The 285107-nt window shown below is 42.1% G+C and overlaps 7 protein-coding genes, 4 long non-coding RNA genes and 10 other non-coding genes across 33 annotated transcripts; 1 reads left to right on the plus strand and 20 right to left on the minus strand.

Annotated features, from left to right (window-relative positions):
• Positions 1 to 9621: 9621 nt before the first annotated feature.
• LOC120051834 (RING finger protein 11-like) lies at positions 9622 to 26032 on the minus strand. Its single transcript, XM_038998716.1, has 3 exons — positions 25529 to 26032; positions 12297 to 12460; positions 9622 to 11867 (listed from the first exon to the last, which is right to left on the minus strand). Exons 1-3 carry the CDS (start codon positions 25649 to 25651, stop codon positions 11696 to 11698), a joined length of 459 nt encoding a protein of 152 aa, XP_038854644.1. The 5' UTR covers positions 25652 to 26032; the 3' UTR covers positions 9622 to 11695.
• Positions 26033 to 27333: 1301 nt separating this feature from the next.
• Positions 27334 to 44703, minus strand: LOC120052514 (tetratricopeptide repeat protein 39A-like). Its single transcript, XM_038999468.1, has 18 exons — positions 44458 to 44703; positions 39630 to 39734; positions 34731 to 34862; positions 33641 to 33684; positions 33067 to 33134; positions 32881 to 32945; positions 32112 to 32211; positions 31851 to 31916; positions 31638 to 31746; positions 30794 to 30861; positions 30577 to 30636; positions 30318 to 30479; positions 29973 to 30064; positions 29706 to 29826; positions 29472 to 29583; positions 29180 to 29294; positions 28896 to 29012; positions 27334 to 28738 (listed from the first exon to the last, which is right to left on the minus strand). Exons 1-18 carry the CDS (start codon positions 44493 to 44495, stop codon positions 28621 to 28623), a joined length of 1692 nt encoding a protein of 563 aa, XP_038855396.1. The 5' UTR covers positions 44496 to 44703; the 3' UTR covers positions 27334 to 28620.
• A 6189-nt stretch (positions 44704 to 50892) lies between these two features.
• Positions 50893 to 88271, minus strand: LOC120052515 (epidermal growth factor receptor substrate 15-like). 8 transcript variants are annotated; one of them, XM_038999472.1, is made up of 25 exons: positions 88190 to 88271; positions 85671 to 85712; positions 85062 to 85151; positions 84902 to 84949; positions 84474 to 84569; positions 77307 to 77369; positions 76935 to 77060; positions 76603 to 76662; positions 75904 to 76116; positions 75645 to 75790; positions 75204 to 75366; positions 74364 to 74446; positions 69846 to 69918; positions 67590 to 67751; positions 67207 to 67395; positions 64408 to 64731; positions 64164 to 64286; positions 62851 to 62989; positions 58873 to 58917; positions 58394 to 58749; positions 58077 to 58146; positions 57892 to 57962; positions 57518 to 57665; positions 56594 to 56781; positions 50893 to 53605 (listed from the first exon to the last, which is right to left on the minus strand). In XM_038999472.1, exons 1-25 carry the CDS (start codon positions 88214 to 88216, stop codon positions 53459 to 53461), a joined length of 3192 nt encoding a protein of 1063 aa, XP_038855400.1. In that variant the 5' UTR covers positions 88217 to 88271; the 3' UTR covers positions 50893 to 53458. The 8 variants fall into 8 exon arrangements, with proteins under 8 accessions (XP_038855400.1, XP_038855399.1, XP_038855398.1 ...); XM_038999471.1 differs by having other exon boundaries at positions 62851 to 62986; positions 67198 to 67395; XM_038999470.1 differs by having other exon boundaries at positions 50893 to 53602; positions 67198 to 67395.
• Positions 88272 to 88588: 317 nt separating this feature from the next.
• On the minus strand, positions 88589 to 93133 carry LOC120052517 (calreticulin-like). Its single transcript, XM_038999477.1, has 9 exons — positions 92843 to 93133; positions 92409 to 92510; positions 92049 to 92252; positions 91759 to 91853; positions 91313 to 91522; positions 91096 to 91209; positions 90779 to 90922; positions 90532 to 90624; positions 88589 to 90393 (listed from the first exon to the last, which is right to left on the minus strand). The coding sequence occupies exons 1-9, from the start codon at positions 92934 to 92936 to the stop codon at positions 90208 to 90210; spliced, it is 1242 nt and encodes a 413-aa protein (XP_038855405.1). The 5' UTR covers positions 92937 to 93133; the 3' UTR covers positions 88589 to 90207.
• Positions 93134 to 97935: 4802 nt separating this feature from the next.
• LOC120052518 (torsin-1A-like) lies at positions 97936 to 100642 on the minus strand. Its single transcript, XM_038999478.1, has 6 exons — positions 100377 to 100642; positions 99856 to 99978; positions 99487 to 99752; positions 99023 to 99198; positions 98762 to 98886; positions 97936 to 98560 (listed from the first exon to the last, which is right to left on the minus strand). Exons 1-6 carry the CDS (start codon positions 100540 to 100542, stop codon positions 98313 to 98315), a joined length of 1104 nt encoding a protein of 367 aa, XP_038855406.1. The 5' UTR covers positions 100543 to 100642; the 3' UTR covers positions 97936 to 98312.
• Positions 100643 to 103541: 2899 nt separating this feature from the next.
• LOC120052519 lies at positions 103542 to 106168 on the minus strand. Of its 2 annotated transcripts, none has more exons than XR_005477382.1 (10): positions 106114 to 106168; positions 105394 to 105436; positions 105164 to 105186; positions 104933 to 104975; positions 104716 to 104805; positions 104467 to 104550; positions 104230 to 104279; positions 104032 to 104086; positions 103828 to 103869; positions 103542 to 103654 (listed from the first exon to the last, which is right to left on the minus strand). It is a non-coding gene; the product is annotated as an uncharacterized LOC120052519 (long non-coding RNA). The 2 variants fall into 2 exon arrangements; XR_005477381.1 differs by having other exon boundaries at positions 104467 to 104537; positions 106114 to 106167.
• On the minus strand, positions 103722 to 103793 carry LOC120053132. The gene has a single exon (XR_005477489.1). It is a non-coding gene; the product is annotated as a small nucleolar RNA SNORD47 (small nucleolar RNA).
• On the minus strand, positions 103931 to 103993 carry LOC120053085. Its single transcript, XR_005477450.1, has one exon. It is a non-coding gene; the product is annotated as a small nucleolar RNA SNORD78 (small nucleolar RNA).
• Positions 104599 to 104682, minus strand: LOC120053136. The gene has a single exon (XR_005477493.1). It is a non-coding gene; the product is annotated as a small nucleolar RNA snR60/Z15/Z230/Z193/J17 (small nucleolar RNA).
• Positions 105044 to 105125, minus strand: LOC120053117. Its single transcript, XR_005477477.1, has one exon. It is a non-coding gene; the product is annotated as a small nucleolar RNA SNORD79 (small nucleolar RNA).
• Positions 105541 to 105617, minus strand: LOC120053134. The gene has a single exon (XR_005477491.1). It is a non-coding gene; the product is annotated as a small nucleolar RNA SNORD74 (small nucleolar RNA).
• A 5180-nt stretch (positions 106169 to 111348) lies between the features above and the next one.
• Positions 111349 to 115552, minus strand: LOC120052520. The gene is made up of 2 exons (XR_005477383.1): positions 114717 to 115552; positions 111349 to 113811 (listed from the first exon to the last, which is right to left on the minus strand). It is a non-coding gene; the product is annotated as an uncharacterized LOC120052520 (long non-coding RNA).
• Positions 115553 to 128375: 12823 nt separating this feature from the next.
• Positions 128376 to 130976, minus strand: LOC120051835. Its single transcript, XR_005477327.1, has 10 exons — positions 130941 to 130976; positions 130217 to 130259; positions 129987 to 130009; positions 129756 to 129798; positions 129539 to 129628; positions 129291 to 129361; positions 129058 to 129107; positions 128860 to 128914; positions 128656 to 128697; positions 128376 to 128482 (listed from the first exon to the last, which is right to left on the minus strand). It is a non-coding gene; the product is annotated as an uncharacterized LOC120051835 (long non-coding RNA).
• Positions 128550 to 128621, minus strand: LOC120053133. The gene has a single exon (XR_005477490.1). It is a non-coding gene; the product is annotated as a small nucleolar RNA SNORD47 (small nucleolar RNA).
• Positions 128759 to 128821, minus strand: LOC120053084. The gene has a single exon (XR_005477449.1). It is a non-coding gene; the product is annotated as a small nucleolar RNA SNORD78 (small nucleolar RNA).
• Positions 129422 to 129505, minus strand: LOC120053076. Its single transcript, XR_005477441.1, has one exon. It is a non-coding gene; the product is annotated as a small nucleolar RNA snR60/Z15/Z230/Z193/J17 (small nucleolar RNA).
• On the minus strand, positions 129867 to 129948 carry LOC120053119. Its single transcript, XR_005477479.1, has one exon. It is a non-coding gene; the product is annotated as a small nucleolar RNA SNORD79 (small nucleolar RNA).
• On the minus strand, positions 130362 to 130438 carry LOC120053135. The gene has a single exon (XR_005477492.1). It is a non-coding gene; the product is annotated as a small nucleolar RNA SNORD74 (small nucleolar RNA).
• A 3888-nt stretch (positions 130977 to 134864) lies between the features above and the next one.
• LOC120052521 (oxysterol-binding protein-related protein 9-like) lies at positions 134865 to 168859 on the minus strand. Of its 4 annotated transcripts, XM_038999480.1 has the most exons (24): positions 168749 to 168859; positions 162317 to 162367; positions 160409 to 160487; positions 153811 to 153887; positions 147846 to 147941; positions 147659 to 147703; positions 146842 to 146871; positions 146692 to 146742; positions 145979 to 146017; positions 144363 to 144453; positions 143715 to 143819; positions 142846 to 143005; positions 142499 to 142611; positions 142144 to 142259; positions 141986 to 142071; positions 141658 to 141835; positions 141110 to 141194; positions 140904 to 141014; positions 140653 to 140716; positions 140042 to 140182; positions 139830 to 139908; positions 139515 to 139606; positions 139160 to 139295; positions 134865 to 136855 (listed from the first exon to the last, which is right to left on the minus strand). In XM_038999480.1, the coding sequence occupies exons 1-24, from the start codon at positions 168857 to 168859 to the stop codon at positions 136781 to 136783; spliced, it is 2211 nt and encodes a 736-aa protein (XP_038855408.1). In that variant the 3' UTR covers positions 134865 to 136780. The 4 variants fall into 4 exon arrangements, with proteins under 4 accessions (XP_038855408.1, XP_038855409.1, XP_038855410.1 ...); XM_038999481.1 differs by lacking the exon at positions 145979 to 146017; XM_038999482.1 differs by lacking the exons at positions 160409 to 160487; positions 162317 to 162367; positions 168749 to 168859 and adding an exon at positions 154588 to 154606.
• A 1130-nt stretch (positions 168860 to 169989) lies between these two features.
• On the minus strand, positions 169990 to 209146 carry LOC120052522 (tyrosine-protein kinase ABL2-like). 2 transcript variants are annotated; one of them, XM_038999484.1, is made up of 10 exons: positions 208531 to 209146; positions 180158 to 180322; positions 178640 to 178935; positions 178142 to 178414; positions 177758 to 177842; positions 177273 to 177635; positions 177008 to 177160; positions 176796 to 176885; positions 176168 to 176350; positions 169990 to 174625 (listed from the first exon to the last, which is right to left on the minus strand). In XM_038999484.1, exons 1-10 carry the CDS (start codon positions 208730 to 208732, stop codon positions 172857 to 172859), a joined length of 3579 nt encoding a protein of 1192 aa, XP_038855412.1. In that variant the 5' UTR covers positions 208733 to 209146; the 3' UTR covers positions 169990 to 172856. The 2 variants fall into 2 exon arrangements, with proteins under 2 accessions (XP_038855412.1, XP_038855413.1); XM_038999485.1 differs by lacking the exon at positions 208531 to 209146 and adding an exon at positions 180690 to 181019.
• A 37581-nt stretch (positions 209147 to 246727) lies between these two features.
• On the plus strand, positions 246728 to 247360 carry LOC120052010. The gene is made up of 3 exons (XR_005477351.1): positions 246728 to 246941; positions 247049 to 247153; positions 247272 to 247360. It is a non-coding gene; the product is annotated as an uncharacterized LOC120052010 (long non-coding RNA).
• The last annotated feature ends 37747 nt before the right edge of the window (positions 247361 to 285107 follow it).

Raw genomic sequence — 285107 nt, forward strand, 5'->3', positions numbered from 1 at the left:
ATTCTTTACATTTTTTAAATAATGGATTTAATGGTGCTCCGTAGGATGTTCAAAGTTTCGGATATTTTTTTCTAACCCAACCCTGATCTGTACTTCTCCACAACTTTGTCTCTGACCTGTTTGGGGAGCTCATTGGTCTTCATAGTGCCCCTAAGTGGTGTTGCAGACTCTGGGGCCTTTTAGGACAGGCATATATATGCGTAGATCATGTGACAAACCCTGTGACACTTAGATTGCACACATGTGGACTTTATTTAACTAATTATGTGACTTCTGAAGGTAATTGGTTGCACCAGATCTTATTTAGGGGCTTCATAGCAAAGGGTGTGAATACATATGCACACACCACTTTTCCGTTTTAATAAAATAAAAAAAATTGAAACAAGTTATTTTTTTCATTTCACTTCACCAATTTGAACTATTTTGTGTATGTCCATTACATGAAATCCAAATAAAAATCAATTTAAATTACAGGTTGTAATGTAACAAAATAGGTAAAACGCCAAGGGGGGTGAATACTTTTGCAAGGCACTGTACCTAGCACTACCTAGCTTGCTTGCTTGCTAGCACCCACATGACAACAGCTGGTGCGCGATCTCTAATATTACCCCCCCTGGAAATCTGGAAATGTAATACGCATACCAAAGCTCTCTCTCACCCTCCATTTGGCAAATCTGACCATAACTCTATATCCTGATTCCTGCTTACAAGCAAAAACTCAAACAGAAAGTACCAGTGACGCTCTCAATACGGAAGTGGTCTGAGGAAGCAGATGCTAAGCTATAGGACTGTTTCACTTGCACTAAGCAACACTGAACCATGAAACAGAGCACCAGCTGTTCCGGACAACTGCGTGATCAAACTCTCCGTAGTCAATGGGAGTAAGACCTTTAAACAGGTTAACATTCACAAGGCCGCAGGGCCAGACGGATTACCAGGACGATTACTCTGAGCATGTGCTGACCAGCTTTTCAAACTCTCCCTGACTCAGTCTGTAATACCTACATGTTTCAAGCAGACCACCATAGCCCGTGCCCAAGGTAACCTGTCTAAATTACTAATGCCTCATAGCACTCACATCTGTAGCCATGAAATGCTAAAAAAAGGCTGGTCATGGCTCACATCAACACCATCATCCCAGACACACTGGACCCACTCCAATTTCCATACCGCCCCAACAGATCACTCAATCTCTATTGCACTTCACACTGCCCTCTCCCATATGGACAAGAGGAACACCTATGTTTAGAATGCTGTACATTGACTACAGCTCAGTGTTCAACACCATAGTACCCTAGAAGCTCATCACTAAGCTAAGGACCCTGACACTGAAAACCTCCCTCTGCAACTGGATCCTGGACTTCCTGGCGGGCCGCCCCAGGTGGTGAGGGTAGGCAACAACACATCCGCCACGCTGATTCTCAACAAGGGGACTCCTCAGGGGTGCGTGCTTAGTCCCCTCCTGTACTCCCTGTTCACCCACGACTATCTGGCCGAGCACGACTCCAACACCATCATTTGGACACTGTGTTAACTAACCTCTAAATGAGCTTAAATGCCATACAACACTCCTTCCGTGGCCTCCAACTGCTCTTAAACGCTAGTAAAACCAAATGCACGCTTTTCAACCGTTCGCTGCCGGCACCCGCCCGCCCGACTAGCATCACTACCCTGGACGGTTCTGACCTAGAATATGTGGACAACTACAAATACCTAGGTGTCTGGCTAGACTGTAAACTCTCCTTCCAGACTCATATTAAACATCTCCAATCCAATCTAGAATCGGCTTTCTATTTCGCAACAAAGCCTCCTTCATTCACACCGCCAAACTTACCATAGTAAAACTGACTATCCTACCGATACTCGACTTCAGCGATGTCATCTACAAAATAGCTTCCAATACTCTACTCAGCAAACTGGATGCAGTCTATCACAGTCCCATCCGTTTTGTTACCAAAGCCCCTTATACCACCCACCACTGCGACCTGTATGCTCTAGTCGGCTGGCCCTCACCACATATTCATCGCCAGACCCACTGTCTCCAGGTCATCTATAAATCTATGCTAGTTAAAGCTCCGCCTTATCTCAGCTCACTGGTCACGATAACAACACCCACCCATAGCACGCGCTCCAGCAGCTATATCTCACTGGTCATCCCCAAAGCCAACACCTCCTTTGGCCGCCTTTCCTTCCAGTTCTCTGCTGCCAGTGACTGGAACGAATTGCAAAAATCGCTGAAGCTGGAGACTTACATTTCCCTCACCAACTTTAAACATCAGCTATCTGAGCAGCTAACCGACCGCTGCAGCTGTACATAGTCCATCTGTAAATAGCGCACCCAATCTACCTACCTCATTCCCATATTGTTTTTATTTACTTTTCTGCTCTTTTGCACACCAGTATCTCTACTTGCACATCATCATCTGCTCATTTATCACTCCAGTGTTAATCTGCTAAATTGTAATTACCTCGCTACTATGGCCTTTTTATTGCCTACCTCCTCACGCCATTTGCACACGCTGTATATAGACTTACTTTTTTTCTATTGTGTTATTGACTGTACGCTTGTTTATTCCATGTGTAACTCTGTGTTGTTGTTTGTGTTGCATTGCTTTGCTTTATCTTGGCCAGGTCACAGTTGTAAATGAGAACTTGTTCTCAACTGGCCTACCTGGTTAAATTAAAGCGAAATATATATTTTTTAAATGTTAAATTAAGTTTGCTGACGACACAACGGTGGTAGGCCTGAGCACTGACAACGTTGAGACAGCTTATAGGGAGGAGGTTAGAGACCTGGCAGTGTGGTGCCAGGACAACAACCGCTCCCTCAACTTCAGCAAGACAAAGGAGTTGATCGTGGACTACAGGATACGGAGGACCGAGCACACCTCCATTCACATTGACGGGGCTGTTGGAGTGGGTTGAGAGCTTCAAGTTCCTCTGTGTCCACATTACTAAGCATCTATCATGGTCCACACACACCAACACAGTCTTAAAGAGGGCACAACAACGCCTGTTACTCCTCAGGAGGCTGACAGGATTTGTCCTGGGCCCGCAGCTGCACCATTGAGAGTGAGTTTTGGTGGGCAGCCCTCTCTTGACTTGCTGTATCACCGCTTGGTATGGCAACTGCTTGGCATCCAACATCCTGCTTGGCATAGACAGTTCTCTCTACTACTGCATGGCAAGCAGTACCGATGCACCAAGTCTGGAACCAACAGGACCCTGAACAGCTTCTTCTCCCAAGCCATAAGACTACTAAATATGTATTATGGCTATTATGACTCATACTGTGGTTCTCTATAGCTCTGTATAGTTCTGCATTGACATGATTGGTTGACGGTAGGTGGGGGCAGGAGGTTCTGTATAAACTCATATTCCTTCAGAATACCTCTGCTCTGCAAAGCGCAAGAGGTATGAATGCCCTGACTTCTGCAGAGGCCATATCACAGTAGATGTTGTACGGCCACTGCAACCTGGTCTCAGAGCATTTCGTATTATTCTGTGTGTAAATCCTAAAGGAAACTCTGAAATAGCATATTGTTTTTATGAAGATTTTAGAATATTCACATGAAAATCTGTCGCCAATTGTATGGAAACCTAGCTATAGACACCCTAAAGACTCTGACAAGTGAGCTAGTCCAGTGTACCTGTCACGCCCTAACCTTAGTTCCTTGTTTATGTCTCTATTTTGGTTTGGTCAGGGCGTGAGTTGGGGTGGGCATTCTATGTTTTGCTTTTCTATGTGTTTGGCCTGGTATGGTTCCCAATCAGAGGCAGCTGTCAATCGTTGTCTCTGATTGAGAACCATACTTAGGTAGCCTGTTCCCACCTGTGTTTGTGGGTAGTTGTTTTCTGTTTAGTGTTTTTCACCTTTCAGGACTGTTTCGGTTATTCCCTTTTGTTATTTTTGTATTTAGTGTTCAGTGTCATTAAACAAACATGAACACGTGCTGCGCTTTGGTCCTCACCTTCTTCCACCGACAGCCGTTACAGTACCTTTGATTATGCCTGCACATCATGGTTCACCAGCAGCCCAAAACATCTAAAGAATAAGCTACCAGCCAAAAAAGCTTGTTAGAATTGTACTTAAACTCCCCCCACATACTCTATCTAGCTCTGTAATGTGTCTGTATTAATGTATTTATGTAAAAAAAAGTTTAAAAAAGAGGTACCACAATGGAAAAAGTCCCCGACTTTAATCCCGATCACTGTTAAAAAATATTTGTGTATATACAGTACCAGTCAAAAGTTCAGACACACCTACTCATTCAAAACCCTTGAATGAGTAGGTGTATTTTTTCTACTGACAAATAAAAAATTGGATTTCCAGCTAGCTGATCATTGTCTGCAGCCGGCTCTGATCATAGTGTAATGAAACAGACAGCTTGAGTTTGTCAGTGGTGGTCGGTGAACCCTCAACCTTCTGGCACGTAGCCCTGCGTAGCATCGACTGTGCTACAAAAGCAAGCTGAAGTGCCAAAAACGATATCCATGTTAATAAACACAGGGTTGCGATAGTTATTGTTATTTGTGGTCGTAAACATTATTTTGAGTTCATTCTATGAGTGGGGAGGGTGTTCAAATTATTTTACAATACAAGAGTAGAGTCATGTGAAAATATTTTTTACTTTGTGGAGGGGAGTGCATTTTTTTATGACACCTTGAGTTGGACCCCCCCCCAGATTTTCATCATTCTTCGGTCAAGTTTGTCTTCATGCGTGCTGTCGATTGTAGGCCTAAGTAAATCCTTTGATGTAGGCCTATGCCTTTTATTTCAATGCATGTATATGATTTATCTGGCATAGGGGCCTAGTTAGAATTTGCGGTCAGCTGTTTTATGCACAGGTTACTATCACATTGATGTAGGCATTTGAAGTCCAACTTCTTGTGACTTGATAGCATAGTAGGCAGTGCTTTACTTGGGCAGGAGCTCACCGGAGCTGAGTACCGGCACCTCAAATGTTTTACTGCTTGAACTCCTGTTCCTCATATAGAATCTTAGTTTTAAAGTATTGTGGAGCTCTTGCACCTAGATATAAACACTACCGGAACTAAATAAGTCCCGGAACCTATTTCAGTCCAAGTCAAGCACTGAGCATAGGCCTACATTGTGCATCTGTTTCATGTGGCACTGTATGCGCTGTTCCACAAGTAAATTAGTCCATTTATAATGAGGCTGAGTAGTGGTTGACATTGTCCACACCGTTCCACAGACCTTTCAACCTAATATTGTGCTGATAATTAATGGCTGGGGTCAATTATTTTTTTTTTATTGTGTAGAAATGCAATTACTGAGCTTGAATATGAACTCATCCTCTGTTACTGTATTTGTCTCACTAAGTTGCCCTGTGGCCCACTGCATTAAGTGTTGATCAACATCTACACACCGCTAACACTGTTGGTGCAACTTCTGGTCTCAGTACACCCAGTGGAGTAGGGTACTAAAAACTACTTTGACAAGAATAGAGAATCCAGAGAGCCTTTGACCTCTGTGTCATGCCCAACTGTTGGAACATGACCTCTATCTACACTGGGACTTGAATTGGTTACCTTTATCATAGATATTTCTTTCTGCAGTGTATTCTGGTTAGGGAGAGTGACAGGAGAGCATTCATAAAAGGCAGCTTCCTTCCACAGGCCTTCAGTGTGGCATGTGCGCTGCAGGGCAGATCAGGTTGTGTAGACCAGATTAGATGTAGTATGGTTTTTCTACTTGAATACTACTCTAGGATTACTACTTGGCTGTCTATGTGCAAAAGCGAGATACATTTCTGGGTTATAGGCTGCAGTGAATAAATAGGTCAATGTCTTATGTGTAAAGCAATTGTGAATGTTGTTTTTCTATTCTGCAGATTGATTCTTATACTCTATTGGAAATACAATGTGTTCTGACCATGGAGGCAAGTTTATTATTAATGTGACTTCCCTCTACTGGACATACTTTCAATTACAAGTTCAAAATGTGCAACTGTTGGATTGTTAATTCTGGAAATGTAAGGAGTACATTTGTATAAACAACACAAATTGCTTGTGTCTCGAGTGTTTGCAAACCAAAATCAAAAGACCAATTAGTGGAAAAAATATCAGAATTGGCCTGCCGGTAACCTTAAGACACCATTAAATAAATCACATATGCAAACATGTTCCATAGCATAGTTTCCATTTATTATTTGCATGTAGTACATATCATATGCATATGTATACTTTACAAAGACAATTCTTACAGGCACCCATACAAACACACATACCGTACATATATCTGCCCAGTCTTGCAGTGCATTCCTGTAATTTATGCTGTTGGGGGCAGTGGATAATTTGAAGTACACTATCACATTGTTGCTTCATCTTTCAGGATTTCAACAATCTCTAGCGTCCTCAAAACTCATGGGCAGCAACCAGGCCCTTCCTAGGCTATGTCTGGGCTCCATTTTCAGGCATCTCATCTTTTTCAGCTAGTGTTGGTCCCATGCCAGCCTGGGAGCCAGTCAATAACTCTCTCATAAGATCTAAGGTAATGAAGCTCCACATACCCCCACAACCATTATGATCACTCAAGGCATGTTTTCATCTGTATCATTATGTCGCCTTATGTGCAAAGGGCATACCTTACAAATGTGACTAACACGTTTTAATGCCAATGAGAGCTAGCAGTGGTGAGATTAATGAGGGGATTTGATTATCTGGCCTGTGTTACCCCAGTGAGAGGAGTTTGCACCGGCTGAAAAGTGATTGCATTTGTTTTGAGTAGGACTCTGTCTATTCACATGCAAAGGTGATTGCTGTTGATAAAAATGCTTTATCTGCCTTCCAAATGAAGGCAGATAAAACGTTATATATTTTATGGAAAAGAGATGTACGTTTTTGGACGGTGCACCATGGTGCCTTGTTGACATCATGACCGAGCAGCGCAGATTACTGTTCAATTTGAGAAAGGAGCTCCTCCCTCACCACTTTCGCCCGTTCTTGTCACGGGCCATAGACCGGTGCTCCGCAGCTTAGGTTAATAGAACTCCCTTATTGTCTGGGATGAGGGGAAAACAGTGATAGCAAGTTACTACTTCCTCTGTGAAATATATAATGTACCCCTTTTCAAAATACTACCAGTGATTAAGAAGATAGTGGAAATGGGCATATTTTTCCCCCAACTATGAGAAAATATAAAGTTTTAAGAGGTTTAAATTTAAAAGGCAACTGCACTTCCTGATTTGGCCTCGTTTGAGATTTGGTTCATTAAGAAATGCTAGCGACCATGAGTGAACTCAAACGCGAGTTGGTTTCGGGTTCGGTTTGATATGGTATCTCGTGTGTGTTCGCAGGTGGGAAGAGTTAGCCAAATCATTTAGCTTCAGCCAGCTGGTGTGTGACCCTGGCAAAGTTGGTTTGACTTTGGATAGCCTATCTCGGTGGACAGTTAGGGACCGTCGATCAATAACACAATGTAAATGGGACAATATTTTCATGTTGCACATCTTTTAGTTGTCTCAAACTCTTTCAATATTTATATACATTTCTAAAATGTATAGCTGATTTTAAAATGCCCACACCAGTAGAAATCCACTTTTTAAAGCCAGAGCTTACCCATTATGTTGCGCAACAATTTAAGCCATTAAAGTAATTGTTTTAGTCAAAGTTCAATATATTTGGGCTTGAAGTGACAAATCCAAACTGCCCACTATGTGCAAATCTGTGAATGCAGTGTCTTTCCCTCTGATATGACATAGAAATGATTTCAGCACTGGGTTCTATTTGAATGTTACAACCCACCAGTATGGCATTGTTTATTAATCAGAAATAGCTGCAAAGTTATTTCTCTTCGCAACTGAGATGAGCCAAAGAGCCTGAGACATGGAGCAAATTAAAATAGGGGGTGCAAACTTATATTTTGCACCTCCCCTTTTTTGACCAGAAAATGATCATAATCCATTGGATAATTTGTCAATTTTCCCTTATTTTTTTTAGACTGTATTAAAAATATATATATATATGACCATTTTATAAATGGTATAAAAGCATTTTGAAAACCCGCTGCCCCAGTCTCCCCAAGATGAATGGCTTCACTACTATAATTACATGTCATTTGAGGCGTGCATGATCATAGTCATTGTAGTCTATCATTTCACTTCCACTGTGAGAACCATGAGCACGGGCTGACTTGGCTTTGCTGTACTGCAGCTGAAGCCTTCCAGCAATCTTGCTACCAAAGGTTGCACCGTGTCCATTACAATGTAAAAAAACGCATAACATATTTCAATAGTTATCCATATTACCAGAGCTTCATCTTACTCTTTCTAAATATTTCTATCCCAAATTCAAGGCCACAATTTATGGAAAATGCCCAAACAGAGATAACAATTGATGGCAAAGTCAAAGATAGGCCAGTGGTTTCCATCTGTGACTTTGGTTCCCCTAAATCAATGCTTATGACAAATTCAGCTCCAGAACCAGCCATACAGCCAAGCTGGCTTTTGAATACCATGTAGTAAAAACAAAAACAGCAACATATAACATTAGCTAGCTAGATAAGGTTTGCAAGATAGCTAGCTAGCTACATAAGGTTAGCATGCTAGCTACTTACACTGTCAGTGCCTCCTTTGTTGACGTTTATCAACTCTGTGGAAATTCCCAGACCCAATTTGTGAATAGGTATAAATAGCTTTCGTCATTCTTCGTAGGTGGAACCTAAATATGCATTTCCTTTCTAGGACAGGAAACTATGTCAAAATAGTGGCGGCAACTTCCTTTTGCATGTAGCTGTGCTCAGAAATTATGATTACTTTGGTGTGGCCAGCTGTGGACAGGCTTAAAAATAAATCCAACCCATGGAAAAAGGTTACAGTACCCTTCAATCCATGACATACCATTTTTTCCTATCATCTCACAAATCTCAGTTTTTGGACGAGACCGACTTCATGACCAAAATTATCTTATTTACACCTTGTAGTCAATTTTGACACTAGAATAAATGTTTCTGACTCATATCACATAGGCCATTTTCAAAACAAGAAGTTGCTTTTTAGGGGTAGTCTTTAACAAAGTACATCTTAAATACTTTCTGATTAAATCATAATGATCACTTCATGTGAGCTACCTGCGCCCATTTTGGAAAAACGTACACTATTTTTTCCCAATATACATTCAATAAAATTTTTGCCAGTCAAAATACAGCAACATAATTATGACCAAAACCATACCCATTATTTGAACTTTTTGCTATAGCCAACTGTGCTGATTGAACAATTGTTAACAGGTTATGATAATACACAAGGGATATTTTCTATTTTTAATTATGAAAACATTATTTATAAGTAGGATTTTTTTTAAATGCACGTGCTCAGACAGATGACTACCTACAAAAATCTAAGGTGGTTAGATTGGTTAGCACCCTCACATCCAAACCCCTTGCACAACAATGTAATGGCTCATATGCTGAACTAAGAATTAAACTCTAGGGCAGTGTGGCCACCAACCTTTTCTGAGTCAAGATCACCGAGTCAAAATGCAAGCCAAGATCTACCGCTCAGATTTTTTTTTTTTTTTTTACATGACTTAAAAAACCTAAGCAACATTAACCAATTAAAAACAGTTCTGTAGCAATGAGGTTTGTGCAGTAGGCTATAGGCCTAATATATTACCACTGCATATTGGCTATGCTTAAATTGCCCTGCCAATGTTGTTCTTCTCAGACCATTTAGAAATAATATTTTTTAAAACATGTTGGTATATGATCGCACTGGTAATAGATCATTTGTTGTATTACTTGTGAGGCACAGCTTATTTTTCTTTATTGAATTTTTTACTGGACTGATGGACTGCATCTGATGGTCAGTCTGAGGGAAAAAGAGGGAGCAGCGGTAATGCTGCCTCTCACCCAACTAACCATCACCCCGCTTAGAAAAGGGGACAGTCTTCCAGCTGATGGCAAAACTCAAGTCGCACTGCATTATTTCTGCCTCATGCTCCAATTAATGTTGTTACTCCAATGACCAGAGAAAGTGAAATATTCCTTGATATTAAAAAAGACAAGCCGCTAATAATAACAACGCAAGCTTATTGGATCCCTTTGCTACTCATTCATTGCAGCTGCAGTGCTGGGTGTAGCTTGAGTGGAAGTATGGAGAATGTGCATTTTATGGCTTCTAAAAGTGTTGATCATCGTGTTGACAGTGCTGAATAACACCTTAAACATGAACTTACTCATAAAAACTGCAGCTCTTTGCTGTATTCGTTGAGTCTCTCTCTAGGTCATGGTTTTAAACGTATTGAAATCTTACAGTATTGACTTTGCTGTGCATTCGATGCGTCTTTTTACAGTCTATGGCTCGAGGAAACTGTGCAGACACGGTTATCTGAGCCATTTGATTGGCCAGCGTTAGGCTTATAGGTGCACTGTTGATTTGCTCTATGGGCCTGCCGGGTAGGCAGAGTTCTACCTTCAGACACATGAAATGGTTCAAAAGGGGAACACTTTGCCTTCCTGGGTTGCTGAATCAAGTGCACCTACCACCAACAGCGCAAAACAAATAAAACAATTATGAACGCAAGACTTTATCGTTGTTTTTTTTTACAGAAATGCTTGGTGATTGACTAGGAATGCTTGGAGATCGACCAGTCGATGGCGATAGACAGGTTGGTGACCACTGCTCTAGGGCATGTGACTAAATTCATGTAAATTAATTCAATGACTCTAGTGTGTATGCATTATGATAAATCATATGGCGTACTTGGTAATAAGATTAAGACACTTGTGCTGAATTGGGTGCAGTAAACGTTGAATATTTCTGATGTGCAATTTAAGAACTGTGCTAAGCAAGAGCAGTTAAGGAGCATTATGATCGATAACACCTTTTAACCAAACCCTAACAGGCCTAATCCTTTGTAATAATCGAGTGCAGACCCCAAACCTCTTCATCCAAAAGGAACACTTTTTAACTGATCCATCATTAGTCTAAGAAACTCACCAATTAAGGATAAAATGTCAACTTCAGGAAAACAGACCTTACCATTGGGCTGAAACAATTACAATGGTTTGAAAAAAACATTTCATGTTGTAGATACTAAATAATGGGGAAAATCTGAAATCATTTTCAAACATTTGTAAGCATATGCTGAACTCTTCCACTGAGACTAGAATAGAAGTGCAAGTTCCTTTGACTTGTGTACATGTGCATTAATTGTTTGCTTATCTGTGTTAGTAAATGTAATCCACTGAGCCCTTAAGACGACTTCTGGAACAGATGTTGAGTTGAAAACAATGAGGAGAGAAAATATTTGCAGATATCAGTATTTCTAGAGAGAGCTTTGAGCTGTTGCTTTCCTTCCCCTCCCTTCTAGGGAATTTACTACAACAGTGTGGTAGTGAGAGAGAGGGGAATTCTGGGTGTGGATGGATGGGTGACACGAGACGGTCTTATCCCTATCACCAGTATCCAACGTCCTTCCCCAGTCGGGGCTTTCCTGTCCAGCAGACCTGGCCAGCTCAGAGCAAAGGACCCCTCTCTGGATTAGCCATGGCCTCCACAGCACCCTTCATCACCACCACACAGCCCTCACTTGCCCCCAGAAACCCTGGTTCTCCAGGCTGTTGGAAGTGCTGTCTGCTGGTTGTGGGGGTGCTGTAGATGGAAGCATGGGTGGAGTAAGGGAGTAAGTCAGAACAGCGAGCAGGGGTAGTGGTGAGGGGAGTGGTGTTGTCTCAGTTGGTCTCGTAGGAGGAGAGCAGCGCAGCATCCACTGGCTCCATGCAGGAGGGGCAGGTGAAGGAGCGCATCAGCCAGTCATCTATACAGTCCATGTGGTAGATGTGCATGCATGGCAGGAACCGGATGGGATCCCCATACACAAAGTCCGTCATGCAAATCACACACCTGCACAGATGGGGAGACAGAATGTGTATCATGTGGGATTGAGAAATAAATTGTATCTTATGGAGTATTTGTATTTATTTAGTACAAATGGACATTCTGCACCAGTAAGTGATATGAATGTGCATACATAGATTGCACAGATGCCAATTGTCATTCAGCACGAGGCACATTCATCCAACATGATAACACTTTTGTCTTTGGGTGGGTGTTAAGAGGCGCGGTTTGGCGGGTCATTTTTCAGGGGACGCATGACTCGACCTTCGCCTCTCCCGAGCCCGTTGGGGAGTTGCAGCGATGAGACAAGATCGTAATTGGATCGCAACTGGATATCACGAAATTGTGGAGAAAAGGGGGGGGCAAAAAATATAAAGTGTCTTAATTCTTGGAGATGTGTTGTTGTGTTTGAGTGCTGGTGCCGGTGGTACTCACTCTCTAATTTTCTTTTCGGAGCCGTCCCTGCCAGCATCGTACACTCCCTTGGGGAGGTGGTGGATGAGGCCAATGCGCTGGGCAATGCGGACCTGCTCTTCCTCAGTCAGCTGGCTGGCCATGCGGGCCTGACTGGGCGTGGGGTGGTACACTGGCAGCTCCTGCTGCATGGCCACAAAGACACACAGAAACATGCACTTAGAAACAGAGACAACTCAGACTTCATACATAACTTGTGGAATAGACGGTGTTTTCCAACCACAACATCCAAGTAATATGTAGGAGGCATTAGAGCTTACGTGGTGAACGACAAAACAGTTGTGTGGAAATTCCCAGACGTAGGCCTGAGAATAGACCTGGGTAATTACTGAAAACCCAGACATTAAAAAAAACACAAAAAAAAAACAGTTATCACCATCAATGGGTTTACTGGAACAGCAGCAGCTTGTTTATTGGAAATATAAATTACAATGCCATTACACTGTTTTGCATTCAAACAACCAAGTTAAAAGTGATATGAATGAAGTCAGAGTATCACTGTAATATAACTAGAACAAGTATATCAGAGGAGGTTTGAAACGACAGATCCAGTAGGTGGCAATCTTTCCCAAGTCAGAGCAATTTCACAAAAAGGGAACATGGGTGTTTTCAGTTCAAATTGCTGTAATTGAGAAAATGCAATAAACAAAGCATTCTATTGAAATCAGTTACCATTGACAGGAGTGATTGGCAGCAGGTAAGCTATTAGAGCATGCAGACTGAATGTCGTAAGCCCATGTGAGGGTTACAATCACTAAAAGCAGAGTATAGCACACTTGCATACATTCCCGCAGTCAAAGATAGTCCCATATCCAACACTGATACAATTTAGATGACAAAATGCAGTCAAATAGCTGGCTGTGTCAGACCAACAAAGCCTGCATGATTCATATAGAAGAGAAAATTCAGAATGCATTTTCATTCTCAATTCTCACCTCTGTTCTGTTCTACCTTTGTGTTGTGGTTGGCGGATGGTTGAGAAACAAAACGTTTTTTTTTTTTTTTACATGGAGTCTAAATTATGTTAGAGGCAACGCTCAACACCACAATCATAATGAGGAGACCTCAAGAGAAAGCCGATGGATAGAAATGTCCAGACATTTTTCACTGGTTGAGCATTATGTGCTGGATATTAAAAAGTTGTCATGTCATGCTCCACTGAGCTACGAGTGTTTACATTTAAATGATCTATTTGATATTGCAGAATATTTTGTAAAAGGGATACTGGATCATTTTGGCAATCAAGCCCTTTTTATGCTTACCAGCAAGCATGCTAGTGTTGCTGTAGACTTCCAGTCATTGTGCTAACACTAGTTAGCAACAGCTCCAGAAACATCCTTCAACCTTCTTTCAAAACAACATGCAGAGACATAATCATGGTACTCATAATGGTACTCATCATAATGGTACTCATCATAATGGTACTCATAAGTTCATCGGGATCTGGGTAAGTAGAAAAAAAGGGCTTAAGGTTCATTACCCTATTTAGATAATCAAATCCTGACAGAAACTTGGTGAACTTTTCCCAAAATCAACCATAACTTCACCAGTTCTCATCCTACATACCATCTAATATTACAAACACAGTGCTTACACTGGTTATGAAATCGCCTTTTCCGCTTAGCCATTAGAAATACGGACTGATCTTTTTATTTGGACACACTGTGTTACAGCAGAACTTTTCATAGAGGCATGGCGAGCATGTCAAAGACCTCAATTTCATGCATTTGCAGATTAACATAGCAAGTATTTTAAACACTTAAATTAAGTAAATTAATCTCTGCAGTCAGACCTAAATGTTCTTCAAAGTGACAATATCTCCTCTGATAATCAGCATAGTTTAGGCCTAATAAGCAAAAAAACAATCCTATTCCCAAAAGTATTGGGAGAGATTATATTAATTTCCAAATACCATTCCATTTAGTTTGTTCCGCTAATTGAACATAAGTGGGGCATTTAAGAATGACGTAATAGGAATCAAGGTTTCTATGGTGTCCATTTGTCAGGAGTTCACAAAAACCCATCAAAGGTATAGGCCTAGCAAATGTATCATCTGGGAATCTTCTCAATGTGAGTGGCTATAATGTACATGATATGTGGTATGTCTCTGTGGTGTGTCTGCATGAAGAGAGAGAGTACATGGTCTGTAGAGTCCTCTGCTTCCCAATCCGTCCTCTCCGGGTTATTTCTGTCAGTCTGGCTGTGACAGACTGACAGAAATAACTGCCTGCCACACCTATTTACAGGAAGCTACAAGCAGGTTACAGACTAACTCAAAACCAACACTGAGCCACAAATGATACAAGTGAGGCAATGAAGTAGTGAGGACATGCATAGTACTGTATGTAACCAAAAGATGGGAGGGAGTCTCGACTCTTTGTGGGCTTATAGCAAAACCTGGATGACGAAAATAAATAAGCACCTTACTTTGGAAAAAAATGAGTGCAGGGTGAAAGCTGTACTTAAAACAACAAAACAGGTTCAGCCCTCAGAATGCAACCCTCTTGGAATCTGCTTAAGCCCTTTCATCAGGTGGCCTCAGTGCCGAGACCGCTGAAAATACATGTCAGAACACGCCTGCCATCTCCACTCTGCCTCAGTCACACCGAGATGACATCACAGCAGACCAATGGGCTTCAGGCACAAGTGCTGTCTCATGGAAACCTTCCTCACAGTAGTCATCCGAGCTCACCTCAAATTGGATCACAGTCAGTAAAGAGTCTTTGGGTGTAAAATAAGTGATTTTTCTTTGTACACACATTTACTAAATGTCAGAAACATAACATCAAGTATGCAAATGTGAATGGTTCAACTAAAACTTTGTTTTAATAAACGTAAAGGCAAAAAATGTATGTCTTACGTTATTTGCACTGGGCACTGAAGCAAAAGTGAAACATGAGTGATTAAGGTTCCTGTGGGATTTCAGTCACAGTCCCTCATTACCTTATACAGTCACTCTGTGCTTTAAAAAAAAGCTGAGAGTCAGCATTTAACAAACAAAATGACCAGGACATCAGAATTTTCACAGCCCTGAATTCTCTAGTCCCTCTCCACTTGTGTGTGACAAAAACAGGCAGACCGAATAAAAAAAACAAAAAAAGTGTCAGAATATCTTTTTCAGAAGACTAGGGAAAGGCAGTGGAAGTTGTGTGATTGGCTGGGGGTGTTGCGGTGGACCCAGGGGAAACAGTGCAGCGGTCTGCTGTCTCTTTGTCCTGGGGCATCCCTGTTATCCAGTTTCACTCGAAAAGTCACTAGAATGGACACCCTTCAATTACCTAATCAGAAAGCTTGCCAGTGTTATCCGATTTAGTGCCTCAAGACTAAAATGAGACCGAGTGATCATGGCACTTGGCGATATTAAAAACCAGGGCAGTAATCAAATTGTTACGGCGTCTCAAGATGGACAAACAGTAAAACAAATATCAAATTTTTCAATTGAAGGTCTTCTAAGAGGGTAAGTGAGAAGTTCGCCTTGCCTCATATGGGCCAGATTTCTGTATTTTTTTCAAGTTACATCTTGAAAACTTGATTACTGACATGCAAAACATTTAGGGACTATATCAACAATGGACTAATGAAACAAATACCAAAATATAGTTTTTGGGTGGCGTTTTCCTTTAAGGGTAATGGGTGAGCTGAAGATAAGTGTTAGCATGAGGAAAAGGGAAACAGCAGATAGACAGACAGGGCGCTCATAGAGGGAGAAAGAAAGAGCTGAGCCACAGAGCAGCTCTATGTGCACTGCCAAGCCCCGGGCAGCCAGGCACTCAGCAGACAATACCGGCTGCCAGCCTTCCCCCACCAACTCACTGGAGATAAAGCGATAGAGAAAGCGAGATAGGAGAAAAACAAAACCAAGCCCTACCATCCTCTCCAACCCCTCAGCTCAGACAAACCGGCATACAGATGCGTTCTCTCAGCCTGCAGTCTGAATTCCAGGCCTGTGCCCATAACATCCACACAGACCAGTAACCACAGGGACCCTGCCACTCCCACAGTGGCTTCCTCCAGGGAACAAACAATGGCAGGCTCTACTGGCTACACCGTTGAGCCTTGTCTGAGAGGCTGGCACTGAAGCACAGCCCGGGAGATGCACAGCAACAGTGACACACACACACGCTTCAGGCTCCACAGATAAAATGTTGGAGCGCAGCCATCCAAGCCTCTTTTGATAAAGAGAAAGCCTGATTACACAGATTGTTCTTCAGACGGTTTTCAAACAGCAATGCCATCAGTGATGAAAATATGCTGCTTTCACAACAAACAAATCTTCAGGAGGTTCCTGACGAAGAATTTAAAAACACTAAATGTACTCTACACCCTCGTAGCGTATAGGGACACAACGGGACAAAAACATCACTGGATGTTGTGTTACATTTTCTCATAGGAAAACCTGTAACTGTCAGATTAGTCATGTCACATTACTGGATCACTAGCACTTACAGAAGCTGGGGGTATGAAGGGGGAAATGGTGGGTTCTCGGTAAACAAGCAAGTGTAGATGTAACAGCCAATCAAAGCCTGTCATTACTAAATGTGTAATGTGATAGGCATTTTAAAAAAATACTTGTTTTTATTTTTTATAAAACATAAAAAAGGTAATCCGTCATCTTCCTCAAACCTTTCTGAGAGGGAGGGTATCTGATTTCATTGGTCCTCAACTTGTGGCTGAGACACTTCATTGTGGATAAATAGAGTTAGCCTGCTCCGGAGCAGGTTAGTTCTGAAGGTCGTTGCTATAGAAATGTACCTGGCTAAAAGGTGAGCCACCTTTGTGGCACTGGTTATCCTGAGTTGACCAAAGTAACCTCGCTAACTCCTCAAACATGATTGGTAGTATAGGGCTCTGGGGAGCTCTCAAACAGGAACTGTAAACACAATCCACTGGCTGGCCCCATGTTGGTCGAGGCTGGCCTTGCTGACAACATCCTGTTTGTGGGCAACTCCACGTTTATGGAATTTTGCTGAGACTCCGATTTTTCACTTTAAAATGTATGCCAAACAAAAAATATTGATTTCAAAGCTTACCCAACCACACAACTCTATGACTACTTTGAAAAATGTACACAGTAAAAAAAAACATCACAGTCAAATATATTGTTAATGCCACAATGACTCTCATATTTTTGAGGGAACATGTCCCACATTGTGTTCATACTTGGAGAACGATAAGAACATTTTGCCTATACAGTATCATTTGAGGGTTGTTTCTCTTGAAGCATGAATCATATAATTTAGTATTTCCACTGGTAGAAAACTATTCCCAGTTACCAGAGCCTGGGATAAACATTTTATCATCAAAATACACAATTGGATACTTTATTGCAAATCAGCAATGTTACAGACAGAACACCCTGTGTAAGACAGTGCGGTACAACACGAAAACGAGTACAGTAACTATGAACACTTGAAAGCATATAGGAAGATTCCTTTTCATCTCCTATCCTCAACCATTTCCATGGAAGCACAGCCAGGTCAGGTGAGGCTAGACAACTGGTTCATTGTGGGAGTGGGAGACCAAGGATCTGCCGGCGAGCCATCTAACAAAATAAATAAAATGTTATTTGTCACATGCGCCGAATACAACAGGTGTAGGTAGACCTTACCGTGAAATGCTTAGTTACAAGCCCTTAACCAACAATGCAGTTCAAGAAATAGAGTTAAGAAAATATTTACTAAATAAACTCAAGTAAAAAAATTCTAATAACGAAGCTACAGGGGGTACCGGTACCGAGTCAATGTGCATCGGTACAGGCCAGTCGAGGTAATTTGTACATGTAGGTAGGGGTAAAGTGACTGCATATACAACAAACAGCAGCAGTGTAAAAACAAAGGGGGTCAATGTAAATAGTCCGGGTGGCCATTTGATTAATTGTTCAGCAGTCTTATGGCTTGTGGGTAAAAGCTGTTAAGGAGCCTTTTGGTCCTAGACTTAGCGCTCCGGTACAGCTTGCCGTGCAGTAGCAGAGAAAACAGTCTATGACAATTTTTTGGGCCTTCCTCTGACACCGCCTAGTATATAGGTCCTGGACATCGCGCATCAGCTGTTATTGACAAATAGACACCCCCCTCGTCTTATATTATACGTGTCGTCGTTCAGCCACGACTCGATGAAACATAAAATATTACAGTTTTTAAATGTCCCGTTGGTAGGATAGTCTTAATCGTAGATCGTGCAATCATTGGAAAATAAACTTGACGTAGTACGGATGGTAGTGGAGGTTTACTCACTCGCCTACCAATTCTCACAAGGCACCCCGACCTCCGCCCCCTTTTTCTGTCTTTTCCTCAAGCAAATGACGGGAATATGGGCCTGGTCTCGAGAAAGCAGTATATCCTGCGCGTCGGACTCGTTAAAGAAAAATCTTTGTCCAGTTCCAGTTCGAGGCGAGTAGTCGCTGTTCTGATGTCCAGAAGCTCTTTTCGGTCAAAAGAGATGGTAGCAGCAACATTATGGACAAAATAAGTTACAAACAATGCCAAAAAAAATTATAATAATAAATACAATTTTAGCACAGTTGGTTAGGAGCCCGTAAAACAGCAGCCATCCCCTCCGGCGCCACAACAGAGCAGCGCCACACAAAAACACATCTGGGGAATTCTCTGGTAAGGAATTATGACCTTCGGGTATGCATTTTAAATCATGAATTGTACATTTTCCTTTCACCCTTGTTACATTTGTGTGAAGGTGAGCACCTTAGACATTGTGAAGTCTGCATCTATCCCGCTCAAAGCTTTGTTTTCGCTATTTTCATTCCTTTCTATTCCCTCTTCCCTAACTCTCACACCTTTCTCTCCCTCCTGCAGCAGGTCTGACAGCTCATTAGACGGCCCCTCCAGAGCAAACTTCCTCTTCACAGTCCGAACTGAGCTCGCCGGCTCAAAGCAAACGCTGACAAGACTTCCAATCACCAGAGAAGTGTCTGTGATACATGTTCTCTCCTCCTTTTGCCTCTACTGCTTTTTCCTCCGTTCCCTCCAGGCCTCATGACACCTTTGAGGGGAGATTTAGTGTTAGTTCTCAGTCCAGGGCAGCACACGCTGCTGGTGAGTCTTAGATCATTCTCTTGCCTCCAGCCTTGGCATACAAAGTCAGAGACAGGCAGGCAGCCTTACAATGTCTGCAAGATGTTCGAGCCAATGAGGTGTGACCATAAAACACTGACAACAGGATAATGGCCTTTGTGCTAGACTGAATATGATTAATAAAACAGGGCCTCTGCTCTGTCATTGGGTGAGGGAAAAAGCCCCACGGATTAGTCATGCCAGGGAGCCTGATGACTGTAGCTACAGTGATGGGACCTGCTTTTCACTCTGGCCCAATCCTATCACCCTCTCCACTGGCCGAGTCAGACAGCGATGAGTCAGCACACTCGCCAGCTGCTTTCCAAATTACCACTCACTTTGCACAACCCTCCCTCCCTCCCTCCCACAACAGACCGCAGAGTAACATAGCACATAGCAGGGGAGCCTTCCTCCTCAGCGCACGATGAAGTGGAGGGTGATTACAGAACCACAATTCCTCAATAAACATTTAATTTGAGCTAGTATTCAAGGTGGATGTGTCAGTCTTGTTTATAACAGTATTATTTACCACGAAGAAAATACAACTGTTTTTGGTGTTAACAGCCTCACTGCTGGGCTGAGAACTGTAGGAGTCCAATGGTATTTATTCCCTAAATAAATAATTTCTGCCTGAGATTGTAGGCAAAAATGTTGTAAAGGCTCATTTGTGAACGTTGGCAGCTTTCTACTCTGAAGGTTTGATGATTATAGATATTTGCATTTGTAACTTAGAGAAATTGTGCAGTAGTTTAATGAAAATAGCCAAGAGACGTGCAGCTCCAAGGCTGTCCTAACATACCAAGCATGGCCAGGTCTCTGTTGAAGAGAAGAAAACACGATCGAAAATGCTTAAAATCAAATCTCATTGATCACATACACATGGTCAGCAGATGTTATTGCGAGTGAGACGAAATGCTTGTGCTTCTAGTTCCGACAGTGCAGCAATATCTAACAAGTAATATCTAACAATTCCACAACAAATACCACCTAATACACACAAATCTAAGTAAAGGAATAAGAATATAAATATATGGATGAGCAATGACAGAGCGACATAGGCTAAGATGCAATAGATAGTATAGAATACAGTATATACATATGAGATGAGTAATGCAAGATATGTAAATATTATTAAAGTGACTAGAGTTGCATTTATTAAAGTGGCCAATGATTTCAAGTCTGTATGTAGGCAGCTAGTGATGTCTGTAACAGTCTGATGGCCTTTAGATAGAAGCTGTTTTTCATTCTCTCGGTCCCAGATTTGATGCACCTGCACTGACCTCGCCTTCTGGATGGTAGCGGGGTGAACAGGCAGTGGCTCGGGTGGTTGTTGTTCTTGATTATCTTTCTGGCCTTCCTGTGACATCGGATGGTGTAGGTGTCCTGGAGGGTAGGTAGTTCCCCAGGGTGATGCGTTTTGCAGACCGCACCACCCTCTGGAGAGCCCTGCGGTTATGGGCGGTGCAGTTGCTGTACCAGACGGTGATACAGCCCGACAGGATGCTCTCAATTGTGCATCTGTAAAAGTTTGTGAATGTTTTTGGTGACAAGCCAAATTTCTTCAGCCTCCTGAGGTTGAAGAGGCGCTGTTCCGCCTTCTTCACCACACTGTCTGTGTGGGTGGACCATTTCAGTTTGTCCGTGATGTGTACACCGAGGAACTTGAAGCTTTCCACCTTCTCCACTGCTGTCCCGTTGATGTGGATAGGGGGGTGCTCCCTCTGCTGTTTCCTGAAGTCCACGATCATCTCCTTTGTTTTGTTGACGTTGAGTGAGAGGTTACTTTCCTGACACCACAGTCCGAGTGCCCTCACCTCTTCCCTGTAGACGGTCTCGTCGTTGTTGGTAATCAAGCCTACTACTGTTGTGTCGTCTGCAAACTTGACGATTGATTTGGAGGCGTGCTTGGCCACACAGTCATGGGTGAACAGGGAGTACAGGAGGGGGCTGAGCACACACCCTTGTGGGGCCCCAGTGTTGAGGATCAGCGAAGTGGAGGTGTTGTTTCCTACCATCCCCACCTGGGGTTGGTCCGTCAGGAACTCCAGGACCCAATTGGACAGGGCGGGGTTGAGATCCAGGGCCTCAAGCTTAATGATGAGCTTGGAGGGAACTATGGTGTTGAATGCTGAGCTATAGTCAATGAACAGCATTCTTATATTAGGTATTATTTTTTAATTAAATTTATTTAACCTTTATTTAACTAGGCAAGTCAGTTAAGAACAAAGTCTTATTTACAACGACGGCCTAGGAACAGTGGGTTAACTGCCTTGTTCTGGGGCAGAACGACAGATTTTTACCTTGTCAGCTCAGGGACTCGATCTAGCAACTTTTCGGTTACTGGCCCAACGCTCTAACCACTAGGCTACCTGCCGTATTCCTCTTGTCCAGATGGGATATGGCAGTGCGCAGTGTGATGACGATTGCATCGTCTGTGAACCTATTGGGGCTGTAAGCAAATTGAAGTGGGTCTAGGGTAACAGGTAAGGTGGAGGTGATATGATCCTTGACTAGTCTCTCAAAGCACTTCATGATGACAGAAGTGAATGCTACGGGGCGTTAGTCATTTAGTTCAGTTACCTTTGCATTCTTGGGTACAGGAACAATGGTGGCCATCTTGAAGCATGTGGAGACAGCAGACTGGGATAGGGAGAGATTGAATATGTTCGGCGAGCACCCAAGGCAAGCATCTAGATTGGAAATGATGCATACTCTAAAGAAGGTCTCTGGCCATCCTTTGTTCAAGCCGTGGTTCAAATAGGGCTGGATGATATATAGAAAATATTCAAATGTATGTTTTTGCGCGATATTACAAAAACCTGTATAGCAAGAATCTATTTATTTTTGTATGTTTTTATGAGCGTTTATGTCCGCTTGTTCTTATGTCGTCTCATCTGCTTTGCTCCTTCTGTGCTGTGTGCACCTTCCCATTTACACCAGAGATCAGTATATAATAACGAGATGCTCATGTCTACGCCCTAACAATGGGAGTTGTTGTCCCAACGGCGGGAAGGCAGGCAACAAGCTTAGGTCCAAAATAAGGTCTAAAACAAGCTTAGGTCCACTGAAATACATTGGGGTTATTTTGGACAGATTTTGGCGAGAGTGAAACCTCTCGCTTCGCCTATTCCTCTCTGGCTATGTGCACCATCCCATTCACACACACCCCTCAAGACCCTCCCTCTGCCACTCACAACAACAAAGATGAGAGATCACTACTTCCTCTCCAACAAGCGGTTTCAACTCGCTATTTGCATTTGAGGTTTGGGCCAACAGAATCGGTCATATAAACACCGAAAGGCATTGAGACATTATTTTACTGTAATAGAGATGTTCAAATGAATATTGTTAGAAAGGTTATGTTTCAACTCCTCAAATTGCACGCAGAGCAGACACTACTAAAAGGGGAGTATCAATGAACATTGAATCTCGAAAATGAATGTTCAGTTTGTCTCCGTCGTGGTATTGAGGTACCATGTACCGCTAGCAGCATTTTCGACAAAGACTGTTATACTAGCTCTCTGTTCTTTTATAAATGTACAATAAGCATAAAACACTATGTAAGGAATAGGCAACTCGTTCTCATTCTGAGAAATAAGGTAGATCACTTGATTTCAACATCTGAACAAAGTGGACAGGCTAGCATGCTGTTCAAACAGTTGGAGATGGACAGAAGGGTGTGTTCATAACAATTCAACTGTTCTATCTTGTTAGCTAGCAAATAGATCCAAGTTGGCTAAACTTTAAATATAAAGATTAGCTGGCTACTCACTAGCACATAGGTCGTTGCGTGAGAGATTGTTTATGAGATCTGTGTTAATTTTCTATAATATCTGCTATAAGAAGTTCATCATTATTAGTGAATGTGCATTATGCATGGTTCTGGTTAAATTTGTAACAAAAAGGCATTTTCATAGAGTGATTATAGCAAAAAAACTGGTAAAACTATTTTTTATGAAATAATTAAATTATTAGTGGGTCTCATAGTGGTGGAAGGCTTATATTTAGCCTAGGTATGAATTCACAAACCCTGAATTCATTCAATTATTGCTGACTGTTTGAAATGCAGTGTATTTGACCTTAATTTGTTAACCAAGCTTAATTCGAAAATATTTTTTACATTTTTTGATATTGTGAATCGCCCATAAGTTAAATAAATAATTGAGATATCGCCCAACCCTAGGTTCAAACAAGCTTCTTAATTTTGAAAAATCCAACAAGTGCCTCAGCTATATAACCAGGATATTGCACAACGCTGCCTGCCAATCTGTTACAGGAAAACAGCTCCAGACTGTTGAATTCCAGCCCTTTTTCATTCATTCCTGATCCTGGACCCAAGGGACTCAAGTAAACACAGAAATCATGAGAAAAAGAGAGTGGCTGCTGGTGGTTTCCATCAGAAAAACACAGGATCTGGGGTTTGTGTAAATCTGCATTTCTGTGCTACGTAGTGTAATTTATTTTGCTTGTTTACTATTGTATTATTATAAAGTCTAATCTGGACAGATGCCACTGGTTAAGAGGCTGTATTCCCTGGCTTTTAAGTAGTCTCATGGTTATTGTAGGTCTTTGCATTTTGGTGACGTAAAGAAGTAATTTTTTATTAGGTTCTGTACTCCCTTATAACGTTGACATAGGAAGTCAACTTTTGGGCTCAGACACACCAATAGCATTTGCTGACCGAGGGTACTTAGCACCTCAATGTAATGTGCAAACAGTGTGTGCGACGATTTTACATGTATAATCAGGTGAAAAATGTCAGAAGTCAGATGTCTACAGCAGGTTGTCCCTAAAACACAGCGTGCTGAAAGATTGGCAGACGAATGCTAGCTCCACATTCGGTGCGATGTGTGTGAGCCGTTAGTTCTACCTGTTGGATGGTAAGTTGTTTGGAATGTCAATTTTTAAAGAACAAAGAGATATTCTAAATGTAGGATTGTGGATTATTGAACAGGGTTGGGAGTAGGTATGCATCATCATGCAATCTGTGTATGATTTGACTTTATATTATCTTTTACCGTATGTGTGTCGTACAGTCTTGTAATAGTCTGGTAAGGCAAGCCATGGCCCGTGTCAGCCACGGGGCCATTGGAGAGCTTTACTGGAAGGGTTCAGATAGGGGGGCCTCCAGTTCTCAAGTTCTGTGCATAACCTGTTTATCTTCTCATTTTAGATGGGGCATTAATCTGCTGGCACTCATTCCTTCCCAGCTAAAGTCTAACATAACAGGTCCGAATTACAGAAAAGGAATCAAGATTTGGGTATGGAAAATATTGTCACAAAAAGATGAGGGAGCACCAAGACTGTGCTGTTTTCTCATTGGCATAATAGTTCAATCTGTGTTCTCCAATGTAGGCTGTTGCCATTGCCTGTACCAGGAAGCTTACATGTTCTGATGATCATTCTACATTTGATTTCATCTCTCTTAAAATGTGCAAAAGCAAAGGTGGGAGCTTCTGTAGTTTTTGGTCTAGGTCTATATCTGGTATATTGTTACTCTCCCTTGAGCAACAACAAAATATATACAAAAAAAAGCCTGCCTTTGTCTTGTCTCTCCCTCAACACTTAAACTGCATTCCAGCAGTATGAGCAGCTCCGGTCTCTTTTTGCTGTAGTGTATGAATACTATCCTGTTTTCATAAAATTCATTACTAGATAACTTTGCATTGCATGAGCCCCTTTGGGTCAGTACTATGAGATCACGATGACGCTCTCAAATGGAGGACGACATGATGGTCTGATAAAAATAAAGGCTGCAGCAACAGTCAATTTATGACACTCTATCCCTGTAGAAATATAACAAGAACAACGATGACACTGCAATAGGACAGCTAGTTGGTGGCTTTGTGCAGCATTGATAAACAATGTAAAGCTGTATATACCTGCCATATCTCCCAAAGTCAGCTGATTATGACTGTTTGTTTACATGAACATCTGAAAAACATAACTGGCTGGCAAGCTATAGCATGCTATTTGTATTTACTTCGGTAGCCAGCTGCAAGCGCCACGTTCCTTTGCATGTCGAACCTTGAAAAAATAGCTGCCCTAGCTAGCAAGCAAGCAAACCAGTACTGTAGCTAACGTTACATTATTAACTAACGTCGGTGGCTAATTCGGGTGACCTACCTGGTATGGTGGCGGTGGTTCCTGGTCTGTATCTGCCCCGTCACCATAACTAGCTCTATCCGATTGTGATTCTTGAAGCAAGGAAATGTCATCCGAGGTTGGAGATTTTAGACAATTTCCCATCTCTTCTTCAAACTCCTTATGTATTTGTCACTTTGCAACGTCTAGAGGCCACTTTCCCTAACCTTTCAGTAAAAATAAGCACCGTATGCACTATGCAATCTTATTGACATTAACACATTGCAAATCATCTAACAAGCCACGAGAACTGTTCTTGTTCAACACAAACAAAACATGCGCACACAAAGAGCCAGGCTAGCTGATTGATACCCTGGCGCGGACGACCATCTAAATATGATTAAGATTGTTTATTTTACGCCTGGTAAGTTAGGCTATTCATTAGCTAGAACTCTCACAACGCCTATGCTCAAGTTCAACAAACTTAATCATTCATGTTCTACAAACAAAATTTTCTTATTAGATTTGAAGACCCTCTGAAAGGGGCTTTCCAGCCCATAGAACATGAAACACCGCCCCTTGATGCATGGACCAATCAACTGCGATCTATATTAAGCAAGCTACTCCACCATCCCACCAATCAGATGGTTGTTAAAATAATATTGCTGTGTGTTAAAATTGTGTTGAATTACAATTTGACAAGTATGTAGCTAAGTACAGATAGTTGTTTGATGGCAGTTTTCAGCATAACTGCGTCTGCAATGTAACAGTATCAAGGAACGAAAGAAACAGGCAGACATGAACCAACCACGACATGTGCTGTATAAACCACATTCAACTGAACTGCGTAGTAGTAGTAGTAGTAGTAGTAGTAGTAGTAATAGTGGTAGTGGCTGCCTAGTATGGCAGTTTTGACTTGATACCATTACATGAAAGACAAAATTATGGACTATCACAAACAATAGTACAATTGAAATCCAGACAACAGCTTAGTGTTCGGAGTGCAGTTCATCCAGTTATCCAAAAGCAAATGGGGTCATACAAGAGTAAAAAAACTAACCAGACCTAATTTCAGTTACTTAATTCATATTTTAATCTTAAATTACAAAACAAACATTTAGTATGTACAGGTCCAGGAATGTCAATCTGCTCAGTAGCCATGCCCAATATCATATTCTGACCTCATCACTGAGACAATAAGATTGAATTTACTGACATAAATAGTACAAACAAAGAAAACAATGGAACAAAACAAGAAAATGTCTGACCTAATCATTAGAACATCCCAAACTAAGATAATCTCTATATTTGGAAAAAAATACATTTATACATTTCCTTCACCCTTTAGAGATCTAATTCCAACATTTAAACTCAAGACACCACTCTAATGCCTGGGTTTGGATACTTATTGTGTTGTAAATAGAGATTAAATAATCATAGAACATGAAAAAAGGTAACCCTTTTTCTAATCACAAATAACATATAGTTTATTAGATAATTTATTACACAAGAACGTAACTATTTAATTTACAGTGGTGTAAAGTAACTAAGTAAAAATATTTTGAACTATTTTTGGGGGTATACGTACTTGAATATTTATATTTTTGACAGCTTTTACTCCACTATATTCCTAAAGAAAATATATACTTTATATACTTTTTACTTCATACATTTTCCCTGACACCCAAAAGTACTCGTTACATTTTGAATGCTCAGGCAGGACAGCAATATGGTCCAATTCACGCACCTATCAATATAACCCATTGTCATCCCTACTGGCGGAATCACTGAACACAAATACTGCGTTTGTAAATTATGTCTGACTGTTGGGAGTGTGCCCCTGGCTGTCCGTAAAAAAAAACAAGAAAATTGTGTCATCTGGTTTGCTTAATACAAGTTATTTGATGTATAGCATTTACTTTTACTCAAGAATGACAATTGAGTACTTTATCCACCGTTGTACTTAGGTAAATTTTAAACCAGTTACTTTCAGGCTTTTATACTCAAGTAGTATTTTGCTGACTTTCACTTGAGTTATTTTCTATTAAGGTATTGTCACTTGTACTTTTTCCACTACTGTTAATGTACAAGAACTCCCTGTAAGCCATTATTGTCTATGTTGATGTCGGAGCTGTATATTTATATATGGAAGGTTCTTGTGGTTGTCAACACTTCACTCACTACAGATGAAACTGGCAGCCTGGCTTTCCTGTGTCAATCTGAAAGACTTGTTTGTTTGAGCTCAAGTACTGTTGGATTGTGTCCACATGTAGAGAACATGGAAGGAGCCTGCCTTTCTAAAAGACACAGTCCACTTAAAACAAGACAATTTTGTGAAAGGTGCCATTGCAGTTAATAAATAAACAGACAAAATAACCCCCTACCATCACACGTGCATTCCTGCAATGTGTTTGTATGGCTGGATGATTTAACTTTGTGCAGATGTCAGTGGGCACTATATCCACAAAAATTCAGTTGGACTGGTCATGCATTCCTTCCCAGAAAGTGGTTCAGTTGATCCAATGTGCCAAAACTTCCCTTGAGCTGTTCAGGGTGAAAATTGAAATATACAAATAAAACCAGTCGTAGAAGCACAGAGATAAAGGCATTAGGGCAGGAGGTTATCTGCAATAGATCACGGTCAACAAGACAGACATTGTCCAAGATTGGCCACAGTGCTTCTAGTCATTAGCTCCGAGCAGAGGGAAAAACCTATGAGAATACCTTTAACCACTCAAATATGTTGCAAAAACCCCTGTGACAGGTGTGAAAAGACATGTTAACCAGCGAATGTATATATTTATGCTGGAGGGTGAACATTCAGGCATGGGTATCTAAACATAGGTTTTTGAAATAGACTGCTGAAACCCTGTACATCTCCATCCAGCAGTGTGGTATTTTCTATATATTGCGTATATTTTCTTTGTCTGAGTAAATACTATTGTCTGTATGCTTTTGACCTTTCAGTGTACATTATGCTTGTGTAGTGTTGCGGGTCTTTCTTAGAGCTCAGTGGCTGGCCAGTCATATGCTTGTTGCTGGTAGTGGGTGGTTTGGTACTCTGCCTCATCCCTGCGGCGTTGGGCTGTGCACTGTGGGATGGCTGGACATTGGCCCCGTTTTTCCCACACCAGCTACGGGCTGGAGGGCATGGTGTGAATCCCATTCTCTCCTGTGGCCTTGGCCTTGTGCAAAGCAGCCTGGATTCGGAAATGTGTCCGCGATTCCATGGAGTAGTTTTTGTAATTTTGCCTGTAAATATAGGGGAACAATGAAAAAGCCTGGCCAGATGATTTTACTTTACATACTAATAGAATTCTTGTAAAAAAGACAGGTTTCCGAATTTCAATGAACTATTGTATTGAGATGGGTTGAGATAATTATCTTGTGTAAGGACCAAGACACTCACTTGGCCGTCTCCAGTAGTTTGATGCCCTCCTCCTTCCTCCCTTGTTCCAGACACAGCAGCCCATGCTCAAGCAGTGCATTGGGAACCAAGTAGTGATCAAACTTGATCTGTGTTTCACTGACAAGAGAAAAATACAACAGAGATCAGGAATGAAACAAGAAATGAGGTAATTGCTAAACTTGTAAGGAATAGTAAAAGAGTAGGTCTCTTCCACTATCATATTGTGAAAGGATGAGTGTGCGTGACTTTGTGTGTGTGTGCGAGGGAGTGTGTGTGGCGCTCACTTGCAAAGGACCAGGGTGAAGTAGGCCTCAGCCTCCTCCTGGTGTCCCAGGTGCTTCAGACACAGACCCCTAAGCAGGCTCACCAAACACTGGTCATCTATGGAGAACTCTGTTCCTTCGGAACACAACGTACAACAATCAAGCCCTATCACCAAACTCTACTAAACAGTGTTGCTAAACATGATAATAACGAGATAAGGAGTTGTCTGAATCCAATCATTAATGCTGTTCCTAAATGAATGTGTAGAGGCAGTATCAACTCTCCAGGGTGACGTACGTTCGTGTTACTTACTTGGGCTATTGTCGAGTTTTGCCTGTGCCTCGTCCAGTGTTTTCAGCATGCCCTCCGTGAGGTCTTTGTGTTTACCGATGACTGTGTAGCCGTTCCAGATGTACATCATCTCCTGCAGAGAACAGACAAGGCCACCGGGTGTCACAGTAATCCACACATAGATAATAGTAGTATTTTATTACACTATAATTACAATGTAATAGGGAACATGCTGTCAAACCATGCAGTACTGACCAGAGGAGGTGCAGGGAGCGTTATCGGGTTCTCAGTCAGGTAACGACGGGCTTTTCGGATGGCAAACTTCTCAGTTGGCAAAGACTTTCCAGCTATTTTCTGCTTAAGCCCATGTACCTGCCTGGAGCGGATAGACAATGGATACATATAACATATTGATATATTTGGATAGAATGACTTGATTATACAAGAACCCTGGGTAGAATGAAATAAATAGAGTACAAAGCATTATGGTGACACAAGGGTTTGTATATTGCAGTGACCTACCGGAACAGCGCTACCTCGCTCTCCCGGAATGGTTGGCATTCCTCCCTGGTCAGCATGCTTAGGTAGGCACCTTTCATATAGGCATATGTTGCCTGGAGGAAAATGTGCATGTATTACTACTGAAACTACTACTACTCTTTAGGCATCATCATCAATTTGGCCCTCTAGAGACTAAGTGGAATACATTAAAAGCTGTAAAACAAGCTAATCTATATTCTGTTAAGACTTTGTCGCATGTGCCTTCGAGATAATGCAACCATTACTGTACTGAAACAGATGTTATGTACTTCATACTTGCCTATATAGTACTGATATGCAAAATACAATAACTGCAGAATGTCCCACCTTGGACCATGCATTCTCTTTGCTGAGCAGATCAGCGTAGAAGTAGGCCATCTTCCAATGTCTCTTGTATGTGAAACACCACATCAGCTCCCAGTAGCACATGTGATGGAACTGCTTCCACTGTTGCTGAGCTTCACAGCACTCCTCAAAGCGCTCTATAGCCTGGTACACACAAATACACACACATGGAAAAGGGATGGTTTGTAGTCTAAACACAAAATAATTTTGGTAGTAGTCAAAGTCATTGATCTACACTCACAGCATCCAGGTTTCCTTTGATAACCTCTATTCGACCAGCGAAGAACAAGAAGATAGATCCCTTAAAACAGAGGTATAGAACACACTGTTTCACTATAAACTGTTTTGATGGGAATGAGTGTGTGTACAGGCCTATGCACCAAATAATTCATAAAACCAATACAATTGGAATAGGATTTTACTTTACTGCTATAAATTATACAAACGTCCTCACTGACCTTAGGATACTGTTTGAGATAGGGCTGAAGCAGTTTCTCAGCATCCTCCACATCCCCCTCCCCTGTGCCTGCAAGCCGTGAAGAAAAAGACAATGTTATTTAATGTTAGTTTAGTCTGTCCGGGCACTTTCAATCTGGCCCGCGAGACAAACATTATTTATATTTTTCAAGTATTTATTTTTAGTGAATTCATTTTTTTTTTACCCCTTTTTTCTCCCCAATTTCATGGTATACATTTGGTAGTTACAGTCTTTTCCCATCGCTGCAACTCCTGTACAAACTCGGGAGAGGCTAAGGGCGAGAGACGTGTGTCCTCCGAAACACAACCCAACCAAGCCGCACAGATTCTTGACACAATGCTCGCTTAACCCGGAAGCCAGCTACACCAATGTGTTGGAGGAAACACCGTACACCTGGCGACCGTGTCAGCGTGCATGCGCCTGGCCCGCCACAGGAGTCGCTAGAGCGTGATGGGAGAAGCAAATCTCGGCCTGCCAAACCCTCTCCTAATCCGGACGACGCTAGGCCAATTGTGCACCGCCTCATGGGTCTCCCTGTCACGGCCAGCTGTGACACAGCCTGGGATCGAACCCGGGTCTGTAGTGATGCCTCAAATACTACTATGCAGTGCCTTAGACCGCTGCGCTACTCAGGAGGCCCCCGCAAAATTGATTTTAACAAACAATTGGTCCCCCAAAAAATGCTTCCCTCTGTTGAATTTCAAAATCCCGATGTGGCCCTCGAGCCAAAAAGTTTGCCCACTCCTGCTATAAGGCTTGTTTTGGGAGTTGAAAAGGTCAGTGCGGTAACGTCTGATGTGTGGTAACATCAACCTGTCTCTCACCCAAGATGAAGCTCATGAAGGTGTGGTAACAGAGAAGCAGCATGTTACACAGGAAGGACCTGAAAGTCTGCCCTGCAGAGCCCTCCGTCAGCTGCTGCAAGCCAAACTCCTGCAGAGACACACAACGCAGGACACTGCGAACTTAGCACAGTCCATCCAGCCCAGTTCAGTCCATTTCAGCATCTCACACCAGGTTAACAGTAGGAAACCTACCTTATTTCCAGAGAAACCCACAAACTCCAGCAACCTGAGGGTCCGTGTGGGCAGCATGGAGATCATCTGTACACAACCCAAGAACACAGGAGTGGAAGAGTGAGAAGATGAGACAGACACAATTACACATTGTACCAATCAGGGCAATGCGTTGAGTTACACTGAGTTATATAACCCTCACACCAAAAAGGTCCTTCTATACAATCTACCAGTCCAGAAAACTGGACCACAAACATTATCGACATGAAGCAGTTCCCTCACCAAGTTGAAGGCTCCTACTCCAAGCTTGACCCCGCCTTCAAACTGCCCATGATTGTCACCATGGACGTAGGTAGAGGACTGGAGGACCGTATGAAGCTCTCTGAAATACAGATGTACATTCTTTACTATAGTATGAGTTGAGGGGCCTCCCAAGTGGCACCTTCAATCCCAGGCTGTGTCACAGCAGGCTGTGACCAGGAGCCCTATAGGCGGCGCACGATTGGCTCATCGCGCTCTAGCGACTCCTTGTGGCAGGCCGTGCGCCTGACTTCAGTTGTCAGTTGAACGGTGTTTCCTCCGACACATTGGTGCGGCTGGCTTCCGGGTTAAGCAAGCAGGTGTGATAAGAAGCAACGCTGCTTGGTGGGTAAAGTTTCGGGGGACGCATGACTCGACCTTCGAGCTCATTGGGGTGTTGCAGCGATGAGACAACATCGTAACTACCAATTAGATATCACGAAAAGGGGGTAAAAAAAAATAGTACGAGTTGAGACATTAGGGAAATGCACTATAAAGGCCATACACTACATCAATATTTTTTTTTGCCTTCACCTCCCTTATCTCACCTCATTTGCTCACATTGTATATAGACTTATTTTTCTACTGTATTATTGACTGTATGTTTGTTTTACTCCATGTGTAACTCTGTGTTGTTGTATGTGTCGAACTGCTTTGCTTTATCTTGGCCAGGTCGCAATTGTAAATGAGAACTTGTTCTCAACTTGCCTACCTGGTTAAATACATTTTAAAAATTAAAAAGAGTGCTTACTTATACGTCTGGTAGCTATTCCTCACTTTGATTCCTCCCTTGATGAAACTGATCATACTTTCATCCTACAGAAACAGGGGTTAAGAACTATTTCAATATCATAAATGCACAATAAACTTGAACATCTGTATCAGTGCTGCAAAGAGATAGTGAGTGTCAGTGGGTGATGTGGTAGCAGTAGGTTACCTGAAGGAAGGTGAGTGCTGCCCTCTGCAGGAGACATTCTGCATAGCACACTTCAGCGTGGAGTTCCTCTGAGGTGAAAATGACAGCACAATTATCTTCTGACATCCTCAAAACATTACATCAGCAGGAGGCTGCACAGTAAACCCACAGACAAGAAACACATTTTAAACTGTATTCTCAAGTACTGAACAACCATCAAGGTGTAATAGGTTGGCAGGTAGCCTAGCGGTTAAGAGCGTTGGGCCAATAACTGAAAAGTCACTAGTTTGAATCCCCGAGCTTACGAGGTGAGAAAAAAAAAATCTGTTGATGTTCCCTTGTGCAAGGCACTTAACCCATAGTCGCTCTGGATAAGAGCGTCTGCTAAAAAGTACATGTATTAAATTAAAACATCTATCAAAAACAGAGTATATTTTACAGTAGCAGGGTTTTATTTATTTAGGAATACAAGCAATAAAAACAATTGTTCAATTCACACTAGTGATAAGAGTGATAAGATGTTTGTGGTAAAACAATATGTCTGTGTCTTAGTGTGTAGTGAAGTTAGAATGTACTGAAGTAAGTATGTTCTAACCTTCTGTGAAGTTTCTGTTGCTAAAGGTTGACTTCTTGCGGAACCTGGGAGAGATTACATACAGAACTTAATTACACACGAATTCCAACATTACAATAGAGTGTTCGATGAGAAAGACATAGCAGAGTTGGTTCACAACAATTCAACACCAGTCTGTGGATGTGTGAGCTAAGAAACTTGGAATTGAATACATTCTTGTGCTTGGATATCAAAAAATGGTGACATGTGGTAACCACATTCATTGACCGACAGTATAGCTAACGCAGATCAGGTTTCAGTATTGGGAATTACATGATATGGATTAAGGGAGATACAAGCATATGAGTGGTTTACTGTAACCACTGCTGATTAGTGATCCGTGGGATAATGTTAAACCTCCTGTAAAAGTTGTATTTTCGTAGATATCTACTCTTCATGCAAATCAGTATGGCCCAGACACATTTTATGGCTTGTGTAGATAAAATGTAGAGCGGCTCTTAGAATAGCACAGGGTCCCGGTCATGGGGTTCCCCTAACCCCCCCAAGGTTCTCAGGCGGTGTGGCAGGCCCAGTCTGCGAGATTGTGTGTGTGTGTGTGTGTGTGTGTGTGTGTCTCACCATTTGGAGAGGCGTATCCATATAGGACATTTTCACACACTCACTGTTACAGGCCGCTCTGAAATTGCACCAGCCAGCGAGATCTGATAGGACTTGGGTGAAATTTGCTCTGTGATCATGTCAGAACAGCTAACCAGCCACCACAGACCAGGATGAACATCTCCCAAAAAAGCCAGATGTTCTCCCCACTGGAATGGCCGGGTTCATCCAGAGCCAAATATATTTTGCCTGTATATGGTTGTTCTTCATAATAGGAGTTTGAGGTAAATGTGTCTTGTTTAGTCACAAACACGTTACAAAATTCACAAAGTGGTTTCACTTGATCAGATCATGTGGTTCCTATCTTCATGATTGAATAGCTATCATAGGGGGAGCCTTACAACTGAGCCAAAACATTTGTTATTGCTTTTGTTGCCTCTAAAGGAAATAAATAGCATACAAGAACTTTGAAGATCTCGTTTTAGAATGTAGACCCATTACAAATGAGCCTTACCGCTGACATACTGCCTGAGCCTCCTTCATGGTGTTACCCGCTGCCAGGATGTGCTCCGGGTCAAAGGTCATCATGGCCTGCATCTCCAGTATGGTGGCGTATGTGAGCGCATGGTACATGCTGTCTTTAATTCTGTGAAGGAAGAAAAAAAGGAACAGAAATATTGAGCTATATTTTTAGCAGCGATTGTTGCCTTCTCAAAATGCAGTCAGATGACTCAGCAAAAAAGATTACTTTGTATGTCTTCGACACAAATGAAGAGGCGCAGCACATGTATGGATGTCCTTACTGTAAAAGTATAACTATATAATCATTGACATTTAATATGTAAACTCAGCAACAACAAAAAACGTCCTCTCACTGTCAACTGCGTTTATTTTCAGCAGACTTAACGTGTAAATATTTGTATGAACATAACAAGATTCAACAACTGAGACATAAACTGAACAAGTTCCACAGACATGTGACTAACAGAAATGGAATAATGTGTCCCTGAAAAAAAGGGGGGGGGGGGGGGGGGGGGGAGTCAAAAATCAAAAGTAACAGTCAGTATCTGGTGTATCTGCTGCATTAAGTACTGCAGTGCATCTCCTCCTCATGGACTGCACCGGATTTGCCAGTTCTTGTTGTGAGATGTTACCCCACTCTTCCACCAAGGTACCTGCAAGTTCCCGAACATTTCTGGGGGGAATGGCCCTAGCCCTCACCCTCTGATCCAACAGGTCCCAGACGTGCTCGTTGGGATTGCGATCCGGGCTTTTCGCTGGCCATGGCAGAACACTGACATTCCTGTCTTGCATGAAATCACACACAGAACGAGCAGTATGGCTGGTGGCATTGTCATGCTGGAGGGTCATGTCAGGACGAGCCTGCAGGAAGGGTACCACATGAGGGAGGAGGATGTCTTCCCTGTAACACACAGCGTTGAGATCGCCTGCAATGACAACAAGCTCAGTCCGATAATGCTGTGACACACCGCCCCAGACCATGACGGACCCTCCACCTCCAAATCGATCCCGCTCCAGAGTACAGGCCTCGCTGTAACGCTCATTCCTTCGATGATAAACGCGAATCCGACCATCTCCTCTGGTGAGACAAAACCGCGACTCGTCAGTGAAGAGCACTTTTTGCCAGTCCTGTCTGGTCCAGCGATGGTGGGTTTGTGCCCATAGGCGACGTTGTTGACGGTGATGTCTGGTGAGGACCTGCCTAACAACAGGCCTACAAGCCCTCTGTCCAGCCTCTCTCAGCCTATTGCGAACAGTCTGAGCACTGATGGAGGGATTGTGCATTCCTGGTGTAACTCGGGCAGTTGTTGTTGCCATCCTGTACCTGTCCCACAGGTGTGATGTTCGGATGTACCGATCCTGTGCAGGTGTTGTTACATGTGGCAATTTAGCTAGTTAGCTTGCACTTGCTAGCTAATTTGTCCTATTTAGCTAGCTTGCTGTTGCTGGGATATAAACATTGAGTTGTTATTTTACCTGAAAAGCACAAGGTCCTCTACTCCGACAATTAATCCACACATGAAATGGTCAACTGAATCGTTTCTTGTCATCTCTCCTCCTTCCAGGCTTTTTCATCTTTGAACTTATATGGTGATTGGCATCTACACTTTCATAGTATTACCACGACGACCGGCAAAACAGTTAGTCTTTCAATCACCCACGTGGGTATAACCAATGAGGAGATGGCACGTGGGTACCTGCTTCTATAAACCAATGAGGAGATGGGAGAGGCAGGACTTGCAGCGCGATCTGCGTCAAAAATAGGAATGACTTCTATTTTAGCCCGCAGACGCTTGTTGGCGCGAGCGAGCAGTGTGGGTGCAATAATTGAATAACATGGATTTCTAAATTTATTTTGCGACGCTTGCGCACGCAACGTGCCCGGTCTGGTCAGCATGTAAGGCACGTTCACGCAGATGAGCAGGGACCCTGGGCAGCTTTCCTTTGGTGTTTTTCAGAGTCAGAAGAAAGGCATTTTTAGTGTCCTAAGTTCTCATAACTGTGATCTTTATTGCCTACCGTCTGTAAGCTGTTAGAACGACCGTTCCACAGGTGCATGTTTATTAATTGTTTATGGTTCATTGAACAAGCATGGGAAATAGTGTTTAAACCCTTTACAATGAAGATCTGTGAAGTTATTTGGATTTTTACAAATTATCTTTAAAAGACAGGGTCCTGAAAAAACGACGTTGCTGAGTTTAGTATATTTAATGTATTTTCTGACCAAAAACTCTTTAAAAAGCCCAGCTCCTTTAAGTTACAATATGTTTTCTTGGAAACAGGCCCATGTGAATTCCCTGAATGTCACACTGTGACACTAACATTCCACAACCAGGAGCACTGGTCTGACTTGTTCCCAGCAGGTTCCACCATAGTCACAGTGGCAGGATGGGACAATGCTGGTGAGTTTCTTCACTGTACTGTCACATGTCTGCATGCCTGGCATTTCACATTCCTTTGTTGCTCCTAGACATTTCCATGTCACAATAACAGCACTTACAGTTGACCGGGGAAGCTCTAGCAGGGCAGAAATTTGACAAACTGACATGTTGGAAAGGTGGCATCCTATGACGGTGCCACCTTGAAAGTCACTGAGCTCTTCAGTAAGGCCATTCTACTGCCAATGTTTGTCTATAGAGATCGCATGGCTGTGTGCTCGATTTGATACACTTGTCAGCAATGGGTGTGGCTGAAATAGCCAAATCCACTAATTTGAAGGGGTGTCCACATACTCTTGTATATATAGTGTCTTTTTTCAAAAGGGATACAAATCAGGAGATATTTCGTCAGGAAAAAGAGCAGCATGGTAAAAACAGGCCATGAATTGGAATGTTTTTGCCTGCTGCCTGCCTGCCTTCTGTCTACTGTTGTTGACTGTTGTGGAGACGGAGATGGACAAGGGCCGATGGTGACTGTGGGGCCTGCACTCCTGACTCTTGAAGCTTATTCACCGTCATGGGTAAACCTAATCTAATGTTCTGCAAAAAACAACACCAACTTAAAAAGAGCCAGCCTGCAGGAGGGAGGTTCTCCGTCTCGTCATGCACGTTTCAGTGTGAATTACATAACCTGACAGCGCTCACGTTGAGTGCCAACATGAGGCAACTTTAGTTGTTTGTAAGTGTGGTCAAATTGTTCTGACACAGCTCCTAAGAAGAAAGCATTAGAATGGGGGAGAGCACCAATGTAGTGAGCTATGTTAAGCTGGTTACTCTTGTCTTCAGAGTAGTAAGATTTATAGTGCAAGTTGCTATCCATCGTGCCTCTGTCTTTTAGCCTGAATCGTGGCCAGCCAATGAGACGGAGCCATTCTACAGTAGGTGGTGACGCTACACCTTCTGTCTGAACATGTGTTCCATTTGTACATGTTGTACAGTATATCAGCCCCTCCCCAACCTTTTACAATGTATACTAGATCAACACTTCCACACCTAGTGTAAAGCACTCATTAGGAATGAGGGGGGGACAACCAAGTACTTGACTGGGACAGGGCAATTACATAAGGCCTGCTGCTGTTCCTGCCCAGTCCGCATGTTTGAACAGCTAGCTAGTAGCTTCAGAGAGAAGCAGGCAATGCAGAATCTTACTATCTAATCTGAATATAAAGCTGTGCTTAAAAGCATGAGGCTGGCTGGCTGTTTTGATGTCATTGCAGTGTCTTCGTCCTTAAAAAAAATCAGATCGAACTGCAAGCCTTTGTCTCTTTCGCTATGAACATGCAGTAGCTTATGATGATCTTGCGGTTTGATCAAATGTATATTTCAGAAAATATATATTGCTGTGTTTAGCATTCTGTGATATGAAAATACAAACCACAGTATAAACATACTCTGCATTATTATAGAGTATATGAGAGAAAGCCTGCCACTGTGTGTGCTGTGCTGCATAGATTCTGGACTATACCTGGCCCAGCTTACTGTGTCAGTACAGTACATCAGCCTGAACGGAGGAGAGGAGAGGAAAGGAGGGAGAACGAGAGACGCACTGCTATTTCAGCACCACCGGCTTTCTCTATGGGTTATTTTTTTTATTTGATAGATTTTCTCTTATTACTGTTCTCCCACACAATACTGTGTTAAACCTATGCTCAGCAACGCATTAGTTGATATTACACACTAGGATGTTGATGACGTGGAGGCTTTTCCCACAAAGGTTTTCTTTGAACACCGGTAGCAAACAAAGGAAGCCAGAGGGCAGTTTAAATGCCTATACCTTTGCTCTGCCTACAGAACTTGGTCTACCATCACTCCCATTGCCTAGCCCCAGGGTGACAGCTGACAGAATATGCCAAGCCTTGCGTGGTAAGAGCCAGAGGGTTGGGCAATGGCAGGTTTGCCAAGATTATTACCCTTTGGGATAAATATTTCCTTAATTTCATGCTCCTACTAGACTACCATGTACATTTCAGAACTAAAAGAGATCAACATGGAAACTGGGAGGGATTAGATAAGTATTGTATATCCACTGAGTTGTGTAACACTGAGGGGATGAGAAATGAGACACACTAGGGAGGGCTGGAGAGAAACTGTGATTTAGGAGTGGCCAAAGAAGAGAAAAGATTATATGTTGAGAATGTCATGATAATGAAAGAGAGAATCACAGAGTAATAGGAAACTTGACAATTGTGTTTTTGAACACAATGCTGAAGGGGTGTCCAATAGGAGAGATGGTGTTTATGAAACTAGCACAGAGTGTACACTTTACTGTAGCACCAGCCTAGCCCAGTCGCCAGGTTATGACATGACAACGAACAAGAAAGGAGTTGGCGAAGCACAAACTGATCAGGAAACCATGCCACTTGCCAGTCCTATTTGGTGTTTGTGAAACTAGCACACAGTATTACCACCAGCCACTTGTGTCGACCCACACGATCAGGGTCCAGGTCTCTCACCTGCAGTGAAGCCTGGACAGGGCCTCCTCAAAGTCGTTCCTCAGGAACAGGTCCAGCGCTGCCATGCAGTCCTCCAGGGCCACAGACAGGTCGGACTTCTGGGACCTGAGATACAGGAAAGGGGAAAGAGACAGATGAAGGTTAGTGAATTAAGTATGTTACTTTAACACATAATGACGGTCTTGGCCAATACCTACCATTGGTTCTCAGTGCAGAACCTACATTTTAAAATAACACATTCTATTTTTGACTTCCCCTCAAACAAGTAAATAATTTGCCTCTGAGATAAATGAGATTTCCATTGTCAAATGAAAGAAGCTTATTACTGCCAGCTTCCCAGTGGACCTAAATGTGTTCTATTCTTTTATGAATGAACCCCAGGACAAAATCTTGTTTGTTCATGTCAAGAACTAGGTGAAATGTCTATGATCTCAGTCTATAGAGTAGCATGACACAGCATTAACTACAAAGGAGTACTTCACTGTCTATCTACAGTAACAGATATCTTTAAAAAGAGCCACGTCACTTCTTTTTCTCTCCCAGGCTACTCTGCTGCAGTGCCCCTGTTCTGTTTTTAGTGGTAGGGCAAGAGGAACACAGAACACCTCCAAAACATTCTGTGAGGAGCGCAGGTCATGATATTGTCCCACTCTCCCACCTGATCTGAGCATGCTTTCGCATTGTTTTCTCTGCGGTTCTATCTATCATTGACAGTTATTTTACTGCTATCAGCTTAAAGCTACATTTTTCTCATCTGACAAGATCATTGGATTTTTTACCACAGTTTCTTCAGTGAGCAGCTTTCTCATTCATCTGCATTAAAAAATGGATTGATAAGTGGGGGTTCACCAAATATTTTAATAGAGTAATCTTCATCCCAAACAAACAAATATTGATGTCAAGGCTCCCTACCATTAAAAACAAGAGCAGGCTGTTCAACAGGCTGAAAATCCCGATTGTCCTGTGCCACACTATTTTCATACCAAAACCACCCCAAGTTTAACAATCCCAAAGATGACAAAATGTCTTCTCAGCAAATTGGGTTCATGAACACAATGTATTAAGCCAAACAATGGAGGCTGGCCTACACAACTGAGGAGAATCTCTACAATGAGGTTGACTAACTGACAGCCATCCTTTTGCATTCCTGAAGATCAGTGATACAGAGGACCTCTTTATGCTGGACCATGCTTGAACTCTCTCAAACTATAATGAATCCATTGGGTTCCATATTGAAAAACAGGCCTTTATTTTCTCCCCTTCACAAGCTAATGACATGGGGATGACCATACCATCCTTCCACCATATGAGCAGCTATAGGTCATTCACTTCCTGCTCATTACAACACACAGTCATGAATGTCAGCGCAACACAGACAGTCTAGGGATCAATACTACCACACACTGAGTCTCCATAAGGCCCAGTTCCTAATCAGTTGATACAATCAGCAAACACCTTTAAAATTCCCTAACAGTCATTCTGATTCCTATGTAAATTAGCCTTTTGAGTGACTAAAACATCCCCCACCATATTGCATCCCGATAACTACCAGCAAGACTGAGAATACAGACTAAGTGGGCGGGGAGCTCACCATGACAGACAGTTCTTTGAAAACACTTATGATGCAGTGTTGCAGTGAGATTATGTCAAGACAACTTGCTGAGACAAAGCAACGCAAACATAGTAATTACATACAACATCCAATCCTGTCATTGTTTCACAAATTACTGTTTGGTTATTGTAAAAGCATAAACATAGACAAAATGTTGGCTATATAATTTAGCTAGCCCAAAAGGAATTGTCAGCACTAGCTAGCTAGTCCATCTTGGAGAATTTTTGTTTAAACAGGTTGAGATCTAGGTACATTACATATATTGACTGCCCAACATTGTTCATATATCATGACTATCAATGATGTCAAGAAGTTTGTATGAATCTCCCGTTTTGCATGTCTCTTGATGTAATGTAATGACATGACAATTGCATCCGAGTTTTGGGCAACACTTCCCCCGCATTTGTTCCATGCTGGCTGAATACCTAGCTAGCCAGTAACTAGCTAACACCAGACAGAGATGAAAGCAGAAACCTATAAGTATATTTGCCTTAGATGAATATGGAAAACCTCTTTGCTGACAAACTGCAGTACAATTTTGGCACCAGTAGACTAACTACCTAGCTACGTAAACCACGCCCATCTACGAAAACGAATTCTGCCGGTATTATTTAAAATAGGTAAGAGAATAAGACGTTACCATTGGTGTCTTCAAATTTGGCTTTTTGTGAAGTCACAAAAAATACAGTGATGGGTAAATTAAGCTTCCTTAAGAATTTAGAACAGACGTTTTTTAGATGACATCGCTCACGCCTTTTAACAAGGCACACCTGTTAATTGAAATGCATTCCAGGTGACTACCTCATGAAGCTGGTTGAGAGAATGCCAACAGTGTGCAAAGCTGTCATCAAGTAAAAGGGTGGCTACTTTGAAGAATCTCAAATATATTTTGATTTATTTAACACTTTTTTGGTTACTACATGATTCCATATGTGTTATTTCATAGTTTTGATATCTTCACTATTATTCTACAATGTAGAAAATAGTACAAATAAAGAAAAACCCTTGAATGCGTAGGTGTCCAAACTTTTGACTGGTGTTCCTCTTGTTCAGATGTGTTAGGGCCGTGTGAATAGTGGTGGAAATTACATTTTCCGTGGATCTGTTGGAGTAGTAGGCACATTGAAGTGGGTTCAGTGTGCCTGGCATGCTGGCCTTGATGTGGGCCATACCAGACTCTGGGGTGAGTGCAAGTCATTTGGGCATGTCACCTTGTTTTTCTTGGGCACTGGGGATGATGGTAGTCTCCTTGAAGCAGGTGGGGACTACAGCTTGGGACAGGGACAGGTTGAAGATGTCTGAGAAGATGCCCGCCAACTGGTCAGCACACATTGAAGACATGGCCAGGGATGTTCTTTTGAGAGTTTCTCACGTCAGCCTCGGAGAGCAAACGCACCAGGTCGTCTGGAGCAGCGAGTCTTCCTGGATGACTCAGTATTGTCTGCCTCGAAGCGAGCATAGAATATGTTAAGCTCCTCTGAGAGGGAGGCTTTGGTGGGCACCACACAGCTGGATTTGCCTTTGTAGTCCGTGATAGTCTGTAGTCCTTGCCACATGCGTCGTGAGTCTGAGTTGTCAAACATCAATTCAAGTTTGAGTCTGTATTGTCTTTTTGCTTCCATATTGGATTTGCAGAGCTCGTATCTGTCAGGGTTGATTCGGCTGATACTGAATGCTGCTGTACGGGCTATCAGCATGGTACAGATATCTCCGTTCATCCAGGGTTTTTGGTTGGGGTATGTCCAGATTGTTATTGTGGGTACATCATCATCAACACATTTCCTAATAAAGCCTGTTGAGTGACAATGTATATTCCTCAATGTTAATGGATGAGTCCTGGGTGGATGAATCTTTGCACATATTCCAAATCAATATGATCAAAACACTCCTGCAGCATTGAATCTGCCTCCTCTGTCCAGCACCTATCTATTCTCTGTGATGGTGGCTCCCTCTTGACTTGCTTCTTGTAGGCAGGGAGTAGGAACAGAGATGTGTTCTGATTGGCCGAAGTGGGGGCGGGGGATGGCTTTGTACGAGTCAAGGATGTTTGTATATACATGGTCCAGCACGCTGTTTCCTCTCGTGGGACAGGATACATGTTGGTGATATTTTGGAATCTTTTTTTTTTTCAAGAAATGTGCTTGTTTATAATCAACAGTGACAATTAAGACTGCTTTCGGGTGAGAGGATTCTTGCTGGCTAATGTTCTTGTACAGTTCGCTGAGTGTGAGGTAGGCATTTTTGCATCAGAAAGTCCAAGTCAGGTGAACAGGAGCTTGAGATGTTTTCAACTTCGGTACAGCAGAAATTGTTGATGAGGAAGCATTACACCTCCCCCTACTCTTACTAGAAGCTGCCGTTTGACTCATATAGAAAATGGAAAAGCTGTCTGGTTGAATAGCAGAGTCAAGTGTATTGTCCCTAAGCCAGGTCTCTGTAAAAACAAAGACACGGCATTCTCTGATGTCCCTCTGCGACTGAAGCCTTGCTCTGAGTTCAAAGTTTATATTCCAGCGATTGGACATTAGCCATCAGGACACTAGGAAGAGGAGGCCGTGTAGCCTGTCTTTTCAGCCTAGCTTGGAGTGCCCAGTAGCTTAACATTGCACACTTATAAAGACTTAACCATAAACTCAATAGGGGCATAGATGGGTCTGAAAAATGGCATGATAATGTACACACAATGGATGCTATTGTTTCCTGAAAGGTTGTGCATAGCATACATTGTCCAGATAATTAATTAATTTAAGTTAGCAACTCCACGATGCTGATTTCTCTGGAGGGACACTTGCACAATAGAGATCATTGCTCTGAGAGGTAATCAAACATGCACACACTCACTCAGACAAATGTACACACACACAGAGTGATAAAACATTGCTTTATCTGCATTCCTCCTGAAAGCTTTCACCAGTGTTAATTTACATTGAATTAAAGTACTAGTAAGTTAAGAAATGCCAACAAAGTAATACTGCAGTAAAACAAGCTGCTTCTAAACACAATGAAATCAGACAAGAGGTGGATCTTTAAAAACAAAACCTGTTCAGTTTTTCCGGATACAGCTAAGTTCAGAACCTTCTGGTTTCAATCCCAGTAGAAATGACTAGTGACAGTATATTACATTCACACACAAAACCACAAACGCAGCATCTCTGTTTACTTCAACACACTGTCAGTACCTATCACTTCACCACGCAGCCTCAAAATATCTCTTACCCGTTTGATAGAGTTTCTGCTTCTCCTGACATTTTCATCTGGCAGACAAGAGTACTAGAGGGAGGTAGAGCGGCAGCAAACGCAGAAGAGAATTGACTATCTGCTCAGGCCTTTCCAGCGGCGCAGCGCGACACAGTGTCTACCTCTGGCAACAGCAGCAGCAGGCAAGCAGGCAGGAGAGGGGAGGAAGAACGCAGCCCTTAATAAGATTGGGATGACTATCACACAGAGAAACTAAACATCTTCCACCCCCCAACTCTCCGCCTCCACAAACACACACAGTCCCTTAACTCTCCTCCTCCTGTCCCACCTCCTCCCATCATCACACTCACGCTACACAGTGCAGTTTCTTCTCTGATAGGCTGATGCAGTAGCAGGGCTGGCCTAGCTGCACAGGACTCGAGTCAAATGATAAACAACGAAAAACATAAGCCAAAAGATTCACTATGCACCACAGAAAGGTGATACCCTGAGTATAACATCCACCAAAGACAATAGGCTACTGCACTCAGATGACCGCAAAAACACCCCAGCAGAACTCATTCAGATCCCTGAATATCTTGAATGGAAGATGTCAAAACCTCTCTGCAAGATTCCGGACAGAGATGTACAATGACTTGATGCCGGTGAGAGGAAGATTCCTGCTAAGGAGGAAGCCTTTACTGCAGTGACTCAGGCTGACTACTGCAGCAGCAGCACAGACGCACTGCCCCGGGTGCCCCCTATTAGAGAGCCAGTAGAACACTGTGTAGCGAGAGAGAGATGAGTACCACTGAGATCCAGCAATTACACTACAGCCAATCGCTCTGAAAGTGAATGACCCATGGAAATAGCCAATCCCTTATCAGAATGAGCTCTCAGACAGCTGTCTAAATTTAGGTCATAGAGGAAGAGTTATCTACAACATGGTAAATCTGTGAATCTCAAGACACGTGCAAAGAGGTCAGCTCAGGCACACACACGACTTTGCCTCAGTCAAGGTTAGTTAGTTTCCTCTGGGGAACATTATTCAGCAGGCAGGGCAGCAGGGACACAGACCAGCGTATCATTGCTCCCATTATACGTCACCTCTCTGCATCTCCACCCCTCTGGCAGCCATAGGGCACACAAGAAACCTGTCCTTGTATTTTATTAATTGAGCGATGCTGGAGTTGACCAACAGTACACACCAGGGTCATGTGTGGGTGGATTGTCTTCTTCGATGTATGAAAACATTTATGTTACACAATGAACATCTTGCCTCTGGATGCAAAGCCTTGCCTGAAAAAAGTGGCCCACACTCTCCTCTAGTAGGTGGTTAATTTCAACAGAGCCAAGAGACATTGTGTACAGTAGATTCAAATGTACATGTACAGTGTTCTGTTATCTTGCTCTCTGATCTGCAGATCTGAATCAGTTGAAATATATGAACACTAGGACAGCATCTAGGGGTTCAATTCAGGCTCCTGCTCTTTTTGATGTAGGGAATGTACATTGCTTTCTGTTATAAATTATCATGGGAAAGCAATTCATTTCATGGACAGCTCCACCTCCCACAAAATCCATATTTAAGCAGTTATTTCCTCAAAGACATGAGATAAAAATGGTGTGTCTGCAGTTGTAAGTCTCTTTGCTTGTTTAAGACTTTGGGAATGATCAAATATCGATGTCATACAGACACCGAACAATTCAGACACACCAAATGCACTTGTTTTAAAACAAATGGAACAGATAAAGACCAGAGGTGGTGTAGCACAAGGAAATACTGGTGACAACCTAAGAAACCCAATGACACACTGTGCCAAAGGTAGAACCAATCACATCTCATCATCCTCTCTACACCTGTACGGCAATATGGCCGTCCACTCTTTCTCTTCAGGGTGGAGAGGCATTGAAATCAAATGATGTCTCTATGGTTGAGAACATAGGCTGGGATTCCTCTTGATCCCACCCTGCCTGGACCTGAGCGGATATTATAGCCAGCATTAATGGCGTACTTCTCTGAATTATTAATATGTTGAACAGCAGGAAGGAGCGATGTCATTGCCCTCACGCTTACTGCTGATTTTCAATAACCTTTCCTCAAACTACTCAACCCTGTATATCACCCGGCCATCAGCCATCGACTCTGACATTGACTCTGAGACTTACATGTTCAATGGTTCTGTAGAGTTGAGTAAATCTTTGTTGTCTGGTAACTGTAACCTGAAACAGGGGGGCAAAATTGAGGTCATTTAGAAAAAAAGGTGAGCACAAGGGATGGAAACTATTTCAATAGGGACTATTGTGTGAGTAACATAATATTGCAACCCATAGAAATCCTGACTGAAAGATATTTTCAGTGCAGGGGTAGATTAACCAAAACGTAATATGCCCAAAGAAAGTCTATGAACTGAAATCTGTTGTCAAACATGCCTAGGGTACAGAAATTGACAGAAGGGAAAACTTACTTGAAATCTGTGTGGATGGGGTCAAGTTCTGCACTGTTTATGATGGACAACCTAGAAGCAAAATCATGCTGTTATGAATGACTAAATGAATCAGATCCCATTCAATGGGATTGACATAAGGAGAAATATATATTTCACAGAAACTGTTGCCATGTACAGTAAACTAAGTGTTGGGGAGCCATTGGGGTTGGCTGAGATTTCTTCAGCCTGCATGGTGTCCCTAGGGTCACAGTATACCAGACAGAACATACAGTAAGCACTAGCGGATGCGTCTCATTTAACAATGCCGAGATCTCCAATTGTAATCTAATTCCTCTCCTGTAGATGCTAATCTTTGCTCTCATTTACAATTATAGTTCACTATTTCCCTATGTACACTGAATAAAATTAAACACAACATGCAACAATTTTACTGAGTTAGTGTTCATATGAGGAAATCAGTCAATTGAAATACATTCATTAGGCCCAAATCTATGGATTCCACATGACTGGGAATACAGATATGCATCTGTTGGTCACAGATCACTTAAAAAAAGGTAGGTCCGTGGATTGGAAAATCTGTCAGTATCTGGTGACCACTATTTGCCTCATGCGGCGCGATAGATCTCCTTCGCATTGTGTTGATCAGGGTGTTGATTGTGGCCTGTAGAATGTTGTCCCACTCCTCTTCAATGGTTGTGCGTAGTTGCTGGATATTGGTGGGAACTAGAACATGCTGTCGTACACATCCAGAGCATCCCAAACATGCTCAATGGGTGACATGTCTGGTGAGTATGCGGGCAGTGGAAGAAGTGGGACATTTTCTGCCTCTAGGAATTGTGTACAGATCCTTGTGATATGGGGCCGTGCATTATCGTGCTGAAACATGAGGTGATGGCGACGGGTGAATGGCACGACAATGGGCCTCAGGATCTCGTCATGGTATCGTGGGGCACTGTTCACAACGTTGACATCAGCAAACCAGCGTGCCAGTGGTCATCGAAGGGGACATTTGCTCACAGAAGACGATACGACGCCAAACTGCAGTCAGGTCAAGACCTTGGTGAGGACGACAAGCATGCAGATGAGCTTCCCTGAGACTGTTTCTGACTGTTTGTGCAGAAATTCTTCAGTTGTGCAAACCCACTGTTTCATTAGCTGTCTGGATGGCTGGTCTCAGACGATCCCGCAGGTGAAGAAGCCAGATATGGAGGTCCTGGGCTAGCGTGGTTACATGTGGCTTGCGGTTGTGAGGCAGGTTGGACGTACTGCCAAATTCTCAAAAATGACATTGGAAGCGGCTTATGGTAGAGAAATTAACATTAAAATATATGGCAACAGCTATGGTAAACATTCCTACAGTCCGCCTGCCAATTGCACACTCCCTCAAAACATTAGACATCTGTGGCATTGTGTTGTGACAAAACTGCACATTTTAGTGGCCTTTTATTGTCCCCAGCACAAGGTGCACCTGTGTAATGATTATGCAGTTTAATCAGCTTATTGATATGCCACACCTATCAAGTGGATGGATTATCTTGGCAAAAGAGAAATACAAACAGGGATGTAAACACATTTGTGCACAAAATCAGAGAATTAAGCTTTTTAGTGCACACGGTTATTTTCTGGGATCTTTTATTTCAGCTAATTAAACATGGGACCAACACTTTACATGTTGCGTTTACATTATTGTTCAGTATAGCTTTATATTCAGCACTGTATTTTTCCTTATCAAAGCACATCACCTGAGAGGGAGTGGTGTTACCATATTTTTACATAGGCCTCACTCCAGAATAAATACCAGTAGAACAACTTGTGTAATTATTTCATAACAAGCCAGTAGCATAGCCAGAAATTCAGTAACAAAACATATCACATTTTGGTCATATCCGTGGCTTATTGGGGGTGTGGCTTTCAGTTAGTTATTTTTGGCCACCAATCCCATTCGAGTGAATGTCATTCCAGTGCAAGGCTAGCTATGAATTCTATCGGATGGTGTTTGCATGTTTAGGTAATAAGACAAATAATGTCCCATTTAAAATACAAAATAAAATGAGTTGGTGGGCCCGTGCCTACACAACTTTAACAACCTAGTTAGTTAGTAGCCTATAGTTAGTAAGCAGTTTGGGCACTTAGAAAATACGAAAGGAAAGTACTAGGAAAACAGTGGAAGAAATTCAGTAACTGCCTATACATATTTGGTGTATTGTTATTATAAAATAATTCATTTAGTTAGCCTAATTTTACCCTATCTTCTTTGAACTTCCTTTATTGTACATTTATCTGCAGATGTTGGACTAATCACTAGTGATGCCCTGTCATGTTAAAGAGCAACATGGTGGTACTGTGATTACAAATTTGCTTTCCATAGATTATACTTTAGAGAAACTATTCCTCGATTATATATTAGAGAACCTATTCCTAGGTTTGAACGTTTTCGAGTGTACTGATTTGATAGGTAGAAACAGTCATAAATGAGGTTCCTTTTCTTTTTTGTGTGCACGTTTTATTATAAATCTATTACATTTCCACTTCATGCGGTCTAAATCTTAATTCTAAAATAACACCTGGCAATAACGTTCTAATATATAACAAATACAAAAGTTCGTGTATCTTGTATCAGAATGGTTACACAACCATTCACTGTTTATCAAATCCATCTAGCTACAGATTATTTAAAACAGGGTGGCAAACTACATTTCTCACTACATAAACCAATCACTGTTGTGACCACAAATACAACTTGTTTAGGCTGCTGTATATTTTTTATAAAAGATCGCTGGGTTTCTGCGGAAGAAACGTGGGCTACTGCAACTAGCCTAGTTACGTGGATTTTGCTACTCACCCTTTGCAGTCATTTTTCTTCACGCTGCGTCTCCAACCAGTGATAAAACTCATTCCAATGGACTGAAATACTGCAAACGTGCAGAATATCCAGAAAAAGTGCAGGGCCCAATTATCCTTACATGGACATTGGGTTTTACCTGTGCGCAGGTGATGACCGTTAACGGCGAGAGTTTGAAAAAGTATGATATAAAAGTACAGTAGGCTACATGTGTATTTGTGAGAACTACACCTTCCTCCTTCCTGATTTATTTTAAAAAGTTGTGGATGTTGTCATTACTATCAATCAGATCGTGTGCAACGAATGTGGCCCAAGTGTTTCTGCTAGGATGTATTGCTCACCAAGTTCCAGGGGATATTTGGCTGGTGGGGACAATTGAACGCCCACTGATGATGCTCAGTATACTGATAGTCTACAAATGGTAATTGGCAGTCATTTGGCTTTTCATCATGATGGCATGCAGTATTTATTTTATCATTGTAGTAGTCCCATAGGGCGGCGAACAATTGATCCAGCGTCATCCGGGTTAGGGGAGGTTTTGGCCGGGCAGGCCATCATTGTAAAATAAGAATTTGTTCTTTAACTGACTTGCCTAGTTAAATAAAGGTGGTGGGGGGGATCTGTATGTAAATCACTCAATTAAATATGTTACATTTCTTACGGTATGTATTACTTTGTGGATGTCTATCATCCATTTCGTATGTTACAAATTCGAAAAATGTACACTACGTTACAATTCGGAAAATGGATATGTTAACATTTTGCAAAACGTATAACATATTCCAATTTGTTGTGGCTAATGTTAGCTTGGTGGCTAATGCCAACATTAGCTGCGCTATGGGTTAGGGTTAAGTTCAGGAGTTAGGTTTAGCTAAAATGGTTAAAGTTCGGGGAAAGAGTTGGCTAACATGCTAAGTAGTTGCAAAGTAGCAAGTCGTTGAAAAGTTGCTCAAATGCTAGTTGTCCGTGATGAGCTTCAAACACTCAACATGTAGGTTGTTAAATATTTGCTTTATACGCCCACCCATCAACCCCGACCAACCACCCACCTTTCGTTTTTGCATAGAGTAACCATACCAAACATAACATACATATGTTTAGAGTGTCACAGATTTAGGTTGACCATCTAGTCTCTGAGACCAAGCTAGATTGACACCCATCCCCACACAAAACAAAGTCCAGTGTTGTTCGAGGTTTATATTTATTATTCTGTTTTCAATTAAATGTTTCACTTAGTATATTCTGACCATTACTGAGATGTTAAAAAAATGATAACTCAAATAGGCCTACAATAAGCCCGTTTTTAAAAGCCTATAGGTAGATGGCTTAGAACAACAAGTGGTTTTTTATTTGAAAATACAGAAGTCTATACAAATGACATGATGCTCAATAGTATACTTTAAATACCAGCTGATATAAAAAGGAACACAGCTGTCTCTGGAAAACTGACAACTCCATTGTATTTACAAACAGAAACATTTGTTGAATGAACAACACTAGGAAGTCCTAACTGACCACGGTGCTCATTTACAGAATGGTCTCTACTGATGAACCTAAAAACCTGGATGAAAAGCAGGAAAAGGGTACATGAGTTAATAGCCCAAATTACTTGAGAGCCACGCCATTCCCTTGTCAACGGTGTACTTTCACATTATACCCCTCTTGATTAGTGACAATTATTCTCATTTAATCTGGAAACAAAAAAAACAATGGTATACTTTAAGATGCCTTACAGTTACATTTACCACCCCCCCACTCCAATTCTGTCTCTCCTCACCAACACAAAAAGGCTTAAGTAAAACCCTCAAGTGACTGAAGTTCACAGACAGAAGAACAGCCTTTGTACAAAAAGGCAAAGGATACTTTTATCAGGCAGTTTTTAAAATGAGGTCAAATCACTGTGGTATCACCTCAGTGAAACATAAAACTTAAAAAAAAACAAGATGGTTCAGAATACTAACATGTGCAGCACCCATTTTCTTTATAACTGAACCCCCTGCTGATGGCTGTATTCAACTGAAGCTAGGTATTATAAATGTTGAGCGTATATACAGTGGAGAATTTGCCATATTGGGTCAGGAGTTTTTCCTGAGCAGGAAAATTGGGGCCTAGTTATAAACTATAACCTATTGGTTATAACAAGGGTACATAACTCCCTGACGCAGAAGACATGGCTAAACTATTGTATCCCAAAATAGATGAGACAGGGTGTCACATGTTGTGGATTTTGGTGACAGAATCAGACAATTTACAGAAGACAGCTATTCTAGTAGGGAGAATTTGCATTTGTATTTATTAGGGATGCCCATTAGCTGTTGCCAAGGCAGCAGCTACTCTTCTTGTGTGTATTACACTCAGCCTGTATCCGGTTTCTAGTTAACAATTATAATATATTTTTCCACTTAAAATACATTTAAAAACATCTTCCTGTACAACCAACCTACTTTCCAAAATCTTGACATCTCATTTGTTCAAATGTCACTTCATGAACCACAATAATTGTTTGTTGTCAATAGTTTTGACTGACTATTGGTGGGTAGATTACATTTCACGCTAAGAAAAAGCGTCCTACATGCAGAGGTCTGGACATAACTGAACATAAAAGTTGTTTTACTGTTTTACTTATTTTTAGCAAATGTACAACCCTTAGTACAGCTATAAACCTTTAAGAATTAATAGAGTATTAGGAGGATGACACTGAGGATAACGGAGTGAGTGACCTGGGAGTTATACTGTTTTTACAAGATCATTATTACTTTCCAAACAGATAATGAGCATGTGAGTCTTGTTCACTGCCCTGGTGTTTGGCATATAAAGATACATTTAAGGGCACGTTGATGAGAGGAAGAGTTGAGAGAAAGGTGAACAACTTATAGTAAGTAGGGTGATCAGAAATATATGCACAAATTCAATCAAGTTAAGTCAAAGTAGTCATGACAACCACCAGTGTGTATCTGAAGCGGGATCTCCTCTTTTCCCTTCCAACCCTCTACACCGTTTGACTACTCTATACATAAAATGGCTACTCTCGTAAGGACATACGTCAGGTCATCTCTAAGATGTGTTTTTACACAAGCACTAGCAAAACCTCAGCTCAGCCATGAAATCCAATTCACTGTATTTTTTACATGTCTGGTATATAGCCAAATGAATCAAATATGGATTACAATTTGACATTGGTTTACACCCAGATTAATTAGAGGAACATGACTCTTATCTTGTTAGAGTTAATCATATTATAAAGTTCATAATTTCAAAAAGAAAAAACAAGTGGGAAGACAGGAAAAAAGGCATGTGTTAGCCACTCTTGCATTCAATCTCAGGGAGAAATGGTTACCATAAGTGCTCAATACTATCTGGTGGTCTGGGTATGAGCAGGCTTCTAGACAAGAGCATTGCAAACAGGGGCATAACTTTTGCAGTTAGTTATTAACAATTAGGTCTGTATACATATACTTCAATCTCCATGTCTATTTACTGTACCAGGAGAGATATTGAAGTCTAACAGAGAACATCACAGTTCTATACCCACCACCTGGCCAAACACCATTGAAGACACATTGGAAACGCCATAGATGAGTGAAACAAAATGAGAGGGTAGGAGAAAATTAAAGGGGGTAATGGGTGGGAGGAAGAGCCAATACTCAACATCTCTTCATTGGGTCCGAGTAGGCCATTTAGTTCTCCCACCCCTCCCTCCTTCCTTCCTTTGGTTAGTGCTGGGTCACACAGGGCGACCGGGAGTCTTTCAGGAAAACTCTGACTTGCTCAGGGCAATGGCCAGCTCCAGATCCTCTTGCTCCTGTTGTGCCTGTCTGGCCAAGTGCTCCTTCTCCTCACGCTCACTCTCCCTCTTCGCCCACTCAATCATGTCCTCCTCAGTATGGTACTGCTGCTTCACACCACATAGAAACACACACACACACACGTCAGAACACCTTAGAGGCAGCATATTCTACGCCCCCTCCCCGATGGTGCCACTGCACTCAACCTCCCCCATCTTGACACCCATTTAAAAAAGGGACACAGCAAGTTGTGAACTGTCCTGTATTAAGCTATTTCACTGCAGCAGCTGAAGCAGTATACTGATCCCCTTGACATCTTATTGTTTATGGTAAGCTGCACCATTCTCAGCATTTCAATAGAGCTTTTTGTATGTTCCAAAAGCAAACAGTTGCAATTTCCTCTTATAATGTTTAACATGAAAATACATGTATTATCTCCAGATCAGTGATAGGGTGGCAGTTGAGTGGCTGAAATCCCTGTATGGCTGTAAAGCATGTCTGCATGTGACAGGAGTACAGCTTTCACAGGTCAATTTCACACATCAACAGACACATGCACATTTTAGACAGTGGGATGATAAAATATGGTATATTTAAGCAATAAGGATGGGGGGGGGGGGGGGGGTATATGGCCAATATACAACGGCTAAAGGCTGTTCTTACCCTCGACGCAAAGTGCCTGGATACAGCCCTTAGCAGTGGTATACTGGCCACATACCACAAACCTCGAGCTGCCATTATAAACTGGTTACCAATCTAATTAGAGAAGTAAAAATAAATGTTAAGTCATAGCTGTGGTATATGGTCAGATATACCACAGGTGTCAGCCAATCAGCATTCAGGGCTCAAACCACCCAGTTTATAATAGTGTTTAGTTCACACACACGAAAAGCATGCCTGGTTCTGCAGTGTTCCATCTATACCGATGTGAACACAAATTAATACAGTATAGTGCTGCAATATACTGACGATTGGCTCGGAGATTGCCAATCTGTATTTCTTAGCACTAAAGTTAATGTCAATGAAACCAAAAAGAGAGATGTGGTACGAGAGATATGTGGTTGGTACTGAGAGAGAACGAGAGAGAAAGCAGGTACTGATTCACATTGTTCATTATGAGGTGTGGCACTTCCAACAGTTTGTGACCCATTAAGTCACTCACGAGGTACAGTCTGACAGCACAGCAGGAGTGAATATCAATGGATTTACAACCTGGACCAAATATACTGTAGATGGCGTAAACGTCTCAGAAAAATTATACCAACTTATGAACAACATACTTGTGTGAATAGATCTGTGAATTGGATGGTAAAGTCCCTGTAGGATGTTCCAGCTTTGTCTAAATTCAGTTATTCACATGGGATATAAATGGTTGGTGATGGATGTAACATGATTGAGGGAAAATGGCAAAGTAACTTACTTCAAAGTATATCAAAATACTGTAAATCTAACCAACATCCAGAAATGCTTATACGAGACCAGTAAAACTAGGTTTTTGAATTCGGACCAAATCGATAGTTTATTTTTTACAGCTCAAGCCTTAATTCAATCTGGGATTTGATTACGCCAGAATTTATGCATCATAATAGAATGTAAAAAAAAGTGCAAACAGTAGCAATCTGTGCTAAATCAACCTGGTGGATATGGATACACATGGAGCCCAGAGATGGAGATAGTACCCTTCATAAGATGCTTTATTGAGCTCATTTGACTGAGGAAGAGATTAGAGTAAAGACCCAGCGAGAGCAGAAATCTTTCTTCCACAGTGCAGATTGGTGGCGGGAGTGGTGATAACAGGATGAATGGTGGGAAGCAGAAGGAGGAGTGATTCCAGTCAGAGTGAGAGGGTGATGGTGGAGGCAGTGAGGGGGCTGTAGAGGGTCACCGGGAGCCCGCAAATCAGACACAAGGACAGTGCGTGCAGAGCAGGGTGCAGGTCATGCAGAGTGGAGGCAGTCAGAGGGAGCAGGAGGAATAGGAGCTCAGTCAAGCCATTAATCGTTTGTGGGTGTGCTAAATAAATTCAATCACAAGAGCCAAAGCAAGCAGCCTAGCCTTTCCATCCACAAGCAACCAGGGGCTCCTGAGGGCTATGCGTCATGAAGAGGAAGATTTGGTGTGTGCCTGAAGTCCCATTAGTGGTGACTAAGTTCACTCAGTGAAAATGTTACCCATTTTAAATATATTATAATATGTTTATTAATATATATACCTATGGCTACACTATTAAAGGAGTAAAGTTATTTGAGGGAACATCAATTACAAGTCTGAACTTCAATTCAACTTAGAAATAAACAAAAATGTATTTAAAGATAAGCAATAAGGTCCAAGGAGGTGTGGTATATTGGCCATATATGACAAAACCCTGAGGTGCCTTATTGCTATTATAAACTGGTTACCAATGTAATTAGAACACTACAATTAAATGTTTTGTCATACCCAAGGCATACGGTCTGATACACCACAGGTGTCAGCCAATCAGCATTCAGGGCTAGATCCACCCAATTTTTTATAACTATATTTATAAACTGGGTGGTTCTAGCCCTGAATGCTGATTGGCTGACAGCCATGGTATATCAGACTGTATACCACAGGTAAGACAAAAAATGTATTTTTACTGCTCTAAGTACGTTGGTAACCAGTTTATAATAGCAATAAGGCACCTTAGGGGTTTGTAGTATATGGCCAATATACAACAGCTAAGGGTTGTGTCCAGGCACTCTGATGTGTTGTGCATAAGAACAGCCCTTAGCCGTGGTATATTGGTCATATACCACACCCCCTCGTGCCTTAATGCTTTAATAAACTTCACATAAAGAAACATAACATTGACAATAAAGTAATATGGGATACATAAGGAAGAAGGAATATACAAAACATTATATATCTCTTTAGAAAAACAAATGAATGCTTTTAAAATACAACTATATTTCCTTAAGGACTTATAAATGCTCCTCAGGTAGGTTGGTAGTTTGAGAATTTAGCTATGGACGGAGGGGAGGCTGAGACTGCTATTTGGTGGATGGCTTGTGAGCGAGGAAACAGGGGAGGGCGACCTAGTCGGTGTCATGAGGAGAGGGGGCTGGGGAGGTTCTCACTTTGTCAAAGCTGGCAAATCGGTCTGGGTCCCTTGCGGGCTGGCGGGGTGAGGATGGGGCGAAGGGGTCTTGGGCAGCATCCTTGGCAGGTTGGGAGAAAGGGGGGTCTCCAGAGCCCTGGGGCAGAAATGGCCCCCTTCTGTGGAATGAGTCCGACGTCTCGGACCTGGAGATGTCGGCTCTCTTACCTGCATTCAAAAACACACCAGAGTTTCCGTTAGGAAAATGTGGCGGGGAAGATTTGAATTTACCGGATCCATATGCATAACTCATTGGGGTGTCTAACCATGGTGCTCAGAATGACAGAAATCACATTTTGATTATGGGAATGCATCTTAACAGAACATACATCTCATGTAATGATACAGCCAATAAAACAATTTAATCATTTTCCAAAATGCAATTCGCAGGAAAACACCATTCTAAAACAGAGCACCTGATAGATAATCCATATGTGACAGATGAAAATCTAAACTTAAGAGGGGGAATTTAAAAGTTACAACTAGGATAAGTTGTTAATGACTAGGATTGTGACTGACTTCAGGACAACAAAAGAAAGTTGCTATGAAATGGAGAGAAATGGCAAAGCGGTGGGTCCAAAAGGGAAATAAATGTCAAAAACATAATTACACCTGTATATACAGGAAGAAATAAAATCATATATATTTTTTCTTATTTTTTGGCCAAAACCCACATAAACCCTGACACACCACCACCCAAGAGCACTCCGGTCAGTAGGGAATGAGAGGCCCAGGGAAGAAGTCCTAGCAAAAGTGCAACAATGACTACAAAATCCCACTAGGTACCAAATCTCCATATTTTCAATACCAATGCCATTCTGTTACTTGCAATTGGCAGCAGAAAAGCATTGACAAACAGTCTAGAAACAGCATGAAAGAAAATTTGCTTTCCAGAAGGACTGACCTGGTGGTGGTGGGGGAGGTCTGGTGGGCGTTCCTGTCTTGGGGGGCAAGGCTGGGGGAACATCAAGGCTGCTAGGCTGGCTGTCCTCCTTGAACAGGTTCTTGTTGTTGGAGGAGTTGGATGAGGCGAAGGGGTCGGCACCGTTTGACTTGGAAACAACCAGAGATCCAGAAGAGCATGACTGACAGCTCTCCCTCGTGTTCATGTTTACATCAACACTACCTCATCACATTCCCCCCCATTATTCATGCAGTTAGCGGGATCACAAAAATGTTCCTAAGGATCACTAATAGCTAGTGATCCTTAGTTCTCCTCACATCACAGCCATGATGGTACACACCAAGGACAACTAGAGAACCCAATCATGACTTTACCTTGGCCAAGGTGCTGAAGTCTGCAAATCCTACTCCAAATGATTCGATGCCAAACACAGCAGCAAATGGATCTGAAGCACACACATGGTGTAAATATTGTTCAACAACACACAGTTTAGCCAGACAGGGTACTACCATTTGCACTACCACCCACTCCCAAGAGGGAGGCTCCATCCCAGTCTTACCTGGGTCAGAGCCAGTATTTCCAGTAGTGCCTCCAGGTGCAAAAGGGTCATTGGTTGCTGCAATGAGATCCTTTTGGGAAACACATACAATGTCAGTTATAAACTAAAACCCTACAGACAGCGCACACCTAGCTAGAATAATTAAGGACAGAAGTGCACAGTCATTCTTCATTACCATGCACAGACTGAATCTGGGAGCATAATTAACACAATGTGCTGGTGCAGGAGGAGGGATTTTTTGGTGGGGTAAATTGGGTAGCTGCCTGAGTGAGTATCCCTGAGGCATATGGACAGTTCAGCACTGTGGCACCACTCACAGTGGGGAGCTCAGAGCCTGGCTGGGAGCAGCTGAAGGGATCCGGGCCTGCAGTACACTGGGAGCCAAACAGGTCTGCCTCTGCCAGGGAGTCCATTTTGGATCCAAACGGATCCGCATCCACGTTGTTGACCTTGGCGCTGAAGGGGTCCCTGGCTGCCTTGTTGTTGGCTTTGGAGCTGAAGGGGTCCAGTCCTGCAGCGTCGTTAAGCGGAGCTGGAAACAGGTCAGGCTCCACTAGGCTGGCACTGCCACTGAAGGGGTCAGCAGAAGGGAAGGGGGCGGACGAAGACTGCTTGAAGAAGGAGTCAGCAGAAAAGGGATCTGTACCCTTGAATGGGTCCCCTCCAAATGGATCTGTTGAAGAACAGCTACGTTACAGGTTTTCACATTCAAAATATAGGCTAATATAAAAATATCTGATTTGGTGGCTCACATGTATAGCTGCATTGTTTGAGCTCATACTGAGTTAACACTCACCGGAAACATCTGCCTTTCCAAACAGTTCATCTTTAAATGGATCCTCTGCACAGACAGACGGAAAGACAGACAACAGAATCAGTTGGGACTCATTTTTATTACATACGGAAAGTATTCAGACCCCTTGACTTATTCGACAAGTTACAGCCTTATGTCTAAAATGGATTAAACAGTTTCCCCCCCTCATTAATCAACACACAATACGCCAAAGACAAAGCAATAAAGGCTTGACATGGATGGATGGATGGATAGAGATATCTCTATCTACAGTTGAAGTTGGAAGTTTACATACACCTTAGCCAAATACATTTAAACTCAGTTTCACAATTCCTGACATTTAATCCTAGTAAAAAGTCCCTGTCTTAGGTCAGTTAGGATCACCACTTTATTTAAAAAATGTGAAATGTCAGATTAATAGTAGAGAATTATTTATTTCAGCTTTTATTTCTTTCATCGCATTCCCAGTTGGTCAGAAGTTTACATACACACAATTAGTATTTGGTAGCATTGCCTTTTAATTGTTTAATTTGGGTCAAACGATTCAGGTAGCTTTCCACAAGCATCCCACAACAAATTGGTGAATTTTGGGCCATTCCTCCTGACAGAGCTGGTGTAACTGAGTCAGGTATAGTAGGCCTCCTTGCTCACACACGCTTTTTCAGTTCTGCCCACACATTTTCTATGGGATTGAGGTCAGGGCTTTGTGATGGCCACTCCAATACCTTGACTTTGTTGTCCTTAGGACTCGTTTTACTGTGGATATAGATACTTTTGTACCCATTTCCTCCAGCATCTTCACAAGGTCCTTTGCTGTTGTTCTGGGATTGATTTGCATTTTTCGCACCAAAGTACGTTCATCTCTAGGAGACAGAATGCGTCTCCTTCCTGAGCGGTATGACGGCTGCATGGTCCCATGGTGTTTATACTTGCGTACTATTGTTTGTACAGATGAACGTGGTACCTTCAGGCGTTTAGAAATTGCTCCCAAGGATGAACCAGACTTGTGGAGGTCTACAATTTTTTTTCTTAGGTCTTGGCTGATTTCTTTTGATTTTCCCATGATGTCAAGCAAAGAGGCACTGAGTTTGAAGGTAGGCCTTGAAATACATCCACAGGTACACCTCCAATTGAATCAAATTATGTCAATTAGCCTATCAGAAATTTCTATTGCCATGACATCATTTTCTGGAATTCTGGAATTTTGTTTTCCAAGCTGTTAAAAGGCACAGTCAACTTAGTGTATGTAAACTTCTGAGCCACTGGAATTGATACAGTGAATTATAAGTGAAATAATCTGTCTGTAAACAATTGTTGGAAAAATGACTTGTGTCATGCACAAGGTAGATGTCCTAACCGACTTGCCAAAACTATAGTTTGTTAACAAGAAATTTGTGGAGTGGTTGAAAAACAAGTTAATGACTCCAACCTAAGTGAATGTAAACTTCTGACTTCAACTGTATATATACACTGCTCAAAAAAATAAAGGGAACACTTAAACAACACAATTTAACTCCAAGTCAATCACACTTCTGTGAAATCAAACTGTCCACTTAGGAAGCAACACTGATTGACAATAAATTTCACATGCTGTTGTGCAAATGGAATAGACAAAAGGTGGAAATTATAGGCAATTAGCAAGACACCCCCAATAAAGGAGTGGTTCTGCAGGTGGTGACCACAGACCACTTCTCAGTTCCTATGCTTCCTGGCTGATGTTTTGGTCACTTTTGAATGCTGGCGGTGCTCTCACTCTAGTGGTAGCATGAGACGGAGTCTACAACCCACACAAGTGGCTCAGGTAGTGCAGCTCATCCAGGATGGCACATCAATGCGAGCTGTGGCAAGAAGGTTTGCTGTGTCTGTCAGCGTAGTGTCCAGAGCATGGAGGCGCTACCAGGAGACAGGCCAGTACATCAGGAGACGTGGAGGAGGCCAACAACCCAGCAGCAGGACCGCTACCTCCGCCTTTGTGCAAGGAGGAGCAGGTGGAGCACTGCCAGAGCCCTGCAAAATGACCTCCAGCAGGCCACAAATGTGCATGTGTCTGCTCAAACGGTCAGAAACAGACTCCATGAGGGTGGTATGAGGGCCCGGCGTCCACAGGTGGGGGTTGTGCTTACAGCCCAACACCGTGCAGGACGTTTGGCATTTGCCAGAGAACACCAAGATTGGCAAATTCGCCACTGGCGCCCTGTGCTCTTCACAGATGAAAGCAGGTTCACACTGAGCACATGAGCACATGTGACAGACGTGACAGAGTCTGGAGACGCCGTGGAGAATGTTCTGCTGCCTGCAACATCCTCCAGCATGACCGGTTTGGCGGTGGGTCAGTCATGGTGTGGGGTGGCATTTCTTTGGGGGGCCGCACAGCCCTCAATGTGCTCGCCAGAGGTAGCCTGACTGCCATTAGGTACCGAGATGAGATCCTCAGACCTCTTGTGAGACCATATGCTGGTGCGGTTGGCCCTGGGTTCCTCCTAATGCAAGACAATGCTAGACCTCATGTGGCTGGAGTGTGTCAGCAGTTCCTGCAAGAGGAAGGCATTGATGCTATGGACTGGCCCGCCCGTTCCCCAGACCTGAATCCAATTGAGCACACCTGGGACATCATGTCTCGCTCCATCCACCAACGCCACACCACAGACTGTCCAGGAGTTGGCGGATGCTTTAGTCCAGGTCTGGGAGGAGATCCCTCAGCAGACCAACCCGCCACCTCATCAGGAGCATGCCCAGGTGTTGTAGGGAGGTCATACAGGAACGTGGAGGCCACACACACTACTGAGCCTCATTTTGACTTGTTTTAAGGACATTACATCAAAGTTGGATCAGCCTGTAGTGTGGTTTTCCACTTTAATTTTGAGTGTGACTCCAAATCCAGACCTACATGGGTTGATAAATTTCATTTCCATTGATAATTTTTGTGTGATTTTGTTGTCCGCACATTCAACTATGTAAAGAAAAAAGTATTTAATAAGAATATTTCATTCATTCAGATCTAGGATGTGTTATTTTAGTGTTCCCTTTATTTTTTTGAGCAGTGTATATATACACACACACACACACCAGTCAAAAGTTTGGACACCTACTCATTCAAGGGTTTTTCTTTATTTTTACTTTGTAGAATAATAATAGTGAAGACATCAAAACTACAGAATAACACCTATAGAATCATGTAACAAAAAAAAAGTGTAACAAAATCTAAATATATTTTATATTTGAGATTCTTCAAAGTAGCCACCCTTTGCCTTGATGAATTATTTTTTCAACGGAAATATCACATTTATAGCTCGGCACACCTGTTTTTGGGGAGTTTCTCCCATTCTTCTCTGCAGACCATCTCAAGCTCTGTCAGGTTGGATGTCATTCCAAACTTCTTCCATTTAAGAATGATGTTCTTGGAACCTTCAATGCTGCAGACATTTTGTGGTATCCTTCCCCAGATCTGTGCCTCAACACAATCCTGTCATGGGGCTCTACGGAGAATTCCTTCGACCGCATGGCTTGGTTTTTGCTCTGACATGCACTGTCAACTGTGGGACCTTATATAGACAGGTGTGTGCCTTCCAAATCATGTCCAATCAATTGAATTTACCACAGGTGGACTACAATCAAGTTGTAGAAACATCACGGATGATCAATGGAAACAGGATGCACCAGAGCTCAATTTCGTATCTCATAGCAAAGGGTCTGAATGCTTATGTCAATAAGGTATTTGTGGTTATTATTTTTAATAAATAGGCAAACATTTCTAACAACCTGTCTTCGCTTTTTCATTATGGAGTATTGTGTGTAGATTGATGAGGGAAACATTTTATTTAAACAATTTTAGAATAAGGCTGTAACGTAACAAAATGTGGAAATTGTCAAGGGGTCTGGATACTTTCCAAATGCACTGAACATTCATACATACAGCAGGTTTAACAAGTTTGAAATCGCTCCTGTTAGTACAATAAACTGAGAGGTGGAGGGGTAACTCACGGTCAGTGAAGGGGTCTGACTGGAAGAAGTCCAGATCAGGGAGTGGATGGGAAGTGGTCTGTGGAGGCAGCACAGGCAGGGTAGCATGGGGAGGCTCAGTTGACTCTGGTCTCGGTTCTGGCTCTGGAGAGTCCACCTGCTAAGGAAATACAGCACAGTCCAGTGGTCAAACATGAGTCCAGCAGACCTGGGTTCAAATAATATTTAGAGTATTTCAAATTACATTTGGAATTAAGTATTTGGGGAGATATACAGTACCAGTCAAAAGTTTGGATACACCTACTCATTCAGGTTTTTTACATTTTATTTGTACTATTTTCTACATTGTAGAATAATAGCGAAGACATCAAAACTATAAAATAACACATATGGAATCATGTAGTAACCAAAAAAGTGTTTAACAAATCAAAATATATTTTGATGACAGCTTGTTGACAGCTTGGCATTCTCTCAACCAGCTTCATGAGGTAGTCACGTGGAATGCATTTCAATTAACAGGTGTGCCTTGTTAAAAGTTAATTTGTGGAATTTCTTTCCTTCTTAATGCGTTTGAGCTAATCAGTTGTGTTGTGACAAGGTAGGGGTGGTATACAGAAGATCACCTGGAATGCTTTTCCAACAGGCTCTCTGGAGAGACCTGAAAATAGCTGTGCAGCAACGCTCCCCATCCAACATGACAGAGCTTGAAAGGATCAGGTGTGCCAAGCTTGTAGCGTCATACCCAAGAAGACTTGAGGCTGTAATTGCTGTCAAAGGTGCTTCAACAAAGTACTGTGTAAAGGGTCTGAATACTTATGTAAATGTGATATTTAAGTAATTTTTTTATAAATTAGCAAACATCTCTAAAATCCTGTTTTTGCTTTCCCATTATGGGGTATTGTGTGTCGATTGACGAGGGAAAAAAACAATTCAAATCAATTTTAGAATAAGGCTGTAACCTAACAAACTTTGAAAAAGTCAAGGGGTATAAATACTTTCCAAAATCAAAGTATTTCCTCTTTAAATACAAGTAGTTGAATATTTAAATTGTTTTTGGAAATGCATTTGGAAAATATTTACAAAATAATAAAATACTCCGATGCATTTGAACTAGGTCAGTTAGTATTGGCATTATTTCAAAAACCTATCAAAGTAGGCAATTTATAGGAAAATGTTTTTAAATACTTCTCATAGAAGTAGCTGAATAGGGCCACATTATTTAAAAATACTCATGCATAGAATTTTTTTTAAATAAATGACCTGAACCCAGATCTAGAGTCCAGGGGGGAATCCCATGGCTAAAGATGATGCGACCATATTGGACCATATTGTACCTTGGGAGTGCTAGCTTTAAACGACGACTCCTGATCTTTTTCTACATCTTTGACCTCTGCTTCAACTTCAGCAGTAGGACTGCTGTGCTCCTGAAGGGTGAAAGCAATGGGACTAATGTGCACCTGAGAAAAGAGAAGGAAAAACAGCAACTTCAGACACCATGATGGCATAAGACACACAACTAGCACTCAGACAATGAACAAATAATAAATGACCCAGATATTTCAGAGTACAATATATTGCCTTCACAAGGTTGTCCTGTGGTACTGGCCAGACAGTGGAAGATAGGCTGTTATAGAGGTCTTCGAAGGCATCAGACTTGGGCTCTGGTTCCTCTGGGGTCTTAGGCTGATCCTCCTCATCTACTTCTTCCATCGGTTCAGCAGGCTCCATCTGTGGCTGGCTGGCTGGAGGCTCCACTCTCAGCTCCTCAGGCTGGTCCTCCTGGTGCTGCTCCTCCGCTGAGCCGTTCACCAGCACTGGATCCTCCTCTAGGGAATTCTTCCAGCTGAGCTGGGCCGTGACCATCCGCTCCTCAATCTGTAGATCACTTTGCTTCTGTTGCACCTGCCCTCAGTACAAACAGAGGTACAGAGAACACAGGGATAAGGGAGAGAGAGCGCAGAGTGATGATATAGATACACACAGCACCAGTCAAAAGTTGACACACCTACTCATTCAATGTTTTTTATTTTATTTTGACTATTGTCTACATTGTATAATAATAGTGAAGACATCAAAACTATGAAATAACACATATAGAATCATGTAGTAACCAAAAAAATAGTTAAATCAAAATATATTTTACATTTGATTCTTCAAAGTAGCCACACTTTGCCTTGTCATTCTCTCAACCAGCTTCATGAGGTAGTCACCTGGAATGCTTTTCAATTAACAGGTGTGCTTTTAAAAGTTCATTTGTGGAATTTCTTTCCTTCTTAACGCATTTGAGCCAATCAGTTGTGTTGTGACAAGGTAGGGGTGGAATACAGAAGATAGCTCTATTTGGTAAAAGACCAAGTCCATATTATGGCAAGAACAGCTCAAATAAGCAAAGAGAAACGATAGTCCACCATTACTTCAAGACATCAGCCAATGCAGGAAAATTTCAAGAACTTTGAAAGTTTCTTCAAGTGCAGTCGCAAAAACCATCAAGCGCTATGATGAAACTGGCTCTCATGAGGACCACCACAGGAAAGGAAGACCCACGCAGCCCAAATAAATGCTTCAGTTCAAGTAATAGAGACATCTCAACATCAACTGTTCAGAGGAGACTGTGGGAATCAGGCATTCATGGTCAAATTGCTGCAAAGAAACCACTACTAAAGGACACCAATAAGAAAAAGAGACTTGCTTGGGCTAAGAAACATGAGCAATGGACATTAGACTGGTGGAAATCTGTCCTCTGGTATGATTAGACGCAGAGTAGGTGAACGGATGACCATGTGTGGTTCCCACTGTGAAGTATGGAGGTGTGATGGTGCTTTGCTGGTGACACTGTCGTGATTTATTTAGAATTCAAGGCACACTTAACCAGCATGGCTACCACAGTATTCTGCAGCGATACGCCATTCCATCTGGTTTCTGCTTAGTGGGACTATCATTTGTTTTTCAACAGGACAATGCCCCAAAACACACCTCCAGGCTGTGTAAGGGTAATTTGACATAGATGGAAAGTGATGGAGTGCTGCATCAGATGACCTGGCCTCTACAACCACCCGACCATATTGGGAATTTTTCAGTACACATGTGGCAATTATTTATTTCAGAAGGAGCCAGCAAAACTACTGCACTCTATGCGCTCTAGGTCATTGGACACCATTAGACATGCACATGGTTATTCTTGTAACTGTTATGGCCAACTATGGTTACACCTCTTGGGGTTTTTCCAGAACAGGGGTTCACCTTTCAGTGGAGTCAGCAGGATGTCATGTATTGGTTAATCCTGTAGAGTGCCATGGTCTGTTGCTATGGTCCTACATGCATGAAACTATTTATGTGACTCTACAGGTTGCATGTCCTAATATGAAGGCAATATGATAACGGTGGCTAAATGCCAGAGGTGATAAGCCATTAAGAGGAGTTACTATGAGTATGACGTAAGGAGGACAAATGTATAAGTAGTTTGTACCAAGATTGGAAGGCAGTTGTATTCATGATGCAGCTCGGCTTTTATTATGAAGTAATAAAAAGTCCATTTGAACTCACATGCTCCGGTATTTGTGAAATATGATTGACCAAATATTTCCACAACAACCTCAACCCAATTGAGATGGTTTGGGATGAGTCGGATCACAGAGTGAAGGAAAAGCAACCAACAATTGCTAAGCATATGTGGGAACTCCTTCAAGACTCTTGGAAAAGCATTCCAGGTAAAGCTGGTTGAGAGAATGCCAAGAGTGTGCAAAGCTGTCATCAAGGCAAAGGGTGGCTACTTTGAAAAATCTCAAATATATTTTGATTTGTTTAAAACTTTTTGGGTTACTACATGATTTCATGTGTGTTATTTCATAGTTTTGATGTCTTCACTATTATTCTACAATGTAGAAAGTAGTAAAAATAAAGAAAAACCCTTGAATGAGGTGTTCTCAACTTTTGACTGTTACTGATAGAGATATATACACACACACACACACACACACAGGTTGGAGAGAACAAAACATGATTGATGAGATAGATTGCTTGATAAGGATGACATGCAATTTATAAATCCTAAATATAACATTCACTCACCAATAAATCGCATGTCATCCTACCACCGTTATTTTTACTACTGTTATTTTCAAATGTATTTTTACTGTTGTTTTATTTCTTTACTTACCTACACACACACCTTTTTTTTTCTCGCACTATTGGTTAGAGCCTGTAAGTAAGCATTTCACTTTAAGGTCTACTACACCTGTTGTATTCGGCGCACGTGACAAATAAACTTTGATTTGATACATTCTTTCTCGTCAATCATATTTTGTTCTCTCCATTTACAATCTTTGCCACCATCGTAATAGTAATGGTGGTGAGTCATAGTAGACTCACCTGAGATACCTGAGAGAAGGAGTCCTTGACAGATTCCTGCAAGGGGGTGAACTGTTCTCGCGCTGCCTGCACCTTCTCCTCCACCTGCTGGCTCTCCTCCTGCAGCCGCAGCAGCTCCTCTCTGGCATGCACCAGCTGCTCCTCGTACTCCTCTATCCTCTGCTCCTGCTCCGTGTGTTCCGCCTCTAGTGACAAGATCTAACACACATACCCACCAACCACAGAAAGCGAAGCAAGTGTGATAAAAGAGTACAAACAAAATGGTGGACAATCTGACTGTGACTAGATGTACATTTGAACATCCAATGCAGTTGCTATTGACTAGATCCTCTCTGAACGTGATCCAGGTGCTGTGGGAGGTGGTGGTTGGTTGATAGGTTCTGTAGTCTCACCAGCTGGTTCTCATGGCTGCACTGCTGGCAGATGTGACGAAGCTGCTCCTCCAGAGTGGTCTTCTGCTGGTCCAGCTCCTCCAGAGTATCCTGGACCTCCTGGCGCTGAGACTGCAGCCGCTGCAGCTCGCCGCTTTCCTTCTGCACCTGATTCTGCAGGTCCTGAGGAGGGCAGGGAAAAGTCACAGCATCCAGAGAAAGATGTGAGAAAAGGAGCAGAAGCACCTAATGAGGGAGTAGCGTTTGACTGAGCAGAGTCTGAAGAAAGGACTCAGAGTCAATCCATTTTGACTGCCGGAATATAATGAAAGATTACAAAAAAAGTTAGCTCAGCCTTGAGGTGCTCCACTGCAGCAGAACAAAATCAATGTAAGCTTCCCCACAGTACCATTACACGTTGACTTAGTGTTTATGACTACATGATGATGTTTATCGAGGAAGTGTGTGTAGGAAGGTGTGGTATAAACTGTAATCAGCCACTACTCAGCACAGGCTCAGAGGGATGAACGTCTTCATCTGTTCCTTCAGAGGAGCTGCTACACTCTAAGCTGTCTGTTTAAAGCAGCCAGGCAGTCACAGCCCAAAATAGAAGCCATTTATCAGACCAACTCAGCGGCGAGGCACTCCTGCCCTCATCATTCAAGTGTGAGTGCTACACGTACCAAATATTAAAAAGCAAATAGTTTATTGATCCCCATTTGCTTTGAATACTTCATATTCAGCAATTACATTACATTTACTGCAGGGAGAATTACTCCCGATCACTGTGCAAATGTTAAATAGTTATTGATTACTACTCATTGGCCTTAATTTTTACTGTATAATCCAATCTCAGTTGCTCATATACCTATTGAAAAACAGACTAGTTTTCCCATTATTAATATATTGATGCTGGCTAATTGGCATTGACTGGGCATTGCTGAGGGAAACCCTGGGGTAAGGAAACAGTGCTGTCGGTCTAATGACAGCCTTTCACACCATTGGTGCACAGTACCAGAGGAAGAGCAGCCTTTCACAAACACACAGCAGAAAATAACTAATGTTCAATGCAGGGTAATATTGTCATATTCCTATATAGTTTGATCACTAGGGTTCAAGTGCGGCCGAGAAGTAGCAATATAAAAGGTGTACAAGTGTTAAATGTTAATTTAGTCCTCCCAGAGAGAGTGGGTCAATAGTGAACAAGACCTGAGAGGATGGGATAATTAAACCTAACAGAAGATTATAAAGACAAGATTATAGTCACACACTGGCATCGGGCTTACAGCTGATACCCCTCTACTATGGTATTGGCTTATTCAAGAACACTTGAAATTTTCCTAAAAATGCATTAAATAACATATGGACAGACCCAGATTAGAGGGTATGAAAGTATAATTTAATATACAGTGAGCTCAAAGTATAGGGACAGTGACATTTCTTGAAATTATAAAATTACTATGGAGGTTACTTCAATTTGAGAGCATTTTTCATCCATAGCGGGTGAATTATTTAGAAATTACAGCACTTTTTATACATAGTCCCCTCATATTGGGGCGAATTTCAATTTGTCATTTAGCAGATGCTCTTAACCTTAATTGCTCCTGTAAATCACTCTGGATAAGTGCCTTGCTCAAGGGCACATTGACAGATTTTTCACTTATTAGGTATAATGAAGTAGTCAAAAAGGTTCAGCATTTGGTCTGATATTCCTAGCACGCAATGATTACGTCAAGCTTGTGATTCCACAAACTTGTTGGATGCATTTGCTGTTTCAGATTATTTTGTGCACAATAGAAATGAATGGTAAATAATGTACGTACGTCCTCTAAATAAGTTATATTAATAAATCAATTCATATGCTTGATATTAAAAGAGGTAATTCTGTCGAAATGTATCACTGAAGCAAGAACTAAACAGCTTGAGGCTACAGTTCAGTTTGCGCAATCGAGATCGTCAACATCAAAATATCAACATGGTGCACTATAGATGTATATGGAACAAGTGGAGGCGGCTCTGACTCAGACAGGGAGGGAATGTTTGGTTTCTCTGCTGCTCAGCCATAGCTTCATAGCCTAACAGAATCAAGAAGGCTACCGCTAACAAATTCAACAAGAGCAGCTGAACAGTAGACTGATTTGACATGAGAAAATTTATAAAACCAGTAGAAAATCTAAATGTACAGACAATACAGTCATTAAGTGGATGAAATGAAGTGAAACAATATAAGGGCAGTGAGAGCTCAGGGGAGGCATGCAGGCAACACGTTCACTGTACCTGGACTTCACTGGTCCTTTCTCTGATGCTCTTCTCCTGCTCTGAAATTTCCTGTTCCACATTGCTCTTCTCCCTGGAAGACCAGCACAGCAGACATAAGTATTTAATCACCGTGGAGACCGAGGGCACCCCCAGCCAGGCTACCACCCCACCTCTACAATCTTGCCCAGCTGACAGCTCCACTCCCTGCACCACCATCCTGATCCTACTGTAGCACACCACACCGACAGACCAACCAACGCCTGCAACAACTGCCTTGAGCGAGAAGGGGTCTGTGCGTGTGTGTGTGGTGTGTTCTGGCAGATGAGGCGAGAGAGAGGGGTAGTACTGTGTGTGGCTGCCTGGAGGAAGTGTCAGTGATTCAGCAAAGAGAAGGGAGGGATGAAGCTCTATACCTCCCATTGTTCATTTCCCGGTCTGTTCATCCTCCCATCCACCCCTCCCAACCCTTTCCTGGTCAGATGACAAGGTAGAGGAGAGTGAGCAGAAGATGGGGATAAGTGTGAACATTTGCACAATAGGCGGGGCCTCGGTTATCAGCTCTCCCTACCAAGTCCAAATCTTTCTCCTGGATCTTTATCAAATGACAATAACAAAGCCATTCATTTAGCAAAGTAGAACATAAATATGCCAAAAGGCTGGCCAATAGAATAAATAGTAAATGTAAAAAATAATTCATTTAAACTCAATGAAAAAATGGCAAGTATCTTTTTCCATTCATATTTCCACAGTTCATATTATCAAATATAATGAATAATAATGTTATTTTGATCAACATGAAGAATGAACCTGTCCGCCTTTCGTTTCAACCAACAGCCACGCATGTAGAGAGAGAGAGTAGGACCAGAGGAGAGAGAAGCTGAAGTGAGGTAGGAGACGTGCGAGTCAGGAGTACTGACTTCACCGACTGTATAATTTAGATGCCCTGGCTGGCAAGTATCCAGAAATGATACCTGTAGACATCCCATGCTCCTAGGTGCAGCTCTCCCAATTTAACAGCCCAAAATTACAGAATTCTGGTTTCAGACAGCCAGTCTAAATCAAAAAGACCACCTCACCCCTCCTGCTCTAAGCTGAAGAATTCACTGCTTCATCCATGGCCCCTCCAAAAGGTAAGCGCATGTTTACAGAAGCACCTTGTCGTGGACACTTACAGCAATCCCCAAAAACACACCTTTGCAGCTTCCCGTACATCATCCGCAATCTGATGCCTAAAGCCTAATAATAAAGTTCAAAACGTACACCTGCTATCCAGACACTGATGAAGACTACTACTTTCAGACTTCTTTTCTCACTCTTTACTCAACGACAAACAAATGACATTTCCCCTGTGATATAGCTGCTGTTATGTCTGTAGTGGGACAGCTATGTTATGTGTAAGCAAGTGATAAAATATGGTCTGTACTTCCTCAATTCAAAACAGAGGAGGAAAAGCCGCCATTGTAAATAAGAATTTGTTCTAAACTGACTTGCCTACTTAAAGGGCCAGAGAGCGAGTGAGCCAGAGAGCGAACCAGGCGAGCGAACCAGGCGAGCGAGCGCAAACCAGAGAGGGAGCGAGCGCGAACCAGGCGAGCGCGAACCAGAGAGGGAGCGAGCGCGAACCAGGCGAGCCAGAGAGGGAGCGATCGCGAACCAGGCGAGCCAGAGCCAGAGAGGGAGCGATCGCGAACCAGGCGAGCCAGAGCCAGAGAGGGAGCGATCGCGAACCAGGCGAGCCAGAGCCAGAGAGGGAGCGAGCGCGAACCAGGCGAGCCAGAGAGCGCGAACCAGGCGAGCCAGAGAGCGCGAACCAGGCGAGCCAGAGAGGGCGAACCAGGCGAGCCAGAGAGCGCGAACCAGGCGAGCCAGAGAGGGCGAACCAGGCGAGCCAGAGAGGGCGAACCAGGCGAGCCAGAGAGGGCGAACCAGGCGAGCCAGAGAGGGCGAACCAGGCGAGCCAGAGAGGGCGAACCAGGCGAGCCAGAGAGCGCGAACCAGGCGAGCCAGAGAGCGCGAACCAGGCGAGCCAGAGAGCGCGAACCAGGCGAGCCAGAGAGGGAGCGAGCGCGAACCAGGCGAGCCAGAGAGGGAGCGAGCGCGAACCAGGCGAGCCAGAGAGGGAGCGAGCGCGAACCAGGCGAGCCAGAGAGGGAGCGAGCGCGAACCAGGCGAGCCAGAGAGGGAGCGAGCGCGAACCAGGCGAGCCAGAGAGCGCGAACCAGGCGAGCCAGAGAGCGCGAACCAGGCGAGCCAGAGAGCGCGAACCAGGCGAGCCAGAGAGCGCGAACCAGGCGAGCCAGAGAGCGCGAACCAGGCGAGCCAGAGAGCGCGAACCAGGCGAGCCAGAGAGGGCGAACCAGAGAGGGCGAACCAGGCGAGCCAGAGGGAGCGAGCGCGAACCAGGCGAGCCAGAGAGCGCGAACCAGGCGAGCCAGAGAGCGCGAACCAGACGAGCCAGAGAGCGCGAACCAGGCGAGCCAGAGAGCGCGAACCAGGCGAGCCAGAGAGCGCGAACCAGGCGAGCCAGAGAGCGCGAACCAGGCGAGCCAGAGAGGGAGCGAGCGCGAACCAGGCGAGCCAGAGAGGGAGCGAGCGCGAACCAGGCGAGCCAGAGAGGGAGCGAGCGCGAACCAGGCGAGCCAGAGAGGGAGCGAGCGCGAACCAGGCGAGCCAGAGAGGGAGCGAGCGCGAACCAGGCGAGCCAGAGAGGGAGCGAGCGCGAACCAGGCGAGCCAGAGAGCGCGAACCAGGCGAGCCAGAGAGGGAGCGAGCGCGAACCAGGCGAGCCAGAGCGAACCAGGCGAGCCAGAGAGCGCGAACCAGGCGAGCCAGAGAGCGCGAACCAGGCGAGCCAGAGAGCGCGAACCAGGCGAGCCAGAGAGCGCGAACCAGGCGAGCCAGAGAGGGAGCGAGCGCGAACCAGGCGAGCCAGAGAGGGAGCGAGCGCGAACCAGGCGAGCCAGAGCGCGAACCAGGCGAGCCAGAGAGCGAACCAGGCGAGCCAGAGAGCGAACCAGGCGAGCCAGAGAGCGAACCAGGCGAGCCAGAGAGCGAACCAGGCGAGCCAGAGAGCGCGAACCAGGCGAGCCAGAGAGCGCGAACCAGGCGAGCCAGAGAGCGAGCGAGCGCGAACCAGGCGAGCCAGAGAGCGAGCGAGCGCGAACCAGGCGAGCCAGAGAGCGAGCGAGCGCGAACCAGGCGAGCCAGAGAGCGAGCGAGCGCGAACCAGGCGAGCCAGAGAGCGAGCGAGCGCGAACCAGGCGAGCCAGAGAGCGCGAACCAGGCGAGCCAGAGAGCGCGAACCAGGCGAGCCAGAGAGCGCGAACCAGGCGAGCCAGAGAGCGCGAACCAGGCGAGCCAGAGAGCGCGAACCAGGCGAGCCAGAGAGCGAGCGAGCGCGAACCAGGCGAGCCAGAGAGCGCGAACCAGGCGAGCCAGAGAGCGAGCGAGCGCGAACCAGGCGAGCCAGCGAGCGCGAACCAGGCGAGCCAGAGAGCGCGAACCAGGCGAGCCAGAGAGCGCGAACCAGGCGAGCCAGAGAGCGCGAACCAGGCGAGCCAGAGAGCGCGAACCAGGCGAGCCAGAGAGCGAGCGAGCGCGAACCAGGCGAGCCAGAGAGCGAGCGAGCGCGAACCAGGCGAGCCAGAGAGCGAGCGAGCGCGAACCAGGCGAGCCAGAGAGCGAGCGAGCGCGAACCAGGCGAGCCAGAGAGCGAGCGAGCGCGAACCAGGCGAGCCAGAGAGCGAGCGAGCGCGAACCAGGCGAGCCAGAGAGCGAGCGAGCGCGAACCAGGCGAGCCAGAGAGCGAGCGAGCGCGAACCAGGCGAGCCAGAGAGCGAGCGCGAACCAGGCGAGCCAGAGAGCGAGTGAGCGAGAGCGAACCAGCAAACCAGGCGAACGAGCGAGCCAGAGAGCGAGCGAACGAACCTCTGGAGACCCTGCTAAAAAGCTCCCTCCCTCACTCCTCTTCTCTCCTTCCTTATTCAGCCTCCTAGTTCCAGGACAGCTGGTCAGCCTCCCAGCTCTCTCCATCTGCTCTGGCATCAAACAGCAAAACACACTTCAACGGGAACACGTGTGTGGGTGTCTTTAAACAAGATTCCACCGACACCATTACAACTGTACGGTGTATATTCCCTGAAATAGTCCAATGTGGTGAGACAAAGCGAGCCCTACCTTTCGACGAGGGGTAGTTATATGCTCCAACACACTAACAAACTCTTCCCAAACAAAAAGCCGGAACTAGCCCATCTCTCAAATACACTTGGTACATGGACGAATACAACTTAGTGCTCTACAGTGAGACCATTTGACTCTAATATGAGTCTAAATATTTTGCTGTGCGACCTCATTTTATTTAGGAGCACCAGTGGGCCTAGAAGAAAAAAAATGTTGGATTCCAGCTTTATAACCTCAAATATTTTTCATTGTGCTTCAACATTTTTGTGTGTGCGCCTACATTTTTCAACTTAGGCGCACATGTGCGTAGAGCCCTGGTCAGCATAGAGCCCTGCAACTCTGATGATTGACACTCACCTTTGTAGGTCAACAATCTCATTGCTGAGCGAGTCCAGTTCCTTGATGGCAGAAAAGTCTGCTGCCAGATTTTCTGCGTTGCTCTGGTGGGGAGAAATCATTCAAAGCAAACGATTTAATTACATTCACGAGCTTCACTGACCATACTGTACGTACACTACAATGTCTAAACATTAAATCAACGGAATGGCAAACACAATGTTGAATAACGTAAATATGAGCCTCCAACTAATTTAAGGTTGCCAGTTAAATCAAACCCATTTTACTGAATATGAAAGAATCCCAAAATGACCCATACAAGATGGGAGATTTTTAAGAAATGCATTAACACTGAAGGCGCATCTACATGCAAACACAAATGGATAAGGAGGGCACTAAAATGACTAATTAAACTAGGAGAAAAACAAAAGGGTAGGTAGGGAATATCAGGAGGTGGGTACATGGGTGGGTGACACTGCCAGGAGCTTAGGGGGAGACACAGTGAAGCTAACACTCAGGAGAGTCCCCAGCTAGAGGGCGATCCCACCTTGTGTAGAATGCATGACTCATGAGGAAGAAAGCAAAGAGACAGCATACACAGACAGGGTCAGAGAGACACACAGCAGCAAGCTAGAAAACAAAAACCCACACACCACAGGAGAAGGGAAGGAAATGATTAGTAAAACGTCAGGAAATATAAGTTTAAATTTGCATCACCATCAAGTAGCCTATTCATCGAAATACACAACTCCTAGTCCTTTTATTGAGAAATACACACGATTCAAACAAGATATTCACAGTTTGTGATTATTGGATGTCTAAGAGGGCATTAAATGGTATAGGATGATAGGAATGAGTTACCTGCTTGGTTGCTAGGCTCAGTCTGTCAGAGGGAGGGATCATTTCAGGAGAGAGGTACTGGGGTGGGTCCACACCCGTGGTCAGTTTCTGGTTAATTAGATGCAGCGCTAGTGCAAACTGTTCCCTGGTTAGCTTCCCCATGTCCCCAATGTCACAGAGCTCCCTGTGGAACACAGATTACCACATCACACAACAGACAGATCCATTTACCCTTCCGGCAATGGGTATAATATTGACTAAAACTATGGGCCGGTTTCACAGACCCACATTAGGCCTAGTCCTGCTAAATGGAAAAAAGTTTAAACAATTTAGTCCAAGAATTGGCTTACTCTGCATCCAGAAAGCAGCCCTGTATGACCAATGTCCTTGTTTCATTAGTACATTCAAGTGCAGAGAGCCAGGCACCCCATGTTATCTAAGAGATTGTTCCCTGAATCATACCAGATGTGTGCTAGTGTGGCAGAGGGCAAGCCAGTCTTTAAGAAGATATCTCTGACTTCAGGCCCAGACACCAGCCCATCCATGTCAAGATCGGTCTTTGCAAAAACCTCGTCATACTTGGATTTGTCTGGAGGAGATACAGCCCACTGAAAAGAGACAGAGGGGACAGGATGGTTATATATATATATATACATATACATATATATATGGATTAGGTCTTGCCGCCCCACTTTCATGCCGGGATGAATATTATACTCACTGTGACTGGGGTCATGGCTGGTTTGGAGGGCAGGGTTTTGGACCCTGAAAGGGAGGAGCGGCTCTCTTTGATGGAGGGGGGTGAGGGTAAAAGGGGCATCACTGGGGGTACAGAGCCAGGGGGCTTTTTCCTCTTGGAGGGGGGCACTAGAGGAGCAGGTAGACACATGGGCACAGGCTCCCCCTCCAGAGCTCTGTAGACAAGGTACATGGCCTAATAAAGGAGAACAGACACACATCTATAAATCTGCCTATCATGTCATTTCAATATAAGATTGGGGAAGTCCTATATTTCCAAACAACTTATTTTTTTCGAGAAGCACACACTAAATCTTACAGCGGAGTCCACATTTCCTCCTTGCACATACTAAAGATTTGACAGCAAGCATCTGGCCATTACATAAGTGCATTAAAATGTGAGAACTTCAAATATAGCACAACCCTGATTCAAAAAGTGCTCAATTTTGAGATACAGGATCCTTGATAGAAAGCAAGGATGCCTTGAAGCCAAGCGTACATGAGTGCAAACAAATATCGATTAAATAAAAATAAAAGCTGGAGAAGGCTATCCAGAAAATGGGCTCAAGGGCAGTGTAAAAAAATTAAAAATAAAAAGAAGTTGGCAGTTAGTGACAGGCTAAATTTCTTCTACATGAATTTCCTCATCTCTTTCCACTTTAAAGATAAATCTATTCCTTACCACAGCAAACTCATCTCGGTCAAGCATACCATCTCTGTCTAGGTCACTCAGTTCCCATACCTGCAACATTTAGGGAATTCAGTCCATTCAGCAGTAAGTCAAAAAATAAAAACAATATGTATCTAGTCGGTAAAATAGAGCAGTCGTGGACTTAAAGCAGATCAATGTTATGTCACAAATTACAACGCAGTCAAGCGTTTTAAAAGCAGCGGCTATGTTTAAAAACACAAGACCACCCTCCAGTGGGCAATTGGGCATACGCATTTACTCTGACAGCCATCATAACTAATTCCCTGTAGATATGAGCCCTGTAGATATGCTATGCTGCTTACCCTTCCCAGTACATCCACTGGAAGTTTAGAGTTCAGCAACACTGGCTTTACCTTCTCCCCAGAGAGCATGCCACTAACAGGGGAGAGGCTATCGAAGACGGCATCAAATTTCAGCTTCTCTTCCGTCTGAAAAGATAAAGACATGATATAGGTGCATGATTGAAGCAATTTCTACTTCAGATAAAATTAATCAGGTTGATTTTGCAAAGTTGAGAACTCCCCTTACATGGCTTTGAAAAATGGATTTGAATTAAGTAAACATTCAAATAAATGTGTAATCCGTTCATGCTCTTTGCTTCTGCTTTCATTATAAAGGGATCAGGTCAAAATGACCAGGCTACATTTTTTAAAGAAATAGTAAGTTCCCCTCACCTTGACCACCCATGGGCCATCAATGGACACTCCCCCAGGTAGAAGTGGGCTGCTTGTGTCATGCTGAGGAGAAAAGTTGCATCATCAACAAAGGTTCCCTTTTCAGCTCAAAGCACAAGTTCCTAATGGAGTGTGTAATATATATATATATATATATATATATATATATACACTGCTCAAAAAAATAAAGGGAACACTTAAACAACACAATGTAACTCCAAGTCAATCACACTTCTGTGAAATCAAACTGTCCACTTAGGAAGCAACACTGATTGACAATAAATGTCACATGCTGTTGTGCAAATGGAATATACAAAAGGTGGAAATTATAGGCAATTAGCAAGACACCCCCAAAAAAGGAGTGATTCTGCAGGTGGTGACCACAGACCACTTCTCAGTTCCTATGCTTCCTGGCTGATGTGTTGGTCACTTTTGAATGCTGGCGGTGCTCTCACTCTAGTGGTAGCATGAGACGGAGTCTACAACCCACACAAGTGTCTCAGGTAGTGCAGTTCATCCAGGATGGCACATCAATGCGAGCTGTGGCAAAAAGGTTTGCTGTGTCTGTCAGTGTAGTGTCCAGAGCATGGAGGCGCTACCAGGAGACAGGCCAGTACATCAGGAGACGTGGAGGAGGCCGTAGGAGGGCAACAACCCAGCAGCAGGACCGCTACCTCCGCCTTTGTGCAAGGAGGTGCACTGCCAGCGCCCTGCAAAATGACCTCCAGCAGGCCACAAATGTGCATGTGTCAGCATATGGTCTCACAAGGGGTCTGAGGATCTCATCTCGGTACCTAATGGCAGTCAGGCTACCTCTGGCGAGCACATGGAGGGCTGTGCGGCCCCACAAAGAAATGCCACCCCACACCATGACTGACCCATCGCCAAACCGGTCATGCTGGAGGATGTTGCAGGCAGCAGAACATTCTCCACGGCGTCTCCAGACTCTGTCACGTCTGTCACATGTGCTCATGTGCTCAGTGTGAACCTGCTTTCATCTGTGAAGAGCACAGGGCGCCAGTGGCGAATTTGCCAATCTTGGTGTTCTCTGGCAAATGCCAAACGTCCTGCACGGTGTTGGGCTGTAAGCACAACCCCCACCTGTGGACGCCGGGCCCTCATACCACCCTCATGGAGTCTGTTTCTGACCGTTTGAGCAGACACATGCACATTTGTGGCCTGCTGGAGGTCATTTTGCAGGGCTCTGGCAGTGCTCCTCCTTGCACAAAGGCGGAGGTAGCGGTCCTGCTGCTGGGTTGTTGCCCTTCTACGGCCTCCTCCACGTCTCCTGATGTACTGGCCTGTCTCCTGGTAGCGCCTCCATGCTCTGGACACTACGCTGACAGACACAGCAAACCTTCTGTGGAAGAAGTGGAAGAAGTTGAAGATGACGGTCAATCACCCTCGGTCTGGGGCTCCATGCAAGAGCTCACCTCGTGGGGCATCAATGATCATGAGGAAGGTGAGGAATCAGCCCAGAACTACACGGCAGGACCTGGTCAATGACCTGATGACCTGAAGAGAGCTGGGACCACAGTCTCAAAGAAAACCATTAGTAACACACTACGCCGTCATGGATTAAAATCCTGCAGCGCACGCAAGGTCCCCCTGCTCAAGCCAGCGCATGTCCAGGCCCGTCTGAAGTTTGCCAATGACCATTTGGATGATCCAGAGGAGGAATGGGAGGTCATGTGGTCAATAGAGCTTTTTGGTCTAAACTCCACTCGCCGTGTTTGGAGGAAGAAGAAGGATGAGTACAACCCCAAGAACACCATCCCAACCGTGAAGCATGGAGGTGGAAACATCATTCTTTGGGGATGCTTTTCTGCAAAGGGGACAGGACGACTGCACCGTATTGAGGGGAGGATGGATGGGGCCATGTATCGCGAGATCTTGGCCAACAACCGCCTTCCCTCAGTAAGAGCATTGAAGAAGGGTCGTGGCTGGGTCTTCCAGCATGACAACGACCCGAAACACACAGCCAGGGCAACTAAGGAGTGGCTCCGTAAGAAGCATCTCAAGGTCCTGGAGTGGCCTGGCCAGTCTCCAGATCTGAACCCAATAGAAAATCTTTGGAGGGAGCTGAAAGTCCGTATTGCCCAGCGACAGCCCCGAAACCTGAAGGATCTGGAGAAGGTCTGTATGGAGGAGTGGGCCAAAATCCCTGCTGCAGTGTGTGAAAACCTGTTCAAGAACTACAGGAAACATATGATCTCTGTAATTGCAAACAAAGGTTTCTGTACCAAATATTAAGTTCTGCTTTTCTGATGTATCAAATACTTATTAATTAGCATTTTATTGCATGACATTACTTAAAAATCATACAATGTGATTTTCTGGATTTTTTTTTTTTAGATTCCGTCTCTCACAGTTGAAGTGTACTACCTATGATAAAAATTACAGACCTCTACATGCTTTGTAAGTAGAAAAACCTGCAAAATATTTTGAGTTTAATTATGTTACTGGTCTGTAGGGTACATGGCTGTGCCATGCAAATGAAATCAATTGTACTTTATTTAGCTTATTAAAAGAGACACTACATTTACATTCCCATGACCTGATCACAGCCAACACATTTTATAGTAAGGATAATTCCCCGAGACAGTTTGTGCAGAAATTCTTAGGTTGTGCAAACACACAGCTTCATAAGCTGTCCGGGTGGCTGGTCTCAGACGATCCCACAGGTGAAGAAGTCGGATGTGGAGGTCCTGGGCTGGCATAGTTACATCTCGTCTGCGGAGGTGTTGCTGGTTGGACGTACTGCCAAATACTCTTAAACAACGTTGGAGGTGGCTTATGGTAGGGAAATGAACATTCAATTCTCTGGCAACAGCTCTGGTGGACATTCCTGCAGTTTGCATGCCAATGGCGCACTCCTTCAAAACTTGAGACATCTGTGGCATTGTGTTCTGTGACAAAACTGCACATTTTAGAGTGGTCTGTTATTGTCGCATTTTTACATTTGAGTCATTTAGCAGACACTCTTATCCAGAGTGACTTACAGTAGTGAGTGCATACATTTTCATATGTTCGTTCCCAGCACAAGGTTCACCTGTCGTAATAATCATGCCGTTTAATCAGCTTCTTGATATGCCACACCTGTCAGGTGGATGGATTATCTTGGCAAAGGAGAAATGCTCACTAACAGGGATGTAAACAAATTTGTGCACAAATTTTGACAAATAAGCTTTTTGTGCATATGGAACATTTCAAGGATCTTTTATTTCAGGTCATGAAACATGGGACCAACACTTTACATGTTGCGGTTATATTTTTGTTCAGTATACAGTACCAGTCAAAAGTTTGGACACACGTACTCATTCAAGGGTTTTTCTTTATTTTACTATTTTCTACATTGTAGAATAATAGGGAAGACATCACAACTATGAAATAAGATTCGGAATCATGCAGTAACCAAAAAAAAGTGTTAAACAAATCAAAATATATTTTATCTTTGAGATTCTTCAAAGTAGCCACCCTTTGCCTCAATGACAGCTTTGCACACTCTTGGCATTCTCTCAACCAGCTTTATCTGGAATGCTTTTCCAACAGTCTTGAAGGAGTTCCCACATATGCTGAACACTTGTTGGCAGCTTTTCCGTCACTCTGCGGTCCAAATCATCCCAAACCATCTCAATTGGGTTGAGGTCGGGTGATTGTGGAGGCCAGGTCATCTGATGCAGGACCATCACTCTCCTTCTTGGTCAAATAACCCTTCTGTCACCAGCAAAGCACACCATCACACTTCCTCCTCCATGCTTCAAGGTGGGAACCACAAATGTGAATATCCTCCGTTCACCGACTCTGCGTCTCTCAAAGACACGGCGGTTGGAACCTCTCATTTTGACTAATCAGACCAAAGGACAGATTTCCACAGGTCTAATGTCCATTGCTCGTGTTTCTTGGTCCAAGCAAGTCTCTTCTTCTTATTGGTGTCCTTTAGCAGTGGATTCTTTGCAGCAATTCGACCATGAAGGCCTGATTCATGAAGGCCTGATTCATGTTGAGATGTGTCTGTTAATTGAACTCTTATTTGAGCTGCAATTTCTGAGGCTGGTAACTAATGAACTGTTCCTCTGCAGCAGAGGTTACTCTGGGTCTTCCTGTGGCGATCCTCATGCACTTGAAGAAACTTCTTGAAATTTTCCAGATTGACTTACCTTCATGTCATAAAGTGATGATGGACTGTCGTTTCTCTTCGTTTGAGCTGTTACTGCCATAATATGGACTTGGTCTTTTACCAAATAGGGCTATCTTCTGTTTACCAACCCTACCTTGTCACAACAACTGATTGGCTCAAATGCGTTAAGTAAAGAAATTCCACAAATTAACTTTTAACAATGCACACCTGTTACCACCAATAAATCCATTATAACTGAGAATTTCAATAAGCATTTTTCTACGGCTGGCCATGCTTTCCACCTGGCTACCCCTACCCCGGTCAACAGCCCTGCGCTCCCCACAGCAACTCGCCCAAACCTCCCCCACTTCTCCTTCACCCAAATCCAGAAGGCTGATGTTATGAAAGAGCTGCAAAATCTGGACCCCTACAAATCTAGACAATCTGGACCCTCTCTTTCTAAAATGATCTGCCGAAATTGTTGCAACCCCTATTACTAGCCTGTTCAACCTCTCTTTCGTATCGTCTGAGATTCCCATAGATTGGAAAGCTGCCGCGGTCATCCCCCTCAGAACCACATGCACCTGGAGCACAAGCTGCAGAGGGGCTTCCTGCCTCGCCACAACAACCGTATCTACGACAAAGTGGCTACCAAGATGGTCCTAAGCACCGGTTACCACGCCTCTCAACAGAATGGTGTCTGCACACACGTGGTGAAAGAGGCAACGATTGGATAATGGTTGCAGATTAGGTCTCTGTCATCACCTCTTGAAGAGGGGGAGACACTCTAGACCCAAACTGCTACAGACCTATAGCTATTCTACCCTGCCTTTCTAAGGTCTTCGAAAGCCAAGTTAACAAACAGATTACCGACCATTTCGAATCCCACCGTATCTTCTCCGCTATGCAATCTGGTTTCAGAGCTGGTCATGGGTGCATCTCAGCCACGCTCAAGGTCCTAAACGATATCATAACCGCCATTGATAAGAGACAATACTGTGCAGCCGTATTCATCGACCTGGCTAAGGCTTTCAACTCTGTCAATCACAACATTCTTATTGGCAGACTCAACAGCCTTGATTTCTCAAATGATTGCCTCGCCTGGTTCACCAACTACTTCTCCGACAGAGTTCAGTGTGTCAAATCGGAGGGCCTGTTGTCCAGACCTCTGGCAGTCTCTATGGGGGTACCACAGGGTTCAATTCTCGGGCCGACTCTTTTCTCTGTATATATCAATTATGTCGCTCTTGCTGCGGGTGATTCTTTGATCCACCTCTACGCAGAAGACACCATTCTGTATACCTCTGGCCCTTCTTTGGACACTGTGTTAACTAACCTCCAGATGAGCTTCAATGCCATAACTCTCCTTCCGTGGCCTCCAACTGCTCTTAAATGCAAGTAAAAGTAAATGCATGCTCTTCAACCGATCGCTGCCTGCACCTGCCCGCCCGTCCAGCATCCCTACTCTGGGCGGTTCTGACTATGTGGACAACTACCTAGGTGTCTGGTTAGACTGTAAACTCTCCTTCCAGACTCACATTAAACATCTCCAATCCAAAATTAAAATCTAGAAACGGCTTCCTATTTCACAACAAAGCATCCTTCACTCATGCTGCCATGAGCGATCGGCGATGTCATTTACAAAATAGCCGCCAACACTCTACTCAGCAAATTGGATGCAGTCTATCACAGTGCCATCCATTTTGTCACCAAAGCCCCATATACTACCCACCACTGCGATCTGTACGCTCTCGTTGGCTGGCCCTCGCTTCATACTCGTCGCCAAACCCACTGGCTCCAGGTCATCTATAAGTCTCTACTAGGTAAAGCCCCGCCTTATCTCAGCTCACTGGTCACCATAGCAGCACCCACCCGTAGCACGCGCTCCAGCAGGTATATCTCACTGGTCACCCCCAAAGCTAATTCCTCCTTTGGCCGCCTCTCCTTCCAGTTCTCTGCTGCCAATGACTGGAACGAACTGCAAAAATCACTAAAGCTGGAGACTCTTACCTCCCTCACTAGCTATAAGCACCAGCTGTCAGAGGAGCTCACAGATCACTGCACCTGTACATAGCTCATCTGTAAATAGCCCATCCAATCTACCTCATTCCCATGCTGTATTTATTTATCTTGCTCCTTTGCACCCCAGTAGCTCTACTTGAACATTCATCTTCTGCACATTCTACCATTCCAGTGTTTAATTGCTATATAGTAATTACTTCGCCACCATGGCCTATTTATTGCCTTACCTCATTTGCACATGCTGTATATAGATTTTTCTACTGTATTATTGATTGCATGTTTGTTTATTAAATGTGTAACTCTGTGTTGTTGTATGCGTCGAACTGCTTTGCTTCATCTTGGCCAGGTCGCAGTTGCAAATGAGAACTTGCTCTCAACTAGCCTACCTGGTTAAATAAAGGTGAAATAAAAATGAATTGAAATGAAATGCATTCCAGGTGACTACCTCATGAAGCTGGTTGAGAGAATGCCAAGAGTGTGAAAAGCTGTCATCACAGCAAAGGGTGGCCATTTGAAAATATATTTTGATTTGTTTAACACTTTTTTGGTTACTACATGATTCCAAATGTGTTATTTCATAGTTTTGATATCTTCACTATTATTCTACAATGTAGAAACTAGTAAAACTAAAGACAAACCCTTGAATGAGTAGGTGTCCAACTTTTTTACTGGTACTGTATATATACACACACACACAAACACTTAAATTGAGAGAATAAATGCATTAAAAGCATTTCTGTGAAGCTTTGTGATTAACGAGGACAAGTTTGATGTCGGACAATAATAGAATGTTCAAGATTTAATGAGTGCAAAAGTCGGTAAGATGAAAGGCAATGTTTTATACCGAGGCATTGGCAAGACTTTGAAACATAATACCGCAATCATGACTATCTCAGTTGGTGGAAATTAAAGTACAGGCTTTGTTACCGGCAATACCTTTCAGATATAAAGAAAATGCGGTAGAAAGTTGTCAGCATGCTAAAGTTGACAGGTTTTCGTATAGCGTCAGCGATGATTGTACTCACAAACTTTGGGAGAGAAACTGCCAAATTTAGACTCTTGAGTGCCACCTCCAGTCCATTTTGGGCACAGGCCACCAACCGGAGAGCAATGAAGAATTGCTGATGGGAGCAGAGACAAGAAGGGAAAGGGGGATACCTAGTCAGTTGGACAACTGAATGCATTCAACTGAAATGTGTCTTCCGCATTAACCCAACCCCTCTGAATCAGAGAGGGGGGGGGGGGGGGGCTGCCTTAATCGACATTGTTGGCTCCCAAGGAACAGTGGGGTTTTTACCTTGTGAGCTCGGGGATTCGATCCAGCAACCTTTCGGTTACTGGCTCAACGCTCCCACCCGCCAGAAGTGTATTGTCATGAACCTTACTACAGTCAAAGAATATTTTAATACTTCTAACAAGACATTGGAAATCTACTACCTAAAAGTTGGCCTACCTGTTTGTTAAGGCACCCCTTGCATTCTGAATCTGCCAAATCCCAGATCTAAGAAAACATTTTAAATACATCAGTCACACAGAGATTCCCACAAACTAGCATACTGGTTAAGTTCCATAGCTTGGTGTCTGGCCATGAGCTGTGTCTCCTCTTATCTTACCTTGCCCAGGACAAGGTCTGCTAGGCCTGATCTCTTCAGGAACAAGGCTGCATCAGCAGCTGCCACCTGTCCACTACCAGATGGGTCAACCTACACCACCGGGCAAAACTAGTCAACACTAGAAAGAAGAACTAGCCAGTAAAAGCACCAGATCTCCAGCCAACTTTAAGATTCCATTCCATTGAACAAACAGAAACGCTTGAGTATAGGCTAATATTTTGAGATCATGGGAGGCCTTAATCCATCACATTTTCCCATTGCAGTGTCTAACCATTTTACATATCCCTCTTTGAGCCTGCACTGACAGGGTTAGCAAAGAGTTATAATAAAATCATAAAGAAGCTTCCTCTTGCACAGAGCAGATCACAGAGTGGAGAAAAGCCTGGAGACATGTTCAGTGCAGCTCTGCAGTTGCTAACTAATGCGGCACAGCATTTCCAATTCTATCTGGAGCCCTAATCTGAACAGCCCTGACAGACCATCGAAAGGATAGCTTCTCTTTTACTCAGCTTATAAACCTAGGTACTAGGTTTAAGACAATCATGGAATCCACCCATAAGATTTTCTCAATAACAAATCATAAAAAGACCCCTTGAAATGACGCCTTACCTGTTGATAATATTTTTCATAGACAGGATTTGCACTTGAGAGCTGTGGAGAGACATAAAACACTACATTCATTTTCTGATCATAAAAAAAACGGACAACCTCAACCAAACTGCAAAAGCTAGAAAGCATAGGATAAGACTTATGAATAGAAAAATTTGAAATAAAGCTAGGCTTAAGCCTACATCTCAGTCTGTGCAAGCATCAGCTAGTTCAATAACCAGACCCCTGTCTAGAACACAGTACACTCACAGTAGACCAACTTGCTAAAATTTGTTTGACTTCTGGCCAAGGCTGTAGTCCATTGCAGCTGCCAAAAATCAAGGCTAATACATTACAGATGGGAATAGGCCTATTTACTTTTCAGGAAATCAATATATTTACTCTGAGCATTTTGCATCATGTTCATCTTAATAGTTATTAATCAGTGCGTATTTTCCAGTTACTCTTCCATGAAATACCAAGACAGTGTTTGAATGCCATTTAGGATAATACATCCACAGGCTGGCAATGTGTATTTCAGTACTGTGTGTGCGTGCCTCAGGAAACCAAGTTGTTTGAAAGGTAGAAAGCTTAGTCCAACCAACAGGCTAAATGAAGTAGCCTACACTAGCACATATTTTACACAATGAATAAAACAAATAGCCTAAGCCTAGTCTACATATACAATCAGATCAGGAAGAGATAGTTATCTGCCTATGATAATATGAAAGAGACAGGCACTATAGCATATTTTCTGTTCAAGTACAAATGTCTCAAATAATGTAATAAAGGGATGGGTGGGGGGTATATTCTGCTGGTTTCTGGAAAAAGAAACATGAGCTGGACTTCCTGACATTCACTTCCTGTGGCTCCTGGTGGTGCATCCACAATAGTTGTGTTCTACCAGTAAGAGCTTTCTCTGTGAATAGGCTAAATATTGGACTTGACCTTCTCCTTTGTATTTTTACAAAATGCTAATGTAAAATTTGAACAAAATGCAAATTTACAATAGCATATGCTGATTCAGAAATGCTTTATAAAACATATAGGAGCTAGCTCATTGAAAAGCTGTTTTAATTTCCTGTTACTTTAATAGTCAATTCATAATCTGATCATTATTCACTATTTATTTTCCCGCACCCTCCCCATTTTCTTTTGCAAACAATTGTGCCTGGAACTGTTGGCAGCCTAAACACAGTCTTTGTGTGACTAATTGCACAGCAGTGTACACTCCCAATCATTCCCTTAACAAAACTGCAACAGATACTATACTGTGCTGGTGTGTCTAAAGTACTTTATTGTCCAATCCTTTATCTTCCAATGCACAGCCTTGCTGTCAAGTAACCAAACATAGCAGGCGTAAAAAAAAACTAGCTGCCAAGAAATGGCACAAACTGTAGCTAAAAGCCCCAGTCTTTTGGCTAGCTGACTAAACTCCACATGTAGTGTAGTCTTGTATATTTTGGACAGCTATAGCTTAGCCTAGGTAAAGAACATGCCACTGCAAATAGTGAGAAATTGTAAAATCTATAAGACATTAATCATTGCATAATTAGATAGCTAACGTTAGTTAGTAACATGTATAGCTAAAGCAAGCATGATTCAGTAAAAATATGTAGCTAGCTGAGAATAACAATATCAGATGACAGTCCTTGACCATAGTCAGAATGTTAGCCAAACTTACTAAGTTAGTTTAGTCAATTGCAATACAGCACTGGCAAATAATTTCCACACTCAAAATGTATAAGCCATACAATCTATCCTATATGCTGAGGCATTTCGGACGGCTAGTTCCTCATCTCAGTAGCTAGCTGTGATGACAGCAAGCTAACAAAGTTAATTGAACATTTTTCACTGGCAATGCAAACTATTACAACTGGATAGTTAGTTAACTACATAACGCAGACGTTATACCCTACCTAATACAATAACGTTAACTAATCCAGCGAGTAGTTAAAGTGGGTTGCAGCTAGCTAGCCTACTAACGTTATGTTGCTAACAGACTAGCTAGCTTTGTTAAACTAGCTGACTGATTCATACAGCATACTACTGTGAGGGCAAACTGGTATAATTAGCTACGCTAGCTAACGTTGCTATTGCAAAGCAATTTTGACAGTCGAACAAGACACATCGGGAACAGCAAATGCACTTTGTTTTTCTTCTTATGGACAGTAACATTACCTTTACTTCAAGATGCAGTAAAGTAATTAAGTTAATATAATCAAAAGAAAATAACTACTTTACTGTACACAAAAGTTATACCTAACTACTTATCCAACCATTCCAAAATTGACACTACACAAGTAGCTACTGTTAGCCTAGCTAGCTAACTACGCCCTTACTTAGCAGTCCCCAAGAGAGGCAAAACTTTTCCCAGGCATAACTAGCTAGCTTGGGGAAAACTTCCAAAGAATTAAAGAGACCGCGGGGCACACCCGTTTTAATATGTCCAAATCCACCAACAGTCCTCAAATGAATCGGCACAACAAGGTTAACTACACACTAATCACCGTTTGTTTTGAGTTAAAATACATGGTTACCTGAGTCAGAGAGAGACTGTCTGCCATAGTGTTTCTATTCCCACTAACTACTTCATTCTGCGGTGCGATCACTGTATGGTTGCGATAGATTCGAGGTGGCTTTAAAACCTGGAGCTGGAGTTAATGTACTGGAATGGGTTGTTCACTCAGCTACGTCAGATGGACTGAGGCAGTGCGCCCGCTGATGTGAATGAGATGAACGGATTAATGCCGGTCAAAGAATGGCTGCCTACAACGCTGCAAAACTATCCACCGGTAAAATGAAATTCGCCAGATCTATTCTACAATATCAATTTACCCGCCTCAAATTACGCGACACTCACAATCAATTGGGGAGCAGTATACAATAAATAATGAGGACTGTGAGCAAGCAACAATAATTGAGTCACACTCACTTCCTTTATGTTTTATTATTGGACAGTAATCTGTGTATCAGAATTTATTTCTTGCACAATCAAATGATCATCCATCCATATCCTCCCCAGTACAAAATATGTTTTACAAAAGGGTCAAGATCCAATCAGCTTGGGACAAGTCTCGAGGGTACAGCAGTGCAGAAACGTTGACATTAAAAACTAAAGGGGTAAAAACACAACATAAATTGACATTGCCCCCAAAATAAACATATCAATGGACTGGCATCACTCCCTCCTGCTTAGTGTTCTAGAATATCTGAACGGCTTTATGCATGCATTCTGATAATTTTTGTTATTTGTCATAAAATTCGATTTACGGTAGCCTGAGTGTGCTTGAGCAGTTCCATTCGTGAAAAATTAGTACAGTTACCCTAAATCAAGCACACCTTTGTGCTGAAATAGTGCTGAACGATTAGTGCTTTGAGGTCGGTTCAGGTTTCGGTTTGATTATTAAACAATAACCATGGTTTTCTATTTCGATTATTTGTGTTGAATGCTGTAACAGAATGAAACAATTAATACAAGTATAATAATGGTAGTGACTGCTCGTTACTTAATTTCACGTTACAATATTTCAGTTGTGTACATATGTTTTATTTGACGAATTTCTCTCATGTCTACATAGCTGCTGCATATGCCATCTAAACAAAATTTAAAAAAAAATGTAGTTCAAAGTAAAGACATACTTTTATGACGTTCACTTAGATCATGTATTGTCAGGTAGAGACACCTCGCAAAGCAACAGCTGCTCTCTATATCCCCTCACGGTCTCGCATTCTTCTGCCTCTTCCGTAGCAGGCGTAAAAGAAACAGACCCGATAAGTAGATGCGCACTGTAGTTTAATTTTTTTTTATTTTTTTTAACGAAGTAGCAGAATGTTGGGAACTACAACTCCCTACTAAATCGCACAGTGCAGGCAGGATCATATTTATCTTTGAAGTTTCTCCAATGTGCCCATTATGAAAAATTAAATTATTTGAATTCAATTAGTTTTTTATGTCAGTCCCTTAGTTGTTTGAAAACCAAAAAAAAAAAAAATCTAAATTTCTGGTAAATCACTCAGCACTATGTTGAAAATCATATGCAGAAAAAGAAAAGCATTAGACTCAATCCATATCCAATACACAAGAGAGGTGCCATCTTAATGCCACACACACCTTTAGGGTACAGGCACAAAAATGTGTCCGATTATTAAGACCAACAAAACACTTTGCGGTAAAGATTAGTCAGGAAATTGTAGATGGTCAATATCCTTAAGTAAGAAAACAATTTAGAGTTAGCAGTAGAGCTTTGTTTACAGAGAGGAGACATTTAACTTCTCAAAAACAATTGCTGGCATAACAACACTGCCAGAAAATGCTCATCTCATCAAATCTAAAGATCTAAAGATAAAATCTTTCTAACATCTCCAACCTTGACAAAGCTGTCCTTACTCAGTTTGTACCCATTCCCTTGTCATATAATTTAAACAATAGCTTCCCACCAAAACATAAAATGGGCAGCTTCAATGACGAACAGAACGTCCAATAAAGTCCAATCTCCAGCCTTGCGCCAATAGCTCATAGTAGACAGGGTTCCTTTCCAGAAGTTCCTGTTTGAGTTTATAACTCATCCTTGAGTTTAGAGTCTGTTTCTGCCTCCTCTTCTTCCTCCTCATCGTAGTCTTCTTCCTCATCCTCCTCCCTCTCGTCTTTATCTTCATCTTCCTCCTTTTTATTCACCTCTTCTGCCTCACGTTTCTTTCTCTCCTCTTCTTCCATACTGTCCTTCATCTTCTTTTCAGGGTCCTGTGTAAACAGAAAAAAAAGCCCAGTTATTGACAGGATAGGAGATACTGCACATATCACCTTTAAGAAAAGCTACATTATGACAACTCAATCTAATAACAGGAAATTGTGGTAAATAACAAGACACCATCGACTAACCTTTGTTGCACCCCATGTCTCGTTCCCAACTTCTTCTGCAAGTTTTGGGTCATTGGTGATGAGGAAATTGTCAAAAATAGTGCCCGACTTCACCTGTAAAATAATGAAAAAGGTAATTAGTTAAGACTCAAAGAACGGAAAGAAATATACATTTCACATTCTCAACAAAAAAAAAGTCTCAAAAGATTAGTCAAAGTTAATCATACAGCATCACATATTAATCAAGGATCAGAGTCAGTCACTTTACCTGCCACAAATCCAATCCAATCACCCCCATGCTGGCATATTGGTAGATTTCAGGGTCAGCAGTGTATTCTGGGTTGTCAATTTCAGGGTGCACCCATTTCCCCTTGTAGGCAGGATTGTCAATCTGTTTGGGTTTCCACTCCCCCTGCGAAAAACAATGTCAGAAAGTGGTTAGTTCCCTATGGAAAATGTTTTTAAAAATTCAAAGCAAGTAGCTAGAAACAGCTTAGTCAAAATGGCAAGAGGACATCTCACCTAGTGTAGTACAAGCACACCTGATTCTTGTGGCCATCAGTTCACACGACCATGGAGGCTTACCTTATAGTCCGGGTTCGTGACCATGGGAGGCTCCCACTCACCATCCATCTCATCATCCCAGTCATCAGGCTTCTTGGCATCAGGGTCAGGGATGTTCTCAGCAACATCCCAGTCCTAAAAGAAAACAGTGGCTTAATGATGTCCTTTGCATCTGCATTTTCTACAGAAACCTAGATTGTGTTCTGATGCATTCTTTAGTTTATCTTCTAAAACGCACCTCCGGTTTCTTGTCTTCAGGATCATCAATGTTCTCCTTCTCATCCCAGTCGTCTGGCTTCTCAGCATCAGGGTCCTTTATCTTCTTGGAGGGAAGGAAGTCCCAGTCCTCCTCTAGGCTTCCAGACTCAACTTTCTTGTTGTCGATTTTCACCTCGTAGGTGTTATCCGGATTGACTATCAGTGTGTACAGGTGGGTATATTCATCATCCTAGGGAAAACACAAGCATAACTTAATAAAGGTGGCAGTTTTAGCCACAAAACTACTAAACGCATTCAGAAACTGCAACAAAATAATAAATATAATTCCAACACGATTAACTTCTTACTGAGAAAAAAGGTGGAACAGCAGAAGTGTTACTTCAGATAACAGATGGTGAAGCTGATAGAAGATGAATACAACTGCTAGCATTGAATAGAAAATAACTACAACAGTGCTTCTCTCACCTTGCATCTTATGTCTTTGTTGATTAAGTGATTCTTGCCTTTGTAGTTGAAGATCACATGAACTTTCTTAGTACCTGGACCACAGATGTCAGGACCTAAGACAGACAAAACAACCGCAGGAACTTAGCTTCACACAGCCAATAGCATGTGGTATAAAGTACAGGCAACTGATGACAATAATACCTAGGGGACTCTCAATATAGAATGTGACAAATGGTCCATTCCACCATTACATATATGTAGGCTAATCTCCAATGTTTCCGCTTACAAATCGCATAATGTAGACTCACCAAACATGATGTTGTATGTGGAATCTCCATGCATTTCCTCCTGGTTGAGATCAGCTGGGAACAGCTTGATGTAGCCTCCACCACAGTCAATGTTCTGTTCATGTTTCACAGTGAACTGGATTACCAGTGCCTGGTCTTTGTTGCTGACGGACTCAAAACGGGAGGATGCAGAGTAAAAGCGAGCATCCTGGCTGGTTTGAAGACCTGAATTGTTTTAAACGTAAAATAAATACTAAACAAAAGCGCAAGTCAACCCAAGAGCAACTCAGCTCAAATGACCTATTGAGAAACAGCTAGATGCACTAGATCTTTTTGCTGGATCCTAAAATGGATGTAAGACTGAGGCACCTTTGATCTCACCTTTGTTTCTCTCTACATCACCATAGAATTTCCCAGCAGTATGAACAAACTTCCCATAATCTGACTTGTGTTTGGATTCCACCCATCGGCTTTTCCATGCATCTGCAAAATGGTCATACAAAATCAGGAGTAAATCACCTGAGCACTGAGTGCAGTCACTTGGCAAGGGCTAAGCAGCTAAGTAGTTGTTCTGGGGAAATTATAGGGGGCAGTACGTGGAATCCATTGACGGTATTTTGGATGAGTAATCACTAAATCAGAACATGTCATCTAAACGTGAATGACATTGAGCATGTCAAGTTGATTTAGCATAAAGTGAGCAGGCTATGAAGTTGTGTCTGCGACACTCATCCAACACATAAAATGTTTTCTTATCACATTTAAAATGCCCAAAAACTGAAAATGAATATGTTTAGTATTTATGCATAACTTACCCCCATCTTCAAATTCTTCTCGGAAATAAACGGAGGACTCGCCAAAAATTGATGCGACCAATACGGCCATCAAAAGCATCAACATGGTTGTCATTTCAGCTTGCTAAATAGACACCCTCTAAAATTGTAAATACAATTAGCTATATATAAATACAATTAATTACATATACACTGCATGTAGCAGTACAAATAGCTATGGCTAGTTACACGTTATTGTTAAAAAGCTGAACTGAGAAGCTTGAAATGCCGCTATATGCAGCTGAAGCGCTTCTCTCCGTTCAGAACAGATGTCTGGTTTTCATTGGAAAGCAGGCAGCTCGAGAGAAAGCGTAACAACTTCTAACCAATCGAATTAATTGAAAAAAGCATAGGACATATCGTTTTCAGCCAATGCCAGCTGACCACGCGTTTCTTTGACTCACGCCCCACAGTCGTCGAAAGATTACGCACACATGATATTGCTCGCACGCGCCCCGAGCGGCGAGCGGAGGTTGCACTAATGCAGTAGAATGAGTTTACTTTTTTTTTTACTCCACTTACCCGGCGCACCAGATGAGATAAATCAAGTGCACCTAATGGCATTCCATACGAAGAAAAATATAAACGCAACATGCAAAGTGTTGGTCCCATGTTTCATGAGCTGAAATAAAATATTCCAGAAATGTTCCATACACAGAAAAAGCTTATTTCTCTCAAATGTGGTTTATATTCCTGTTAGTGATGTCAGAAAATGGGCTCCCAATTGGCACAACGTCGAAGGCAGTGCATCTCAGTGCTAGAGGTGTCACTACAGACCCTGGTTCGATTCAGGGCTGTATCACAACTGACCGTGAATGGGTGTCCCATAGGGCGGTGCACAATTGGCCCAGCGCCTTCCAGGGTAGGCAGGGGTAGGCCGTCATTGTAAATAAGAATTTGTTAATTGACTTGCCTAGTTAAATAAAGATTAAATAAAAAGTGAGTGTTTCTCCTTTGCCAAGATAATCCATCCAACTGACAAGTATGGCATATCAAGAAGTTGATTAAACAGCACGATCATTACACAGGTGCACCTTGAGCTGGGTGCAATAAAAAGCCACTCTTAAACGTGGTTTTGTTACACAACACAATGCCACAGATGTCTACATTTTGAGGGAGTGCGCAATTGGCATGCTGCCTGCAGGAATGTCCACCAGAACTGTTGCCAGAGAATTGAATGTTCATTTTCTTACCATAAGCCACCTCCAACATCATTTTTGAGAATTTGGCAGTATGTCCAACTGGCTTCACCACCGCAGACCACGTGTAACCACACCAGGCCAGGACCACCACATTATACTTCTTCACCTGCAGGATAATGAGAGACTAGCCACCTGGACAACTGATGAAACTGAAGACTATTTCTGTTTTTAATAAAGCAATTCTGTGGGGAAAAACACATTCTGAGTGGGTGTGCCTATGCCCTCCCTGGTCCACCAATGGCTGCGCCCCTGCCCATTCATGTGAAATCCATAGATTAGGGCTTAATGAATATATTTCAATTGACTGATTTACTTATATGAACTTTAACTCAGCAAAATCATTGAAATTGTTCCATGATGCGTTAATATTTTTGTTCCGTAATAGTGGTCCATATATTAGGTAACCAACTGAGCTGAAATAATCAACTGATTATGCAGGTTTTACATTGAACAGTAAATAGACTCACATTTAACAAGGATGTTTTATTTGTCTAAAATAACTTCAATTCCATTCCTCTGGGATAGCACACATCCCTTTCTTCAGCAGCCACTTCCCTGATTGCCTGGTCTGAGTGACACTAGGACACTGACCATAATACCTTTGTTATTACACACAATGACATGGACAGGGGTCATTAAACAGCAAAAAAGTATGGAGACGGGCAAAATATTATAAGCATATCATAGGCAGAATATATTCAGAATGCAGCCTCACAGTTCCTTATGAAACAACAGCTGTGCAGTGAATATGCTAATAATACATTTTTACATTGATGGAAAACAGGCAGATGTCATAACACAGCAAAGTACAGACAATCAAACATTTATAAAGACTTGCTGATATGTATACTGAACGAAAATATAAACGCAACATTTAAAGTGTTGGTCCCATGTTTCATGACCTGAAATAAAAGATCCTCGAAATGTTCCATATGCCCAAAATACTTATTTCTGTCAAATTTGTTTACATCCCTGTTAGTGAGCATTTCTCCTTTGCCAAGACAATCCATCCACCTGACAGGTGTGGCATATCAAGAAGCTGATTAAACCTTGTGCTGGGACATTAAAAGGCCACTCTAAAATGTGCAGTTTTGTCACACAATACAATGCCAGATGTGTCAAGTTTTAAGGGAGCGTGCAATTGGCATGATTACTGCAGGAATGTCAACCAGAGCTGTTGCCAGAGAATTGAATGTTCATTTCTCTACCATAATAGTATTTGGTATTACGTCTAACTGGCCTTACAACCACAGATCAAGTGTAAACACGGCAGCCCAGGACCTCCACACCTGGCTTCTTCACCTGCGGGTTCATCTGAGACCAGCCACCAGGACAGCTGATGAAATTGAGGATTATTTATGCCTGTAATAAAGCCCTTTTGCAGGGAAAAACAAATTATTATTGGCTAGGCCTGGCTCCCCAGTGAGTGGGCCTGGCTTCCAAGTGGGTGGGCCTATGGCTGCTCCCCTGCCCAGTCATGTGAAATTCATAGATTAGGGCCTAATGAACTAATTTCAATTGACTGATTTCCTAAAATGAACTGCTACTCAGTAAAATTGTTAAAATTGTTCCATGTTACATTTATATTCAGTATACATACTTGCTAATTTCAATCTTCACTATGGGCTATTTTTATAACACATTCCATTGGACAAAAAAACATATTAAAGCATTGTTGGAATACTAAACTTAAGTAAATGCAACATTCAATAATTCAAGATAAAAACAACTGTAGGGGATTTTTTGGGGGGAATACTCCAAACTCCAAGACCATTTAGTTCAATAAACATTTCAACAACATAAGTGCCTGCCTGTATTATTGCACACTTATACTACTTTCTTCTAACCTGAATTGTAGTTATTCAGTAGGTTCCAAATGATTTAAAAAGATGTCATACTGTTTGTAATGGAGTAGCAGTGGGATGTTTTGATTGTCCCGTCCCTTGTATCTATCGTTTCTTTCTTCGTATATATTTTCTACATTTGCACACACTGTACATAAATCTATTTTTCTTTCCCTTTGTGTTATTGACTGTACATTTGTTTATGTGTAACTCCGTGTTGTTTTTGGTCGCACTGCTATGCTTTATCTTGGCCAGGTCGCAGTTGTAAATGAGAACATGTTCTCAACTGGCCTACCTGGTTAAATAAAATTAAAATTAATAAAATAAAACCTGGAAATATTTAGTCCACCTGTAAAACAAGTAATCTATAAACAATTCCAGAATAATAATATTAAAAATGCCCCCAAAAAAATTATGAAATTATATTTGATCTAGTTTACTGTAATATACAGTATTTCCTCCTTTGCATTGGAAGTGCCAGCCACTGCTTAAGCAGATAGTTGTAATATATCCTCAGTGCCAACTAAACATACAGTGCATTCGGAAAGTATTCAGACCCCTTCCCTTTTTCCACATTTTGTTACGTTACAGCCTTATTCTAAAATTTAAACAATTATTTTTCTTCCTCATCAATCTACACACAATACCCCATAATAACAAAGGGCAAACAGTTTTTAGAAATGTTTGCAAATGTATATATAGACATAAAATGTAATTTAAAAAGAAATGGATTTACATAAGTACTCAGAACCTTTGCTATGAGACTCAAAATTGAGCTCAGGTGCATCCTGTTTCCATTGTTCATCCTTGAGCTGTTTCTACAACTTGGAGTCCACCTGTGGTAATTTCAATTGATTGGACATGATTTGGACAGGCACACACCTTTCTATATCAGGTCCCACAGTTGACAGTGCATGTCAAAGCAAAAACCAGGCCATGAGGTCGAAGGAATTGTCCATAGAGCTCCGAGGATTGTGTATAGGCACAGATCTGGGGAAGGGTACCAAAAAAAATGTCTGCAGTATTGAAGGTCCCCAAGAACACAGTGGTCTCCATCATTCTTAAATGGAAGATGTTTGGAACCACCAAGACTCTTCCTAGAACTGACCGCCCGGGCCAAACTGAGCAATCGGGGAGAAGGGCTTTGGTCAGGGAGGTGACCAAGAACCCGCTGGTCACTCTGACAGCGCTCCAGAGTTTCTCTGTGGAGATGGGAGTACCTTCCAGAAGGACAACCATCTCTGCAGCACTCCAACAATCAGGCCTTTATGGTAGACTTGCCAGACAGAAGCCACTCATCAATAAAAAGGCACATGACAGCCCGCTTGGAGTTTGCCCAAAGAACCTAAAGGACTCTCACACCATGAGAAACAAGATTCTCTGGTCGGATAAAACTAAGATTGAACTCTTTGGCCTGAATGCCAAGCGTCACATCTGGAGGAAACCTGACACCGTCCCTACGGTGAAGCATGGTGGTGGCAGTATCATGCTGTGGGGATGTTTTTCCAGTGGCAGGGACTGGGAGACTAGTAAGGATCGAGGGGAAAGATGAACGTAGCAAAGTACAGAGAGATCCTTGATGAAAACCTGCTCCAGAGCACTAAGGACCTTAGACTGGGTCAAAGGTTCACCTTTCAACAGGACAACAACCCTAAGCACACAGCCAAGACAACGCAGGAGTGGCTTCGGGAAAAGTCTCTGAAAAAGCCAGAGCCTGGACTAGAACCCGATCGAACATCTCTGGAGACCTGAAAATAGCTGTGCAGCGACGCTCCCCATCCAACCTGACAGAGCTTGAAAGGATCTGCAGAGAAGAATGGGAGAAACTACCCAAAAACAGGTGTGCCAACCTTGTAGCATCATACCCAAGAAGACTCGAGGCTGTAATCGCTGCCAAAGGTGCTTCAACAAAGTACTGAGTAAAGGGTCTGAATACTTACGTAAATGTAATTTCAGTTTATTTTTTTGCTAAAATAAAAACATTTTGCTTTGTCATTATGGTGTACTGTGTGTAGATTAATGTGTGGGGGGACAATTTAATCCATTTTAGAATAAGGCTGTAACAAAATGTGGAAAAACTCAAGGGGTTTTGAATACTTTCCGAACGCACTATAAATATATACATGCAAATACTAATACTACAGAGTTGACCTGAGCTTGACCTAAAAATCAGTGCATAAAAGTAGTCTAATGAGCAGGGAAAAATCAAAGTTGAAAATGAACACTAGTAAAATCTCTTATTTGGTTATCAGATATAATCTTACAAGAGACAGATGCCCTATGCTTGCTTTCTTGGCAGTGTAGGGTGAGGCGTGGGAACACCACACTGCAACAATGTTCAATATGTCACCATACTTTTTCCTTTTTGCTAAAATACTGTGTGTTTTCTGGGTTGCATTAGTCTGTTTAGGGGAGGAAGAAATTGATCCTCTGTGGTATGGATTTGCAGCCTTGGGCAGAGAACAGCCTCTCCTCCTTGGGTACATATAGCATGGCCTTTGCCACTTCGTCCAGCGTTCCCTCGTCTGGTTCCAGACCCCGCGCTGCATAGGCATCACGGGCACAGAGCTTGACATGACGGTACTCCAGAGGTAGGAAGGGCACAAAGAAGTCAATAAGATGGCCTGACATCAGCTCACTCTGTGCAAAGCCTCCTGGAAAGCAGACAAATTGGTAAATCCACAATTGAACATGTTGCAGTTGCACTTAACTGTTACGGAATTCAAAATGTTAAGCCGTTTGAAAAATTTAGTTTGTGTGTTCACAGTGTAGTGTAGCATCTTCAATCTTGCCTGTGAAAACATACAGTATATGCTGAAAATGTATGTGAGTGATTGTAAAGCCACTGCTGGTACCTTGAGATTCCATAGCTTCAGCACGAAGCCGGTGTTCCAAGTCCTCCATCCCAATGTCCTCTCTGTTCTGCCCTGAGTGCCAAAAGTCCAAAGCCACATCGTTGATGGTTGTCCCACCAATATTACTAAAGGAAATATTACAAAACATCTTGGTGAGAGGAAAATTGCAGAGACATTTAACCATGACTTGGACAGTTAGGTTTCCTTACATGAGTTAGGGGAAGAGTCCTTGCAAGAATTGGAAGGGTATGTATGGCTAACCTGAGGAATAAGAAGACAGCTCTCCTGTAGCTGACCCCATCCACATTGTCATAATGGTCCATATAGGGCTTGATGGCATCTATAAGGCCCGGATGCAGTTTCTCAGCCTCATCAAAGATGAAAAGTGTCTGTGGGCAACGAAGCACCATGTCCCGGATAGCTTCTCTGAGCTGGCCCTGGAAAAAGAGCTCTATGGTGAGCACAAAAATATCTCCTCTCTCTCTCCCATATTTGGTGTGCAATATATTAAAGATATTAAAATGCACATGTATTCCTCTACATGTTATTATAATTTGCTGAATTTCGACTAACTATATTTTTTAACTCCTACTCTGGTCTAGATCAAGTTGTCATATCGAATCAATTGCGGCATTATCCTTTTCAAATAGTGATAGTGACAACATAAAGTAGTTCTGTACATGTTCCCGGCAGAGATGAGTCATGTCTGTGCCAGCTAGGCTCACCTTGTACATGTCCACCAGTCTGGCATGGGGGAAGTGGAATGGGGCGATGAAAAGACGCACACACTCGCTCTTCACTCCATCCCGGTACATGTTGTCAGCTACAATCCGGGCCACAAAGTTCTTGCCGGTGCCAGACCAGCCATGAAAGGAGAGGGTCAATGGCTTATTTGATTCAGGGTTACTGATGAAGCCCTGCACAGCCTTCAAAACCACTGATTGGGCAAGGTGCTGCCCATGAAGCTTTAGCTGTAGATCACTGGCCAAACCTAGGGGAAATAATGTCGAACCCAGACAAAATGAGGACTACACAAAAATGACATAGCTGGTGGAACATACATGAATGATAATATCTGCTCAATGATTTCATACCTGTAATATTATTTGTTATCCGACAATCCCCTGATTCACAGCACTGTCCCAGGCTGCAATACCATTGTGACAGCAAACGGATGTAGTCCTGAGGAAATCCTGCCCACAGGTCCCTCGTAGGTACTGAAAAGAGCACACAAATGTAATACAGTGTAAATATCTAATATAATCTTATACACATAGCTGTTGCAATAAATTGAACAACACTATAATTTCTGCTCAATACAAGTTGTGCTAGGAAAAAGCTGGTTCATAAATCACTGGTTCATAATTAAATAAGCTTTTTCCTCCACATTTTCTAATCATTGTTGCTCACTGTCTCTGCATTGTAATAGAAATAGACCTATGTAAAAACGCAAAAAAATGTAAAAACGCAAAAATGTGGACAGTGATAACTACAAGCTCCAGTGCAGGTGTTTCTGATCCTAACTACACCCCAGACTGTCGAGAGAACTGTCTCCCAATTTTAATATTTCTAATGAAAAGAAAAAACACCTTTCAGGAAATAAAAAATACCTCACCTTGCTGAGTCGTATCATCTTGATTAGGTTGACACTCCCCTTCCCATAGATTACAATAAATATAATTGAAATAATACGTAGATGCATTTGAAATAGTGTCAAATTGAAAGAAATCTGCATTTGCAGACACAGCCCAAAGGAAGGGCAACAGTTGGTAGACGAACATCAGTGATGTCGTATATTTGCGGTAATCAGAAAGCGGCGATCTTCGATTCTACCTATTCTATTCAAACCTCTCCACCGGCCTACGATGCAAGCAGACAGTCCTGAAAAATGTATTCATGGTAAAACACAGGAAACGCTCTCCAGATTGCGACGTCATATCCTTACAAATTGTGAGTCACGAGGATTCACCCTGATAAAAGCCATGCACGCTCCAGTCAGTCCAAAACAATTGTACAATTCAAAGACAGTACAGCAATGCATGTTTATATTTGTTGTATAAGTACCATCAAGTGTTAATATATACTATGCATGTTCACAGCCCTCCCATACATTTGATAACTCAATTAGGGTCAGATTATTGAGGCAATAGAATAGATAAATATTACCAATGGGCAGTTGACAAGGCATTCCCCGCAACAGTTTCGTTAAATTGAGGGATGGGGCTGTAAAAATATAAACACAACCAAATTCATAGACTGAGCCATGCAAGGATAGACCATCCATGATAAAAAATGATAGTGTTAACCTTTGAGACAATTATTTACATGTACAAACGACTAACCCAAGAATATTGAGTTTCTGATGGGGTAGGACAGTTGAAGCTCATGGAGCATTTAAGTTATACTGAACCAAAAATATAAACAATTTCAAAGATTTTACTGAGTTAATATTAGGAAAGTAAATTGAAATAAATCCATTATGTTCTGATCTATTGATTTCACATGACTGGGAAAACACATATGCACCTGTTGGTCAGATTCATATATATATATATATATATATATATATATAGATAAAGGCATCGAACTCATCACGGTATCTGTCCAATCAAATTGCCATCGATCAAATGCAATTGCGTTCATAGTTTATGCCTGCCCATACCCCCACCGCGGGGCACTTTAAGTTATCTGCAAACCGCTGGCCCACATGTCGTCTGCGGTGGTGAGACCAATTGGGTGTACTGACAAATTCTCTAGAAGGACTTTGGAAGCAGTTTATGTTAGAGAAATTAACATTACATTTATCTGGCAACAGCTCGGTGGGCATTCCTGCAGTCAGCATGCCAATTGCACTCTCCCTCAACTTGACACGTGGTATTGTGCTGTGACAAAACTACACATTTTTCAGTGGCCTTTTGTCCCAAGAACAAGGTGCACCTGTGTAATGATCATGCCGTTTAAATCAGATTTTTGACATGCCACACCCATCAGCTGGATGGATTCTCTGGCCAAGGAGAAATGCTCACTAAGAGAGATGTAAAAAAAATGTGCACCAAATGAGAAAAGCTTTGTGCATATGGAAACATTTGAGATCTTTTAATTCAGTTTGTGAAACCAACCACGTGTTTATAACGTTCTGTGCATATTCAATAATAAATGTATGAATAAAAATATATATATTTCAACGGATGTATAAATGTGAAGCATCCTGTTGGCGTTCCCTCACTACCAAATATGGTAGTGAGAGGAAGCCCCGTGGCTGGCAGTGGGAGAAGATGGAGCTAGACGGATTTTGGCCGACATTCTAATGTTCTCATCAATGAAGCATTTGATCTCCATACAGTTCTGTTTCCTAAACTATAATCCATAACAGAGTGCAATAAGTTTGGTAGACTTGATTTAGCGAATCGTTTATAGAGATGACTTTGTTTAGGACGAGTACACTAGATAGTTCTCCTAATGTACGTAATGCATATTCAGTAAGGCACAAATGGTCTTAATCCTTTTAGCGGTAGTGTCTCAAGATATCTAGCTGGCTAATTTACAAATCACAAAAAAATAACACGTACTTGGCATAAATAGCTAGAAATCGATGTCTTTGAACGTTTTACCGCTACTAGTAGTCCTGTGAATCAACTTTTTTCACGGTAATGAAATATCATTAAATACCTTGTTTAGTCAAATGTTGTGATTTTATTTAGGAGGGAAGCAATATAAAAAACGAATTATGCAAAGCTTATTTCCCGCTTGATTATGAAATTGTAACGCGTTTGTCAAAGACAGCTAACTACTGCAATTATTACGAAGACAAAGATGAGGCTATGAGCAGCAATCGGCTGTAATACTGTCCAGAAGCGAGGAACACCTTTCTCCAGTTTCCAGACGTTGAAAGGTATGTAATAAATAAGCATTTGGAGAAATTATTGCATGGTGGGGGATATGTCGTTGGCTGTGTAATCAGCACTGTGTTGTATCCATGACTACCCAACGAATCAATCACCAGAGCAATGGTCACAGATATTTCAAACATGCTAGCTACCAGTAACGAGACAAAGCTATAGCTGGGTTTAACACAACTAGCATGAAGTAGCACGGCTAGCTACCTTCAGTTTACCAGTGTGTCCAGTTATATTACATCCAAGGCTATCCCAGAGTATTTAACAATTAATAGCAGCTATCAGTTGTGACACTGAGTCAAAGTAATTTAACGAGCTGCAGAACACCATTAACAAATTAAGTATCTTAAATGGTAGATGTCTGAAACATTTAGGCAACAACTTGTTTCTCAGATTAAGACTCCCATAAAATAAAATCTATAATTATATGCATCTTAAGAAAATAGAAAACTATTTTATTAAATGCCTGTTAACATGGTGTAAAATAGTCACATATAAACCATAAAAGCATTTGATCACTACCTGGAAGAAGCCATTGGACATGCAGCCCCTCAATAGGACAATGGACCCCCCCCCAAAAAAACACACCATGTGTAGCATTAGAGCAACGCTTCAAAACACATTCGTTTTTACCCTAAGGTACTCTCCTTTAAAGTATAACTAAGTTTAATGTGCTTTTCCAATCTGTGTTGTTAAAAAGTTATTTATGTTAACTAATTCAAATATACATTTACATTCTCCAAAGTTGCAGTTTGATCTGGAATCAAACAATTCCACAATTTGAATATGATTTATCAAAATCACTAAGGCATCTAATAAAACACGATCTTACCTACTACCATGACATTGTGACCAATAGTTAGGTAAACACATTAAATTCAAGACAGGGATAATTCACACATTTTATTGATAGTGGAAAACAGTAAACTTGCAGTATAAAATGTGGTCTGAAATCATGGACGTCTCCCACTGCATCGCTTGATATCAGTCTTCATTTCTGAGGAATGGCAAAGAGAACTAAGCAAAACGCATTCAAACAAACAAACTCAGTAAAGCTATTTTATAACCTCAGATATAAATGGAACGGTATAGTATAATCAGAAAAATCATTTGGCAGAATGTCTTCATCATAGGTTGATTAAAGGGCAACTGCACATTACATAATCTCACCTTGTTCTTAGCTACACTGGCAGTTGTAAATTCACTGGCCACCTAGAGAGATTAAGTTATTTTAGACAAATTACAATCATGGGCAATGCAATGCACTTCCAGGTTCCTCAGTTTTGGTAATATCCACATAAAAATTCAGGTCAGACATTTGTAAGCATCACTGAAACTCAGTTAAGTGGACTACCCAAATCTATGTATACCAACCTGACAGGGACAGCTCTACATGAGTTCCAATCCTTCATGCCAGTACCCACTGCACCTGCAAATAAGTGAAAGATTATCACAATGACTCAAAATGCAATGGGAGTCAATTTTGGAACTGTGTAACAATGTACTGAACCATAGAGACAATTTAAAGTCATCCTTTAGTTGTAACTTCAAAATAACACATGTGTAACTCACTTCAGTCATCCTCCTTGCCACACCAGATCCTTGTTCTGCATCTACTGGGTCTGAATAGAGTACAGAATTTTAATTAAAATGCTCAAGGTATCCAAACCCAGACATCCAAAGAACCTCAATCTAATCAGAGTGTGTAACAATATTGTCCTCAAAGAGATCAGAGACCTGATTCAATGTCATCCTTTCAGATTGCACTATGCTGTTACCCTTCATTTTATATGGAAACTTGTAGCTTACCCTAGATCAACAGCCAAACTAGACTTGAGCCTCCAGGATCCCATCATAGCACGAGGTCAGAAACTTCAGTTCTGTAAAGATATACTGTCAGGGTTGTATAGGCAAAAAAATGATAAATACGCTTTGAAATCAAGGATACATCAGATAGGAGCGAAAGACAATGCTGAGTATTCATCATAGAGCATCAGCTGAACTATGCTGTCATCATTGTATCAAGTAGTAAGCCTAAATTTTAAAAAATCAACCTACCCTTTGTCAAAGTTTCAGTCACATGACAAATTTCCATTGGCTTCTGAAAATGGAAAGGTCCCATGATCTTCATGCGGTGAGTTTAACCTACTGAAATGGATACAGATGGGGGCAAAGCTGCTTAGTCTTCATGGTGCATCTGCTGACCTACACATTCATTGTCTCACATGATAAAGTATCATTACTCGTTGGTTGAGTGCAAAGTGTAGTAGCTCACCATGGCAACAGGTTCAGATATTGGCATTCAAAGAGTAGGCCATCTGCAGATTAGAAATAAATCCATTATTTTTGTCTAAGGAGAAAGGACTGGCTTCTTTTAAAGCAGCTGCACTGCAGTCAGTAAAAACATTTCATTCATTATTTTTCAGAGAGATTCCCAATGTTTTTTTTAACAGTCATCATTTACAGTACAACACACTAAACCTGCTATGAAATACATGAAACATACCCAATGCCACAACTTGTCTGCAGCTGTAAAAGAATAAATGTAAAGTGAGCCTTTAAAATATCTTAACAGGTAATGCAAACAACGTGCTGTGCCTCAGAATATGCAATTTGGTGGTTGCAGATTCATCATCCAGACAGATCAAGAGTAGCAAATGGGGTCATCAGTGGCACAGGGCTCAAATTCTTCGATTTAACACGTGGATGTTGGGTAACACTAATAATCATGCATACCTCATTCTGAATTTCCAACTTGTGCTTTGCTTCTCAGCAATACCTGCGAAACACAAATAACTCAGATCTGCAAAACTGTCCTTTGATAAAATGTCAGTTGAATAACTAGGACAGTGCAGTAATAGTGACACGAAGCAATTATGTATGTTCCAAGTCAGAATGGTTGGCGTTTCCTCAATGTAACTCAGATGTCCCTACCAACACTTATTTCATCATGTAAGAAAGGGAGGCTCAGCTTGCCGGGGTACAAATTGACTGCGTTGCAGTTAATGTTCGGCGTTCTATATTAAAGTGCACTCGAGTTCACTTGTTCCTAACTCGATCCTCTAGTACCCACCAACAAATTATTATATTAACTAAGCAGGCGCTGAATGAGTTGAATCAGGTGCTTTATCCAGAGCTACAACATTGCGCGATGTTGGGGGGGGGGAGGGGGTAATCTATGACTTTAGTATGGTACCACTGTCCTAGAAGAAAATTCTGCTAGATTGAAAGAGACAAAAAACGTGTTCACCACACGTGAGACACGTGGTGGAGTTACGCCTGCTAACTAAGGCTAGCGAGCGCAACACGACCTAGCTAGGTCCTTTCGCAAGATTATGACACATTTACCAGACATAACTAATAAACTATGACGGCAAATAAAAATTGATACATGACTGGAAGTATGTGCATTAAATACATAACCTTGGACTAGAAACTGCAAGACAAAAATCTTACCTTTCTTCAGGATCGGAGAGGAGAAGGAGACCGATGAAAGGGTGGAGGCTGACTTTATATGGAATGTATTCGCATTGGTTTATGGGAAAAGTCAGTATCTTCTTCTGTGATTGGCCAAACACGTTTTTTTTTGGAAGCCCCTTGCGGCGGCACACGGAACCGTTGGCTGGGGGCGGGTCGAACCCACCCACCACACTTTTTAATTTGCGCGCAGGCTTTCCAAACAGCGGTGTTCGTAAACCCACCGCTAGAAGGAATCCAGTTTTGTCAAATTAACATCAGATTTGATTTTTCGTAGCAGGTTAGGAGAATGTACGCAGCAGGTAAGGGAAATTAGGTTAGGAAAAGGGCTAGGGTTAGCAAAAATACTACAAATGTCAATTTTAGACGTTCATTTGACAAAAACTGGATGACAAGTTGTCCTTTAAAGTTCATATGGATAATATTGTGAGGAAGATTACATTACATTACATACATTACAGTTTTTATTTTCGTAATAATGCTTGCTTCCCGTTAATGGATAGAAAGAAGCTTGTTCAGGCCACTTTTCTCTGTCATTGATTATGGTGACTTGCTGTATGTGTAACGGATGTGAAATGGCTAGCTAGTTAGCGGGTACGCGCTACTAGCGTTTCAATCAGTTACGTCACTTGCTCTGAGACCTGAAGTAGGGTTGCACCTTGCTCTGCAAGGACCGTGGCTTTTGTGGAGCGAAGGGCAACGATGCTTCGTGGGCGACCGTTGTTGATGTGTGCAGAGGGTCCCGGGTTCGCGCCCAGGTCGGGGCGAGGGGACGTACTAAAGTTATACTGTTACATTGATGCTGTTGACCCGGATCACTGGTTGCTGCGGAAAAAAGGAGGAGGTTGAAAGGGGGGTGAGTGTAACGGATGTGAAATGGCTAGCTAGTTAGCGGGTACGCGCTACTAGCGTTTCAATCAGTTACGTCACTTGCTCTGAGACCTGAAGTAGGGTTGCACCTTGCTCTGCAAGGGCCGCGGCCTTTGTGGCGCGATGGGTAACGATGCTTCGTGGGCGACCGTTGTTGATGTGTGCAGAAGGTCCCTGGTTCGCGCCCGCGAGGGGACGGTTTAAAGTTATACTGTTACATATTTTATTTCACCTTTATTTAACCAGGTAGGCTAGTTGAGAACAAGTTCTCATTTGCAACTGCGACCTGGCCAAGATAAAGCATAGCAGTGTGAACAGACAACAACACAGAGTTACACATGGAGTAAACAATAAACAAGTCAAAACATGGTAGAAAAAAAGAGAATCTATATACACTCTATATACAATGTGTGCTAAAGGCATGAGGTAGGCAATAAATCGAGTAATTACAATTTAGCAGAGATACTGGTGTGCAAAAGAGCAGAAAAGTAAATAAATAAAAGCAGTATGGGGGGTGAGGTAGGTAAATTGGGTGGGTAGTTTACAGATGGACTATGTACTATGTGCAGCCTCCTCTTTCTTACAGAGACTTGCCTCTGTTTATCATGCATTTTTGCGTTTTATTACAAATGCCAAATCACTCACCCACCATTGCACCTTGTATCAGATGTTGGGTTGGACCTCACTTTATATGCATAAGAAATCAAATAAAATTGTTTTTGTCACATGAGCAGGGTACAACAGGTGTAGGTAGACCTTACAGTGAAATGTTTACTTACAAGCCCTTAACCAACAATGCAGTTCAAGAAATAGAGTTAAGAAAATATTTGCTAAATAAACTAAAGTAAAAAATATAATAAAAAGTAACACAATAAGATGACATAATAATTACTAGGCTATATACAGGGGGTACCAGTACCGAGTCAATGTGCAGGGGTACAGGTTAGTCAAGGTAATTTGTACATGTAGGTAGGGATAAAGTGACTATGCACATATAATAAACAGCGAATAGCAGCAGTGTAAAAACAAATAGTCAGGGTGGCCATTTGATAAATTGTTCAGCAGTCTTAGCTGTTAAGGAGCCTTTTTGGACCTAGACTCCTCCCTATAGGCTGTCTCATCGTTGTCGGTGATTAGGCATACATACCACTGTTGTGTCGTCAGCAAATTAAATGATGGTGTTGGAGTCGTGCTTGGCCACGCAGACGTGGGTGAACAGGGAGTACAGGAGGGGACTAAGTGGGTCTACTCTAGGGTTTCCGGGATGATAGTGTTGATGTGAGCCATGACCAACCGTTCAAAGCACTTCATGACTACCAACGTCATTTAGGCAGGTTGTCTACGAAGCCCTTTTGGGTAAACTCCCTCTTTACCTCTGTAGTCTGGTCTCCTTCACCAGCAGCAGTTACCATACCTGGTCTGCTAGGTGGTTGCTACTTAAAGTCCCCAGGACATTTACAGTATTAGGCAAGACTGCCTTCTCATCCTGTGCACCAGAGCCATGGAATAGTCTGCAATCCATGCTTCATCTAGATATGTTAGTGCCACTGAATTAATTTACATTTTTGATGGGAGACTCTGTTACAGAGGAGTATAAATGCCTTTTTAGGCTGGATCACGTTGTTGTATTGTATTGTTCTCTGTTTTAATTCCGTAATGTATTGATTGTCGCTGCCCTCTTGGCCAGGTCTCCCTTGAAAAAGAGAATGGGCTCAATGGGCTTCTCCTAGTTAAATAAAATAAAACATATGTTCCATTATATTGACCAGAGATTGGCCGCTCTAACAATGACAATAAATGCCGTAAATAAAAAGGAAGGCAATCAGCAATTTGTTTTTGCCCTATTAAATGTGGAATAAATATATTGTATTTTTTTCAACAAAATTATGATGCAAAACAAATGTCTGTAACTCATGAAATAGAAAATAAACAGATATATGTTTTGTAAAGCTGATCTTGTTAAAGAAAACAAAAAGCAAGATCAGGTGGGACCATTGTAGGGCAGATAGGCGTGTGAACAACCACAATCGTCCTTGCTATTCAGAAATTCTTGGGGCGCCCCTACCCCCAATGACGTTGACGTTTAAAATGGTTAAAATACAGGTTATTTAAGGGTTATGGTTAGGGTAGGGACGTCCCAATGATTCCGGATATCACTAACAGGCACAACTCCGATATAAAGTGTTTTTTCTCAACATTTCCGGGATGTCATGTGTCCTTAAATCAGTACACTCGTAACAACCTAAGCATTACAAAACGTATATTCGATTAAATAAACCTCACGATGCAAATAAGCCATTACTTTGTTGACCAAATTAGACACAGTATTGACCTCCACACAAAAAACTACTCGCTTGGGTGAGCTGGAAAAAACGCCACCTGTTGGAAAATACTGATTTTGGGGCGAGTTATCGCTCTTGCTTCGCCTCTTCCTCTGTCTTGTGTAGAGCGTGGTGGAATGCGCCTCAACCAATGAAAACGTGTGATCTGTTTTAGCACAAGAGCTCGTCAGCTTGTAGTTCTAAAACACGGAAACGAGTTACCCGTGTTCCGTTCAGCTATTGGAAAAATGAATGGGTTAATAATGTTTTGGAATAAACAACGAAAATAAGGTCTGAGGTGAACACAGGCTTATTAGATCTTATACGTTTTGTTCTATGAGATAATAGCAGTCAGTTAACTTGACCTTCATGAATTATGAAGCCTTTACGTACATTTAAAAAAATAACATGAATTATTCCAAATTCACAAAAAGTGGCGTTAACTAATGAAAATGATCTTACAGGACAAAACGTATAAGATCTACTAAACCTGTGTTTACCGCAGACCTTATTTTCGGTGTTTATCCAAAAACGAACCATAGCGGAGTTAGTGCCTACAAAAAGACACGTTACTATTTCTCTCTATTCTCATTGGCTACTGGGTCGTACCAATGAGATATGGGTTGCACAAAAAAACGATATTTTTTTTTGTGTAAGACCCAGTAAAAATGTGGTAAATTAAAGCAGAACCAGAGAACACTTGAGAAGTTTAGCCAACATTTATTTTCTGACAAAAAATCCAATCTCTGCTGCATTTTTATATGATCAAGACCAAACCACGTCCACAAATTGCGATGGATACAAGCAAAGAATATTTAATAATATGATCTATAAATAATGTGCTCTATAAAGTGGCTATGATACACCTGCATTTTTTTCCACGCCTGGGTGCATTTCACTAGTACAGTGGATTCTTCTCCTTATTTCCTCCACCTGCACTGATGTGAAAGCAAAAAGGACAGGTGAAAGCAAAAGGGATTCACTATATTTCTTACAGCGGTTCATTTTTTTCAATTAGTGAAGATGAAGGCGAGAGGAGAAGAAGCCACTTTTGAGATTCACCTTTGGTATGCGCTACGTGTTGAGCTCATTGTAGACTAAGCCGTGTTCACATTGGCAGTTTGAAATTACTCAAATCCTATTTATTTGCATTTCCGATTCGAATCTGGTCTTTTCCCTGCAGTCTGAACAGCCAAAAAGCAATCGGATATTTCAAGCCACATTTCAAACTACCTTCGTAGGTGGTTTGAAGTTAGATATAAATCTGATTCCTGTGACTTGTGTCTGAATGGCCAAATCTGATTTATTTGCCTGCAAGTGGTTTTTGGACTATTATTTGGCATATCTTGTTGCTTGCTAGCTACTCTGTTGACAGTTTGACAATAACATGTGGTAGCTAACTAGCTTAATTGTTTACAAACAAATCAGTGAATGTGCTATAAAGCTAAACAGCTACCAAGCTAGCTAGTCGACTGTTGTGGCTAGACACAAATGAAGTTGGATCTTCTTATCCATTGAGGCTTTAAAAAAAAAGTGTTCTTACACTACGCTTTTGAACATTCAAGGCAACTGGGAAATATCCATGGCAGGTATTGGTCACCTCAGCTTGCTACATAACTTCTGAGTGATAGGAAGCACGAGCACCACCAGCAATCAGCCTAGACCACTGTGCAAACACCCATCCTTACTATGACAACTAGCGTAGCCATGTCAGCAAATGACTGCTGTCTGAACACGCACCAATCCAATTTGGTCATTTGTAACTTGCTTTTTGGACAGTCAGTAGTACAAAACTGATATGAGCATGAAGGCCTGCAGCGTGAACAAGGCTTTAGTCGCAGAACAGCTAATTTCATATCAATTATAATCTGAATAGATACTCAAATACTATAAATGAGTATAATTTACTTTCTATCATATCAGATATAATAATGCCGTTTGCGATTCATTACTATAATGTATACTTATGTACTTGTACTGCTTCAGCCACAAGCTTTTTCAATGAAGGATGTCAAACACAGCGGGAAACTCATGGAGATTTAATATTATGCATCAATAAAAATGAAAATCTAATACAATCAATGGTTATGATTCAAAGTAAATAAAAAATACATTTTGTTCCGATTGTTCTTTTGAAGCGATACTGAAATGTATGGCAAGGCCTTGATTCAATATTAATTTACAAAGTCATAACATGAAAAGAAAAATGGCTTGAGTTTGTAACCTCTGTAAATTCTATTATATAAGAAGATACAGTATTTATCTACTTTAGAGATAAAAGGATGATACTCCACCTTTACATTACGGTTAAGTGAACTTGTTGAGTTTCTCACCACAGGCAATCATTGCGTGCGTGTATTCAGCAGGAATGTGCTCTATCGCTACAAATGGTTTTGGTCACAATTCCTTTCCAATAACCAAAATGTAAATTCATGTACTGTATTACCTGGCCTTGCTTACTGATAAAACGTCTTCTGAGGGGAAAAGGAATAGATCTGTCTTTAGCTGACAATATTTCACATAATGGGTTCGCTGAAGAATATCCACAGTCATATGATTCATATGCTCAAGTGAAAGATAGAGATATTCTTTTAGGTACTTATCCAAACATCTGCTTATTTAGTTTAAAATGATGTGGCACTGAATGGGGAATGAACCTTTCAATTAAAGGCAGAAACAAGACAATTATTCTCTCCTATTTAACACCACCACTGGACATAATCTAACCTGGTATTACATTTTGTTTCCTAAACCAAATTTAGCACTCAATAAAACCTCTCATTAAAGCGCCTTAGCATGTTACCCAATCACCTGAAAAACAAATCAAAACACATACATTTGTTCATAAATGCCACAAGGGAAAATTATAAACATGGTGACAAGTCCTCTTCCTCGACTCCACCTTTGTCTATCTTGCAAATGCAGACTTCTTGGGTCCCTCTTCTGGTCATCTTGAGCAGATAAACATACACTAGTCCAGGGGTGTCAAACATCTGGCCCGTAGGTGAAAAAACCCTCAATATACTTTAAAATGACAAAAATAAAATCTACACTGTGTTGAAATGATAATGGACCTACATTCACAGTTTCTTGACTGTGTCTAGCTCGCTAATAAATCACCAAAATGAAAGCCAGACAGTCAGGGAGCATCAGAAATTCAACAAAAAAAATGACGGTGAGGAAATAACATATTTTCAATGCGGCCCTCTGGACCTCGTTGAAGACAGAATGCGGCCCCCGGGGCAAAATGAGTTTGACACTCCTGCACTAGATGGAGTTAGTACATGGGGAGAGAATGTCAACGAACTTGAGAGGGCACGAATGTAGAAAGGAAAAGGAATGATTCCTGATGTATTGCCATAGAGTTCATATCCTCAAATATTTACTACTGCCAGAAAGAAAGATAAATCAAATTTAAAAAAGAGAATATATATATATATTCATCATAAGTATCTATATATAAACAGCTGTAGCTAGTTGTTGGCAAGCCAAGTTGTCCCCCTTGTGATTCCACCATAAGGCCGTCTAACTCCTGGAAGTACACCATTCATTCCTCAGTCACCAGCTTCCCTGAGATACAGAACGCTGTTTTTCGAGGTTTGTTCGATCAAAACACCCGCCCCCTCGAGGAAAAGAACAGACCCTTGAGGGATCCTCCTGCAAGATTGTGAGGACTTGTTTGTGTAGCCGAAGGGCATTGGTACTGTTTTTGTCATGCTTTTTTTAGTCGTTCAGGGGATGGAGAAGTGGAGGATGTGGGGTTGGCAAAACAAGGGTTATTATTTTTTACATTGTAGATGTTTCATGTTGATTTCATTACATTTTTACTTTGAAAATGCAAAGCTGTGATCATGTTCAATCATCAGTCATTCCAAGGCTTGGATAAGCCAACACCCCCTTTGGTCACCTTTCCTTCCAGTTCTCTGCCAATGACTGGAATGAATTGCAAAAAATTCTGGTAAAAATGTCTCTTTCAACAGGGTTCACAGAAGACACTGTCCTCCGAGGCAGTACCTACCAGAATAAATTGCATGAATCCACCCCCTCAATCTGCAACAGATGCACAGCGTTGTAGAAATAGAAGTAAGCAAACTACAAAATACGTAGCGATTAAAGATGCATCGTTATTGTTTTATATTAATACAACAGGTTTAAAGTCTTGAATTGTCTATTTTTGAAGGAGAGACAGGGAAGCAGATATGGGAGTTTTAGGTGAGACAGACAGAGAGAACAAGAGAGTGAAGGAGAGCGTAGACCCAGCTCCAGTAGAGGAAGCAGCAGATGCTGAATTTAGTTCAGGTGGTCTGCAGGAGGTGGTCTGTTAGGTGACAGAGGTGGCAGGAGGCATCCTCACAAGCATACAGGAGGCGGCTCAGGTGACAGAAGAAGGCGTCCTTATGAGCATACAGGAAGCTCAGGTGTCAAAGCAAGCAGCATGTAGCACAGATGTCATGCAGGAGGAGGCCATCATCCAATTGAAGGAGGTCTATAGTATAATAATAATAATACACCCACAGTGATTAATTGTACACACATTGAAACAAATATCAAAACAGATGTTTCGTTTTTTAAGAGAATACAGCTCCTGGAAAATAAGCTGTCAAAATCTTCAAGACTAAAAGCCATCAAAACCAAGTACACCGTCATCTTATAGACTGGAATAACACATATGTTGACTTCTAATAGACAACATTAGGATTGGTTATACAATTAGGGTGATTTCATCATGCATTATCCTCTTCATAATTTGTAGAACAAAACAATATCCAATGTTGGAGGCCATGGAGTCGCTACCTCCACATCTAAAAGGACTTCTTCAAACTACAGTGCAGTGTGCAGAGAAATAGGAAAGGGCGGAGGTTCTCTGTGAAGATAAAACAACTTGGAATACAGCTGTACCACCACAGTCCTTCCACTTACAGATTTCGGCAGAAAAAATGTGCCCTCCATCGCTACCTTGCCCGCACCGTTGCTTTCTATTCTGTAAGAATAAATATTGCATTTTGCTCTTACAAGAGGATTAATTTGTTGGACTGCATGTTTTCAGAAATAATCTAAAAGATGGTATTAATTATTATTTTATTTTGAAGCCCGGATTCCTCGACTCATCGAGAAGATGTTACTCCTGGTCAGAAATATGAAAACAGAAAGAAATGTGTCCCTAATGTTTGATGAAATGAAATAAAACAACATCTAGATTACAATCGTGAAAGGAACGTCATTGACAGCTTAACCATCAAGGGAGATGTTGCCAATCAGGCAATGGTTGTTATGGTTAGGAGTGTCACTTTGAAATGGAAACAGGTAATTATGTGACTGAGCTATCAGACAATACATGACTACTTTTTAACGTTCCTAAAATTCCACTCTCAAGACACTTCATTTACTTACCCCTGCCTTGTTTACGTCTCCCACGCAGGCATTTGGCTATTTCCTGGCTAAATCGGCAACTCCAGCCCAAGAGACTGCTGATATTGTGGCTGAGGCAATAAAGAGACTAAAAAGCATAGGACTGACTAAGTAACAATGTCTATACACAATAGTCCAGTTTCATCACTACTATATATTTGGAATTTACAGTAATTACTTTAAATGCGACAGGTCAACAATGTTGTGTGTGACCAGTCACGCTGTAATATGAAGTCTATGAAACTCCTTGGGGCAAGTCTAAATGCTGAGGAACACACTGACGGTGCACACTGCATCACAGTTGAAGACTACAAAATCCCCATCATCTTTGATGTTCAAAACTTGGTAAAATCAGTGCGGAACAACTTCAAGCGTCATGGAATAAAGGTAGATTCAAAGATTATTAAATGGAAAATATAAAATATAATTCTTTAACAATAAAAATTGACTGTCATTCATTTTAACTCACCAGATCAGAGATGAAATAATTTGAGACCATCTGGTGTTGTTTTACAAGATGGCACACAATCAGGAAGTCACCAAAGCTGACGAACAAACACAATCTGCCACCCTTCACAAACATGTGAGTGAAGCTGGCAACACAGGTGTTTAGCCACATAGTCTCTTCAGGTAAAGAAGTACAGCAACATAAATATCTTCAATAATTTACAAATTCATACACTTTTTACATTAAGACATTAAACTAACCTGTTATTGCTTGAAAATCCTGTCTTTTAATTTTTTTTAAACTAGGCAAGTCAGCTAAGAACCAATTCTTATTTACAATGACGGCCTACCCCAGCCAAACCCGGACGATTCTGGGCCAATTGTGCGCGCCCTATGGGACTTCCAATCATGGCCGGATGTGATACAGCCTGGATTCAAAGCAGGGACTGTAGTGACACCTATTGCACTGAGATGCAGTGACCGCTGCGCCACATAACTATACAAATATTAATAAATGTTGGCATGAAAAGAAGCTACATCATAAAACATGATGTAGTAGTACTAATGAATAGTTTACTTACTCAAGGGATGCAAACTATGATGCAGCTAGGCTAACTGCCTAAGGAGGTGGAATGCACAGCCCAGTTATTGAAAAAAATGAACAAGCTGTTTTGACGTTCTGAAGTCAAGGTATGTTCGATCAAATGTAAATGCAATCAGTACAGGGTGTATTACACAGTTTAAAACCTTGCACATAGAAATCACTATCAGACCAACACATGCTTTTTCCTTCTAGATCTTGCTGGGATAGAAATCCATGGAGGGCTCTCAGACAAGAGAACAGCTTCAAGCTGGATTTCCTTCGGGAAGCAAAACAATGGATTTGAAACATGGAAATTTAAGTTGATTTAAAACGAATACATTAAATATGCCATGCTTCTTCCACCTCAAACTAGACTAGGACCCACTCACTGACACACTTTGCAGAAACCAAGATAATATTACTCCTGTAATGCAGGACTATTTGGACTCCCATTCTGACCACTAAACACACTATTTGACCAGTGGAGGCTGCTGAGGGGAGGACGGCTCATAATAATGGCTGGAACAGAACAAATGGAATGGCATCGAACACATGGAAACTATGTGTTTAATGTATTTGATACCATTTCACTTATTTCGCTCCAACCATTACCAAGAGTCAGTCCTCCCCAATTAAGGTACCAGCAACCTTAAGGTACAACCAAAATATAAACCAGTGTATTTTTAGGTCAGGAACTACTCTACCATGCCAGCAAGGCTTCAAACTAACCCTACGGAGTGTCCTAACAATAACTAATGAAGCAGATGAAAATGCTTTAAAATGTCTGTGCACAGCCAAACTTAATCAGGACAGTTTAGAGGTAAGTTGTGAGTTATAATGTAATATCATGTTTGTTTATGTAGGGTAATCATGCATTTCTGGCATCCATCTTGCATTTAATTAGAGGTCACAAACCCAACCACGGTCCAATACATGTAGTACTAGGCTAACGCGTACAATGCAGAAAGATGACCATTTCCAAATAATCTATGGGACCCGCAGCATTAAAGATGCTGACCGCGCCGCAATGATCGGTCAGGACCCGCAGCCCTCTACATTGAATCACTCACCCATTGTGCTAGTTGTTGTTGGTGCTCAGTCTCCAATGTTCTCTGCCATGTTTTCTTGGGCCTTCCTCTTCATCTCCTGCATTCACCTTCAGATGACAACATAGAAGGAAATGAGATTAAAGATCAGAGGGTATTTCAAACGTTTATCCTAATGTTTCAGATGTATTTTTTTCCAGAATCGGTTCTCAGTTATTAGGGGGAAAGGTGGGAACAGATTCAACCCCTCTGCCAAAGAGTTTTCTGCTGCACTTAAGTGCTTCAATTGCGAACATTCTCACTTGTGCAAGTAACACAAACTGCCAGACCGATCCAGATGACGACCTACTAATCCACCGCAAAGACACCACTTCTCCTACCCCTCTTGCTTCCGGCTTTAGTCCTAATGATGCGGGCCAACTCAGAGGATCCTCCACCGATCATCGCCAGTTGCATCTTCCCACTGCTTCAGACAGTGACCCTACAGCAATTACAACGGTAAACAACTTCAATATGACACAAACGACTTTAAAAAGAGGTGTTTGTATTACTCACAAATATTATTACCCCAATACAGATCAACACTGCCGAAGGGGCTGCAGATGGTGATTGTTTGAAGGATGAGATCCTGAGCAATATAAGCGAATGGCTTGCACATGATGTGCAGAAAACGCCAATCCTCCATGACTGCAAGGCATGCGAGAGGCTGTTGGTCCACATCGGTTCTGAGCATAACTATGCTAAACGATCTGACGCAACAACCTATATCAAAAGGAAGCGCTACACTGAGGACGCTAGGGTGGTGGAGTAATCTCAACTGCTGAGGATAATGGTAACAAAAATGGAGGACATAATTGACAAAAACCTTAGTCTCTGAGGAAAAACTGGCATTGTGTCAGGAGTAAGAGTCCGTAGATCTAGATCTTTGATTGCATCCTGGAAGGCCATGTAGAGCATGCCTAACCCCCCAAAGAAAAAAATTAATACACCATGTGTAGAATGCTAGGGCAACTTAGAAAAATTAAACGTGAAGTTAACGAACCAAAAACCACAGCACAGCGTAAACTGAATTGTTTCACCGGATAATTTGTTGGGCTGCCTGGACTCCCGTATCACTATCCTGGTGAAGAGAAAATCTCAATAGAAAAGGGGCGAAATATAATTATTGTAACGGCTGGTTTCCTCCTCTTCGTCTGAAGAGGAGGTGCAGCAGGGATCGGACCAAGACGCAGAGTGGTAAGTGTCCATGTTTTAATAATATAAACTGAACACAACAACAAATACAAAATAACAAGAGTGAAACTAACCAAAACAGTCCCGTGTGGCACAAACACTGACACGGAAGACAAACACCCACAAACCAACAGTGAAAACAGGCAACCTAAATATGGCTCCCAATCAGAGACAATGCAAAACACCTGCCTCTGATTGAGAACCATATCAGGCTAAATGAACAAACCTAAACATAGAAACAAATAACATAGACTGCCCACCCCAACTCACGCCCTGACCATACTAAATAAAGACAAAACAAAGGAAACAGTCAGAACGTGACAGTACCCCCCCCAAAGGTGCGGACTCCGGCCGCAAAACCTAAACCTATAGGGGAGGGTCTGGGTGGGCGTCTGTCCGCGGTGGCGGCTCTGGCGCGGGACGTGGACCCCACTTCACCATTGTTTTTGTCCGCTTCCTTAACCGCCCCCGTGGCCTCTTATGAGCGGCGATCCTCGCCGCCGACCTTGGCCTGGGGACCCTAATGGATGGCCTGGGGACCCGAATGGACAGGATACTCCGGCAGCACCGGAGTGAAAGACGACTCCGGCAGCGCCGGAGTAAAAGGCAATTCCGGCATCGCCGGCTTGACAGACGGCTCTGGCAGCTCCTGGCTGACTGACGGCTCTCGCAGCTCCTGGCTGACTGACGGCTCTGGCGGCTCCTGGCTGGCTAGCGGCTCTGGCGGGTCCTGGCTGACTGACGGCTCTGGCGGGTCCTGGCTGACTGACGGCTCTGGCGGCTCCTGACTGACGGACGGCTCTAGTGGCTCGGGACAGACGGGCGGCTCTAGTGGCTCGGGACAGACGGGCAGCTCAGACGGCGCTGGGCAGACGGGCAGCTCAGACGGCGCTGGGCAGACGGGCAGCTCAGACGGCGCTGGGCAGACGGCGCTGGGCAGACGGGCAGCTCAGACGGGCAGCTCAGACGGCGCTGGGCAGACGGCGCTGGACAGACGGGCAGCTCAGACGGCGCTGGACAGACGGGCAGCTCAGACAGCGCTGGACAGACGGGCAGCTCAGACAGCGCTGGACAGACGGGAGACTCTGGCGGCTCAGGACAGACAGGAGACTCTGGCTGCGCTGGAGAAGAGGAAGGCTCTGGCAGCGCTGGACAGGCGGGAGCAACTGTAGAGAGAAACCGGAGAGACAGCCTGGTGCGGGGGGCTGCCACCGGAGGACTGGTATGTGGAGGTGGCACCGGATATACCGGACCGTGAAGGAGTACAGGAGCTCTTGAGCACCGAGCCTGCCCAACCTTACCTGGTTGAATGTTCCCCGTAGCCCTGCCAGTGCGGCGAGGTGGAATAGCCCGCACTGGGCTATGCTGGCGAACCGGGGACACCATGCGTAAGGCTGGTGCCATGTACGCCGGCCCGAGGAGACGCACTGGAGACCAGATGCGTTGAGCCGGCTTCATGGCACCCGGCTCGATGCCCAACCTAGCCCGGCCAGTGCGGCGAGGTGGAATAGCCCGCACTGGGCTAAGCACGCGTACTGGGGACACCGTGCGCTCCACCGCATAACACGGTGCCTGACCAGTACGACGCCCTCTCACTCCACGGTAAGCACGGGGAGTTGGCTCAGGTCTCCTACCTGGCTTAGCCACACTCCCCGTGTGCCACCCCCCCAATACATTTTTGGGGCTGACTCTCGGGCTTCCAACCGCGTCGCCGCACTGCCGCCTCATACCGGCGCCTCTCTGCCTCCAACTCTGCTTTGGGACGGCGATATTCCCCTGGCTGAGCCCAGGGTCCCTTGCCGTCCAGAATCTCCTCCCAAGTCCATGAGTCCTGTGTCTTCTGCCGCTGCTGCTGCTGCTGCTGTCCTTTACCACTCTGCTTGGTCCTTGGTTGGTGGGTGTTTCTGTAACGGCTGGTTTCCTCTTCTTCGTCTGAAGAGGAGATGTAGCAGGGAAAATAACAGTCAGAACGTGACAATTACATATAATTTGTAGACTGCAAATTGACCGCAAGAAGCCCGAACAGATGTTTGACTAAAATAATCATTCAAACCTTGCTTTCATTTGTATACGATCAGGTACCTCTTACGCATGGGAATACTTGAACAGATTCTTGCAATAAAAATAACTTGGGAGCTGATTTCTTGGTGTTTAAATCTTTTGTCCAACAAGAAAAATGTAATGACATTTTGGGGGGGGGGGGGGGGGGGGGGGTCAGAAAACTTTGGGCGGCAAATAGTACCACACATGGGCCAAATTCAACCCTGCATTGTCCTCACTGTCACTCAAAATAATTCCAATGTCAGCCTGGTAATGGGTCTGTTCAACACGATTGTCAAATAATTTCGGTTCTAGCTTTATTGAGAAGTAACAAATGCAGTAGAGTACATTAATTAATGCAAAGGCTATTAGTCTGCTCATCGAGTAAACAAATACGTCCTGTGCTCTGATGTGCGGTCCTGAGTGATTAGCTAAACTAGCTATTGTTTGCTATTTATGGCACGTGCATAATCTGATTTATTGCTTTGTATTTTACCAGGAAAGTCAGTTATTCTTATTTACAATGACGGCCTACTCCGGTCAAACCCTAACGACGCTGGGCCAATTGTGCGCGGCTCTATGGGACTCCCAATCACGGCCAGTTGAGATACTGCCTGGAACCGATCAAGGGTGTGTAGTGACGCCTCTAGCACCGATTCAGTTGCAGTGCCTTAAACCGCTGCGCCACTCGGGAGCACAAACTCAATAGCAGCAAGCTAATCGCCATTTTGCGGGGAAATCTGCAGTATGTAATGAGCTAGCTACTCACGCCCATGTAAAAATGTATTAAGAGTAACGTTAATGGTTAGATATGGTTACCTCAGTTATATTTTACTAAGGCTGCATGCCAAAAATCATTAAAAAAAATAAAATGTTTTTTTAACATCAAATCTATACAGAAAGTACATGTGGGAACACAAGTATATATAGATTATATACAATGGACAATCGAGCTAGAGGTTACAATATCACATTACAATTACACAAGGACCTTCAGGGACATACATACACTTACAATTCTAACAGCTTTTTTGTTGGTAGAGTATTTAACTGTCTTAAAATACAGTTCAATTTCTTTTTGTAGGGTAAGAAAATGTGGTTTTTTGTTTGTAAATTTGTGTATATGAAATTTGGCCAAAAGAATAATGAAATGAATTACATAAAAATGTTTCAGCTTATTTCTATCGTATGTAAAGAATCCAAGCAGTACATCTCTCCACAATAGTGTAAAATCTTCATAAATGTGTTCAATTATAAATCTACTGATGTCTTGCCACAGTTTTCTTACATGAATACAATGCCAAAAAAGATGCAACACTGTTTCTGGGTGATCATTACAAAAGAAGCAATTTGAGTTGATGTTTTCCTTAAACTTCTTCATATAGTGGTTGGCAGGATAGTATTTATGAATAATTTTAAAGGAAACTTCCTTAATTTTGTTAAGTAGGTATGTGTGTGGCAACACCCAAACTTTTTTCAAACAGATATTATCAATAAACCCATTCCAATAAGGCATGACATAAGGTATAGATACAACATCCTGCTGAAACAAGGTTCGTATCGCTCTGTTGTTGAATGGACCAAAAGAGAAACAAATCTTTCCTACTGATGAGTCAATAGAAGGTAGGCTCTGAGGGTCAGGTCTTGACAAGTTCCTGAATAACAGAGCAACACCTGAGGGAATGGCATCTAAAACAATTGCAAAATCTTTAGGTGTTACAGGGACCTTGTAAAGTGATAAGAATTCCTTATAACTGAGTAAAAGACCCTCTGCATTTACCAGTTGGCTCACCAATAGGATATTATTTCGGAACCAATATTCTAAAAACAAAGAAGTATTTTTATACAATATATCCCAATTATTCCATATATAATATCTGTGTGGAGAAAAATTGTGTTTATAAATTAAGGACCATGACAAGAAAACCTGCCGATGAAAAGCAGAAAGTTTCACTGGAATTTTGTCAATATTATAATTGCAAAACAACATGAAGTTAAGGCCACCAAAAGTAGAGAAGACATGATGAGGAATAAAATTCCAGATAGAAGTGGGTCTTCTTAGGAATTGTTTTATCCAATTGATCTTAAAAGTATTATTTAAAGTAGTAAAGTCCAGAAAATTCAGTCCACCATTCTCATAAGTGTTCATTACAACAGTTTTCCTAATGTAATGGGTACGGTTTCTCCAAAGAAAGTTGAAAAGCATCTGGTCTATCTCCTTGCTTATTTTACTGTCAAGATATAAAAGATAGAGCACCTTTATTTAACTAGGCAAGTCAGTTAAAAACACATTCTTATTTTCAATGACGGCCTAGGAAAGGTGGGTTAACTGCCTTGTCCAGGGGCAGAACAACACATTTTTACCTTGTCAGCTCATGGATTCAATCTTGCAACCTTACGGTTAACTAGTCCAACGCTCTAACCACCTGCCTCACGAGGAGCCCGCCTGTTATGCAAATGCAGTAAGAAGCCAAGGTAAGTTGCTAGCTAGCATTAAACGTATCTTATAAAAAACAATCAATCAATCAATCATAATCACTAGTTATAACTACACATGGTTGATGATATTACTAGTTTATCTAGCGTGTCCTGCGTTGCATATAATCGATGCAGTGCGCATTCGCGAAAAAGGACTGTCGTTGCTCCAACGTGTACCTAACCATAAACATCAATGCCTTTCTTAAAATCAATACACAGAAGTATATATTTTTAAACCTGCATATTTAGCTAAAAGAAATCCAGGTTAGCAGGCAATATTAACCAGGTGAAATTGTGTCACTTCTCTTGCGTTCATTGCACGCAGAGTCAGGGTATATGCAACAGTTTGGGCCGCCTTGCTCATTGCGAACTAATTTGCCAGAATTTTACGTAATTATGACATAACATTGAAGGTTGTGCAATGTAACAGGAATATTTAAACTGATGGATGCCACCCGTTAGATAAAATATGGAACGGTTCTGTATTTCACTGAAAGAATAAATGTTTTGTTTTCGAGATGATAGTTTCCGGATTCGACCATATTAATGACCTAAGGCTTGTATTTCTGTGTGTTATTATGTTATAGTTAAGTCTATGATTTGATAGAGCAGTCTGACTGAGCGATGGTGGGCACCAGCAGGCTCGTAAGCATTATTTCAAACAGCACTTTCATGCGTTTTGCCAGCAGCTCTGCTGTTTATGAATTCAAGCCTATCAACTCCCAAGATTAGGCTGGTGTAACCGATGTGAAATGGCTAGCTAGTTAGTGGGGTGCGTGCTAACAGCGTTTCAAACGTCACTCGCTCTGAGACTTGGAGTAGTTGTTCCCCTTGCTCTGCATGGGTAACGCTGCTTCGAGGGTGGCTGTTGTCGATGTGTTCATGGTTCGAGCCCAGGTAGGGGCAAGGAGAGGGACGGAAGCTATACTGTTACACTGGCAATACTAAAGTGCCTATAAGAACATCCAATAGTCAAAGGTATATGAAATACAAATGGTATAGAGAGAAATAGTTCTATAATTCCTATAATAACTACAACCTAAAACTTCTTACGTGGGAATATTGAAGACTCATGTTAAAAGGAACCACCAGCTTTCATATGTTCTCATGTTCTGAGCAAGGAACTTAAACGTTGGCTTTCTTACATGGCACATATTGCACTTTTACTTTCTTCTCCAACACTTTGTTTTTGCATTATTTAAACCAAATTGAACATGTTTCATTATTTATTTGAGGCTAAATTGGGTTTATTGATGTATTATATTAAGTTAAAATAAGTGTTCATTCAGTATTGTTGTAATTGTCATTATTACAAATACATTTTAAAAATCGGCCGATTAATCGCTATCGGCTTTTTTTGGCCTCCAATAATCGGTATCGGCGTTGAAAAATCATAATTGGTCGACCTATACTAGAGATACCTTCGGCCTTGGTTATTAGGACTCTACCTTTTAAAGATAAGTCCCTCTGTAGCCATTGATTTAGCTTCTTCTGGGTATTTTTAATAAGAGGGTTAAAATTTAGTAAGCCTCTAGACTTCTGATCCTTTGTAATGGTTATGCCTAAATATGTAAGTTCTTCTTTTACTGGAATACCATAATATGAAGGTGTCACACAATCTTTGACAGCTATGAGTTCACATTTATTAATGTTAAGATATAGACCAGACGCTTTGGAAAAGGATTGTATCACATTTATCGATATGGGAATTTGGTTAGCGTCTTTCAGAAAAAGTGTAGTATCAGCAGCCAGCTGGCTTATAATCATTTCTTTACCAGCTATGGAAATCACTTGTACAGGACTATTATTTAAAGAATTTGCAAGAAGTTGGGTGATTAATAAAAACAGGTATGGGGAGATAAGACAACCTTGCCTAATTCCTCTCTTTAACTCAAATCTAGGTGAGGTGCCATGTTTCAATTTGATAGAGCTGTTACCATTTGCATAGAGTCTTAATAGCCTTACAGAAAAAATCCCCAAAGCCAAGTCTCTCAAGGGAGTGGAAGAGAAACTGATGCTCTACTGTGTCAAATGCTTTATAAAAGATAATACTAGTCTGACATTGTTAGAAATATGTCTGTTCCTCATGAAGCCAGACTGTGTTTCATCAATGATTGCATCCAGGACTTCTTTAATTATTTTTGCAAGTATTAAGGCTAATATCTTATAGTCATGAGCAGTGAGCGTAAACGATAAGGAACCGAGATCTGCTCCATTTAAGTCAATTTAAAGTGAAAATAGCTTATTCCATAAACTTTGAGCTAGACGTTACCCGGCTTTGAAATACAACTCAACTGAAAATTATGTTCAAGACCAAACCATGGGTTCTTGTAGTAAGAGAGACTAAAAACCCTCTTTAGTTTAATCAGGAACTATTCTGAGAAATAAAATACAAAATAATTTAAATAAAAGGGTACCTACTATTTTAAGTGCATATGAAAACTGATCATAAAATAATTGAATAAAAAATGTTTTACATATACACGTTCCTAAGATCTTTTTGGGGAAATAAGTATTAATAACTAAATAGAACAATAACCGTGTAAAGTCAGAGCAGACTGTTAGGATTTATGTTTATTGCACTATAACCCAATACTACATCACGTTATTGAATATTAGCAACTGTGGGCCTGGGTGTCTGTGCTGGAAGTAACAGTTAGCCCCAGATAAGTGTGCTGGGAAGCTGTGGTTAGCCTTGAGCGAGAACAGTGTGCTTTGTATGCAGGTGCAAATAGCTCAGACAATGTTACAGAACTGTCTGACCTCAGTCTCTGGGGTGTGGGAGCGTAATCTGCACAGCAACAGCGCCGGACACCAAAGAGCGCCAAGAGGCTGGGACCAGTCTGAGCGCCGGCGATAGGCTGAGCAAAGTTTAAACCACGCTCAGCCTCAACAGACGGGTTGGAACTACGTCTATCATCGTATAAGAACATCTGTTTACTTACATCCTGCCAGTTCTCTGTTCTGCCCTGGGAGGTGATACAGAGAACCCGTATATACGAAAATTGCATTTACCATTTATCGCTTGAGTTTAATAAAAATACTTAAAGTATATTCGGTGACTCTGAATCACATTTTGTCCTGATACCAGATTTGAATTGACGCAAATCCTTAATAAGACCTGTATGCCCTTTAAAATAGTATCTCAGATACTGTATACATAAAAAATAAATACAGCTTTCAATCCTCTTCGTAAATTGGTAAACAAAATAAGTCTTCTGGTCATACAAGAACTAATAAATTGAAGTACCTGAGTATTCCTGAAAAATAGTAACCTGATTGTTAGGTAAACAAGATAAGGAACATGAGAATACCATGGCTGAAACCATCATCCTGTTCCTTCTGGTGAGATTTTAGGGAGGAATATGGATTTCTGAACCGTTGATGAAGCAAGCAGCCTTTCCCTCATTTCGTGCTATCTTGATCGTTGGCCACAACTTGTTCCTTCTTTCTATGTCCTCCGGGCTGAGATGCTCGGCGAAACGTATACCATGGCTCTGAAGGAAGGCGTTCTTCCTAGCAGCTTTCCAGACAGCATCCCTGTAGAATCTCAGAGTGGAGGATGATAGCCCTTGTGTATAGTTCCAGATCAGTGAGACGTCTATGGTAGACATTGTTAATCTTTTCCACCTCTTGCCACTCGTTTTCACATCCTTGATTTCACCACATGCAAACTCTCATTTTTCAAGCTTTTGATAACCATGGTGTTCGCGCCAACCATTTTCTCAATGGCGTCAGACCTGGAGTTGAGTAAGGAGAGGGTAGCCACGATTTCAGAGTTCATGTTGCGTTTTTTGGAGGGTGGAGGTTTGCACGGAGTAACCGGTAAAGAGTTCATCTTCAACAGCAGGAGGGAGAACATTGTTTTTAATACTCTAAAGACTTCAAATAGGAAGGGAGCTACTTGTTCAGAAAATAATTTGTAAAATTCTGATGTATTTCCATCAACACCTGGTGATTTATTGTTCTTTAGATGTTTGATAGACTCTATAATCTCTTCAACTTTGATGGGTTCATCACACTGTTTAGATTCTATATCACTGATAGTGAACATTATTCAGTGAGTTAAAAAACATATCTGTGGATTCCTGACAGTATGTAGAGCTATACAATTTTCTGTAAACATTTCTACAGTATTTAGCGATTAATTTTTGGTCATCTGTAATAACACCAAAGTTTAATTTATGGATAGTGTTATTTTTAGAATGAAATTTCTCAAGTCTAAAGAAATAGGATGAATTCTGTTCTCCCTCAATCCCATTTTTTCCTAGATCTAATAAAGGCTCCTTCTGCTTTTAATCTATATATATTATCCAGTTTATTTTGTAACTCAATCAGTTCCATCTTCTCCTCTCCTGAGAGGCTGGCTGGGGACCTCTGAGAAAGGGAAGTTATCTTAATGATCCCCTTCTCCTCAGCTCTTCTGGTCTTAGCAAGATTACCATATTTTCTAAGGTATTTGAAAACCTCAAATTTAAAGAGCTCCCAGTTCTTGCAATAAGATTTTTCTTCACAAGCCCTTTCCCAAAAGTGTGAGAGCAGATCTTTAACCTCAAATTTGACTATCATTATTTAATAATGAGCTATTTAGCTTCCAGTAGGATGCTCTGCCACGGTTAGTATCAGGGGGTAAATATTTTGATAACAATGTAAATGGCCCTATGGTTTGTGAGGGGAGTAATACAGATATTTGTCGTAACACACCCACTATCAATACATTTGGATATAAGCCAAAAATCTATTCTGGATTGTCTGGAACCTGTTTTGTTACTCCAAGTGAATGATCTGTCGGCCAGAAACCTCTCTCCATATATCAGTAAGATCAAACTTTTCCATAAAAAGTATTAAACCCAAATTCTGATTGGTTGGTCTACATGGGGGCCATCAGCCGAAATTGAGTGAGACTCTTGAAAGCAAAACTCTGTTCGAATTTGTTTAGCAACTATAAGGCCTTGGCTTCACATTGTTTCGATTTCAGAGTTCATGTTGCGTTTTTGGGAGGGTGGAGGTTTGCACGGAGTAACCGGTAAAGAGTTAATCTTCAACAGCATTCGAAAGCATGAGATTATCCATAGGGCAAGCGTAGTTCTCTATAAGCACGTTTCTCTCTTGTTGATTAGCAATAGAACGGCTAACTATTCTTTTTGTCACGACTTTGCATGAACATACCGAAATAAATTGCTTAATTATTATTCAAGTAACAAGTCTTATATCTTGAACAAAAATAATGAAACTATTTTTTCTCATTCAGAAGTTGGTACGGAGCTCGGGGGGGAGCGTCTGTTCAAGTCATCTTGGAACCTCCTGCATGACAAAATCCTATCCATTCAAATGATATGGACTCGTCAGTTCAGCCAACGGTAGCATGGGGTGCTTCATATGCTCTAGTCAATTGCATGTCTACTTGAATATACGCCCACTGCATGTTAGCTAGCATAATAGCTAACATTAGCCTGCCTAGCTACTGCCCAAGTTATTTCTACAATTGCCAAAACGCCTCCCCACAACAGCATTACTTGGAAGACGTTTGCGCATTTGCAAATTTCACAATCGTTTTTACATGAAGGTACTCTCCTTAAAAGTATAACTAAGTTTAGTGCTTTTCCAATCTTTGTGGTGTTAAAAAGTTATGTTAACTACATAAAATATAACTTTGTCCTACTCCAAAGTCGCAGTTTGATCTGGAATCAAACGATTCCACAATTTGAATATAATTTATCAAAATCACTAAGGCATCTAATAAAACACGATCTTACCTACTACCATGACATTGTGACCAATAGTTAGGTAAACGCATTAATTTCAAGACAGGGATAATTCACACCTTTTATTGATAGTGGAAAACAGTAAACTCGTAGTATAAAATGTGGTCTGATATCATGGACGTCTCCCACTGCATCGCTTGATATCAGTCTTCATTTCTGAGGAATGGCAAAGAGAACTAAGCAAAACGAATTCAAACAAACAAACTCAGTAAAGCTATTTTATAACCTCAGATATAAATGGAACGGTATAGTATAATCAGAAAAATCATTTGGCAGAATGTCTTCATCATAGGTTGATTAAAGGGCAACTGCACATTACATAATCTCACCTTGTTCTTAGCTACACTGGCAGTTGTAAATTCACTGGCCACCTAGAGAGATTAAGTTATTTTAGACAAATTACAACCACGGGCAATGCAATGCACTTCCAGGTTCCTCAGTTTTGGGAATGTCCACATAAAAATTCAGGTCAGACATTTGTAAGCATCACTGAAACTCAGTTAAGTGGACTACCCAAATCTATGTATACCAACCTGACAGGGACAGCTCTACATGAGTTCCAATCCTTCATGCCAGTACCCACTGCTCCTGCAAATAAGTAAAAGATTATCACAATGACTCAAAATGCAATGGGAGTCAATTTTAGAACCGAGTGTAACAATGTACTGAACCATAGACAATTTAAAGTCATCCTTTAGTTGTAACTTCAAAATAACACATGTGTAACTCACTTCAGTCATCCTCCTTGCCACACCAGATCCTTGTTCTGCATCTACTGGGTCTGAATAGAGTACAGAATTTTAATCAAAATGCTCAAGGTATCCAAACACAGAAAACCAAAGAACCTCAATCTAATCAGTGTAACAATATTGTCCTCAAAGAGATCAGAGACCTGATTCAATGTCATCATTTCAGATTGCACTATCCTGTTACCCTTCATTTTATATGGAAACTTGTAGCTTACCCTAGATTAACAGCCAAACTAGACTTGAGCCTCCAGGATCCCATCATAGCATGAGGTCAGAAACTTCAGTTCTGTAAAGATATACGGTCAGGGTTGTATAGGCAAACAATGATAAATACGCTTTGAAATCAAGGCTACATCAGATAGGAGCGAAAGACAATGCTGAGTATTCATCATAGAGTATCAGCTGAACTATGCTGTCATCATTGTATCAAGTAGTAAGCCTAAATTTTAAAAAATCAACCTACCCTTTGTCAAAGTTTCAGTCACATGACAAATTTCCATTGGCTTCTGAAAATGGAAAGGTCCCATGATCTTCATGCGGTGAGTTTAACCTACTGAAATGGATACAGATGGGGGCAAAGCTGCTTAGTCTTCATGGTGCATCTGCTGACCTACACATTCATTGTCTCACATGATAAAGTATCATTACTCGTTGGTTGAGTGCAAAGTGTAGTAGCTCACCATGGCAACAGGTTCAGATATTGGCATTCAAAGAGTAGGCCATCTGCAGATTAGAAATAAATCCATTATTTTTGTCTAAGGAGAAAGGACTGGCTTCTTTTAAAGCAGCTGCACTGCAGTCAGTAAAAACATTTCATTCATTATTTTTCAGAGAGATTCCCAATGTTTTTTTTAACAGTCATCATTTACAGTACAAGACACTGAAACTGCTATGAAATACATGAAACATACCCAATGCCACAACTTGTCTGCAGCTGTAAAAGAATAAATGTAAAGTGAGCCTTTAAAATATCTTAACAGGTAATGCAAACAACGTGCTGTGCCTCAGAATATGCAATTTGGTGGTTGCAGATTCATCATCCAGACAGATCAAGAGTAGCAAATGGGGTCATCAGTGGCACAGGGCTCAAGTTCTTCGATTTAACACGTGGATGTTGGGTAACACTAATAATCATGCATACCTCATTCTGAATTTCCAACTTGTGCTTTGCTTCTCAGCAATACCTGCGAAACAAATAACTCAGATCTGCAAAACTGTCCTTTGATAAAATGTCAGTTGAATAACTAGGACAGTGCAGTAATAGTGACACGAAGCAATTATGTATGTTCCAAGTCAGAATGGTTGGCGTTTCCTCAATGTAACTCAGATGTCCCTACCAACACTTATTTCATCATGTAAGAAAGGGAGGCCCAGCTTGCCGGGGTACAAATTGACTGCGTTGCAGTTAATGTTCGGCGTTCTATATTAAAGTGCACTCGAGTTCACTTGTTCCTAACTCGATCCTTTAGTACCCACCAACAAATTATTATATTAACTAAGCAGGCCCTCAATGAGCTGAATAAGGTGCTTTTTCCAGAGCTACAACATAGCGCGATGTTGGGGGGGGGGGGGGGGGGGGGGTAATCTATGACTTTAGTATGGTACCACTGTCCTAGAAGAAAATTCTGCTAGATTGAAAGAGACAAAAAACGTGTTCACCACACGTGAGACACGTGGTGGAGTTACACCTGCTAACTAAGGCTAGCGAGCGCAACACGACCTAGCTAGGTCCTTTCGCAAGATTATGACACATTTACCAGACATAACTAATAAACTATGACGGCAAATAAAAATTGATACATGACTGGAAGCATGTGCATTAAATACATAACCTTGGACTAGAAACTGCAAGACAAAAATCTTACCTTCCTTCAGGATCGGAGAGGAGAAGGAGACCGATGAAAGGGTGGAGGCTGACTTTATATGGAATGTATTCGCATTGGTTTATGGGAAAAGTCAGTATCTTCTTCTGTGATTGGCCAAACACGATTTTATTTGGAAGCCCCTCGCGGCGGCACACGGAACGGTTGGCTGGGGGCGCGTCGAACCCACCCACCCACCACAGTTTTTAATTTGCGCGCAGGCTTTCCAAACAGCGGTGTTCGTAAACCCACCGCTAGAAGGAATCCAGTTTTTGTCAAATTGACCTCAGTTGTGATTTTTCGTAGCAGGTTAGGATAAGGTAAGGGAAATTAGGTTAGGGAAAGGGCTAGGGTTAGCAAAAATACTACAAATGTCAATTTTAGACGTTCATTTGACAAAAACTGGACGACAAGTTGTCCTTTAAAGTTCATATGGATAATATTGTGAGGAAGATTACATTGAAATTGGGTTTTTATTTTCGTAATAAGGCTTGCTTCCCGTTAATGGATAGAAAGAAGCTTGTTCAGGCCACTTTTCTCTGTCATTGATTATGGTGACTTGCTGTATGCAGCCTCCTCTTTCTTACAGAGACTTGACTCTGTTTATCATGCATTTTTGCGTTTTATTACAAATGCCAAATCACTCATTGCACCTTGTACCAGATGTTGGGTTGGACCTCACTTTATATGCTAAGAAATCAAATCAAATTGTTTTTGTCACATGAGCCGGGCACAACAGGTGTAGGTAGACCTTACAGTGAAATGTTTACTTACAAGCCCTTAACCAACAATGCAGTTCAAGAAATAGAGTTAAGAAAATATTTGCTAAATAAACTAAAGTAAAAAATATAATAAAAAGCAACACAATAAGATGACATAATAATTACTAGGCTATATACAGGGGGTACCAGTACCGAGTCAATGTGCAGGGGTACAGGTTAGTCGAGGTAATTTGTACATGTAGGTAGGGATAAAGTGACTATGCACAGATAATAAACAGCGAATAGCAGCAGTGTAAAAACAAATAGTCAGGGTGGCCATTTGATAAATTGTTCAGCAGTCTTAGCTGTTAAGGAGCCTTTTTGGACCTAGACTCCTCCCTATAGGCTGTCTCATCGTTGTCGGTGATCAGGCATACATACCACTGTTGTGTCGTCAGCAAATTAAATGATGGTGTTGGAGTCGTGCTTGGCCACGCAGACGTGGGTGAACAGGGAGTACAGGAGGGGACTAAGTGGGTCTACTCTAGGGTTTCCGGGATGATAGTGTTGATGTGAGCCATGACCAACCGTTCAAAGCACTTCATGACTACCAACGTCATTTAGGCAGGTTGTCTACGAAGCCCTTTTGGGTAAACTCCCTCTTTACCTCTGTAGTCTGGTCTCCTTCACCAGCAGCAGTTACCATACCTGGTCTGCTAGGTGGTTGCTACTTAAAGTCCCCAGGACATTTACAGTATTAGGCAAGACTGCCTTCTCATCCTGTGCACCAGAGCCATGGAATAGTCTGCAATCCATGCTTCATCTAGATATGTTAGTGCCACTGAATGAATTTACATTTTTGATGGGAGACTCTGTTACAGAGGAGTATAAATGCCTTTTTAGGCTGGATCACGTTGTTGTATTGTATTGTTCTCTGTTTTAATTCCGTAATCTATTGATTGTCGCTGCCCTCTTGGCCAGGTCTCCCCTGAAAAAGAGAATGGGCTCAATGGGCTTCTCCTAGTTAAATAAAGGTTAAATAAAATAAAACATATGTTCCATTATATTGACCAGAGATTGGCCGCTCTAACAATGACAATAAATGCCATAAATAAAAAGGAAGGCAATCAGCAATTTGTTTTTGCCCTATTAAATGTGGAATAAATATATTGTATTTTTTCAACAAAATTATGATGCAAAACAAATGTCTGTAACCCATGAAATAGAAAATAAACAGATATATGTTTTGTAAAGCTGATCTTGTTAAAGAAAACAAAAAGCAAGATCAGGTGGGACCATTGTAGGGCAGATAGGCGTGTGAACAACTACAATCGTCCTTGCTATTCAGAAATTCTTGCGGCGTCCCTACCCCCACTGACGTTGACGTTTAAAATGGTTAAAGTACAGGTTATTTAAGGGTTATGGTTAGGGTAGGGACGTCCCAATGATTCCGGATATCACTAACAGGCACAACTCCGATATAAAGTGTTTTTTCTCAACATTTCCGGGATGTCATGTGTCCTTAAATCAGTACACTCGTAACAACCTCAGCATTACAAAACGTATATTCGATTAAATAAACCTCACGATGCAAATAAGCCATTACTATGTTGACCAAATTAGACACAGTATTGACCTCCACACAAAATCTACTCGCTTGGGTGAGCTGGAAAAAACGCCACCTGTTGGAAAATACTGATTTTGGGGCGAGTTATCGCTCTTGCTTCGCCTCTTCCTCTGTCTTGTGTAGAGCGTGGTGGAATGTGCCTCAACCAATGAAAACGTGTGATCTGTTTTAGCACAAGAGCTCGTCAGCTTGTAGTTCTAAAACACGGAAACGAGTTACCCGTGTTCCGTTCAGCTATTGGAAAAATGAATGGGTTAATAATGTTTTGGAATAAACAACGAAAATAAGGTCTGAGGTGAACACAGGCTTATTAGATCTTATACGTTTTGTTCTATGAGATAATAGCAGTCAGTTAACTTGACCTTAATGAATTATGAAGCCTTTACGTGCATTTAAAAAAATAACATGAATTATTCCAAATTCACAAAAAGTGGCGTTAACTAATGAAAATGATCTTACAGGACAAAACGTATAAGATCTCCTAAACCTGTGTTTACCGCAGACCTTATTTTCGGTGTTTATCCAAAAACGAACCATGGCGGAGTTAGTGCCTACAAAAAGACCCTTAACTATTTATCTCTATTCTCATTGGCTACTGGGTCGTACCAATGAGGTATGGGTTGCACAGAACAACGAGAACATTTTAGTGTAAGACACAGAGGCGAGAGGAGAAGAAGCCACTTTTGGTATGCGCTACATGTAGAGCGCATTGTAGACTAAGCCGTGTTCACATTGGCAGTTTGAAATGACTCAAATCCCATTTATTTGCATTTCCGATTCGAATCTGGTCTTTTTCCTGCAGTCTGAACAGCAATCGGATATTTCAAGCCACATTTCAAACCATCTTCGTAGGTGGTTTGAAGTCAGATATAAATCTGATTCCTGTGACTTGTGTCTGGTCAAATCTGATTTATTTGCCTGCAAGTGGTTTTTGGACTATTATTTGGCATATCTTGTTGCTTGCTAGCTACTCTGTTGACAGTTTGACAATAACATGAGGTAGCTAACTAGCTTAATTGTTTACAAACAAATCAGTGAATGTGATAAAAAGCTAAACAGCTACCAAGCTAGCTAGTCGACTGTTGTGGCTAGACAAATTAAGTTGGATCTTCTTATCCATTGAGGCTTTAAAAAAAAAGTGTTTTTACACTATGATTTTGAACATTCAAGGCAACTGGGAAATATCCATGGCAGGTATTGTTGTCACCTCAGGAAGCACGAGCACCACCAGCAATCAGCCTACACCACTGTGCAAACACCCATCCTTACTATGACAACTAGCGTAGCCATGTCAGCAAATGACTGCTGTCTGAACACGCACCAATCCAATTTGGTCATTTGTAACTTGCTTTTTGGACAGTCAGTAGTACAAAACTGATATGAGCATGAAGGCCTGCAGTGTGAACAAGGCTTTAGTCGCAGAACAGCTAATTTCATATCACTTATAATCTGAATAGATACTCAAATACTATAAATGAGTATAATTTACTTTCTATCATATCAGATATAATAATGCCGTTTGCGATTCATTACTATAATGTATACTTATGTACTGCTTCAGCCACAAGCTTTTTCAACGAAGGATGTCAAACACAGCGGTAAACTCATGGAGATTTAATATTATGCATCAATAAACATGAAAATCTAATACAATCAATGGTTATGATTCAAAGTAAATAAAAAATACATTTTGTTCCGATTGCTCTTTTGAAGCGATACTGAAATGTATGGCAAGGCCTTGATTCAATATTAATTTACAAAGTCATAACATGAAAAGAAAAATGGCTTGAGTTTGTAACCTCTGTAAATTCTATTATATAAGAAGATACAGTATTTATCTACTTTAGAGATAAAAGGATGATACTCTACCTTTACATTTCAGTTAAGTGAACTTGTTGAGTTTCTCACCACAGGCAATCATTGAGTGCGTGTATTCAGCAGGAATGTGCTCTATCGCTACAAATGGTTTTGGTCACAATTCCTTTCCAATAACCAAAATGTAAATTCATGTACTGTATTACCTGGCCTTGCTTACTGATAAAACATCTTCTGAGGGGAAAAGGAATAGATCTGTCTTTAGCTGACAATATTTCACAATGGGTTCGCTGAAGAATATCCACAGTCATATGATTCATATGCTCAAGTGAAAGATAGAGATATTCTTTTAGGTACTTATCCAAACATCTGCTTATTTAGTTTAAAATGATGTGGCACTGAATGGGGAATGAACCTTTCAATTAAAGGCAGAAACAAGACAATTATTCTCTCCTATTTAACACCACTACTGGACATAATCTAACCTGGTATTACATTTTGTACCCTAAACCAAATTTAGCACTCAATAAAACCTCTCATTAAAGCGCCTTAGCATGTTACCCAATCACCTGAAAAACAAATCAAAACACATACATTTGTTCATAAACGCCACAAGGGAAAATTATAAACATGGTGACAAGTCCTCTTCCTCGACTCCACCTTTGTCTATCTTGCAAATGCAGACTTCTTGGGTCCCTCTTCTGGTCATCTTGAGCAGATAAACATACACTAGTCCAGGGGTGTCAAACATCTGGCCCGTAGGTGAAAAAAAACTTAATATACTTTAAAATGACAAAAATAAAATCTACACTGTGTTGAAATGATAATGGACCTACATTCACAGTTTCTTGACTGTGTCCAGCTCGCTAATAAATCACCAAAATGAAAGCCAGACAGTCAGGGAGCATCAGAAATTCAACAACAAAAAAATGACGGTGAGGAAATAACACATTTTCAATGCGGCCCTCTGGACCTCGTTGAAGACAGAATGCGGCCCCCGGGGCAAAATGAGTTTGACACTCCTGCACTAGATGGAGTTAGTACATGGGGAGAGAATGTCAACGAACTTGAGAGGGCACGAATGTAGAAAGGAAAAGGAATGATTCCTGATGTATTGCCATAGAGTTCATATCCTCAAATATTTACTACTGCCAGAAAGAAAGATAAATAAAATTTAAAAAAGAGAATATATATATATATTCATCATAAGTATCTATATATAAACAGCTGTAGCTAGTTGTTGGCAAGCCAAGTTGTCCCCCTTGTGATTCCACCATAAGGCCGTCTAACTCCTGGAAGTACACCATTCATTCCTCAGTCACCAGCTTCCCTGAGATACAGAACGCTGTTTTTCGAGGTTTGTTCGATCAAAACACCTGCCCCCTCGAGGAAAAGAACAGACCCTTGAGGGATCCTCCTGCAAGATTGTGAGGACTTGTTTGTGTAGCCGAAGGGCATTGGTACTGTTTTTGTCATGCTTTTTTTAGTCGTTCAGGGGATGGAGAGGTGGAGGATGTGGGGTTGGCAAAACAAGGGTTATTCTTTTTTACATTGTAGATGTTTCATGTTGATTTCATTAAATTTTTACTTTGAAAATGCAAAGCTGTGATCATGTTCAATCATCAGTCATTCCAAGGCTTGGATAAGAAGTGGTTTGCAAAAGAGTTCTTATTAAGACTCCAAGGTCTGCATCTTTGGCCTCAGTGCCTCTGTGATCCAGTTCTTTTCAGTAGAGGCTCATCGTAGACCCAGCACTCCCCATCCTCATGGAACAACTACAGGGAGGAAACATGGAGACAATCAGAGGGGACTACAATACCGCTTATAAAAATCCAAAAGTCACAGCGCCTTCAGAAAGTACACACACCCCTTGACTTCTCCACATTTTGTGGTGTTATAGCCTGAATTTAAAATGGATTTAATTGTGATTTAAAAAATAAATAAAAAATCACTTGCCTACACACAATACCGCATAATGTCAAAGTGGAATGATGTTTTTCCAAATTAATTACAAATGAATAGTTGAAATGTCTTGAGTCAATAAGTATTCAACCCCTTTGTTATGGCAACCTAAATAAGTTCAGAAGTAAAATGTGAGTTACATGGGCTCACAGTGTGTGCAATAACAATTTTTAAATGACATTCTCCTCTCTGTACCCCACACATACAATTATCTGTAAGGTCCCTCAGTCGAGCAGTGAATTTCAAACACAGATTCAACCATAAAGACCAGGGAGGTTTTCAATGCCACGCAAAGAAGGGTACCTACCTATTGGTAGATGGGTAAAAAAACAGACATTAAATATACCTTTGAGCATGGTGAAGTTATTAATTACACTTTGGATGGTGTATCAATACACCCAGGCACTACAAAGATACAGGCGTCCTTCTATCTTAGTTGCCGTAGAGGAAGAAAACCGCTCAGTAATTTCACCATGAGGCCAATGGTGACTTTAAAATAGTTACAGAGTTTAATGGCTGTGATAGGAGAAAGCTGAGGATGGATCAACAACACTCCCTTTGGCCGCCTTTCCTTCCAGTTTTCTGCTGCCAGTGACAAGAACAAATTGCAAAAATTGCTGAAGCTGGAGACTTACATTTCCCTCACCAACTTTAAACATCAGCTATCTGAGCAGCTAACCGATTGCTGCAGCTGTACATAGTCCATCTGTAAATAGCCTACCCAACCTACCTACCTCATCCCCCATATTGTTTTTATTTACTTTGCTGCTCTTTTGCACACCAGTATCACTATTTACACACCATCATCATCTGCTCATCTATCACTCCAGTGTTAACCTGCTAAATTGTAATTACTTTGCTACAATGGCCTATTTCTTGCCTTACCTCCTCATGCCATTTGCACACACTGTATATAGATTTTCTTTTTTTCCCATTGTGTTATTGACTGTACGCTTGTTTATTCCATGTGTAACTCTGTGTTGTTGTTTCTGTCGCACTGCTTTGCTTTATCTTGGCCAGGTCGCAGTTGTGAATGAGAACTTGTTCTCAACTAGCTTACCTGGTTAAATAAAGTTGAAAAAAAATAAAAATACAATTGTAGTTACTCCACAATACTAACCTAATTGACAGAGTGAAAAAATGAAGCCTGTACAGAATAAAAAAATATTCCAAAACATGCATCCTGTTTGCAACAACGCATTAAAATAATCCTATAAAAAAATGTGGCAAAGCATTAAACTTTTGTGTTATGTTTGGGGCAAATCCAATACAACACATTAGTACCACTCTCCATATTTTCAAGCATAGTGGCTGCATTATGTTATGGGTATGCTTGTAATCTTTAAGGACTGTGGAGCTTTTCAGGGTAAAAAAGAAATGGAACGGAGCTAAGCACACGCAGAATCCTAGAGGAAAACCTGGTTCAGTCTGCTTTCCACCAGACACTGGGAGATAAATTCACCTTTCAGCAGGACAATAACCTAAAACACAAGGCCAAATCTACACTGGAGTTGCTTACCAAGAGGACAGTGAATGTTCCTGAGTGATCAAGTTACAGTTTTGACTTAAATCTGCTTGAAAATCTATTGCAAGACATGAAAATGGTTGTATAGCAATGATCAACAACCAATTTGACAGAGCTTGAAGAATTTTTAAAAGAGTAAAATGGGCAAATGTTTCACAATCTAGGTGCGGAAGCTCTTAAAAATGTACCCAGAAAGACTCACAGCTGTAATCGCTGCCAAAGGTGATTCTAACATGTATTGACTCAGGGGGTTGAATACTTAACTAAATCAAGACTTTACAAGTTCTCTCCTACTTTGACAAGAGTATTTTGTGTAGATCGTTGACAAATTACAATTATAAACATTTGAATCCCACTTTTTAACACAACAAAATGTGGAGAAAGTCAAGCGGTGTGAATACATTCTGAAGGCACATTTGCAATTAACACAACTATTTCCCCAAGCAAGCGAGCCACCCTATGAGTCATATACTTTCCATCAAAATAAATACAATCATCATGACCGTGAACTATTAACCTTGATATGGACTGGGTGGCCGTTAATATTGCTGTCAGGGCTCTGGAGATGTGTAATAAGAACAGGCACACTCACCCTAGTTTCCCACTGCATTTCATTCTCCTTCCTCTCCCTGGCCTCGCCCCTTTGCTTCTCCTCCAGCCTGTGCTTGGCTTCCGTTGCTGCATCGATGTCTCTCGACTTCAGGCTGACCGTCACATCCTTCCAAAGGCTGAGGGTCAAACACAAACAGTGACTTGAGGTTCCGGACCAAACTAAATAAATATATTGCTAAATCTGATAATTTTGTGCCTGGCTGGATTGATAGTCACATTAAACTGGATGCCATGGGGGTAGTAGCTCCTGCCAAGTCCACAGAAAGGCAAATGGACAGAACACAAAACAGCCACTTATTACTGCCCATAATAAAACGAAGAGAGAGACTTCTCACCTGCGGGACTCGTACTCCAGCTGGTCCTCCAACTTCCTCACCTTCTTCTTGATACAGCCCATTTTCTTTGTGTCAATGAACAAGGAGTTTTCCTAGATTCAAATTCAAGAGATAAAAAGTTTGGGTTGAAAGTGTATTAAATTGTAACACTTTCTATATTGCTTTTTATGTACGAGGTCAACCTTCAGTGAGAACATGTTGAGGTCAGGGATTACAAACATGGAACAGTCATTTCCTTAAAACAACAATCCTTTCCTGAATCACCTATTAACACATTGATATCCAGCAGAGATCAAATGTTTTAACTGAACTCACCCCAGATGCCCACTTAGCGTACATCACTCCATTCCACTCTCCTTCAATGGAGCAGAATGATTTCTTGTCATTGGGAGGACTGCAAACAAACACATTTATAATATTTAACTAACATCACAACCCCCCAAAATATATACCGTTGTGAGCACAGTTAATAAAGCAAGAATAGGCTAACACTACGTGGATGATTACAAATAACAAAATCCCCTTACAAGATCTCAGCGGTGATCCTGTGCTTCTTGCCACCGTAGAAGGGCTTAGTGTGAAACACGATGCTGGCACTGTAGCCCGTTTTGGAGCAGTTGATGTTACACTCTCCACCCAACTCCACCCATGGGACAGTCAGGATCGACCTGAAGAGAGAAGGAGCACCCCACTACATGTCAGGTCAGGGAATCCAGATAGCAACTTATACCCATTTACACACACTCCCTTTACATATATAGTAAATTGTGTGTGCTGTACTGGAATTCTGTTTTATTGTGAATTGAAATGGGTCTTTTATTTTCAGTACCACAAACTTGAGACACTGTGATAGTGTGTGTTATTTAAGCAATAAGGCCCGAGGGGGTGTGGTATGTGGCCAATATACCACGGCTAAAGGCTGTTCTTATGCACAACGCAACACAGAGTGCCTGGATACCACAAACCTCTGAGGTGCCTTATTGCTATTATAAACTGGTTAGCAACGTAATTAGAGCAGTAAAAATAAATGTTTTGTCATACCGTGTGGTATACGGTTTGATATACCATGGCTGTCAGCCAATCAGCATTCAGGGCTCGAACTACCCAGTTTATAATTACTCTTCAAGCATGACCCTACCTGCCATATCCATTGGGAAAGGTGAGTATGTAGTGCTCGTCATGTTCCAGACAGGACACACATCCTGGAGGAGAGATGGGGAAGCACACACTTCAGAATACACAAAAGTTTTTGTAAGTGTGTGGTATTTTTTTGTATCTTATTAGGAGAAATGTTTTGGACTATGTGAGCTAAAGAAGTGTTCCCATGTATAGTAGTTGGTAAATATTTGATGTTAACAGAAAGCCTAAGTGCTTGAAGCAATGTCTTACCCTGGCCAATATTGTGCACTCCAATTGACATTCCTAAGAACTTTGACTTGGTCCAAATGTGGGCGTTGAACTGAATCTTTTTTCTGAGACACTCTGCGTAGAATGCAGAAACTACAAGGAAGAGGAAAAGCAACAGTACAGTTAACATGTATGGCTCTGGCACTCTGACAGCTGGGTAAAATATTGAATTGGGGGGGGGGACTCACTGGGAGGGTGATGAGAGACCTGCTCTGCTACAAAAGACACACTGTTGGCTGAAGACCACGGCACCGGACCCTCTGACGATGGCTCCTGAGGAGTGGGAGGAGGGGTCGGGGGTAAACATTAATTTATTAGTAAAGGCTTGATGAAACAATTAAAAACACTTGCCTCAGTATCACAAAACATAACATTGATTATAAACTGGGTGGTTCGAGCCTTGAATGCTGATTCGCTGACAGCCGTGGTATATCAGACCGTACACCACGGGTATGACAAAACATTTATTTTTACTGCTCTAATTACATTGGTAACCAGTTTATAATAGCAATAAGGCACCTCGGGGGTTTGTGGTATATGGCCAATATACCACGGCTAAGGGCTGTATCCAGGTACTCCGCTGCACCATGCCTAAGAACAGCCCTTAGCTGTGGTATATTGGCCATATACCACACCCACTCCTCGTGCCTTATTGCTTAATTATAGTATTACTAAAAACCAGCATATAAATCAAATGAATATAAGTTGTCAGTCTTTACTGTGGTACAACGCTCACCATTGCGGTGGGCTCCTCGCTCTCTGAAGGCAGGTCCCAGTGGCAGAAGAAGACCTCTCCCAGGATGGGGTTGTAAGGCTTCTTGGCCACTGAGCTTTTCCTCCCCGCATGGAAGGCTGACATGTACCACTTCACCACCTGCACCATGCGCTCTTTGGGCTCCAGCTGATCTGCGATACTGGGGATGAAAACATCAGCCATCACACCACTGGATGGAAAAGTTGTGGCCCCACCTGAACACATCTGTGCAGAATGCCCTCAATGGAAATGGGGGGATTCTGAAAAGCAATGTTGTTGTTATTTTGGGGGACTGTTTGAAGTGGTGTACCTGACAAACAAATCCGGATGTGCAAAGAAGTCAGCGTACATCTCCAGCAAAGACCTCCTCTCCAAGATAAATGTGGGCAGGACCACCTGAGAGAGAAAAGAAAACAATCAGCAAGAGAGAGACGAAGAGAGACGGACGGACAGACGGAAAGCTTTTACCTTGGTGAGGTCCATGCCCAGCCGCACCTGGGACAGCAGGTGCATGATGACACTCTTGTGCTCCTCCACAGACTCCCCCTGATCCTCTGCCTCGTCATCATGGCTGTCAAATTGATCTGACCAGAGCAGACGGTAGGCAGTTTAAAACACCTACAGTAGGCCAAACACCACTGATACAGGACATCCTGATGTCCTCTTTTCTGTTCCTAAATAAAACATCCACCAAAATAGAACAGGAACAGAATGTGTGATGTTGTTGTTCCATAAAAATAGCTTCCTGTTTGGGGTAGACACGTGCGTGGATAAGTAGGGCAATGTGCGTGTGTGGATTTGTGTGCGTTCATGTGTGAATCACCTGCATCAGTGGTGCCGTTAGACATGGAGGAGTTGAGGGACTCGTTAGTGTCTGGTCGTTTCAGCACTGTTCCGTCATCGCTGTGAGGCAAGGCAGCAGGAGGCCGAGAGGAACTGACAGAGAAGAGGATGGAGGGAGAGATGAAAAGAAAGAACTGATTACCTGACAGGAAATATATAAAAGGCCCAGGATATAAACACACCTCTAGCAAAACACAATCAGCTTATATGATAATGAAGTATGTAGTGTATGTGGTGAGGTGGACAACCTCCCTCCCCGTCCTTGGTCCCTGTAAACCCCAGTAACTGGTATGGATGGATTATGATAAAGACAGTATACACACTCACTCTAGAAGGTGCTTGGGAGACGTGCTGTTCTGGTAGAACTCGTCAGCGTCGTAGAACTCGTCTTCGCTGCTGGAGTAGGAAAAGTCAGGGATCGAGTGGGAGGGGATGGTCATGTGACTGGGAGAGGCACCGCTGCTGCTGGGGTCCGAGGGGCCACTCCCTGAACCAAACACAGACAAACAGACAGAGACGTGGGGGTTGAGTTTATTTACTCTTGTGCATAAACAATTATAACTGCATTAAACTCAACAATACAGAGGCTCCATGTCAGGTCTTTCTTGTCAGTGATCATATGGGCACCCTTTGTCTGCTCACATTGTTCCCACACTCCCATGAGGAGTTTGTTCCTTGCATAATTTCCCCTGCAGTACAATGTGTGTTCCCATGCTTCTTCCTTAGTGCACAGCACAGGATTTATTTAGCAGCATCAGCAGGATTGGAAACAGGCAAGACCCTCCAAAATAACCCATTTTAGAAAATATGAGTAAATGAAAAAATGCCATTGAAAATGTCATAACGTCTGTGTACTCCGATGAGTTTCACAAATGTACACAAAATCAACGCAGTTATGTGTGGTGATTGTGACCAGGGATTAAAATGTAAAAAAATAAAAATAAATAGGTTGGTTAACTCTGATCGCCGGTTGCGGTGGAAAAAGTAACATTTCCTATTCTTCTAATACATTTTACCGCAAAAGGTAGGTAAACTGTTGGGGGGGAAAAAACTGGGTTTACCCTTCACTACACCAGTGACTGTGACATGATAATCAAGTCCCTAAATGCAAGTGTTCGGTACATAACACAATGTTTGTCTGGTACCGCTGCTAGCAGTGTTGATGACCTGACCACTAAAGTGAGGTGACCTCTGACCTGTGCTGTTGGGGGTCGGAGTCTGCAGACTGCCCATCACCGTGACAACAGCCCCCACCGGTAAAGTGGAGGGCCGCTGTTCTCCTTTACACATCTGAGAGCCATCTACAGAAAGAAAGACGATGAGAGAAAAAGGAGAACGCTCTGGCTTTAGAACAACACTGCTTTATGATGCAACAGATACAATGTCATTACAGACCTGGTGGGAGAAAGCTTTTCAAATCACACAAAAACTGCAAAGCAGTCAGACTAATATAAACCTGTGACTGTGAGAATGATAATGTCACCAGACTGTGCCAACATGGGGTCAAGATTTGGAATCAGATTTTTGTGTCCAATTTCGATTGCTCTACATTGGGAAAAGTTCATGGCCAAGTAGACATGAGTCATAGAGATTCAAGCTCACCAGGTGGCACTGTAGACGTGGTTTCAGGAAATAAACATTCATCAGGTACAGAAATCTGAAAGTATTCAATCCAAGCCTATTCTATGTTCATGAAATAAATGTTTTGTTAAAAAAAAAAAAAAAACACCTCATGTCAGCAATATCAGTATGTGGACTCAAAAGGGGTATTATTATTCTGATGGACAAATCTTTCTGATAGGACTGTAGATGAGATTGTGTTTCTGGCTCTCTGTATACTGTACCTGTGGGGAGGGTGGTCTGTGTTGGCATGGCTAAATTGACTAAAGAAGCGTCCAGAGGCGGAAATATCCCATCCACTGGGTTGATGGTGCTCTGTACAGGGCGAGACAAAACGGTGCCAGTCTTAAAACATAAAAGATACATTTGCAACTCACATCGCTCTAGAACACAATCTGTAGTAATACTTAATGCAACAACACGGAGCATACTATCATGACAAAATAAAATACACACTGCTAATGACTGGAAAGATCAATTACCTTTCACTCTGCTTCCGGGAAATATTGGTTAATTAAGTTCTACCTAATCAATATCTACCTACTTATATCACAACACTTACTGTAACCTAATACTATCCAGCATAGTTGCAGCCCTGCAAAATCGGACCAAACACATTCCAGTTAACTACAGAATGTGATGGCATAACGTCCCCTATTGAAATGATCCTGTGAAGTGAAAACCACATGCTCAAGCTACATTTCTCAATGGCCGATATCTCTGTAATGTACGTACACACACTATACCAAGTGCACTGCTGCCATAGCTTTATAGGTCAGTGATACATTTGACCCTGTGTAACTCTGTCAACAGCAAAAACTAGAGGAGAAGCCAGAATTCATCAAGACCTCCACAATCTCAGAACACAACAGTGTGGTGGGAGCAGCATGCTGAGGGATGACAGACAGGGTGAAGAGAGTGGTCTGACGCTCAGTGTGGGCACCGAGCAGAATGAAAGATGTCACACTACTCTGCTGAGCAGACAGAAGTACCACTTCAACGAAGGATCTTTAGAGAGTCAGGAAAGTGGAAATATGAAACTAGCCAAGAAAAATGAAGGCATGCAGTGAATTAAAGTAAATCCTCTCTGCCCTTTAGATCTGGGGTCAGAGTGAGATTTGGGAGAGGATTTCATCTTGAAAGTAAGGCAGTCACTCCTAATTATAGCCAATTACAGAAATGTTGCCGCTCCATCGTGGTGGAACCAAATCAAACCATTGTGGCCTCGCTAGCTAGAGATGAAACCAACAGCGAAGGATGCCTCTAGTGCAGGTAGAAGGAAGGGGTTAGAGCTATAGAGTGCTTAAGCCATTGTTAGAAGAAGGTCTACACGTGTAACGCTAATGGCCAGAGAGTCTACTCTCACAAGACGAGCCTGGCGGGCTGATCCTATGGGATTCTGACTTAAAAACATCTTTGGGAAGAGAGTAAAGCCAGTAAACAACCCTTGATGGGTTGACATCTATTAGTCCTTGATGGTTCAATAGGCATGCACAGTAAGGAGAAATCGATGGCGAGTTGGGGGGACGGTATAAGCGCACTCACACACTCGTAAACACGCACGTCATGAAAGAAGCAGAATGATGTGTCTAAAATGAGGGGTAAAGAGAAAAGTACCCAACTATTATCAGCAACAGAAAAGCTAAGGACATTCAGCTGGAAAAGGGGAGTGGAAAAGGAAAGAGCAATATACCAGATAAAGCCATTTATCAAATGGCATGCATTGTTCCAGATCTGATTTGTCTTCTTTTCTATAGTTCAGAGTGAATTAAGCGGAAAAGAAGAATAGAGGTTTGGTTGATCTAGATTTTTCTTATGGACAGAGAACGTCAAAACTTACTATCAGTCCGTTTGCGTGTTGCTGTTCGTTACTTTGATCCTTAAAATTTTGAAAAGAAAACGTTACTTAGGATGGCTCAATTGTTTGTATGTAATGATGATATGAGCTTGTTAAGAGCTTCTCTTTCAAGAAACCAGTTAAGTCATTTAGAAAGTCAGAGCATTTTTTATGCCAACATAACACAAGAAAAGCATTATGTGCTCAAGGATGATCGAGTGTGAGAGGATCACCTCTCCAAAATCTCAAAATGGAACCTAATGGAATGTAGCAAACTGCCCACAATAAACTACAACCCAGGCTGTAGTCAAGTGGAAAACTACTGGCATGGCTAAAACAAGCAGTGCACCGTGATGTTCTCACAACAATGACATGACAGTAATGCAATGAGAGCCCCAACACCAGGGGTGGGCAACATACGGCTTGCCGGTTGGTTGCCCATTTGATCTGGCCCGCGGGTTTTAGATTTTTTTTCATTTGAGTTAAATAAAAAAAACAGTCCAGGCCACTCTTGAACATCTAAAACTAGATAGAAAGTATGTCGAAATTATAAACGATTTCAAATAACTGCCCTTTTCTTGGCTCGCTTTTGACGAACAAATCAGTTAGAAAAAAAATATCTGCAGTTCCGCTGAATTTTGAATTCCTGATGTGGCCCTCGAGCCAAAAATATTGCCTACCCCTGCCCAACAGTCAAAGGAATGAACCCTTTTTACCTTGGCAATCTGCAGCAATACAATACAGTGCTTGATGGACTCTACCATACTCTGAAAAGAAAAACAGCACAGACAATAAAACACCGCACTCAACCTCCAACAGGAGATGATTCTGAAAATAAGGACGTATAAAAATGGGGTTTTACTTACACATGTGGTTTCCTTCAAATGTTCAATTTTCTAAAAAAGGGGAGAAACACATTTACAAATGGCTGTTTCACTTCAGACATTGTTTCAACACCTGACGGGACTTGGAAATCATGACTGAAAGTTAGGTAAATCATGGATTGAGAAAGATCGGCACAGTGAAACCAACACGGAAACCAGCTTTGTTCAAACTCTTCCACAACCATGGATTTAGACTGGACGAGCAATGATGACATTCCATCTATAGCTGTGTTCTATGTTCATCACTACATAATAGGTCATTGTCCTCACCATATTAAATAAGCTACAGAGTTTAAATGTTACAAACTGACCAAAAACAAAACTCAGGATCTCAATAAGGAAGTGAATCACAGCTAAGGCATTTACAACCTGTTTGCTCACCATTTATTAACTCATTACTCCCACATTTGTAAATGTTAGTAAGCTAGTTATTCACACATGTATTTTATATACATTTCTTAAACATCCTCAGTTGTGTGCTTATTATTTTACCAGGTACTGCATAAATGGCATGCCCATCTTCTTGTGAGAAATTACACTGGTCACTCAAAACATTTATAAAGTATAAATAGCACACAATTTAGATTAGGGACTGAAAAAAGATTGCACTAATGATTAGTAAATGGTTGATTAATGTGGGAGTAACGACTCATAAATGGTGAACACACAATTTATAAATGCCTTATAAATGGTTTATTACAGACCCTTAAAATAAAGTGTTATAAAATATTATCTGTGAGAGTCATTAATTATCAGGCATCGTTCTGTTGACAAGAGATGAAACAGAGACGTCACTCACTCTGCATGACTCTTCATTGCAATCTTTGATTTTCTCGTGGAAGAGCTGGAAGAGAGTGGAGATGCAATCAATCTGAGCTGAAGAGGATACATGCAAATCAGGAGCCGAATTAAAAAACATTTATAGATGACGCAGTTGTATTAGAGTCACGGTCGTACTTAGTCACCCAAATGTGGAGAAGCCTCACCTTTAACTGATCAATTAGAATTTGTAGGTATGCGTCAGCCTCTGCAAGTTTCTTATCAAAGTCTTGGACACTTGGAACAAATCCTGTCTCTGCCTCCTAAAATAGAAAAGAAAAGAAAAAAAACAGCAGAACATTCTTAGTCTAACTTCACAGCACAGTATGACAGTTTTCTGCTCCCATCTGGTAACCTATTTTGGACTAAGAATTCTACTCTGCCATTGCCTGTACTCTGAAAGCTTGTAGGCGGATGAAAAAAAAAGTAGTTAAATTCCCTAGTGGGGCTTTGAAAGAGCAGGTTGTAGCAGCACAAAAACAGCAACAGTTTGGGAGAAGCTTCCAGCATTGTACTGTAAGTGGAGTGATATGAATAGTTCAACTAGCATTGTTTAAAAATACTTTGCCTGCCAGCCTACTTAGTTGAACACATTTTATGGCATCAGCATAATTGCATCAAGAAACCCATGGCAAAGGGAATTAAGTTGTAAACGTTTTAGAGAGAACACTAGACTATCTACATGACTGAGTATGTGTTTGTGTATGTGCAGGAGGAGGTTGGGGAGTCACGTTCCAAGCCCTTAGGCTCACATCATTAGCCACAGACTGACATAGATAATTTCAAGGAATAATATTCATTAGGGGGTAGTATTTATTTGCTGAACAGATGTGACCAGATGCCCAACTGACCATGCCTGCCTGATCTGCCCTACCAAGCAAAAAGGCAGTAACTGCTCATAGTGTGGAACTGAGAAAAATGCTTTTAAAAATATATATTTAACTAGGCAAGTCAGTTAAGAACATATTCTTATTTACAATGACGGCTACCGGGGAACAGTGGGTTAGACTTCAGGAAGTGTACAACACCTACCTCTGCAACATCTATCAGAGGTCAGAATATAGAGATTGTAGAGGAACACAAATACCTGGATGTCCTCTTGGACAATAAGCTTCAGTGGAGTAAATGTACAGACCAGATCTACAAAAAGTCAACAGAGACTGTACTTTCTCAAACAGCTGGGATCTTTTAATGTAGACTGTACTATATTGACTCTGTTTTCTAAATCCTTCATTGAGAGTATTAACTTTTGTATTGTTTGTTGGTTTGGCAATGCCACTGTCAGCCAGAGGAATATGCTGAGAAGGATCACCACAGCAAGCAAGGTACTAGGAGTCAATCAGACAGGCCTGGATGAGATCTTTAAGGTCAGGGCCCTCCGCAAGGCTCACAAAATAATTTTAGACCCAAGTCACCCCCTGTACCCAGACTTTGAAATACTCCCCTTTGGGTGCAGGTATAGGGCACCCCTCATCAGGAAAAACAGAACCAGACAATAATTTGTGCCAGGTGTGATATCCCTCCTAAATAGCTCGGGCTAATGTTCCTATCGACTCCGTAAGGCCAGCAGGCTAGTCTTTATTCTTTTTATTTCATTTGATTATTTAAATGTTTTATTGGTATGTAACTGTTATGAAAGTTGTATTGTCAATTTTGTTTTGTATTTAAATGTAATTTTAAATGTGTACATGACACTGCAACAAGATGTCCCTTTGGGGACAATAAAGTCAGTAAGTAGTAAGTAAGTAAGTAACTGCCTTGTTCAGGGGCAGAAGGACAGATTTTTACCTTGTCAGCTCAGTTACTGGCCCAACGCTCTAACCACTAGGCTACATGCCGCCCCTTATTTACCTTGGTTTCACAGTAACTTTATGCAGTTACTTTTAACATGACCCCCATTTTCTCCAAAACACAAAACGCAGGGTACTTGTCCACATGACTAAGCATGTATTTAATATAGCAAAAATTACTAACTCATTTTCGACCAAATGAGCAGTTACTGTCTTTTTGCTTGGTAGGGCAGTGATGACATTAGGCCTAAATCAACAACAGTCCCTTCTATACCTGGAACACAAGGCCAAAATACAGAAATGAAATATGCAGCAACTTCCTCAAAAAGACCTAGAAACTAATTCTTAACCACAGCATTTTGACCTTTCAATATTACAATTAAAACATATCCATCACCACTTTGCTCGGTAAATAATATACCCTCTTTCAATGCTCCTCTGGTTCGAGGGTGTCCTATGGTCCGACAGAGGCCTTTGGACTATGCCTGTTTCTCTACTGAAGTGTATCGTACAGGGATGTGAATAAAAGCCATTAACACACAGCAACCCCAGCACAAGTTTAAAACTGTAAAACCTAGCTAGCTTTATAGAGACCAAAGTCTAGGCCTTTTTTTCTAAACTTCCTTAAGGATAAAAGGTGGTGTGCTTACTGTTTGCTGGCCAAAGAGGTGCCTGAGCAAAAAAATTACAAAAAAATCTGCCATTTTTGCTAAACTTAAGAATAGCCCTCTTTAAATTTGTGGGATAGAGGAGGCTGGCATTAGTGCTCCTTAGAGCTCGGGGGCAAACAGAAAAATAGTACTTCCCCTCTCTAAAAACCTAAAGTGGGGAAAGTCCCAGCAGTAAGGGCATTTGGATTCTCGTGGGTGTTTATTTATGTGTGTGTGGCCAAGCAGACATCCACACAGCTTCATGTTTGTTTCTAAGAAAGAGACAGCTCTGGTGTCTCTATCTTATTCTTCCTCCAACGAAATTTGAAGAGGCAGAAAAGATAAATGGCGGATAGCAAATCAACTGAAGAAAAAAAAGAAAAAAAGTAGGTTCTGAATCTGAAAACGACATCAACCCACTTGCGGGGAAATGCATCCTCATGTTTACGTTCACTACAGTCATAGTGCTGGCTTGGTGTGAGGGTAAGGTTTCACACATCATGGATTGATATTCACACCTGTGAGAAGTTGTATTGTTTTAACACCTGCATCCAAAGACACATGAAATCGAACAGGAAAAAAAAAACACCCCCCAAGTGATCAAAAAAACATTCCAGCCCATATTTCAGAGAACTTGTACCATACACTATTTATATCTCAAACACTTGAGTGGGTCCGTTGTATTTTAGGTTCAATAAAATACTATCAATGACAATGACCTCAATCACAGAGGGACAAAGCCTTTGGCACGAGAATCCCTCTTGCTCGTTATTTCTGTTATGTTTACACAAGTTCATATTACCATGATGGAGGGGATCTTTCTGCTTGACAAGAGCATCTTATAAACCCAGAGGACGGTCATGTAGGCTAGAGACTGCAGCTTCGCCATGTTCACTAAATCTGTGGCTAAAAGAGTTTCCTCTAACCAGACAATACCTGCCCACACCCATCAGACACTGGAAACCCACCAGACACTGGAAATCCACCCATTTTGCTTTCCACACAGCATGCACCAGTTAAGGACTGCATCATCGCACAGCAACCAACCGTTTCCCCCCAGTGTGGTACTCACAGGACGCCGAGCTGTGAGGGACATGCCTCGTCAGACTGCACAGGCCAAAGCTGACCCCAAAGGTCCTCTCTCCTCTGTTACTCAAACACACAGCTGTTCTTGTGCTCTCCACTTTTCCTGACTGCCAGCAGAAACCACACCAAACCTGTCTGGTATGTTCTACATCAGCTGAGCAGCAGCATACACAGGAAAAGTTAATCCAGGATCCTTCTCTCTCTTACAGGAAGTACAGACGTTCTTACAAAAAAAAGAAAGGCAGCACAAGCCTATGTGACAAGCAACAACAGCTGCCCTGATTGGATAAAGCTGCGGGCAGATGTCTGGCTGAGAGTAAGCAGAGCTCTGATTGGTTCCAGGTCAAATGATGTCACTATGACTCCATGCTTACACAGTGTCTGCAAGCAGGCAGATACACGCAGTCAGCAGCGTTTTTTGTGGGGGGGTTTTACACAGGGGGCGGGAAGGGGAGGAGAGGGTTAGAAAAGGAAATCGGAACAGAACGTAAATAAACAACTTGAGGGTAGAATGAAGGGAGGTGAGAGAAAGTATATTTATGAGCTAATCAAAAAGCACAGACTAAATTAATAGCTGGAAATTGGCAGTTCATAGAGCGACTAACACACAGCACTCTCTTTATGGCTTGTCCATCACCAGCCAACAGCCCAACTACGCTCCTGGTGCACCTAACCACACAGGGACACGCTTTAGGGCTGGGAGATATGGCCTAAAAATCCTTTCATTTTTTTTCAATGTTTTCTCCAAATAAGCTTTGTTGTACAATTAAAAAGGTCAAATACACTGCATTTAAAACAGTCAGCAATAATCTAATAAATTCAGGGTGGCCTATGAAATTGCCTTTTTGTTACAAATTTAACCAGAACTATGCATAATGCACATTCACTAATAATGACAAACTTCTTATAGTAGGTAATATAGAAAATTAACACAGATTTCATAAACAATCTCTCACGCACAAGCCTATGTGCTAGTGAGTAGCCAGCTAATCTTTATATTTAAAGTTCAGCCAACTTGGATCTATTTGCTAGCTAACGAGGTAGAACACAGTTGAATTGTTATGAACACACCCTTCTGTCCGTCTCCAACTGTTTGAACAGCATGCTAGCCTGTCCACTTTGTTCAGATGTTGAAATCAAGTGATCTACCTTATTTCTCAGAATGAGAACGAGTTGCCTATTCCTTACATAGTGTTTTATGCTTATTGTACATTTATAAAACACAGACTAGACAGCTAGTGTAAGACTTTGGCTAAAATGCTGCTAGCGGTACATGGTAATGCAATACCGCATGTGACAAACTGAGCATTAATTTTCCAGAATCAATGCGTACAGTTACATGCACACAATAATATGATTACTGTGAATAGTCAGATTAAAATAGTTTGATTTCAACGGTTACATGCTTTGCAAGAAGACCGATTTCCTTAATAATCCTGTTACATGGAGACATCTGAAATCTGGTTACCTGATGGGACTGATAAATGCAGAAAATCGAAATAAACGTTATACCACAGCGACCATGTTATTTTTGTGAAACCTATTTGATTCGGAGTTCGGACATACACAGTTTATATGTGAAAAAGTATTCATATTAGAAATATTTAAGATTTTTCTGAACTCACTTCACTCGCGCAAAAGAAGGAAGCTCACGCTGCTTGTGCTAGCAAATGTTTACATGTCCTAATAACTCAAAACATTGTTCAGAAAACCAGATGTTTTAATCAGCATTTGCTTACTTTGATGATGACCTTGGGCTGATTAAGATAATCAGAATAACTCTGCCTACTGCCATAATCAGTTTAACATCGAATTATTAGTGTCCATGTAAACGTACTCAATGTTCCTTGATATCTGTTTAAGTAGTTTGCTCTGCGTGCAATTTGAGGAGTTGAGACAAGGTTAACTTCTCTTCTATTACATGTAAAATAATGTCTCAATGTGTTTCGGTGTCCATGACTGATTCTGTTGGACCAAACCTCATATGCTAAAATAGAGAGTTAAAACTGCTTGTCAGAGAGGAAGACGTGACCTCTCATCTTTGTTGTTGTGAGTGGCAGGTGCTTGGTGTGTGTGTGTAAATGGGAAGGTACAGAAGGAGCGAAGAACACGAGATCAAAAAGAGAGCGCACTAATTCCTTCCATTCTCAGATGACTCCTTAACCCGCTCTCTGATGAGGACCAGAATGCCTTAGCCTGTCAGCAGTGTCCCAGTGCTACTAGCTTGGATGAGGCTGACAGAGACATTATATTCATTCTGTATAACAACTTCCTGCATCCAAAAGACCTCCACAAATACGCTCCAAAATGTTAAACATGAACTGCTATTGCTCAATGTTCTCAACAGTTCCTCTATCATTTCCTGTGGTCTTAAGTAATCAAAAAAGCAGATTTAAGAAATACTACATTACGGTCTTTCTTTGAAGGTTAAAACACACACTTTGAATAAAAATGAAAAACTATGCACAACAGCCAAAGTTATTCCCATGTAAATATGTTGAGCAAACTCTCTCTCCTCTCGAGCTGAACTCAGGGGCATGGCACTAGTACAGCCAGTATCACAAGTGTGAAGCTAGTCTGAACAGATCAGTGAGTGAGTGACTTACCCGCAGTTGAAGGGTGTGGCGGAGAATAGTCCCCTCTAAGGCATGGATCCACTTCTCCCGTTCGTCTGCATCTCGAGCTGAGAGGGAAAGCGCACAAAACACACCAGATCAGCCATAGTACAGATGGGAATTATTACAACAGCAACAGAGTGCATAACCTAGTAGCTACAACAAGGACTAGAGCACCTCATCTGTGCTCATCTTGCCCAACTAGTTAACTATGTGCTCATTGTGCTGTGCCATGCAGTTGCTGAGGGGGTTCTTGCAACCCCTCTGGTGCGTCGCTGGGCAAGAGAGTAGGAAGGCAGGTCTCCTGACGAGACACACAGCCTGTTGCCAGGCACGGCTGCACCCTCATAGCAAATAAACAGAGCAAATAAAGCCTCTAATATTTACACTTGCGAGCCCAGAGTCCATGGAACCTCTATACTCAGTATTTTTGCAAGTAAAAAAAAAAAGTGGGCAATGTTTATATGACCCCCTTACAGACCCATTTTTACCACATTCTTGCATGTATACGCCTTGCTGGTGACGAGTGGTAGTAGTGGTGTGCAGATGTGGTTGGGCGTCTATTTTAATAAATCCATTGAATATCCACCATTGAAAAAATAAATCCATTATTAATTTGTTTAGGCAGGTCCTAATAAACATAAGACTAATAAAACGTAACTTCAAAAACAATTGAAAGGCATATTTTGAGTTTACTTACGTTACGTCCAAATTGATTAAATCAATAGTTCATTATTTTGTTCATTAAAACCGACAAGACACACCTACCTCGATTACAGTGATATTTTGAAACATAGCCCAAGCCCATCCACGTTTAATCTCTTGTTGACCCTCTCTCCACTTCGTTAGGGAGCAGGCATTAGATGAAGTGGACTTTCATAATAATACCGATCCTATTTGAAATACAGGTCTGGTGTTCATATTTCACAACCTCTGTAGACTTTTGGAGTTGGCTATACGCGATGGGGCAACATAATAGTCCTACACTTCATTTAGGCTACATTATTGCATGGTTAACGTTTCTGATCTGTGATAGATGAGCAAACGACGATTAGCTATGCCACCTCCACTTATTTGCCCAGCCAGAAACCAATTACCCAAATAGCCTACACAGACAGAGATTCAGTGAAACAAAATCTGATTGATTGATTGATTGATTGATTATCAGACAAGTCAGTGAAGTCACAGGCTTCTGGTCAGGAGTAGGCCTGGGCTACTAAGCGACTGCGAGTGAAGAGCGAAAATAATCTACTTGTTAAAACTAGTTTGGGGGCGGCAGGTAGCCTAGTGGTTAGAGCATTGGGCCAGTAAACGAAAGGTTGCTAGATCAAATCCCCGCGCTGACATCTGTCGCTCTGCCCCTGAACAAGGCTGTTAACCCACTGTTCCCTGGTAGGCCTTCATTGTAAATAAGAATTTGTTCTTAACTGACTTGCCTAGTTTTTTAATCTTTTTAATCTTTTTTAATCTTTATTTAACAAGTGGATTATTTTGCTCTTCAAAAAAACCTAGCCAGTTGGAGTCTGTGTGTGTACTTTCCTTTGTACCACAGCACGGTAAAGCAACGCACCAGTTGAAAATATTGAAAGCATGCGGTACACACCGCAGCCTAGCGCGGCATCCAGAAGTCATTCAACGCACCATTGCCATTGAATGACTTCCCCCAGAACGCAAAAGGTTTGATGCAGCTGGTGAACATGAGGCATAAGAGTGCGGGCCAATGCCGCCTCACATGCTGACCAGACCGCACGCGCCATCACGCGCAAGTTGATATTGTCCCCCCACACCAGACGAGAGCAGGACACACAGGTTGAAATATCAAAACAAACTCAGAACCAATTGTATTCATTTGGGGACAGGTCGAAAAGCATTAAACATTTATAGCAATTTAGATAGCTAGCTTGCCGTTGCTAGCTAATTTGTTCTGGGATATAAACATTGGGTTGTTATTTTACCTGAAATGCACAAGGTCCTCTACTCCTACAATTAATCCACAGATAAAACGGTGAACCGAATTAGTTTCTCGTCATCTCTCCTCCTTCCTTCAGGCTTCTTTTTCTTCTTTGGACTTTATATGGCGGTTGGCAACCAACTTCACGGTGCATTACTACAACTGACTGTAGTGTGGACATCAGTTAATTTTTCAATCACCCACGTGGGTATATGTTCCTAAAAACCAATGAGAATATTTGAGAGGCAGAACTTGCAGCACGTTGAGTGTCACAAATAGAACTAAGTTCTATTTTAGCGCCCAGCTACGCAGACACCCGCGAGCAGTGTAGGAGCAATGATTGAACAACATGTATACACTACGGTTCAAAAGTTTGGGGTCACTTAGAAATTTCCTTGTTTTTGTCCATTACAATTACATCAAATTGATTAGAAATACAGTGTAGACATTGTTAATATTGTAAATGACCATTGTAGCTGGAAACGGCAGATTTTTAATGGAATATCTACATAGGCGTACAGAGGCCCATTATCAGCAATCATCACTCCTATGTTCCAACGGCACGTTGTGTTAGCTAATCCAAGTTTATAATTTTAAAAGACTTATTGATCATTAGAAAACCCTTTTGCAATTATGTTAGCACAGATGAAAACGGTTGTTCTGATTAAAGAAGCAATAAAAAACTGGCCTTCTTTCGACTAGTTGAGGCTACTAATGTTTTCATTCATTTTTCTGAGTCATCCTTTGATTCTGAATGATGGCTGTGGGAATTGAACAGGAGCTTGAGGGAGACGTTATGGGTCTGTGGGTTAATCCATCTAAATATGCCTATCAAGTTAAAGTTAAACAGTCCAAAATCTGAAAAGGAACATTGACACATTTTCATTATTGTTTGCTGCATTTCATAAACAAAAGAAACATTATCAACATAAAAAATTGAGAATTGTTCTTTTTCTGATTGCAATTAAGCAAAAAGCATTCCGAAAGCATGGAATTAGAAGAATATTTTTTTTAAAGGACAAAAACAACAATCATAATGGGCAATCCAGTATTTAATCACAGGAGGTGACTGGGGGCCTGGAGAAGTTTAATTGAGATGTAAAATACAGTGTACCCAGATGATTGATGGATAAGAGCTCAGGATGAAAGCCCAAAGCTTTTAAAGACATTAGAAGCAGCCAGGGCTCATGCCAGGCCCTCACCCCATTGCCTCAACACCCTCTCACCTCCATGTCTGTGCTAATTTAATTTAGGCGCACTTTGCTTAGCAAAACCTTTCTATAGATGCGTGTTTACCCCATAATAGCAATAGGGTCAATCTGCCGTGAGAATGGCGTAAAACAAACAAAAATTATTGTGTGAAATACAGTATGTTGGTGTCACATCAGTGTCCAACCATTTAAAAAAAAAAATAGAAAACAAAGATGCTTGCTTGATTATTAGATTGAAAGAGCACTACTTTCTACTTGGTTGCATGGCATGTAAAGAGCTAATGAAGAATCTCCCTTCTACCTAAAGCTCTTTGTGTGACAGTGAGGGTGCACTGTTTGGTCAGTTCTACAACTATCTGTGACTTGCAAGCAAACACTGTACCATCCCTGTGTGATATTTACTGTGGATGACAAACATGGCCACTCCTAGCCAGCAGAGGGGATACACAGTCTGTCATAACACCAACCATCATTACTGGGGTCAGTCTTGAGCATGATATAGGCTACAGACATTGCTGATGAAGTGATAGCAACAGAAAATTAACAACAGTAGAAGATATTGAACACTTACAGAACTTGGAGACCAATAAAACAAATTGTTCTGTACAGCACTTCTCGTGGTTCCAATTTTCTTCATTTATATAATATGAACTCTTGGTGTGACTGTTTTACATGAATAACAATGGTGGCTTGAAGCCTAGGCAAGTCATAAACTTGTGCAGTCCCCCAGAGTTCAACACAGAGCCCAAACAGGCCATGACATGGCACGCACTCACTCACAACCCAATTAGGATCTAATGCTCCCCCTCTCCCCCAGAAGGTAGGTGGCTCCTCTGGATGAAAGCAAAGTTTATTATTATTAACTCCTGGCCCATTAGTACACAAAGAGGGCATTCTCCAGAGCACGGCTTATTACTGACAGCCAGGCCCAGAGAGATAAATAGGCGGGGGGCGGTGGAGAGACCGGAGAGTCTTCAGCAAGGTGACAGCAGTCAGACAGACACACTGCTAGTGCCTAACAAACAGATGATTCCATTTCCTCTCTGGTTACGCACTATCACATTCCTAAAACACACCAATCAAAACTGCTCTGCTGCCTTCCTCCAAAGGATGTGAATCATATATTGTTCACCTCTTCTGCCTCCCCTATTTGGCTGAATGAATGGAATGTAGATGGTATGATGCACAGCAGTTTTTGGTAAACACCATAAAGGAGTATCTTGATTGAGAGAGAGGGGTTTGGAGTAAATCTCTGTGTGTCCTAATGACGGCATGTTCTTTTTAGGGAGAAAACAAAGAGTAAATGTTATTTCCTAGCTACAGACTGTGCTGAAGCAGACTGTGCTCTGTGCGGTCACTGTGCTGAGGTAGGAGCCCCTTGCAGAACAGGTAAGATGACAAGGCATCACAGCTCCATTCCAGTCACAGACCCTTTCTAACACACATTTACCGGAGTCATCCCCCCAGGTCACATACAGGTCAGCTATCCCCCAAGATAAGCTCAATACCTGGTCATACATCACTTTGCGTGTACACAGTGCTATAATCCATATACTGGGCAGAACTACTAGACCTCTTCTCTACAACAGGCAACCTGCTTGTCATGGGCTTGGCCATTGCATTCAGCAGTTTCCCAGGCTAAGCATTTTTGTCTGTATGGGGGCCGGGTAAAGAGCTCTTTAGCACACGGGGAGGTGTGCTGTGTAAAGTGGGAGTTGAAAGGCTCTGATGCTCCGCCAGAAAAAGAGCGTGATGAATTATGGATGATCCTCGAAATAGAAATACAGAGCTTCTCTCTCTGCAGCCGTCATCTGTGGCCGCCCCATACCTCACCCATGCTCCACTCCAGTCCTCCTCTTCTGACACAGCCCGCCTGCCTGCCGCAGCACCACACCAGAACAAACGTGTGTAACATCAGCTGGATCCTGAGTAACGCATCTCCAACAGGAAACATCTGGGGGAGTAGCGCATATATCCTTTGTGTCCTTTTCAAGTGGAAATGAGTATGTCCTTGTGATAGAAAATAATTCCCATAGGCTTGGGTGACAGATGGGTTGTGAAATGGCCGTGAAGTTCCCATCTTTTCCACGTAATCGTATAATAGCTTTTCAACTTGGAGGCATCATCTGGAGGAGCATCCTTGTTTCACTCCCCAGAGCTAGGAATCCAAAAGTCTTTCAAGGCTGCATTTTTTAAAGGGTGAACTCAGATGACATTTGGAGATACGCATAATAGCGCAAGTAGACCAAAAGACAAAATGAAAACTGGCTTAGTTATGACCATAGAATTAGGAATTAGAACTCAAACAACTTGACATATGAATTTCAAATTGAATCAGACATAACAAGATCACAGAATTATGACGTCAGCCGACATAATCTTAATAAACAGGTGACCTGACAATGCACCTCTAAGAAACAATCTTCCATAATACTGTTTCTTTAAACCATCAAGCCTTTTAAACATATTTTCTAAAAGTTAAAACATATGATACGTCTTCCACGTTAAACAACCGCTATAGAAAACACAGTAAATCAAAAACCACCAACACAAATACGTAGGAAACGGCTACTACCGCTGCTTCACCGAATCATGCCCTTCGACCTGCTAACAGAGGCCAGCATGCATACATCTCCTTACCCTTCCTTTTGTAGAACCACAGCATACAGTTTCGGAACATAGCAATGGGAGATGGCATGGAGGAGGTGGAGGTGGGCCCACCATGGATAACGTGCTGGTGGCGGTAGTGGTGGCTGTGGGGGTGGGGGGGGGGGGGGGGGGGGGGGGGGGGGGGGGGGGAGGATGGGGTTGTGACAAGGTGGAGGAGGTTAGAGACCTGGAGAAGAGAGGTCCGCTTGGTGGACGGACGGTGCAGCTGCTGTCTGGGGGAAAGGGGTGGGGTGAGGGGTGTCTGGGAGAGGGGCCAGTCCTGTCTCTGTGAAGTGGCGGTGTTCAGGGTGGGGAGCGGCAGTGCAGATAGCTCGGCTTTTAGCTCAGCAGTATTCGTTTTATTCCCAGAGGCGGTAGAAAATGCAAGTAATCTTCCTAAAAAAAAGAGCCGCTTCTTTCCATTACAGAAGAATCTTGGTGTGGAATAAATCTTGCTTTAGCTCCTACCCATTTCACTTCTACTTTGCAAAGCTGCCAGATGCTGCTGATGAAAAAGGAAGGATCCACAGAGACGACGAGCCACTCAAATGCCTAGATGTGCGTGTCTGCTTGTGTTGACGCACCGATATAATAATCCTCCTTTTAAAAAGGCAGGAAGAGCGTATGAGAGAGAGAGAGATAGAAAACAAGCTACAAAGAGACCCTACACGCGAGCAGCCGGCCGTATGCAGCATTGACAGATATACTCCAAACGACATGGGAGTCAGCAGAGTGGGAGGTGAGGGAGAGGGGAGGAGGAGAAAAAAAAGAGACTCACCTTGAAAATGGAAAGTCTTCTGGTCCACAGTGATGGTGAATGTGCTGTCGTCCTCATCATCGATTCCTATTACAGCTCCCTGGGAAACCAAAAAGGAAGAGGAGGCAGTGAGACGTCACCATCCCCCTCTCCTGCTTACTATCAAAAACCCACCGAGGCATGGGATAATGAGGGAAAGAGGAGGGGGTGTCTGGGTGGAGGGAGAGATGCAGGAACAGGTATCGAACAGACAGACATTGGGGACCAGCTGCATGGAAGGAAAGAAAATCTCTGCAGAACTGTTTGTGGCATGGCACCTAGCAAAAGTATATCTCAAACCTGCTTGCTTGTCAAAACCAACCTTGAGGGAAAAAAAGGCATTTGCTTATCTTTTCATTAAGTAAAACATTTGATATAATTAACCACAAAGATGCATTAAGACGTTCCATGTACCGAGGGTGAGGTGTAGGCGTCCATTATCAGAGAACCACTACAGTATGTGATGACTCATTAAAAGACAATGCCCTGGCTGCTTGCTTCACACAGAGAGACAAAGGCACTGGTACAAAATGAGGAACGCGCTTTCAACTAGCGATGAGTGTAATTAGGCTAGAAATAATGTAACCTAGGTGTTAATACATGTGGTGTGCGTTTAGCGCTTGTGTGTCTGACGACAAGAAGAAAATTCCATCACGTCATAAGTAAATCCACTGTACTGTCCCAACTGTCTAAAGCTTGTACTAAGGAATAAATATACTCAACTAGGCTAGTAATCAGTCAATTCCATATTCAACAAGGCTATGCCTGCAAGTCAATAATTTTATGCTTGACACTTTTTAATAGTAGAGATTGGCTAAACTCCCAAACATTACAACACACAAAACTCTACGTAAAGTCAGATTTTGTACACGTATATGAATCTAGGAAAATGCTGCTCAGAGTAAGATATGTTCTCTTTACCTGAAATAACTAACATGTGAATGCTCATATACCTTCAAAATCAGCACAAAACAGATGAAAGTCATGAGAAAAATTGTCTTCATAATTCCATTATCGATCATCTGACCAACCAACAAGAAAAAGAGGGGTATCAATTTCACAAGCTTGAGAATCTAGCCAACTGTTGTTTTCTCAAAGCTGTGGATTGCAGCAGAGTGTGTGATGTCTATGAAAGCTATTTTTTGCATAAATGTGAAGTGTGAACATTGTCTCTTGGCAAAAATAAACAAATTCTGACATTGGGTTGTCCTTCCCAAATTATTGGCAAAACTTAAGTAAAAAAAACAAAACAAAGACAACTACGCACATGATGATACTCACACGTTATACTCTTACCCTAAAATGGGCTATTCAAAACATATGCGTTTTTAATTGTGGGTACTGAATTCAAGATTGTATGTTTGCCCAATTCTCACCTCTACCCATAAAAGTATTAGAATAAAGAATTAAAATCCTACTTCATCTAGTGTTGATACAAAAATATACCAAACAGGTTGTTTCCCCCAAGACATTCCAATATATCAAACTATTAGTTTAAAAAGTAAAACCTCTGTTTGAGCTGAAGTTCAAAGTAGATCTCTGAACGCTATGCTACTAAATTATGTATAGTTAATTCCTTGAGGATAGAAAGAACAAAGGGCAAGTCAATGGGCCAGCTAGGATCCATTTTAGGAAACAAAAAATCCTATTTTGTTAGTGTCTATTGCAGGTATAAGTAATAAATCAAATGCTGCCATCTAGTGGCAATATTTTCACAAACTTCTGGAAGGTGCTGATATTAAATAGCCTTGTATTGTATAGTCAAAGAACAACTACAACAGAACAGTATTAGGCTAGATAGGATAATATCTACTTGTTCAGCAGGTGCAAATTGTCCCTCTAGGCACATAGGCTAATGAGCATGATCAACAACCCAAACCAGTTCCTTACCCGGAGACGCACACAGCCTCTTCTAGAGCCACGCATCATCTTGTCCTTGGACTGAAAATGAACAAGAACAAAATAGGTTTCAATCACACATCACGCAAACTCCATTCACACACATTTCCACTCCAAGTTTACTCATTATCAAGTTCACCAGTGAAAGGTTCCTGGAACATCATACATGTAGATAGCAAGCGAAGATTCTCTGGTAAAAATCCCTACAAGACAGAATTGTGAGTGCTCTAGTATGGCATCTCATCTGCAAGTATGACACAGCTACAGTTTGACAGACTGGTCCCGGATCTGTTTGTGCTCTTGCCAAGTCCATTGCTCATTGTCAAGCCAAATGTTTGGTATAACAATGATTGATAATGAGTTGACATGATAGCACAAAGACTGGCACTCCGGCTATAAATTACATACACTGTAACCAAAAGTGCCCCTACTACTGTTGTTCAGTGTAGGGTCACATTCAATTTGTTTAGTACCAGCAGATACAGCTAACTCCCAAAATAAAGAAAACACTTCATTATGAAGGATAAAATATATTGAAAGCAGGTGCTTCCACACAATTGTGGTTCCTGAGTTAAGAAACTAAAACATCCCATCATGCTTAGGGTCATGTACACTGAACAAAAATATAAACGCAACATGTAAAGTGTGGTCCCATGTTTCATGAGCTAAAATAAAAGATCCCAGAAATGTTCTATACACACAGAAAGATTATTTCTCTCAAATTCTGTGCACATACACTTGTTTACATCCCTGTTAGTGTGCATTTCTCCTTTGCCAAGACAATCCATCCACCTGACAGGTGTGGCATATCAAGAAGCTGTTTAAGCAGCACAATCATTACACAGGTGCACCTTGTGCTGGGGACAATAAAATGCCACTAAAATGTGCAGTTGTGTCACACAACACTGCCACAGATGTCTCAAGTTGAGGGAGCGTGCAATTGGCATGCTGACTGCAGGAATGTCCACCAGAGCCGTTGCCAGAGAATTGAACGTTCATGTCCCTACCATAAGCCGACTCCAACGTAATTTTAGAGAACTTGGCAATACGTCCAACCGGCCTCACCACCGTTATGTGGGCGAGCAGTTTGCTGATGTTGCAAACAGAGTGCCCCATGGTGGCAGTGGGGTTATGGTATGGGCAGGCATAAACTATGGACAACAAACACAATTGCATTTTATAGAGTCTACTGTAACTTAGTAAAGTCTTTGAAATTGTTGCATGTTGCGTTTATATTTCTTTTCAGTTTATAAAAATGGCCAGTTGCCCATTATTTAGTCTAAATCAAATCAAAATCAAATCAAATTTATTTATATAGCCCTTTGTACATCAGCTGATATCTCAAAGTGCTGTACAGAAACCCAGCCTAAAACCCCAAACAGCAAGCAATGCAGGTGTAGAAACACAGTGGCTAGGAAAAACTCCCATGAAAGGTCAAAACCTAGGAAGAAACCTAGAGAGGAACCAGGCTATGAGGGGTGGCCAGTCCTCTTCTGGCTGTGCCGGGTGGAGATTTGAACATCTTGGCCATGTTCTGTTATAATGTTCATAAATGACCAGCATGGTCAAATAATAATACTCACAGTAGTTATCGAGGTCTACCAGTCTAGAAGAGATTTCGGTGACTTTGAAAGAGGGGTCTCAAAGGAGCATATGGGGTTTATAGGGTGTGTGTGTATGCCCCTCAGTCACCAGATCACAACCCAATTGAACACTTATGGGAGATTCTGGAGCGGCGCCTGAGACAACGTTTTCCACCACCACAAAAATCTAATCAAATTGTATGTCACATGCTTCATAAAAAACAGGTGTAGACTAACAGTGAAACGCTTACTTACCGCCCTTCCCAACAATGCAGAAAGAAAAAAAGAGAAATAGAAAATAATAAACACAATGAATAACGATAGCTATATACATTGGGTACCAGCAGCGTATGTGATCAGTCAAAAGAGTTAGCGCAAAAAGGGTCAATGCAGGTAGTTAAATAGTTAACCAAAAGCTTCCCGGTATAACTATTTAGCAGTCTTATGGCTTGGAGGTAGAAGCTGTTCAGAGTCCTGTTGGTTCCAGTCTTGGTGTGTCGGTACCGCTTGCCGTGCGGTAGCAGAGAAAACAGTCTATTACCAAATTATGGAATTTCTCGTGGAAGAACGGTGTCGCATCCCTCCAATAGTTTCAGGCATTTGTAGAATCTATGCCAAGGCGCATTGAAGCTGTTCTGGCGGCATGTTGTGGCCCAGTCACATCAGAAGCTAGCAGATTCATTACTTATCAACAACGGCTGCAAATTCAAATAAAACTACATCATGTTTTGAAGTTCTCTTTCCTTGCTTTGTCTAACACTATCAAGAACCTAGCAAATCGTTTTTGTAGGTCAGAGTGCAGTATTTATTTTGTTTCAAAGCACAAACATTTGTTAGCCCGTTTCTCACACTGGCTTTTGCCACGGAGGGCGCAGGCTTGCCCCGGCAAGTCAGGGGGTTGCCTAGCAACACCTGCATCATCTGTATAGCTCGAAGCTAGCATTCTCGGTGAACCCTAGACAATGTCATGCGTGAAAAGCCCAGGAGGCCAGCAGTTTCTGAGATACTGCAACCAGCGCGCCTGGCACCAACGACGGTACCACGCTCAAAGTCGCTTAGGTCACTCGTTTTGCTCCTTCTACTGTTTAATCGAGCAGTAACTGAATGCCTCGATGTCTGTCTGCCTGCTTTATATAGCAAGACATGGCAATGTGACTCACTGTCTGTAGGAGCTAACCATTTTTGTGAACAGAGTAGCATACATTACAAACTGGCAATTTAGTGTGTATGACCAAAGATTCTTGACTTAGTTATAATGCCTAAAGCATGAATCATAGTCTGAAGACGTTGAGGAGCGATAGTCTGGCGTTCCATTGTGACATAGATAGGCGGGAGCCCACCATCAGCAGGTAACTCACAGCGCGAACAATCACCTGCCCACAATTCCCAACCAACGCGTCTCTGTTATGGGTTCTCTATTAATTTGACAGTGGCGACATTTCTCCAGTCCCATCCCTTAGGTTTACCCATCAAAGTGGCAGGGTCAGGCTGTTGAAAATGGTAGAACAAATTGGCTTTAGGTTGTCAACGACGAAAAATAAATAACAGTGCCAACTTCGGCGGACTATGTAGCTTTATGAAGGGTGCAATCAATGATACAAGGTAGCTAAAAAAAAACAACAACAAGAGGGATGGCAATGTTACTAGCCGACTACCACCCAATACTCTACTCTGCACTTTAGAGACTGCTAACCATTGAACACTGGTCACTTTAATAAATGTTTACATACCGTTTTACCCACTTCCTATATAACTACTGCTGTACACACTTTTCTATTCATATATTGTCTATATACTGTACCAGTCAAAAGTTTGGACACAGCTACTCATTCAAGGGTTTTTCTTTATTTTCTACATTGTAGAATAATAGTGAAGACATCAAAACTATGAAATAACACATATGGAATCATGTAGTAACGAAAAAAAGTGTTAAACAAATCAAAATATATTTTATCTTTGAGATTCTTCAAAGTAGCCACCCTTTGCCTCGATGACAGCTTTGCACACTCTTGCCATTCTCTCAACCAGCTTCACCTGGAATGCTTTTCCAACAGTCTTGAAGGAGTTCCCACATTTCCTGAGCACTTGTTGGCTGCTTTTCCTTCACTCTGCGGTCCAACTCATCCCAAACTATCTCAATTGGGTTGAGGTCGGGTGATTGTGGAGGCCAGGTCATCTGATGCAGCACTCCATCACTCTCCTTCTTGGTCGAATGACCCTTACACAGCCTGGAGGTGAGTTGGGTCATTGTCCTGTTGAAAAACAAATGATAGTCCCACTAAGCCCAAACCAGATGGGACGGCGTATCGCTGCAGAATGCTGTGGAAGACATGCTGGTTAAGTGTGTCTTGAATTCTAAATAAATCACAGACAGAGTCATCAGCAAAGCACCCCCACACCTCCTCCATGCTTCACGGTGGGAACCACACATGCGGAGATAATCCGTTTACCTACTCTGCATCTCACAAAGACACAACGGTTGGAACTAAAAATCTTTACATTTGGACTCATCAGACCAAAGGACAGAATTCCACCGGTCTAATGTCCATTGCTCGTGTTTCTTGGTCCAAGCAAGTCTCTTCTTATCGGTGTCCTTTAGTAGTGGTTTCTTTGCAGCAATTCGACTTAAATTTTTTTTTTTAAATAACGTTCCCAAGGTAAACGGACTATTTCTCAGGTCCAGATCGTAGAATATGCATATAATTTACAGATTAGGATAGAAAACCCTCCAAAGTTTCCAAAACTGTCAAAATATTGTCTGTGAGTATAACAAAACTGATTCTGCAGGCAAAAACCTGAGGAAATCTAACCCGGAAGTGTTTTTATTTTTTAATCTGTGTTTCCTGGCCCATCTTTCTTCCATTTAAAGGGGTATCAACCAGATTCCTTTTCCAATGGCTTCCTCAGGCTGTGACCAGGCTTTAGACATAGTTTCAGGCTTTTATTTTGAAAAATGAGCGAGATTTTTCAAAAGTAGTCAGGTGTCCTCAGATTAGTTCCTGCGCGCGAGAGGGTAGCGCTCCATTTTCTTTTTCTCTCTTATTGAGTAGGTTACGGTCCGGTTGAAATATTATCGATTATATTTGTTAAAAACAACCTGAGGATTGCTTATAAAAAACATTTGACATGTTTCTACGAACATTACGGATACTTTTTGGAATTTTCGCCGAACGGAACGAGGCTTTGGTTTTCTGAATATAACGCGCAACCCAAATGGTGTTTTTTTGTTATAAAAGTAATATTTATCGAACAAAAAGAACATTTGTTGTGTAACTGGGAGTCTCGTGAGTGCAAACATCCGAAGATTATCAAAGGTAAGCGATTAATTTTATTGCTTTTCTGACTTTCGTGAGCATGCTAATTTGGGCCTAGCTGTTGTAGCATTGATTGATACACTCACAAAAGCTTGGATTGCTTTCACTGCAAAGCATATTTTCTGTGAGATGGTGGATTAACAACAAGCTAAGCTGTGTTTTGGTATATTTCACTTGTGATTGCATGATTATAAATATTTGTTGTAATATTTTGCGCCCTGCAATTCAGCGGTTGTTTAGGAAAATGATCCCGCTAAAGGAATCCGTAGCGCAGAGAAGTTAATTGAAATTCATTCCTGGTGACTACCTCATGAAGATGGTTGAGAGAATGCCAAGAGTGTGCAAAGCTGTCATCAACGCAAAGGGTGGCTACTTTGAAGAATCTCAAATATATTTTGATTTGTTTAACACTTTTTTGGTTACTACATGATTCCATGTGTGTTATTTCATAGTTTTGATGTCTTCACTATTATTCTACAATGTAGAAAATAGTCAAAATAAAGAAAAACCCTGGAATTAGTAGGTGTGTCCAAACTTTGATACTGATACTGTATAACATATGACATTGTTTACTCCTATTTATTGATTTTGGGGGATTTGTGTATTGTTTTGTATTTTTCAGTATTACTGCACTGTTGGGAGCTAAAAACATGCATTTCACTGCATCTGCAATAACATCAGTAAAATATGTGTATGCGACCAATAAAATGTGATTTTTTGTCTGTAAACATTAACTTTTCCTCTGGTGACAGCAAACCAAAACGGTGAAGTCTACTATACATTCTTGTTACGCAGGCAGACTAAGCAGGAAAAAAATCGTTCACTTGACTAGCTCGTTAACGTTAACTCAATGAACTGACTAACGCTAGATAACCTTGTCTCCTTCCTTTGCTGACATGGTTATAATTGTTCCTGCTACGTTGCTTTAAATGTCTCGAAAAAAAATCTACAGCGCTAACTGACAGCAAAACATGGACATGAAAAAGAGAGCTACCTAGATAGAATATTTTGCAAAGCAACGAGGAAAGAACCCAGCCGCATCATTCCAGGAAGTATAGAAAATGCTGGAATTTCATTTGCTAGTTTCTCCTCCAGCATGGATAGGATTGGTCAATAACGGATATGTCCGCAAAGTCCCCGCCCTTTTCTGACAGCTGAGATTCCCAACTCCCGGCACTCATCACGCGTTCAAAACAACTGGGAACTCGGAAATCTCCGACTTGAGTGCGTTCTAGACAACTGGAACCTCTGGAAAAAACGAGTTCCGACTGAGAAAAATGGTTTTGAACGGTCATCTAACTCGGAATTCCAAGTCGAAAACTCGGGCATCTTTCTAGAGTTCCGACCTGAAGATCACGGACGTCATGATTTGACCTCGTTTTTTCTCCCCCGAGTTCCCAGTTGTCTTGAAAGCACCAGCAGGGAGGCCGCTGTCCCTACTCGGTTTTGACAAGCTTTAGCAAATAATACTACCGGACCCAGGAGGTTATCGGCTTATTCATTATGAAGTACAATAAAATACGCACCGTGTAATATGACAGTAAACCCGCATTGTAGTCCAAAACAAACCAGCGATACTGCCAACCTTTCATGACGTTAGTCCATTTGCTCAGTGGTCCCTCCATGATGGACGCCATCTTTACACTTGGCCAAGATTCTAGGGGAGGAGTCAGTATGGAGAAAAAACACGTCACGGGATGGCAAGATTTGACAGCATCCTTAACAGCTGACAGATTGTCAAACATTTGAAGTTATACTTTTGCTTTCTCATTTGTTGTTCCATAGGTGCACATGGTTATGACACTATAGGCCTATCTCTTCTTTTGGGCCATTACGCCAGGTTGCAGTGCATTTATGATTTCAAATACATTGGACATGTTCAAAATGGCATAGCTCCCATACTATTTAGTAAGTACTGTATAATGAGTATGTGCATGGCCTTGTGGGCCCCTAGCATTAAGTATATGGGGTAGCATGCTTGAAGGAACAGGATGTCATAATACAGTTGCTGGAGAATTTGATCAGTATCTGTTCATTATCCATAAAATCTTTCCAGATTTTATTTTATAATCCAGAAGAACACGTTTGCAAAATGGGGGGGCTAACAGATAAAAACTATACCAAATACAGTAGTATATTTGAAATATTTAATATTATTATAAAGTTCATACTCACATAGTTTGCAAGTATTTAGCATGTAGTACCCCGGTTCAGAACACATCCGTTGTATGCCTTTTGAGTATTTAAACATGGCCCTTTAACTCAAACAGACACCCTTCCTCCACCAAAAATGATTACTGATAACATAATACACTGTTTATTGAAGCAAAACTAGAAAGGTATGTAGGCTGTCATTATAAATAAGAATTTGTTCTTCACTGAGTTGCCTAGTTAAATAAAAGGTTAAATTAAATTTAAAAAATGTTAAGGATGGATGAAGGTTGCATTAAAACATTTCAGATGACAGTTCCAGGAGCAGATGTGATGTAATCTAATGCCTGGGTCAGGATGTGTCTTAAATTACGAAACGTTTGTATCACGTCACAAAATTATGCAATCCCTAACTGCCCCTGGCTATCATCGTGTTTCAATCAATATCATTATTTTCCTCCCATCAATTATATTCTATTTACAGTAAATGAATCACAGGTCAATTAGATTTATTTCATCTGATTAACACAAGGAAAGGATTGAGCTGGTGACTTGAGGTTGCGCTCTTGATTTATCTTTAGAATTTTCCCAAATCAAAAAGATAAATGGACCTTAGAAATGTTCAACATTTTATTATTTACATCAAATTTAACACTGCTAGGGAGAACTTCACAGTTATATACTATGTGAGCTTTAAATTAAAAACAAAAAGTTAATATTAACCTCTGCCATTTTTATCCCTGTTAAATCACATTTTCAAAATGAAGTGTATTCCATTCTCATTGCACTCATAGAACTGAAGAGGAAGTGGCCTTTGGTATATGATGTGCACATACAATTTCTTCAGCACTGTCCAGATCAAACAGAAAAGTTGCAGGATCCAAAACATTATTTACAAAATAAATACAGCAACAACAAATAAAGGACATACAGCTTAATCATAAAGACAAACTGGGCAGAAATGATTTGAAGAGCACTTCAACCAAAATGAAATACATTTTTTGCAAAATTGCAATCATTGCAAACTAATTCTCCTAGCGTGACAAGCCTTGTTCATTACACTCTTGCTCCAACATTAAATTAGAGACAATCACAAGTCTATGGGATACTCGTCTCACTAGTGCAGTTTGGCAATAAAGCAGAACAAAGACGATCGAAGCATAAATAAGCAAGGGTGACAGGCAAAATAATGGAAGGCCAAATTGGTAATCAGTCATTAAGAATTTCACAGACAGCAAGTGGAGGATGCAGAGAGTTTAATAGTTCAGATCCTTAATACTACAGAGCAGCTTTGGGGAAGTGCACCAGAGAGACTCGTGTTTGTGTAGTTTGTTGGAAATAAAACACTTATTGTGCAACTGTCAGAGACAGAATTATGTGGGATCACAAGTATGGACCACTATCAGACCAAGAACAAGCTGTATTTGACCATCAGTCCATCTATTATAATATAGGAGACAAATTGCACATTTTATTTTCAAGTTTGAGTCTTAAATTTACTCCCAGTAATATAAATGTATGTTGTAGTTATATTTATACTTGGCTACAATCTCATGGCGAAATGTGTCATCTGATAACCAAAGCACAAGATATTTACAATTACACATCGCTGTATATCCATTTCTTGACTTAGTAGTGCACTATACATACAATATATTTCACAAAAGGCACCATGAATAATTGGAAAAACACTGCTGTATCCAGTAGCAAGAAAATAAAAACAAATACCTCATTATTTAATTTGGAACCTCACAGTGTAAAGAAACAATTAGTTTCATGACATCCTATTAGTCAAGACGACATTTGAATGAACAGAGAGACACTGAAGCTCATCTGCTGGATTAAATAGGTGGTGTACCCCAAAACAGACATGGAATGAACTGTGAAAAATATTGGGTGTCATAAACGGTACTATTAGAGTTTATACTAAGACGAAATGCAATATAGCAATCAATGTCTACTACTTCATAGGCTTTATCCAGTGTACACCAAGGGTTCCAACATCTCAAGTGGGCATTAGGGGAATTTTCAGTCGAGGGACACTCCGTTATAAACAAGCTTTTTTTGTTTTGATTGCTTGATTCATTAGCCAAATTATTCTAGAGAAAGGATTGCAGGCACGGGTGAGACTTGCTATTTGTGCACAATACAACAAACAGGATGAAATGACTTCCAACAATATGAAATGGAAATGTTTGCGTAGAGATGATCAAAAAGCATCTAAAAGGGATATTAGTCATCTTCACTCATTTATGTGGCCCCAAAGTGCTCATCGAAAACAGAATACCGATGTCGGTATTGAAATGACCAGAGAAGTTTGACAGATTAAACACCTCATCTTTTCAAAGGAATAAGATCACAAAACTCTGACAAATGTTGGAACGTACACCTTCATAATCAAAGAAGGAAAAAAAGACATTCGTTTTGCAGATGTTCAGATGGGGTTGGGGGCCTCAGTCCTGCAATAAACTTCCTACGAATGTTTCTTTTCATAGTCAAATACTTATCCAAGCAAAAGTGACCTTGAACCTTTTCCTGGATATAACGTTTTTAAAATAGGTCTGTGCTTTTAATAAAAAACAATAATTAATTTAAATTCAAGTTCATACATAAAGACATTCTAAAGTTAAAACCAAATAATGTACAAATAAATCACTCATTTTCTGGAGACATACCGCAGTTTGCATTGAGATTAGTATTTTGTCAGGGAGTGGCTGTGTTTGCAGATTTTCAATCATTTAACAATCTATAGGCACTGAGGGAAATGCCCCCAGGAAATACTGCCCCAAACCACCTTCCCATGTGTTACCTTGCGCTTTCCTCACTTCTCATTAGCTCCGAACATTTAGATACATGTGCAAGGGAATTTGGACATAAATATTAAAATGCTTACATTTTCCATTCCGCTTTTAAGTGAGCATTTTCCTGAAATACTCAAACCAAATCAAATGGCCGAGGGTAGACCTGATTAAGTGGAACACTCTTCCATTTTCCAGGTGACAATAGTTTTGAACAGTGACTTCCTGTCACAGGAACTCATAGTTGCCAGGATCATAAACCAAAGATAGTAAACTCAGCCAAGAAACAAAGTGGAGAATAATTATGGCTATGATGACTATGACACATACGCAAACTGACTTTGTTCTTTACCAACACTCTGGGACTGAATACATAGCTGATATACTCCACATTCGATTAAAAGAAAGGCCTTAAAACCAGATGGAAAAGTTTGAACTTGGGGCAAAACAGTTACTTGGTGTAAATTGAACCATATCTAGTTTGGTATCAACAATGTTTATGTACAAAGGTTAGAACAGTGTTCTCCCCTGGCATTTTTGAGAAAGAGTCAACTGTAAACAATAAGAGATCCAATTTAGTGATTTTCTGAGGTACTTCTGAGATTGTTCTCTGTCCCCAAAATGTTAATACAACCAGAAACATAAAAAAGGGAATACAAAGAAATGTTTTGACAGGGTCCGATGGCTATCTCTGAACCACATCACTGATTTCTTTGATGCAGATGTGTAAGTTGTCCAGAGCAGGGCTTGGTCCTGGGCCACTGAATCCCCCTCCAATTCCAGAGGAGGACGATGCCCGCAGCTCCTGCAGACTCAGCTCTAATTTGCCCACGGCCTCCCGGAAGGCAAACTTGTTCCGCATCTGTGGGATGCAGTCCACGTAGCCTGAGCAGTAGTCTAGCAGCTGGTGGCCAGCATCTAAGACCTGGCTGCTGGAGGAGGGCTCAGGGCTGCTGTGGAGGGCACCTCTCAGGCACTCGGCACACTCCAGCAAAGCCTCCTTACTGATCTTCTCCGGTTGAACCCTCTCAGCCTGCTGTCGAGTCCGACGCAGAGGCTTAGAGCCACCAGAGGGGGCTGTGGAAGAAGCAGTGCTTGTGGCACCGTTGGCCATCTTAGTGGGGGTTGTGTTAATGTTGTTGGCAGAGGAAAAAGAGGAGGCTGAAGTTGGTGGAGGCACTTGTGGTGGTGGCACTGATGGTCTCCCGGTTCCCACTTCCCTTGCTCGTCCCGGCCTTTTCACCCCATCACCGTTGATCTCCACAGCCCCTACGACCTGCTCCTCCCCATCCCCGCTGTAGGAGTGCCCAATGAGGCGCAGAGTTGGAGGGGGAGGGGGAGCACATTTGGGTTTGACCAGTCGTGGTCGGTCCCGGTCCGCCTGGTGTTCCGATAGCAGTTTGAAGCGGTTCCCCTGAGAGTCCATCCCCATCAGGTGCACATCGGCTGGGCTATGCTTGAGTGTAGGCGAGATCAGCACAGGAACCTTGTGGTTGTGTGGAGCCGCCGACAGGCCTGATCCCACTGTTTTGGAGGGGGACGTCCATCCCTGTCGGTCCTGTCCTCCTGCCTCCTGACCCTCCCTACACCGTAGAGCCCCCGAGTGACAATCCAAATCGGCCTCACTCCCAACCCCAGGTGCCCTCACCCCCCCAGAGCACCCCCCCACCCCTCGGGGAAGCAGCTTGGCTTTAGGCCGGTCCCTGATCTGAGCTGTGCCCTCATCCATCTTACGAAGAAGGGTCTCAGAGGTGTGTGCTGCCCCGTTCTCAGGCTGCGAGGTGGTGGAGGCAGTGCGCTCTAGAGGAGGTTTACTGCGGTTTCTGGGTAAAGTCAGAGCCATCCTCTCCAGGTCAGGCAGCCCTGCAGTCATGGAGGAGGTGGAGTTGGATCTGGGGAATGGTTTGGTCCCCCCACCCCCCTCTTCAGTCCCAGTGGACTTGCCAGTCCGTAGCCCTAAGGTCTTTTTGATGAGGCGAGGGGTGAAGAAACCTGCCAGGCCTGCCCAGCTGCTGCTACTACTACTGCCCACCTGCAAGGGCGGGGCTCCAGAGGTGTGGTTGGCAAAGGACTTTTGTCCAAAAGTGGCCCCACAGCAGCGTGACTGGACGTGGTTCCCCTCTCCATGGGACGGTGAGAAGCCCAGGCCGTCCGCCTGGGGAAGGGGAGGAGGGGCGCTGAAGCCAGCCGTGGGCTCGTACTTCTTGTGAGGCTGGGTCTCCATCTCTCGGAACGAGCTGCTCCTCTTGGGCGGCATGGGCAGGCTCTGCTGCAGCTGGGATGGAGACTTCTTCTTCATGAAGGAGCTGAAGAAGCCAGCCTTGCGGTCCCGTGTGAACATGGTCTCCTGGGAGTCCTCCAAGAGGCTGCTGGGGGATTTGTCCCTCTGTTTCCGAGGCAGAGCAGGAGAGCTGCCCGCCCGGCCATCCCCTGCCAACAGAGTGGCTGCCAGACCTGCAGAGAACAGAGGATATGGAATTAAACAGGTACCAGAGCTGTGGTCTCTTTTATCAACACTAATAACACCATTATTCAACGTCAATCTGCATTAGCGCCAACCGGTGAATCTCATAGGCTGGCTGCCATTTGCTTTGACAACAGGCATATTCTCTCTTCAGAGCCATTCCTGCTTCAATAACTTTGTGGTGCCACCTTGTACTAGGGATGTGAAGCTGCTCTATACGTGTAATAGATGCGCGCCACAGTGAGCCACGCAGCGGAGTCAGCATGACAGGAAGTCACCTCCCTTTTGTCACCACCACTCAAGCTTCCTCATCCCAGACTTATCTTGGGGATGCATTGTCGAGAAGGAAACCTGCAATTAAGCATTTCTTTGGACGGTGTATACCATGTGTATCCCATACATATGAGTAATACAACTTGAAATTATGCAGTGTTTGCTATTGTGTGTTCACTGATCAATCATATTGGTAGTGGAGAAGTATCATGGGGAGGATTAAATGGTGTGAAAAAGAAGTGCGAGTATAAGGACTGACGGGAACATAGATTGCATTAGGTTTTTCCACATGAACACAACATGCAATAAAACACTTTATTGTCACTTGATTGCACATAAAACAAGACAGACAACATTTCAAAAACCATACAAAATACTCTTGTGGGTCAGCCAATTTTAATTCAGGTATTGGTACATATGCAGTCATTCTTGGTGATTGTTAGTTGTAGGTGTTATATGTGAGTTGTGTGTGAAGGATGCAACAGGGAGAGACAAGAGGATTAGAATTCAATACCCTCAATCATTATTTTAATATAAATGAAAGATGAGTGACAAACATGAACACAGAGGAGTACAAAACAGGTATTTTTACCCAGCCTTGTCTAATCATGTCAGGGAAGAAGATTTGATGGAGATGTGGTTTATAATGTCATGCAGATCCTCAATAGTGAATTGTATATGGGAGAGGATTGAGAATGCATTTAATCTAAACCCTGCATCTGGTATTTGGCCAAAGGCAATGCTTTAAAGGCCCAGTGCAGTCAAAAACATGATTTAGCTGTGTTTTATATACATTTCCACACTATCAGTTTTGAATAATACTCTGACAATAACAGCTAGTTTTCCCCTCCCCACTCAGACCACTCCCAGACAATCCTAACAAAATTGTTGCTTGAGAAATTGCTCTTGGCTAAGAAGCTATTTTTGTATCCTTTTGACAATTTTTTCACAGTAAGGTACTTAATTTTTACCCAGAAATGATTTGCATTGGACCTTTAAGTGTTGTGGTTGGATATGGCAACAGTCCCCACTGCATATTATCCATGAGGCTAGATAAGTGACATTACAGTAATTCTTTATAAATTATGAGGGAAAGCTCTATATATGACGCTAAAGGAGGTGTGTTGTGATTGTAATGACACTGAGATAAGATGGTGCGTTTAGGGGATGGGTAAGGTGATCCAGTGATGTTCAGTCTGCCAGGTACACAGCAGCCATTCTCCTCAGCCTGCGGGCATGGAGGCGGGCAAGGCGGGTACCTGATGGGCCGTGTGTGCTGGGCTCCTGCCTGCCATCCAAACCCCCCTCGATGTTCTCCTTGTTCTCCGCGTGTATCTTGAGAGTGCGCGACTTCGAGGGCAGCAGTGGCATGTCGTGGCTGAAGGGGTGTGGTGACGGGGCATGGCCAGAGGCGGCAGTCTTACACAGCTCCTCTGCTACCTCTGCAGAGAAAGAGAGGGAGCCACGGGAGGAAAGGAATGCTTAATTAAGTGAACCTTTACATTAGATCGTTATACACATTGATTCCCTTGCTAGAAATAGTAGTACTGCATTTATTGGAATAACTGCAGAAACCAATGCTTAGAGTTTATAGTGCTTCTCTGAAAGCCCTGCATTCTCCCTGTACTCCCCTCACCTCAGCTCAGCATGCCCTTTCCTCACTCAGATATCATCCTCCGTCTCTCCCAGAGGTACCAGGCATGCTGTACCACTATGAAAAGGCCCTACAGATATGTTAACGCACCATTAAGAGCCATTCCCGCTCTAATATCCACAAATGTATGCTCTCTAGTGCCACAACTGACAGGATTGAATGGAGTCAGGCAGCAGAGCTAAATGCCTTGTTTAAGCCTTAAGGGTAGTAATGTGACTATGTCGTACAAGTACCTTCGGAGATGCTGGAATCGTGGAACATTGTCTCAAAGGCCTGGTGGGTCTCGGCAAACGAAGGTCGGTCCAACGGGCTCCATTGCCAGCCTGACATCAAACCAAAATAAAAGGTCAATATAGGTTACATAGCTATAAGTGAATGGATGATAGTGTGAGGGACTGTGTGTTGGTGGGACATTGTGTGTACTCAGTGCAGTGCTCATACTCACAAGCCCTCATCAGCTCGTGGACTTTAGGTGGACAGCCCTCTGGCTGCTCCATGCGGTAGCCCTTCTCCAGCAGGTCGTATACCTGAGACAGGTCGATCCCTGGGTACGGAGACATACCGTACGTCGCTATCTCCCACAGCAGCACACCGAAAGCTGAGGGACGAGAAACAGTCATAGGATGAGAAGAACGCTCACACTACATGTACTAAATCAGTCAACATCAAAGGTGAAAAGGAGAGTGCTTGAAAATCTGGTTCTGACTCACCCCACACATCAGACTTGATAGAGAAGGTGTTGTAGGCCAGGCTTTCCGGGGCGGTCCACTTGATGGGGAACTTGGCTCCGGCGTGTGCTGTGTACGTGTCCCCAGTCATCAGCCTGCTCAGCCCAAAGTCAGCCACCTTCACCACGCTGTTCTCCCCCACCAGACAGTTCCTGGCCGCCAGGTCCCGGTGGATGAAGTTCTTCTTCTCCAGGTACTCCATGGCAGAGGAGATCTGCGTGGCCATGTAGAGCAGCACCACTGCGTTCACCTCCTCCCGGTCACACTCCCTCAGGTAGTCCAGCAGGTTGCCATGGGGCATGTACTCTGTCACGATGTAGAAGGGAGGCTCCAAAGTACACACACCTGGACAGAGGCAAGCCAACTGAGGTTAGACGTAATTACGCATCAAGAGCCTAGAACCCCAACAGCTGATAGAAATGCCATGTGCTGTTACTAAGTGGAGCTGAACTGTGAGCAGCACTGACCTAGCAGCTGCACCAGGTTGGGATGTTTCACCTCCTTCATGACTGCTGCCTCTTTCAGGAACTCCTCCACCTCCATGGTGTCCTCCTGGAAGACAAACAAGCAGAAAGGTCAATATTCACTGGATTTATTCAATATCTTAGTACCATGAAACCAAGGTGAACAAAACAAGTTAAACTGTGATGAAACATTTCTCCAACAGTAGTCATTGCCGCCATTGAGTTTCAGTTTGGTGTAATACAACATTCCACCATCAGGTGGTGACCAACTACCACTAAATACCATGCCTCCTTCATATTCCATGATTCCACAAAATAGACACACTAGATGGAGGGATCTTACAGGGGACATCCAAGTCACACCACCAATCTATAGAAGACACAAACCTTCAGTGTTTTAACTGCGACGGTGAGGTTGTATTTCTTCCAGACTCCCACGTACACCTCTCCGTACTGTCCCCCACCCAGTTTGTGCTTCATGGTGATGTCGGTGCGCTCCATCTCCCACTTGTCGTGGATGGGCGACACGCCGTAGACGGTGGGCTTGTTGCACTTGGGCGCCGGGTAGTGGAGTGTGGTGACCAGGCCGTCGGCCACGGTGGAGTGGTGGTGCACCAGCTCGGCCAGGGTGCTGAAGCGGCTCTCTGCCGTGACGTACACCTTGGGACAGACAGAGGGTTAGGGTTATACATGTGTACAGACCGAGACAGCAGCACTGTGGGGAGGAACCAGAGACAGCTAAAAAAAAAAAGACAGAGCAGAGACATTAGCAGGAACAGAGCAGTTTCACAACAAAAGTGAAGAAGAGATGGAAGACGAGAGGACAGAGAGAGAAGTTAGAGAGAAGTGAGACAGCCCCTCTGTAGGTCCCAGACCCCTAGCTACCTTGCCATCTGAAGCAGTGTTGATGCGGTAGTGGTAGACTCTTCCCTCGTAGCGCAGGGAGATGGACAGCTGTCCTGGGCTGCTCTCGCTCTCCCGGACCAGGAAGCTACCGTTGATGAGGCTGCTGAGCAGGTACTCTGCTGCGCTGCGCGACACAGGCCCGTGGTACCAGCTGTGCTTCTCCAGGCTGTTGACGGGTGTAATGTAGTTGCTTGGCACCCAGCCCTGGCCGTTCTTCGAGCGCACCTCGCTCCACTCCCCATTCTGGTTGTAACCGAGCACCCTAAGCTTCTCACCTGGGCAGAGAGGGACAGGGAGAGAGAGAGTCAGGTAAAAGGACATCTTTAAACATTTAGAGCCACTTCAGGACATTAGCACCGATTGAAGCTTGGCGCTTTTGACTCCTCCATAGGCTTTAAATAGCCCCCGTTGATGCATAATTTACTGCGGTGCCAAGAGGTAGGGCAGGGCATGTAGCAACTTGGTCTGCTGCGTTGTCTGCCTCTTATGAGGTCAGCAGTGGAGATGGGAGGGAGTGCCTCTTGCAGAGAGACTGCAGTACTGTAGAGGAGCTGTGTGGCTGTGGAACTGAAACACGCCCTGGCTGTCCGGCAGCTCCCTGCAGCCATTCAAAGCTGCTCCCAATGAGAGGATAATGACAGTGAGATGTTATGGCACGGCCTGGAGATGGGACTGCGCCAAGCTTTCTTCCACTTACTCCCTCTCTCCTACTCGCTCGCCCTCTGTACATCATGGGCTAAGCCGAGCGTGCTGCAGACTCAATACCCTCTGGTGCCACAGAGGCCATAGCTACAAGCTCTATTGACACTGGATAGCCGCGGAGGCAGAAAAACAACATTGGTCCGGCCAAAACAGTCACACTACAGTTTCTTTTGCGACACACCGTGGGCAGCCAGAGAGCTGGCTCTGGGTGGAAATGGTGAAAGTCAGGCGGCTCGTGGCGAACATTACTGGTCTGAGGCATGGCATTGATCTGAGACCCTCTGATCACCCACTGCTGGGTTTATCCACCTGTTATTATTAAAGTTCAAAGGATTCCACATTAAAAGTGCAATGGAGTAAAACAAGGGTGTGGGAGTGCTGGCCTGCCCGCCTCTCCATTGGGCACTCAGTGACTCACAGTCTAAGCATTAGCCTCATCTTAGGCAGCAGCCTTGGGGTGACTTGAGGCAGGCATCAGCTTATTAAGATAGAGCTTTAATGCTTTTATATTAGTTAATTTAAAAAGTCCCGCTCTCACCCACATATTATTTTAAGCTTGTTACCCAGTATGATCAGCAGGGACACGGATTAAATACAACGAGAAAGTAGAACAAAGGACTTGGAATAAACAAAAATATAGTTCACTGAATGGTACAATGGTACCATACTTTGAAGAAATCTCTTCAGTAAGAACTGCCCCATATCTCTGGGAGCGAGTCATCTTTAGATAAAGGAGTGGTTTGTGATGATCTGTTTGGAAAGCCTATTGATAAAAAGCTCTTTCAGAGTACATACCTTTCGTGATGCTCAGCGTGTTGTCGCCACTGGCAACAAAGTCATAAAGTGCAACAAAGAGGTTGGGATCGCTCTCGGCAGCACCCAGCAGGTTCTCCTTGGAGCTCCAGCGTACCGCCTCCGTCAATGCTGCCGAGTCCAGGCCGAAGGGCCGGTGGAGGGCCTCTGGAGAGAGGACAGGGAGAGATGGATAAAGAGGTTGGTGAGTGGATCAGAGAGGTCAAGCTGCCTAAAAACTCTGGAAATCATGATTAAACATAGCCACAGATATGCCTAACAAAACACATACATATGTACACAAATTTACATAACAAATGCAGTCTGCCTTTTAGAGACCCCAAAACCAGCATTCCTATCGCCCACTTATGTTTTGCCACAGTCTGTTCTTCTGTTCCTTTAACAATCGTCTCAAATCATATTTGAAATAGCCATTTACCAGTGCCAACATAATATCAGTAATTGTCCAGTAAATAGGCAGGCTGAGTCTACCCAAATAGACAGACAGAAAGAGCCCGGTTGAAGGAGTAGCTACCTGAGAGTCTAGGCCCGTCCACATCCTTTGCCCCAGTATAGGGCCGGCCTGTCAGCCTAACCCACTCTTCCTCAAAACTGCTGCTGGGTTGAAGGGTCCTCAAATACATACTCTGCCTGTCCACTCTGCTCACTTCACTTTCCACACACACTAATCTGAGATGTGAGGACTAGGTCCAACATGAACGTTCTACTTGGCTTTTTCCCCCTGCCTGTATATAAAGAGTGTAGGAGCTGCGGGGAGGGGCTGTCTGTCGGCGTGGTCGGAAAGATACTGCGGGCCTCCACCCACACAACATGCCTGAGCCTCACTCGCTCACAGGGCTCCTCAACAGCTGCCAACAACCTCCACAACATGTCTGGGCAGCTGCTGAATGGGGCTTACCGACTGCCAGGGAGAGAGGGATAAGAGTGAAATAAAGGCAGTGGAGGAGAGGGGAGAGGATGAAAGAGGCATTTAAAAAGAAAGTTGAAAGTGGGCATGGAGAGAGCAATCTACTTGCCGGAAGATTACTTTTTCATGTATGGAGAAAATTTAACAACTCGTTCATGGAGCCTATAAAACAAAAGAATGACTGGCTGGCTACACCCAAGTTATACATGTACAATAAGTGACTGGAACCATCAGTGAGAGTCTGTGGTGGTCAGTAGCTAATGGTTACCAGTAAATAATTTACTGAAAGGCATCATTACTTCCTATTACACTTCCTTTTAACCATGACGTTCTACACAGAAATAAAAAACAATAGGGTCTGATAAGTCAGGGTACACACTGTGCAAGACTGAGTTGAATTCCAGCTTGGCCTCAACAACTATGAAGTCATGCATCTGAACCAAATAGTTGAAAAATGGCCCAGATCTCCAAATCCAACCTAATGAGTGGAATGTGTGAAATGGGGAGTAAAACAGGAAGCACACTGAACTAAAGTACACAGAGCGCCATTCTAAAACACAATAAAACTACTCAAGTATGCAGTGCTCCATTCAAAATATTCAGCAGGCAAACTCTGTCCATACACAGTACACCACATGGAAGCAGTATATTAAATCCGTCAAGACATCTCCTGAGGACTAAAGTGGCCACGATGTCAAGTGTGACCCTGCCCCATCTAGGTGTCATGTTCTCCCACCTTTGTTCCCCACCAGCATATGCTGCAGGTCGGTCGACGTCAACTGGCTCAGCCACAGCTCCCAGTACATCTTCCACTTCGTTCCCAGTACAACACAGACGTCTGACCAGTTCCCTCTCTCTAAACCTCTCCACAGAGGCAGTGAGTGAGGGAGTCACTGAGACCCCCCACACATTTGATTTATTCACCCTGAGTGAAATTAGGGTGTCTGAAGCACTACTAATAGGTTCCCGCTGGGCTGGGTTTGCTTTTCAACCCAGAGGCTTCCACTCTCAGCTTTTGATGTGGCTTTCAGAAGTCAAACTTTCCAAGGCTGGTACAAGGAAGTAAATCCATGATCATGGTTCTCCGTGGCGAAATCCCACAGAGAGGGGCTTGCTGTGTGTGTCAGACAGAGGAAAGCTGAGCTCACTGGGAAAGTGAGTTGTGGTGGTCTCTTTAGGAACAGAACAAAGCGTGGGGTAGGGGCAGTCATGAGGTCCACAGCAGATGGCCGTTCTAGTAGTCCTATGGGAGAGGGCCCCTGTGCCACGTGCCGAGACTCATAGCCTCCAGGGAGAGGTTGAACAGACTGAGGAGGAGGGGGGGGGCAAGAGGGCACTGCAACTGCTACAAGGCCTCGATGTCCTCATGTCAGAACAACACTGCTGCAGCACATCACACTTCTATCATACACTACAGACTGCACAGTACAGGCCGCAATACATTTACACAGTCAGCCTCAATCCTCTTTTCTACTGAGAGCTGGAGAACATTTGAAATTCAACTCATGAAGTTTTAAAAAGTTGCAGTCAGATAATGGCCAAATGTCTATGTATTAATTCAATTTCAATCAATTTTCTATATCAACTAAGGATGAGATTAATTGATCTAAACTCTTATTCACAAATCATTGAATAAACTAATTCAACACAAGAATGATAGAAAATAAATAGCTGATCTGAAATATGAATCACCAACAACAACCACTGTTTGGCAAGTCATAAGCCTCAGGTCTCATTTTACAACTATTGACTATTCCTCAGTGAGGCTGTGGACATCTTCAGATTGATCCACACCAGTTGGCATGTCATGCATGAGGTACATCGTGTGCCTGTCAGAGTGCCAGTATGGGTGCGTGCCTTTGGTGCGTAGAACGGCTGAGGACTGGGGGCAGGGACTCTGGGAATTGGCCATGACAGCCCCAGACAGCTGAGACAGTGGTGCCCATCCAGCTCTGCTTCAGCTCAATGGGCATATTGAGAAAGACTGACTCCCCCTGGTCACCCTATCCCGCCCCAGCAGCTGTTAGTATGGTCTGTCCAGGCATGTGGCAGCTGAACCAGCTACCTCTGCACCCTCCCAATCCTTGTACAGGACCACATGTGAATCCTTTCACTGTGCCCTGTCACACTACCTAACCTAATACAAAACATGACCAGGCCTCAGTCAGTGTAATACAATTAGCCTATTACAACGAGACACGACTGACAGCACCTAAACCACATGCAATATTATGCAGCACGACCGTCCACTGGCCTGGGAATATTTATTGCCCCATTGCAAAACAAAGCAACATCACGGCCATAAATAACTCCTGAATGATGACAGCGTTCAGATAGAGCCAGACGAAATGTAAACAATAAGTTGAGACAGTCACTGATGAGAGGTACACAACACAAAACAAATTAATGAGGCATGAACACACCGACAGGTCTTTAGCAAGAGGATAGTGGGTCAGAACAGGCTGACAGGCCTTAAGCCAGAGGAACAGTGGGTCAGAACATGCTGACGGACCTTTAGCTGAACAGCCATGGACTGCAGTGGACATTGCCACTTCAACTCAAATCTGTAGAGGGCAGTGGTACAGACAGAGATCCCCATGAAGGAGTCTAGTGAAGAGGCTGTGGCAGAGTTGGCAGCAGCCATCTGTTGTTGTTAATGAGGAGACACACAATGTCACCATTCACACATCACAAGTGTGGGGAGTCCATCTCTAGCAGTTTGTTCGATTAGGAAAAGTGGACCGTCATCCTAATTTGTTACCTCTCCAGGCAAAGTGAGCATTAGTCTGTTTTCACACTGACGATAGCAAAGGGATATTTTCGGGAGGTTCTCAAGAGGTATCAATTCTCGAGAAACCATACTGTTGTGTAAACTTCCTAAACTATCACGACTCGAGCGCTACCTCAGACACTCACCCATCTCGTTGAGCTCAACACTACTATAGTAAAAATGGTAATAGTAGAGCAATGTTTTTGAAACAGCTAAAATGTATAGATATTTTCCTTATATTTGAGACTTGTTTTTATCGAGTTAGGCTGTTAACAACCTGAAATTGCAGTTACATTCTGAAATTGTGACAGAAGCTGCCACCTGCCCTGAGCCAAACTATGGAAGCCCATTCCAGTCACAGTATTTTTTTTCATAAAAAAAGTCAATAGGCCTACTATCTCAAATGTTTTGATATGCAAGTACATTTCTAGATGTGTCAGTCAAACTATGCAAGTCAAAAATGTTGAAATAGTCGTTCAAACAAAACTATTTGTGTGTTGTGTGTGGGGGGGGGGGGGTTTCCTGGACAACCTAACCAAGTAAAACTCCTGGTATGACATAGCAATAACTTAAAACTTTTTATATGGGCTACAATGGGACCAGATCGTTCCTAATCAGGTCATATGTTTTTTGTTTGTTTTTTTACTCCTGGTCCTAGGGAGGATGAAAACTAAATCCTGTCAAAAACATCATGAGCTTTTGGGTCAAATGCCAGCTCGCCACACGTTTGCCGGCGGCCCTGCTGTGCTCTTTTCTGCAACAGGGATAGATGGAAATCACCACACAATGCTACAAATGAAGAAACATAACCAATACAGTGCATTCGGAAAGTATTCCGATCCCCATTCAGATCCCACTTTTTCCACATTTTGTTACATTACAGCCTTGTTCTAAAATGGATTAAATTAAATGTTTTCCCTCATCAATCTACACACAATACCCCATAGTCAAAATGTTGAGATATGGTCTTAGTTGATCACCTACAGACTCTAAGAAACAAGACCGACTGGTCTGATGAAACCAAGATTGAACTCTCTGGCCTGAATGCCAAGTGTCACGTCTGGAGGAAACCGGTCACGGTGAAGCATGGTGGCGGCAGCATCATGCAGTGATGTTTTTCAGCAGCAGGGACTGATGAACAGAGCAAAGTACAGAGAGATCCTTGATGAAAATCTGCTCTAGAGCACTCAGGACCTCAGACTGGGACGAAGGTTAACCTTCCACCGGGTCAACGACCCTAAGTATACTAGAGGTCGACCGATTATGATTTTTCAACGCCGATACCGATTATTGGAGGACCAAAAAAAGGCAATACTGATTTAATCGGCCGATTTTTTTTAATGTATTTGTAATAATGACAATTACAACAATACTGAACGAACACTTTTATTTCAACTTAATATAATACAATCAAATCAATATAGCCTCAAATAAATAAATATGTTCAATTTGGTTTAAATAATGCAAAAACAAAGTGTTGGAGAAGGAAGTAAAAGTGCAATATGTGGCATGTAAAAAAGGTAACGTTTAAGTTCCTTGCTCAGAACATGAGAACATATAAAAGCTGGTGGTTCCTTTTAACATGAGTCTTCAATATTTCCAGGTAAGAAGTTTTAGGTTGTAGTTATTATAGGAATTATAGGACTATTTCTCTCTATACCATTTGTATTTCATATACCTTTGAATATTGGATGTTCTTATAGGCACTTTAGTACTGCCAGTGTAACAGTATTGCTTCCGTCCCTCTCCTCGCCCCTACCTGGGCTCGAACCATGAACACATCGACAACAGCCACTCTCGAAGCATCGTTACCCATCGCTCCACAAAAGCCGCGGCCCTTGCAGAGCAAGGGGAACAACTACTTCAAGGTCTCAGAGCGAGTGACGTCACCGATTGAAACGCTATCAGCGCGCACCCCACTAACTAGCTAGCCATTTCACACCGGTTACACAAGCCTAATCTCAGGAGTTGATAGGCTTGAAGTCATAAACAGCTCAATGCTTGAAGCACAAGAGCTTCTGGCAAACGCACAAAAGTGCTGTTTGAATGAATGCTTACGAGCCTGCTGCTGCCTACCACCGCTCAGTCTGACTGCTCTATCAAATCATAGACTTAATTATAACATAATAACACACAGAAATACAAACCGTTAATATGGTCAAATCCGGAAACTATAATTTCGAAAACAAAACGTTTATTCTTTCAGTGAAATACGGAACCGTTGCGTATTTTATCTAACGTGTGGCATCCATTAGTCTAATTCTGTTACATTGCACAACCTTCAATGTTATGTCAATGTTATGTCATAATTAGGTAAAATTCTTGCAAATTAGTTTGCAAGGAGCCAGGCGGCCCAAACTGTTGCATATACCCTGACTCTGCGTGCAATGACACAATTACCCTAGTTTAATATTGCCTGCTAACCTGGATTTATTTGAACTAAATATGCAGGTTTTAAAAAATATACTTCTGTGTATTGATTGTATTGAAAGGCATTGATGTTTATGGTTAGGTACATTTGTGCAACGATTGTGCTTTTTTCGCAAATGTGCTTTTGTTAAGTCATCCCCCGTTTGGCGAAGTTGCTCTTCACACAGTTCGCAACGAGCCAGACGGCCAAAACTGCTGCATATAGCCTGACTGTTGCACAGAACGCAAGAGAAGTGACACAATTTCCCTAGTTAAAATAAATTAATGTTAGCAGGCAATATTACCTAAATATGCAGGTTTAAAAATATATACTTGTGTATTGATTTTAAGAAAGGCATTGATGTTTATGGTTAGGTACACAATGGTGCAACGACAGTGCTTTTTCGGAATGCGCTTGTTAAATCACCCGTTTGGCGAAGTAGGCTATGATTCAATGATAAATTAACAGGCACCGCATCGATTATATGCAACGCAGGACAAGCTAGATAAACGAGTAATATCATCAACTACCTGTAGTTAAGTATGATTGTTTTTTTATAAGATACGTTTAATGCTAGCTAGCACCTTACCTTGGCTCCTTGCTGCACTGCATAACAGGTAGTCAAGCCTGCCACGCAGTCTCCTCGTGGAGTGCAATGTAATCGGTCATGATCGGTGTCCAAAAATGCCGATTATCGATTGTTTTGAAATCCACCCTAATTAAATCGACCTCTAAAGCATACAGCAAAGCCAACGCAGGAGTGGCTTCGGGACAAGTCTCTGAATGTCCATGAGTGGCCCAGCCAGAGCCCGGACTTGAACCTGATCTAACATCTCTGGAGAGACCTGAAAATAGCTGTGCAGCAATGCTCCCCATTCAACCTGAGCTGAAGAGGATCTGCAGAGAATGGGAGAAACTCCTCAAATACAGGTTTGCCAAGCTTGTAGCATCATACCCAAGAAGACTTGAAGCACCGTTGGCAACAATTACATCCTAAAAGTACTGAGTAAAGGGTCTGAATACTTATGTAAATTTGATATTTTTTCAAAAGTAAATTGGCCAAAAAAAAAAAAAAAAATTGCTTTGTCATTATGGGGTATTGTGTGTAGATTGATGCGAATCTTGTTTTACAACATTTTAGAATAAGGCTGTGACGTAACAAAATGTGGAAAAAGTCAAGGGGTCTGAAAAATAAAATGCATATAAAGCAAGTTTTGGGTGGTGGGAATGGGCTTCCATATAACAGCTCAACATCTCAACTCCCTGGTGAATTACACCCATATTTTCAGTTGCAATTTGCTTTTACCACATGCAGCCTAATGATTTGCATGATATTGATAAAAGAAGCATGTTTGTTGTAAGGTAGGTCTACTGTACTTTTATATTCATATTGGAGGGGTGATCGTTCATTTTTGAAAGGCCCACGTTACTTGAACACATGTTAGCTTTAGTTAGCAGTAACTCTGTGCTTTTGTCTTGAAGCTAAAATGTAATGAGTGTGCAGCTGAGAAAATAAACCTGTTGTCTGCACATGCTTGTGAATTGTTGAGTTATTCAAGAGTGTAATATGGTTTTGTTGAAATAATTAAGAGTGTAGTAGGTCTAATATAGTTAGCAATGCTTAGCCTCCTGGATAGTGGCTAATATGACATTTATGGTACTTTTGAGTTGCAAAGCAAGAATGTCAACTGAACCCTCTTGGCTCGTGTCATTCCCGTAGCTAATGTGAAATTGGAAAGTGTATGTACATATTATGTCAATTAAAATGTTGTCCCGATAAGGCTTATTGTCACTGAATAGAGTTTAGAATTAACTTGACAAGTCATCAGTGTAATCTGATTTCAACACAGCAGGGGCTAATAATATTCTTCCAGACAGTTGAGTCACATTGTTTGACAGCACTGCCGAAAAAACGCATGGGGCGACATTGTTCTATACTTTAAAGCGAGAGACAATTCTAACAGGGCTTGACATTAACTTTTTTAGCCAAGTAAGGCTGATTTTTCACTTGTCTGAAAGCTCAAAAATACAAAATTGTCTTACAACATGGGCCTAAAAAGGTAACTGAAAATTGTGTTGTATGATGCAAGGAACCACTTTGCAAAATAACCTTCCTTATTATCACTGGTATTGACAATGGAAGGCTGCTGGTCTCTGATCCCATGCATTATATCTCCTGCCATTGTGGCCTTGACTAAGGCACTTAACCATCCACAAAGTAAAATACTGCACTGATAGGCTACAATATAACACGTGGTCTGTCAACCCTCCATCTGGAAAGTTACTGGGTGTGCAGGCTGTTTATCCAACCCTGCTCAAACACAGTCAGCTTATCAAGGTGCTATTGAGTAGCTGATTTTTTCTTCTACAATGGTGTGTGTTTGAGGGCTGGAGCAAAACCCTGCACACCCAGTAGCTCTCCTGGACACTCCGGGAGGAGGGTTGGCTGTCCTGCAACATTACAATCACAACCAAATACTTGTCTCTTAAAATAATTCCCTCATTAAAAATGAACCATGGACCAAATGGCTAAGGTGGCAAGGTAGCCAACTAAGATGTTCATTTATTTGTAAGACAAAATATTCAGTGTTCAGGGGAGAGCTTGACAACATCGGAGTTACTTGTCAATTAGGCTATTTAAGAATATTTTTTTACTTTGTCAGAATTACATGGCCAGAATTCTAGCCAATTTTGAGCACTGTAGAGACGGTTTTCCAACCGGAGTATGCTCCATTGGTTTCATCAACTGCGCACCCATATCAACTACGGCGTGTTGGCCATTTGCGGTTATACACGAGTGCCGGTGGAAAGTTATTTTAGGACATCGTACATGCTAATAGCTAAATGGTTAACTTGAGAGATAGCCAATTCAAAATACCACATTACCAAAAGTATGTGGACACTCGTTTAACATCTAATTTCAAAATCATGGGCATTAATATGGAGTTGGTCCCTCCTTTACGGCTATAACAGCCTCCACTCTTTTGGGATGGCTTTCCACTAGATGTTGGAACATTGCTGTGGAGACTTGCTTCCATTCAGCCACAAGGGGCCAAGCCCGAACCATGAAAAACAGCCCCAGAGCATTAATCCTCCTCCACCAAAGTTTACAGTTTGCACTACGTATTCGGGCAGTTATCTGGGTTTGGCTGATGCCAGGTGAAAGCTTCATCATACCCGGACTGCCAGATGGTGAAGCGTGATTCCAGAGAATGTGTTTCCACTGCTCCAGAGTACAATAGCGGCGAGCTTCACACCACTCCAGCCGACGCTTGGCATTGCGCATGGTGAACTTATTAGCGTGCGGCTGTTCGGCCATGGAAACCAAATCAAATGTATTTATATAGCCCTACTTACATCAGCTGATATCTCAAACAGCAAGCAATGCAGGTGTAGAAGCACGGTGGCTAGGAAAAACTCCCTAGAAAGGCCAAAACCTAGGAAGAAACCTAGAGAGGAACCAGGCTATGAGGGGTGGCCAGTCCTCTTCTGGCTGTGCCGGGTGGAGATTTGAACAGAATATGGCCAAGATGTTCAAATATGATCAGCATGGTCAAATAATAATAAATCACAGTAGTTGTCGAGGGTGCAACAAGTCAGCACCAACCCATTTCATGAAGCTCCAGACAAAAAGTTATTGTTCCGACGTTGCTTCCAGAGGCAGTTTGGAACTCGGTAGTAAGTGTTGCAACCAAGAGAGACGTTTATTTTTTTTAAATGCACTTCAGCACTCCCGTTCTGTGAGCTTGTGTGGCCTACCACTTCGCAGCTGAGTTGTTGCTACTACACTTTTCCACTTCACAATAACAGCACTTAGAGCTACCCCAGTCAACCAGCAGGGCAGAAATTTACCGAACTGACTTGTTGGAAAGGTGGCATCCTATGATGGTGCCATGTGGAAAGTCACTGAGCTCTTCAGTAAGGCCATTCTACTGGCAATGTTTGTCTATGGAGATTGCATGGTTGTGTGCTCGATTTTATACACTTGTCAGCAATGGGTGTGGCTGAAATAGCCAAATCCACTAATTTGAAGGGGTGTCCACATACTTTTGTATATAGACTGTATATTGTGTAATTTGGCTGGTTATTTAGTTCGTACACACACAAAGAGCATGGCTTTTCCAGCTCACTGGCAATTATCATCAACAACGCATCTCGCACCCGAGTGTGCCTTTCAACGCAGGCCTACAATAATTATACTGATGCGCTCAGCAGAGATTGGGAGGACAGGGAGCAAACCATTGCACCAGGAGGACACTGATCCAATTATGATTGGAGTAATCTAATTGTTTGACAGTGATTTTTGCGTGTTTTTCTTCTTCTTTACTTGTCCATTCGGACAACTTATATCGATAATCTATTTGTCCCCCAATACAAAAACACTTGCCCCGGGCAAGCGTTAATGTTGAGCCCTGGCTAATGATGAAACTTTCCTTAAACACTGATCACCCAACTATTTAATTTAGCCTACACATTCAGGAAACACACACTCAAGATTGACATAATTGATTAACAACTTTCCCTAAAATCAGGCAGATAAGGATGAACAGCTGAAGTTTGATGCAGACAGCTCTGAGTAGCTATAGTGGTGGTAGTGGTTGTGCAAACCATAATGGAAGAGGACAGCACCAAAGCCCTTACGGTCTGGTCAGCACCTTAGTGGCGCTAATAGGCCTTACTGGCAGGACCCCTCAACCCCCCTGCCCATCTACATCCTGGTCCCATAAATGTCAGTGAGCAAATAATGAGACGCCAGGGTGCTGGGAAACGCCATGTATCTTTCATTTAGCCATGCTCCACTAAGCATGCACAAATTACAGACTGGGCAATGGCCTGTAAATCAGACATTTTAATAATGGGCCTCTAGCCCTCTGCCTGCCCACCACAGCCCTTTAATTGGTTAATGTAGAGTAAGTGCATCCTCCCAGGCTTGCTCACAACACAGTAAGTGGTGGTCTACATAATTCTCTGTAGTGGACTAGAGCAGTGTTTACCCAACTCCAGTCCTTGTGTACCCCCAAAAGTACACATTTCTGTTGTAGCCCTGGACAAGCCCACCTGATGAATGAGTTGTATCAGGTTAATTTGGCATTGGCTACAACAACAACAAAACAAGTGTGCGCCGTTGGGGGTACCAGATGACTGGAGTTTGGAAACACTGGACTACAGGAAGGCCTTCTGCTATGCCTCACCTTTCCTTTAAACATTTTGGATGCACTTGATAGTTGAGTGAGGCTGAAAATTATTCCATACCGAGACTGACTGATGTTCCTATTGATGTTTGAGTCTGATCCAAGGTAAACAAAATCAAAACGCAACAGACTATTATTGCCTAAATGAAATCGTGCACAATGTTAAGTTAGTGTCGTTTATGTCCAAATCAAACAATGAAGAGTGGAAAATTAAGGAAGTCAAAACATTTCGCATGTGCCTGTGTAACAGGGTTTTATTGGTGATTCCCCTTGCCACTTTATTGTTAAGCCAATGGGTTTTTGGTTTTAGTTTTGTCTTGCCTTCACCTACTCAACATGGCATCTTATTGGCTGGTTTGCGTAGCTTGCTTACGAGGGAGGATGTTTCAGTTAGAATCGTCCCAGTGAACAAGCACCAAACCAGCGGTAAGTTGTTGGTTGCAAAGCACTGTACATCAAAAGTGATTTTTATACTCCCAAGTGATGATTTAAATGTACAATTTATCTAAATTTGTTTGTAAATGTTATTCGAACATCACACATAAGATGCAGTGTTTTTTGGAGAATATTGGTTGTGCATTTTGGTTGTAAAGAATTCCCGCCAGTACTAGCTAGCAACTTACTGTGTCTGGTGGGGGGGGTTCATATATTTTGTACAGTGCGTGAGTGCAGAGTTGGATGGTGAGCCGTGCATTGCATGACGTGCAATTTTGTGCTGTTCCTATCAGGTACATTGTTAAAGACATTATATTGTATATTGTAATTGTATTATTTTGGTAACTACAGCCCAGTGAACAAGCACCAAACCAGCGTGCGTGAGTGCAGAGTTGGATGGTGAGCCGTGCATTGCATGACGTGCAATTTTGTGCTGTTCCTATCAGAATAAATCTCCATGACTGGTGCTATACGTTGGAGTTCGTGTCGAGGATTGATTGTACACAACGCAAGAAGAGTACTGTTACACCTGCTCTTGTTTTGTTCAATGCAAAAACTTGAAGAGCACCCTTATTATGTAATGTGTGACGCTCATTGGTCCACTCACTTTGTAGAAACTGAAGTATGTGTCTGGGCCTGGCAGTAGTCTACAGTTGCGTTGCGCTAGGCTGTGTGACGCAGCAGAAGGGTGTGGTATAATTGGCATCATACACCACAAGGACAAGATCCAGCAGATCCCAGGAGAGGCCCAGCTTAGACAGCCAGACAGAGAGCATAGGGTTGGAGAGGGTCTTGCCCAATCGGATGGGGTGATATTCTTAGGGCCCAATAAAATCTGTGTTGCGGTAAAACACCGATGGAATCACAAAATTCAGACGGCATTTAAAACGGAATTCAACAATATTTAAAAAATGTATTGAACTTACTAGAAAAAGCATTAATTTGCCCAAGTTATTATATGACATGAACAAAATGCATTGGCGATTTGTATTTTCCTTCAACCTTCTGAAACGGCACAGGAATGCCTCTCTGTGTGTGTGGTGCGGTGCGCGCGTATGTCTACACTTTGTGTAGCCGTTAGCGATGATGCTAATGATAACCTTCTTCTGGTGGAGATGAAAAGGCTTTCCCAAAAACATTCTCAATTGAAATGTTAACTACAAAGTAGCCCCTGCCTACCTGGCAGAATAACATGATTATTTACATCAATCCAGTGGTCATTTGTTGTGCAAACTCTGCAATCACGAGTGCTACATAAACATGGTGAACCAAACAAAAGTCTCTTTCTGGTGCGCACTTGCATTAAAAGGATAACTACATCCCAAAATCCCAATTTTTTCTATTTTTCCCAGACCTCAAAAAGTGGTCTGCTGATGTCAGGGCTCAACTTTAACACTTGTCCGCTTGCCTGGGGGAAATAAAAAAAAATGTCTGAGAAGCAGATTAGATAGTGAGAGAGAAAGCGAGAGATAATTACACAGGAATACCTTGTGTTGGGGACAAGAAAAGGCCACTCTAAAATGTGCAGTTGGCACACAACACAATGCCACAGATGTCCAAAGTTGAGGGAGCATGCAATTGGCATGCTGACTGCAGGAATGTCCACCAGAGCCGGTGCCAGAAAATGTCATGTTCATTTCTCTACCACAAACCACCTCCAACATAGTTTTAGAGAATTTGGCAGCAGGTCGGTTAAGCGTTTTGCTGATGTCAACATTGTGAACAGAGTGCCCATTGGTGGCGTTGTGGTTATGTTATGGGCAGGCATAAGCTACGGGAAATGAACACAATTGCATTTTATCGATGGCAATTTGAACGCACAGAGATACCGTGGAGAGATCCTGAGGCCCATTATCATGCCATTCATCCACCGCCATCACCTCATGTTTCAGCATGATAATGCACTGCCCCATGTCGCAAGGATCTGTACACAATTCCTGAAAATGTCCATGTTCTTCCTTGGCCTGCATAGTCAGACATGTCACCCATTGAGCATGTTTGGGAAGCCCTGGATCGACGTGTATGACAGCGTGTTCCAGGTCCCGCCAATTATCTTCGCACAGCCATTGATGGTGGTCACACCAGATACTGACCGTTTTTCTGATACACGCCCCTACATTTCTTTTAAGGTATCTGTGACCAACAGATGCATATCTGTATTCCCAGTTATGTGGAATCCATAGATTAGGGCCTAATTTATTTATTTCAATTGACTGATTTCCTTTTATGAACTGTAACTCTGTAAAATCTTTGAAATGACTGCATGTTGCATTTATATTTTTGTTCAGTATAGACTCAAAACAGCGTAGCTGGACTGTTTATTTAACATGTATTAAATGTCATTGTCATGTCCCAAAATACATTTCCACCGGCACTCATGTATAACCACAACCATCATATTAACAGTTGATGCAGGTGCGCGCAGTTGATGATACCAATGGTGCATACACTGGTTGTAAAAGTGTCTCAAACGGTCAACATTGGCTAGAACTCCTCTATTCAATACTGACAATTTAATTCTGACAAAGTTCAAAAATATTCTTAGCTTAATTGACAAGTCACTACAATGCTGTCAAGATCTCCCCTGAACATTTCAACCTTAAACATCTTAGTTACCTACCTCGCAAACCTTAGCCATATGATCCCTGGGTCATTGAATGAGGGAATTATTTTATGAAGACATAAAAAGTACTTGGTTGTAACTAATGTTGCAGGGTGGCCAACCATCCGCCAGGAGAGTCCAGGAGAGCTACTGGGTGTGCAGGCTTTTGCTCCAGCCCTGCACGAACACACCACATTGTAGAAAATCAGCTGCTCAACAGGACCTTCATATAAGGTGACTCTGGTGTGGAGTCAAAAGTGGTTTAAGCATCGTTTTGGACTTAAATAGAACATCCAATTTCGTTGTTTTTCTGTGTCCTATATGTGTTTGAGAATGAAAACCTTAAAATTGTTTGAAAAACAGAAATCTGGAAAAACTAAAGAGAAAATGGAATTTGGGAAAAAACTAAATGGAATCAGGCAAAGAAATTCAGATTTTATAAAGGCCCGATATTTCAGATCTTCTTCCTATATAATCAACGTTCAACAGCATTACTGCAGGGGGAGGATCATTGTTCCTGAGAAACTATCCCAGTCAGTTTTTTCCTGGATTACAGCACCCCACAACACACAAAAAAAACAAGCTATGGGAGAGACGAGAGGAATCAAGACATTAACTAAATATATTTGATGGAGCCAAATGTTATCGAATAACCTATTTCACTCTGGTGAAGCTGTGGCACAAAAGAGATATACATTTGAAGTCAGAAGTTTACATACACCTTAGCCAAATACATTTAAACTCAGTTTTTCACAATTCCTGACATTTAATCCGAGTAAAAATTCCCCATCTTAGGTCAGTTAGGATAACCACTTTATTTTAAGAATGTGAAATGTCAGAATAATATTAGAAATAATTATTTATTTCAGCTTTTATTTCTTTCATCACATTCCCAGTGGGTCAGAAGTTTACACACACTCAATTAGTATTTGGTAGCATTGCCTTTAAATTCTTTAACTTGGGTCAAACGTTAGCCTTCCACAAGCTTCCCACAACAAGTTGGGTGAATTTTGGCCCATTCCTCCTGACAGAGCTGGTATAACTGAGTCAGGTTTGTAGGCCTCCTTGCTCGCACACGCTTTTTCAGTTCTGCCCACAAACTTTCTATAGGATTGAGGTCAGGGCTTTGTGATGGCCATTCCAATACCTTGTCTTTGTTGTCCTTAAGCCATTTTGCCACAACTTTGGAATTATGCTTGGGGTCATTCTCCATTTGGAAGACCCATTTGCGACCAAGCTTTAACTTCCTGACTGATGTCTTGAGATGTTGCTTCAATATATCCACATAATTTTCCTCCACATGATGCCATCTATTTTGTGAAGTGCACCAGTCCCTCCTGCAGCAAAGCACCCCCACAACATGATGCTGCCACCCCCGTGCTTCACCGTTGGGATGGTGTTCTTCGGCTTGCAAGCCTCCCCTTTTTTCCTCCAAACATAACGATGGTCATTATGGCCAAACAGTTCTATTTTTGTTTCATCAGACCAGAGGACATTTCTCCAAAAAGTACGATATTTGTCCCCATGTGCAGTTGCAAACCGTAGTCTGGCTTTTTATGGCGGTTTTGGAGCAGTGGCTTCTTCCTTGCTGAGCGGCCATTCAGGTTATATGTCGATATAGGACTTGTTTTACTGTGGATATAGAAAACCGGTACAACATTTCCTCCAGCATCTTCACAAGGTCCTTTGCTGTTGTTCTGGGATTGATTTGCACTTTCGCACCAAAGTGCGTTCATCTCTAGGAGACAGAACGCGTCTCCTTCCTGAGCGGTATGACGGCTGCGTGGTCCCATGGTGTTGATACTTGCGTAGTATTGTTTGTACAGATGAACGTGGTACCTTCAGGCTTTTGGAAATTGCTCCCAAGGATGAACCAGACTTGGAGGTCTACAATTTGTTGGGGTCTTGGCTGATTTCTTTTGATTTTCCCATGATGTCATGCAAAGAGGCACTGAGTTTGAAGGTAGCCTTGAAATACATCCACAGGTACACCTCCAATTGACTCAAATGATGTCAATTAGCCTATCAGAAGCTTCTAAAGCCATGACATCATTTTCTGGAATTTTCCAAGCTGTTTAAAGGCACAGTAAACTTAGTGTATGTAAACTTCTGACCCACTGGAATTATGATACACCGAATTCAAAGTGAAATAATCTGTCTAAACAATTGTTGGAAAGATTACTTGTGTCATGCAAAAAGTAGATGTCCTAACCGACTTGCCAAAACTATAGTTTGTTAATAAGAAATGTGTGGAGTGGTTTAAAAACGAATTTTAATGACTCCAACCTAAGTGTATGTAAAAGGCCTATCTTTGTGCTAAAACGAGCCTCGCTGTCTGTGCATCTTGTGATGGATTGTAAATCATGGAATGCAGAGCAACTCAGCTGTCCTCAGAACTGGATAACATTTTTGCCTCATCCTCCCCTCTTATTAGGCTACTATATGCGTTTTAGGTAGGTTGTACATAGCTAGAATAAAATGTTAATAGGCCTAGGCCAACTACGCATAATTTCTTCCATAAACTCAGCTGTAGTAGCCCAAGTTCTGTTCTGACTCATTTGATTTTTCCACCTTGGTATTGTTTGCTCAATTTCACTTCTTGTGGCCTAAAATATTTACTCAGACTTTCATAATTATTCCCATTTTAAAGCTGCAACTTAAGGACATTGAACACTATTAGAATAACTTTAATTTGTCTTAATGCTTTTATGATATTTCCGTTAGTAAGATTAGGCCTTTGGTTGTTCGGTTCGCAATGGTGAGGGATTTTTTTTACGGCCCTCGTATGCATGCATCATTTTTGTCTTATAATGCTTTGCTCATCTGTAAGGCTTGTTCAAATTTCTCATTCGATTTTTATATCTTGCTTTATTTTTTCTATCGCTCTCTCATTATTACCTTAGGACTCCCATGTTTTGGGGTTATTCAAAATCAACTTAGCCTAGAACTCCGTTTCATTCCTTCATTGTTTGATCCTGAAATAGAGTGGCAGGAGAAACCTAGCATGCATTAAACTGAGTGTCTTAATAGGCCAAGTCATATTCATATCAAATAGAGAGAAAATTATATTTTTTGGAGACTTTCTGACACCGGCCATATTCAGTCAACAGGCGTTGTACACACGCCACGTAGCTTTAGCTAACGAACCAGCCAGCTACCGTTCTGTAGTTAAATAATTTACAAAGTGCCAACAATGCCAGTGCTGGGAGCTAACCAACCAGGTTCAATGTTAGCTAGCTAACTTAGGCTCTAACTAGAAAAGCAAACAACTCTGGGAAACGAATAGTGTCCGCTAGAGAGCCAGCCAGCTAACGTTAGGGTCTCAGACCATGAGAAACAAGATTATGTGGTCTGATGAAACCTGAACGCCAAGCATCACATCTGGAGGAAACCTGGCACCATCCCTACGGTGAAGCATGGTGGTGGCAGCATCATGCTGTGGGGATGTTTTTCAGCGGCAGGGACTGGGAGACTAGTCAGGATCGCGGCAAAGATGAACAGAGCTAAGTACAGAGAGATCTTTGATGAAAACCTGCTCCAGAGTGCTCAGGATGTCAGACTGGGGCGAAGGGTCACCTTCTAACAGGACAACAACCCTAAGCACACAGCCAAGACAAAGCAAAAGTTGCTTCGGGACAAGTCTCTGAATGTCCTTGAGTGGCCCAGCCAGAGCCCGGACTTGAACCCGATCTAACATCTCTGGAAAGACCTGAAAATAGAGCAACGCTCCCCATCCAAACTGACAGAGCTTGAGAGGATCAGCAGAGAAAAATGTATTAAACTCCCCAAATACAGGTGTGCCAAGCTTGTAGCGTCATACCCAAGAATTTGAGGCTGTAATCACTGTAAAAGCTGCTTCAACAAAGTACTGAGTAAAGGGTCTGAACACATTTTTTTTTCTTAAGAAATCACATTTAAAATAAAATAAAACGTTTTTTGCTTTGTCATTATGGGGCATTGTATGTAGATTGATGAGGGAAAAAAATATTCTATGCATTTTAGAATAAGGCTGTAACGTAACAAAATGTGGAAAAATGGGTCTGAATACTTTCCGAATGCACTGTAATAGGGTTCCTTTGTGCTTTTTGTGACATTTCTGGGTTCATAACATACATTCTGGCGGGAGTGCATTTAGTCCTATGAATTATCTTCAATTGCAGTAGTTTGTCTTAGGTTGTAGGAGCAGGTATGAACATTTCTCCTCAATTTCTTCCTTTAGATCCGTTTCCCATTTTTTCCCTTACATGGTTCTGAACCATCAGGTAGAGTTTCAATCAACCCTTTATATAACTTGGCATCAACTTCTTTGGCGTAGAAGCTTCTTTCAGTATCAATCCATAATCATGGGGATCCTTCCATACTGGATGGGGAAGTTCATCTTGCTTTAGAGCCGTTGTGAGCATAAGTAACATAGGCTTTAGCAATTTGGGACGAAAGTGTCTATAAGATTCCACTAGGAATCCATCATTAAAAGGAGGTTTCCCATTTTGTAGATTGATGTCCTCCAACAATTCACCCGGGGTAATGTTTACATCCATATTCATTTTCTCTGGTTCACTTATAAAATGGCCTTAAAAACCTCACTAGGGTAGGGGGCAGCATTCTGAATTTTGGATGAAAAGCATGCCCAAAGTAAACTGCCTGCTACTCAGGTCCAGAAGCTAGGATATGCATATAATTGGTAGATTTGGATAGAACTCTAAAGTTTCTAAAACTATTAAAATTATGTCTGAGTATAACAGAACTGATATGGCAGGCGAAACCGAGGACAAACCATCCAAAGAAATATATTTTTCAGCCTACCACTGTTTCCAATGGCTGTCATGTTTATTATGAGGCAAAATCCTCCCAGATTGCAGATCCTAGGGCTTCCACTAGATGCCAACAGTCTTTAGAAAGAGTTTCAGGCTTGTTTTAGAAAAACTACATTCTAGCAAATTTTTCCAAAGTGGCTCCCATTTTGGCTGTAGTGTTTTCATGCACCTGAATGAGAGCGCGTTCTTTGTTGTTTATCTCCGGTAAAGACAATAACGATTCTCCGTCTTAAATTGTATAGTTTATTTACGTATTAGGGTACCTGAGGTTTGAATATAAACGTTGTTTGGAGAAGTTTATTGGTAACTTTTGGGATTCATTTTGTATGCATTTTGAAGGAGGGAAACCGGTGGATTATTGAATGAAGCGCACCAGCTAAACTGAGTTTTTGGGGATTTAAATTAGGACTTCATCAAACAAAATGACCATTTGTGATGTAGCTGGGACCTTTGAGTGCCAACAGAAGAAGATCTTCAAAAGGCATTTATTATATTGCTATTTCTAACTTTCGTGGCGCACCTGCCTGGTTGAAAAATGTTTTTCATGCTTTTGTATGCGGAACGCTGTCCTCAGATAATTGCATAGTGTGCTTTCGCCGTAAAGCCTTTTTGAAATCTGACACAGCGGCTGGATTAACAAGAAGTTAAACTTTATTTTGATGTATGACACTTGGATTTTCATGAATGTTAAATATTACTATTTCTGTCATTTGAATTTCGCGCTCTGCAATTTCACCGGATGTTGTCGAGGTGGGTCGCCTGCGGAACGCCTGTGCCAGAAAGGTTATTAAGAGCTTCTCAGACAACAGTTGGCCATACTTCATTATCTACACTTATTTGCAAAAACATGTCTGTGTTGAGATAAGGAGTTTATCTCCAAGTAAAAGTGTTGAATCTGAAATTTCTAGTCTTAATGAGGTTGACACAACAGCGTGGTGAGTTTTTCACCATGGCACTGTTCTGGAGAGACCAGAGAGAGCATTCTGTGTGATGTAGAGATGCAAGCCTAGAGATGATTACATCAGTTAGAAAGAAAAATGGTATACAGATATTGCATCACAGCCCAGACAAATTAGCCTGACAGGAACAAGTGGTACCTGTGGCAGAGAATATAACATTAATTTTAATAGACCGCATGATATTACGAAAATTGTACGGCAGTGTACAGAAGCCGCTGGTCTTCCATTAGACATTTGTTATATTTCTCCAAAGTTAGTGTAGCGTTGCCTAACTAGAATGAATCCCATAACTGCAACTGTAGGAAAGAGGACAGGTAGCCTTTAACTGAGCGACTGCTGGAATGACCATGAGGATTCAGGCCTGGCTGAAGAGGATTACACCGACTTCAGTGAGTCTCATGTTCCTGTGATGGTACACAGAGCTCGCTGAGATTACATTCCCATTGCTTCCATATGCAGGGCGTGGCCACCCAATCTGCCCAGCACAAGGCACAGTATCAAAAAGGCTTTTGATAGCATCTGAGTTAGCCACTCGGTGACTTGCAACATTCTCTTTGAATGGGGCAAATGATCCCAGTCCATTGAGAGAAATGGGCCCTCTCTGTGGCTGAGCTCCTTGGTCTCACCCCCGCTGCTCAACACAAGAGAGCATAGAGACAACCCTGGCAGCGCCACGAAGTGCCAGATTAATGCTGACTCTGGTGTGTGATTAAACCGGAGGGGAAGAAGATGGAAGACAGAGGATTATACCAGGCAAAAGCAGTGCTCAATTTCAACTCCACTAAAATGATACAAAGAGAGAGAACGAGAGAGAGAAAGATAAAGCAGACAAGTAGAGAGGGAATGAAAATTAAGTATTTGAGCTGAGCTTTGGGCACAGAGAGAACAGAGTCTCGGATGAGTGTGATGGTGGAAAGACTTAGAGTTGCTGAGGTAGAAGGGTGCAAGTCATATGCCTGAATCTCCAGATAAGCACTGATAGAGCAGTCAGCCATAACACAGGCCAAGTCCTGAAACCCAATCAACACCAAACAGCAGTCCAATAGACCAGTCCCTCCACATGGAAAACCAACAGTACCCTCATAACATTCATAGAGCATCAGGGAGGGAAATGAACACTTGCCAAACACCAAATGCGGGTAGATTTTGGCATTGGCGGTAAGGTTGGGCAGTATCCAGATTTTCATACCGTCCAAGCGATTTTTTTTGACGCACAAAACAATTTAGGCAACAGTGATCTTGATTCAGGAGGGGATTGAATGTCTCTGCTGTAACCAAGAAGCTTGATCTTGACATCTAGCCACTTAGCAAACCAAATGCATTGCTGTGGCCCTGAGCTGGATATAATTTGACACATGACATTTATTTTTTGTTATACTTAGCTATAAGCAGTGGCGTTGCACCCGCGGCCCCGACCCAAAAAACTATCCAAAGGCCAAAATGTAAAAGTTGGTCAAATTGACCAGAAAGGCTACTAAAGTGCAACTTTGTCCTCATGTTTCTTGGCTAGTTACATAGTTTTGTTCACATGCTCGGTTATTTTCAATATTAGTTAAGAGTTTACTGCAACTGTCTGCTGGTAGCGCAGACAGAGATGACCATCTCTGACAGACAAGGAGTTCTGTTACTACAGTAAAGGCCCACCTCTTAAAGGGGCAGCTGAACATTTGTGTTTCACCTAATGACTCATATTTGGGGGTAAATTGTGCTTGACTGAGCATAGAACAGTCCAAAAATCTTAGTAATTTACTGTAATTTCTTATCATTACAAGACTCAAATAACTGAATTGTGCTCCTAAATGTATTTGTGTGCTACTAAATAACTTATGTACTCCTTGTAAAAAATGTCAGCGTTAGAGTCCTGAACTAATAAAAATAAATAAGCCGTATCACTCAGCATTTTGTGGCAGGGCAGGCACTTTGTTGATTCTTGACGTTCAAGTTGTAGAACTTTTTCACTTTTGTTTCAAATTATTTATTTTAACATGGTTAAAAGACTTCGGTGACAAAAATGAAAGCATTGAGCAATATACTAAATGACTTCCTACTAGTAATACATTTATTGTTTTAGAAATATTACAAGGCATGCTCATCAGTTACTTGTGATTTCTGGTGTAATAATGCCAAAAACATATTTTGGCTGGTAAAACATCTGAGTGGCTGGTAGATTTTTGTATCTACCTGTTACAGTGGCTAATGGACCAAAAAGTTAATTTCCCACCATGTACAGCATGTTATATCTGAACCTATACTAAGTTTCACAAGAGAGTGAAGAGACAGTAAATAACTTGCCATTCTGTAGTGTAAACAAACTCAGTAACATGATATACCGGTAGGTGTGTGAGTATCAGAGCGCACGTGGGAGGTTTCGTCAGCATCTGCAACAGCAGCAATGAGTCGACTCAAATCACTTCCTTTCCTTTGCTTAATCCTGTGTTTAATGAGAGCAGAATGAGATATACTGGGAAGGACAGGGTCTGTGCATTGTTAATGCAGTCAAAAAGAACCAGGATTAAAATGCTGCCTTTAGTCTCCAGCCTCATGCTTTCACCAGTCAAGCACATGGAGAGAGAGGAAGGATGAATAATTCATGAAGCAACCAACCCAGAATATATATACACACACACACCCCACTGCCATAATCAATATGCTTTATTGAATGCAAAAGAATACACACCCTCTTAAACATGCAAATTAACACAACTGCCCTGCATCTATAGGACTGAAAATTATGAGACTGAGCTCCTTCTAGTGGCTGAAGGAAGCAACTCTGGGTGACATGCAAGGTAGGGCAGAGGACCCAGTCACCCAGATAAAGGGGGCAGTGGGTAGCCTAGTGGTTAGAGCGTTGGACTAGTAACCGAAAGGTTGCAAGATCGAATCCCCGAGCTGACAAGGTAAAAATGTCATTCTGCCCCTGAACAAGGCAGTTCCTAGGCCATCATTGAAAATAAGAATTTGTTCTTAAATGACTTGCCTAGTTACATAAAAGGAAAGGGGGATACCTAGTTCGTTGTACAACTGAATGCATTAAACTGAAAGTCAACAAAATACATTACGACATTAAGTTTAAATCTCACAGCCGCCTTAAACTATTTTCAGTACGGTGTGACTTATTTTGGTTGTTGGGGCCTTTGCAGATATAGAAAAGTGGATTTGACTAATCCAATTTGATCCCTAATGCAAAATCAGCTTAAATGTATCAGGGGTCATGGGCATGGGCAGATGTTGTTAAATACAGTGCATTCGCTAAGTATTCAGACCCCTTGGCTTTCTCCACATTTTGTTACATTACAGCCTTATTTTCAAATGGATTAAATTGTTTTGCCCCCCCCCCCCCTCAATCTACACACAATACCCGGTAATGACAAAGCAAAAACAGGTTTTTGGAATTTGCAAATGTAGATTTTTTGTTGTTGCTGAAATACAACATTTACACAACTATTCAGACCCTTTACTCAATACTTTGTTGAAACACCTTTGGCAGCGATTACAGCATCGAGTCTTCTTGGGTATGATGCTACAAGCTTGGCACACCTGTATTTGGGGAGTTTCTCCTATTCTCTGCAGATGCTCTCAAGCTCTATCGGATTGGATGGGGAGTGGCGCTGCACAGCTATTTTCAGTTCTCTCCAGAGATGTTCAATCGGGTTCAAGTCCGTGCTCTCGCCGGGCCACTCAAGGACATTCAGAGACTTGTCCCGAAGCCACTCCTGCTTTGTCTTGACTGTGTGCCTAGGGTTGCTGTCCTGTTGGAAGGTGACCCTTAGCCCCCAGTCTGAGGTCCTGAGCGCTCTGGAAAAGGTTTTCATCAAGGATCTTTGTACTTTGCTCTGTTCATCTTCCCTCGATCCTGAATAGTCTCCCAGTCCCTGCCGCTGAAAAACAACCCCACAACATGCGGCTGCCACCACCATGCTTCACCGTAGGGATGGTGCCAGGTTTCCTCCAGAAGTAACGCTTGGCATTCAGGCCAAAAAGAGTTTCATCTTGGTTTCATCAGACCACAAAATCTTGTTTCTCATGATCTGAGAGTCCTTTAGGTGCCCTTTGGCAAACTCAAAGCGGGCTGTCACGTGCTTTTTACTGAGGAGTGGCTTCAGTCTGGCCACTCTACCATAAAGGCCTGATTGGTGGAATGCTGCAGAGATTGTTTTCCTTCTGGAAGGTTCTCCCATCTCCAGAGAGGAACTCTGAAGCTCTGTCAAAGTGACCATCGGGTTCTTGGTCACCTCCCTGACCAAGGCCCTTCTCCCTGATTGCTCAGTTTGGCTGGGCGGCCAGCTCTAGGAAGGGTCTTGGTGGTTCCAAACTTCTTCCATTTAAGAATGATGGAGGCCACTGTGTTCTTGGAGATCTTCAATGCTGCAGAAATGTTTTGGTACCATTCCCTAGATCTGTGCCTCAACACAATCCTGTCTCGGAGTTCTACAGGCAATTCCTTCGACCTCATGGCTTGGTTTTTGCTCTGACAACTGTGGGACCTTACATAGACAGGTGTGTGCCTTTCCAAATCATGTCCAATCAATTGAATTTACCACATGTGGACTCCAATCAAGTTGTAGCATGATCAAAGGAAACAGGATACACCTGAGATCAAATTCAAGTCTCATAGCAAAGGGCCTGAATACTTAAGGAAATAAAATTCTAAAAACCTGTTTTGGCTTTGTCATTATGGGGTATTGTGTGTAAATTGATGAGGGGGGAAAAAACGACTGAATCCATTTTAGAACAAGGCTGGAAAGTAACAAAACGTGGAAAAAGTCAAGAGGTCTGAATACTTCCCAAATTCACTGTACATGTGGCCCATTTCCTAATCAAGTATATGAAACCTGCTCTCGACCTGGACCTGCTGAACGGTTTATGGGCTTGATAGCCAAATCATCACTTCTGTGAATTCTGCAAACGAGCGAGAGCCCAAAGCAAAGCCAAATAAGAGGCCATATTCCACACAAGCGCCATAAAAGTTCACTTGATCAGAAGAGCATTACGCTGAGTGAGCACTCTAAAGTCATGTGGTTAGGGGGAATGCAAGCCTTCTTGAGCTTCATATTTCCCTATCACAAAGATACCATTACCCTCAGCTTCAAATTGCAACGTAGGCTTTGGTGTTCATAACGCTGCAAAAAAACTTATTGTAAGGGCCGGAGACAATGAATAAATAATAAAGAAATACCAAAATGGCATTGTGGGCCAACAGGGACAAGCTGAGTCAACTTGCCTTGCCTGGGAAAGGGAGATGCAGAGGCCATTGATTCAGAAGAACTTGTGTCCGTCCCCACAGTGAATCACTTCCTTCAGGCAAAAATACATGTACACGTACTACACAAACCTCAAAAGGGTCACAGACTGAGGCATCCATCTCAAGTAGCCACGGTATCAAATGCAACATGATGTCATTGTACTTTCATTTGGGGAAACAATTGGCCTAGGCCTTTTACAACTGACAAACCATACAAAGGACTAACTGTTCAACACTAACCCCAAAACGGCTAAAGGAGGAGGGCAATTCCACAATAACAGAATGATGCAAAATGAATACAAAGTTCAACTTTTACAACTCTATGCACAAGGAGTACTTCATGTGTTTGTAAAATTTTCTGTGGTAATTTACTAGAAGAACAGTGGAGATGCAAAGATTGCTAACAGAATGATGGCACAGAAAGACAGTTTGTCTTACATTTTAAAGTAAAAGAAAATCTGGAGTCTAAGCATCACCGTGGAATTACCCAGGAAGAACCGCCAAATCATCTTGCGGACTAAAGAAAAGGAGGAAATGGGCTTTGTTGCAAAAATAATAACTTCCTTATAATCAGCCATGGTGACATAACTCAGCCAGATGTGAAGGGATCAAATCCTATGAATAGACAAAACCATGTTCGACAGATAGTGCTGACTTTACTCCCATGGCCCAATGGTTTCACAACACAATACTTTTACCCAACAGTGGCACTGCTAGGATAGAACTGCATCATATAGCCTAGGCTTAAATTAGAATTGCTCCTGCTCGGTCAAGGAGAGAGTTGCACAGACAAATGCTTTCATACTTCCATTATATTGTGAGGGTTTACAAGGTAATAGCCTTTCAACACTTGGCTATACATCCAGTTATAAAAAGGACACTTGGACATTTGAAAGTACAGACAGTGTGCACTTTGCAGGTTTGCGTTTCCAGCTGAAGAGGTTCATTGTGGAGATGTGACAGGTCTCACTTTACCCCTGTGCAGAGAGCTGAAAAAACAACTACTAGACGAGCCTTACACTCTCGCCATTCCCATCACATCTGATTCCATGCAAGACTGACTGAACTTCCCTTGGGTAAAGCAAAGCTCAACGGAAGCAGTAGAGACTGGATAGTTGTTGCAATTGTGGATGGATATACAGTATCTTCGTCAGACACAGAATAATAACATTCTCAACTTCTGTAACAATGCATCCCTAAATGGTCTTACAGAACTCGATAACATATACACAACGGCAATTACTTCTACAGTGGCTCAAAGCAGGACTTCGCTGACTAAATGTAATAGTTTCACCATAGGAAGATCCTTACTGATAGCCTTGACTAAATCCTTTGTGCCATTGACACATTGCAGGCCTAGATAGAGGCATAATGACTGTACGTACAGTACCAGTCAAAGGTTTGGACACCCATTCATTCAAGACTTTGACTTTTTACTATTTTCTACATTGTAGAATAATAGTGAAGAAAACAAAACTATGTAATAACACTTGGAATCATGTAGTCACCCAAAAAGTATTAAACAAATAAAAATATATTTTATATTTGAGAATCTTCAAAGTAGCCACCCTTTGCCTTGATGACAGCTTTGCACACTCTTGGCATTCTCTCAACCAGCTTCATGAGGTAGTCACCTGGAATGTATTTCAGTTAACAGGTGTGCCTGTTACCCCTGCCCAAATAAATGCTTCAGAGTTCAAGTAACAGACACATCAACATTAACTGTTCAGAGGAGACTGCGTGAATCTGGCCTTCATGGTCAAATTGCTGCAAAGCGATACGCCATCCCATCTGGTTTGCGCTTAGTGGGACTATCATTTGTTTTTCAACAGGACAATGACTCAGCACACCTCCAGGCTGTGTAAGGGTCATTCGACCAAGAAGGAGAGTGATGGAGTGCTGCATCAGATGACCTGGCCTCCACAATCACCCGACCTCAACCCAATTGAGATGGTTTGGGATGAGTTAGACCGCAGTGAAGGAAAAGCAGCCAACAAGTGCTCAGCATATGTGGAAACTTTCCTGGTGAAGCTGGTTTAGAGAATGCCAAGAGTGTGCAAAGCTGTCATCAAGGCAAATGGTGGCTATTTTGAATAATCAAAAATATATGTGGATTTTTTAAAAACACTTTTTTGGTTACTACATGATTCCATGTGTCATTTCATAGTTTTGATGCCTTCACTATTATTCTACAATGTAGAAAATAGTAAAAATTAAGAAAGACTCTAGAATGAGTGTGTAAACTTTTGACTGGTACTGTATATCTATCCAGTTTGACCCTCCTAGAACACCAATGTGAGTTTGCCACTGGGGCACTACTACTACATCACAAGGTTGAGCACAGTGAGTATTTTAGTACCTTAATTACAATCTATGAAAGTGAGTATCCTCAAGGAATATGTTGGATTATAGTTTGTTACACAAACATAATTCAAAGTTACTTTGCACAACAATTTTCTGTTGAGTGGGCTATGTTGTAAAATACCATACTTGAAAACCACTCCAGGCTGAAATGTGGTATTGTTGTGGCTGCAATAGTGAGTTAATGGAGTGGAATTGCCACTGCATCCCGGGTGGCAGAGATCATCGTTTAACAAGCATCTCGGACTCGGAGTCCAGGTCGCCATAGACGTGAACGGTCCTTTTTGTTCCTTGCAGCTGTTCCAGTCCTGAACCGTGTCCCCCCCCCCCCCCCCCATCCCTCTCTGTTGTCTCAGAATAACTAAACACAATCCACGTTCGTAGTAGCACTGACTAGCTACACTTACCTAGAAATCAAGAGAACTAGCAAACATAAGCTAACTAACGGTACAACTAGAGCTGTCACTGATGATAGCAAGTTCTTGTATTTCCGCTACGATGTCGTAGTCGGACACCGAGTTGACTAGCAGTAAACTAGTTAGCACGTTAGCTAACTAGCAAACACCCGCTAAATAAATCAGTTTGACTAACTAGCTACCGTTATTACTTGACATACCAGTTGATAAAATAAACAATTTTATAATACTATGTGTCTTCTCCTACCTGAATGCTGGGTGAATATATTAATTGCTGGGTCCGGCACGTTAACGGCAGCAACCCTGCCTGGTGCCGTTCCGGTACTGCTGACTTCCCGGGGTCTCCTCCCTGCACTTCCCCTGTTCCCCTTGCCCGGGTGTTGTTGCGGTGGTGGCGGTTGGAGTCCTGTTGAAGCCCCCTCACCGACGCGGCCTACCTGTTGTCCCATCCCCGCTGTTCGTTGTAAAGATGTTCGGGACGAAGCTAGCCAACCCTGCACACTCCTGGTTCACATCCCCCGACTGTGGAGCGGCCTGTTCCGAATAGTCTTCCTCGACACCCTTTTCTCCACCCGACGTCCTAGCTAGCTAGCTTATCTCGCTAACGTTAGCTCGATAGCTAGTATCGGTGAAACCCACCCACCTTGTCTCAAACAATAAAGCAAAAGTCACTGAAAACTCTCTACCAACGGTCCGTGGGATCTCGAGGCAGTAATGTTCAGTCCCCCACGTCCGAGTTTCTACGAAATATGGACCCTTCAGGGTTGTTTCGCCGTGCTCCGGCCACTGCGCGCCCCTTCTGCAGCCGCCATCTTTACCGCAGAATAGAGTTTACTATTTAGGAAGAGGATTTCACCACACTCCCCAGATCACATTGATCCATTACAAGTCCCCAACGTTACTAGGACCTCAGAGCCACGAGATGACGGACAGCCCGAGGACCAACCAATGATTATATACATCATTGATCCTCCACCCTATTGGAGAATGAGATTCCCTGGACCAACTATTACCATGGCACCCAGCATGTCATGCCTGCATGGTATCTTCTGTACACTGATGTGATTTCATGGACATTGATCACGACTGTGATTGAACTGAATACAGTTTAATTAACAAAAAACTTAGTGACAAGAAGCATTTGACAAAATCCATTCCAATTGCAATTGTCTTAACATTGTGAAATGTACAATATTCTATTTTTAAGGTTGGCCTACATCAAAAACCAAAACTGTGCTTTTGAAATAAAAAATACATAAGTCACAATTCTAACCCAGGATTTTGTGACAAAGACCAACAATAGACTCTTTCTCAAAGATTCATAGCTTAGTTTTGAAGCGGGCACCACCTGACAAACAATACCTAATGCACTGTAATGGTAATAACATCAAGCATATCTCAGAACACCCATTTTCACAGAAATGTTTTAACACCATAACTCCATAAATTGATCTCAAGAAAAATAGAGGAATGTCAATCTCTGTTAAAAAATATAGATATCTGAACAAAAGTATCACTCTGGAGTAAAACAAAAAGTAATGTTCTAAATGATCAGAAGACATCACGAAAAGCTAAAAGGTTGCAAGTGAGCTGTTGTCTCAAATGAAATAAAAAAACACTGAAATAGTCAAACAAATAGTAATTTCTAGTAAACAGCACAGAAATGTTCCCCAATTGAAATACAGCCAGGCTGAAGTAGCCTTGCAATAAAATCTCTCAATAGGATAAATATCAATGTACATTTTCCTCAGATAACACACAATTGTAAGCGGTTCAGTTTAGATAATTACTTATCTACTGAGTAAAATGGAAAATTATGGATCATTTGGGATTATCAATTGACAATGCATTGTCAGTGTGGGAATTCTGACATTTTACATTTCAGCGCCATCTGCTGGATGAGATTACAAATTTAAATCTCCAAAATCTTAAATGCCCCTTGATCCCCCCCCCCCCCCCCCCCCAAAAAAATACGTTACAGCCTTATTCTAAAATTAAATAAAACAATTTCGTCATCAATCTGCACACAATACCCCATAATGACAAAGCAAAATCGTTTTTTTTATAAATTTTTGCAAAAGTATTAAAAATAATAAACAGAAATGCCTTATTTACATAAGTATTCAGATCCTTTGCTATGAGACTCGAAATTGAGCTCAGGTGCATACTGTTTCCAATGATCATTCTTGAGATGTTTCTACAACTTGATTGGAGTCCACCTGTGGTAAATTCAATTGATTGGACATGTAATTTTTATATTTTTTGGACATGATTTGGAAAGGCACACACCTGTCTATATAAGGTCCCACAGTTGACAGTGCATGTCAAAGCAAAAACCAAGCCATGAGGTCGAAGGAATTCTCCGTAGAGCTCCGAGACGGGATTGTGGTGAGGCACAGATCTGGGGAAGGGTACCAAAAAATATCTGAGCATTGAAGGTCTCCAAGAACACAACAGCTCCATCATTCTTAAATGGAAGAAGTTTGGAACCACGAACACTCTTCCTAGAGCTGGCCGCCCGGCCAAACTGAGCAATCAGGGGGAAAGGGCCTTGGTCAGGGAGGTGACCAAGAACCTGATGGTCACTTTGACAGAGCTTCAGAGTTCCTCTGTGGAAATGGGAGAACCTTCCAGAAGGACAGCAATCTCTGCAGCATTCCACCAATCAGGCCTTTATGGTAGAGTGGCCAGATGGAAGCCACTCCTCAGCAAAAGGCACATGACAGCCCGCTTGGAGTTTGCCTAAAGGACTCTCAAAGGACAACATTTCTAAACACCTGTCATTTTGGGGTTTTGTGTGTATATTGATGGGGAAACAAATTAATTTAATCCATTTTAGAAGAAGGCTGTAACGTAACAAAATGTGGAAAAAGTCACGGGGTCTGAATACTTTCCGAATGCACTGTACACACATAGCAGTACCGTTAGCTATTTGGAACAGTACCTCACAATCTAAACCTGCCAAAACTACATATATTTTGGCACTAATCAAGTGAATACATATATACAGTACCAGTCAAAAGTTTGGACTGAAATGTATCGGTCATATTCAGAATTGTAACATTGGAGCATCCAGCTGCAACAGCAGTTTCCACCAATTCAAGCTCAGGTGTGGAATGAATTACTGATTTGTATAGAATCCCTTTCAATATTGCTTTTGAATAAATATGCATTCTTTATTAGCATTAAATTAATCTGATCTCTAGGGCACTGCATCGCAGTGCTAACTGCGCCACCAGAGTCTCTGGGTTCGCGCCCAGGCTCTGTCGCTGCCGGCCGCGACCGGGAGGTCCGTGGGGCGACGCACAATTGGGCTAGCGTCGTCCGGGTTAGGGAGGGTTTGGCCGGTAGGGATATCCTTGTCTCATCGCGCTCCAGCGACTCCTGTGGCGGGCCGGGCGCAATGCGCGCTAACCAAGGGGGCCAGGTGCACGGTGTTTCCTCCGACACATTGGTGCGGCTGGCTTCCGGGTTGGAGGCGCGCTGTGTTAAAGAAGCAGTGCGGCTTGGTTGGGTTGTGCTTCGGAGGACGCATGGCTTTCGACCTTCGTCTCTCCCGAGCCCGTACGGGAGTTGTAGCGATGAGACAAGATAGTAATTACTAGCGATTGGATACCACGAAAATTGGGGAGAAAAGGGGATAAAATTAAAAAATAAAAATAATAATAATAATAATAATAATAATCTGATCATGTGCATTAGGCTTCACATCTGACAAAACAATCATTCATAGTAACATTCATAGTAGTCCTACCAGTAATAACATTGCAAATAAAGCTACATTTTGTTGAATAATCCCTCAACATGATTGAAAACACCCTGGACCTGGACTGGTAGACACAAAATACAGAAACTGAACATGAAACACTCACAAACATTCTCTAACTAGATTATTTGCTAAATATATTACTGCATGTTTGAAAAGAGGTAAACTTTTAGGCAAAGCTGCCATTTCACGATTTACCATATTGGCCTTGAAAGTGCATTTGAAATGAAAGAGTATAGTAATTTCCCCCAGCTAAAAGGAATGGGAACTTTGATAAAACTAGAAAGGGCGCCAGCTAGCCTAGCGGTTAAGAGCACTGCCCCAGTAACCGAAAGGTTAATTCGGTGAAAAATCTGTCGATGTGCCCTTGAGCAAGGCACTTAACCATACTTGCTCATCTAAGTCACCCTAGATAAGAGCCTCTACTCAAGTATAAAGTAAATTATATACGAGGCAAAATTTTATATTTTCCAATATGTGCAGTGATGTTTTCCTCCTGAAGGGGGCAGTAGCGCTGTACATACTACTCCTGGGAGTAGAGGAAGATGATGACCCCCTGGCCGAGGAACAGAGCAGTCCACATGATCACGTTCCAAATTGGGCCTTTTCTCTGATCATGAAGAACGAAGTTGAACATCACAGACAGAAGTTGAAAAGGGGGAGAACAGCACAGTAAAGAAAATTATGAGAGAGCGGTTAAGATGTAGTGAAAAATATGCTACAACGGAGAAAAACCTTGTTATATTGTGCCAGGTGTATTGTAATGAAGGTGCCTTACTTCCGGAAGCACACGAAGAGGCAGAAGAGGACTGGGTATTGTTAGGGTTGCGAAAGTTCAACTGAGATAGGAACAGTAGCACACCTGAACTTGGTTAAAATAATTGTTTAATTCAAAAGTTAATAAATGGCAAATACAATTTCCGTATATACGGGTTCAATGTTTCATCACGCAGGATAAGACAGAGAACTGATTTGTTTCTGACAAAGATAGTATATTATACTCGTGACAGAGGTTAGTTCCCACTTCCGAGCCGGCCTGTCAGAGTAGAGACTGGGCGTGGTTTAGACTCACCCAGCCTATCGTTGATGTTGGCACATAAGCTGGTCCCAGCTTCTTTGCGCTTTCTGGTGTCCTTTCGCTGTTGCTGTGTAGATTATGCTCCCTCACCCCAGAGACTGGGGTCAGACAGTTTTATAACATTGTCTGAGATATCTGCACCTGTATACATTGTCCACTGTTCTCGCTCAAGGCTAACTACAGCTTCCCAGCACTCTTATCTGAGCTAACTGTTACTTCCAGCACACACACACAGACATCCAGGCGCCCAGGCCAACAGTTAGCTAATATTCAATCACATTTAATACAGTTACTAATCACGTTTATTATAGTATTCAATCACATATGATATAGTTGCTAATATTCAATCACGTGTGTTATAGTATTACTCAGAACCTCACATATGTTCTTCGTGTGTATAGCTTATCTGTTATTGTCCATTGTACACCACAGTCAGCAGTCTTATGATTCACCCCCTCCTGTGTCTCTCTAAGATTAGCACAGTCTCGGTCACACAGTACAGCTTCACACTACTGATACTTTGTTGCATACACACACATATTTCATACACACACACATTTCAGGCTGTGGCCTCATGGTTAGACAGAGCACTGGTAAGAGTAGAGAGTAATGGAAAATACAGGTTCACATGAGTCAGTAATTCAAACTTTAATGCATAAGAAGCCCTACTAGCTTATAGTTAGTTAAGCATGTCAAAAAACCTTATAAAACCCCACAGTAGAAAAAGCCAAAGCAGATAGCCAGGATGTACTCATGCACTACTGCAGACACAGTGAAGACCAAAAACATGCCTGCAGCCAGAAATGTCTTCTTTGACATCTGTCAGGTGGTGGAGTGGGGAAAGAACCTTGAGGATCGGCGTGGAGAAAATTAGATCAATTTCGGTTTATCAAAGTTGGTCAACTGGTTTACTTGTTTAAGGTTAGAGTTACAAAACAATGGGAGGGATATTTCCTAAATATTGTAAAAACAGAGTAACATTAATGCTAAGTGCAACAATAACGCAACACTCACCCTTAGGAATTCACAATATACATAGTAATACAGCCAGTCATTAACCACCACGTTCCAGGTGTGGTAGTAATTGTCAAAGGGTGTCGAGTTCCACCAATCCTGTGAAGCAAAATCTATATAAAAAAGAACAGTAAAGAAGATGGCCAGCTAAACTATATAAAATATCCAAATTCAGATATCTGTCCGTCCATGTCTGCTGAGGTGTCATTGAGGCAGTGTAGTGAGCACTGGCACTAGTGTCCTGCAGATCTGGTCAGTGATGGAGTAAATGAGTAATATGATCGAGGAAAGGTGTCTGCCAGTGTACCTTGTAAAACATCTCGACAGCAAACCATAGCATACCAGCAAATGCGTTGAGCCAGCAGTGCAGGAAGGCTAAGAAGAGAACCAGAACTCATAGAGAGAGGAAAACGCACAGAGATGACAAACATATGATTTCCTTTCTTCAATTCCTTAAACTATTGCTCTTGCAATATGGAGGTAGTTAACATAATTGTCCATACTGAATGACGCAGTACCCCAGGGGTTCCCAAACTTTTCACTCAGGCCCCCCTTCCAGCATTGGGGAACAACATCCCCCCCCGTTGTGTTCATGACACAAACCCCTCTTGTTGGCGGAGAGATAATTTTGCAGGTTTAATTCTATACATTTTGCCATGTTTAATGTGTTAATTTGATATTTCAGTGACTCGAACATTACTACAAAATCTATGGGCTAAAAAAACTAGCTAAAAAACGTTAGCTGACATGGGTTAGTTGATCTGGACATTTATGACAAGTCTATAAATAGCTCTCTAAGGTATGCAATGACTGACATGACAAGAAGAAAACTGATGATGCCCTACCCAATTTCGAAAGTGCACCTTGTGTATTCTACTATTACAACTTTCATGAAATGTGGGTTGAAAGCCAGACTGAGTTCCTCAACTAAAAAATTGTGTATTCCTCTGTCCAGTGTCTGTGTTCTTTTGCCCATCTTAATCTTTTATTTTTATTGGCCAGTCTGAGATATGGATTTTCTTTGCAACTCTGCCTAGAAGGACAGCATCCCGGAGTTGCCTCTTCACTGTTGACGTTAGACTGGTGTTTTGCGGGTACTATTTAATGAAGCTGCCAGTTGAGGACTTGTGAGGCATCTGTTTCTCAAACGAGACACTCTAATTCACTTGTCCTCTTGCTCAGTTGTTCACTGGGGCCTCCCACTCAACTTTCTATTCTGGTTAGAGACAGTTTGCGCTGTTCTGTGAAGGGAGTAGTACAAAGCGTTGTACGAGATCTTCAGTTTCTTGGCAATTTCCAGCATGGAATAGCCTTCATTTGTCAGAACAAGAATAGACTGACGAGTTTCAGAAGCAAGTTCTTTGTTTCTGGCCATTTTGAGCCTGTAATCAAACCGACAAATGCTGATGCTCCAGATACTCAACTAGTCTAAAGAAGGCCAGTTTTATTGCTTCTTTAATCAGAACAACAGTTTTCAGCTAACATAATTGCAAAAGGGTTTTCTAATGATCAATTAGCCTCTTAAAATGATAAACTTGGATTAGCTAACACAACGTGGCTTTGGAACACAGGAGTGATAGTTGCTGAGAATGGGCCTCTGTACGCCTATGTAGATATTCCATGGAAAATCAGCTGTTTCCAGCTACAATAGTCATTTACAACATTAACAATGTCTACACTGTATTTCTGATCAAGTTGATGTTATTTTAATGGACAAAAAATGTAAAAGAACAAGGACATTTCTAAGTGACCCCAAACTTTTGAACGGTAGTGTATTTCAACATTTTCTTTGGGGGGGTGGGCACCCCGCCTGCCGACCCCTCGCGCACCCCACAGTTTGGAACCACTGCAGTACACAATATAATGAAGATGCAGGAAGAGTGTAATACCGATGGGACAGGCTAGCTGTGAGTGAGGATGTGTTGACTGAAGTTATCCTGGCAGGATAGAGTTGAACACACACAGGACCATGGCACACATGTCATGTTGATTTCTGACATAGTAAGAGAGCAGATCAGGATGGAGAAGGGTGGAAGGCAAAAGGGGGCAGGGGGAGCAGTGAGAGGCTCAGTACCTGAGCTTACTTCTCTCCTTATCGGACAGAGGAGGGAAGAAGACAGGAGCAGGCTCCAGTGACATGAAAAGGATGGTTGTGAATTAAAAATAAGTCATGATTTAAATCCATATGATATTAGACACATTAAGTCAGATACTAAGGTAACCAACATTTTTATAGCTGGAGACAATGACCCTTTAACAAAAACATTTTTTAATTGATGATCTCATGCCCAGAAAGACTGTGGCGATTGTTCTGTCTATTTTATGTTTGCAGAGTAACAGCTGACGAGGGTAGAGGTCAGGTGACCTTTATACTAAACAAACAGCCCTCATTCTCTTACATTGTGTGCAAATAAGGTAGCTCTCAGGATTTGAGTTTTTGCTTTGATTTGTTGTGTACAGTACAGATAGGACATGTGTTCATTTCACCCATGACTATTATGATGCGATAAGACATGAATAAGATGAGTCATAGTTCAGCCAATTACACTGTTCAAAAATACATAAAGCAAAACATGTTTTAAGTGGCTTTTTCTCTTCGGTCTGCACTTCTCGATTCACTGTGAACCTTTCATTTGGCCACTCAGTGACTTAGGTTGACTCCTACAACGTGGAAGAGAGATGCAGATGAGTATAGCCTTTACATCACTTTGGCCTTGCTCTGTTAGTTATAAGCTCTTTTTATAATGCACAAATAACCAGATATGAAAACAAACAATCAAGGCAAAGCAGTTTGCCAGGGTTTAAAATGACAAGATCACAGGTCATATAGGCTTAAGGGAGATTTAGTCAGTCCAGTAGGGATTTGGCAGTGCAGAACCATGGCACAACACTGTTTTTTGAGTATAGTAGGCACATCTACACACAGTAACAGAACAAAGATAACTTTGTTGAATCATTGGGACTCAATCAATGACAGGTGAGAACAGACAACATTGTTAGGAGGATGTGACATCAGCATCTAATCACTGGCTCAGAACCAATAGAACATATTTGACCTGCTGATAACACATTCTCTGTTTTATAGTAATCTGACCTCTGCTTTCCTCTTCAGTTGGAGATTTTTGCTGATGTGTTGCTCCACCTCCATTTTCCCTGAAATAAATTGAGAAAATGTGATTAAAGCAAAGAAATAAATTATGGGTCAGACGTTCATATTCATTCAGTTCCAAAGTCTACCAGTGCTGGTGAGTAATATGAATCCTAAATGACTTCAGGACTAAGTTGCGAAGGTAACCAGGAAATTGTGGGTTTTTAAAAATGTTTGCATTGTTTATTAAAAAAAACAGATCATATTTACATACGTATTCAGACTCTTTACTTTGTTGAGCACCTTTAGCAGCGATTACAGCATTGAGTCTTATTGGGTATGATGCTACAAGCTTGGCACACCTGTATTTGGGGAGTTTCTCCCATTCTTCTCCACAGATCCTCTCAAGCTTTGTCAGGTTGGCTGGGGAGCGTTGCTGCATAGCTATTTTCAGGTCTCTCCAGAGATGTTCGATCGGGTTCAAGTCCGGGCTCTGGCTGGGCCACTCAAGGACATTCAGAGACTTGTCCCGAAAACACTCCTGTGTTGTCATGGCTTTGTGCTTAGGGTTGTTGTCCTGTTGGAAGGTGAACCGTCGCCCCAGTCTGAGGTCCTGAGCGCTCTGGAGCGCTTTCCCTCAATCCTGACTAGCCTCGCAGTCCCTGCCCCTGAAAAACATTCCCACAGCATGATGCTGCCACCACCATGCTTCACCGTAGGGATCTTGCCAGGTTTCCTCCAGTCGTGACGCTTGGCATTCAGGCCAAACAAATTAAATCTTGGTTTCATCAGACCAGATAATCTTGTTTCTCATGGTCTGAGAGTCCTTTAGGTGCCTTTTGGAAAACTCCAAGTGGGCTGTCATGAACCTTTTACTGAGGAGTGGCTTCCGTCTGGCCACTCTACCATAAAGGCCTGATTGGTGGAATGCTGCAGAGATTGTTTTCCTTCTGGAAGGTTCTCCCATCTCCACAGAGGAACTCTGAAGCTCTGTCAAAGTGACCATCAGGTTCTTGGTCACCTCCCTGACCAAGGCCCTTCTCCCAACGATTGCTCAGTTTGGCTGGGCGGCCAGCTGTGGGAAGTCTTGGTGGTTCCAAACTTCTTCCCTTTAAGAATGATGGAAGCCACTGTGTTCTTGGGACCTTCAATGCTGCAGAAATGTTTTGGTACCCTTCCCCAGATCTGTGCCTCGCCACAATCCTGTTTTGGAGATCTACGGACAATTCCTTCGACCTCATGGCTTGGTTTTTGCTCTGACATTCACTGTCAACTGTGGGACCTTTATAAAGATAGGTGTGTGCCTTTCCAAATCATGTCCAATCAATTGAATTTACCACAGGTGGACTCCTATCAAGTTGTGGAAACATCTCAAGGATGATCAATGGAAACAGGATGCACCTGGGCTCAATTTCAAGTCTCATAGCAAAGGGACTGAATACTTATGTAAATAAGGTATTTCTGTTTTTTCTGCAAAAAATTCTAAAAACCTGTTTTCACTTTGTCATTATGGGGTATTGTGTGTAGATTGATGATGATTTTTATTTAATCCATTTTAGAATAAGGCTGTAACTTAACAACATGTGGAAAAGGGGAGGAGTCTGAATACTTTCCAAATGCACTGGAGTGGATTGGAACCTAATTGAATCATTAATCATGAATAGTCAATAGGCCTATTTGTTTCCCTCTCCAGACCAGTATAATGGCATCATACGCTAAAGTGTGGTGAATTCAATTGGTCTACATGGTTAGAGCAACTTGGGAAATTACATTTTACGTTCTGTGACAAGCTGTCCATGTAAGAAACCTCAGAGTACACATGGACACAGTCCTTCATAGGCAAAATATCATCAAAGTTAGGTTAGAGCTTGGAGTATGGTGAGAACATTGACAACAGTCCTTGTACACTATTTACGTTGAATCATCTCAATTAGAATTTTATTGTGCAAGCATGGGCAATAACTGCTAAATTGTTGCTGCAGAAGAGAAGACAATTAGGCCTTTGCATGCATGTGCAAGTGCTGTAGGCTACTGAAATGTATTTGACATTGTTACAGGCCAATAGGGCTCTGGTCAAAAGTAGTGCACTATACAGGGAATATGGTGCCATTAGGGACGTAGTTTATGAGTCATTGAGGGAATATGATTGCAACCATAGGCCATCTATGTGGAGGTGATAAATTATATTTCAGGAAAATATTTTTGAAATGAATGACAATATAAACCATGAGGATCTGTGTAATTCCAGTGTTGGATTAGGTTTACTCGCTGTGATAATACATTCTGTGTGGGATTAACTTCCGTTTTTATGCTTTTGGCTGGAGGCTATAACAGTTATTGCTATGCAGACAAAATATTAGATTATTTCTAATAGTGCCCTGGCATAGATAGGTCTATGTAACGTCCTGACCAGAGTTCTTATGTGTTGTGCGTGTTTTAGTGTTGGTCAGGACGTGAGCTGGGTGGGAATTCTATGTTGTGTGTCTAGTTTGTCTGTTTCTATGTTCAGCCTAATATGGTTCTCAATCAGAAGCAGCTGTCTATCGTTGTCCCTGATTGAGAATCATATATAGGTGGCTTGTTTTGTGTTGGGGATTTGTGGGTGGTTGTCTTCCGTGTCAGTGTTTGTTACCACACGGGACTGTGACGGTTAGTTCATTTTGTTATTTTGTAATTGTCTTGTTTACGTGTTCATTAAATCATGGAAAATTACCACGCTGCACATTGGTCCTCCGATCCTTCTCGCCTCTCCTCAACCGAGGAAGACTTAGACTGCCGTGACAGTCTGAAGCCATAGCTATATGGTCTAAAGGCATGCTAGCAGGGGAGGATGAGAAAATATTCTACACATAATGATTAGTCCTCAATGCATGAACGTGTATAAACCTAGCAGTTAGGAACAATTCTACCCAGCATGGGTTTATCTTGCAAATCACATTCTGTAATAAATACAGTTTCCTGCCACAACAGTTTTCCATCATCCTACAAAAACCATTCATATTATAATTCATTGCACTTACAGTTGAAGTCGGAAGTTTACATACACCTTAGCCAAATACATTTAAACTCAGTTTTTCACAATTCCTGACATTTAATCCTAGTAAAAATTCCCTGTCTTAGGTCAGTTAGGATCACCACTTTATTGTAAGAATGTGAAATGTCAGAATAATAGCAGAAAGAATAATTTATTTCAGCTTTTATTATTTCGTTCATCACATTCCCAGTGGGTCAGAAGTTTACATACAGTCAATTAGTATTTGGTAGCATTGCCTTTAAATTGTTTAACTTGGGTCAAACGTTTTGGATAGCCTTCCACAAGCTTCTCACAATAAGTTGGTTGAATTTTGGCCCATTCCTCCTGACAGAGCTGGTATAACTGAGTCAGGTTTGTAGGCCTCCTTGCTCGCACACGCTTTTTCAGTTCTGCCCACAAATGTTCTATAGGATTGAGGTCAGGGCTTTCTGATGGCCACTCCAATACCTAGACTTTGTTGTACTTAAGCCATTTTGTCACAACTTTGGAAGTATGCTTGGGGTCATTGTTCATTTGGAAGACCCATTTGCGACCAAAATTTAACTTCCTGACTGATGTCTTGAGATGTTGCTTCAATATACCCACATCATTTTCAATCCACATGATGCCATCTATTTTGTGAAGCACCCCCACAACATGATGCTGCCACCCCCGTGCTTCACGGTTGGGATGGTGTTTTTCGGATTGCAAGCCTCCCCCCTTTTCCTCCAAACATAACGATGGTCATTATGGCCAAACAGTTCTTTGTTTGTTTCATCAGACCAGAGGACATTTCTCCAAAAAGTAAGATCTTTGTACCCATGTGCAGTTGTAAACCGTAGTCTGGCTTTTTTATGGCGGTTTTGGAGCCGTAGCTTCTTTGCTGAGTGGCCTTTCAGGTTATGTCGATATAGGACTCGTTTTACTGAGGATATAGATACTTTTGTACCCGTTTCCTCCAGTATCTTCACAAGGTCCTTTGCTGTTGTTCTGGGATTGATTTGCACTTTTCACACCAAAGCACATTCATTTCTAGGAGACAGAACACTTCTCCTTCCTGAGCGGTATGACAGCTGCGTGGTCCCATGGTGTTTATACTTGCGTACTATTGTTTGTACAGATGAACATGGTACCTTCAGGCGTTTGGAAATTGCTCCCAAGGATGAACCAGTGGAGGTCTACAATTTTTTTTCTGAGATCTTGGCTGATTTCTTTTGATTTGCACATGATGTCAAGCAAGAGGCACTGAGTTTGAAGGTAGGCCTTGAAATACATCCACAGGTACACCTCCAATTGACTCAAATGATGTCAATTAGCCTATCAGAAGCTTCTAAAGCCATGACATCATTTTCTGGAATTTTCCAAGCTGTTTAAAGGCACAGTCAACTTAGTGTATGTAAACTTCTGACCCACTGGAATTGTTATACAATTCAATACAAGTGAAATAATCTGTCTAAACAATTGTTGGAAAAATTACTTGTCATGCACAAAGTAGATGTCCTAACTGACTTGCCCAAACTATAGTTTGTTAACAAGAAATTTGTGGAGTGGTTGAAAAACGAGTTGTAATGACTACAACCTAAGTGTATGTAAACTTCCGACTTCAACTGTATTTCAGTTCATTCCATTTGTGACAACAGGGTGTACTGCTGTTAATTCCATTATAGCTGTAAACCATAAAATATGTGATTGTAAAGTAAGCTGAAGTGACATATCAATGTACAACACGTTTAGACCATCCAGCTATTGGAGGTCATCAAGTTTAGGTATTCTTTTGCAAGAATAAAAAACAAGAGATAAAATATTAGCAAAGATATTTACAAAAGCTTAACAATAAAATACAAATGAGTACATTACATTCTTAAAACATCCACATGAATCAAATATGAAGCATATAAGCACACAGTAAATCACTGAGAAATGAATAAAAAAAGTTTTTTTAAATCGATATGCAGGAGATAAACACAACAGCTATATATTTTTCTTTATAAAATACACATATTATAACACTATATCAAACTCAGAAATACATATTTCATTATACAGTACAGCTAGTTGTTATCGCAATTATACATAAGCGCTACAGCGAACAGACAACATGAGATCTTTTTGTCCTGATGAGGAATTGCAGCCAAATGATCTTGACCCATACACTGAGCAGTGCTTGCTGCTTCTCTCTGAATAAACGGAGGCTACAAAAAGCAAAGGTCCCAGGAGAGCTCTGAGGTCTGTGTCCCAGTTCTCCCCTTCCCTCCACACTAACGTCCCTGAGGGGCAACAGCTCCAAGTCCCCTCTATGGATCTCTGTGCTCCCCCATACTCGTACCTCCACTTGAGTGACAGACATGGGAAAACAAGCAGAAAAGACCAGGCTGTAATTACAGTACACATCGGTCACACACACTGTACTGTGGCCCTGTAGTCTTTTTATAAGTCTAGACTGACATCAACTGGCCAGGCGGTGAATTACAATGATTATGTAGAATGACTTGTCGTGTAGTTAACATAAAGCAGCAAATGTACTAGGTGTGTATTACGGTTGAATGGCGGGAACCCGGTTACCGAGATTTACCGACCAAAATCACACCCTTTTCCTGGGATAAATAACTGCAAGAAACCGGTAAGTTATAATAAATTATTTATATTAACAGCATGGAGTGAAATGGAACTGTTAAATTAGGTCTAAATCTGGCTTCTCTACGGCCTCTGCATGATGAATCATCAACGCTCAGGGTGGGGAAAGACGCCCATTTCAGTATGGAGCGCAGTTTACAATGCATGTAGACCCATTATTTCATCATGGTAACTTTTTCTTGTGACAGGTAGGCCTACATTTGCTGCAACAGCCTATGCTACAGCAATAAAAAGACAGAATGTGCGTCTAATATACCCATCTCCATCTGGCTTTTTCGGGGTCACCTTGTTTTTTAATTGTAAAGATGTGTTGTTTTTTTTAAATTGCAGCTGCAGTGTTTTAAAAACAGCCTATCTGTCAGAAGGTGAGTGTAGCTGGTGCATGAAGTCAGGCGCAGGATAGCAAAATGAGTGAGCAACGTACTTTACTCAAAAATAAAGGCACAAGGTAACAAATACACTTGACCAAATACAAACTGTAAAATATTACGCACGGGTGAAAACAGCACCCGTCGAAAAACCAGCCATCATGAACCGAAATGAACATAGAAACAATCACGCACAAAAACATGGGAAACAGGGTTAAATACATTAACATGTAATTGGGGAATGAAAACCAGGTGTAGAAAACAAAGACAAACCAATGGAAAATGAAAGGTGGATCAGCGATTGCTAGAAGACCGGTGACGTCGACCGCCGAACGAACAAGGAGAGGGACCGACTTCGGCGGAAGTCGTGACACTATCACTCAATATTGTTGCTTTAAATCAGTGCATGTGCGAGCATTCGGAGTCTCTTTCTCCATCAACTCCATTCAAATTGCATCTAAATAGATAATCCTCTTCTAGATTGATATAGCCCTATACAGTGCATTCGGGAAGTATTCAGATCCCTTACCTTTTTCCACATTTTGTTACGTTACAGCCTTATTCTAAAATGGATTCAATAAAAACATTTCCTCATCAATCTACACACAATACCCCATAATGACAAAGCGAAAACAGGTTTAGAATTTTGTGCAAATTTATAAAAAAAGTAAAACAGAAATACCTTATTTACATAAGTATTCAGACCCTTTGCTATGAGACCCGAAATTGAGCTCAAGCATATCCTGTTTCCAGTGATCACCCTTGAGATGTTTCTACAACATTTCTGCAGCATTGAAGGTCCAAGAACACAGTGGCCGCCATCATTCTTAAATGGAAGAAGTTTGGAACCACCAAGACTCTTCCTAGAGCTGGCCGCCTGGCAAAACTGAGCAATCGGGGGAGAACGGCCTTGGTCAGGGAGGTGACCAAGAACCCGATGATCACTCTGACAGAGCTCCAATGTTCCTCTGTGTAGATGGGACAACCATCTCTGCAACAATCCACCAATCAGGCCTTTATGGTAGAATGGCCAGACGGAAGCCACTTATTAAAAGTACTCAGTAAAAGGCACATGACAGCCCGCTTGGAGTTTGACAAAAGGCACTTTAAGGACTCAGACCATGAGAAACAAGATTCTCTGGTCTGATGAAACCAAGAGTGTCGTCTGGAGGAAACCTGGCACCATCCCAACGGTGAAGCATGGTGGTGGCCGCATCATGTTGTGGGGGTGTTTTCAGCGGCAGGGACTGGGAGACTAGTCAGGATCGAGGGAAAGATGAACGGAGCAAAGTACAGAGAGATCCTTGATGAAAACCTGCTCCAGAGCCCTCAGGACCTCATACTGGGGCGAAGGTTCACCTTCCAACAGGACAACGAAGCTAAACACACAGCCAAGACAATGCATGAGTTGCTTTGGGACAAGTCTCAAAGTCCTTGAGTCTCCGGCCAGAGCCTGGACTTGAACCCGATCGAACATCTCTGGAGAAAATAGCTGTGCAGCAACACTCCCCATCCAATCTGACAGCTCGAGAGGATCTGCAGAGAATGGGAGAAACTACCCAAATACAGGTGTGACAAGCTTGTAGCGTCATACCCAAGAAGACTCGAGGCTGTAATCGCTGCCAAAGGTGCTTCAACAAAGTACTGAGTAAAGGGTCTGACTACTTATGTAAATGTGATATTTCAGTTTTTATTTATACATTTGCACATTATGGGGTATTGTGTTTAGATTGATAATGATAATTTAAAAAAATCCATTTTAGAATAAGGAAGTAACGTAACAAAATGTGGAAAAAGTCAACGGGTCTGAATACATTTTCCAAATGCACTTTAGGTCTATTTTATGTTTTATAATGCTTTCGAATGACACTTATGGTTTGGTGGGAAATACCGGGTTAGAAAAGTGATTTATTCTCAGGATAAAACATTTAGTAAAATATTCAACCCTAGTGTGTATAATGGTCAAATTTCTTTTGGGGGGGGGGGGGGTCTTACTTCAACCATTCCTCGATACTCTCATATAGTTTGAGCCAATCTCCACACCGGAGTCTCCCAGAAAGTGAAGAACCCTGTTTGTTGTATTTTTCCTGATTGCTCTGCTAGTATAGTTAACAGGGCAGGCGATGGTCAGGCGCTGAGCGGCAAAGTGGCTGTGTAACCGTAGAAACCGGAGCTGGACCGCATCAAGATCGGCATACTTAAACTACAGTAGGAGAGAGAAATGATTTGGATCAGTTACAGTAATGAAGTTGTAGAATTGAATCTAGAATTGGCTTCCTATTTCGCAACAAAGCATCCTTCACTCATGCTGCCAAACATACCCTCGTAAAACTGACCATCTTACCGATCCTCGACTTCGGCAATGTCATTTACAAAATAGCCTCCAACACCCTACTCAACAAATTGGATGCAGTCTATCACAGTGCCATCTGCTTTGTCACCAAAGCCCCATATACTACCCACCACTGCCACCTGTATGCTCTCGTTGGCTGGCCCTCGCTTCATACTCGTCGCCAAACCCACTGGCTCCAGGTCATCTACAAGACCCTGCTAGGTAAAGTCCCGCCTTCTCTGCTCACCATAGCTGCACCCACCTGTAGCATGCGTTCCAGCAGGTATATCTCTCTGGTCACCCCCAAAACCAATTCCTCCTTTGGCCGCCTCTCCTTCCAGTTCTCTGCTGCCAATGACTGGAACGAACTACAAAAATCTCTGAAACTGGAAACACTTATCTCCCTCACTAGCTTTAAGCAACAGCTGTTAGAGCAGCTCACAGATCACTGCACATAGCCCATCTATAATTTAGCCCAAACAACTACCTCTTCCCCTACTGTATTTATTTATTTTACTCCTTTGCACCCCAGTATTTCTACTTTGCACTCATCTACTGCAAATCTACCATTCCAGTGTTTTAATTGCTATATTCTATTTACTTCGCCACCATGGCCTTTTGCCTTTACCTCCCTTATCTCAGCTCATTTGCTCACATTGTATATAGACATATTTTTCTACTGTATGTTTGTTGTACTCCATGTGTAACTGTGTTGTATGTGTCGAACTGCTTTGCTTCATCTTGGCCAGGTCGCAGTTGTAAATGAGAACTTGTCCTCAACTTGCCTACCTGGTTAAATAAAGGTGAAATAAAAAATAAAATAAAAAAGTAGATGGATTCTAAATGTACAGTGCAGTATGTCTTAACCTTACAGCCACCATCAAGCTGGCTAAACCAGTTGATACACTTTCTGGTTCCTGGTTCTCATTATCTATAGAAAGAAGAAAAACATGCCTTTTGAAAATGAAAGAAAAATGTTTAAATGATGTACAGTACCAGTCAAAAGTGGACACACCTAAGCTGTGTTCGAATACTCATACTACCCACACTAACCGTACTATTTGTGAAGTGAATTGAGTATATTGAATGCTTTTTGGTCATAGTATGGATATCTTTAGTATGCCAACATTTCCCAGATGTCGTACTAAATTTGCCAAAATATTAATTATACACGCAGAGGACACTATTTCTGTACTTTATGGCCCATAATGCAATTCAGGAAAAGGGCGTGGCTTCACATCGTTTTCAGATTTGAAGAAAATGGCAGATAATATGCAGCCGAAGTACGAGAGCGGATACAAATTCCTTGCTTTAATAACTTCTTAAGGCTGAAATCCCGTTAACGGGATCGAATTGACAACAGCCAGTGAAAGTGCAAGGCGCCAAATTCAAACAGAAAACTCAAAATTAAAATTCCTCAAACATACAATTTTAAAGATAAACTTGTTGTTAATCCCACCACAGTGTTCGATTTCAAAAAGGCTTTACGACGAAAGCATACCATGCGATTATGTTGGGTCAGCACCTAGTCACAGAAAAACACCAAAGAAAGGAGTCACAAAAAGCAGAAATAGAGATAAAATTCATCACTAACCTTTGATGATCTTCATCAGATGACACTCATAGGACTTCATGTTACACAATACATGTATGTTGTTCGATAAAGTTCATATTTATATCCAAAAATCTGTTTACATTGGCGTGTTACGTTCAGTAATGTTTTGCTTCAAAAACATCCGGTGATTTTGCAGAGAGCCACATCAATTTACAGAAATACTCATCATAAATGTTGATGAAAATACAAGTGTTATGCATGGAATTAAAGATATACTTCTTAATGCAACCGCTGTGTCAGATTTCAAAAAAGCTTTACAGCGAAAGCACACCATGGAATAATCTGAGTACAGTGCTTAGCCACCAAAACAAGCCATACAGATACCCGCCATGTTGTGGAGTCAACAGAAGTCAGAAATAGCATTATAAATATTCACTTACCTTTGATGATCTTCATCGGAATGCACTCCCAGGAATCCCAGTTCCACAATAAATGTTTGTTTTGTTCGATAAAGTCCATAATTTATGTCCAAATACCTCCTTTTTGTTCACCTGTTTAGTTCACAAATCCAAATTCACAAGGCGCAGGCACTTAGTTCAAACGAAAAGTCAAAACAGTTCCATTACAGTTCGTAGAAACATGTCAAACGATGTATAGAATCAATCTCTAGGATGTTTAACATAAATTTTCAATAATATTCCAACCGGACAATTCCTTTGTCTTTAGAAATGAAAGGGAACGCAGCTCGCTCTCACGGCCGCGTGCGTGACTTAGCTCATGGCATTCTGCCAGACCCCTTAGTCAAACAGCTCTTATTCGCTCCCCCTTCACAGTAGAAGCCTGAAACAAAGTTCTAAAGACTGATGACAGCTAGTGGAAGCCTTAGGAAGTGCAATCGGACCAAATTTACACTATCTTGGATAGGCATATACTATTCTCAGGTTTTTGCCTGCCATATGAGTTCTCTTATACACAGACATCATTCAAACAGTTTTAGAAACTTCAGAGTTTTTTCTATCCAAATCTACTAATAATATGCATATCTTAGCTTCTGGGCCTGGGTAGCAGGCAGTTTACTCTGGGCACGCTTTTCATCCGAACGTGAAAATAGCGCCCCCAGCCATAAGTTCTTAATTATGACAAATGTTAAATGTAAAAAAAAGCTATTACTTTTCAAATAAGTGACCTTACACGTTATGTTGGCTGAAAATTTGTTAGCTCTGGTGTCCTTACGAACCACATAGTATATCATTACAGCAGTATGTACCGGTATGTTAGCTAGCTAACGTTACCTAACGTCAGTTGGCTACTTATACATCAAACTTGCCAGTATATTAACTATAGGCTATTTAACTAACCAATGTTTATTGACTTGATTATTCCCGTCATTCTTAGCTTAGCTACATGGTATAGTCGTTGTGCGTTCTCAGTGGACATTCGGGGGCATTCGTAAATTCGCTCTGGCTATCTACTCTGATTTCAGAGCACTCTCGTCTGAGTGTACCAGATCACAGAATAATTAATTTACGAGCACTCAACACCGGTTGAATATAGCCGGTGTCAGTAAATGTCGGCAAAAAAACGTAATTAAATTGTTGCCAGCAGCACAGTTAGTCACCAATGCTCTGGATAACATGAAAACAACCTAACCAGCTCTGCTAGGGCGAGTAAAATGGTCAGTGGTCACTCATTTGTGTCTGGAAGTAACTAGCAAGCCAGCCAATGTTAGCTTGGGTGCTTGACTGCCGTTGTAAAGTCAGAACGCTTAAATCAACCCTACTCCTCGGCCCAAGCGTCCAGTACACTCTGAATTTACAAACGGACAGCGCTCTGAATTTACGAGCACTCCAGATTGAATTAAGAACACACCCGAAGTCGTAAAATGTCTAACTAGTAATTTGTTATGCTAACTAGCTTGCATAGCAACAGCATCAACTTCCGGTAGATCGGCGAAGAGCTAGTACGCTCAACTGAAAGGATACTATTTGTTTACAGTATACTAAAAATGAACTAATTGTATGTAGTATATACTCATTAAGTATGTAGTATACAGTATGTTAGTATGGGTATTCGAACACAGCTCTACTCATTCCAGGGTTTTTCTTTATTTTACTATTTTCTACATTGTAGAATAGTGAATACATCAAAATTATGAAATAACACATGAATCATATAGTAACCAAACCACCGTTAAACAAGTCAAAATATATTTTGTATTCTTTAAAGTAGCCACCCTTTGCTTAGATGACAGCTTTGCACACTCTTGGCATTCTCAACCAGCTTTTTGGCTGCTTTTCCTTCACTCTGCAGTCCAACTCATCCCAAACCATCTCAATTGGGTTGAGGTCGGGTGCATCATCTGATGCAGCACTCCATCACTTTGGTTACTACATGATTCCATGTGTTATTTCATAGTTGATGTCTTCACTATTATTCTACAATGTAGAAACTAGTAAAACATTTAAAAAAACCTTGAATGAGTAGGTGTCCAAACTTTTGAATGGTACTGTTTGTGAGAAATTATTTTAGCCATAATAGCTAGCTAGCCTTCAATATTCTGCTCAAGAGATACGCAAAGTTGTACGATTTCAGGACAAGCTACTTACTTGTGACAGCACAGGAGGTATACAGGTCAACCCTCCTGCAGTGAAGTTACAGAACGCTTGCAGGGCATCAAATGGGCAGCCCTGGTTAGGGTCCACGTAAAAGTTTCCTCGAAAGATCACACCTTTGTAAAACTAACACATTGGACAAATTACTCTCTAGCTCTAAAAAGGATGAGATGTTGGCTTCACTAGATTTGTTGCCTACATCAGCTCAGTGGCCAGTCTAACTGCTGAGCTCTACTCACCATCCTGCAGGTGTGGATGAATCAGCCCCAGCTCGTTGCAGGGCTGTCTTTGGTGCCCTGAGGCCAGCTGAAGGAGCTGCTTGAGTGATGGTCAGGGAATGAGTCAAGCGTTCTCCTGGCCATGGTCCGGTATTGCTGGGAAAACGGCCATCCAAAAACTCACTTTAGGAGGTTTTACTAATAACTTAAGACTGAGACATGGATTGCAGGTTATGCAATTGTTGAGGAAATATTTTGTGTGGACTGCAGAGTATGATTCCTCAGTCATACAGTCAAATAAACAGGTCTAGATTACAATAAATCGGGTACCAACTTCTTAAAATCTTATTATTTTTCCAAGGGATTCAGGTCGCATATTTCTTGGACGGCCAGGAGGACCTGGTTTCCCCTGTAACATAAATGGGGGCTTGCATTTACATAGATCCATTATATACTGTATACTGCATTCTAAAGGCTTCAGTTACTGTTTCTAAGTTGGATCAAAAGACACAATAAGCCTCCTTACTGGTAGTCCACGCTGACCTCCCACTCCCTTAGCTCCAGGCATTCCTTGTATCCCTTTCATTCCCTGCAAAGAGCATGATAGATTGAGATGGAAACCATGGAAATATCCCCAACAATAGACATTAGAATGCCAAATGGTTACTTACTCTCTTTCCAAAAAGACACTGAAAAATAAAAACAAACATTGATCAAACAAGACTTCAAAATGTCATAATTGTAGCAAACTTACTGGAAAACTGAAAAGGTTTGTGAAATATTGACAAAATACAAAGGTTGACAAGGGAAGCCCTTTTTCCCAGGTGGACTGCGAGGACCAATGTCTCCCTATAAACTACCAATGCACTGACATAAACTGATAAGAAATATTGTTCTGATACCGTTATCAAAATGTATCAGGATATGATTCCATTAACTCATATGGAAAAGAGATTCCACAAGATAACATGTATGCCTTTTGGATCTAGCCACCCTTTATTCCCTTGCAGTCCTGCATTCCCCTAAATAAAAGACAGCAATGTCATCTGCTGTCTAATTGTGAGGTGTTGTTGATTGATTTCCAACTTTATTCCAGCATACTTTAACTCCACGTGGTCCAATATGTCCCTGTAGGCCTCTGCCCCCAGCCTGACCCTGAGAGGAGAACAGATATAAAGGAGCGATGATATGGCACCATAGAAAACGAATACTGTTCTTTTACTCTAACATAGGTGTTATTGAGTATTGAGACCTATACAGCACCTTTGAGCCATGCTGGCCAAATGTCCCCTTCTCTCCTCCAAGCCCTGGAATACCCTATGCAAAATAGCAATACCAGAGAGCTTGGTTGTCAAGCATATGAAAAATGCTTGAGAATATAGACAGGGATTTACAATCAACCATGAATGTAAAGGTTTCAAATGTATTGCTTTACCCTTTGCCCCATTGGCCCTGCAGGTGCTCGTTTTCCTTTAGATCCAAGTTTACCCTTGACAAAACATTGGTGGAAGGTTCTGAATGTAAACCATGGCAAAATAAAGAGTTTTGGCCAAATAGCTCTGTAACGCTCATCCTATGAAGTAGAAGGAGACCAAGGTGCAGCGTGGTAAGTGTTCATGATATTTAATCAAACTGAAAACTGAAACAAAATAGAACAAAACGAAACAGTTCTGTCAGGTGCAGAAACAAAACAGAAAACAACTACCCACAAAACACAGGTGGGGAAAAGGCTGCCTAAGTATGATTCCCAATCAGAGACGATAGACAGCTGCCTCTGATTGGGAACCACACTCGGCCAAAAACAAAGAAATAGAAACATAGAATGCCCACCCTAATCACACCCTGGCCTAACCAAAATAGAGAATAAAAACCTCTCTATGGCCAGGGCGTGACAAGCTCTATGTGCATGCACTGAAGAGTACCTGCGTTGGGTATCTCAATTGGTCAAACACAGGTCGTACCTTTGACCCTGGTGCTCCATGACCACCACTCAATCCAGTTCGTCCAATTTGACCCTGTAACATGAATCATTAGAGTAAGGATGCATCAAATTCCAACATACTGTATACTTATATTGCCTCCAAAACACTATGCTTAGGACTGTATTTCACTCACCATCTTCCCTGGCAGACCAGGCCTCCCAGGGGTTCCTCTGTAACCAATATCACCCTGGAGACGAATCAAATTAAAGGAAGATCTTTTAGATAATATGTGCCGTTTTATGTCTGGGGGCAACCGGTTGACAAATGGATAAAGATTTTGCTTGGGCACCAGACAATGCTTACATTATCTCCTTCGTTTTCTTCAACCCCCAACAATCCATCCAAACCAGCAAGTCCCTGTGATAACAACCCAAACAAAAGATAGAATAAACAACGTCTCATCAATAGGATCATCATCACAACATGGTTTATTGCAATCTCTGTGATAGGATCATGCAGCTGTAATTGGGTGTCATAGTCAATGTGGCCTATAGGGATACTTGCTGGCTTTCCAGGTCTTCCAACTGGTCCATCCGGTCCCAATGGGCCTTCTCCCTATAAGCAAGAGGAGGAAAATGTGGCACATATTAAAAGTTCAAATTTAACCATTAACTATTTGCTTCAATACGTGGTGGGGGAAAAGGGTTTGGTAGAGTGTACAGTAAGCATTGAAAGAAAGAACTGATTAAACTCACCGGTTTGCCTCTAACTCCCCTGCTTCCTTTCTTTACTGGGCTGCCATGCAATCCCTTTACTGAAGTTAAATGAGAAAATCAGGTCAAACACAACCACTTTATGTGAAGATTGTGAGATTTCAAGAGGCATTGTATACTGTAATGCCATGACCTCTCACCTTTGGCACTTCTATTCCTTTACCACCTTTCTCTCCAGGGGGACCAGCAGGCCCAGGTCTGCCTTTACCTCCTGGAGACCCAGTTAACCCCCTCTTTCCCAATGTCCCCTGTGTACAAACATCCACACATGTATTCAAACTTTAATGAAACAACAGCTACTAATACTGCGTATTTTAAATCAAAATTAAATATCCCACCATTTTTCCTCTTGTTCCAGACTCCTTTCTTCCTTCTTGGACCTTGTAATCCCTGAGAAAAACATAGAGGAAGGAGAAGGATAAATCTATGAGAAAACCTTAAAGAAAATAATAATCATAAAAAGTTGCAGAGTAAAACATACCACATCTCCTTTGAGACCACCGGTCCCAGTCTTTCCCCTCTCCCCATAATCTCCCTGGAATCAAACACAAATTGCATTAAAATTGAATCATGAAAACTCAAATCCATATAAGCTGGGTAGACAATGTGAATTACTCAACATTCTTAAGGTATCTGGATAAAAGCATCTGCTAAATGACTAACATGTAAATGTAACAGTTTGAATGGTGCATTACACCTTTGGTCCACAAAGTCCACTTTTTCCATCAACTCCTCTTTTTCCTGGTAAACCCTGCAATGACAATACACTAAGTGTCCTTTATGTATTCTCGGGTTAAATTAACTGTAAATACTGTGTTTTGAAATCAGTCCTTACTGTTGATCCTTTTGGTCCCACTAAGCCTGTAGGCCTATAGTATCAGAGAGAATACCAGTCAGACACTGAATTAGGAATCAGGCAAGAATATAATTTCAATTAAATTCATGGTTTATGTGGTGTTGAAAAGCCATCCTTTGTTTCCTGGTTTGTGAATCAACTTTAGTCCTGGAACTCCTTCACTCCCTCTGTCCCCTGAGTATCCCTGTGAATCAGAGGACACCAGCATTAGCTCTTTTTCATAGATACAGTGTAAACTAACAGGAACACTGATTCTATGCCATCATCACAATCACATTTAAGTGATAATGCCCGAGAAGCTGGTGTTTGGAGTATATATTGACATGGGTGTTGTTAGACCTGAGATGGCTTCGAAGGCATTATCACTTTTATACAATGAGTTACCAACATATTCAAATAATGATTGACATTTTTTCATTAAAAATGTTATTTTGATTAATTTATTCATACTATTTAATCCTTCCACAAGATATAGTCCCGACACGAATCTAGGGTTGCTACCCAAGGTCGTTTGTTATATTGGTTCGGTTGCCAGAGTTGTGCAGTCTTTTTGTTCTGTATCTATGGACGCAACCTAGTTCGTTTGAAATGTTCTATTGCCATACTGGCTGGCAAGGTTCTTATCCCTTGCTTGCTAGCTAGCCAACTACGGCTAACTTACAGTCACGTCAAACAGTGCAGACAGAATAACAACAGTAGCTGCATTTGCATAAGCTGTTTTCTAGTGACATTTATTTGGATACATCCATAACAATGAGCTAATTAGGTGCAATTTCACCTGGCATAGAAACTGTGCTCTCTTGTCAGGACTCTGTTAAGAGGAAGTTGGAAAGACTGCAAACTAGCTGCACTTTGTTTATCCATAAAATATTCATGAGAATTATGCCAGCTGATTCATGATTTCGACTGTCTGTCTCCTCCCGACACGTTCATTACTATGGGACAGCTGGAGATTGAATTTCAATATTGAAACAATGTTGCAAATGTCGGAGAGACAAGGTTTATACAAATCTCCGCTGTTGAAAACTAAATGTTAGTCTAAAAGAAATGTGAGATAATGTCTAGATGCTTTTTATAGTGGAGATCAAGTTCATAACTTGCCTGGCTGGGCTGATGAGACAGCGGATTGCGCAGTCAGATTGAACAGAGTAAATCGGCATTTTAACATCATAGATTTATCCGGTGATAACTTGTGGAATGGACACCGGCTGGAATGCGCTTTTAACCAGTGAGCATTCAGGATTAGACCCACCCGTTGTATAATTCTAGAATAAACTCACCACCTACTTCTTTCCCCAGTGGGCCCTTTGGTCCTTGTTGACCTTGGTTGCCTCCATCTCCCTGGATTCCTTTTTCACCTCTTTTCCCACGAGCTCCCATCTTCCCCTTTTCACCCTAACATATTAAAACCTCATATTTATCCTTTTGTCAGATGAATATCAGTTATTGTCAGCCATTATTAATAAATCCTGTGATACTCGACGGTAGTCCCTTTAGTCCTGGTGGCCCCACTGGCCCCCATAATCCAGTTGGGCCCTAAAGAACAGCAACACTTGTCCCTTATGTAATTATTTTCTTTACTCATTGAGAATCAATGGACTTACATCAGACTCTTTAGTCAAAAATGTTATCCCTGGATTTTGGAATACCAAGTATATACAGATTTAGAATTAATAGAATTACTAAATAATCAAGACAGTATAATCAATCTACCTCCTCACCATCGACACCAGCAACTCCCTTCTGTCCGATAGCTCCTCTGGACCCCTGCACAAACACAGAGGATTATAAGAAGACACTGGATACAGCTGATTCTCCATTGACATGGATAATGACATAATACACAGTAGTATAGTTCTACCTTATCCCCTTTGTCTGTCACTGGCTCAATGCCTCCGGGTGATCCGTCTTTTATTTATTTATTTATTTCACCTTTATTTAACCAGGTAGGAAAGTTGAGAACAAGTTCTCATTTACAATTGCAACCTGGCCAGATAAAGCAAAGCAGTTCGACACATACAACAACACAGAGTTACACATGGAGTAAAACAAACATACAGTCAATAATACAGTAGAAAAATAAGTCTATATACAATGTGAGCAAATGAGGTGAGATAAGGGAGGTAAAGGCAAAAAAGGACATGGTGGCGAAGTAAATACAATATAGCAAGTAAAACACTGGAATGGTAGATTTGCAGTGGAAGAATGTGCAAAGTAGAAATAGAAATAATGGGGTGCAAAGGAGCTAAATAAATAAATAAATAAATACAGTAGGGGAAGAGGTAGTTGTTTGGGCTAAATTATAGATGGGCTATGTACAGGTGCAGTAATCTGTGAGCTGCTCTGACAGCTGGTGCTTAAAGCTAGTGAGGGAGATAAGTGTTTCCAGTTTCAGAGATTTTTGTAGTTCGTTCCAGTCATTGGCAGCAGAGAACTGGAAGGAGAGGCGGCCAAAGGAGGAATTGGTTTTGGGGGTGACCAGAGAGATATACCTGCTGGAGCGCGTGCTACAGGTGGGTGCTGCTATGGTGACCAGCGAGCTGAGATAAGGGGGGACTTTACCTAGCAGGGTCTTGTAGATGACCTGGAGCCAGTGGGTTTGGCGACGAGTATGAAGCGAGGGCCAGCCAACGAGAGAGTACAGGTCGCAGTGGTGGGTAGTATATGGGGCTTTGGTGATAAAACGGATGGCACTGTGATAGACTGCATCCAATTTATTGAGTAGGGTATTGGAGGCTATTTTGTAAATGACATTGCCGAAGTCGAGGATCGGTAGGATGGTCAGTTTTACGAGGGTATGTTTGGCAGCATGAGTGAAGGATGCTTTGTTGCAAAATAGGAAGCCAATTCTAGATTTAACTTTGGATTGGAGATGTTTGATGTGAGTCTGGAAGGAGAGTTTACAGTCTAACCAGACACCTAGGTATTTGTAGTTGTCCACATATTCTAAGTCAGAACCGTCCAGAGTAGTGATGCTGGACGGGCGGGCAGGTGCAGGCAGCGATCGGTTGAATAGCATGCATTTAGTTGTACTTGTATTTAAGAGCAGTTGGAGGCCACGGAAGGTGAGTTATATGGCATTGAAGCTTGTCTGGAGGGTTGTTAACAACAGTTTAAGGACATTCACAGTGTGAAGACATCAAAATAGAAAGAACATGTAAATCGTCCCACAATTGTTGACAATACAGCAATCAATAAAATAGGAAAGGTAACTTACTGGGTAACCTATAACTCCACGGGGCCCAACTGGTCCTGGGGGCCCTTGAGGCCCACCTCACCCCATGGTCCTATATTGCCTGCTATGCCCTGTAGAAATAGGATCAGTACAGACCATTAAGAACATCTAACACAAATTCAAGTACATAACACTAAATGCTCTGTCTAGTGCTAAAACGAGATTGTTTGGTGACTTTAAACGGTGTAGTATATATTCCGGATTAATGTTATATATATTGTTACAATGACTAAAATGTGGCATTGTCTTACAGGAGCTCCTCTATATCCCTGTCAATCCCTGTAGGCCCTGAAACACAACCGGAGAAGATGTCCATGAGTCTCCCTGTAGATTCAGTCAGACACACTTTACAAAGCTCTGAGAATAGAACAAATGTTATACTTACTGTGCTTCCTTGTTTCCCCCTTAGACCCTCCTGACCTCGGTTTCCCTTAACTCCAGGATTCCCTGGAAGCCCATTAAGACCCTCTTTGCCTTTGGCACCCTATGTACAGGATGGTAAACAAACTGACAAACAAAATCCACAAAAATGCTGACAAATACAACTGCTTTGTAACATCCCCTAGTCAGACATAGCTAAGCGAAAAGCTATTAAAACAGATGACAATGATTTCAGAGACTTCAATTATTTGCAAAGTAAAGAGTGTTGAAACAGAGTATTCTGTATGGGGTAACAGGGACTTACCTTGACTCCTGGTTTTCCTGGTTTGCCAGTGATTCCTCTACTTCCAGAATCCCCCTGTTGAAAAATAATTACACCATGCTTAGTCGATATGTTCCATTTTATAATTTTACAAACTGCTGAATATTAGTGTGTAGCAAAGAACAGAACAATACTCACACTCTTCCCAACTGGACCTTGAATCCCTGTTGCTCCAGTTTTCCCCACCATTCCCTAAGACATGTAATCATCAGCAAGTGTTGAATATGGATTTAAGTACAGTGCATTCGAAAAGTAGTCAGACCCCTTCCCCTTTTCCAGATTTTATGTTTCAGCCTTATTCTAAAAAATATATATTTTTAATGTCTCATCAATCTACACACAATACCCCATAATGACAAAGTGAAAATAGGTTTTCAGAATTTTTTGCTTATGTTTTAAAAATAAAAAAACAAATACTTTATTTACATAAGTATTCAGACCCTTTGCTATGAGGGCCAGTTAAAAAATGAAAGTGACCCACCCAAATTTGAAATTAAATTGTATAGTAAATAGTTCATTCCATGACTGGTCAGTATAGACTTCAGTGTGTGGCAATTGACCACAATGCTGGAAATGTAAAGCTTCCCCTCATTGGTTAGCAGACAAGTAGCCTTGCGTGCCAGGCTTCTAGGTTCTTCTAGCCAGGATGCAGAGCGAATGCAAGGGTACAGTCTCATCTGGCTACACAAGACTAGCAGATAATGATCAAAACCCCAAAAATGGTGTTGTGTAAAATCAGAACAACAGTTTTCTGCGCCATAGCTGAAGTAACACTGTGGTGGAAATGGTTCCTTTAGTGTGTCAGTTGGGTTCACTGGCACTCAGATGTGGACAGCTTGCCCAGTCTGCCGCCCTGTGTGGCGCCACCATTTACACCGTCTGTCTGGGACAGCCTGGCAGGACTGGCTATCACAGCAGTAGCAGTGTGGCAGGGCAAAAAGAGCAACACTTAGTGGTGGTGCATTTCAGATGATTAAAGAGCTTCAGCTCTAAAGGTGCTGTTAATACTTATATCAATCACTAGCAATGCTCATATCCATGACAGTGCTGCTGCTTCACAAACAGAAGTGCTGGAAGTAAAAGCAGCATGTAGCCTTTGGGCTCAGATCTCTAATGGAAGCTAATGAGAGTGGCCTGAGTGGAAGCAGTTACCTGTGTCATCTAACAGCATCCTGTAATCCTATTTTAGGGAAGTTGACATTCTGTGATAGTGGAGGAGGGAGAATAGAAACAGCAGGTGTGTTAGCCTCACCTCCCTCTGTTGCTTTTAGATCTCAGAGTTGAAGTAATTGTTGTTAATGGCGACATTCAGCATATGGGCAGGCTTAACAGATACTTATCCTGTGTTCTCACAGTTGGAACTGTCAACTGCAATGAATCTGTAATTTATTTGTGTGATCACATACAGTGCCCTCGGAAAGTATTCAGACCCATTGACTTTTTCCACATTTTGTTACATTACAGCCTTATTTTAAAATGGATTAAATCGTTTTTTCATCAATCTACGCACAATACCCCATAATGACAAAGTATAAATAGGTTTTTAAAAATGTTTGCCAATATTTTTTTTTTTAAACATTTAAGTAAGTATTCAGACCCTTTACTCAGTACTTTGTTGAAGCACCATTGGCAAAGATTACAGCATTGAGTCTTCTTGGGTATGACGCTACAAGCTTGGCACACCTGTATTTGGGAAGTTTCTCCCATTCTTCTCTGCAGATCCTCTCAAGCTCTGTCAGGTTGGATGGGAAGCGTTGCTGCACAGCTATTTTCAGATCTCTCCAGAGATGTTCGATTGGGTTCAAGTCCGGGCTCTGGCTGGGCCACTCAAAGACATACAGAGACTTGTCCCAAAGCCACTCCTGTGTTGTCTTGGCTGTGTGTTTAGGGTTGTTGTCCTGTTGGAAGGTGAACCTTCACCCCAGTCTGAGGTCCTGAGCACTCTGGAACAGTTTTTCATCAAGGATTTTTCTATTCCTCTCTGTTCCTCAAGGATCTCTCTTTTCCTCGATCCTGACTAGTCTCCCAGTCCCTGCCGCTGAAAAACATCCCCACAGCATGATGCTGCCACCACCATGCTTCACCGTAGGGATGGTGCCAGGTTTCCTCCAGACGTGACGCTTGGCATTCAGGCCAAAGAGTTCAATCTTGGTTTCATCAGACCAGAGAATCTTGTTTCTCAAGGTCTGAGAGTGCTTTAGGCGCCTTTCAGCAAATTCCAAGTGGGCGGTCATGTGCCTTTTACTGAGGAGTGTCTTCTGTCTGGCCATAAAGGCCTAATTGGTGGAGTGCTGCAGAGATGGTTGTCCTTCTGGAAGGTTCTCACATCTCCACAAAGGAAATCTAGAGCTCTGTCAGAGTGACCATCGGGTTCTTGGTCACCTCCCTGACCAAGTCATAGACTGTTCTCTCTGCTACCGAATGGCAAGCGGTACCGGAGCACCAAGTCTAGGACCAAAAGGCTTCTCAACAGCTTTTACCCCAAACCATGACTCCTGAACAGGTAATCCAATGGCTACCCGGACATTTTGCATTGTGTCCCCCCAACCCCTCTTTTACGCTGCTGCTACTCTCTGTTTATCATCTATACATAGTCACTTTGACTATACCTACATGTACATATTGCCTCAATTAGCCCGACTAACCAGTGCCTGTATATAGCCTCGCTACTGTTATTGCCTCGCTACTGTTATTTTCACTATCTTTTTACTGTTGTTTTTATTTCTTTACTTATCTATTGTTCACCTAATACCTATTTTTTACTGAAAAATCACACTGTTGGTTAGGGCCTGTAAGTAAGCATTTCACTGCAACTACAGTGTCTACACCTGTTTTCGGTGCACGTGACAAATACACTTTGATTTGATTAGATTTTTGCTCTGACATGCACTGTCAACTGTGGGACCTTACATAGACAGGTGTGTGCCTTTCCAAATCATGTCCAATCAATTGAATTGACCACAGGTGGACTCCAATCAAGTTGTAGAAACATCAAAGATGGTCAATGGAAACAGGATGCACCTGAGCTCAATTTTGAGTCTCATAGCAAAGGGTTTGAATACTTATGTAAATAAGGTATTTCTGTTTTATATTTTTAATACATTTAGCAAAAATTTCTACAAAACAGTTTTTTCGCTTTGTCATTATGGTATATTGTGTGTAGATTGCTGAAGATGAAAGAAAAATCTATTTTAGAATAAGGCTGTAACCTAACAAAATGTGGAAAAAGTAAAGGGGTCTGAGTACTTTCCGAAGGCACTGTAAGCATATCATTCAGTTTCCACTCGTGTCCACATATGGACGAGTTTCAACCCACAAGCAAACAAGTTATGCCTTGGTGTAGATTCTGATCAAATTCAGATAAAACCTACAATTTTCCCTCCATCTCATTTTCTTCCTTGTTTTCCAGTAATTCCTGGTGGTCCCTGGAATAAAAACAATCTCTGACTGTCAGTGGACAAGCATCAGTGTGATCAATCAATAGTTTATCAGTCTATCAGCGATGATGATATTGTTACAGTAATAGTGTATGTTTACTTACTAGAGGTCCAGCATCCCCAGGGGGGCCAAGAGGCCCTTGAGGGCCTTTCAGTCTCTGAGGAGAAAGAAACAAATCTCTAACTGACATACAGTACATAGACTGTAAATAAATCAAATACTGTATGGGGTGGCAGGTAGCCTAGCGGTTAGAAGCGTTGGGCCAGTAACTGAAACGTTGCTGGTTCGAATCCCCGAGCTGGCAAGTTGTAAAAATCTGCTGTTCTGCCTTTGAGCAAGGCAGTTAACCAACAACTGCTCCTCGGGTGCTGATGAAGTGGATGTCAATGAAGGCAGCACCCCGCACCTCTCTCATTCAGAGGGGTTGGGTTAAATACAGAAGACACATTTCGGTTGAATGCATTCAGTTGTGCAACTGACTAGGTATCCCCTTTCCCTTATGATGGAATACATTTCACTTGATATGCTGCATTGTGTTTACAATAAACTGTGATGTCAACTATTTTGGTATATAGAGGGATCATTCACTACACTGGCACCTAAAGGGCACATCCTCCAATAACATGGTCTAGAAATGACTGATATAAAGTATGAGAAGAGATCACCTACCGGCCATGTTGCAACAAGCTTTCTGTAGAATTTATTTTTCTGTAAGGGGACAGTAAACACAACATTTTCAAGAGTTATAAAGAAATCAAAGGTCTGGATATATAATCAACGGTTTTATGCTGAAATATAATCACATTTTCTGAAAGAACAACAACTAAAATATATCTGCGAGCAGCAATGAACGGGGTTCACAGGATGACAGAAAGGACACAAGATCAGTTGGATAACAAAGGAACTATCTTCCTATGTGTAATCAGTGAAAGCATTACCATGTTTATCTCTCAATACCGCAAGGATGACGGAAGTGAAGTTTAGTCTTGTGCTGTAGGTTGGTTATCTTTGAATGTAGAAGGTAAGGATTCTTAGAGTCATTACTTAATGTATTAAGTTAATATCTAAATATTTATAAATATATATATACAGTGGGGAGAACAAGTATTTGATACACTGCCGATTTTGCAGGTTTTCCTACTTACAAAGCATGTAGAGGTCTGTAATTTTTTTTATCATAGGTACACTTCAACTGTGAGAGATGGAATCTAAAACAAAAATCCAGAAAATCACATTGTATGATTTTTAAGTAATTAATTTGCATTTTATTACATGACATAAGTATTTGATCACCTACCAACCAGTAAGAATTCCGGCTCTCACAGACCTGTTAGTTTTTCTTTAAGAAGCCCTCCTGTTCTCCACTCATTACCTGTATTAACTGCACATGTTTGAACTCTTTACCTGTATAAAAGACACCTGTCCACACACTCAATCAAACAGACTCCAACCTCTCCACAATGGCCAAGACCAGAGAGCTGTGTAAGGACATCAGGAAAAAAATTGTAGACCTGCACAAGGCTGGGATGGGCTACAGGACAATAGGCAAGCAGCTTGGTGAGAAGGCAACAACTGTTGGCGCAATTATTAGAAAATGGAAGAAGTTCAAGATGACGGTCAATCACCCTCGGTCTGGGGCTCCATGCAAGATCTCACCTCGTGGGGCATCAATGATCATGAGGAAGGTGAGGGATCAGCCCAGAACTACATGGCAGGACCTGGTCAATGACCTGAAGAGAGCTGGGACCACAGTCTCAAAGAAAACCATTAGTAACACACTACGCCGTCATTGATTAAAATCCTGCAGCGCACGCAAGGTCCCCCTGCTTAAGCCAGCGCATGTCCAGGCCCGTCTGAAGTTTTCCAATGACCATCTGGATGATCCAGAGGAGGAATGGGAGAAGGTCATGTGGTCTGATGAGACAAAAATAGAGCTTTTTGGTCTAAACTCCACTCGCCGTGTTTGGAGGAAGAAGAAGGATGAGTACAACCCCAAGAACACCATCCCAACCGTGAAGCATGGAGGTGGAAACATCATTCTTTGGGGATGCTTTTCTGCAAAGGGGACAGGACGACTGCACCGTATTGAGGGGAGGATGGATGGGGCCATGTATCGCGAGATCTTGGCCAACAACCTCCTTCCCTCAGTAAGAGCATTGAAGATGGGTCGTGGCTGGGTCTTCCAGCATGACAATGACCCGAAACACACAGCCAGGGCAACCAAGGAGTGGCTCTGTAAGAAGCATCTCAAGGTCCTGGAGTGGCCTAGCCAGTCTCCAGACCTGAACCCAATAGAAAATCTTTGGAGGGAGCTGAAAGTCTGTATTGCCCAGCGACAGCCCCGAAATCTGAAGGATCTGGAGAAGGTCTGTATGGAGGAGTGGGCCAAAATCCCTGCTGCAGTGTGTGCAAACCTGGTCAAGAACTACAGGAAACGTATGATCTCTGTAATTGCAAACAAAGGTTTCTGTACCAAATGTTAAGTTCTGCTTTTCTGATGTATCAAATACTTATGTCATGCAATAAAATGCAAATTAATTACTTAAAAATCATACAATGTGATTTTCTGGATTTTTGTTTTAGATTCCGTCTCTCACAGTTGAAGTGTACCTATGATAAAAATTACAGACCTCTACATGCTTTGTAAGTAGGAAAACCTGCAAAATCGGCAGTGTATCAAATACTTGTTCTCCCCACTGTATATATATATATATATATGCTGACTGCGCAAGCAGCAGGATGTCCGGTTCCTCATTTTCCCAAATAAAATATCCACTTTTCACTATGTGCAGGCAACATAATAGGGCAACAATACGGTATGTGATTATACCGATGTACTAATCATGATATTTCACATTGTTCATCTGGATAATTTAAATGTAACATTAATTTGCATGAGACAAACTCCACTTAATCGCTAGTTATTTCTCTAGTGTCCTATGGTGCCACTGGTGCCAATGACATCTATAGTGCCACCAACTGGTCTGGTGCAGCCATCTATGGTTGCAGTGACTTTCTATTGACACAGATTCTAAGGACATATACTGTACATAAGAAATATCATGGCCCCATGTCCATCGGTTTAGTTCTTATAGCCCGGGTATGATTTGGTGCCAACTAGTGGTGTAGCGTGGCTGACTTCGAATGCAGCAAAGTCGGCCACTGAGTCTATATACCAAATCTGGGGTCAGTCGGGTTCACGAGGAGAAGATTTTTAAAGTATTTTTAGCATTAGCAAATGTGCTAACATGCATCTATAGGTACAGTGCAGCCATATTTGAATGCAGAAACAATTTTTTCTCAAAACCGAGACTGATGTAATGAGTCTAAATACAATCTTCACCTTAGGGATGTCCATGATAGTGATGACAAGTTGATATGCCACTGTGGAGTGGATTTACAGTGGTTTAATTGGACACATAACATCTGATTGGGCCTACATTCCACATTTGGAATAATTTGGTTCTATGGTTCATGGGAATATTTTTTTGTATTTTTGCATATAAACGTATGTGCTAAATTGTTAATATACGTCAGAGAGATTAAAGTAGATGTCACACGTCAAAATTTGATGGATGACCCTATGTGAACCTATGTGACCGCTATGTGAACCTAAGGGGCTGCCTGTCAGGACATCCTGATGGTTAGGTGGGGGTCTTTGGGTAAGGGTCCAGTTGTCAGGTCAACCGGTAATGATTTATGACCCAAGCCTGATTTATGACCCTATGTAATGATTTATGACCCTATGTCATGTAGAAGGGTGCATGTCAATATTTGGGTTTCAGGTCAGGACATCGTGGTGGTTAGGGGGGTAGGGTTGAGTAAGTGACCAGGTGTCAGGTCAACCTGTTTCTCACGGTTTGGGGGTGGTTAATGCCCCTTATAAAGCGGCTGAACAATACCTGTTTAAGCCTGTACATGATAACCCCCCTGAATATTAAACAAAAATGACACCTATGCCAATTTTAGGGATGTTATGCACGGCTTGTCATGAACCCAGTGACCAAAGCCTTGAAAAAGTTCTGTGTGAAGCTCCAGAATGTTTTAAAGGATTTTTGGGTACGAGTGAGGGCCACATGTCTTACATATTCCACCCGGAGGATTCTACGGTAAAGATATTCACAGACAGTGGACCCAAACCCCTTTATCAGGCAAAACCTGGGAGTTTTCCCCCGGCTCTGGGGATGAGAGAATGGCTAAACATCAGGCTGGCGCTTTGTAAAATTGAACAGGTCCTGAGTGGTACAAATGTGCCAGGATATGCTTTGGAAGAACAGGTCTGCGGCCGCAGTGATCTCAAGGCTCTAAGAATTGCTTCAATGGACTATAGCCCTGACAACAAAGTGACAATTTTAGCCTGTGACCTTTATGATAAGTCTAATGCTACAAAGTCTGTCAATTCTCCTGTAGCTTCCAGAGCACGCAAACATGTAAACTTTTTTATTCCTGTGTTTAGTTTTAAATGGGTGGATTATCCAATTTTCATAACCCTTATGAATAAGCTGGACATTCTCTTCCAAAATGGTGAACAGTTACAGCGCTGGGCGAGGCTTTCCTTGAGACAGAGTCAAGACCAAAAGGCCAGACGTCGGATCTACCCCTGGAGTGAAAACTTACCAAGTGTTGCTGAGCCTGGCAAGAGATCCCGGCATTTTGATGACCAACTGGACACTGACAATGGGGGGTGGTTGCATCAGATCCCTGGATCTGTAAGAACGGCATTGTAAAATACCTTAATAATGTAAGGCTATAAAATGTATGTACTAAATATTTTGAATGAAATAAATGGTTTTAAAAGCAGAATCTTACCATGTCAGGAACTCTCGCGTTTGTTCACTCTTAGCGCAGTCGGTCCCTGAGAAAAAAACTTGCGCAATGTGCGCGCGTGTGTGTGTGTGTGTGTTTCAAAAACAGAGAAAAAAGGGTCGGGTGTGTTTGTTAAAAAAATACCCTTGCATCTGCGCTCAAGGCTCTCTATGCATGGGGGTCGTTTGAAACCAAGGTTTACACTATCTGGCAAAACAGATGCCTAAAAGTCATTCAGCCCAGCGATGTCGAGACCTCCCCACCCCAGCATCTAGATGCTAGCCCCCGGAGATTTTAGAATATCAAAAAGATACCTAATGTTTAGACACCCCCCCAATACCCTATGTTTGAACCAAATGGCAGGTGTTTGAACCACATGTCTTAGGCTTCAAAGATAACTTTGAGGCGGTTTTAGCGCGAAAAAATACGACACCACTAGAGTCAGACGGCTACAAAAGCTATGCAAAACAGGTCCCCCCTGTTAGCCTCGTTTTAGCGCAGTTACCCTACAGCATTCCCCCCAGGAATAGTTATCGGACGGACCCCGTTAAAAAAGATAATCTGGGAAAAACCTCCTCATGGATATTTCTGAAGGTTAGTTCTTGAAATAAATATTTACATATGCTATATATTAGATTTGTTTGTTCTGGGGAATTGTTTGAAAACGTTGTATGTTATAGAAATATTAAACAGGCCTTAGGGCCCGGATTCTTAACGTATAAAATGTCAATATTAGCTAAAATGATTAGAGCTTTAATATTATCTAATGTTTTTTTAGATTCTCAAACCTTCACGCAGATTCTCCGAGATATAAATGAGCTCGAACCGGCCGTAGGGTCTCCGGAACAAATTGCTTACATCCCAACGCCGACCCTGAATTGTAGTAAGTAAGATCCAAGAATTCCGTAAGAATATTTATACCTTAAAAACAAAAAGTGTCGGCATCTTATATTAAAAGTTATTTTATGTGTTTACAGCGGAAATACCTCCGAGAAGGGATGCCATAGGTAGTCTACACGGTTTCTGTGAAGGATATGCCTACGAGACAATTTTGCCCTACTCCCAGGATGTATTTACACACAAGCCGCAAACAGAGACTTTAAACGGCAGGTCAACTCCCCTGAGCCAGGACCGTTGGGCGCCCCCTATTAAACACCAACGGACAATCAGTGCCCAGATCCACAGGTCCGCTTCACCCGAACAATACTACTGGGCGGGTATTCACGAGACAGCGTTACAAGGACAAGGTATGAATCAATTATCATTTATATATATATTTTATTTTTATGCCTGAATATATAAAATAATATGTTTAAACATGGCCTAATGCTGTTTTTTTTATTTTTTATTTCAGGCTCACAAGCTACAGACCAGGCAGATGCTATAATTAGGGTTGCCCAAAGACATGTTCCCGAGTTCTCAGAGCTTCTTCAGAACAGCCCTCTTCAAAAAAGCCGAGGTATTTAATTAATGTATTGTTAATATATAGGCTTATATCTGAAATGTATTTTACATTTTTATCAAACATATTTTAGGGTTAATAACCTATTTTTCTGTATGTATTATTTTTAATGCAGACTCCTCGCCGGCTTATAAAGACATCCAAGAAGCTACACATCTAGATCCCGAGGAGGCGCCAAAGACCCCAGTCACCAGAACAGCGAAGCCTGATGATTTCAAAGTTTTAAATGACATTTCTGAGGTAGACGATTTGATGTTCTGTGAAGTGGCCAACCTTATTGAAACGGCCAATTCTGGTGGGGCAACAGCCTCTTGTGAAATAGACCAAGCCGTGCTTTTCAAGGCTTTTACACAGGGTTTAAAATCACGAAAGGCTTTACTTCAACGTCGTATGGGTATTCTATTCGAACATCAATACAATCAGGATGTGTCATTCTGGCGTAGAGAGCTTCCCCGCATGTTAAACAACAGTAGGGTTAAAACAAGCAAATACCTCCGTTAAAAAACACATATGTAAAAAACACAAGCACACACATCCTTAAGTAGAGAAATGGCGCCCCCTATAGACCTAAGCGAGACAATTGAAACCCTCTTAGCGGAAATCCCTACAGAGCTCCAAGATATAATTAACCATATGAATGATTCTGGGCTAATTGACATAGGGGCTATAGATGAAAACCTATTATCCCAGATTCCCTCCGAACTCATTGAAATTATTACACGTATGAATGAGTCAGGGTCTGCCGATGAAAACAGGTTATCACAGATACCCGAATCAATCATATCTTTAATTACCCTGATGAACGAGAGCCCTAGGTTTAATTCTGCACCCCCTACACCTCTAAGCCATCCTTTAACACCCATGTTCGAAGAGTCTGAAACCCAATACGATGTTTTTGAACAGCTGAACAAATGTCTATCAAATCTGGAGCGGGAAGGTCTTGATCACAATGTACAGAACGAGAGCCCTAGGTTTAATTCTGCACCACCTACACCTCTAAGCCAGCCTTTAACACCCATGTCTGAAGAGTCTGAAACCCAATACGATGTTTTTGAACAGTTGGACAATTGTCTAGCAAATCAGGATGGGGATGGTCTTGATCGCAGTGAACATGTTTTGTATCGAAATAAATTCCACAATATTGAGGTTCGACAGTTTTTCAATTTCGCATGGGGGGGTCAGATTCGGGAATATGCTGTGTTTTACGTAATGCTTATGGACACTTTGAATGAACTGGTAGATAGAGTTAGAGCTTATAGCCAACCAAGGGATACCTTACAGTTGGAAATTTTTGGAGACAGTCTGCAGAGCCGTGTATCGCTTATTTTAAATAAGGGTGAAGCAGATCTTGAACAATTTGTTAACCTGCTAGAACGCCTTGTTCAGTCAAATTTAAACGTGCTAGCAGATAGGACCCTCGAACTTGTAGTACAATTAGTCCGGCCACCACAAGGGGGCTGCGGGCAGAGACGTAAACTCGATAGCCTGATGCAGTCCGAAATCATAAGCAATAAAAAGGCCTACCTCATAATCGTTCACAATCATGGTAATAAGCTATGCTTTGCCATAGGTTTGGCCCACTTACTCAGCCCAGGATGTACAGAGCGCGAAGCGTTACAGAAAGCTCAAGAGCTACAAAAGGCTGTGGGTTTAGGTATACAGGAGGCTGTGGCTTTCTCCGACATAGGCAAATTTGAAAACTTTCTGAATATCAAGATTGTGGTTTTGTACCACAGCAGGGCTAATGACGCTCTCTTGAAGTTCCAAAATATACAAGAACCACACCCTAAGACTATGTACTTTTATGTGCAAAATGAGCATTACTATGCCGTAACTAACATCACAGCATTTTTAGGCGCCCCATATGTCTGTCCAGCCTGTCATACCGGCTACACCCGCAAGGGGGGGCACTCGTGCCGTTATAACTGTTCAGTATGTCTGGATAAACAATGCCCTATGCAACCGCTAAACTTGACACCCTGTGAGGATTGTCACCGCACATGTCGTTCGGCCTACTGTTACGAAAAACACAAAACTGAAACATGGCACCCCAAGGCCTGTAAATCTGTAAGCAGTTGTGACATTAACAAGAAATGTCCAAAATGTCATTGCAATTACAACCTTAAAATAGACAGCCCTAAACCCCATGTTTGTGGTATTCTACATTGCCCAATCTGTAAAGGGCCCTTGAAAAGCAGAGATGCAGAACTTGTTCAAGAAGTACCACATGAGTGTTACATTCAGCCCTTGGCTGAAGATGAACATACAGAGAAATATGTTTTTTATGATTTTGAGACAAATCAGCAATCAGGGGTTCACTTGCCTATTTTTGTATCTACCATGACTTTCACCGGTGAAAAGTGGTCGGCCGAGGGGCCCGATTGCGCCCGACTCTTTCTAAAACATTTTAGAAAGGCCCAGTACAGAAACTTCACGTTTATAGCTCACAATGCGCGAGCCTATGACTCCTATCTGCTTCTGAACCCTTTGATACAGCAAGGCGTGGCGCCCAGTGTCATTGCTCAAGGGAGTAAAATCTTATGTTTTGTTGACCACGCCTTCAAACAGAGATACATTGACAGCTTAAGCTTCTTACCCATGAGATTGGCTCAAATGCCAGAGGCCTTGGGTTTTGAAAACTCGGTCAAAGGCTATTTCCCCCACTTCTTCACATCTGAGGAGAATCTACATTATATAGGAGCTTATCCAGCCCCCGAAATGTACGGTTGTGATCAAATGTCTCCCAAAGAGCGTGAGAAATTCATGACGTGGTACGAGACAGTAAGACATGGAACTTTTGATTTTCATAAAGAGATGGAATCATACTGTGACAATGACGTGGTTATACTACGTGAAGGATGCCTCAGATTCAGAGAAGAGGTAATCAAAGATGCAGGCATTGACCCCTGGAGCTGTACAACTATTGCATCCGCGTGCATGAAAACCTATCGTACACACTATCTAACTCCAGCATCTATAGCTATCCCATCGCCAGACAACTACCGACGACAATTCAAGGCCTACTCTAGTGGTTCCATTCAATGGTTGGAGTACCTCGCCCAGGATAAAAATGTTTTTATCCAACATGCTTTGAATCGGGGGGAGAAGGCTTTTGGGCCTTACCATGTCGATGGATACACACAGATTGACGGTGTTGAGACAGTGTATGAGTACAACGGTTGTTTCTTCCACGGTTGTAAATTATGCTTTGTCCCCCAGGCCATGTGTGTCCTAACCCAAAAGACTTTTGGGGAAATGTACCAAGAGTTTCAAGACAAACTGAATTCTTTAAAGGCTACTTACGGGTTAAAAGTTGTGGTTTTGTGGGAACACGAATGGACAGCCCTGAAAAAGGCGGATCCTCATGTTCAGGCCTTCCTTACCCAATATGACCCTCCAGAGCCCCTGGAACCGAGACAGGCCTTGTTTGGAGGCAGGACCAATGCTTTGACATTGCGTTATGTAGCTCAACCCGACGAGACAATAGGCTATGTAGATTTTACATCCCTATATCCTCATGTAATGAGTTCCTCATGCTATCCTATAGGGCATCCTGAAATTATTCACAGCGACTTTGACATACCTCAAAATTATTTTGGTTTAATCAAAGCGACTGTCTACCCTCCTAGGGGTCTGTTTATACCTGTGCTGCCTTACAAGGGGTCTAAAGGAAAACTTTTCTTTCCCCTTTGTCGCACATGCTGTGAACACAACAACCAGGAAAACCCATGTGATCACTCAGATCAAGAAAGAGCCCTGACCGGTGTATGGGTCACAGTTGAATTCTCTAAGGCTTTGGAGAAGGGGTATCGTGTGGCCAAAATCTTTGAAGTGTGGAACTTTTCCAGGAAATCAGACACACTTTTTAAAGAGTACATCAAGACCTTCTTGAGATGCAAGCAGATGGCTTCAGGCTATCCAGCATCGGTCACAGATCAAGAGAGTAAAGAGAAGTACATTCAAGACTACCATGACAGAGAAGGCATACTTCTTGACCCTGACAGAATACAGGTCAACAAAACCAAAAGAAATGTTTCGAAATTGTACTTGAACTCCCTTTGGGGGAAGTTAGCGCAGAGAAGCAATATGCTAACAACTTCGATCATTAAAGACCCGGAAGAATTTTTGGAATTTGTTTTTTCGGACCAATACGAAATTTCACATTTTTCATTCTTGAGTCAAGACATTGCCTTGGTGCAATGGCGGCGCAACCCAAAGTGGGTTCTACCCCCAGGTAATGTAAATGTGTTTCTTGCAGCATTTACCACAGCCTATGGCCGACTTGAACTGTACACCCTCATGGAACAGCTTCAGAGGCGGGTTCTTTACCACGACACAGACTCTGTGGTCTATGTAAGCAAGCCGGGGGATTGGAACCCCCCACTTAGCAACTATCTTGGGGGTTTAACTAGTGAACTCGCCGAGGGTGACCATATTACAGAATGGTCCTCATGTGGGCCCAAAAGCTATGCTTTTAGGACTAAAGCCAATCACGTGGTGTTGAAAGCCAAAGGCGTGACTCAAAACTACGAAAATGCCCCGCGTGTAAACTTGGAATCAATCACGCGCTTGGTCGAGGGGTTCGTAAATGACAAGAATAGTGACTTGGAGATTTTGACCTCCTACAACAAAATAGTGAGGGATAAAAAGGGGTTCCATCTAAGAAACGCCCCACTCACTAAAAGATTCAGGGTAGTCTATGACAAGAGACGGCTATTGCCTGACGGTACCACATTGCCCTTTGGCTACTGACTTAGGCTACAAGCCCCAGTGTGTCTTAAAGCTTAAGATATAATGACGGCTGTCGAGGATTTTGACCCCCGTTTAAAACTGCCCTTTTCGGCCTTAATTGCAGGCCCATCAAACAGTGGTAAAACTTTTTTTGTAAAAAGTATTTTAGAGAATTCTGAACATGTGTTATCTCAAAAGCCTGACAATATTGTATGGTGTTATTCATGTTACCAACCTCTGTATGATGAATTATTGAAGACAATAAAAATCAAGTTTGTTGAAGGAATACCCGAATCTCTGTCTGATGACGAACTTCTCCCCCCACATAAATATAATCTGCTGGTTTTGGACGATATGCTATTTGCTGGTAGCGAACACCCCGAAATTGCACGAGCTTTTACCCAATATACTCATCATAGAAACCTGTCCGTGCTTTACTTGGTCCAGAATGTGTTTCACCAAGGTAAAAATAGTCGGACCATTAGCTTGAATGCCAACTACATGGTATTGTTTAAAAATCCTAGAGACAAACTGCAAATTAGCACTCTAGCTCAGCAGATGTACCCTGGACGGAAATCATACTTTATGGAGAGCTATGAGGACGCTACCAAAGAGCCATTTTCTTATTTAATCGTGGATTTAAAAGCAAATACTCCAGAACACCTTAGGCTACGTACAGGGCTGTTTCCGTGGGAGCGGCCTGCTGCATACCTTCCTAAAAAGTAAACGCTATGTCTCTGCGTTTAAAAAGAAACCTGCCCCTCTTGACAAGGCTAGTTGGGTCTACAGCTAAAGGACGGAAGGCCATCTTGGGTAGTTGTTCTTCAGATCTCATATTAGCCTTATGTGAGATTGCTTTGAATCTTCTCAAAGGACGCATTCCACTCACCCTGAACCAATTGAAAAAATTAAAGAGACAAAAGACCGCGATCAAACTCTTTGCCAATAAAAGGGCCAGTCTTCAAAAGAAAAGACATAGTATACAACAGTCTGGGGGTTTTCTTCTACCTTTACTCAGTATAGCCGTGCCCTTCATCACCAGCCTTATTGCGGCCAGACGTGGGGGTTGAACACGCGGTGTGATGGCCACTAAAATGTACTTGGTGCCACAACAAGAGTTGGATAGACTTAAAAATCAAATGCAGGGTCCTGAAAATATCAGACAAACAGCTGAAAATGATTTGGATACGGCCATGAAGGATGTTTTGAACCGAAAAGGATTGAACCCCTATGATAAGATCCAAAAATACACAAACCTAATGCAAAGATATTTGACTCTGGTAAAGCAAGGGGAGAGAGAGACCAACCATTTAACACTTTCCCTACCGGACCCTTTAACAGATGTCGAACCTAACGATAGCCAGGCCCCGGTAAGGCCTGTACCGGCGATCTTACCTAGTGAAGATCCTATGTCTGGTGAAGCTCAAATGCCTTTTGAAGATAAAGTTATGCATGACCTACTGACACATGTGCCTTTACGTAACAGGAAGAATGTTAAATACATTATGAACAAGATAAAAGACTCAAAGGGGTTAGCTGCTTGGAACGATTCTGGAGAGTTTATACTTCAGGGCGCTGTTGTTAGGGGGTCCCATATGGTGGACTTACTTAAAAGTACCACGGCTGCCCACAAGGTTGCTGATGACCGAAGGCCTCCCGGCTGGCGTCAGTTTCTTAAGGCCCTGGCAATCCTGAACATTCCCCTCTCGGGTGTACCCAACCATAAGCTTCGTCAACAGATTCAAGCTTTAAAACAAAAGCCTTCAACGAGATACAGCACCCCTAAAGATGCCCCAACGACACCGTCCCCCTATGAAAGCGATGATGCTAACTCATTTACTCCCATGAACGTCTCAGGACCTTTTCCTAATCCCGATCTCTCGGGGTGGTTAGACTTTTGAAAATGACTTTTGAATGACTATGATTAAATTCAATAAATTTTTTATTTGAAAAATAAGCAAGTTAACATTTGTGGCATTCTTGAAACATATGACGTGAGCATACGCCTTGATTACGCGTTCTTAAAGGACACACATTTGAACACTTTTGATATTTTCTAACAAAACAAGATACAAGGTTATCATTACTTCTTAAATCATCCTTATAAAGAGACATAACATCTTCAAAAGAAACTCCCCGGGCTCTTTGGCACAGGTAAAATACACAGTGGTGACCGCATGTAGTGGAAAGGTTATCTTGCACTTGTTTGATGCTGTAGTAGATCTTTGTACCGTTTAGGGTCAAAAAATCTTTAATAGATTTAGGGAAATGTGAAAAACCGGGGGGAAAGCCATAGGAATCAAAAAAAGTTGAGATTTTTCGTCCACCTTCCTGTTCTAATGTCATAGCTAGCCAATGTTCACCAGGCATGTGTTTAGGATGGGTATTGACAATAAACATTGCAGGCCTCTCAGGCCATATCTCAATAGGTAATTCATCACAAGCCAACACTCCACAAAATTGTTTTCCAATCAAGCGGCTCATGAGCCCGTCCAACTCTTGGGTATTCATGTCTTTGCTCAAAGGTTCTTAATAATAATCCACTAAGACCTGTCTTCGGGCATTCACTTCCAAGATTGAATCAGAGCATGCGTAAACAATCATGCTAACTGTACAGGCTAAAGGTGTACGGAAACGCATTTCCAGCCTGAGGTTACCTTGGGACACCACAGACAGATTTCCTAAGGTGTCATCATCAGGGGATAAATTGAAAGCATACAACGTGTAACCCTCTGCAAAATCATTTCTGTCAATAGGTAAAGAGAGATCTTTTAGATGGCGCCCTGTAGCCAGGAATAGATTGTAAAATTCTCGCACAGATATGTTGTTATTAAATTGGGGTTGGAAAGCCTTCGCCGGAACCTGACGTCCGTCCTGACAGAGAGCTACATACTCTGCATTGAAGTGTTGAAAATTAAAGGGGTTTTTATCTAAACTCCCCGTATTAGAGGCGTGATCAACCAGACCTATAACCACATATCTAGGTAAAGGGCCTAGAAATAGGTTTTCTTGACTGCAGATTCTACTGCCCACAGGTATGCTAAAGGTTTTCATGGTAATTCTTTGGAGAGGGTAAAGGGCATTGCCTTTCATCAAAGCATGTGAGTGACCCAGGCGTACGGCCGGAGATACAGACACTTTTTTAATAAAAAGGGTGGCCCCCAACACTTTCAAACTAAAATCCCCGTCTTGGGGAGACATCAGGCAAAAATCATCCTTGGCCCTGGTTAATTTTAATCTTAAATCAACCGAATTTAAGAGTAACCGTTCTTGAAAGAAAATGTCCGAGTGTATAGGGCCTAGCAAATGAAACTCTCGAGATTCGGCGCAGTAGCGAGCTCGTGCCGCTAGTCCTTTGTTTGCACCGGTGGAAGGGTCTGTCGATTCCATAGAGGCTCCTGCAGTATCCTTGCTAAACAGCCCGGCGCTAAATTGTGTTTTGAGAGTGTCTTCGGAGTAGTTTAGTAAACACTCCATGATGGCTCTATATGGGTATGTGGCGCTGCTTTGACTGATCAGGCGTTCACCCAAAGTCACATCAACTTGGGAGAAAATGGTGGCCAAGGGGTAATTAATGAGACTCACTTTGGCATCGCCTGCAATATTAGACCCATCTCTTTTGGTCACTTTTAGACGTAAATGCACCAAGGTGTTGTTGAGGTCCAGATAGTTGTCACCGTGGCCTGGTATGAAAAATTCGATAGGCCCGTTATCGGTAATAGCAGAGAGAGGGGCTATCTCCACATAACTGGATCTATCTATTGAATGCTGCGTTAACGGGGCCGTGAAAAGATCGAGTTCTGTCTTTATAGCTTCAGAGGACATTCGATGTAAAAGAGCCATGTCACTTATTCTTTTAGAAAATACTTCCTAGTATTCTTTTAGCCTGTTTTGGTTCAGACCTCCTCACTTTACCACGTCTTTGACTTACTGAGGTTCTTTTAACAGTTAACCGCCGCTTTTTAGGTGCCGGCCTGCGTCTTAAACCTGGGGGTCTCTTTTTTGGTCTTCGAGACAATATCATAAGCCCCGAGCCTTCTTGATGCTCCACATCTGGTGACGCCCTTCGGGTCATAGCATTGGCTACAACCTCACTTACTATATTTTTAGCCGCGGATTTTAAATGTGGTTTGGCTATGCTGAAGCCCCTCTTCATAAACGGTAAAACCATCCTGAAGAGGTTACGGAATATACCGCCTATCCCCGCACCATACATTGTCGGTGCTCCATGATATCCTGGTAGTCCATTACCAACTTGATCCACATAGTATGAAACATAACGGTTAGGGTCGAGCTGATGGTGCTCCATAACTCTTTTATTTGTATTATGTTTATAAATATAATACAGATATTATATATGTAGAGAGGTTTTGGTGGGTCTAAAGTGGAGTTTTACAATCGTTTTACCATAAGTAAATTCAATGTTTTCGTTCTGATCCGTTTTAAGCTCAACCAGAATGTTTTCAATATAGTTCTTGCTGACATGTACGTAGTGCGGCTTGTCATAATTGACAGTGACGATGTCCCCATCCTTTCCGTCTATATGAACTGTTCGCAGGAGGGGCACACAGGTGTCTCCGACCCTTTGATAGGTTATGATGTCGGTATACACAAATATGTTGTAAAATCCTGCATGTATATCCGCAGGGAATGGGAATAATTTATCGTTCACATACGTCCATTTATTGGGCCCCATCCCCAACATGTAGGCTAAATTACCGCTGGTCTTTATACCTCCGTTAGCAGGCCCTGAGATTTGTATCCTTTTATGGATTGGATTGTAGAATAGGAATATTTCCATCTTGTTCAGGGTTAGGTGTTCATTCAACTCTGAGACGATCCTGTCGACGGTTCTATAGAAACCTTTTTTAAGCTTAATAAGTTTTGCAGGTTCCGATAACCTTTTGCAATAAAAATCACGGTCCTTAGCTTTGATATTATACCAACTATGGGGGTATGTAATCTCGCTGAGACCTACTTCCCAAGCCTCTGATAACTCTATAGGCTTTGGAAAATTGGTTGTATAATTCGAACTCTGATTATTACGATATATCTGTGCCGACGCATTACTGGGGAGAGTCAGGTAGAAGCCGCTGTGTTCCATGATGCCCAACTGTGTACACGCGACTGATGCGCTAGTTATCATGACTAGGGGTTTAAATTAATCCCCGTTGCCTCCACCACATCATGCTCCAATACCCAACTGTTGAACTTTTGAGGCCAGTTTTTCCAGCGGACCAGCAACCATTTTTTACCCTTTTCTCTCTTCTGATCTAGAATCTCCTCCACGTGAAAGACTTTGTCTTTACCCAACTGGACCTTCTGTAATTCCTTTTCATAAAAAGATCCCTCTATAAGATCCCCGTCATAATCTTTTAATTTGTAGACCGGGGGAATGCGTGGCAGACATTCTGTAACGGTAAACAACTCCGAGCTAAAGCCTTGTTCGTATTTTTTGTCGAAAACACCCCTCAACTTTGATATACGCACCAAGTCACCCACTAGGAATTTAAAAGTCATTTTTTTCTTACGGCGAAGTGGGAACAAACCATACATATTTTTAAAGACTTGAAAAGAGTTTTCCGAAGAGACGTCAGAGGGCTTCATACGTATACTCTTATGGAAGCTGTGGTTGTACCCGTTTACTAAATCCTGAACTATGTCTGTATATCTGTGGGTGTTGTGAGCTGTAAAATATCGCCACATCCGCTCTTTCAAAGTCCTATTAAAGCGTTCCACAACCGAAGCTTTCAAATCAGAGCCTGTAGCAAAATGTACTATATTATACTTATTCATTAGCTTCTGAAATGTTTTATTAAAAAATTCTTTTCCGCCATCCGTCTGCACTTTCTTGGGTGCGCCTCCTGCCTTCAAGATCGATTCAAAGGCCCTGGTCACCTCTGCCCCGCTCTTATTTTTTAACACCCTTACATAGGCTAATTTAGAGAAAATATCTATAACCGTTAGCATGTAGCGCTTTCCATCATTTTTATCGGCCAGGGACTGCATGTCACATAGATCCGCCTGAAATTGGGATAAGGGGTGCGTAGAAAAAAACTCTATTTCTTGGAAATTGTTTTCTTACAGGTTTATGTAGAGTGTAGGCATCTTGCTCGGATAACCATTCATTCACTTTAGCATCGCTTAACAGACTACCTGTTTCTTCGACTATAGCTCTCTGTAAACGCTCTTTACCCCCATAAGACCCGGGGTTAGCGGGATTATAATATATGTTTTTCAACAGCTGCTCAGCCATCCTTCTTGCCTCGCTGAGGTACAATAACGTTAATGAGCCACTTTCATATAACGACAACATTTCAGTTTGTGAATTTTTATTTTAAGAATGCAACAAGTATTACGTATACAGACAATTCAGGATTTGTTGCAAGATACAAGTCCCAGTTTTCTCAACAATCACAGCATGCAACACCCTGTATATATGGTTTAGATTTACAGTTTTGTGTCGCTGAATTTTTAAAACACACACGTCTGATATATAAGTATATAAACAACAAATATGATACACATTCACATTAAAGGGTGGTTCAAACAAATAATGTAAAATCTTAGCCAAAGTTATTTCTAGTTCTTCAGAATCCTCAACAAGCCTTGATACCATATGTGTCCATTGTAAACTCTCGCCCGTATGTCGGACCTGTTTCATGATTTGCTCCATTTTCAGCAAACGCTCTACATTAGCCCAGGTATTGTGTGTCGTGTAGAACGATCCCTTGTTCACTTTATTTTCAATAATCTGATGCATAACATATGTAAGGTCTCTCAAAAGAAAAAAGGTATTTATTCGCTCAAACATCGTAGACACATAGTTACCCATAGCTCTAAATAACAAAATGTCACTCGGTCTCTTGGGATTTATTGAGCCAGAAAAGCATCACATCAGCCACCACAGCTTCCCGGTATTTGTTGTCGTCCACCAGGGTGTGTCGGATTTCTTTGAGTTTCTCGTGGATGAAGATGGCCTCCTTCAGTTCATGTAGGAAGGCTTCGGTTACCCCGTAAACTCTAGGGATAGACGGCACAATACCCATAGACTCCAGGGCGATGACCAGCGCTGGTATAAAACGGCAGGACCACAGTCTTTTCACCAGCTCCTCAAAATGATTGAAAAAGTAGTATCTAGGAGGGTCGTAGAGGCAAGGATGACGACGCTGGCTGGGATGATTGATCTCACAGCCGATGCATTTTTCTCGTATATATTCGCCAATCACCACGTCTAAAAGTGTAGCTACAGAGGCCTTGATGGTATCCACAAAAATAGTACTGGCCACCCCATCAAACACATCCTCAGGCTGGGTAAATGTAGGGGGTGTCACGGGTCTTGCCAGGGGTGCGTAGAGTGTCGGGCTTCGTGGCATAGAGTCTTTAGTGTCGGGCCCCCATGACGTAGTGGCTTCCTCGTAGATGGTCTGGAGATCCATGGTGTATGCTGAAATGAAGAACTGGCTGCTTTTTTCTTTTTATTGTAGAACAAGGCCATTGGGTATCTGGGGGGGGCGGGGTTAAAGCATCCGCTTACTTAGTTTTCTTCTGACGCTGTATCTTCTTGAGGCTCTTTTGCATCGTAATCTTTACGATTCGTATATATTATGCACTTTTTTAAATGAACAAGGCTCTGCCGCTGTTGGCTCTGTACAAAGAGAGCATCCAACGGTTGCAACATTTTCAATTCCATTACATCCCAACTCTTAAAAGGAATAAGCAGACGCAGTCGGGTATCCCCAGTCAGGCCACCACCCCTAAGGTTGTGGTTTCGGATTGCCTCGGTGCCGATATAGAACTCCACGCTGCCGCACGGTCGGCCATTCTGTCTTTGTATTTTCACCCTGTGAAATATTTGTCCTGAGGAGTCAGGGGTACCTTCCCAACGGGTCTCGTGGCCCGTGAACACACTATACCCCTTGGTGATAAGGCTCAGTTCAGGACACACAACCTTGCGAAAAACCGACCAGTCTTCAACACCATATTCCAAGCCTACAGTCTGGTCTGTATATTCTTCTCCTTCATCTACCGTATAGAGGGTCACTCTACAGGCCAGGTAATCAAACCGATACCCCCACTGCTGGCCATTAGACATCAACACTTGATCTGTCAGAGCATTTGCTGGCGGTATTTGGGTTCTATACACATTTAAAAAACGTTTTTTTGGCACATCATATATTGCTGGTTGATACTTTGCCCTTGCTCTATGGGCAACCCGAGGGCCTGCTTCAGTTGTTACCGTCATCACTTCTTTGGTACCGATCCCAAATTCCATGGTTATTCTTAAGATCTTGTGCACTCTTAAACAGGAATTGTTCAGGCGCTTTATAAGGGGCCTTAACCAACCCCAAACCGTGAGAAACAGTAACAGGGTGACCTGACACATGGTCACTTACTCAACCCCACCAACCCCCCTGGGCATGCACCCTTCTAAATGACATAGGGTCATAAATCATTACATAGGGTCATAAATCAGGCTTGGGTCATAAATCATTACCGGTTGACCTGACAACTGGACCCTTACCCAAAGACCCCCACCTAACCATCATGATGTCCTGACAGGCAGCCCCTTAGGTTCACATAGCGGTCACATAGGTTCACATAGGGTCATCCATCAAATTTTGACGTGTGACATCTACTTTAATCTCTCTTACGTCTACTGGTATAGTGTGGCCATCTTTGAATGCATCAACGTTATTTTATCAAACTCTTTAGGAGCTATTGTGATGAGTCCAAAGAATACATTTGAAGTGAATAGTCAATTTAAGCATTAGCATTACATAATCAAAAAGTGAATTGTGAATAGTTTCCTTATTTTTTAAGATATCAATACCAAACGTAACATGGTTCACCATGGTATGTCTTTGACGACACTAAAATGTTTCAAGTTGATAGGTCATTGTGGAATGGATTTACTAAGGATTTAAATGGACACGTAAAATCTCCTGATTTATCAATATCTCATCCATCTCTTAACCAATCCCTTAGCTTTTTTCAAACTATGTTAATATATGTACCATGGGCCTACATACCGAATGGTGTTATTTGGTTTTTCCTCTTGACGCTAGGTGTCAGATTTTTATTTTATTTTTAAATAATGTTCCCAAGGTAAACGGACTATTTCTCAGGTCCAGATAGTAGAATATGCATATAATTTACAGATTAGGAGAGAAAACACTCCAAAGTTTCCAAAACTGTCAAAATATTGTCTGTGAGTATAACAAAACTGATTCTGCAGGCGAAAACCTGAGAAAATCTAACCCGGAAGTGATATTTTAAAAATAAAATCTGTGTTTCCTGGCCCGTCTTTCTTCCATTTAAAGGGGTATCAACCAGATTCCTTTTCCAATGGCTTCCTCAGGCTGTGACCAGGCTTTAGACATAGTTTCAGGCTTTTATTTTGAAAAATGAGCGAGATTTTTCAAAAGTAGTCAGGTGTCCTCAGATTAGTTCCTGCGCGCGAGAGGGTAGCGCTCCATTTTCTTTTTCTCTCTTATTGAGTAGGTTACGGTCCGGTTGAAATATTATCGATTATATTTGTTAAAAACAACCTGAGGATTGATTATAAAAAAACATTTGACATGTTTCTACGACCATTACGGATACTTTTTGGAATTTTCGTCGAACGGAACAAGGCTTTGGTTTTCTGAACATAACGCGCAACCCAAATGGCGTTTTTTTGTTATAAAAGTAATATTTATCGAACAAAAAGAACATTTGTTGTGTAACTGGGAGTCTCGTGAGTGCAAACATCCGAAGATGATCAAAGGTAAGCGATTAATTGTATTGCTTTTCTGACTTTCGTGACCATGCTAATTTGGGGCTAGCTGTTCTAGCATTGATTGATACACTCACAAAAGCTTGGATTTCTTTCTCTGTAAAGCATATTTTCAAAATCTGACACGATAGGTGGATTAACAAAAAGCTAAGCTGTGTTTTGGTATATTTCACTTGTGATTGCATGATTATAAATATTTTTAGTAATATTTTGCGCCCTGCAATTCAGCGGTTGTTTAGGAAAATGATCCCGTAAAAGGGAAGTTAATGAGAATACGTTTTTCATATGTTTTCTGAAATATAGAAAATTAAGAAAAATCTAGCCTGACGGACCTTATCGGTCCTTGAGGCAAATTTGTTCATCATGAGGAAAGACACCTACATACAGATTCAAGTCTTCAGTTCAAATGGGGCGATGGATATGAGGGTTTAAGTAAGACTGTTTATAACAGCGTCCCTTATAGGCCAATCGGTGCCACTCTTTTTTACTAAATTACTCATGGCCTCTAGTTTCTGTATGCCAAATTAGAAAAACAGTTACCAATCTATGATTGAGTTATTTGACCATGTCAAATAAAAACATAATAATAAGAATACAGAGAATAACAATATGTTTCACAGCTTCCATGTGAACCTCTAACGAGCATAAATTGACAGAGCCTTTGCCTTTGTCCTGTACTATGAACTGCAGTAAAACAGCACCTTGGAGGCCTCCCACTCTTCTTCTGAGGTCTTGAACACTACAAAGGCGGGAATCCCTGTTGGACCAATGGGGCCTCGATAACCTGTGCGTCCAGTCCGGCCCATCCCGCCAGCGTAACCCTGTCAGGACACAATACACTTCAGTGTTTTATGGATTTCCACAATATGGCATTATCTGCATGCACACTTGCATGTCAATAGAAATCTGCAGAGCAGAATATAGAAAGAGAACTGAGCATCCAATGCTACTGGGCAATAACATGATTTGTATCTGTCACTATAAATACATTAGATAGATATCAGAAGATTTTGTGTAAATAAGTGAATACATACTTTATCTCCTTTTGGTCCGGCGGGCCCTGTCAAACCAGGCAGACCCTGAAGTCCCTGGGAAAACAAATGAAACAATCAATTACCATTAGTGCTTGCATTCCAGACTTGATATCTGAGGTATAAATATTTTCATTGAAAAATATTAAGGTTTAAAAGAAAACCACCTGCAGTTCTGCTTTTGTTGCTCAATTACCATGTAATTCCATTACTATTAAAGCCTTATTTGGTAAGGAAGGCATGTCCACTGCTAAATGTACTGGTGTTGAAGTGCTAAGATGATGTAATTCCACAAACCTGCCAGTAGAGGAGACACTTGTCTTGCTTTCATTTTTTGGGCAAAGGACTCCCACAGGCCACATTGAATGATCAACAGCATCCTCCCTCTTTCATTATGGGTAATTTCTCTATATATGCCACACAAATGGGCCAAACCCCATATATAAGGGCTTGTTAGTGGATGTAAATGACCCCCATTCCTCCATTACCCTACGCTTAATTCAGTAAGCTCCTCACAAACTCAATTTCACATGAAGGTCTTCAGACACTTGGCTTGCAGTAGTGGCTAAACATCCTATGAAGCCTTACTGTAGACTAGACCACTGAAAATGCATATCCCTTCATAACACCATAGTCTCATTGCTTGAATATGCAATTAATGGTGTTTGTCCATTCAAGGATATGTGTGCATGTTAAATGTTTCTCTGCTCATTCAAACATATTTGGGGAGGAATACAGGAAAATATGCTGAAATGTGCTCCAAAAGAATGCTCAAATGTGTGCCAATACCCCTTAAAACAAGCTCCGGGGACATCAGTTTTTACGGCCCCCCCCCCATTATTTTTGAACGGCTCCAGTGGTAATGTCGCTACCTCAGGTAAAACTCTATCCCCCTTCTCCATGACTTGTCCAGCATCTGTCCACGTCTTTGTCACATTCTTTCTGCCCTTTTGTTTCTTGTTTGAATCTTTGCCACCTGTTGATGTGGAAGTGATATCGGTGTGATTTTGAGGTGTTGTTCCCTGAGGTTTCTCCAAGGGCACCTCTGCTCCTGTAGCCACACTGTCAGCAGAGGAGCCTCTAGGACAGTCTTTCTCCATGTCATAGTACTATTCTCTGGAGGCAGAGGAGTCACAGCCTGCCTCAGTATATACTCCTCTATTCTATTCAATTCTAAAAGGCCTGTTTGGGTTCAGGTGGAATCTGTAAATCATCTAACCTCACTGATGCTTTTGTTCCTGAGCCTTTTAATTCTCCATCACTGTCTGACTCCTGGGTCAGCAGGACTGGTGCAGTGGGACTGAGAATGGCTGTCTCCACTGTCTGAAATGGTACTACTACACCTTTTGTCCCAGAGACATCTCTGGCTGTATTGGTTTGGTGTGTCTGATGAACAGGTCCAGAGGTTTGTGAAGATACTGTTTTGTTTGGGATGCTTCCTGGACCCTGTGGCTCCTTTATTTTCCCAGAGAAATAGGGTTCAGAGGAAGGAGCCAGTTCACTGGATCTGTCACTCTCAGATGGCCTATCAGGAGTGGAGAGTGGGGAATCTGATACTATGCCACTATCAAACCCTACATCTTTTCCCATAGTACTATTTCTAGTGATCTTTGCTATTTTATCATTCTGCAGTGTGGAGGTTTCATTCAGCCCTCCTATCTTATGAAGGATCTTTAACTTGTCTGTTTCAGGTGTTATCCCCGTCTTTGTCTGTGTCCCTGGCTCTGAATTACTTCTTACTGGTGGCAATGACTGTAGCGATAGGTTAGTGCTGCTCTTGGCTGTGTCCTGCTCTGTAGTCTGATCTCTCAGCCTGGGTCCATGAGACTCCCACCCTGAGGAATCCCCTTCTCTGAATGATGCCCTGGTCTCAACTCGATCAATCACCTTCTCAGCAGCTGCAACCACTTTCTCCTGGAAAAGAAATTGAAATAAAAACCAATGTAAGATGGTAATTATCATTTTATTTTTAAAACATGGGTGTCAAACTCATTCCATGGAGGGCCTAGTGTCTGCTGGGTTTTGTTTTTTCCTTTCAATGAAGACCTAGACAACCAGGTGAGGGGAGTTCCTTACTAATCAGCAACCTTAATTCATCAATCAAGTACAAAGGAGGAGCGAAAACCCGCAGACACTCGGGCCTCCGTGGAATGAGTTTGACACTTGTCTTAAAAAGAAGAATCTAATTAGGATTGTTATGTGCCTATAAAGAAAAGAGTGTGCTTGGAGTACACGTCAATTTGAAGGGGAATTAAAAGAAGTCCGACCTTAAATAAAAAATGTCAGCGAGATCATACAAGCTGTGGAGGAACAGTTTGGGTCCAAAATAAATCAGGTTTTATTCTCTCATAAACCTTGCACTCTCATGCACTCTTTTCATGACCTGATGAAGCCACCGAACAGACAGACAGGGAATTGTGGTGCAGTTAAAATTCCAAGCATTAGTATCACACAAAAAACGAATTCCTCTTATCAGTCACATATAGCTTTATTGGGTGTTAATTTAAGTCCTACACCTGCTATAGACCTATGTGTACCATACCTGTTTGTCTGAGTGAGGGATGCAGCTGGATTTGTAGTCTTGACAGTGCTGTCTGGCTGCTGTAGGATCCCCCATTATGAAGGTCATCTGCTGTATGTTGCCCTGGACAAGGATCAACCAAGCAAGAAAACATGCTATGCCTCTTTCAAATCATCAGCATTACAGCAATACTTTATATCTCAGATTTGTCTGTGTTACATTTTTTCCATATCATATGAAAGCTGCCATTCATGTTTATGCAAAACAATTGTTGAATGCCCTTTTTTCAAACTGTATGTATTCATATTGTCTATTGATCCCAATGTAGAGATCTATTGGTGTCCCTTTTGACACAAACAATGATTAGGATGGGAATGCTTGGCTATAAACAACTCAGATGGGAAATCATCTATACAGAGGGAGTGCATGAGAAGTTTGGGACAACATCTATGGCCCATGAGGCTATTGCAGATGTTTTGCTACTCAATAAAAAGTACATTTCAAAATGTATCTGCTCAATAAGGGAAATCAACTGGTATGACTAATATTACTGAAAGTACTAAAATAACAGGCAAGAACAGCAATCCCAGCAGCTCCATTCCTGATCCAAGATAATTGGGAATGATAATATTTGCATCATTAAACATAATTACACTGAGCAAAATTATAAATGCAACATGCCAAAATGTTTTACTGAATTACAGTTCATATAAGGAAATCAGCCAATTTAAATAAATTCATTAGGCCCTAAACTAGGAATTTCACATGACTGGGAATACACATATGCATCTGTTGGTCACAGATACCTTAATAAAAAAATAGGGGCGTGTCAGTATCTGGTGTGACCACCATTTGCCTCATGCAGCGCGGCGCATCTCCTTCACATATAGTTAATCAGGCTGTTGATTGTTGTGGCCTGTGGAATGTTGTCCCACTCCTCTTCAATGGCTGTGCCACTCCTCTTCAATGGTTGTCCCACTCCTCTTCAATGGCTGTGCGAAGTTGCTGGATATTGGCGGGAACTGGAACACGCTGGAATACGCTGTCATACACATCGATACAGAGCATCCTAAACACACTCAGTTCACAACGTTAACATCAGCTCACCGACACAACGCCATAAACGCTGTCTGCCATCTGCCCGGTACAGTTGAAACCCCGATTCATCCTCCAGTGTGCCAGTGGCCATCAAAGGTGAGCATTTTCTCACTGAAGTCGGTTACGACGCCAAACTGCAGTCAGGTCAAGCCCCTGGTGAGGACAAGGAGCACGCAGATGAGCTTCCCTGAGACAGTTTCTGACAGTTTGTGCAGTAATTCTTTGTTTGTGCAAACCCACAGTTTCACCAGTTGTCCGGGTGGCTAGTCTCAGACGATCCCGCAGGTGAAGAAGCTGGATGTGGAGGTCCTGGGCTTGCGTGGTTACACGTGGTCTGTGGTTATGAGGCCGGTTGGACATATTGCCACATTCTCTAAAACAACGTTGGAGGCGGCTTATGGTAGAGACATTAACATTAGGTTCTCTGGCAACAGCTCTGGTGGACATTCCTGCAGTCAGCATGCCAATTGCACGCTCCCTCAAAACTTGAGACATCTGTGGCATTGTGTTGTGTGACAAAACTGCACATTTTCTAGTGTCCTTTTATTGTCCCCAGCACAAGGTGCACCTGTGTAATGAACAGCTTTTTGATATGCCACACCTGTCAGGTGGATGGATTATCTTGGCAAAGGAGAAATGCTCACTAACAGGGATGTAAACAAATATGTGCACAACATTTGAGATAATTAAGCTTTTTGTGCATATGGGACATTTCTGGGATTTTTTATTTTAGCTCATGAAACATGGGACTTTACATGTAATAACCACCTAAAACATTTGATATGATCAATACATTAATTCAACCTTATTCAATTATGTGTTCTAATGAATAAAGTACTGTTATCTGTCCCTTTGATCAGAGCAGATACCAGACAACCTTTCTCCCTCATCAATCACTGTGTACTCCACAACGTGGCATGTATTCAAATGAAGCTGTGAGAACCTTTTGGTCAATGACCTAACCAGGGACAGGACAGGTCTCAGACAGTGTTGACAGACTGGCGGTCTTTGTTTGATAATGTGATTCAATGACAGTGTTATTCTATGGGTCCACCTAGGGTCAAGTAGCATTGACCTCAATGACTGTGCCCAGTGATCCTGTGTAAGAGGCCAACTGTCAGACAGCTGTAAAGTGGAGCCTCGCCATGTGACTGTGGCCGCTTTCACCAGTCACATGTTTGTCTTGCTCAGACAGGCTCCATCCCACACGCTCAGAAAAAAAGGAACAACATTTTACTTTATTAATGGGTTCACTGTAGTGGTACCCTGAAAGGTACGTCCATTGTACCATTAGTTATAGGTACATAGCTGTACCCTTGCAGATTGTACCATAAATCTGTCCACAGGTACAAAAACTTACCTTCAGAAAAGGTACACATTTGCCTTTTTAGAGTACCACCACAGTAACAAAGCCGTTTGTTCCTTTTAAGAGGCGAATTTGAGGGGTAGCTCCAACCGGTACTCAAACCTTGGTCCAGCACCTTAACCATTACGCCAAGAGATCCATACCTCCTAACAAAGCAGCTCAGTTTTGTGTTAAGGTCGCCACAATATTATTCCCATTGAACAGTCCTGAGGACATTCAACGATTTTCCCATTAGGTCACTTAAAGGTTTTTGTTATCCCACTGACGTGCTGAGAACGTTCTAAGAATATCACCTGATGGTCCCAAGGGATCGTTCTTTGGGGGACCTTTGTATAGTTCTTAACTTACAGGGAACTAGACAAAGGTCCCCCAGAAAATCCTAACGTCCTAATGACTCATTACTGTTTGCAGGGATGTGAGATCATGTGTACCTCTGAAGGTACATTATGTGTATATTGTGCTTTTTGTACCCCAGGGAACAATACTGCACCCTAACTGTACCCTTTTTTCTGAGAGTGCAGGCCTTTCTCATGTATGTCAGCCTCTGATGAAACATAGTCAAATTAGGGACCACATCTTTAAAAAGGTGAGTTAACAGAACTATGTCATCCCTCCCAAACCATAAACCGTCTATAATTAGACCAGGGCATTGATTTAGGTAAACAGGGTTTCCAATGGGAACGTCTGAAAACAAAACAGGTTCCATTGATGTGGAGGAGAGGCCTGTGGAGGAGATGAACCGCTCTCTTAACATAGCAGTGATTGGAACTCTAAATCATATAGCATTTAAGTAGTGGGGGGAATACATTCAAAACCCCTCCAAAACAGCTGAAGTATCAACTATCTAATACATTAGGTTGCCTAATGTATTATCACTTGAATGCCAAGGCCAAGGACAGGGTGAATCATAATATTACACTCATTCTTTATAATATTACTTGTTGCATAGGGAACTATTACATAAAATAACGATTTATGAGCGTTGTCTTGCAAATGTGAAAATCTTCTCTGTCCAGCCGCTCGCTTTCAGCCACTGGCTGTGCACTGTGTACCCACTACATGAAGAAGCAGGGACAGGAAAGTGGTTACTGTACCAACAGTTACATTTATAGAAAACCATGAAAGAACCAAGCAATTCTGTACTTTGGAAGTGAGAAGGCTGATAAAAATGAAATACTGTAGCTCAGTCAAAAGGGTTTTAACGCTTCGATCACACCAACAGCGTCATTGCATTTTGGTAAACCAGAATTATATTAATTTCCAATGAAATGCTACGTTTGCCATGCAGCATTGCGTTGCAGAGGCAGTTGCAGTGCGCTCGGTGTGGTGCATACGTTGGATTTATCGAACGTATGCGTCAAACTGTATGCGTAGACGGCTTGACAGAAATAGTAGCAGAAGGTGAATGTTGAACTTCTGTTGCATACATATCTAGATGATGCTGCGTACTATTTTGTGTGAGGACGCTGTCGGTGTGATCAAAGCATTAGGAAGTCATTAGTATTGGCAACAATCACAATCTTAATTGGCAACAATCACAATCTTGGGCCTTCATCCTATGTTACATGTGACCAGGAACAATCCTCCTAACACAACAAAACAAATCAAAACACAACAATCTTATCCAATCATCCTTCTAAAGTTTTGCATTGTAATTCTAATAGCTCTCATCACTTACTTTAACTTGTGAGGTACTGTCATTGTAAAATCGAGCACAGAAGAATAAATCCCTTACACCAGACTGTACCCCATAGAGCTGATAGTACAGGAGATGGACTTACATAGCTGAGTAACAGCAGAGCCACGGCATGGCCACAGTTGCAGCCCCAGACGGTGAGGTCAATATCCAGAAGGTAGCTTCTTACGAGTAAACATCCGTATATTCCACATGCATAGGTCCCTTCTTTTCAGACGGGAGTGCTAGTTGTTGGCGTGTGTGGTATGTGTTAGTCAGTGGCGTGCCGTGGGCCTGGGGCCTGGGCCTTCAGTGAGGTACTACACAGTCCCACCCTAATTAATCCACCTCATTATGATGCCATGGCTCTAGAAACTATACATTTAGACAGAAACGCAGTATAACCAGGCGTTGCGTCACCTTGAAATTGACAAATTGACATTTTTGGGTAAACAGTGTTTACCCAAAAACATGACACAATCAATGAGTCTTTTCAATATTTCCCTTCACCTTTTCATTGTGCAGCTCCGTTGCCCTGCGCGTTTGTTCTTTGAGCTGTAGATCCACTCCGGTGTCCCCAAAAGTTTTCAAAAGCACCATTGCTTGTTAGTGCCCAGCCGTACTTTGGTGTCTCGTTGCTGCCTTGGTTAGACAACTCAAGTTTGCAAAGCCAGTGTGGCTCCAAACACCAAATCGATCACTTGCAAATAATAGGCATTCCCAGCAGTACAGTTTGCAGTGCTTCTCGGAGCCAAGGAGCCTGTGAGCCATTGACAGCGCTCGTAGTTGAAACTTTGAAAGTGGCGAGCGAACGAAGCACTTTCCCGCCTGTGACAGGCTTTGTGGCGTCGGGCGACCTCTCCTTACAATGTCTAACTTTTCTTGAAAAGTTCGTCTTGAGAATGGCGTTATAATTATATCCTCGACCAAATCGATATCTTCTCCTCCTTCCGCCATTGTGGGTTGAAAAAACAGCTTAGTAGTACGCAAATTAATTCGTTTATCAAATTCAGTTTCCTAGATCTCCATAGGACCTGCCTCTCAATATTGGTAATCCAATCAAAAGACGTGCACGCACTACGCCTGCTAGCTGGCTCCTGTGTAACACTGGAGCCAGCCAGAAGGCGTACAATAGCCAACTCTAAAGCTGATTGGTTGACACTAAATTTTCATTTCCATTCACTATAAGCTACAAGCGCCCGCACTGTTGATTCTGAAGGCCTGAGGGCAGATTTTAGACCCCTGGCAACACATGATGGCTGAATATGATTGGATAAAAGATCTAACATAAAGACCAGCCCTCAAAATCTCAACCTGGGGCTGGAAGCAGTGCAACCAAGAGGAAAGCTATGAAATGAAGAGTATAACTCTTACTCTGGGGAATAATTTAATACATATTTGTGGGAAAATATATTTAAAAAAAAATTATATTCTGATGATGTTTAGGCCAGCAGAGAAGGCCTTGCAGGCCCTGACGGCCCACCACTGGTGTTAGTCCTGCTTTGTTCATGTGCAGGGGAGGACAGAGTGAGGGGAGACGTGAGGTTTTATACAGGCAGGGCATCACTGAGGAAGCAGTGTCATCCATAGAAGCCTTGTCACTGACGTGGGCCAGGATGAAGGATGGCCACTGAGATGGCTGGACTCAGCCTGCCTGTGTCCACACACCTTGGCTGGTTAAGACAAGCCATACAGCACCACCACATACAATATGATGATGGTTCTCCATTGATTTTAATATTCACTCTTAGGTTAGGTCTGCACAATTAGAGCTCTGTCTATCAGGCAGACAGATTGTGATTCATGTTTAAAAAAACGAAGATCTTAATAGCTTCAAATGTTAAGAGATGTTCATTTGATTCACATTGAAAAAAAATCCAATAACGCTTTGAATGCATCATAAAACCGTTCAATTACCAAGAGCAATAACAGTTCAAATAAAACAAGTTAATTCATTTGTAAGATAATATATTACTGCACCAGAAGACATCACCAAGTCATTTTCTCTGATTAGTCCAATCAAGCCAAACTTATATTTGTGCCATTGAACTTCACATTGAGCCAACCTACAGTACACACTCCACAATTTAAGCACTTTCCCCCCAAAACAAGTGTAAATATTGGACTATAAATAGTGCCTTCCTGTGTTATACTTATGCTCAAATGTTTATTCTGTTCTACTGAGACATTTACTTTATGTTTGTTTCTTATCTTTTCTTATTTCTTATTGTTGTTGCATTGTTGAGAAGGAACCTGCAAGTAAGCGTTTCATTGGACGGTGTACCTACAACTAATACAAACATGAAACTTGACCTTCCTCCCTGGTGCATCCCTCTTTTCCCCGGGGTGGGAGGAAGACTGGGGCCGATGTGAGGAATGTAGCACAGGGGTCAGAAAAGCAGTGGGCTCATGGGGAAGGATTTGTGGTAGGGCTGGATGGCCCCACCCAGCAGAATGAGACCCTGGGTGGAGACCTCCAGGGTCTACAGTCTGGCAGGCAGCAGTCAGCATACACCTCCAGTCTGGACAGAGAGACAGACAGGGCCAGCCATTGCCACTCTCCATCCCTCTGCTTGAAACCTGCCCAGAGGAAGAGGACACACAGAGAGAGATGTGGTGGATCAGTAGGCAACTGGTATAGAGCCACTCCACTGTAGAGGACATTGTGCCTATGAACCACAGTGTCTATGTGTGGAAATAGTCATTGAGCTTTTTCTTAAGGACAAAATGAATGATACGCTCTATGGATTTTCATAACCTTGTAATAGGAGACATATTTGTCACGTCAACCATTCTAATGACATGTATTTCAACATCATCAGCCATAGCTCCTGGCGGTGAGGATGAGGACGTGACTGTGTGTGTGTATGTAACAGTATAACTTTAAACCGTCCCCTCGCCCCAACACAGGCGCGAACCAGGGACCCTCTGCACACATCAACAACGGTCGCCCACGAAGCATCGTTAACCATCGCTCCACAAAGGCCACGGCCCTTGCAGAGCAAGGTGCAACACTACTTCTAGGTTTCAGAGCAAGTGACGTAACTGATTGAAACGCTAGTAGCGCGTACCCGCTAACTAGCTAGCCATTTCACATCCGTTACACTCACCCCCCTTTCAACCTCCTCCTTTTCCGCAGCAACCAGTGATCCGGGTCAACAGCATCAATGTAACAGTATAATTTTAAACCATCCCCTCGCCCCGACTCGGGCGCGAACCAGGGACCCTCTGCACACATCAACAACGGTCGCCCACGAAGCATCGTTAACCATCGCTCCACAAAGGCCACGGCCCTTGCAGAGCAAGGTGCAACACTACTTCTAGGTTTCAGAGCAAGTGACGTAACTGATTGAAACGCTAGTAGCGCGTACCCGCTAACTAGCTAGCCATTTCACATCCGTTACACTCACCCCCCTTTCAACCTCCTCCTTTTCCGCAGCAACCAGTGATCCGGGTCAACAGCATCAATGTAACAGTATAATTTTAAACCATCCCCTCGCCCCGACTCGGGCGCGAACCAGGGACCCTCTGCACACATCAACAACTGTCGACCACGAAGCGTCTTTAACCATCGCTCCACAAAGGCCGCGGCTCTTGCAGAGCAAGGGGCAACACTACTTCTAGGTTTCAGAGCAAGTGACGTAACTGATTGAAACGCTAGTAGCGCGTACCCGCTAACTAGCTAGCCATTTCACATCCGTTACATGTATATATGTGCACGTGTATCTGTTGGTACTGAGTAGCGTCGGCTCCAGGTACTGATGAAGGTTAGTAGTCCAGATCCCAGTCTCAGCTGTAGCAACTCCTTCGCTTCCTCTGACAGCACCGCCAGCAGACTCCTTTCCTCCACCCAGACCCCCCCAGCCTCATCTGAAAACCTGACACACACATCTCACACGTCAGGCTCACACTGCATCTTCAACCACAAACAGTTTTGACAGTCTTGTGTATGCAATCGTGACTGATGCAAATTAGGCCAAATAAGGCTATTTTGCATTCAAAGTGGAGTGAAATGACAGGGTAACTGGTCATTTAAACACATTGAAGACCAGTTTCATAAGACAATGCAAAGTTTTCCACAACGCTGGCATATTCATTCAGCTTTAGTGCCCGACATGTCAACATTCAAGTTCAAGTTTCGCACCAAAGCACAATGTCAACCTTGAAAGAACCTCCCCATCTACCCAATAAAATAAGGCATTTCGACAATGCCTTTCAAACTCAAAATTATTTGATTTTCTCTTTACATCAGCTTGCTGGTTATCATTTCCACACGCTGTCTATCCGTATGACTTACTGAAGGCCAAATGCTGTGTGTGTGGGGAGGAACAAGGTGGAGTACTGTCCGGTCTCGTAGGCCAATCAGCCCCTGCTGTAGAGACATTGTAGTGGTCTGGGGAAAGCATGTCCAAGAGGTCCAACAGATACACTTCTAGAAAAGGGAACAAAACATGGATCAATAATGTGTTAGAGGATTGTGAGACTGAAGTGTGTAATACGATAGCTTTGGCAATGCTCAACTTTGATTGAAATGAATGTTAGGAATTCAGCAGCCAGTAGTGTATATTTCATCACCTCAATCAATGGAATTGAAACAAACTTTGATGTAGAATGGCAGGACTTTGATGTAGAATGAGAATTCATCAGTGAGTTTAAAAATGAACTGGATGTGATCATCTTCTCCCACATCTGTTTGGCCAGCCAACGTGAGAGCAAGGTGAGGTACCATCCGTTGATAATTGGAACAGGTTGCTGTGTCTACTTAGAGAAGAGAGAACTTGGCTGCCTCTCTGTGAGATCAAAGACTGGAGTGTCACCTGCTGCCAGTATGGAATGTCTGAGTGGAATCTCCCCAAGCATGAAAGCAACACCCATGTTTGACATGGACCAACTCTCCACCTATTTTAAAGGGTTCTATGACAACACTGTGTGGCGAAAGCCAGAGCCATTTAGATAGAGATATTGAGATGTATGTCTCTGGTGAAGTTGGCATGGTTAGAGTAACGAAGTAGGAACACATCACACAAAACAACAGATTTCTGCGAAATACATTCATATTTGTTACAGATGATCACAATTCTGGGATTAGAAACAGTTAAAAAAAAAATCTCAATACCTTCAATATCAATTACTGTAAATACACCAAACATGCAAACATACAATATATTGCTGCCATGACCAGATCAATTTTATCCTGGGGTGCCATACTCACCTTTGGCCACGGCTGGTGTTAGGTCTCCCCTGAATCTCCCATACTCCTCTGGTCCTGTTTGGAGAAGGGACATCCCATGTGTGGACCCATCCTGGGAGGCTCCTTCTCCCCAAGCCCCGAACAGACCTAGTCCTGCCCAGAGAAGCAACAGAGTCCCAGCCATGCCAACCCCTCCAGGTGCCCTTCTGGTGTCCATCATGTCCCAGGGGAGGGCTAGTGAGGAGGATCTGAGGACACGGTCACAATGACTCACTGTATCAGCATTGTCATGGCAGCATTCTCCTCTCACACAATGTTGAGATATCCACCACCTGAGCTCTGTGGGTACACACACAAGCCCATATCAAACCACATGTGGTTTATCTTTAGCCTACTGAGACAAAGCCAAATAGCTATGCCAGAAGAGACACAGCTCTCCCCATCATCATAACTACAGTATATCTGCTACATCTAAAGCAGTGAGCTGTGATTTATACATTATATAAGTTTAATAAACATTAGAATCATCAAAGATGAGACCAAAACACCTGCAAAGAAATACATCTCTTGTCCTAATTTCGCCGGAGTCAAAACGTTGTGTTAATCGTGCAAATGTTTTCGGTGTCATAAATCGATTTTCAAAAGATGATTTGTCACCACAGTTTAGTTGACATTTCATTAAAGAGGATTAATATTTTTTAATGGTTCTTTACACAGATATGCAAACATATTTTTTTTCAAAGTCATAGACAGGCATCTAGATTAAATACAGTATAAACAGTGCATTAAATTAGACATGTATTTGTTTATATATACACTACATACAGTCGCTAGTGAAAGTCTACACATTCCTGCCTTAAAATTACACCTAAAAAGGGATTCCATTTGTTTTTTTCCTATCGATCTACACAAACTCCACATTTTCAAAGTGAAAGAAAAATGTAAGAGTTTCATTCCAAAACGCTATATATAAATGTTCAGACATGTTGGTAAATTAGCTTGTTTTGTTTAAAGAACTTATAAAAGAGGTTGGTGTATATTTTCACCACCTAATCAGGGCATGGGGTTGTTCAATGACAGGCATGTATTTGTTTGATATCTCTAACTTAATGTTTTCATTTCAGAGACAAATAATCATGTTTTGTTGCAAAACGCTATATATCCGCCTCACTGTCAGAGAAATAAGTAGAACTGCTAGTTACAGAGTCAAACACATCAAATAACACTTTTTTTTCTAAAGAAATGTACAAATTATACATTTGTTATATCCTATAGAGTGCATTCGGAAAGTATTCAGACCCCTTCCCTTTTCCCACATTTTGTTACGTTACAGCCTTATTCTAAAATGGATTACTTAAAATAAAAAATCATCATCAATCTACACACAATACCCCATAATGACAAAGCGAAAACAGGTTTTTAGAAATGTTTGCACATTTATTAGAAAGAAAAAACTGAAATACCTTGAAGTATTCAGACCCTTTGCTATGAGACTCGAAATTTAGCTCAGGTGCATCCTGTTTCCATTGTTCATCCTTGAGATGTTTGTAAATTCGATTGATTGGACATGATTTGGAAAGGCACACACCTGTTTATATCAGGTCCCACAGTCGAAGGAATTGCCCATAGAGCTCTGAGACAGGATTGTGTCGAGGCACAGATCTGAGGAAGTGTACCAAAACATTTCTGCAGCACTGAATGTCCCCAAGAACACAGTGGCCGCCATCATTCTTAAATGGAAGAAGTTTGGAACCACCAAAACTCTTCCAAGAGCTGGCCGCCCAGTCAAATTGAGCAATCGGCGGAGAAGGTCCTTGGTCAGCGAGGTGACCAAGAACCCGATGGTCACTCTGACAGAGCTCCAGAGTTCCTCTGTGGAGATGGGAGAACCTTCCAGAAGGAAAACAATCTCTGCAGCATTCCACCAATCAGGCCTTTATGGTAGAGTGGCCAGACTGAAGCCACTCCTCAGTAAAAGCACATGACAGCCCGCTTGGAGATTGAACTCTTTGGCCTGAATGCCAAGCATCACGTCTGGAGGAAACCTGGCACCACCCCTACGATGAAGCATGGTGGTGGCAGCATCATGCTGTGGGGATGTTTTTCAGCGGCAGGGACTGGGAGACTATTCAGGGTCGAGGGAAAGATCAACGGAGCAAAGTACAGAGAGATCTTTGATTAAAACCTTCTCCAGAGCGCTAAGGACCTCAGACTGGGGGCGAAGGTTCACCTTCCAACAGGACAACAACCCTAAGCACACAGCCAAGACAACACAGGAGTGGCTTCGGAACAAGTCTCTGAATGTCCTTGAGTGGCCCAGCCATAGCCCAGACTTGAATCCGATCGGACATCTCTGGAGAAAATAGCTGTGCAGCAACACTCCCCATCCAACCTGACAGAGCTTGAGAGGATCTGCAGAGAAGAATGGGAGAAACTCCCCAAAAACAAGTGTGCCAAGCTTGTAGCGTCATACCCAAGAAGAATCGAGGCTGTAATCGATGCCAAAGGTGCTGTAACAAAGTACTGAGTAAAGGGTCTGAGTTCTTATGTAAATCTGATATTTCCGTTTTTTATTTTTAGACATTTGCAAAAGTGTCTAAAAACCTGTTTTTGCTTTGTCATTATAGGGTATTTTGTGTAGATTGATGAGTAAAAAAAACTATTTAATCAATTTTAGAATGAGGCTGTAATGTAACAAAATGTGGAAAAAGTCAAGGGGGTCTGAATACTTCCTGAATGCACTGTATATATATAAAACATTTATCAATACAGTAATATGAGACCTGTATGTAACGTATTTACATTTGACATTTTAGTCATTTAGCAGATGCTCTTATCCATAGCGACTTACAGTTAGTCCATTCATCTTAAGATTGCTAGGTGACACCCCATATCACAGTCAAATACAGGATACAAACATTTAATTCCAGCTAAACAATGGATATATAGCATGTGCAGCAAACTCCATTTTAATACACATCTAAAATCGATTAACAAAAAATCTGAGAACAGGAATAGTTTACACACATGAAGTTACCCACAAGTAATAATTTCTGATGAAAAAAAACATGTGAAAAATGTGTGGATATAGCGTTTTGGAACTAAACTTTATCGAACATTTTCTAAATTACTAAGAAATACCAACTGAGGATGTATTGATTCGGTCTGTCTTCACACCCCAGAATGAATACTTGGTTGAAGCACCTTTGGCAGCCATTACAGATGTGAATCATTTTGAATAAGATTCTACCAACCTTGCACAACTCTTAGGGCAACATTATATCCATATTTGACAGAATTGCTCAAGCTCAGTAAATCTGTCTGGGAGTCATTGATGGACAGCAATCTTCAAACCTTGTCTCTGATTTTTTTTAAGCAGATTTAAGTCAGGACGGAGACGGGACCATTCAGGACACTCAACACCTCTTGGAAATCTATTCGGGTGTGTCTTTGGCATTAAAATGTGTGTAATCGCCCACAGAGAAATAAAACTCTATCCTAGAGTTAGGTTTTCAGAAAACTGAGGCAGGTTTTCGTCTAACTTTTTACCTGGGCTTTGCTCATTTCATATTTATTTTGATCCTAACAAACTCCCCAGTCCCTGCTTGTGACAAGCATACTCATATCATAATCTTGCCACCACAATACAAAGGGATCAACAACATTGCATTCACTCCACATTACTGGCCTGTATGACAAAGTGAAAAGAATGAAGCCTGTGAAGCCACTCCAAATCATCCATTTGGTTTGCAACAAGGCCGTTAAGTAATACTGAAAGACAACACGTCAAAGACATTAACTTTTGGCCTAAATTAAAAAATACAGGTTTGGAATAAATCCAATAAAACACAACACAGAGTGAAACCCTATGTATTTTAAAGAATTGTGGTGGTAGCAGCATCATGTTATGGGTATGCTTGTCATCGGCAGAGACTGGGAAGTTGTCAGTATCAAAATAAATATGAAAGGAGCAAAGCCCAGGTAAAAAGTTAAAAGAAAACCTGCCCCAGTCTTCTGAAAACCTAACCTTGGGAAAGAGTTTTAATTTTCTGTGAGACAATTACAAAAAAATGAATGCCAAAGATGCGCTAGAATGGCTTTACAAAAGGTGTTGAGTGTTCCTGAGTGGTCTAGTCTCAGTCCTGACTTTTGCCTGAAAATCAGAGACAAGGTTTGAATATTGCTGTCCGTCAATGATTCCCAACCAAATTTAATGAGCTTGAGTAATTTTGACAAAAACAATGGACATATGTTGCCCTAAGAGTTGTGCAAAGTTGGTAGAATATTTTTCTGAATTATTCACAGCTGTAATAGCTGCCAAAGGTTTTTTTGTATTTATTTTATTTAACCTTTATTTAACTTGGCAAGTCAGGTGATTTCACCGAGTACATCTTCGTTCTATTACTATCTTCTACTTTGAAAATGTGAAGTAGGTTGTGTAGATCTGTAGGAAAAATATCAAATTACATTAAAAGGCAGCAAAATGTGAAGACTGTGCAAGGGGTGTGTAGACTTTCACTAGGCACTGTATATACCAGAAAGCTTTTTATTTTCAATACCAGAAATTCAATAGCAACATAAAACTCATCATGTTCCACAGAGCAGTGGCCCGTAAAGGCCAGTAGAACATTGGACCAAATACTTCCTATTCACATTTCAGAAATATGTCCACAAAACAAGTTACAACACGGATGTGATATAATATAAGCTATCTTTTGGGGAACAATCACTGTTCAAAAGCTGTAATGTTGAAAAGTGGAAATGTTCAAATGCTGGGCTTAAAAACCACGCGTAAACATAATTCTGTTGGGGTCTGATGAGAGAGAACGCCACTGAGTGGACATGGATCCGTCAACTGCACTGAGTCACCCTACTCACAGGCAGGCACATTTTATCACCATCACCATCCTCATAACCATCATAATGTTGCTACAACACAGAGCTGTATCAGGGTAAAATCTAGTTTTATACAGCACTGTAAACCTGTTAGCAAAAACGGACTCGGTCAGTGTTGAATGACATGGCAGTTAACTTAAAAATAAATCATAGTTAGGAATCATCCATAAAAATATCCATGTTGAAATAATTTGCATCAAATGACAGATATGATTCATTACACAAAAGGAAACAACCTCAAGACACTTGATTCTATTTACAGGAAAAATGGCTTTGTAGACTTTGTAGTCTCTGTAGAAATCCGAGTTGTCTCACATAATTTTCAAATGCTCCAGCTTAAAGAGATTGTCCAGTACTTGTGTTTACTTTTTAGCCAGTAGTTCTCTTTTTAGCCAGTAGTTCTTTTTAGCCAGTAGTTCTTACGAGCCAAAAGTGGTCCCCGAAAATTGCGTACTATGTCTCATATGTGCACCACGTCTTTGCTCTCTCTCTCTCGCTCTGCTGTGTGATCACTCAAATGGCGAGGGACTGAAGATCATTGATTGAACTCAAATTACTAGGGGGATGGCTCTCGTGGGGGAAAATGTAGGAAAAATGGCACAGCACAGCTTCCAGAAAAACAGTTGCTTCCAAACTAGGGATTTTGTGGCTAATTGCTCATAGATTATGCATGTATGATCTACACCAGGGGTGTCAAACTCATTCCACGGAGGGCCTAGTGTCTGCAGGTTTTTGGTTTTTCCTTTCAATAAAGCCCTAGACAACCAGGTGTGGGGAGTTCCTAACTAATTAGTGATGTTAATTCATCAATCAAGTACAAGGGAGGAGCGAAAACCCGCAGACACTCGGCCCCCCGTGGAATGAGTTTGACACCTGTGATCTACACATTAACACATCCAGCCCAGAGTGGGAGGTTTAAAAAATACTTAGTAGTCGCCAATGTTTCCAGAGCATGTCTTTAACAGGGTCTGGTTTTCCAGACTATGGACATGACAGCAGTATCCAGCACATGAACATTACACTATGTCTGTAGTTTCCATATAGTTCTGTAGGAGAGGCCAGTCTTGCTGCTGTCCACTGAGGGTCTATAGTTCAGGGCTGGCCCTCTCTCAAGTACTCAAAGTGGTAATCATGCTTAATCCAATGAGGTGACATTGACAGACACCAGCATGGCAGTGGGTCCTCTGTCCAGAGACACACTGAAGGTCACACAAGGACATACCCACCATGAGAACTAGAGATTTGACATGGAATGACACTGGAACACCTCACTTTAGAGGGTTCAAAGCCCCAGAGCTCTGGAAACGTACAGTATCTATCAGGGAAAGGTCATGTCCTTGCTTAACGGGTCCCAAATAACATAACATTCTGAGAACCATATGTTTCTTAGAGCTTGGTGAGAGCGTGGTTGTCCTATGGTTATTTTGCATACCTTCCCAACCTTCCCACAAGGTTCTGGGAATGGTGCAATATACCCAGCTAGCACATACATTCTGAGAGCCATATACATTGAGTGTACACAATATTAGGAAGGTGTCCTTAATGTTTTGTACAATCACTGTATTTCTTCAGCATGACATTTCCACATGGTTCTATTTAAAGTAATGTTCTCAAAGTGTTCAGAGAATGTTACGAAACAACATTCTTCTGTAGGAATTTCTGTATAACACTTTCTACAGGTTTCCTCATGGTTCTATTTAAAGTAATGTTCTCAGAACGTATTCTTTGGGAATTTCACTACTTTCAGCCTAACATCTCCTGAAGGTTTCCTCATGGTTCTCTTTAAAGTCATGTTTTTATTTTTTAACCAGGTAAGTCAGTTATGAACAAATTCTTATTTACAACGACAGCGTAGGAACAGCGGGTTAACTGCCTTGTCAGCTTGGGGATTTGATCTAGCAACCATTTCGGTTACTAGCCCAACGCTCTAACCACTAGGCTACCTGCCACCCCAAATGTTCTCAGAACATTAAGAAAACTTTCCATAAAAACCACAAGAAAACATTAGCAACGCTCAAAGTAGTAATGTTACGTTCAGAGGCATGCGTCGAAATTGCTAAACAGTTTACTTAGAAGCAGTGCGCCAATGCTTGTCTCACTTTATCAGAAGCACGGGATCAATGACGTCCGAAACGTTTTTTTTTTCAAGCAACCACCTGATTGATTTGGTATTGGTTTTGATAGAAGACAAAAACGCTACCCTGCACACGAGATACAGCGTGTGGGACTTCATCTATAATAATTTGGCAGTTTTAAATTATTTTGACCAGCAGGTGCCACTAGTGTACAACGTGTTGATCAAAGCTTCGAGTAATTCACCTATTTTTGACACAATTGGCTGGAAATGTGCAATGCTTCAGGAAGCTTAGTTTCCCCATCACTAGTTCCAAGATCATTCTGAGAATGTTATTTAAAAACATATACAGTACCAGTCAAAAGTTTGGACACACCTACTCAGTCAAAGGATTTTCTTTATTTTGACTATTTTCTACATTGTAGAATAATAGTGAAGACATCAAAAATATGAAATAACACACATGGAATCATGTAGTAACCAAAAAGGTGTTAAACAAATCAAAATATATTTTATATTCTTCAAAATAGCCACCCTTTGCCTTGATGACAGCTTTGCACACTCTTGGTATTCTCTCAACCAGCTTCATGAGGTAGTCACATGGAATGCATTTCAATTAACAGGTGTGCCTTGTTAAAAGTTCATTTGTGAAATTTCTTTCCTTAATGCATTTGAGGCAATCCGTTGTGTTGTGACAAGGTAGGGGTGGTATACAGAAGATATCCCTATTTGGTAAAAGACCAAGTCCATATCATGGTAAGAACAGCTCAAATAAGCAAAGAGAAACGACAGTCCATCATTACTTTAAGACATCCCTTGTGTAGTCTTAACATTCTGTATACTCCCCTTGTCCTAAGGGTAAAAAATTACCCGCCTTCACTAAACCCCTGAAATAAAGCCGCTTAATTGAATTTTAAACCCCAAATCTATTTTGCATGAAGAAACAACCTGTCATTCATCACAAACTTTGTGAATATCTGGGGTTTCCCTCTTCACAATGCAGAAAGACTGCATTTAATCAGTGGACACCACTCGTTTTTATTACAACACACCTGTCATAATTGTTTTCTTTACTAAAGTAGAGGTTTATTATTATTATTATTACTGCTAAAGGTACTGCATAGGTGTAAACATGTTTTTTTTGCAAGAGATAGCACTTGTATAGCCTAAGAAAGTAACAGAAATGTGCAGAAAGTAGTTTTGAATGCATTTTATTGAAGGGAAACAACATAACTTTTTTGGCAACATAGTGATATATTCTTATATACTGTACAATAAAGAATTCAACTGCAAAATACTAGTCTTCTCACATTTTTGGAACCACAAGGTGTATAAACAACAACAATAAATAAGAATACAATAAGATAATAGATACAAAACAAAAACGTGAAGAACATAAATCAATCAACTCTAATTAGCACATGTAGGACAGTATGCAAGTGTGTGTGCATGGACTTTGCAGATGTATTTCTCACATGTGCAGCAGATAGTATTTGTTTTACAGTCCTTCTTTGGGGGGCAGAATTGGCGTCTCCTCCTCCTGCCTGCCCCAGCTGCAGCCTCCGGTGGATCAGGACAAGATTCAGCCCACTGAACAGCTTTCACAAGTGCTGCAGAGGCTGCTGAGCGGGGCAGGCGCTCCCTTCTTTGAAAGTGTGGGGTTACAAGTGCAATTTCCCAGCTACTCCAGGAACACCCTCCTCTTGTTCCGCTTATCAGGCATCCAGGTAGGGTTGATCTTGTTCCATATCATGAAGGCATTGTATGAGGACACATCAATGATGTTATGGAAGATGATCAGGGGCCAGCAGGCAGTCATCCTCCTGCAGCTGTAAGTTCCAATCACCATGTCCAGGTTGTACATGCCTCCTTTGTTGTGGTTGTAGTCCAGGATGATGGCTGGCTTCCTGTCCTCACGGATCACTGATCTCAGCCGTTTTGTGCAGTGTGCTCAGGAGGACCACATTCTTGTTCCTCTTTGGGAGGTAAGAAACTAGAGTGGGGTTGAAGGCAAACTTTGATGAGAAGGCCTCTCTCCCCCATGTTGCGAGGAGTGCAGGGGGAGATCAGGCTTGTTCTTTCTAGCTGGTTCTTTCTAACTTTCTAATCATGGTGATCTCCCTCTTCAGGAGCTGCTGGCTGAGTTCATAAGAGGTGAAGAAATTGTCACACGTGACATTGTGCCCCCTCAGTCCATTTGTCACATCAAGCACAACCCGCATCCCTTGGTTCTTCTCCGGGCCTCCACTGCTCGGCTTCCCTGTGTAGACTTGCATCTTACAGCGTAGCTGGAATGTGCGTCACAGGCCACCCATATCTTGATGCCATACTTAGCTGGCTTGTTGGGCATATACTACCGGAAAGGACAGCAACCTTTTGACAAAAGAGATTACGATCAGTAATTAGTATCAGTGTCACAGAAAACAATCACATAAATCAATGATATTACAGCAATACATAATAAAACTAAAAGCAAAAATCACTTACATTACAGATATGGAAATAAAAATGTACCTCTGAATGGAACCAGTTGCTCATCCACTGTTACTTCAGGCCCAGGGTTGTAGAGGTACGCTCCACCCACTTCTCTCAGACCTCTCAGTTTTTCTCTCACACGTTTTGCAGATCTCACGGTTATCAAATCGTAGCATTCTTGAGAAAGCGGGAAAGACTTCCAGTGGCATCGTGGCACGGGAAATCGCCCTTCCACTCTCTGCATCCCAGAGACTACACGTAGCCTCGCCTCGGGACCTATACACACCTAAGATTAGCAGCCCTATGTAGGCACGCAGGTCAATCTCATCCATCCTTTTCCAGTTGTCTTCATATTTACGAAAACCCTCCATATTTTCATCTCCAGGATGATTTTTTCGATGGCTGGTGGGATGAACATGTAGAATGTTGAGGCGATGTCCTGGGCATGGGCAACTGCATGTCTTGTGGGCCCTGGGGTCATCCTTATGACATTTTGTGCTTCTATCCTGGCCTGGTTGTCATATGGTGACAAGGACCATGTTATTTTGCTGTTCTTTGACAAAAATGTCTCTCTTTCAGCTTGGGGGATTTCTTCTTCATCTGAAGATGATGCATCATGCTCTGGGTTGTATTCTTCCCCATCTTCTTCTTCAGATACCTCCTCCTCTTCTAAATCATTGGTCTCTTGTTCCTCAGATCTATGACCTGTTGGGCGCTGAAACGTGCACTCATGGCTTCAGCAAAGAGAGAACTGGGGGGACTGTCATCTGCAGCACCTTTATAGCCTCCGACTGCATTAGTTAACAATGCTTTCAAGAAATTTTTATTTTGTCTGAAATTGTTTTTATTTTGTCTGTGAACTTGAGTCATGTGTGGGGTCGTGGAGGGGAGATGCTGCACATGCACAAGAAAGTTTTGTCTGAGTTCAATCAGTAGCACACAATCCCAATTTCTCATTTTGTGTGTGTGTGTGTCTTTGTGTTTTTTTGTGGTGTGTAAATTATTTTATAACTGCCGGGTCAAAAATGACCCAAACACGGAATCCAAACCGGCTGCGCGCGTGCGCCATCGTGCAAAAATGTATTTTGTCCCCCCACACCAAACGCGATCACGAC

The sequence above is a fragment of the Salvelinus namaycush genome, chromosome 8, assembly GCF_016432855.1.
Source record: "Salvelinus namaycush isolate Seneca chromosome 8, SaNama_1.0, whole genome shotgun sequence".
Lineage (NCBI taxonomy): Eukaryota > Metazoa > Chordata > Actinopteri > Salmoniformes > Salmonidae > Salvelinus > Salvelinus namaycush.

What these genes read in the sequence shown, in the direction of transcription:
- LOC120052521 (XM_038999480.1), bottom strand. Translation starts at nt 168,859, where the DNA reads ATGGCGTCCATCATGGAGGGACCACTGAGCAAATGGACTAACGTCATG. An exon ending in ATTTGAAGGAAACCACATGT is followed by an intron (nt 146,743 to 146,841) that starts GTAAGTAAAACC and finishes TTTTCTTTTCAG; the next exon opens with AGTATGGTAGAGTCCATCAA. An exon ending in ACGCTAAGTGGGCATCTGGG is followed by an intron (nt 139,607 to 139,829) that starts GTGAGTTCAGTT and finishes ATTTGAATCTAG; the next exon opens with GAAAACTCCTTGTTCATTGA.
- LOC120052518 (XM_038999478.1), bottom strand. Translation starts at nt 100,542, where the DNA reads ATGTTCGTCTACCAACTGTTGCCCTTCCTTTGGGCTGTGTCTGCAAAT. An exon ending in GATAACAAATAATATTACAG is followed by an intron (nt 99,753 to 99,855) that starts GTATGAAATCAT and finishes TATTTCCCCTAG; the next exon opens with GTTTGGCCAGTGATCTACAG. An exon ending in TGAAGCTATGGAATCTCAAG is followed by an intron (nt 98,561 to 98,761) that starts GTACCAGCAGTG and finishes TCTGCTTTCCAG; the next exon opens with GAGGCTTTGCACAGAGTGAG.
- LOC120052514 (XM_038999468.1), bottom strand. Translation starts at nt 44,495, where the DNA reads ATGAAAATGTCAGGAGAAGCAGAAACTCTATCAAACGG. An exon ending in AATAGCTACCAGACGTATAA is followed by an intron (nt 32,212 to 32,880) that starts GTAAGCACTCTT and finishes TCTGTATTTCAG; the next exon opens with AGAGCTTCATACGGTCCTCC. An exon ending in TCAAAGGAAACCTGGATGCT is followed by an intron (nt 30,480 to 30,576) that starts GTGAGTGTAGAT and finishes TGTGTGTACCAG; the next exon opens with GCTATAGAGCGCTTTGAGGA.
- LOC120051834 (XM_038998716.1), bottom strand. Translation starts at nt 25,651, where the DNA reads ATGGGAAATTGTCTAAAATCTCCAACCTCGGATGACATTTCCTTGCTT. An exon ending in AACCACCGCCACCATACCAG is followed by an intron (nt 12,461 to 25,528) that starts GTAGGTCACCCG and finishes GTGGCCATGCAG; the next exon opens with CAGGAGCTGCCAGTGTACCA. An exon ending in TCCGAAAAGAAAATTAGAGA is followed by an intron (nt 11,868 to 12,296) that starts GTGAGTACCACC and finishes CCATCTGTGCAG; the next exon opens with GTGTGTGATTTGCATGACGG.
- LOC120052522 (XM_038999484.1), bottom strand. Translation starts at nt 208,732, where the DNA reads ATGGGACAACAGGTAGGCCGCGTCGGTGAGGGGGCTTCAACAGGACTC. An exon ending in TATATTCACCCAGCATTCAG is followed by an intron (nt 180,323 to 208,530) that starts GTAGGAGAAGAC and finishes TCCTCTCTCCAG; the next exon opens with AGGCCCTCCACCGGCCCTTC. An exon ending in CAGCACACACGGCCCATCAG is followed by an intron (nt 174,626 to 176,167) that starts GTACCCGCCTTG and finishes TGTTCTCTGCAG; the next exon opens with GTCTGGCAGCCACTCTGTTG.
- LOC120052515 (XM_038999469.1), bottom strand. Translation starts at nt 88,216, where the DNA reads ATGGCAGACAGTCTCTCTCTGACTCAG. An exon ending in GCCACACTAGCACACATCTG is followed by an intron (nt 75,367 to 75,644) that starts GTATGATTCAGG and finishes TGTGTTCCACAG; the next exon opens with GGAGCTCTGTGACATTGGGG. An exon ending in GTCAGACCCCTTCACTGACC is followed by an intron (nt 58,918 to 62,850) that starts GTGAGTTACCCC and finishes CTGTCTGTGCAG; the next exon opens with AGGATCCATTTAAAGATGAA.
- LOC120052517 (XM_038999477.1), bottom strand. Translation starts at nt 92,936, where the DNA reads ATGACAACCATGTTGATGCTTTTGATGGCCGTATTGGTCGCATCAATT. An exon ending in CACATACAACATCATGTTTG is followed by an intron (nt 91,854 to 92,048) that starts GTGAGTCTACAT and finishes TGTCTGTCTTAG; the next exon opens with GTCCTGACATCTGTGGTCCA. An exon ending in CTGAAGACAAGAAACCGGAG is followed by an intron (nt 91,210 to 91,312) that starts GTGCGTTTTAGA and finishes GTTTTCTTTTAG; the next exon opens with GACTGGGATGTTGCTGAGAA.